Source organism: Columba livia, chromosome 2, assembly GCF_036013475.1.
Source record: "Columba livia isolate bColLiv1 breed racing homer chromosome 2, bColLiv1.pat.W.v2, whole genome shotgun sequence".
NCBI classification, from domain to species: domain Eukaryota; kingdom Metazoa; phylum Chordata; class Aves; order Columbiformes; family Columbidae; genus Columba; species Columba livia.
In genome coordinates, this window is record NC_088603.1 from 29,223,193 (window position 1) to 29,466,985 (window position 243,793).

The 243,793-nt window shown below is 36.1% G+C and overlaps 2 protein-coding genes across 9 annotated transcripts; one reads left to right on the forward strand and one right to left on the reverse strand.

Moving 5' to 3' along the window:
• Window positions 1-51,622: 51,622 nt before the first annotated feature.
• NDUFA4 (NDUFA4 mitochondrial complex associated) lies at window positions 51,623-55,103 on the reverse strand. The gene is made up of 4 exons (XM_065051173.1): window positions 54,867-55,103; window positions 54,137-54,225; window positions 53,742-53,802; window positions 51,623-51,847 (listed from the first exon to the last, which is right to left on the reverse strand). The coding sequence occupies exons 1-4, from the start codon at window positions 54,906-54,908 to the stop codon at window positions 51,791-51,793; spliced, it is 249 nt and encodes an 82-aa protein (XP_064907245.1). The 5' UTR covers window positions 54,909-55,103; the 3' UTR covers window positions 51,623-51,790.
• Window positions 55,104-77,028: 21,925 nt separating this feature from the next.
• PHF14 (PHD finger protein 14) lies at window positions 77,029-243,163 on the forward strand. Of its 8 annotated transcripts, XM_065051166.1 has the most exons (20): window positions 77,029-77,251; window positions 77,805-77,915; window positions 88,167-88,816; window positions 93,244-93,388; window positions 104,732-104,891; window positions 112,108-112,219; window positions 114,477-114,614; window positions 116,487-116,633; window positions 120,171-120,441; window positions 121,010-121,116; window positions 122,596-122,691; window positions 124,292-124,395; window positions 125,796-125,927; window positions 133,787-133,955; window positions 148,430-148,480; window positions 148,639-148,760; window positions 190,926-191,043; window positions 211,216-211,329; window positions 213,424-213,506; window positions 242,983-243,163. In XM_065051166.1, exons 1-19 carry the CDS (start codon window positions 77,065-77,067, stop codon window positions 213,493-213,495), a joined length of 3,006 nt encoding a protein of 1,001 aa, XP_064907238.1. In that variant the 5' UTR covers window positions 77,029-77,064; the 3' UTR covers window positions 213,496-213,506; window positions 242,983-243,163. The 8 variants fall into 8 exon arrangements, with proteins under 8 accessions (XP_064907238.1, XP_064907237.1, XP_064907239.1 ...); XM_065051165.1 differs by lacking the exon at window positions 213,424-213,506; XM_065051167.1 differs by lacking the exons at window positions 213,424-213,506; window positions 242,983-243,163 and adding an exon at window positions 212,382-212,414.
• Window positions 243,164-243,793: the final 630 nt, after the last annotated feature.

The following is a 243,793-nucleotide window of genomic DNA, read 5'->3' on the forward strand; positions in this document are numbered from 1 at the left end:
AAAAAAAGCCAAATTAATTTTCCGTGGTAATTCAGCCTGCATGTGTTGTGGGCCTAAGCCTTAGCATGACTAGTATCAGTGTCTACCTCAGCTGGTAGGTACTTAACAGGCTGAAAAAGTATGCAGGAAAATTATATGTGCCTTAATTTCAAAAGTGGCATAGATGGTATTTTATACCTCGCGGTAAATAGGGAAATTAATGATAAGCTTTCTTTCTCTTGATTGGGATCCAGTTTTGATTGCTGCATCTTGTAGCTGTCACATTAGTGACATTAGTACATTTAACAAAGTTCAGCAGATCAGACAAAAATTACTGGAAAGAAAGCTTGGTAGGGTGAGCTAATTAAAAACTTTGGGGAGCTATGGGAGTGATGTAAAAGGGAGGTGATGAAAAAATCTACACACAAAACATACTTTTTTTCTTGAAAAGCTTTTAAAGTGAAACTGTTCTTGGTATTGCCAGATAAAACATTATCTAATTGTATGCATAAATATGTTTATCTGTGTGCTGATGGGGACTGACGATCTCCACAGAGCTGGAACCAGTTCTGAGACTTATGCTCACAGTATCCCCCCATCCACTAGGAAGTAGAAGCCAGACCTGTCCTTCTTCTACTTTGAAACATCCTGCAGTTCAGCCTCTTGCTGGAAAGCTGTAGAGCCTTGCAATGCAGATTCATACTTTCGTCAGCTGCATCCATATAATGTGTCCCTGATTTCAGGTATCCTGATAATTTTTGACGTGTTTACTTTTAAGCTTAATTGTGACTGACACTAAGAAGAGGTAAGACAATTTGGGCTAAGACTTTTACATAGCAACTCTAAATATGCAAGGGACTTAAACAGTCTTTTCATTTGGATTTGTTTCTCTGGCATTCAAATGAAGATTTGAATTCCATTTCCTGTGCTTGGTCCAGTGCATCCTTTCCCCCCAGGGAAGTTGAGACTACCTCAATTAGACAAAAACTGTATTTTTATGAATATCAAAGCCACACTGTCGCATTGTTCCAGTCTTAAGAGTGAAATACAAAGAAAAAAAACTACATACTAGTACTGCTGAATCTACCACCTATGCTATTAGTAGTGTCTGCTGAAGGCAATTTTTTCTCTAGAACAACGAAATTTTTGCCTTAAAAAATATGTAATTCGACTGTATCCAGTGCTTTGTAAGGTTTTTTTTCCCTTCCATTTCCCTTATGTACAACTATCACAGTTTGATCAGTGACCAGAGGGACAGTGTTCCCATGAGCATGTGCACGCGTGCACACACATACACGGACACATACACGCACAGACACGCGCCCTTCATAACACCAGCAGGAGTGGAAGGAGACCGTGGTACTCCACAGTGCTTCTCACCTCCTGTTGCTGGCTGGAGCTGAAGCTCTCCTACAACACTATCTTTCCTCTTGTCTTCCTTCTTTCCTAGTTGCAAATCTCTGTTTGAGAGGTTGGTTGATTCTCAGCCATTTTAGGAAATTATTCTTTTTTTCTCTTTCTCTTTTTCAAAAACTTCCTACATGGAGTTAGTTTTTTATTCATTTTTTTAATGTTTCTCAGTCCCATCATGGTTAACAAGTGTGCATTGTGTTTTTTACCTGCTTTTAAGCCTGTGACTCTGTTTTAGGGCACCAGATGTTACTCTGTGTGAAAACAGTCTCAGGAGGTCGCTGATTTCCTGTGCATTTTGTTTCAAAGTTCTGAACTGGACATGGCAATGCTTGAGAATCAGCATGGAACAGAATTTGTTAGAAATATGCTGATGTATACCAACTTAGACTGCCAATTGTTGCAAAATGACCAAGCATGTATTTTCAATGCAAATTTATTTAGGTGTTCTGATGCAGATCGTTTAAAATAAATAAATAAATAAATAATATATATATATATTTAATAGCACAAGGAAGAGAAGTCTAAGGTTCTCAGATATGAGTTTTAAGAAGAACTATGGCTAGGTGGGGAGAAAACACAAAGAACTAATTCAAGGTGAAAAAACTCAGCCATATGGAGCCACCGGCAGGATGGCCTTGATAAGAACGAGAGACAAATTCAAAGCAATTAGTTGTGAAGCTCTGGGAGAACAGCATGGATATGAATTTATGAATGTCACTTGTCTCAATCTAGATTTGAATTCAATTTATCCCTTATCCCCTTCTCTTCCTACTTGCTTTAGTAGTGCAGAATAATAAAAAGAAATAAATCTTCCAACCCTTTTTCTATTTTGAATAGGAATTAATCAAATCGACAGGTTGTTCTGCATAATACATTTTGTTGTGACTATTTTAGCAAACACATGCAGATTTGATGCACTGTGTGATTACTGTTTCTGCAAATCCCAGACACATAATCATTTATTTTCTTAAATATAGTGAGAACAGATAAGATTCAACTAGACTTGCAAGAAAAGTATATGAACTTGCACACATTTGTTGTAATGTTTCAATATTATATAATACATACACATCCATATACATATAGTGAGTTTCTTCACTGGAAAAGTAGTCTGAAAATTTTTGTACTGTTAAATTGACATCAGTGAAGGTTTTGCTTAAGCTGAATTTGAGACAGATGTCGAAGCTTGCCTATGGTTTATCAAAATATTGTAGTTAAATGACTGCACATACTAAGTAGATTGCAACATTTTATACAGGCTTAACAAACCCAATATTTATTAGAAATAAGAAAATCTATACAGATTTCCATCAAAAGAAAGAAATCACTTTAAATTCACTATCTTGGAAATTTCAATCAAGCTCTAATTCCAACCATGAAAAAAAACAGGATGAAAGAAGTGGAATACTGACAAAAAGGGTTCAAGTTCATTTTCTGGCTATATTTGAAATTGACTGTGAGGTCTCAAAAATATGCAGAACTATATGGTACTTCCTCAGCAAGTCCCCTGCTAACACAGTCAGCTGTGTCATTTAGTGCCTCTCACAGACTAGGTGATCGTTTCTGCTTGTAATATTATCTGCCTAATAACCTGAATAATTACTTTTGCAACCATGTTAACAGATTTCAGTAATATTTGAAAATGTTTCAAGATCCACAGGTTACAGATACCAAGGAAGTCCAAAACATTTAGAAGTTGTAATAGCGTTGTATTTATCAGTGTTTTTCCCTTGTACTTTGATCTTCACAGTCACTTTCCATTTCAAAGCAATAAAATACTGAACAATTCCCTCAGATGTGATTTCTGCATAAGAATTCTCAGTTCTATATGAGACACTCTGCACAACAGCACTGGGATAACAAATGGGCACATGGCTGGATTACAAAGAATCAGAATTGTGCTAATACGATTAAAAGTATGATATCTAAATTCTTCATTTTCTTTAGATAAAGTCACAGTTAAGCAAACAGTTTGCATTTTGGTTACCCAAACTGTGATTTGACCAGAGTTGTAAAGCTAAAGATATGCTTGATTGCTTGGCTAGTCAAGACTTTATGTACATATCACCATAAAAGACAGTAAAATTGTATGACAACGTGCCTACATTTCCCTTTGTATTTATTAGCCATCATACAAGCTTACAGTTTATCGAAGACCCCATTTTTTTTGATTCCCAGACATTACTTTGAATGGACCCCCTTACACGTGTAAGGTGAGAAGAATTTGGTCCATAAACTGCATACCCTCCATACTGTAACTCACTGACTTTCCAGGAGTGGCTTCGCAAACCCACAGAAAACAGAGAGCTGTATTCAGATCTAATATTCACGTAGTATGTAATATATTTGTATATGCTCATTTATAACTGCATAGATAGCAAAAATGAAGATGCATGTTGTCATAACACAGACAGTATTGGAATGCTTGTCCAGCCGTCTCCAATGTCTGTATTAAGATGCAGAGTAGAAATGTCATAAGTATACTTCTTGAAATAGAATAGCCCATCAGAAACTGTTTAAAGAGACTCTGTTCCAGAAATGAAATGTTCATTTCATTTGCACTGAACCTGAGGTTTGTTTGGGTTTTTTTTTGCAGGGGGGAGGAGGAGAGAAGAGGGAATGTTGCCAAGTGAGCAAAGATGGGGACAGTTGCAAAGAAACATTTAGTCAGTAAAACACCATGCTTTCTCATAATGTCATGCATCTCCCTCACAATAATTCTTTCTTATTAACTGCTTGGGAACAATTTATTTTCCTCTCAGGCTATGAAGGCAAGTGCAAGTGTAGCAGACTCTGGTTGGAGCTGATAAGCCATCCAATAGAAGCAACACTGCTGGCATGATGAGATTTGTTAAAAGGACAATATCCCATTGGCTCAGACAAACCATGCTGTATATCAAACCTATCAACAATAATATCTGCAAAATAATGCCTTTATGTATCTGCCAATTGCCACAGAAAGCTCTCTGGTGTTCCTTTGGAAACATGGTTCGATTTTATTTTTTCTCACTTCTGGGGTTTTTTTTTGTTTTGTTTTTCTGTGGGGGGTGGGGTGGTTAGCATATACAGCAGTTGAAGGCTCACCTCATCTCACTTATTTTGCAGTATTTTTAAACCCAGCTTCTAAAAACACTAAGCAGAGTCACTGCTGTAAAAGAAAAATCAGCCTTTACTTTTCAACATAAAATAAAAAGAACAATTAACACATTTGTATTGTTAAGTTATTGCTATATCACTGTTTAGAATGTTTTAGCTGAACTGTATGATCTTAAAAGAGCATAAATAAATAAAAAAACTTCTAATCTCATTATTAAAACTGTATCTCCTTTTTTAGCACTTTTGAAATACCATCTTTTTTCTTTTTATGTGATTCTGTTTACTATTTATAAAACTGTTTCAGATGCCATACAATCAAACTCCGTGGAACAAATCTTACTTAGATTTTTTTGTATTTAAAAAAATGCTCAACTGTTTGTAATGAAAATGTGTGTTGCTCGAGGTCATCAGGATTTTATTTATTTGGTGAAAACTGTTATCAAAGACAATAAAAGTTTGATCATAAGAAGTAAATTTGCATCTCAAAGAGTTAGAAAGACAAAAAATAAATGTGAAAGTTATTTAAAACTACAGGCTGAAGCTTACTTTTATGTACTTGATATTCACATGCTGTCAGGAAGAATGAAGATCTCATAAAATTTCCTGGAGAGTATTTCCTGTCAAATCTGTTGGTAAGTCTCAAGTTGAACAGTTCAATAATAGTTTGAGTGGCACTATCATGAACATTTCAGACAGAAAATTCTATTTCTCTCTCCACTCATTTCATTACAAATATTTCTGGGAAATCAGTACTTATTTGAATGGACTGCTCAGCTTAGATCATAAATGCTGGACTCCCTGCAGAGCTTAATTTGTTCAAAAATAAATTTCTTGCTGAAAATGTTGCAAGTATCTCACTTTTCACTGTAGAGCACAGCTTTCATATCTATAAAATGGGAACACAAGTATTTCTGCACTGGGACGTAGGGAGGGTGGATGTGGGAATTCATGTATTGAATACAGGAAGCATTCCTCTTACCATTCACCAGAGCAAACATAAGAGCCATGTGTAGACAGATGGACAAGCAGACAGACGCTTCCTATTGCAATGAAAAATATTTCATTCTTCTTCAGAGACAGTTTTCCTGGGGTGGGCTGAAGGTGTCTGTCCTGCTCAGTAGCTCCTCTCTGTCTCTCCTGCTGCAGTCTTGACTAAATCCTTACGACTGTGCTGCAGCTCCTCTCCAATTCCCAGAACCCGCCTGCTAAATCTAATCAGAGTAAAGCTGCAACCAGTTGGATCCTGTAGTCAGGAGATGGGGAGGTTGAGATTAGTGAAGTAGGACTATACCCACTCCCCAGCTGAAATCTCATGTCACCATTTACATATGGAGCTGTCTCTGCTCTTGGACTTCATGACTGAACGTGGAAGTTGTCCATGCTGACAGTGGCTCAACTATACAAGGGCTCACAGACTGTATATGAAAGCTGCTCCTGCACCCTGTATGGAGGATGCACACATGCACAGGGTTGAAAGGTGGATCAGATCCAGCAGACTGATGTTGTCACTGCAACAATTTTCATAAAAGAGAAATCCTTTTTTAATTATTTTTTTCTTCTTTTTTTTTCTTATTTTCTTTTTTTTAAATGGTGAGCACCTCCATGGTTACAGTTCACTGTCAGTCTTCTACCTTCAGCCTTTCGATGCAAACCCATTCAAACACCAGAAGCACCTCTGGTGCTTTCTCCTTACTTTACCTCCTTTACCTTTATGCATGGAAGAGCAGTGGACACATACAGTATTGTCCCAGCCTTGAAGAACACAACAATGCCTGCTTCCATAGATCTCACATGCCCATAAACTCAAGAGAAATAAAGTCTGTTCTTTTCAATTGTCCCAGAGAACAGGTTTTGGCTGTGGACTCAAATGGATGTGATCCATTTAATCATGATCAACAAGCTCTGAGGCTCTCAGCTACAGCTGTAGTGTGAAATACTACAGAAGAAACAATGTTCCATGAAGTTCAATGATTATGCCACTGGTTGAAAGCCTGATTTACCATGCTTCTCCACAGATATCCAACACGCAACACATCATGGAGCATTACATAGCTCCACCTCCTCCCAGTGAGATCTACCTGTTGGAAACATTTAATAAGGAGCTCTTAGCTCCCCTCAATGTTTGGGCTGTGATCTGTCATCCTCTTTACAATGGGCCACACAGAGGGAAGAGGTTTTCTTATTTAACGTAATATATTAATGCAATCTTTCCCAAAATGAAGCTTATTTACTAATTAGCGCTTTTTGATTAATGCAAGCAACTTATGAAGGTTACACTCACAGTGCTCAGTTCAACAAAGCTCTTAAGCTCACGCCAAAGTTTAAATTCACCTTTAGTAAAACATGCCAAGAACACAATTTCCTTATACCAAGAAGCAAAAGAAAACTCTCTCTGTTAAAGGACACTTCACACTACTGAAACACTATCCATAGCAAGCCAGTAGTTCATGAGTATGTTGAAATTTATCTGTATAAAGAGATAACAAAAAACCTGACTAGCAAAATATTTTTTTAACAGTTGCAGCTTGATGCCACTCATTGCACTGCAGCTTAAGTTCTCAGCTGCACAAAATGGCTTTGAGAGCTAGTCTAGAATATCTGTAGATGGACCCATGTCCTAAATTCCTTTCACAAAAGTATATCCACTGCATTCATCTTCTGAAGAAAATAGTCTGTATATTTCTGGACCTCAAAGCTTGTGTTTTACATTGTTTGCTGTCTAAAAGAATCTTTCACACTGTCCATATAATGCAAACTGTCCTTCTGACAGCCACTCCTCCCAAAGTCTTTCTTAGTTTTCCCTCCTTGTCTATCACGTTTTTTGCATTTATGTCAGTAAGTAAAAAAATCACAAGAAGAGGCAGGCGTTGTCATCTTCATACCATCATCCAAGCAGCGACTCCTGCAGAAGAGATTATATTGAGTGTTATACTCAAGCTGCCCACCTAAGCCTATTTCCAGTTTATCCCAAGACCTGAAAAACTGGCATATAGCACTGTTAACCGGCATATTGCCATACTGACAGATGGGCATGAATTCAAGCAGCCAAGAAACAGAATATGATATCTAATGTGCATTTCGGTTGTTGCATTCCCAGCCAGGAATGTCACATCTGCAGCTCGTTCTCAGTGCTTACGCCTATGGCTAGGGGAATACAGCATCACTAGTTCAGCTCTGAGGTATATTAATTTAGAAAACTGATGTCTGTTTTCCCTGGCATGAGACATGGCTTCAGAGATTTAGGATTAGCTGTCTGCAGAGGTGTCCCTTTGTCTTTGACTCTCTATCAATAGTTTCCATTGAACTGGCTGGTAAAACCCACAGTATGTCAAGTGAGATGGTAAGGAACGTGTCTGGAAATATTAACAAGATAAAATTAATTTTTGAAGCAACTGTTATTACTTATCCATAGCACAGAAGGAATGGTGCAATGTAAAATTCTTAATATGCCATCAAACTGCAGAGAATCACACAGAACCATTTAGGTTGGAAGGGACCTCTTGAGATCACCTAGTCCAACACCCCTGCTTAAGCAGAGTCAGCTAAAGAAAGTAGCCCAGGACTGTGTCCAGACAGCTTCTGACTATCTGCGCAGATGGATTATCCACGACCTCTCTGGGAAAGCTGTTCCAGTGTTTGACCACTCTCACAGTAAAAAGTTTTTCTTGTGTTTAGCTGGCATTTCATATTTCTTCATTTGTGTCCATTGCTTCTTGTCCTGTCACTGAGCACTACTGAGTAGAGTCTGGCTTCCTCTTCTTCATTGTCTCACAGAAGTTATTTTGCACAATGATAAGATCGCTCTTGAGCCTTCTCTTCTCTAGGCTGAACAGTCCCAGATGTCTCAGCCTTTCCTCACGGAAGAGATGCTCCAGTCCTTTCATTATCTTTGTGGTCCTTTGTTGTCTTCTCTCCAGCATGTCCATGTCTCTCTTCTGGGGAGGCCTGAAGAGAAACCAGCACTCCAGGTCTGTCCTCACCAGTGCTAAGCAGAGGGGAGGGTTCACTTCCTTTGACCTACTGGCAACACTCCTGCTAATACAGCCTGGGATGCTGTTGATCTTCTTTGCTATGAGGGTGCACTGCTGGCTCATGGGCAGCTTGTTGTCGGCCACAATCCCAAGGTCCTTCTCTGCTGAGCTGCTTTCCAGCTGGGTGGCCCCAGCACAGAGTAGAACACATTCCTCTCCAGATGCAGAAATTTGCATTTCTCTTTGTTGAACATGAAGAGGTTCCTGTTAGCCCAGTTATCCAGCCTGCTTGGATCCCTCTGGATTGCAGCACAACCCTCTTCTGTATCAGTCACTCCTCTCAATTTTGTATCGTTTGCTAGCTTGCTGAGGGTGCACTCTGTCCCATCCTACAGATCATTAATGAAGATGACAAACAACACTGGTCCCAGTAACAATCCTTGTGGTGCACCACTAGTGACTGGCCACCCAGGGCCTGACCAAGTTTCTTGTCTGACACTTGTGTATTTCCAATGAAGTTCTTCAGAAGCAGGTTTCTATACAATATCTGGAATTTTTTTTATTTTTTTTTTTCTGGCTGCAGTGTATGCGTCCCTAGCAGTTAAGCTTTACTACTGAGTTCAAGCAATGCAGAACAACATGATGGTGCCAAGATGCATCCTTCTAGAAATAATTCATTTCATTTTTAGTTGGTAGTTATGCTAATTCTGATCTTTCTGTTCATATACAATTGCGCCAAAGTAGGTGGTAACTGGGTGTGATTTAACATTTTATCCACACATGAGAGTAAACCAGAGCAACCAAACTCATCGCATTTAATTTGGATTCAGCTGCCAAACACAAGCAGAAAATTGTGAAATGTGATTTGCTAAAACAATTTCAGCAGAAAAATATTAATAATATGTAAAATGAAAGGTCTGATGGCTCCCACTAATTAAATCTCAGCCAAAGTGTTACTGTAGCTCTCATTAACTTGTCATCTTTCTCTTTCAAAGTTAAACTGAAGTAGATAATTTGTGTGAATTTTAATAAAATAATATTTTTTTACCAGGTAAATAATGGTTTAATTATAAGGATAATATGCTCTCAGTTATGTTGCCATTCATATCACTAATTTTTAAGTGACCCATCAAAAGATAAAATTTAATGTTGCTATTCTATCCTTTGCCTCTGAGTATTTTTTTTTCCTGAAGCTGAATTCATGAATGTTCTCTTAAACTGCGCTGTTTGTTTTGGACTCTCTGTAACTCTGCATCACTGCTTTAATACTCTGCTCTGCTTTAAAAGGAATCCACACCAAAGTGGTAAGCTTCCTTCTGCTACACAAGACAACAGAGTTGCTAAAGGATAACAATGTCCCATGGGAAGGAAATAAAAACACATTCCTAAACTCTCATCAGTCAGACCAAATTTATAACAGGCAGAATAATGTCAAGAAAAACTATCAGAAAGAGACTTGTCAGATACCAAAGACAAAGTGCAAGTTATCAGGATCAGAAAAAGTTTTATTTCTATTTGTTACAATTTCAAAGTAAATAGCTCCACAGGGTTTAAAAAAAGCAGTGACTTTTAAGTGGGAGAAGAAGCCTATTTATCTGGCAAGTAAGTGGATTTCTTTTTTATAAATTATACTCTGTAATCCATTTGTATACACAGACATAAACATACCTATTTGTTCAATTGTATGTATTGAAGCAGTCAAAATAGTCCTCCTAGGTAGGTTTATAAACCTAGGTAGGTTTATAAAATGATAGCACATCATAGAGTTATAATGTTTATTGAATATAGCAAAAGTGACTTTTGAGTGTTTTTTTTCTCTGCTATACTTTTTACAGAATGATCAGCTTTTAATATTAAGAGGAAAGCCTTACAGAAGACAAAGCTGCAAGAGGAGTCATAGATTCCAATAACCCTTTGTCCATCTCTGAGCTTTCAACCCTGTACTTCTTTTATTACTCAGACAAAATGAAATGCATCAAACCCGTTCAGTTTCTGCCTTTTAAAGCACCATAGGTGAAAAATAGGGAAGCTGTGGATAATGTGGTAAGCAAAAGAAAGAAAAAAAAAAGAAAAGAGACCTCTGTGAGAAGGGAATCTTTGTTCTGTATCAGCCATTGTCAGAAAAGTGGCTGTTCAGAAAAGAGAAATGAGACCCTGTGTTTTCTTTTTAAAATATAAGAGATAATAAGTTCTACAAAATATATGTGTGATATGCAGATCTTCACTGAAAAAGTATTGTAACAGACGTAGGGGATAAGTGTGATGATGGTTATGGTTGTAGAACAAAGGCGGAAATATTGCACAAAGGCACACGCGAGTGTTAGCCGATTAGGCAGTACCAAAAATACTTCCAAACAACATCTGAGGACAAAAAATCATGAGTATTCCACTAATCAGCTAGGAAAATTTAAGTCAATGGCTTGATTTTTGTCTCTTCTGTGTTTGGATGATGCATTTACATTTATTTACTGTCTCAAAAAATTATCCTTACCAGAGATGACTTCCCACATGCGTCAGAGTGTTTGGTGCAGCCCCCTCATCAGTCTGACCTTCAATTCCTGGTGTTAGAGGCACGCAGAGAGAATATTTACCATTCCTGAGGCATGCCAAAATTCACATCTCACTGGAGACCTGGATCTTTAGGCTGTCCATGACCTCTCTTACAGACCGGCCCTATCTTCTTCTGAAATATACTGGCACATTTTTCCTGTTGGTGGTCATTATTATTTGCTGATTTTAGATATTGCCCTACCCTCCAGAATCAAATATCACCATAGGAATCTTCCTGAAGGCACTTATCTCTCTTCATTATTCCAGAACAGAACAGAGCTGAGTTCTGTTTTTTCAGCTATGTGTAGATTTGCAGAGACTGACTATCACTCCTTACTAGAACTTTGCCTCCCCATATTGCTTTAGTGGACACAAAAAAAAACAAGTTCCTTTCTTTTCATGCACTTGTCTGTACCTTTCTTCCTTAGCAAAGTTACCAAGTTTGTGTTCATCTGAAACACCTGACCTGGTACAACTGAAATAGAGGCTTTCTTGGTAGATAAATAGAGCCATAATGGATGGAGAGGAGAGGAGAGGAGAGGAGAGGAGAGGAGAGGAGAGGAGAGGAGAGGAGAGGAGAGGAGAGGAGAGGAGAGGAGAGGAGAGGAGAGGAGAGGAGAGGAGAGGAGAGGAGAGGAGAGGAGAGGAGAGGAGAGGAGAGGAGAGGAGAGGAGAGGAGAGGAGAGGAGAGGAGAGGAGAGGAGAGGAGAGGAGAGGAGAGGAGAGGAGAGGAGAGGAGAGGAGAGGAGAGGAGAGGAGAGGAGAGGAGAGGAGAGGAGGAGAAATTTGAGCTCCTTGTCTATGCCCAAACTTCAACTCTCACCAATTTTTATTAGTAATTAATGGTCCTAGACAGCAAATGATCTCATAACTGAAATCGATGTTATGTCTATTTAGGCTTGTCCACAATCTGACAAACAGCTGTAAAATGAAACAGAAATGTTATTCCTTGCTTTTGCAGCTTTTTGAGCCAAAAATACACAACCAAGGCAGTGTCATCACTTTATTAAGAGTTTCTAAATTATTTCACAAGTCTGTTTCTGAAAATGATATAAAAATGTGTATATTCTTGTTATATTTCTTATACTGCTCATAGTAGCTAAATTTTAATATCTTCTGTTGGAATTCACATTGACTCTACAATCATCTGACTTACATTGCCTTTCTAGGATGAGTCAGTCAATGAAAAAGGACCTCAGAAATAGACTGTTATTGAGCATAAACAAGAACAGAATAACTTTACACTGTTTCCATTTTATCTTCCTTTTTCAAAACTGGGTATATAGCTGCCCCTTTTTGAAAAGTCCTCTGGTTTATTTTCAAACCTTTAAAAAATTAAAATGAACACATAGATAGTTTTTTTAACTTCTCCCTTTGTGTGTCTAATACTCTGGTGAAATTCAGTGTATTGCTACCAGAAGCTTTGTTGACTGAATATTCCTGATGCCTCTTGAAACTTGTCAAAATTTGGTTACTCGACAATGAGCTCAACCAATGGTTGGTCACCTTTACTGAGCTCTTCATAATGAAGCACTCATCAAAATATCTCACCATCTACCTATAATTGCATTCTGTGTAAAGGTGTATTTGATGCATGTGAAATTTCCATTTTTGTGCTTTGTTGTTGTTAATATTCTTGCCTCCTTACAGTGACATCCTCATAGAATGACCTCACCTTATTAGTATTTCTGTTCTGTTCCATCTGCTTTACTAAGCTAGGCAAGTATTGTCATTTGCATTGTTTTATCAGTCTCTTGGCATTTGTTTCATTTTGATCATATTCCTCAGCAGGAGTCCGACTCCCGTTCTGAACACACGCTGTTCTTACACTGCTGGCAGACAGTGTAAATAATTAACCTTTTTACCATTCAGTTTTGCCAACAAATACAACTTCAAGAGGCATTTACCTTCCTTTACACTTGCCCAGAGCACAGAAATCAGAGCCCAAGTCTCTCTGTCGACCTTATGGCACGGTGGTACCAACCACAATGGAATTAACCAGAGTTTCATCCATCAGCTTGATCACAAAGTAGAAGTTACATGGGCTTAATGATGCGACCCAGAATACAGGGAATACCGAGTGTGAGTTTTATCCCTCTATTTCCACATTTTAAGCAGAGAATCAGCTGGCTTATTTTTGGCCAACAGTACCTTTCACAGGTATCCCTCTGTTTAACTGCAGTGCACTCTAGAGTACTAATTGCAGGCAATAAGCCCTTCATCTGCTCAGATAGAGACCTATTAAGTAACACATTTTCTGTTCTTCCCCAGCACTTCCAGGTAATTAGACTCTGGAATCAAAGATGCAATGTGGCTTTGTCTAAATAGAGTATGATCTTCACCTGAGATATCAAAGCAGCACAGCTCTGCTGACATCACTTTCTTTCAGCTGAGGATCTAGCCCATTGATTCTTTACTGAGACATGAATATAATCAGTACCATTAATATCTTGCCAGAAGGCACTAATCCTACTTTTACAGCTTATTGTTTTTTGTAATTTTTTCAATTGTCTTTGCTGCTGATTGAAAGAGGATGCTTGCATTACTGATTTCAATGAGGCTTAGAGGAATAAGAATGTAAAAAAAAAAAAACAGGCTTGCATGTGGAGGCACTTCTGAATTTATTGTTTATTTGTTGGTTCATCTAGACTACATTTGGGAGGGTGAATTGGTGCATAATTTGTGGCAATTCTATGAGCCTTTTGTGTCATACATAATTTTACCAGCAGATAAAATTGTTCTGTATTGAAGTAGAAAGCCTCACACTCTCCTCTACTCATCTGATTTAACAGGCAAAACAGACAAACAGTGGAAAAAATGCAAGTTAGTTAACGTTTTTTGAAAAAACAGGGTATTATTCAATAAACAAGCTAACAGATGAACATTGTCCAAGCATAAATATTGTATGGCAATAGAAAGATGCTGCTGAATAAGAAATAATTGTTTTACAGAGTGAGTTTGTTATCTGTGTTATTCTACACTTCTCTGTTATTAATTTCCCCGCCTTTTTCCTCTGTGCCTCTAATCTAACTTTCCCTCTGCATGGGGTGCATAAGCCCCTCATTGCCGCTTCCTTTCTCTTCCCTTTCTTCCTTACTTTTCCCTTCGTCCAACTACAATTGCATTTATCTTTATTACATGATCAGTTTTCAACTGTAAGCACATTTTCAAAAGCCTACTTTGTTTTCAGTATAGAGGCTGTTTTGGTCTCAAAGGAATGTGGTTCCAGTTGCACTACATGGCCATAGCGTGAAGCAGAAGGAAACTAAACATGACAAGTCCTAAGAGCAAGTTCAGAAACCCTGCAGTCTTTCACAGTCAGCCACGCTCAGAAGTGAAATAGCTGAATTTACCGAGTCGATCTGAAAACAAGGTTTCTGAACATGGAGATTACCCTTCATGCAACCTACAGCACACATGCTTAGAAAACACAGGACACATTTTTAATGCACTAATATGCATTGTTCCTACTAACACGACCAACAAGTTTCCACTAGTTTGAGCTCTAGATCTCCCAGATTGAGTCCATGACATGTGAACTGCCAACCAGGATCAGGAAATATTTTTCCCCTACTGAAGACTGGAGTGGAGTTTTCAGTCTTCCTCAGCTTGTGTTCAAGTGGCACATACTAATATCCATCAGTAAACAACTATTTGTTGCTGGGCACCTTGTTAGTGTTAAACTGATAGGCAAAGCAACAGCTTGCCTAGTCCACTCTCTTGGGGAATCCCATGAATTCTTGGGAAAGCCAGTGAGCATCTCTACCGGTATTTCATTAAATTTCCCAATCTGGTGAAATGTGGCAAAAGACAGACAATTCAGCTGTAATACCTTTGATGGTTGCAAAGGATACTATTTTGGACACTTATATTATTGCATTCATAGCTTTCTTCTCAGTGAGTGTGGTGCTGAGCATGCCCAGCTCTGAAACTACATAAAATGTACATCACCTTTGGGTAGAGATGGGATTTATTCCCAGCAGTGTCCTGGCAGCAGGTTATTGTACAAGTTCTGTCGAAACATGTTTTCACAGAGATGCAGCGGGACTCAGCAGAAAGAAAGATGGTTGCATGTTATCAGTTGAGGGCCACTGGGAAAGCAGCTACATGGACATAGGCCAAAGCAAAAAATAAACACTATATAAAATGTCCAACCATTTTGATAGACTAGCTTCAAATGAGAAAAATGATGGAAAGCAGAGTTTAAGCTGCCACTGCATCTTCAATTTTTGTTTCCATACCAGTCTGGGTGTCTTTCACTAGAGGTTCCCCTCTACAACAGTAGAGGAATGGAAATAAACTAACAACCGGGAATGCAAATAGAACAGCATTTTCTTGAGAAAAAAGAGAAAAAAAAACACTAACCAACCAACCAAAAACCTACATTTTAACAAAAGTAGGTAACCAAACCTGATGTGTGTATTTTATTACTTCCTTTGTCAAGTATAACCAGGTAAATTAAGACAGTGTTTACTGACTTAAAGGTGTCTTAGTGAAGTATTGGGATTGCTGGACTTTTTTACTTAAGGACTGAATAGTAGGATCTTTAATACATTTCCAATGTCATTATAAATTAAGTGGCAGAGCTATCTATTGATTTATCTCGGATGTTTACAATGTAAAATTGTGGAGAAGTTTTTTGAAATCATATATACACATACGTGTGATTCAATAAATGACACCTGCCTAATACAGCTTTTAAGTGCTCTGCTAGGAACACTGTGACTTTCTCCTTTGATTTAACAGAAAATTGTTATATTCAGTGTACAGTGAAGTGAAGACACCAGGTTCTTTCTTACATGGGGGAAAATACGAGCCCAGTTACCTTTACATTTTATGAGTTGCTTGCTCTTTAGTGTCTGGCAAGACAAATAGAATTACATACTGTGAGTGACTCAGAACAGAACTTCACTATCAATCACCTGCCTGACTCTGCACAAATTCTGTAGGGCATTCAGGACATTTTGCTGCCTATGAATATTTCAGGCAAGATGAATCCCTAAAAGCTTCCTGATGGATTAATACTGGAAAGTAGGACTTTTTCTTATTTTATATCTGTTTGTCAAAGTACTGTTGCCACTACCGCTCTGCAGTAGAAGCATGTCTCTTTAAAGGAATGAACTAACCCAGGAGAATATTGCTGACTCCCTTTATCACCAGTCATTTTAAAGTAATGATATTTAATGTATTAATATTGTATGAACTACAACAGCAGAAAATTGAGAGTTGTATTAACTTCTAAGCCTTTAATATGACACTAATGATACCGAACTACAACGGATGCTTTAATAAAGCCATATCAACAGCCAGAGTCATCTAAAGGTGCGAATTATGGTCCTGGGCCTATTGGAAATCTCCAAAGGTTCCCCAGCAAGCACTACAGGAAGAGAGTCCCCCATATCATACAGGCAAACTTTCTAATCCCAATAAAACTGTGTGGCTGTTCACTGTCTTTTCATAGAGACAAGCCACTTTTCCTGAAGAAACCACCAAGAACTCTGGAAAGAGACATCTCTATATATAGAAATGACTTTCATAACTCTAGCATACAGACTCAACACTTCCAAAGTGCATATGGTGGAGAATTGCTCTATGAACACATTTACTGGTCAAAGACCTCCAGTCGGTCACCACTGTAAACGAGGCCACCAAAATGTTTGAAGATACTCTATCAATAGCAATCTTATAATAGGAAATTACCTTATTTTGATTTTATATTGACATCTTATTATTTGAGAACTAAAATGACAGGTTTATTTTAAATAAATATTATTTCTGCTCCTCCACGCATTCTCAAGAGACTGTTCCAAAACTAACAGAATACCTTTGCATTATGATACTTTGTTCAGATTGGGGAAATCAGAAGTACCATTTGGTCCATCATTTTTATCAGAATATAATTATGTTTGTATCTGATTAATTTAATTAATTATCTGTCCATCTAAGTACATGGAACATACCCTTTAGTAAAGTGTCTATTTCTCTAATCAGTCTACAATAAACTGTAGTTATCATAAGCCAGGCATATGGAATCATGATACAGTCAACAGAGCATTTGCCATAATATCCACCCTTCAATCAACCTTGGATGCTATATCTTTACTACCAAAATTTCCTCTTGTTTTTAGATCATCTCCAGCCTTAAGCTGTGCTTCTACCTCCTGTTAAACAGCTGCTACATGCCTGTCCAAGGACAGCTGCACTTCAGTTCATGTGAAAGAATTCCTTTATCTCCCATGACTACCCCTCCATATTGTTAAAAGTATTAATTAAATTTTGCAGCAGGCTTAGAGACATTTGGATGCCCGCAAAGCATTATTAATTACAACCTCATGCTAAAAGTAGATACCTTAGACTTATGCAAGTCCCAAAGTCATATGTGCCTAAGCATTCTTGAACTTTGAAGGAGTTTTCACAAAAAGACGTGAAATTTGGAGGTCATGTGTACTTTCAGTCGGAACTTTGCAGAACAGAAAGAAAATACGCCAACTTGTCAAATGACAGAATATTTTTCTTTATTAGCACAAATATTAAACATGATCTGACTAGTATCACCATGGTACATCTGTTGTAGTAATGGATATGAATTTGCCAAGCTATTCTCTCATTTTGTTGTAGTAAGAATAAAAAGCCCAGCCCATTAACAGGAACAGGGTAAATGATCTCACTTCATCATTTTCAAAGGGACTGATGGAATATGAAATCACTTTCATGGCAGTAAAGCATCACGGTATTACAGAAATTGTTTGAAATTACATAGATATATGGACAGATAGCTGCAAATCAGTGTTTTGCATATTTGTGTATATATATTTTTATACAGGTATACATGTATATATATGTATATATATATGCATTTATATATGGATTTTAATACAGAGAAAGGCCAGTATTGTTTAAGTTTTATTATTTATACTTGTGACATTGTGTATGTCCTTACCAGTCACATATCCTGTGACAAATCAAGTTGCTATAGCCGCTGTTTCCAGATAAGGAGCTGGCACTGCATGTGTGTATGTACATACGTATGAATATAAATATACACATCTATATCTACATGTGCCAACATATATCACAAGGAAACTTGGAGTGAGAGCAGTTTAAGGGTTTCTATTTTGATTATGAAATATTCTATGTCTTTTTACGTCATCTGCCTTCTTTGAGATAACAAGCAAGAATCCAGAAAGCAGAGAGAAAATTAATGAAAAAAAAAAAAAAAAAGAAATGGCTTCGAAATTACGTTCATGTTTAGCTGAATATTTATTTATTTGTTTATTAAGCATGGTTAAAATCATGGTTTGTCTCGCAGCATCTGGATTCCTTAAAGAAGTTTTATCTATCATCTCAACAAATGTTTCAGAATTGGAACAATAATGTGATATGGTATACCAGAGATGCCACAAGCTGTTGGAGGTTGTACAACATTTCTGGACACAAACCTGGGCTTGTTATCCCTTCAGAAAAAAAAATAATTTTATTTAGATTTAAAGTGATAAAAAGCACTTATTAAGGTTCTGGCTATCCTAACATATTTGTTACAAAATAGAGTGAAATACCAGAAATACCAGTTTTCTCTTGGCATGTGGTTAAAATGCTGAAACTGAGCACGAAGGGGTCACAAGTTTAAAGCTCACAGCTAAATAAGAAAAAATGGTATTTTGGAGTTCTGTGAAATCTTTCCTTTAAGGAAACTAAGAAATATCACTGTAAGTTCTGTTGTAAACAACTGGGGGTTAGTTTTCAAAATTGCAGTTTCATGTTTAAGAAGTGCTAAATATGCGCTTTCTGATCCTTTACTTGAAAATCTTATGGTGGCTTAACTGATTATACACTATTTTTACATAATACATTGGCTTTCTTCAGCATACAACCTGCTCACACAGGGAAGGGGAATGAGGCTTACACAAGCAACTATGTATCCATCTTAGTTCATCCTAATATCCGTTAACATGATTTTGCAACCTAAATAATTTTTTTTCCTTTTTTTTTTCTTTTTTTTTCTTCTTTCTTTAATGTACTCTTACATGTTCTGCAACATAAATGCCTCTCCCACCACGACTTGCTCCTGGCTCCCTGTCCCTTAGGGAGCAGCCGGCCCTTGCTGTGCCCTGACAGAGGGTATTGATAGCTCTAAGTCTGGGATGGCTGCCTCTGGCAAAAACCATGCTGGGTTATGAAGGTCATCAAAGAAGAATTATGTACAGATTCTCTTATTTGCTAATCAAGCAAGAATGCTTTGTATTTAAGCAATAAAAGTATTTTACAGTCAAATTTATTTTCTTTGTTCACTTAAGATTCCCAAATATTTCAGGAAAAAAAATGGATATGTTTGAGAAATATAGCCAAAAAATGTTATTAGTAGCAAATTATAATCAATACTTTAGTGTTAAAATACATATGTAAGCAACTTAGTAAACAGCTTCAGATGGATAGAAAATAATATTTTAGACATGTAAGCACCAATTTTCAAGATGCAGACAATCATCTGCCAGGTGTGAATGTGAAACGATCCTCCATTTCTGAAGAACCCTAGCTATTCATTGCAACACATTTCATGCCACATATTTCCTAATATTTTGTAAGTTAAATGTATGAATAGGCATTCCAAGTTTTAGTGCTGGAAGTGTGAAATTAGTTCTCCACTCACACGTGTTTTCGATTGTTGGGGATTTAGAACATCCAGAAGCTTAGGCAGGAAAAAATTGCTCCAGTTATATTATACTAAAGTTAAAGTAATCCATACAGAACAAGAATAAAATCAGAATAGATTTTTTACAGAATCTACCATGTAAAATTAAACAGTGATTTTTTAATACTCTTTTGGGGATTCAATGCATTTTAAAGAAAGCTTTGGTTTAGGTGCTAAACATGGCAGTGTGGCTCATTTCTCTTAGCCTCTGAGTCTCCTTCACACGGCAGTTATCACCAATTCTCCATAATAACAAGATCATTTTGTTTACAAAACCATAATCTTGCAAAACATTTGCATCACTAATGTAATTAAGTACTTGTGCACATGCTAATGTGTTTTACCTAATCTTAGTTTAGCAAATTTTCAATTCTGTGTAAAGGACAGAATTATAATTTTTTCTTTCAGTAAATGCTTCAGGGTTTAATGACAAAAATTAACAGGATAGCATTAGTATATTCCAAAAGACAACGAAATCCAGGCTGCAGGAAATTATCCTGCCACAAACAAACAAACAAACAAAAATAATTCCATGTAAATTTTACATGACTAATATTAAGTATGTGCCAAGCTTTTTAGAAATTAAATTGCTGTGCCATGTTAACCATCATTTCATGCTCCAAACTCAGACAAAGTGAATAACTGCTAATCAAATAGTCTTAATCCAAAACTCATTGATGTCAGTACATGACACTGTACTTATTTGTCAGTCTATTGAAGAGTAACTAGAACTTTAGAAGCATAAGCTAAACTGCAACTCTGTTTGAAATGTTCTTAATTGAGACTAGGTGCTGTCTGTTAAAGCAAATTACTTTTAGGCATCTGTGCTATATCCTAAGGTAGAATGCCTGCTCATTGCTGTATTAAAAGCTCATGATTCCTAAACAGACCTTTCATTAATTACTGCCTAAGAAAACAATTGGCCCAACACAGAGAAAATGCAGAATAATTATCACTGTCAAAATGCTCAGTCTCTTGTAGGACTGGATCCTCAATATGGCCATATAGTACACTGCTAATGAGGCTTCATTAGAGAGCACCCTCTCAGTCTAAATGATTTCTGTATTCACATTTATTACAAAATCAAATACAGGTTTGTTTGGTTTTCTAAGTAAGCCCTTTCCATATTTTTACTTACAAAAGTCTTAAATCCACTTACTTATTTCTCCATACTAGCTTACATGTAATACGTAAAATAGTTGAAATTTACCACACAAAGTCATTTAGAAGAAACTGGTAATTAGACCACATCATCTTTGTCTTAGAAGCAAGAGTTTCTAGGGTAGGGACATAAGTCATATAAATAAAACATTATAAATATATTGGCAAAGTAACAGAAAGAAAAAAGTCTCAGTTCTTCAAGTATGGTCAAGTTGTATTCCATGCAAGGAGTGAAGAAACAGGATTTGAAGGATGATAAACACAAATTTAGGCCATTTCAAGCATTTCCTATTTAATGACCCAATCAGAAATATGTCCCAGCCAGACTCCTTCCCTGGTGCTTAGCCCAGCTGTGCTGGACACCAAACAATTGGATTTATGTGCGCTTTTATCTCCTCAAGATGCTCAGAGTATTTGAGTGGCCAGAAGGTAACTCAGAAATCCTATCTTCTTGTGTACTTAAGGTCTTTTATTCATGTAGTTATAGCTACAATTACTGCAGCACTTACTGTTTCTGAATAATTTTAGTGTCAGGTCCTGAGCAAGGGAGCTACTACTGGTTTAGTGTTTCTGAAGATGAAAAGATTATCTACAGTCAGACTTAGAGACTAAATATTACAAAACCAATATTCATAATAATTTTTGTGGATTTTAAATGTCCTGAACATAACATTTATCTTTCATTAGTCACCAATGGTGACCACTTCGTGAACAATTTCATCTCCCAGAATGTTTACCTGTTCTTGGTACAAAGCCTCAGATCTACATTCAAATGTCATTTGTGATCTAGGTTGGTGTCTTAATTACTGAAGTTTCATTACTTGAACCTGTTTTCTTTCTTCTCCTGTTTAAAATGGTACCTTATTCAGGCACAAAAGCACTGTCACGTTAGCTGAAGGATCAGCTAAACTTCAAGAATGAATATTAACAGTAGACATGGCTGAATTGTGTTGATTTCATTACTAATTATTTTTATTTCCAGAGACTGCCCAAGCAATAGGTCGATGGCAAGTTGAACATGAGCCAACAGTGTGTCCTGGCAGCCAAGAAGGCCACCCATGTCCATTGCCAGCTGCTCGAGGGAGATGATTGTCCTGCTCTACTCTGCACTGGTGCAGCCTCACCTGGAGCACTGTGTGCAGTTCTGGGTGCCACAGGATAAAAATGATATTAAGCTACAGGAGAGTGACCAGAGGATAGCCACAAAGTTGGTGAAGGGTTTGGAGGGGAAGCCATATGAGGAGCAACTAAAGTCACTGGTTTTGTTCAGCCTGGAGGAGACTGATGATAGACCTCATCATGGTCTGCAGTTTCCTCACATGGGGAGCATGAAGGGCATGTGCCGAACTTTTCTCTTTAGTGACCAATGACAGAACCCAAGGAAGTGGCAGGAACATGTGCCAGGGGAGGTTTAGGTTGGACATTAGGAAAAGGTTCTTCACCCAGAATGTAGTGGAGCACTGGAACAGGCTCCCCAGGGAGGCAGTCACAGCCTCAAGCCTGACAATGTTCAAGAAGAGACTGGACAATGACCTCAGATACATAGTGTGAACTGTGGGGTTGTCATATGCAGGGACAGGAGCTGGACTTCATGAACCTTGTAGGTCCCCTCCAACTCAGGACATTCTATGATTCTATTAAAAAATATATATATAATGTATAAGTTAATAAAAGCTGTTTTAATAAAATATGTATCTGTATTTATGACCTTCATATTAATACATAAAATGAATAATATAATAAAGTTATTTAATACTGAAACAGAAAAATAATCCTCCAAAAAGAAGAAAAAATATATTAATATACCATGAGCATGAGCATTTTACTGCTGTGAAAATTGTGGGTCCAGTTTCCCACATAGTGAAGTTAATAAAGACTAGATTTGTGTTCGTACAGTGAAATTCATCATTTCTTTTTTTTCTCTGATGCATGCAGTTGATAATCAGTGCCAAATGAAGATGAGCTTCTCACAGATTTTCTCCATTGATTCCTGGAAGCCAAGTCTTACTGTTTTCTTTTACTGCTTTGCACTATTCACCATACTAGAAATTTTGCCAATGGTGTCTTCACAAAAACCATGTGAAAAAAAAAAAATAAATAAAGGTATTGGAAATGTATAATGTTTCCAAAATGAGATTCCAGTGTCTGAGTTCATGTTTGCTTTCCTCCCTTTGCTGTTCTCCTTTACACTCTGTCACCAGAGACTTTGACAACCTGGCCAATGGTATCTCCCCTCTCTGTTTTTCTCCCACAGCCCTTGGAAAAGCTTCTGTCCTCCTGCATAAAGGAAAGAGCCTCTGACCACGACAGAGCAAACCAGCTGGTTCATACTGGATCCTGGGCAAGGAGAGAGCAACACACAAGAAGAGTAAGGCTGCGTAACAAAGTACTCACGCAGAAACAGCCCAGAAACGTGTACATAGGCTGAGCATGGCCTCCCTCCCTGATGCTGGATGCTGTGCTTGAATCAGGCACTAAACAACAGCACAATGGGTGGAAAAGAAAAATTACAAATCCCACAAATTAATGTAGTTTACTTGCATATTTTTGAGAGCAGACGTGTCAGAGACATTCCGATCTCCTCCTTTACACATCATTATGTACTGCAGCTTGCAGTCCCCATGTCAATCCTTTCAGGATTGTCTCCTCCTTTTACAGAAAAGTAAAAGCAATGCAAGTTATAAAACCCTGGTTATTCAGACGTGCATGCAGAAGCTGATTTATTTTTAATACAACTGCAGTACTTTGGTTTTAAATCATATTAATGTAAAAGCGTGTTTCCTAGCCCATTAAAGCTTAAATTGTGCAGATTAATATACTTCCTCTAGTGCTGCTCTATTTTGGAAAGCAACCAAATTGAAAATTCAGTTCAATCTGAAACAAACATATTTTTATTATTATCTTTGATATAACTGGTCTTGTTACTAACAGTATATATTGCCAGTGTAATTTGAGGAAATTGAAACAAATGAAGGTATAGTTATGCCAGATAAAATATAAGACCATTTTATTTCCTCTGTGAAATGTCAGAGTTTATGAATCTGATGTCTAGAATAGAATAGAGTTGAGATAACCACAACCCACACACCAGTTTCATTTGTGGATTGCAGACACTCCTTGATCTGTGCCAATAGATTACAGTAGTATGTTTTTAAAGAGCTCATTATTTATATAAGAAGACAAGAGTTGAAATGAAACCGTGTAGAGAAAAAGAGCCCTCATAAAGTGAAAGAAACCCAAGATAGCTGTAAGGTGACATATCATCTATCAGCGAAATGAAACAGCTGTCTCAGGCAAGACAGATAAAAAGTAAATGACTTCAAAGCAGAGGGGGAAAGTCAGGACCAACCCTGGATTCCTCAGTCTTAGGGGAAGTTCATAAAGAAGAAAGGGGCTTGAATACTACATGTAAGATTTTAAATACTTCCCCACATCTGGCAACTGTTAGACAAGTCTTGGGGTAGATGGCGTGTTGCTGGAATCAGTATGTTAATTTGTGTCATTCTTTGTGTTCTTGGTATACATATGACAAATCAGACTTTTTAGAGATGATTTAGAAATTTTTGAAAGCATCACTCAGTACCATTTCAAAAATTTCTGAAAGTTTTTTTTCCACAAAAAAATCCCTCTGTTAAAGACACAACACTGATATTAAAAAAAAAAAAAAAAAAGTTACCTGTCTTAAACACAAAATGTCCTTATGAAAAGTTTAAAATTACTGTTGAAAGCTGAAATGTTAAAGTACTTTAGAGTTGAGAGTGTTGACATTCTAATTACACTAGAATTAGTGCCTCTTTCCTTAAAGTTTCCCTTGAAACTAAGCAAGTGAACAAGAACTAATGTAGTCTAGCCTGGAAGGAAACATAATTTTTAATGCCCTGCAGCAGATCAAGCAAAATAATCCTATTTCAAACATTATGTCATTAGAGTTGATCAGGATGATTAGTTTTGATTGGGCAAAAAATAGCCTAACACCAAAGTAAATTATCTGTTCAGATGGAATAATGGAGGGGATTTAAAATTGGTGTTGGGTGTTGGGTATTATTTCCATGCAAAACGAAAATTGTGCACTTATAACCATGGTTTATGTTCCTCATTATCTGAAGTCTTGCTTTCCTACATTTGCATGTGAACTTAAATTTCTGGCATAGTTCTGAACACCTACCATTGAATTGGTCCATCATAACATGTATAAATAGAAGTGAAGGTGATTGAACTCTTCATAAAGCTAAGAAAGATACAATTAGAATGGCTGATTAACACCCAGAGGTGTCTAACTGACTGTGAGGTAAGAACACAAGTATTTTTCCTGTCATCAGCCCACCAGATTACTAACAATTGTAATTAAAGGTGAAAGACTTTGTTTATTCTATTATTTATTGTATTTGTGCTGGAGGTGGTGTTTGCCAATTAAACTGGCCCACAAGCTATTCATAAATACAAATGTAATTTGCAATATTCAACCAGTGTGTCGTATTCATATAAAGGAAATTTGCTAAAATAATGCCAAATAAATATTTCTGTTGTCGGCTAATATAAAAATAATTATTAGCTGCAGTAGTAGCACAGCTCATCTTTCTAAATATTGGGGAATAAAAAAAAAATTTAAAAAACAGTCTTGCATATGAAGAGATTATTATTTAAGATACAACAACAGACATAGTAGAAAACTACATCTACAAACCAAACAGGGCCAGAGCTTATAGACCAGCACATGTTAGCACTGTCACGTTTCCAGTGAGATCCAAGGGGCAGCTTTGGTTCAGCACCCTCCCAGGCCATGTCTAGACTTGGTACTGGATTTAACTCAGGCTAGGGAATAGTCCCACCAAGTAGTGTAGATGCAGCCAGCCTATTCTGAAATGTTGGTTTAGCTATAAGGATGTGATCCATAACCTGATAGCTGGCCTGAAGTCAGAGAGGTGTTGTTTCATTTACGGGCATGTTTTGCCATCTATCATGAATGTATTACCGTTTTGCTATCTCTCACGAAAAGTTCAATGGTTAGTGGCACAGTGACCTCCAAAGTAAATTCTCCCGTAAGTATCACTGTGAGAGAGTTGCCATGCATTTACCACTGAAGCACATCAGACATGGAGAATGGAGAACGAGAGCATCAGGACTGTCAAACAGGGGAGATGCTGGCTTTTTAGAGGCTTTGAGGTGTGGGTCACTGCTCAGAAAGATCTCTGCTGCTTTGTCTGTGAGACTTGCAGCAGGTAACTATTGCTTTTTTTCCAGCTTCCACCCTTGATTGACTTGATTTGATCTTCAGTCATCTAAGGAAGGTGGTGATGGTGATGATGATGATAATTAAAATGTAACTGTTCAAAGAGAGGCAGTAAGAGAAGTCACTGTAAAAGGTTTACTTTGGACAGTATGTTTCACAGACCAAGCAGCTGCTCCTCTCCACACAGCTTCCAAAAATCTCATTGAAAATCCTGTTAATGCTCCTCCAGCCTTACCATCCTCCATGAGGTATACCGTCCCCATCAGATAAAAGACTATATTTGCCATCACTTTATTTGCTAATATCTTTGATATCCTGAAGGACAATTCATTGTTTTAATGCATGATGTAGTGTAATTCATCATCAGTAAGAACAATACTAATCACCTTTCCTGTTTGCATCAGACATCACTCTTCAACCCCTATCGTATCAGAATCAATCTGAGCTCGTTTATATTAATCATGACTTGTTTCTATAGAAAAAAAGCCCGTTGCAAATTGTATGCATAGGTACCATACAGCAGAGAAATAGAGAGCTGAGTATTAGAGAAGATAGAAAGAGAAAATGAGGAGGGTGTTTTCTTTTCTTAGGTTTATAAAGCAAATAAATAGATCAAGTAGCATGTAAAAAAATTGTTAGAGAGAAAAAATATTCAGGAAAACTAATGTGAAAATGAGATAAGCTCATTTAAAAGAAATTTTGAAATAACTTTCAAACTATCAGAAGACTTAAAAATTCCTTTCTCGTTTGCATTCTTGAAGAACTGCAATATGAGCTCTATGAAATGTTGCATATACCTTTTCAATGGTACGGTCTCTAAGGTATAGCTCTGTACCAAGTTCAATGCATTTGCCCTGAGATTTATCAACCTCCTCTCCTAAGCATGCAAGCTGGACATTTATTTATTTTCATTTCCATTATCAAGTGTTTCTTACATTATGCATCAACCACTGGGATTAATGCAGTATTCTATTGCTTATAAAAAAATATTAGCTTTGACTCTTCAGTTTAAAATTAAATGTAAATATAAATGTTTATTGCATTTATTTGTTACAAAATGCATATGCCTAATTTTAAATCAAGAAATAGTTTTACATCAAAAATAGTAACATTAAAAATAAGTGTGCCATCAGAAGTGAACTACATACTTAAATAATTGTCTGACTCATGGCTATTACAGTTCTCCATTGACATAATATGTCATAAACTAGTGTATTTTAAGGTGACAGTACTAAATAACCCTACATAATATTTCATATGAATATTTCCCAAGGCACAGTATAAAACTAGGGTGTAAAAGGTGTTATATAATTTAGAATTAACTGAGTCAAGAATTCTTATTTTTCTCTTTAGCTTTTAATACTTAACCTGTCAACTTGGATGCAAGCTAAAGCTGATTTCCATATTTTTACTAATGCCTAAAAAATTTTCTTTTCTCCTCTTAAACCTTGTAATGGAATAGCTCATAAAAAGCAGTTTCAGACAACAATAAGAGTAATTTAAAAGCACAGTTCAGATACAACCATACTTTTTACACTGTCAATGCCATTCCAAAGGGTCCGTTCACCCAGAATATTCATAAAATCCCTTGTAAAGTTAATGTCGATTAGATATTAGGAAAACAAGGGGAGAGCATAAGCAATCTTGATATCAAGACAATAGATACCAATAAGCTAGTTTAAAGTATAGCATAATATTAGCATTAAAATAATTGCAGGGAAAATAAGAAAATGCACTATTTTGACCAAGCCATTGGCTGAAATTTTGGTAACCAGATCTGGCAATGATGCCATTTTAAGTGCCATGAAGGTGCCTTGATTCTCTTCATTTTTTATTCATCTAATGCTCACAAGATACAGCTCCTTCAAAGATATTCAAATAATACATTTCTACCTGCTAATGTCCAAATAAGATAAGGACTCAGATGGGGGAAACAATCAGAGCCTGTTCACACTGAAAAAAAATCCTAGAACTGCAAGGCTTGTATTTCTGTGTAAACTATTTCATGAATTTTTCATGGGTTCTATTTGTTTGTTTTCAGTGTTTTTTAACACAGAAAGAAAATGTGTCCCATTACTGTGGTATGTGAGAAGCTGAAGAAATTACATAGGCAGTTGCTCTCACAATGAGGCAAACAAGGGTGGTACCACTCTAGCAGTGTGGTTACACTAGACCTGGATCTTAGGCTGAAAGTTTCAGGAAAGCTGCAATAAAGGTGTTTAAGGCATAGCAGTAGTCTCACATACAAGTTTTCAGGCATGACTTGCAGTATGTATCAGACTGTTAAGAGCACTGGGGTATTTTTAGAAATAGTAAAAACAAAATTTCATAAAGGTTCAAGTGAAAAATGCTTTGCCTGAGAGGTATCACTATTGATAGGAATCATTGAACAGATAGGCAAACCATTAGATCACCACAAGATACTAAAGTGTCTTTAAAGGATTCATCCATCTGAAACAGGATTGGAAAATATTGCTGAAGACATTATTTTTGAGCTGGATACATGCTCTGCAATGTGATTTATGAAACAGGAATTCCATCATCCTCTTTATTGTTCTACTAGATAAAAAGAAGACTTTGAAATGGCAGTTTTCTCCTAAAATTAAGATTTATTGAAGAGATAATCAGAAAGATTAGACTTGTCAATGTCTGCTGGATATATGGTCTGAGCAACTCATTTTTCATTTTGCCAAACAATTCCTTAAGCTCATAACAAATTTTCTAAAAAACACCCTTCTTTGTATGAAGCCTTATTTTGGTAACTTTTTAAAGATAGTAACAAGGTAACCACCAGATTTCTAAGGTATCAAAGTTAATCCAAGATTCCTAACCATTCTTATATTGCTTGCAGAACTACAAGGTGAAAAATTTGTGACTTATTCAGTTTTATTTCTATTTATTTCTTTATTCAATAGCTTTATATAACGATATATAGAAGCAGCCTTGATAAAAGCACATGCTGTATTTCTCAAGTAGAAGGAAATTCTATTAGTATCCCCACCATTTGACTCATTTTATTAATTAATAAGTCTAGTCACATAGTAGCAGCCCTGAAACATGACAGGGAAGTAAATTGCTCTGTGTTGTAAGTGGTAGGATATTTACATATTTGTCCAATTTTTCCACTGATCTACAAACATACTAGTGCTTTACACGAATTTTTTACTTTGCAACTTGCATATAATGTTTCTGCCTGAACATCAGATAAAAGCTTAAAGGAAGGCTTGATGTTTTAAAGGAAAACTCTTTTCTCACTTAGCAACAATTCATCATCCAAGCCTAGGGCCTCCTGAAAGTAGCTACAAAGAAAAGAGTGGATGTTCTGTTTTTTTCACTTGCTTTCTGGCTGTCATTTATTTTATTAGCAACACTACGGGGGACCAATTATAACAAGAATAAACAAGATATCTATTTGGGTTTTTCATTATTTGACTGCTGCAGTTCCTTTTCCTTTGCTAGAGCTTTTCAGCTGAAAACACCCCATGGTTTTGCCTATAAACAAGATTTTGGAAGCATACTTAGGGTAATGGTATTCACTGGTGCAGAATAAAATCAATCATAATGTTAAAATGAAGTCTCTAGCTTTGTTTCTGCACAACTGCAAGCTTCAGTGTGACTTTCAGCCTGGCTGCACCTTACACTAGGTTTAAAAAAGTAATTGCAGTGCTGCCCTGCTTCAAAGACTGCCAAAAAAGAACAGCTTTCGCCAGTGGTCCCCTGTAGAGCTTTCAGGAGATGTACTTGAATTCAATAATAGCTGTGCCCATGTGTCTGGGTCAATGCTGTCAAATTTACAACTTCTGTCAAAGACAAGGCCAAGTCTTGCCTTTGTTGGCCCATACGACTTATCTTATATACCCTTAAGGCTTACAGTATTTTCCCACCATAATAACCTTGGAGAAGAAGAAAAGTAAACACTAGAAACAGAAATTTTTGACTGTCCTACAGTAATTTACCATTGATTCACTGGCATATTTAAGACTTAAATCTGCTGGTTCTTTTGAGTCAGCATGGAAGATCTTTGGGGTTTAAGTAAATGTAAATATATTGCACACAGCCTGCCAAAGAAAGGAGTTTATACTGCATCAAGTCACTGGCTAGTGGTTGAGCATGAATGTTTGGTGAAAGGACCATTAAAATGAATTGCAGACATTCGCTCCTTTGATATTCCAAAGTCTTAATGCAACCCAGGATTTACACCTACCAGAGCTATTTTTTATAATTATGATTCCACCCACAATTTTCTACTAAAGCCCAAATATTAAATACTACATGAATAAGAACTCAGAATAAGGGAAACTGTTCATACATTTTTTCACACTAATTAACACTTACAAAATCTGTGAGAGTCTTTATGTAAAACTTTGCAGTCTTACTTTCATCTTTGTTTTTTATTCTGCATTAAGTTTTCCTGCCCTTAAAGCTTATGTGCTTCCCAAGGTAATTTTTCTCACAGCTGCCACATTTCTCTAAGTCTTGAAATACCTTGCTTGCCACCATATATAATCTTATTTCTTCTAGAAGACCAAAAGCCACCAGCCTATATATCATCTGAGTACCAAAAAACAATTTTGACACTCGTATTAACTATCAATAATCATATGAGAAACAGGATGAGTTACTGTCCTTGGTAAATGCCCTTTCCTATCACTCATATGTATTTTTGAATAGATCATAAGTCTTCTGGAACTCTGTCTGAAAAAGGAAGAATAGCCTTATACTACTGCTGTGGCTACATGGTTTGGATAAAAGTAGGGCGAGGATAAGAGTGGGGATGGTGGTGTGGATGTGGCCTGCACAACACAGTTTTTGAGTGTAACTTGATGGGTGCTGATTTTCTAATGGATTTGTGTTAGATCAGAGGACTCACAGACATGCTGGGTTGCCAACATAGGTTGCCAGTTTCTGTGCTGAACACTGTATATGGAAAGGTGATGGTCTTCAGTTATTTCAACACACTTAGCTGCTGTTGAATTTTGCAGTTGCTTGAAAATATCTGTTTCTTTCCAACTTACTATGGTCTCATAAAAATACTGTTACTTTATATAAGCTTCAATCCAAACAAGTGTTTCTATATTATTTATTTTTGTTAAGCAGACCTCATATTTATACTGCATAGGCTGTACCTCTATGCTTGATCAAAAGCATAAAAGAGTACAATGATTCTGTTTTGAGTTATCAATAATACAATTTTACAATTAGTACAATTAATACAATCTCCAGAGAATGAAGTGCAAAGAAATTTATGAACTGCATTCCAGGTTTAGGAAAACTAAAAGAAAAATTTTCACCTGGTGAATTTGTCTGATCTATGATCATTAATTGTAGGTAAGGTTTTAGTTTACAATGTTAGAGCAGAAGGTAAGAAATATACTACTGGGATTTCAATTTGGCTTTGGATTTCATCTGATATCATTTATGAGTGTTCTTAGGGAGTCAAAAACAATCTGATTATGGTATCACGACACATGTTTGTGAAACACTGTCTTTCATGACTGAGTAAAACTAGTGGAGAAAAATTAGCTCCTTATTGATGAGATTGATACTAATGTTTCTCAACAAGATAAGCTGCCAGTCCCAGATAAACAAGCAGAATTTTTTCCTAAATAAGTCTTCCTCATATATTAACAATCTCACCAGCTGTTATTCCTTCTTGAACTTGGCAGGATCATACAAAGGCAGTCACAAGGTCAGCCGTCAGCTATATTTTTATTACATGTTTATGTTCTTTTTCTTAATCTAAGTTTGTAACCTCATTAAAATCTCTAATGATTACAGATAGTTATTACAAATAATTTCTTATTAGTCACAAATAATTTCTTATTAATCACAAATAAGAGAGATCTATGAAAATATATGCAAGCTGTACTGTTGACCACAATCAATCCACTAAAAGCCTTTACAGAAGTAAACAAAAGGACTCATTAGTGAGTTCATTCATCACTCTCCAAAAGGCCCTGAGGTTAATACTGTGGAACTGCCTTTCTTCACCTGGGTCTGTGTATACTATACCCTGTATGAGTCCATCTTCTCATCTTTCTCCTTCAGTACAAACATGAATCCCATATATGGCTTTTAGAAACCTTTCTAAGTGCCTTCCAAAAGGAATAAGGTAGATTAAAATGGCTTATGAGAATTTTAACAAAACACAAAAATACAAGTTAATACAAAAAACAGGTACTATACCCTGAGGATATCACAGCTGTAGTTCAAATCTATTAGAACCATAGAATCGTTTAGATTGGAAAATAAAGATCATCAAGTCCAACTGTAAAGTCAGATTATGCATTTGGCTGTGCTTTTTAAAATCCTCAGGTTTCAATAAGCAACACCCTTTACACTTTTTACGGTTTTCCTAAAGAACAGCAGAAAGCTTAACTTGGTATGGATGACATGTGGTGTTGATTTCTTCAAAAATTTTTAGCATTCCTTGGCTGACTTCAACTACTTCTTTGGCTCAGAGCTCCTACCTCTGAAAATGGACTTATCAGAAGCCTGTCAGACTTTTATACAGAGATTCTCAGGCTTGATGCAAAATGTTTATTTCTTTAAACATGTAGTGCTTTTGTTCCTGTAATTTCTATATGTCTTATTACTTTCATACTCAACAACAATTGCTAGGGAAAAAGCATATAAATAGGGGCTGATTTGACCGAAAAACTGCAATACTTGAGGCTTACAATCTGCAACTCACAGCAACTCAGCCAACAAAAGCTGTTTCTTTTCAGACTATTTCCTGAAAACTTCCATATGGAGTCCTTACTCTCAGTGCAAGAGTTTGTCCACATAATAATAACACTGAAGAGAAAGTCTTCATTCTTTTTTTAGCTTGTCTTTGGACACTTTTTGTCAATATTATTTTATGGAGATGAAGATCAGTTGTTCTAAGGATATGGAGACTAAAGACAGCAAAGTCTGCAATGCACCGGTGGAAAACTAGCAAAAATTAAAACTGCAATCTAGAGAACTAAAGACAGTGAATGCTAATCAAGTAATCTAGATTGATAAATTCATAAAGATCATAAACCTGACCTGATTTTACCAAGCTTCCCCTGTCTACATTATTTCCTTCTTACTCTGTGAACTGAATTTCCACTGCTCTATTTGGAATCTTAGCTGTAGTAGAAGTACTGACAGAGGCATCCTTGGTTTATTTTATGCTAATTTAGTGGCTAGGAAGAAAGACTCACATGACCCATATAATAAATCCAAAATACTACAGCTCTAAATTAAACTTTTTCCTGATATTTTTCAATATTTCTTGAAAGAAGGAGACGCTAAGTAAGATTAAGAGTTCTGCGCTGCTATGTCATGAGATTTTGCAGTTCTTCCTCCTGCAGGATTCCACAATGGGTATTTTTAACTCTGTACTGAAGGAGAACTTAGTCCAAAAAATCAATAAATAAACTCACTGAGCAACAACAAGAATCCCTATTTTTAGTTTGGGCACAGGCTAAACATTAATATTTTGGTAAAGGAATTAAAACAATTAAAATAATAACAATCTCAGTACTACTTTGACATGGAATAGAGCACTCATTACTAATGAGCCATCAGAAACCAATAAAAAAGTATTTGCTCATGTATGAACTATTTTTCTCTGACATAACTCTTCCAAATTAATTGGTTTGATGCCTCATATATGGTAGCAATTAAAATCAGGGGTCACCAGGAAAATAGCTAATAGATTATGAGCAGTATAATGCTACACCTAATCCTGAAAGCTGAATGAGTGACATAAACAGTTCGAGGTAAAAGTTTATTGGGGCAGAGAACTCTGAAACATCAAGTTACCCTCCAGTAAAGCCAATTTCACACACCAATAGGCTCTTAATACTATTCCCACTTTATAATCCAAATCTACTAGTTTCTCGCCAATGCTGAGAAACATTTTGATATACTTACAATCTTTAAGGAGTACCAACATGATTGATTAAACTTAAATTGTGCCAAAATAAATAAAATATATTTGGTAATTGATTGTGCTTTCTTTTCTAATCAGCTTTTGAAAGGAAATTAAAGTTTCTAACGCAAAACAAATTCAGACTTTGTTTCTATATCTGCCCATCTCTCATTCCCTATCAACATGTAAATCTGTTGGCCCGCTTTTACAAAACAGAAGACAGTGGTTTAAGTTTCTACAGTGGTTATGTTACTAGAAGCTCCATGAAAATTCAAAACTGGAAGGAGGACACCCAAACATACATCGCTGATGTGAAGGGGGACAAAAATTCAGAAGTTATGGACTGTGGCTGGAATCAGCCAACTGGCCACGCAGCAGGTATCTGCACCCTGGCTAACCACAGCACACGCTGCTGGTGGATGCCATGAGACGATGGAAAACTTCAGCTTACTTTTCTTGGAAAAGAGAGGGGAAACATCAAAATCTGCAAGCAGTAAGGCTTTAATAAGTCTGCTACTCACAAAATAACTTGCTTATTCATGTACTTGATAGTTCAAAAATGTTAGGGAGCTTTCTATTTAAATGTGAATGTTTATTACTAATATATAGTAAACAAACAAATTGCTCCTAGAATAAATGGACTTTAATGGGGTACATTCAGAACCATAGAAAAAGTCATTTTTAGTAGTAAGTAGGGAATTGTATTAGAGAAAAAAAGATGTTATTTTCCGAGAAACTAATTCTCCACCTCCTTGCCTCACTGCAGAGTGTCTGACTGTAACCTTTCCCACACCTCCTTCTCCCTAGGTCCTTGCAACAATCTTAACAGAGAGTCTGACTGATCCTATCGTTTAACATGTAAATCTTTTGAGAGAAACACTACATCTGAGAGAAAAAGAAGTCTTTTATGTAGCAAGTTTGTTTGGTTATTAATATTATTACTATTATTATTACTCTTATAGCTGCTGCATGTTATTTGAGAGCTAAAAAAATAATAACATAATTTCTAAGGAGATGGAAGAACTGGAGGAAGACTGAAAATACTCAGCATATTGTATATTAGATTTTTTTTTCAAATTATACCATTTATTATGTGGCTATAATTTCAATATATATGGAAGTTCTATCTACTTACATAGAATCCTGGAATTCATCTCTATGTTGCAATTCTGATTTATTGCCTTTCTTCCTTCCAAAATGCTGAGATTTTCTACGAAGCTACCACCATCTCCCTAATGTTTTTCCAGTGCAATCATCCTCATCAAAAAAACCTGAGGATTTCTGACACAACCGCTAAACTTCTAAGATGTTGTTTGGGGTAAAGAAACAATTCTCTCATTGACTTTAACAAGATTAGTGAGTCTCCACTGCATGCAAAGCTTTGAAAATTTAGGTGGAACTGTTAAGCATTAATGACTACAATAGTTAGACTCAAACAAATAAAAACAATTGAACTAATATTACCATAGTGCCTCACCAGAATTTTATTATAGTTTCTCATAAAATAAAGAATAATTCATCAAGAAATTTTATTTTGCCCTTCCTCCAAATATTCTTTTTTGATGTCTCCTGTCAAGCATGACAAATAATTCCTGCAGTAGTACTGTTTACTGTGTTGGTACTTTAGAACTCGGTAAGCTCTTTTTTGTTTTCTGTAGTTTATAGATAATTACAAGTATTTTAGAGCTCTTATAAGCGATTGTTTAAGTATTTGCCATTGTGGTACTATAGTCAGTTCCAGAATATATATACTTTTATATAAAGACGCACACACACATACTTCTTGAACTTTGAGGAGACAGATAAAAAAAATAACAAGGGAAAAATGAATATTGATTAACTGGTTCTGAAAATACAGTATTTGCCTTAATGTTACAATGCATTTTAGTGATGGAAATGGGAAAACTGGTTGAGAAAGAGGAGTAATTTTCAGTCTGGTTTCAAAAAAAGAAATAATTTTTTTTTTGTAAGTATCAATCAGAGGTGAAAAGTCACAGTGTACAAAAACTAAAAAATAAACTGCAGCCTTCACCATGATAACTGAGGGAAGAAAGGACCACAGCCACAAGGAAGTCTGGAATCAGAGATTTTGTGCGCAGGGGAATGTGAATTCTGCAGTGAGGTGCACACAACCAACTGTATCATGGAAGGGGGTAACGTGGACCCCAACACACAGAGCTAGGAAGGGAAGCATAAAAGCAGCGCAAGTGTCCATCTTCTGTTCTGCTCATCTCTGTCTGCTCTTGTCTTGAACATCGGTCTCTAATAGCCCATCTGCAGACACTTCCCTAGAAACCTGTAGCTATCTGCTAGAAGCCATCAGAATTGGAAAACAGGAAGGTTGCTGTGATTTCTCAGTGGAACAAGGATTTGTATTTCATTGAGGAAACCACATCCATTGAAAGAGACCATGACTGCCGTGCTGGTGTTTGCTCAGGTATCCACTCTCTGCTGAAAGTATCACAGGCTCCAAAGTGTTGCTCCTTCAGAAAGCTTTGCACGGAACAGAAATGACTTGTCTGGGACACCAGATGGATCTGAGCAAGCACAACTTCATGTGCCTCTGAACAATGGGGCTGTGAATTTCATGTGTGAAGCAGCTGGGAGAGAGTGCAATCAAAGTAGATGTTCTTGGTCAACTCCCCAGACAGCTGGAAGCAGAAGAAAACTGCACATTGTGTTATCATCCAAATACATTCTGTATCCTTTGTTTTCTGAGCTTTTCTAGGAAGGTATGTTATTAACACCATTTTTTAAAATACCTGTAGCACATGATACAAATAAAGTCCTTAAAGTCTGTAGGGCACAATGACAGGCAGTTAGAGAAGAGAATTTTGGGTGAGTAGCAAGAATGAATTTCATACCATTTCAGTGTTTCCGTATTCAATAATCATGGTTCCTATCCTGTAATTCACCATGAACCTCTACAAATACTTGGGGTGTTGATTATTTGCCACTGAGATTTACAGAGTAAATGATGGGATTCATGGGTTACATTGTGCTTCATGGTAAAAAACATTTTTTTGTCAAACAGACACATTAAATTTGTAGATGGACCTAGCTGCACATTAGACTTAAAGGTTTTGATCCTGTGAAAACATACCAAAGCAAACAACTTGCCTATTGATATAAGGGTTCATGTTTTGGTTTCAGAGAGGTTAGTCATATAAGCAAAGTTGTGCATGCTTTTTTACATATATTAAGTTGGTTCATATTGTTACCTCAGTTATCTCTCTCTTCATGCAATGTATTTGTAATTCTTAAATAATCCTTCTGGTTATACAAGCAGAACAAGAAGTCACTTTAGACAATAAAGCTCTCCACATATATTTTTGTAATTCACCTAATTCTGAAGTAGCTGACTTCCTCCCTTCTCTTCTGGATTTGTCATTTAAATAAATAAACTAACAAACAGAAAGTATTGCTTCTGGACTTAAATTTTCTGTCATTTCTCATCTTGAGACAAATTTTTACAAATGAGTTAAAAGCTCCTCAAAGGTCTTCTAGCAAAAGTGCTGATGTAGTCTGGTAAGAGCTTTGGTAGGAGGATGCTCTAATTGGTGCAGATGGATAGCTGTAAAACTGGCAGGTTAGCTCCACAGCAGTCACTAAAGAAAGGAACTTATATATAACCTATAGTGTTTCCTCCTGAGCTAGTTTCATTCTGACATTTATTTACATTTGCACTCATTTTGTTTCTCACTGACTATATTATTCCCCAAATAACCTTGTCATCATTCCTTATAGTTAAGGACTGCTACCAAATTGCATTTGCTCAGTTTACATATTACATGCAGTAGAATGTGTTAGCACAGAAGTACATGCCTCAGAATGTGACAACCAGAAAACATACAATTTTCTACGTTAAACTGCATTCAAAATCTGTGAAATGTTTCATTTTTTTCTTGCTAGGCAGCTAAATTTGCTCTATTTCTAGTCTGCCCTGGTCAGTTCTTGAGGTAATTTCTAAGCATTTAGCTCACAGTAAGATAAATGCTCTATTCTATGAAAAATAAATTTATATTTTTAAGTTCAAAGTAGGTCATCTTGTCCTAATTAGGTGGTTATTCAAAATATTCTGAGGAAAAGTCAAACCTACACTAATAACACTTGTGAAATTGCACTGAAGACAAAGCAACTATGCTTTCATTTGGTCAAAAACATATGTGGAAACAGTAGCTTCACTCTAGATTTTAATGCAAGCTCTGATCTCTAAGTATTATAAAAATTCCCAGTGTTTCAGTGCAAGGTAGCTGAGTGAATCAAATCCATTTTAAATGAATAAAAATTACACTCCTTTCAATAGCATAAGTGCACCAAAGTTGCTGGACACCACTGGGCTCCTTAGGTCACTCATCACCCCACTTTTAGGCTGCTCATTCTCAGTCCTTCTCTACTGTGTTTCATGCCAGAAGGATGTGCCTGCTCCTGTCTGGTTATAAACTGTAATGCAGGAGCCTTTTAGGGCTTTATGGCATCTCTCATCCTTTTATGCTGACCCTCAGCAGCACACTGATTCCTCTGGATCTGGGTTAGGCTCACCAAAGGAAGCTCTGAGTGTCTCTGGGCAGTGGAAGCATTTGTTGCCACTGGCAGGGAAAAGAAGCTGTACTGAGACAGAACCAAGATGCAGAACCATGAGGCGTTGTGTTAATCCATGTACCTGTGTTACAAAAGGAAAACAACATTTCATATTAAATAGATACTAATGTGTTTAATTTAAGGATGTGCTCTCCTTTTAGACAACACACTACTAGCTGTACCTATTTCTAGAACAGAGGCTCACCTGAACCTCAGCCACCTGCACTTATCCAGTATCCCAAATGTTGTATATACACTATATTCATTAATAACAATATATCCATATACATTTTTATCATGATAGAGTTCTAAATTGAAAGTTAACAGAATACATTTGCCATTTTCAAAAATGTTGTTCCTAATATCAGAACGAAATTAACAAAGATAACTCCTTTCACTGATTCCACTGACCTTGGAGGTCTTTAGCAGATCAACAAGTTTTACTCTTTTAAGTCAATTAGTATTTTATTGAGCCACACAGAACTTCATAAGCACGTAGTGAACTGAGCTGTGCTAATGTATATCAATAGAAACTGACCCAGGCAGATACTGATCATAGAATACACATATAGTCAAGTAATAAATATCAGTAAGTCCTGGAAACTAAACAGAACCAAAATCACTGAATTTCTTAATAATTTGACTTATAATCTTCAATTATAATGCAATTAAAAAAAAAGCCCCAATTATTTTAATATATAACTGGTTTGTGTTGAATCAGATTTAAAACAATGCCCTTCAGACAATTTGGTCTGCTTGTGTGCTACGATGATCTTAGGGATATGGTTCCTGGTTTGCCTTATGCATGGTATAAAAAGGAGTGCTTCTGAAAAGTTTAAGTTTTATATTTACTTAAATTCATTTTTTTAGAAGTTTATCAGGAAGAAGAGCACCTAAAAGCATTGCTTAATTAAAATTTATAATATGATTCCTTGAGGTTTCACTTAAAGGAGTGAAAAATCACCAAGCAGCTTTCAGTTTTTGCATTTCCCACACAAATGGGAAAAAAAAAAAAAAAGAAAGAAAAATCACAGTTTTTACTTCTCCACCTTGGCAGCCACAGGAGATAGAAACCAAGCCCTTGGGCCTGGTCAGGTATCCAACAGCACTTCTTATCCTGCAGTTTTTTTCTTAGTCCCCCTTCTAGCAGTAGATAAGGGCAAAGACTATCTGTATGGATTATGAAGTTTGAGGATTTCTTACAATGACTTCGGTTTTATGCACCTTAGTTAAGTTATATGGGGCTAATGCAAAGATAATCGACTTCTTTCTGTTGGACCCTTGACAAATGACTCTTAGCTTTTCCTGCAGTTTATTAGCAACTCCAGTTTATACCTAGCAGATGCTACAAGAAATGTTTTAAATCTTTTTCTTAGCCAGAAGACTTGTTCTTTATTTTTTCTGCAACAGTTACTGTATTGCACTGCTCAGAAGCAGAAAAAGTTCTGTTACTGCTTGAACATTTTATGCTGAACTACATACAACAGTTTTCAGTTTACTCACAGAAGGACTTCCTCAAGGTAGGAACTAATACAATACAGGTGAAGTGAGTCTATAAGGATTCGGGGTGTACATATTCATGTAGTCGTTGATATGGGATGTATGGTCAGATATCTATGGCTAACAAAATGTTTTTCTCATTTGACCTTTCATTTTATTAGGTCCATTTTCTTGGATTCCCTCATTAATACCACTGCTAGTAGTTAATTCCACTTAACGAGACAGGGAGACAAGAATTTTAGCTACATGCAAACCTTTCTCTTGAATTATGTGGCTGAATTATGTGGTTGGGCTTCAGTTTGAGAGAGAGTGACATCTTCACAACTATGTCCACATTTTCTGAAACTGCTTAAAATCAAGAATTAAATAATAAAATATTTACTAGTTTCTTCCTTTTTTTTTTTTTCCCTTCTTCACAGTGTTCCATATAAAAATTGACTGAATGTATCTTTCCTACTCTTTTTATTCCCAGTGTGACCACATTGCTCAGTTTAGGGTTAAGCTAATTTTACAAATGTTTATCAGTTCCAGTGTAAAAATAAATTGGACCAACTTGGTGTTTTCAGCTTTCAAAGTTCAAAAGTAAGAATTATAACCAGCTATGCTGGGAACCAGAGATTCAGTGAACTCTAAGCTTTTCTTCAGGCGAAGGAAACTACACTCATGCTTGTCAAGGAGATTAACGAGAAATCTGATTGAGTCTGGAAGACTATTGCTGCAGTGGATTACAAGTTTGATCTTCTCTTTTTTCAGGGATAAACAACCTCAGGGGCTAGGACACTGGCACAGAAAATCAGATACCATCACTGGCTGTGAAGAAAAAGTGTGGCCATATGGCAGGCCCAATAAATGAAAGTAAATGAAAATGAAGCAATCCATTCAATAAAAGTATGGTTACATACTGTTGTACAAAATTGTTACTTTCATTTTTTTTATTTAAAGATTAACATGTAACCTTTCTCCATCTCCTTTCTATCTTATTTATTCAGACTGCATATTATTTGGGAAAGGCAAATCTGGTATTAGGAGCATGCATTTGGTCCTGGAGCTATCATAGTGCAAATGTTTAAAATTGAGTCCTTGAATAATCAGATTAGAATAAACACAGGGAGAAAGATTTATAGCTGCTAGTAGAGTGTGGAATTTAAAACTGCATAGTACACTACATAATAAGGAGGGAAATTCAGGAGAATTTAGCAGTTGACAAAAGAGTTGTATCCTCTAGCTCTTCGATCTCAAGGACCACAAGAGTACTTAGAGAATACTTACCAAATAAAAACCTTACATAAAAAAATAGAGATTCTTATAACTGGTCATTTCCCTCTAGACTGTATATGTTACGAGTTTGTAAGCAGGCCATATCTGTCAATAAAAAACCAAAAACCAACCAATGATCCAAAAAAACCCAAACCACCACACACACACATACACACACAAAAAGGCAATAATTATAAGCAAGATTTCAAAAGCTGTCAATAACCAAATAACCTATATATATTGTATATATACTTACTAGCTAAAATAGGGCTACTTACCTAGCCTAGAATAGCACCCAAAAAGTAAATTACAGTAATACCGAAAAGCATAAATTTCAGTGATAGCACTTCTGCATTAAACATGGGTTTCTCACTTCTCAGTGAATGCTTCCTGAGTAAGTTCAAGAAAAGGATTCTGATGGTTTTAACTCTATCCTAAAGCAAGATGATCACTGAATCAGATAAACTATTAATCTGTTTAAAGCTTGTTACTCCCGTTCTGCCAAGGCTGAGAAGCTTCACAGCAAAAAGCAGCCAGGATGCTTCCTGCCAAGAACCAGATATCTCATGCATGTTTCATAAATACGTTTCTCTACTGAAAACACAAGGATTAAGCAAATACTAGTTCAGTTTCCAAAAGCTTCCACTAATGATTTTTAAATACCTCCAAAAGAAATCTTGGCTCTATTTAAATCAATGGTAAATTCTTACTGCATTCAGCATGTCCAAGAATTTACCTCTAATTTTTAGCCACAATACAAACCCTTTTGGTTTTAAATGAAGGTAACAGTAAGTCATGCAAGTCCACTGAATATGATACCTATTTTTATTAAACTTGTCAAAGTTCTAAAAACACAAATAGATGACTTTTTACTATTAAGTACAGTCTCCTTAAAATCTGGATAGATTAAGCTGAGTGTATACCTGCATTAAGTGTTCATAGTAAATATTAACTGAAAAAGCCAAGATTCCATGATAAACCTCTGCCATTTATAACATCGGCACACACTACAGTTTTATGTGAAATAGATCAGTTCTCAGGGAAACACCTTTTAAAGCAAGAAGACATTTCAACAAAATAGCAATGCTATATCTAAAAGAGTGTTGATATAGAGTCCTCCTTTACTTAGGAAATCATCAGCGGAGTTGGAGAAGTAAATGCAAACACCAGCAAGGTTTGCTTTTCAAGCATGCTGGGATACCAACATGGAATATTAAAACATGCTAAGAAGTAGGCTTATTGCCTGATGTGCATTGCGAGCGTAATCACTATTGTAGGACCTCACACCCCTGGGAACCCAATGGAGAGAAGATAATGAGAAATTTTCCTTTCCAGGCAGTAAAATGGTAAGAGAGCATTTCACAAAGAACTCCTGGGTGACTGCAGAAGCCTCCGCTGCACTGTTGCTGCACAGATGTAAGCACAGCTGGAAGGGATGGAGGGCTGGCACAGGGCACCATTTGGTGGCCCGTTTCCAGCCCCGGTGACACGGAGCTCAGCCCTAGAAATCCTGCCTGCTGCCTGCCCAGCATGCCTGCCTCCCTTTTAAGAACTGACATCCCCATATAGATTCAGCTGCAAAAGGACACATGATGCTCGTGAGGGAGAGAAGAGCATATGCCATTTAAATGCGACAGGAGATAAGCGCTCTGTGGTGGCTGCATGCATGTCACCAGATTAATATGTAATATAGCACCTGAACTGCAACTATTAAAAAAATATTTCAAGTATGTATACTTTATCTATATATAAGACTTCTATTTTGCATACATATGTGCAAATACTTCAGTAGAAAGTATTTTATACTCACAGCTGTACAAAAATCACTTCTTTATACTGTACATTCTTCCTCCTGTTGGTATTTTTTAGTGCACACACACAAACCACCATGGCTTTTTTTTTTTCCACTCAAGAGAAAATCACAGAAACAGCCTAAATCCTTTAGTTTTGCCCTTTAAAATCATTAAGTATGTTCTAGTCTGCATACATTCACAAGGTAGAGGGCAGTGCTGCACAGCAATAATTGACGTAGCTCTTAACAAGCTGCCCTGGAGACCAGCAGCCGTGTCCTCCTGGTAGCGTTAGGTACCTCTGCTGGCCTGAGCAGACGCAGTGTGCTGTGTTCATGGGGCTAGACAGCTACTAGTGTGAAAAATAGGCTTGTTTGCCCAAAGTCATACTGCTGCACAGTACAGCATTTTGTTGAATAGGTTTCCTTAAGGCTTAGGGCATACTTGAAAGCAAACCGTATGGTTCTTTAACTGACGGCGTTAGCCAGAACAGCCGAACACACCTCTCACCAGAAATCACAAGTTAATTTTTTTTCTCTGTTGGAAGTTGCATGAGCTAATTAATCCAAAAAAAATTAATATATTCAATATTGCTTAAAAAGAGCAAAGGTTATTTGGCTTAGGAAATAGCTATAAAATCCAAAATAGTATGCATTCGACAGAATTAATGGAGTTGAGTTAAAAGATTATGCAAAAACCATCTTGATAAAGTTAAATCTATTTGTATGCAGGTAAAAATAGTAAATATATAGACCAGCTCTAAAAGTCATTTTGGACACCTCAGAGTGGTAAAGTGGTTTTTGTGAACCATCTCTACCCAACTGAAAATTCATTTCTGAAGGGCAATGTTGATCTCATGCAAGGTAATCACAAAACTCCATTTGAACACAGTGACATGAAAATTTCACCACAGAAGTTTCTGTGCTTCTCTCTTCCTCCCTGACCCTAAAATAGTCAATAGGCTCTTAATGCAAAGCCTGCTGTAGATCATGGAGAACTCTCTTTTAACTTCAACAGATCTTGTATCAGTCCTTGTACAACATTACACAGAACTAGTTAGAAGCAACTAACGTTGTATGCCTCACAAATCTGCAAAGATGATACCACTTCTTTTTCAGAAAGCTCAGGCTTCCATCAATGATCCTCAGTTTTTTGATAGGTATTTTTGTATCAAGGCAGTTTTCTATCGCAAATTCTACAAAGTTTTACTCAAATCACTTAACTTTCCTGCTTACTCAGAAAGCAGGTGTCACAGCTGTAATGAGACGTTGATGGGAAAAAGTGTGATTTCTTTTTAACACAAAAGTAGCCTATGATTCTGGCATGTCATGAAACAGCATAGCCTAACAGAAGGAAAGCTCCTGACAAGCAGAAGATATATGAGTGAAGAGGATTTCTCAGGCTAGTAAGCAGAAAGCCTGACTAGCTGAGGAAAGAAAGGATGAGAGAATAAAGATGAAGACAAGAAAAATGGAGACCATAGGCAACATATCTATACACATTTATATGTTGCTGTCACTGAGCTTTTTTTCATTTTCGATAAATGCAACATACAAACAAACAAAAAATCCATCAATTTTCTATGTCAAAATTCATGTACAAAAACATTTCCCTGTGACAATAATTTGTAATGGAGGAATTCATTACGCTTCCACTGCACATTTTACATCCTCTGCTTTCCTACGCCTGAATGAGTAGGCCACTTGTTTCTGTCTCTCCATTCTCCTTGCTTTGGATGTGACGTATCTCTTTTCCTGGCATCTCAAAAAGCTCACTCTTCTTTCCCATAAAAGCTCTCTGCAATGTCTGAGAAACACAGCAAAATACATCCAAGTAGAATTTCAAATACACTACTGGACTGTTTATTTTGTGTTTGATGTGCACACAGGTAGATAATGGAAAATTAAGCTTCATCCTGAAGAGCTGTGCTGTTCCTGAAGCACACTGTTTATGCTCCATGTGAGCCGATGAATGCAGCTGTGTGACTCATTTGACTGCTGGGGCAAGCACCCAGGCTTCAGGATTAGGAGGTTTATTGTTATTATATGTACAATATAAATCATATCTACCTGCCTAACCACCGCATGCTGTGCCCCATGGTGATACATTTCTTTAGCAAGATACTCTAAATCTGAGGATCCTGTTTTAACTTTTTCCATTGTCCTCTAGTTATTATTAGTTAAAGCACAGGTTATTAAATTGTAGAATTTGTAAAAACTCAACTAATCTTTACTCCAGCTACCAGGTCACTGTGAAAGTTTTTATTTTATATGGGAAACAGATAAGGTTTGAGTCATCTTTTTTATCCTCACCATATAAATAGTGCATGACAGTCTGGATCACCTTTAAACATGTAGCTGTTGTAGCTTGGGCCATTAGTCAACACCTGACCTTATTCTCCTCTGCCAGAGATTGATAAAAGCAAGACATTGCCAGGGCAATGGATAAAGAGCAGGTCAGGTGGTGGTTCTTCACTACCTGTCCATCCATCCATGCAAAAGAGTTCTTTCATATTTAGATGTTGTGCCACCAGCATAAAACAGCTCCTGGAAATTTTGTTTCTCCTTATTTTGAGGTGAGATATATTCAACTGCGTCCTTTGTTAATTTGCATTACAGAAAAAGGGACAAGGCCCTGTCTCTGGTGCCGAATAACAATTTGCTGAAAAACTCTGCCCAGTGATGCAGAGTTCCATTTACATACATGAAAATAAAATTAGATTTAAGATGAAAGTTCTTCTGAAAACCTTTTCCTATTTGAAGGTATAAGATAAGTTTTGCACAGGTACAGTAATGAAGGGTGAGATATAAAATACTATGATCTTAAACTAATATAATCAATTACTCACACTGAAATAATTAAGAGAAAGCATACACAATTAAAACGCATACAGTTCAGACATGATTCAGATATACATTTTACATTATTTGAATGTTTTAGAAAACTCCTGCACTAAAACCAAGAACTCTCTGCAATTGATGTAAAAACAGATTCGGCTCCATCTGCATATTCTGTCACATGTATATTACTATTTTTTTTTTTTCTGGAATAATTCCTGAACTTACTTGGGTTTTATAAAGGGAGGAGAAAGATATGATTTTCATATGCAGAAAACTGCTTCAGTGGTCCCTGGTAATTTTAAGTACATTGTCTGTAATGCAGGGTTGAATTTTCCTCCCCTAAGCTTCCAAAACACTAGGAAGTTAAATCTGTTTGCCACATCATGAAGAACAACATCTGAAGCAAATTATCCCCTTAATACTCTATCAAAATCCCATAGACTATCATGAGATGCAAGTGGTACTAGAGTAGAAAGTTTGAAATTGGGATGAAATTCCATTTTCTTCCTGTTGATAACGAGTTCTGCTATTTTCCTTCTCTCAGTTTAGGAAAAAAAAATCAAGACAAAAAAGAAAATAAGTTATCAGTACTGAGTAAATCTTATTAGATTCAGCCACATTTTTAAACAGCTAGGACCGAAATCTTCATTGAGACGCACTTGTGCCACCCCATTAAATTCCAGCAGTGGCACCACTGGTAGAGAAAGAATGGCACTCAGATTTTTCACCATTAAGTAATCTGTTTTCATTACCTTCTCAGCAGTTTGTTTCATTTGCCTGCAGTAAGGAAACTAAAATTAGAAAACATTTCATGTTCATAGTTAGTTTGCTTCCAATGTGAAAAAACAAGTCCATAAATTTGTCTATTGGGTTATGCCTTGTGCAGTTCTACTAAAAAAGTCGCCTTTACATTTTAGTGATGAACTGTAAATGGCATAGTGCATTATTTTGCCCAAAGTAATTCAAACTAATGACCCTAGAAATACTGTTTGAGGTGTCTAAGTTATAAAGCATTGCTAATAGTCATAAATATTACCACCAGAATTTCTATTCTCCTTTTTAATGTATGCATTGCCACATGTTAATAAACTATTTTCTGGTCATCTTCAGAACTTGCTGTCTCTTGAAAGAGTTCCACATGCCAGTCTTATATCAGTTCTAGTAGCAAATGAATGTCAGGTAAATGCTGATAGCAAACTATTAAAAGATTGAATGCATTGTTCTTGCCTTGACTTGCATACTTAAGCTCTCACTTCACATTACATAACATGATACTGATTCTGACTGAAATGAAAATAGAAAAAAAACTGAGCAAGTCAAAGTGTGGTGATCTTACAGGCTCTTCAGCTGGTAGCTCTGAGGATAATATTAGCTTAGAAAGTCTAAAAATTACTTTTTAGTTTCATTTACACAAAACTTTGAAAAAGAAGAAAAAAACGTAAAATATTTTTCTGGTTTAGATAAATGTTACTCTGGATGCTAAAAATACATTTGCTTCTCAAGAATGGCAGAAGTGTCTATTTCTTGCATTGTACTTGCTCATGTCATTCTTACTATTATAGGAAAGTGTTAAGACTTAACAACCATATTTTGAAATTATTGAAAAAATAAATAAATAAAGTTTATCCAAGCCGTCTGGCACCAGAATTAACACACATTTGGGAAACCTGCCATCATAGTGGCATCCAGAGACACTCTTAAGAAGCTTAGAGATCAGAGGAGGAGATGAAAAGATTTGAGCTTCATGGGAGCTTCTCATGACTAAACACTGATGCCAAGACCACTTCTAAGGAAAAGCGGATGGATCATGAAGTCATGAAAGCATGAAGTCAAACAACTTCTGGATTTCAAAAGAGAGGACTGAAGAGTTAGATTTTCCATGAAGTAATATAAACAACCTACTGTGGCAATGACACAAGTGAATACCTTATTTTTGGAGTTCTCATAGACCTGCCGTGCTTCCTTTATCCTGCAGAAAGGATTTTCTAGCTCATACAGTTGCTTTCACATTAAGGCTTGCCAATGAGTAGAAACAATAACTTAGTGTGCACTTGCACATATCTAATTTTTTTCAATAACTCATTTTCTGTTCTAAATACCTTTTTAAAATTCCTGTAATGACTTTTCAATCTTTCTTTCTAACAAAGTATTACAGTCCAGTCAGCATTAAACATACATTTCCTTAGTTCTAAAGGTCATTCAAGATTCACAAACCAAAATATCCTTAAAGGTAAAGCAGGGCTTGAAAATAAATCTCAAAGATATTTCCTCAGATGACACTTGGCTAGAAATTCTATGCAAAATTTAAATCATTTTTTTACTATCAGACACATCCTTCTAATTTCTTAGAGACAGTTAGATATTCTATACTCATGAGAAGCTTTCCTTACTGCAGGCAAATAACATAAATTCTACTTACTATCTATACTAAAAATACAACCAAATGAAATACATTACAACATGCTGCAAGGAGTTTGTGTTCATGTGCAAAAACTAGAGAAGCCAGTAATTCTTTCCACCCTAGGTGGGGAGAATTAATTTCAGATTTGATCACCCTGCTGCGTATCAGGATCACTGATAAGGAGGTGCAGAATAACTGCATTAACAGAAATCTGACAGTGGCAAGCACAATGCTGTATTGTAAAAATTACAGGCAAATCTTCTGTACGTGGCTCATTAACAAGACACGCAGGCCAGGCCTACAATGATAGTTCCAGAAAAATCTGGCAAAAACTGGAATGTAGCAGCTCTATCCATCTTAGCCAAAACGTAAGACAGCAGAATCTAAGTCTCTTTCCAATAACATGGCACCTGCTGAAGCAAAATTACATGCTACAGTGTTAACGAAGGACCTCAGTTTTCCTATAAATGATGAGATATAGTTGTTTCATAAAAGTTAATAGCCAAAGATGAACAAAGCAAGCTAGAATCCTAAAAATCCAAACTCCAATCGTTTCTTCATGTTGTCTTCAGAGAATACCATCTTTTGCCTTCATGAAGAAGAAAAAGGTAGAAGATGGCTTTAAATAAACAGCTTTAAAGAAGAAGATTTAAAGAAGATTGTTGAATATTTTAATACATATTTAACTGCCAAGCTGGAAATGGTTCTCTTTCAGAAACAGAACACTACAAAAATGCTAGGAAATGTACTGGGTACTGATATACCACTACTAACCAGTTATAAACTAGGGCCAAGCATGTGCTTTGGTTTTACATGGAATAAATGGTTCCTCTGTCCCCTGAGGAAAACTCACAGTAGAAAAAGGTAAGCAGGAATTTTAGGTCTTGCAGGACTGGAAATTTAAGAATAAAAACAATATATGAAATAACAAAAAAAAAAAGGAACCAGGGACTAAATGCATTTGTATGTTTACAAACAAAGAAACAAACCCAACAACAACAAAACCGCACACACACAAAAGGACACATGAAAAACCACAGACCACTGAGGAAATAGTAACAGATCACAGAACTGAATTACTAGGACAGATCTATGAACCAATAAGTTATAAAATACCAAAAATTATGGAACTTTTCTCTCAGGCATTTGAGGAACACACATTGCAATACTACCAATGAAATTGGTAAATTTTAATGCTTTTATGTCCTAAAGCTGAAGATTTAAGCAAGTGCTTAATTTCTGCCCACTGAATAATTTAAGACAGACTTACAGTAGGTAGTGTGGCTTTAAGTCTCTCTAGATGTGAGGGTTCAACCGTAAGAAAAACATCGCACTGTACAGAGCCAGAAAACAGCATATTATGCTTGTATGAAGAGAATGTGTTATTGGTTGAGAGGTACTCCACAGAAAATACACAGCATTCCTCATTTGACTCAGTTTCTTTTTGGAAATAATGTAATATTTTTCAATTACTCACTATTTTGAGCATCAAAGATTAATGAAGAAATGGTAACTTATTGTCTGTTACCATTTAAAACAGCACAGAAGCATACCCCCAAAAAGAAAAAGAAGCGCGTGTCCGCTCAGGATAATGGTCTCTGGAACAAAATGTTACCATCTCAACTTAAAAGACTTACAGCTCTCTATTTTTAGTAGCAAGTATGCTGCTACAGGTAAAGTAGCATTGAACGCATTTTTTTGTTTCCTAGTCAATCCATATTTAAAGCTTCAAATAGCTTAAGTACTTGTTAAATATACTTTAAAATATGTCAGGGGCAGACTGTTTACTTTATCTTAAGTGCCTTTATTAAGAAAAACATGCATCTATACCCTCTTCAGCTGTGACCGAAGGGAATACCCTTGTCTCACCTTGCTAAGAATCAGGTTTACTTCCTGGGTATTGGTCTTTATGTCCAGAAAAAGTGATCTGCATTTAGAGACCACATCAGTAAAATCCAAAAGTACTACCAACCAGTAAGTTACAGGAACACTTCTGCTTTTTACACAACATACTTTTTAAACTGAAGAACGAAAAGTGTTGCAATAGAATGTTCTACTTCCTAAAAATATTTGGATTCCGATAGCAACCAGAGTCCCTAAGGATGCTTATAGACTTTGCTCACCACTGTAAACACCTCTCTCATAACATTCGTTTTCTTCTTCAGGCTCTTTAAGAGCCTCTCAAACACACAAGTGAAAACTGCAAGTAAATCCACCATTTTGGTATGTAATGAAGATAATCTGAACTGCTACCAAACCCAATTGACCTCTAAGATTATTCCGTATAAAATGCGAAGTCCTTGCAAATATTTTTTTGAAGTCAATTACTACAGCATAGTTTTTCTTCTCTAGTAAAAGTTCTTGCCACTCAGGTTATTCGAATCTATACTTATTATTTGTAACAGCAGCTCTGGTTCTGTACGTTCTGAGAGTCCACTTTAAGTGAAGTGAAATGTATAAAGATGGGAACAGCTGTGCTCAGTCAGATAGTCCAGAATTATATGCCTTATCCAGGGAAATACCAGATGTTCACAAAAAAGAACAAAGAACCCACCGTAAGTTACAGACTTGCAAAAATATTTTGGTTTTGTATTCCCATAGCAAGACTCAGCCAAGTACTGAAGTATGAGAATTTGCCCTTGGTGAAAGATATTTTTCCTTTTACATGAAAGTCTACTTATTTTTGAATCGTGTACCCTGTTCTGCTGTGTGTTTCCCTTCCTTAAAAGTGTGATCCACGGGAAAACTTGAATATGTCCCTAGAATTTTTTTTTAAATTTAAATTTTATTTTTTAAATACTTAAGATTGTCTTCTTGTTTACTGACAAACTGTTTATGACTTTAAAAAAAAAAAAAATACAGAAACCTTTTGCAGAGAGCTTGGTCCTTTTTTTTTTCCTTCCCTCTAGCAACATATGGAAACATCTGTTGCTTCCTTGTTGGACGATGATTTGTTAGCATTGACTTGTCTGTTACCAAAATTTCTTAAAGTAGCCAAATAGAAATATTCAGGTGCAATTAAAAACAACAACCACAAACATAAAAACGTAAATGTGTGCTTTCAAGTTCTTGTAGTTTGATATATTGCATGAACATGCAATTATTTCCCTAGAGTCAAGAGGCTGAGTATAAAGCCCATCAAGACAACTTTTATTTCTTGTTGAGGAAACATGAATTGGCTTTCGCTTACTATTTGACTTATCGTACAACAAACCGTTAATAGAAGGATATTCTCATTTCGCAAAATTAAAGAGTAGACACTTCAAGTTTCAGGCATTTATTAAGCCTCTTCAGAACACTCAGAACTCAGAACATGACCAAGTGCAGCATGAGGCAAGTTTGATTATTTCCTGGATGCTTATGTGTGACAACTGTGCGGACGGCTTCTGGAAGACCTTTCTGTGCAGCTTACAGAGATGAGCGTGTTGTTTAGAAGTCAGGACGGTCCTTTTTCAGTTTACTGTAGTCTACGTTAACCGAGTAGAACTAGGGGGGAAAAAAACGAGTAAGAATCTTGACTGTCCATTTTCCATGGTATTTACTAAAACACACACATTATTTAAACTCAGGAAACTGAAATCATAGTTTGAGTCTGTACACTAGACAATAATAAATAAAGAGTCTGAAGAGCAACAACTTTATGTTATCTTCATTCTGCATAAACTATTAGAACCTCTGCATTTAAAATGAGGCAGTGCTCATGTCTACAACCAGAGAAAACCCAGTTTTTCTTCTTTGATCCATAGAATTAAGAGTTCATTCACATGAAGCTCTTACAGTACCGCTGAATTTATCCTTTTTGCCCCAAATCCATGGGCTCCTGTACACAGAGGGCAACACCTAGCTTACCAAGTGGCACAAAAGCATGGTGTATGTGAAGAGTGTCACAAAGGAACATTCAGAACAGTGCTGCAAAAGCTAAGTTTGGTTTAAGTATCTGTGTCTATAAGCGCAAGGTATGACAAAGAGGAAGGAGAGTAAGAATAGATCCTTTCGCACTCTCAGTTTACGTTAATAAAGTTGGATCATATTACAAGCAATTCAAAACAGCCTAAATAGCCCCTGAGAACAATGAACTTAGACCAAAAGCATATTTTGGTATCCCAGCCTGACTTGACATAAAGCAAATATTTATCTATTAGCTTGATTACGTTTAGTTATGCCCATTTTTTTAACTTTCTCAGAGAAAAGAAAACAGCCTACAGCACATTCCAATTACAACAAATTGCAGCTCCTACAGTAACGATCACAGGTCTTCGACTTTTTTCTTTGGGAAGAGACTGAGGAAATTGACATGACAAAGCAGTATACAAAAAAAAAAAATTAGTCAAAAGCTAAGATTTTTTTATAGAAGAGCTTTTTACTAAACAGAGTAGAGTATCTGCCTTTCCATTTCCCACAGTGCAGATTTGGAAAAACAGCCCCTGTGATACACACACCCAAATATGGTAAAGCCTGAGGTTGTGTTTGCATGCTAAGACAGAAGGGGAATGCTACACAAGGCATGCACTCTTTTAAAGAATTTGTGCTGCACAGTGTGTTGAATTTTCCTCTTTTAGATATTTAAGAAAGGGCAACATTCCAGAAGCAGCAATGAAAACAAAGTATTATGTTCTTCCTGGACCTTTAAGGGAACTACAACATATTTTATTTTTGGAGTGTGGTTTTTTTGCTTATTTCAATTATTAGAATAGTAAGATATGGTACTAAACAGACACTAGTTTTGAAAAACATAGCGGGTTTGCTTTTTTAGTAGTTTGAGGATAATCTTAAAATATTCTTAACTGGAATTTACTGAAATACTGTTTTAATAAAACTTGATATTTGTGTAAATTACCAAATGTTTTACACATTTTTGCATGCTTCCTCATTAGTTCAATGAAATACCTTGAATACTACTTAAAGAGTATTTCAGTTGCTTCCAGTTACTTACAGACAATGGTTTTATTTTCAAATAACCACCAGTAAAACTGAATTAGTGTTTATGTTAAACACTAACATTTTCCTGCTTTGCTTCTCCTAAGTCCAATAGTTCAGAGGTTAGAAAGCTTTAGTGGAGAACTTACACGTTTATGTCCTTCTCCCTATAGTTTATTTCCAAGTATTATGAGCTAGTATATTTCTTCTCTCACATATAATTCCTCTTTTTCCTACGGTGCAATACATATGACTGCTTCTGTATAGATTCCTTTCACCTCGTTATCAACCAGCTCAGGAAAGTCCGAAATACCAAACTCATCTCTCTCTACTCTGAGTTAAGAGAGAATGGCAGAGAAAATACACCACTCATTCAGCTACTTTCCAATATCCTAAACATTCTAAAGCAGCAGGCAATACCTTTGACACTATGATTCCTAAACATTTCTAATTTTTATTTTACCTTGTACTGGTCAGTGGGAGACAGTTTGTTCCAAGGTTCTGGATTATTTTTCTTGTCCCAGCTGTTGAGAGAAATGCAAGATGTAAGAAGGTATTAAGAGAATCACACTACCTCCAAAATAAATAAAATTTATATGCGTGCTGTGGTTATTAGGCCATGGAGAGTCACCCATTCAGGCAAGTTTCCACAGAAAAAGGCACAGTCCTTTGTCAGCAGTCTGTAAGTATCAAACAGTAAACAAACAATATCCCAATCAAGGAAATGTCCACACACTTAGTGATAGTGATATTGCAACAAGACATTAAGGTCTCCAGAAGCATAAAAACCAAGGCAGTAAGATTTACTTCAATATATGTAGCAAGACAACTGTGTGCTGTAAATTATTCTATACATACCAGACATCAGGGTTAACTGTTGCCAAACGCAAGAGATACAGTCCTGCGCCAACACCTCCAGATCCAATGATCAAAAACAGAGGGATCAACTAGAACAAAAACAACGAAATTAAATTATATACCACAACATAACAAAATAGTATTATTGCATCACATTCCTAACTACAGTAACGACAAACCAAATAACAAGCTCACACACTTTGAGCCATGACGCATGGCCCTCTAAAACCCTGACATCAGCTCCCTGTGCTGACATCCCTGGGGTCAGAGATGAACTAGTGGCTATGAAGATGCAGACATGAAAAAAAATACTGCCAGAAGCAGAACAACCCGACGTCCCACAACAGCATGTTTCCGAGAAACAAATCAGTCACTCTAATGCCCAGAACAGCCTCTACTATCTGTATCCCCATGATAAAGCAGGAAAATGGGGCTGGGAGGTGTAGGGAAGGAGATGAGCACGGCGATGGGAAGAGCCGCTTCCAGCCTCGCTGCTGCAGCACAAAAGGTCCGCACATTCTAAAGGAAAAGCGGATCTGGCCGTGCCTCAACGATGTGCCCTGACCTGCTCGCAGGCCGCCAGCCCGGCCCATCCGAGAAGGAAAGGACACGGAAGAGTGAGGCGGGGGCGGCCGGCGGGGCCGGGGGCACCAACCGCCATCAACGGAGGGCGCAGGGCGGGGGCCCACCAGGCCCAGGCTCCGCATCCCCCGCGCCGGCGGGTACTCACGCTGGGGTGCTTCTTGGCGTGGGTGACGATGAGGCGGAACATGGCGGCCGCGGGCGCAGGCGAAGGTCTCAGGCAAAGGTCTCAGGTTCCCCCGGGCTCCGGCCCCGTCCTGCAGCCGCCGAGGCCCAATGTCACCCGAGGCCCCCGGCGCGGCAGGTGCCCAACGCCGCAGCCCGGATGTAGCAGCTCCGGCGTTTGCCTGTTCGCTCTCCGCCGCGCCTCGCCGTTGGCCGGCGCCCCGTGCCGACAGCGCCGAGCGCCCCAGCCCTCGCAGCTCCAGCGTTAGCGCGGCCCCCAGCCGGCCGGGCAGTGAGCGACGCTCGGGGAGCAGGCACCTGTCCGGGCACCCCGAGCCCGCTCCGCAGGGGCGCGCCGGGCAGGCGCCAACGCCACTTGGCCCCGCCCCGCCTGGCGCTGGAGCGGAGCGGGCAGCGCCTGCGCTCGGGGCAGCGGGGACGGCGGGGCCCGTGGAGCCGCTGTCGGGGGTTTCTTGTTACCGCCTCGCAGCCGCTCCCGCGCAGATGGGGTCGGGAGCCGCCGCAGCCCCCCCGGTGAGCACCTGCCACGTACCGGGGCTGCCCTGGATGTGTGCGGCGGAGTGCGGGTGGTCAGACGGACACCCGCGTTCATCTTGTTTTCTGCGAGGGGAACCTCACGTCACCCGGGTTAAAGGTTCGAGGAGTTAGGGTTTCGTTTTCTTGAAAAAATAACGAGTGAAACTCACAGTGAAACTGCCAAGCTAATTGTGCTGCTAGAATAAAGGTAGCGCAAGTTAGGTGTATATACAACATTGAGAGAGACCTGGAATATTGTGTCCAGTTCAGGGCCTCCCGGTTCAAGAAGCACAGGGAACTGCTGGAGAGAGTCCAGTGCAGGGCAACGAAGATGATTAAGGGAGTGGAGCATCTCCCTTATGAGGAAAGGCTGAGGGAGCTGGGGCTCTTTAGCTTGGAGGAGACTGAGAGGTGACCTTATTAATATTTACAAATATATAAAGATTGAGTGTCACGAGGATGGAGCCAGGCTCTTCTCAGTGACAACCAACAGCAGGACAAGGGGTAATGGGTTCAAACTGGAACACAAGAGGTTCCACTTAAATTTGAGAAGAATCTTCTTCTCAGTGAGGGTATCAGAACACTGGAACAGGCTGCCCAGGGAGGGTTGTTGAGTCTTCTACTCTGGAGACATTCAAAACCTACCTGGACACATTCCTGTGTAACCTCATCTAGGTGTTCCTGCTCCGGCAGGGGGATTGGACTAAATGATTTTTTGAGGTCCCTTCTAATCCCTAACATTCTGTGATTCTGTCATTTTTACGTGTAACATACACATGATTCACAATGAAAAATTATTTTTGGCCCAGGGTGTGAAATGTTACATATTTTTGCCAAGGTTGGGTTGGATTTCATTATTTTCTCTGTTAGGTAATTATAAATGAGCAGTGGAGCTCCTTAATGTATAACACTGAGTCCTTTCCTAGTGCAGTCTCTATTACCTTATATCTTACTTTATACAGAATTGGGAACCTAGTGCCTCTTTTTGGGTAGGATCACCAGCCACTTTGATGTATGATTTTTTTTACAAAAAAGTGATGCGAAAGGTAATTTTATTTGCACCCAGTCATTAAGAAACTCAACTTAAGGTAGAGGGAATATCAGCACGCTGTGAACCTAAGACAAAAAGAACCCTGTTCCCAGGTTACAAGCAGACTAACTTTACATGAATGCTTATATTTTGTGTGGATACATATCAAAGTAAATTTTTGAAGTAAAATATAATTAAATGGCAGAGAATATATGTTTTAAGCAAGTCTTTTATTAAGTCTTTTATTTCATGTTCTGGTTCCATAGGCTGTCTTCTCATCTCCCTCATTTGCTTCAGAGTTGACAAACAGGAGCATAGTTGGGTGTATTCCAAGATCCTGTTAATTGTTTCATTATACATTGTGTCGTAGGGACAGCGTTTTTCCATTTTTTCCAAATGAAGAGAGCAATTTGTCCATGCAGTCAAAAGTATAGAAAATAATAGTATCATTGCTATTTCCTTTATAAGAGAGAAGCACCTGAAACCTCCAAGAGTAGCTTGGAAGGTTACACTGCTCACCCTCTAGTAGAGCAGTTGAACTTTTCACCATATATTTGGATCACAGGAAACACCAGTTGCCGCGGCAGCTGCAGGATGAGCAGGGGGAGGCCACAGGGTGGATGGATAAACAGTAACCAGGTGTGGCTGCTCAGCAAAATTCACCTCAGATTGGAACACTCTGCTTTCATCTGCACAGCAGACATAAGCAGTGAAATTCAGAGGCTTTGAGTAGCCTATTTCTACATTACTAAGGGAAGACTGTCAGGACACATTGTTTCTACTAGGCAAATCATGGGCACCTATTTTTAAAAAATACTTCATGGGTTTTTTTATGCTTTTCAGTATGTATTCATTTTCAATGATTTATACTTTTGTTGGTTTCCTGGACTTTTATGAATTTAAACAGAGGCATAGGACCTGATTTGCAAAATTTTTCAAGCATCTTATGAGCTTTCATAAATTTTTATAAAAATTTTTTCATAAATTTAACATCAGCTTTTATTGCCTGTATGGCTCAGCTGGTTCATTGTTCATATACATGTCTTATTATTTATGTTACTTGGACTTTTGTGTATGTTAATGAATTTCACAGACAAAAAAAAGAGTGAAAACAAACAGAAAACAGATTTTTTTTTTTTGTTATAATTTTAGAAATTGTGAGTTAATGTTCTTAAAGTACACCTAGTGCTAAAAATGCAATCTCTCAGTTGCTTGGCTTGGTGAAATTCTGAGTAAACTCAATCCACCTCACGGTGTTTTGATGGTGGATCTGTGTGTCCTAGAAATACCTACTTGGCTGCCATGTGTGTGTGCTTGATCTACACTGTAGTTGTTTCAGTTGTATATGTTAATTCGTAGTAATGCTTTCAGTATGTTGGCCATACTTCAAGACTAACAAGTTTCTATTACTCATCAAGAATCCATCCACTCCCTTAAAAACGGTGAACACCAGATAAAGGTAGAGAATTTTATCACTATTCTACCTGTCGCTTAGCTACTCAAGCTGAAAGTAAACACATTTATTTCCTCTTAAAATTTGGTGTCTTTGTGTTCACACCTGACAATTTATGATGCTTTAGTTAGACTGGTCACTTAGTTTATTCTGATAAAGTTATTTTTGTCCAGGTTTCTGCTTTTTAAATAAGTGAATCCATAAATCCTTCAGTTATTTTGGCAAGGTTTTGTGATAAACTGGTCCATTAAGAACTAAGGGGCTAGATTTGCAGTAGGTGCTAAGCATTGCTGAAAATCAAGTCCTCAGGTTATTCTGGTGCTTTATCATTTATTTTTTCCTCTTTTCTTTTGTTCTCCTGTACAGCCTCACCTCATGCCTTCTGTCTCTCACTTGTCCTTCTTTGATTGCTATAATATCCTGTTTCTATCCTTAGGCTTATTTGGGCTTTTGGTTTCAGAAACTTTCTTTTATTCCAAACACTTTGTTTCATATTTGGTGACCTTCCTGTTTCTAAAGCCTTCCTTCCCTAAACCTTCCCTGTTATTATTAATCACAAAGCCACATATTTCTACTCTGTTTAACAGTTATGGTGCACTTCTGGTTTTGTTTTTTTTTTTAATATTAAAATAAATTGATTTTAGCCACAGATAAAATCATGTCTCATCTCCAGAAGAACAGGAATATGAAGACATAATAAAATCAGAGGTTATTTGAAGAATCGCACTCCTAAGGTTTGACAGAATCAGTTGGTTTTTAAAAAATAAACAGAGACATAATTATAGTCACTTTGAAGTTACATATTTTAATTGGAGGAAAATAGGAAAGACTACTAGATTCTTGAGATGTTTCAATTGGTCATAGACCAAGAAACTAAACTCATAGTGAATTGTCGTATTTCATCAAGGACATTTCTCTGTTAATCAGAACTATGTATAAACAGAGGATTTCCTTTAGGACGTACCAGTTTCGGTTAAAAGGCACAGACTTTTAAAAGTAGTTCTTAGCAGAGAAAACGAATTCTAGGAAAGCAAAAATGTATTTAAAAAGTAAACATTTAAATGTAAACCCTGAATTACATGCAACAAATACACAGGGACCTTTGTGATGATTTTTCGTGTGTGTGGTTTGTTGTTTGGGTTTGTCTTTTTTTTCGGTCTGTTTTTTTGTTTTGTTGTCATTGTTTGGTGTTTGCTTTTTGTTTGTGATTTTTTTGTGTCTTCTTTTTCCCATTTGTGTATCTGTTTCCCCTGTTTTAAGTCCTTCTAGTCCTTTCTCTGCAGTTAGTGGGGAGCAAGAGCAGAACAGGGTGTATGTACGCACCCTCAGCCAAACCCATTTGGAGGAGTCTGTTTACATCTTTCTGAAAATCTGACTTTTGTTTGGTTTTAACACTGTAAAATGGAGTGGCAGCATATTCTGTTATTACGTCCCTGGTCTAAGGGCAGTAAGGGATCTTGGGGGACTGAGGTGGATGTGTAGGGGCAGTAACATAGCACCTTGTGATAAAATCTTCCTGTGAGTGTAAACATCATCAATATTATAACAGATCTGAAAAAAAAAAAAGTCTAAGCATTTCAGTGTGTTGCAGTTGGTTAAGTCAAATGTTATGTTTGCAAACAAAAAAAATTGAAAGAAAGAATTACAGATATAGGGCAGATTTTTTTTTTTAAACTGCAAAAATATGTGTAGCATTTAAGAGAACTATGATGAAAGGAAAACAGCTTCTGGAAGTCTTGGATACTAAGAAAACACAAAGGTAATAACAGAAGAAATGAGTAACAGTTGGTATTGAAATATATGGTACAGAAATATTCTACATCTCTCACTTTTGTCCATCAAAAGTACAGTTTGAGAAAGCTTGTCTCCATACATCTAACTAAAAATGCACAATAATCTTAGCATTATAAACAGATCATTATTTTATTTTTAAAACTACCCAATTTCAGTTTAAACAAGTTTATATAAAGACATGTTACGCGGCATAACCCCATAGCAACCGTATAAGCAAAATTTCTCTTAAGTAGGGGTGCTAGAGATCTGGAAAAGAAAAAAACTTGGTGACTGTATTTGTATATTCTATTACTAAGGGAAGAATAGTTTCCTAGAGTTTGTAATCTGCTCAGCAAGTCAAGGATAATACTCTATTCATATTAAGACAGAAAAACTTTTTTTTAGTTGAATTGGATTTATGGACATAACTTATGATTATTTGTTTATATTACAAATTGTGTCCTGTATTTTTACAGTGCAATTTGTAAACCTAAAGATATTAGCTCTAATGTACAGAGCTCCTGTTGCATTACACTTTTATTAAGTGTAGAACTATATAAACTGCTGTAGTAGTTATAATTACTTTAAAGCAAGTAAATCCTTAGTTTTAAGAACTTGCTTCAAAATAAAGGCTTTTATTTTAAATGAAAATAAATACACTCTTTATACAAAGAGAGCGAATATGTGCAATTTAGCAAAAGTGAGATTACCAGTAATAAAATGAAGCAAGGATTTCCTTAATCTTTCTTTCCTGAATTTCAGCATCTTCTGGCAAAATGGGGATATATTTACAAGAATTTAAAATGTTGTCCTTGAACACAATTTTTATAAAATCCTAGTTCCTCAGCTGTCATAAATGGTTATTAGTGAAACTGCATAAAAAATCTAGAGACAAGTTCTTTGTTTGTCCATATAGAGTACAAAAAGAAGAACTGGGCAGGACATTGGAAACATTCAAATCCAGGCTGGGTCAGACTCTGAGCAACCTGATCTGGGTGAAGATGTCTCTGCTCATGGCAGGGGGGTTGGACTAGATGACCTTTGAAAGTCCCTTCCAACCCAAACCATTCTATGATTCTGTTTCTTAGCATAAAAATGCTCTTATTCATTCCTCCAATAGAAGACCTACTAAAGTGTATATTTTGCGGAGAACCAGGTGGCTACAGGGGTTGTTCATAATGGAATATTGACTTTTTTACCTGTCAGTTAACAGTCTGAAATCTGGCTCAATTCAATTTCTTTAGAGATTTTGGAGCAGCATGAGCTGACAGTGGGAAGCACCTCAGGTAACAGATCCTGCAGGAGCAAACAGGCTATCGCATCTGTCACCAGCAAGAGTTCTTCTTAGCTTGCTGAAAATAAAACATTTCAGCTGAAAGACTTCAGTAGTTATGGCAGAAAAACAGAAATAGAGATGTGTAAGAGTAGTAAGACATTCCAGAATACATGAAAATATTCAGGTTTTAAATACCAATGTTTATAAAATGCATAGGTTTTTTTTTAAATGTAATATCATTCCATAACTATTAGGAACAGAAAGAAAGAAAGAGAATGACATGGCAAAGGGAGAAGAGCTGAGAATCAAATACGTAAAAGAAACTCAGTTGTGGTCCCTGCTTACTCTATAGGTTCGAGAGAGTAAATGAAACAGCTGGTCTTTGTGTTCAAAATATATTTTGTTTTAAATTATATAATTTGCCAAATGTTAGGATGCAGAAGTACAGGCCCCACAAAGCTTGCACCCACCTGAAAGGCTTGAACTTGACCAGAAGGACCACAAGAAGTTATTGGAACGATTCCCCTGAAAACTATGCTGATTCAGCACCCTTTTACAGGTAATATCTTTCCTGTGATTGCATCCATAGATGCTATTTCCCTGTAAGATGCTCTTGTGTTTAATTTGAAAAGCTATCTGGACTCTATAAATAAAATATATATTTAATGGCTCGATAGAAAGTGAAAATTTCACTAAAAATATAAACAGGTCTGGTACCTGGAACTGTTTATAACTAGGTGCTGCTTCAAATATAACAACTTGTGAGACAAAAGTCCTCCTGTTTCTGATGCCTCTAATTGTCTTAAGGCTTTTGATCTTTCATCTTGAGACAGGAGGTTAAGGGATGCTTTTGAGTTTCAGGTATGGAGAAGGGAGAAGCACACTTGAAATACGCTTCCAGGAGCATTCTATGCTGTTTCTTTTACATGTGCTGGTGAAGAAATAGAAATCCTTACATGTTCTCTGCTCTGATGTACAAAATTTAACTGAGCCTTTGATTAATCTTTTGTTTGCTGATAGTCTTACCCAAGTTTACTGAAATCTCAGCTGCATTTTTTTTATTCCTGGAATCTACACTGACTGAGACCAGTAATGGATTTCCAGGGCTGGCATGACAGACAGGCTCATGCTACCAAAACCTATTCTATTTCAACAGCTCTTGGCTAATTATTTATAAAAAATCTGATAGAAGTTTGCCCTATGAATAAAGTTTTTCTCCTTTACCAGAAAAGAATAATTTGGTATTGACAGCACTTTCCAGGACATATTGCTGCTTAGCAGAGACTGATGCAGCTGCCACAGGAGTGACTCAAGCGGACAGTCTGGGAACAGAGCAAGCTGCATATAGGCAGCTTCTGAAATGTAAAAAAAAAAGTACAATTGACTGTGTAACAGCTGTAGGGAATAATATATGAGGCCTCATGTTCACTGTGTATTCCAAACATTAAAGAGAACAATATATTATTAACAAAGAAACATGAAAACAGCATGTGTTTACAAAGGATAGTCTTAGTGCTGTGGCATTATCTGCACAAGCTGTGTCAACAAAGGATTACACAGTTAAAAAAACATAAATAGGTTTTGTATTCTAATTTATTTTTCTGATTTTTTTTTTCTTTAATGGAGAATGTCAATATTTTAATGGAAACAATCTATGGAAAGAATAAGGCTTCCAAATCTAACAGTTTCAATAAGCCAAAACTTGTTCTCATTTAAGACGGTGATAGAGCCTTTAGAGGACAGTATTAGACATAATTCTGATCAAGCTATTTTCCAGAAACCTAGGCTAGAGAAAATCTCATTTGTCTTCCACTAACATGAGCCATATTCTTTTGGTTTCTTTATGGAAAGGGTAAAGAGGGATTCTTGCGATTTATGAACAGGAGGCAGATACTGCTATTTTGGAAGTACGAATGTTATTCATGTAGTTTCCAGAGAGAATATCATTTGCCTCTCTGCTGTAGTTTTTAGAGGAAGGTTAATGTTTGCAAAGTAGAAAGGTCTACTGAATAGAAATTGCAAAAGAATGTTTTGCAGGAGGTTTAGAAATCCACAATGTTTTATGCATTGCAGCAAGAAGAGACACGTCAATCCAGTTGCTAATACTAGGTGACAGAACTATTATTGATTACTTTAGGAGTCTTTGAATTATATTGCAGATCCTGACACTGTTGGGTAACACACCGCCATCTGAGAAGCATGAATGTGGAATGTGTTTTGCTTTTACCTCAGTGAATGACAGTGCTGGTGGTGGGGGTGATACATTTCACAAACCTTGAGATCTGCAAAAGTTGGGGGATTAATTTAAGCAAGTCTGCCTTCTGAAATCAGTAGGAAGATAGAGGTGGCTCGCAGGGGCAATCTAAAGTAGAGCTAGAAAAAATCACTCAGGGTGTCATCCTTGGCCCCTGCCAAAATCACTGGAGATACAGGCTGCTGCATGGGTGGATTTCAGTTGCATTTCAGAAGATGTTACTGGATAAACCTCACGCTTTCATCACCCTGCAGAGCAAAACCAAGATACCTGCAGTATCCTGGTATGAACCTGGTAAGACCTGGACACTTTGTGCTGAACATCTACAATATCTGTTTCTTTATATTCTCCCATGGTTCATTCTGTGAAAAAACATTAGTCTTGGGGTTCCTTCTACAAGGGCTGTGACACTGTGAGGGCTGATCAGTTTTGTAAGCAGCCTGATTTTGCAGACAGTGCCATTTATAACTGAGGATAAACTATCGCTATCTTGGCAGTTGTTTAAACCTTTTCCTGACTTTGCCACTGTGGCGGATGCACTCAACCCCCTCCAGAATCCTAAGTCACTCCCCCACGACAGCCAACTGAAGTGCAATTTAGACATCAACAAAATCTGCACAGAAGGGCATAGTGTCAGGTTCCGGTAAGGAAGCAAGTAGTGGATCTCCAAGCAATCACCCCTTTACAATCACAGTATCTCAAACTATCACATTCACATGAATCATTAGTACTTTATGCAGATAATTTCCAGTGGAGGAGAATATGAAATCCAGTCCCAGCTTGCCTCCTTTCTGGGTATTAGCCACTAAATAAATATACTGTACTCTTCTTAGGAGAAAGGAGATAGACCATGTTTCATCCTGTATGCAGATCCAAGTGCTGCATTGTACTCTAACATATCTGCCACAAATTTTGAGAAATTATATTTTTCACAGAATGACTGTGAACTCTTTGTTACCCCTGAGAAAGGTGGGAACTTGAGTCACCCCGAGTCCTTTGAGCAGCTTCTCATTTCCACTTGGTATCAATATAGGCATTTATCTAAATCAGTACCAAACTCAGGGTTCTTTTTCTAAGAATACAAAGTATCCCATGATCTCTCTTTAATAAAACAAAAAGCTTTATCAAAGGTGTATGAAAGTAACTGTTTTGGCTACTCTTGACTTCTGTTTTCTTGAAAACTTCTGGTCTGTTAAAAATTGTGTGATGTACTATGTATAAAGAAGTAATATTCCCATATTTTCTTTAAATACGTTTTCACTTAAATATAGGGAATTGTGTTATTTTATTTATGGGAGAGGGATGATAACATGTTTTGATGTGTGACTGAGCCCATCTTTCTCCTTTGAAGAATATATATAGTATATCTGTCAGATTCACATTGTGTGATTGTATGAAGTATATATATATATAATAAGACTTATGAGCAGGAATTCCTTATTTTATTTGAAGAGCAGAGTCTAGACTGAAGTGAAAATGACATGAAGGCAAAGACTACAGCATATCTTGATTTTTTTTTTCTTATATATTCTAAGCCATCAAAATATTCTTTGAGAACAGACAGAACATAGGAGTTAGGAAATTTAATTAAAAAGGAGTTTCATAAAGTACTTTTTTTTTTTTCCCTGTGAAATGCTGTTTTCATCTTACATCACACAAGAAATCAGATTAAAGACAACAGAATGTTGTGTTTGTTTACTTGCTTGTTCCAGAACATCCTTGGTTCAAAAAAGTTGATTCCTGTCTTTCACTAACCTCTTTGCCTGACTAACTTACAAGCTTGTGCACTTTGAGCTGTTACTCCATCGATGCTGTCTTTGCCCATCTGTTTTTCCTCCTTGGGACTTGCCCTTAAGAAACAGCTCCTTCAGGCTGCCATCCCTGTTTACGAAGACATAAGCAGAACACTAACACTTGTGTGAAAGAGCTGTCTTAACAAACACATGTAGTAATACTAAAGTGTTCAGGCACCCAATACTCTTGTCTTTTCTCTTTGGAGTGCAGAACAGATGTGGATGAAATGAACAGATTTTAAAATTGATATCTTCTGCAAGCATAATGTAAAATGCTGGAGCTCTGAAAAGCAATACCCATGACAAAAATATGTCTCATAAGAGATAAATTTTACACAACCTCTCCGTAGCAGAATCATTGCTCATTTAAAAAAAAAAATCATGTAAGGAGGCAGTCTAGAGATGAATTAATTATTTTTCTGAGTAAAATAAATGTCTTCAAAAGAACAATCTGCCTTATCAAACTTGGATTCAGTATATTTGTTTCTAGTGTAAAATGAGCTTTGATTGAAAGTTGGTCAAACTGAAAAGATACGTGTGATTTAAAATCAGAAAATTCCAGTGCAATGAGTTTTAAAAGATATAATCCACAGAGCATCTTCTAAAGAAACAAATCAGGACAGTGGGAGTTTTTGTTCCCCATCTGTCCCTCTCTGCTCTCCCATTTGATCTGGGAGGGGAAGAAGTGTGATTTTCAAGGTCATAGTTCTTTTAAATCAGCTTGCTGGTATGCTGTTTCATGACCGTGGAATCTGGAAGAGAGAGAAAAGTCATTTGAGGGCAACAGAAAAGACTCTGTACTGTGGATTCCATAAATCTTTCCTTCTTGAGAGCCATCTTGAATCACAGAATACAAATAAATAGTAGTGAGAACACAGGCAGGTATGGTTTTATTACATGGAACAGTAAAGGATGTAGTGAATCACTAAGGCCAAGGTTACCCAGTCATTTTAATTCACAGAAAGTCCGAAGTGCTACTCAGAGACAGTTTCATCCATCCTTTGCCCTTGGCTACTCATGTGCCAGCACCAGTTTGCATAAGGCTGTGCAGAAGAGACAAACCAAAAAGTTTTAATCTCTCTGGATCAATTCCAGCTAGTTGCTATGTATAAAGGATGTGATTGCAAAAAAAGCATCCAGGAGAAGCAAATGCGAGAGGGGCAATGGGATTGTACCCTCTTACTACAGGCCTGACTTATTGGATCGTGCAGCCACCGCCAGCTGCGTGTGTCCCACCTGGTCTAACATGAGCTGCTGGTGGGCCAGGCAGTTGTGTCTGCTTTCCCCTCTCCCCATGTGTTCCTCTCTCTGTGACCCTGCCCCTGGCTTGCACTTGGTCTTGGAGCCACCGGGCTTCCTGGTAGGGTAGATTTCTGTCAGATCAAAAAGCTAATCTAGCTCACTGTATGGTGGAATAATTGCAACATTTGGTACAGGTATTGAGACTGGAAGATGGCAGATTTCGTATGTAACTGCACCCTGCCATCATTGTGATTAGGGAGATGTCATTGTGGTTGGACATTCTCATTAAGCAAAACTAAAAGCGAAGGTTATGATCATGTCAGTGCACTTGAAAAAAAATTGTATATTTTAATTTTTAGAGCATTTCCTGAGTTTGACAAATATTTAAAGTAATCTGGTAATTTATCCCATTCTGTACATGATGAGAAAAATCCCAAGAGACTCATTAGTTTATTTGTGTTTACTTTTCCTTTCCAGTAGAACCATTGAAGGGACAGAGTTTAATCCAGGGTCTCTAATTTCTCCCCTTCTGCTCATCTGGGAATGGGAAGAGGAGGGGAATGAGGAAGGAGGAGAGGATAGCAGTCCTTTTACAATTAAGATAAAAATTATGAAACATTCAAGAGGACAAAGAAAGGTACATCTTCAACATCAGAACGTTGTACCTGCTGAATTTCAGAGACTGTAACAAACGAGCTTCTCAAATCTCCTCCATTATTTCCTAAAATTAGTGTATTTTCTGTTAAATTATTTAAATACAGGGTTTCTGCTATTTCCCCCTATAATTGTTACAGTGTAATATGCATACGTAATCTGTGTAAGCATAAAAATGCTCACCACTATAGGATGATATTTAGCATGCAAAATAACTCCATGGAAGATGGAGTAGAATCTTCTAGCTAGAAGTCTTGCCCATGTTTGGGACTGGAGGTGTTCAGGTTTCTTGAGGATCTCCAGTTTATGAACCATCACAATTACAGTAGATTCCCTCTCCACTCACTACCACTAAACTCTCCATAACTGAGTACTGCCAGGACAGGTTTCAAATAATGTAGAAATAAAAAAATAATTTTAAAAGTCAGTGTTTCTCTTTTTCCCATGGAACAGGTCATCACTTGGAATGTCTGGCTCAGCAATAGGACAGCATGGCAGAAAATCTATTGCTTTCTCAGCATTCTTGCAGCTGCAGGATTTCATCCCAGTTCTCAGGCAATACTTGAAATTGAGATTGACCTGTAAAATGTTAAATTAGCACTATAATTTCATAAACATTTATACCTTGAAATTTTTATTTCACAGTAGCGTATAAAACACAATTACACAGAGACTTCTGAAGGTCAAGTTCTAACAGGGACTCTTCTGGGGGCTCTACCATCTCTTAAGAAGGTACAATCTCTTTCCCTGACTAATTAGTTCACCAATCTGCTTCTGTGTTCAGGAACTTCTTGCCAAGCAATTGATGGTCGTGGGCCATGAGACTGGCCTCTGCTGTGCTCTGTTTGCTCTCCAGCCATAGAGTGAGATCAGATCTATCAGTTCTCACTGCACTTTCCGGACAAGGTGCCAGTATTTTTGCCATATGCTGCCAGCAGAGTACCTGAACAGAGACATGTCTTAGTGATTTCTTTTTTAAAAAGCAATAAAAACTATGTATATATGTCTTGATATGTCTTGGGCAATAAACTGGATCTTAAATTGGATCAAATTCTTAAAATGCAATTTTTCAAGAAAAAACCTGCATAATTTGGCAAAACCAGATTAAAAACAGATTAATTTCTATAAAATCTGTGATAATAAAATGTCTTCCATGTCTTTGCTACACATTGTGCTAATCAGTGACATAAGGAATATTAGAAAAATAAAATTGATTCCTAAATGTCACAATTACATTTAACAGAGAACATTAAAAGCAGTTATTTCCTTTCTTTATTGCTTACTGGGTTTTTTGCTTGTATGTTTGTTTTGTTTTTTTCATTATAGTTTTCCATACAAATCCAAAGCAGGCCAGCTCGGCTTCTTTTGATTACAGATAATAACAAAATAGAATTTAAATGTAAGCTATAGAAACCCCTTCAGTAGAATTTATTTTATAGCAATTCACAGATATTTTTGTCAGTATAGATAAAGCATCTTTTGTCCTCTGTGAGACCAAAACAAGATTTTATTGGAAAAGCTTTATGTGAGAAGGATCATTGACACTCACATTCGAAGTAATTATTCTTGTAAAATTAATTAACTTTTTTTTTTTTTTTTTTTTTTAAATCCAAGCCCTTAGAATACTTCCCAGTAGTAACAGCAGGTCTGTGCTTTTTATGTTCATTGTGGCAGATGTTCTTTACATCCCAGATTTTTTCAGAACAGAATGGCTTGATGGATGAAAGGCTGCATCTGGAAAAAGTGTATCAGTCAGTGTCATTAAAAGCCTGAGCCAGAGCCCACTGAAATCAGTGGGAATCACTGGCTTATGTTCACATTTTTCATACCTTGTTAAGAGGGAATGAGGCTTGATTATTAAAAAAGAATGGAATGACATTCTTTGCGTGTATTGCACATCCTTTCTTTCTCCAGCAGCGAGGAAGAGAAAGACTGCACTGGTGGAAGAATCTGCTGTTGCACTGATAGATGGCTGGGTTTGTGACCCCAACGGGCTTGCAGGCTTGCACAGCAACTACCAGGTGGCAAACCCCCTTGGGGAGCCTGGATAGACTCCTTAGGAGCCCTGGTGGGTGTAACTGGTTGTGGTGCACCAGTGCTATTGACAAAGGGAAAAACATTTAAGCAAACAAGAAGGAAACATAATACTAAGGTTTCTATGGTAGTATTCTGTGAAATGCTTCCTGCTCCCCTTGGGAGCATGGGAAGACGTGGAAAGACAGATTTGTAATACCTTGATTGGATAGTGTAAGAAAGCAGTTTCAGAATAAAGGGAGTACTCTATCTGAAATTCATCTGAACGAGGTGTCAGGGAGCTGCAAGAGGGAGCTGCTGCATAAGGGAGGGTGGAGGAGCTGGTGCTGGCAGCAAGGCAGGGAGGGCACAGTGCCGAGGCCCAAAGAAGAAGAGCAGAGCAGGTCTGGTGTTGGTAACCAGCCAGGTAGAAAATGATGAGGTAAGTCTACGCTTAAGCCAGGACCAGGCAAGATCCTGGTAAGATCAGGCAAGGTAATAATACAGTGTTGTTCTGGCAGGCACCACAGGTAAGACCTGAGTCTAAATGTGGCTCCAGAGCTGCAGAGCCCCCCCAGCAAGGCCTCTCCTGGCTCTTTCTCACACTGCTCTTTCTCCAGAGTCTTATCCAGGGTCGCAGGGCTGCATCACATCACTGCTGGTCTTGAGCACTGACAGCCACACTGCCCTAGGGAGCTGAAGAGCCCATTGGTGCATGTCCCTAACAAAGAATGACCCTATGTGATTTTAAATTTGACGGTTAAAGTCTATGATCTCATAACTGAGCATTTAAACTGGAGACTTTAAAAGAGCTCACAAATGCACAAGAACGCATGGTTATGAAATGGTGATGCTGCTGAAAAGAAAAGCTCGGAAGTTCTGTAGGACTGGCCAAAGGATGTAAATACTCATGTAGGAAACAGGAAACCGAGTGTTATTTAAATGAGTTCCCAAGATGGGAACAAAACAGAGGTACAAATGCTTATAGGCAAATGCTAGCAGTTTAAGAAATAAGACGGAGGAACAAGAACTTCCTCCATTACTTAAAAAAAGAAATGACATGGCTGACATTGGATAGCTGGTGGGAAGAAGACAATCAGTGGCATACTGTAATATCAAAACAGAAAATATACATGAGATGACAAAATAAACTGTGCTCAGGGGAAAGATGTAGTATACATTCAAGAAATCAGAATCAAATCAACAAACTAACCACCTCACTGAAATGGATTGAAACTGCAGGCCTGAATTGGATGGAGATAATAATACTGGGTCTCTCCTAATAACCACCCAGAAAGGATGGCAACACAGACTGCAATATTCTGAGAAAAATCAGGAAGATAGTAGTTGTACTGAGGGACTTCTGTTACTTCCCTTCAGACAGGATGAACATGACACTGACATATAAGCAGAGATTAAAATGTTAAGACATCATGAATGACTCTTTCATGGAATTTGTGGTTCATGAGCTCACATTCAGAAATACAAACCTTGACTTTGTACTGAATAACTAGCAGGATCTAATAAAAACTTTACTGCTTGATTGCTCTTCTCTAACAGTGACCATGTACTTATTCAGCATTCCTACAAAGGCAGCAAATCTTAAAAAATCCACACTTCTAGTGCCTTACTTCAAAAGGGACATACAGAAAATGAGGAAGCTTCTTAACAAGGTATCTGAAAGGCATAGTCCAAGGAATTAAATTCTCATAGGCATGTGAGCTACTGGAGAACACTACTGGAATCACAACATTAGTGCTTGTCACCTGTGGAAATGGCATAGGAAGCCAAAATCACTTTCCAACAAAGTCAAGAAGGCTACTGTAAACAGGAAGGAATCCTTCAAATTGTATTTGTCCTGGTTTTGTTAAAAACAAGTTTCTCTTTTAGTGAATTTGCCTGTCAGCTAAAGCCTTCTTACTAACTGCACTTTCCTGAAAGCTAGATACATGTTTTGGTAGACATAGCAATGGTATGCAAGTTCGCTGGACTGATAAGGATGGATGTACATCTTGCGAGTGTGGCAACGAGAAACAGGTGACCAGAAACGGACCAGCTGAAGTATTTCATTCCATTCACGTCGTACTTCATATAAAAGTGAGAGATCACGAAGATCTCGTCTTTTTTCCTTGTGGCCGACATTAGGAGAGAACCTTGCTAGTCGTCTCTGCGAACTGAGGTCTAGTGACAGGCTGAATCCAGTTCCGGCTGGCTACAGAGTCCAGTCCAGGACTTCGGGTGCTGGCCCTGCAGTTGCTGGGATTTTCAAGATTGGTTTTGTATATTTTCTGTTATTTTTCTCTATTTTATTAGTAGCATTAGTAAAACATTTTTAATTTTTCCAACTCTCTTCTCTCTGCCCTTCTTTCCCTCCCAATCGCCTGTCCTTAGTTGGAAGGGGGGAGGGGAGGGGCTGAAGGAGAATGTGGGGGTAGAGGGGGTTAACAATACGTCTGCCACAGTTTTATTGTCACCCCACAATCAAAACCTCGACAGTATTTAAAACAAAATAAAAAGTATCATAAGCTCTAATAGATTAAATATAAAAATATGATCAATGAGGCAGAATGGAAAAAGAATTTGAGAATCAACATGAGAAAATAATCAAAATTGGTACTAAATCATATTTCAAACACAGAAAAAAACATGCCAGCGTTCATTGAGCCAGCAAATGATTTGTATGAAATGTGTACTGAGGAAGATTAATTCTTTCCATCAGTATTTTCTGTGGAGAAGAAATGAAGATAATCCCAAACTAGAGTGCTGTTCTTGGAGGGAAATGGGCTCAGCAGACAATCTGTCTGAATTTGAAGTTATTGTGGAAGCAGCTACTGATAAAATAATAATAATAAAAAAAATTAAAATGCTCTGATAATATACTAGGAAACCACCACTGTCACAAAAACTCTTGAAGAAGTCAAGTATGAAACAGTTCAACTACTAATGGTGTAACCTCGTATTCAACTGGGCAAAAAATAAAATTGCAGATTAAAATCAATATAGATAAATGCAAAGGAAGTGAAATATAGTGTAGATAAATGTAAAGAAATGGATGCTTCTGAGGAAAAGCAATCCTAGCTTCACGCATAAAATGATGGACTCTGACTTGACTGTTTCCACTTAGCAACAAGACCTTGGGATTCTGATAGTTTTATGCAAGTGTCAGTTCAGTGCAGTCAATGCTCACTGCATGTCCCATGAAAAAAGAAATCTTAAAAATTACTAGGAAAGGTATAGAGAAAAACCAGAAAACAGTATTATTCAACTGAATATATGCACTATTTGCCTGCATTCCAGTGCTGTCCTCTCATTACAGAAAGGCGACATATAAAGAGTGGAAAGGATTCATGGAAGAAAAAAACAAAGGGTCCTTGGAGAAATGGAAGTCTATCTCAGTCACGGTATCAGAAGTGACCGTGTCAGCTGGCATCTTCAGCCCGGAAAAGAGCTGACTTGGGGGGTATTGCAGAAGATGAGAGAAGCCAAGTTCAAAACCAACAAAAGAAGGTTGTTTTCATACGTACAGTAGTAGATCTGTGAAATTCTGTGCTAAATAATGTTGTGTTAATACATAACTCTACAAGGGTTACAAGGGAGAATGTACAAGCTCTTAAAAGAAAAATTCTTAGAAGAAAGACTCATTACAGGCCACTAAATGGACAAACCACATCAGGATCAAGACATTCCTAAAGTTGAATATAATTGGAAGCTGGGAAATCAGTAGATAGTATCATATATACTTTTCTCTGATTGTCCACTTAGGCTACATAAAACCCTTAATTTGAACCAATACAACACCTCTGTAGTCTAATACTTTCATAACTGTTATTATTAATTATTCTTATTTCTTTATACAGTGGCCCAAATTATATGTACTTTACAAACAAAAAGAATATGGCTTACTTGATGACCTCACTATCTGAAAGTCACATGATAAACACTATTAATATTCCTTCTTTTCTATAGCTTTTATGTTTAGGACCTTTAATCATGACTCAGAATTCTGCTACACCTGAAATAAATCGTAGACAGAAAACCACTACAAAAATGGAAATCCTAAGTCTGCCCCAAATTGATTAAAAATACAAGCACAGAATGAGAAACAGAAAGCTATAGCAGGGAAGCAGAAGTAACCTGTGAGGCAGTATCTGTTGGACCTTACAGCATTTTTTGGGAGCATGGTGGTAGAGGGGTATTTTGAGAGGAAAAATTAACTGATTTTTCAGGTATTTATTAATCCATGGAACACATTTTAGGTATGAAGTATCCTTGGGTAAAAAAAAATAAAGAGCAAACCACACACACACACAAATTTGTCTGAAAATTTAACAGAGAACAGGAGGCCAATACATTGTGTTAAACAAATTTGTAAGGCAAATGCCACCTGCTGTAAAGCAATGGCAGGCGAAATAAAGAGAAATCTGTGAAATGTACTGAAATCAAACCCAAAAAATGTATGACTGATGCAGCAGAGGAGAATTCATTAGAGTGTTAAAAAAGGAAAAGGAACATTGTAGAAGCTGAGGAAAACCGTTACAATAGATATGGCAACATCAGAACTGCATTTTTGAAAACCAGATAAGGGCATATTGATGTAAAACAGGAGGGAGATGAGCCTAGACAAGAATTTTAGCTGAATAGCCAGATAGTAAATCTGCATGTGAGGTATGTTTTGCATTGAATCTTTCAGACATAACTTCAGCAGTAGGATCTGCAGCAAGGTCTGAGTGAGGATGATGTTCTTTATATGGACATGAGTGACAGCGAGTAGTCTCAGTGGCTGAAAAGGACGTAGGTATATAGAGCCCAGGTAAAGGTGTGAAGATCCCTGTTTTAGTTCTGTGAAGCTTGAGCTGACAAAAATCTGCAAAATGACATTTTTTTTCTGAAGTTAAAATAGCTGTTTGATTAAGGGGTTGCAGGACTGGAACTTGACATAGAATGGGAAGAGAGGGTATGGAAGGCAGGAGTCTGCCACCTGTGGGAATCTGTATAAGCACGGGTACCTTACATGGGACCAGACTGCAACAGAAATACATAAATCTATCTTTCCTAATCCTTGCGTTTAACAACTGTATTCTGTAGCAAAAAGCAGAAGTGGGAGTAGGGTCCATCTCTACTTAATCCTAAAAAAAGACCCACCTTACTTAGCATGAGAATTCACACAGAACTAAAGAAATAGGTAGGCCTAATTCTAATATTTCATAACCTTTGCAATCTTAACACTCCTCAGCAGCATTTGACTGCAGCAGACCTTGTAGCAGTCTGCAGATTATTATTTCAAAGCCCTATTGTTCAGAGACTATTGATAATTAATTTCCTCCTTTTGTAATTTAAAACAGCAAGGACATCTGATTTAGTCTTTTTCTCTTTCTATTTCACCATATAATACTAGACAAAGGAGCAGAGATCACTGAGAAAGGTGCTTGCTGTAATGGCACAGTTAAAGAGTGAAAGCTGGAACAATCCTCTTTAGAAAGATATTTGAAGAGGTTGGTCTGCCTACTACAGATGGTGATGTTGTGATGGACAAGAAAAGAGTTTGCTGTTTGGATTCAGACAGGTAGGTCATGGCTTTAACTGTTTGCTCACTGACAGGAACAACAATAGATCCAGGATTTCATACTATTACTTCTTCATTCACAGTTGATGGATGAGTTAAAAATATACTTTTGAGTTTATTCACTAGGTAAGGAAATATAGTATTATTGTATTTCTTTCCTTGAAAAGTCAACTCTTTCATTAAAATAAGAATGTTGTTTCACAGTAATTTATGTCAGTGTGACTGTATTCTCTACTGACTTGCTATTGTTTAACTCCTTCTAAAATGCTCTTTACAGAACCACAACAAAGATTCTTTTTTTGCTTAGAGCAAAAGTACAGTCAGAAGATACTATTTTGTCTCTTTCTCCAGCACTTGAAGAGCAGCACTGAAACGGAGATTCAGGCACCTACTCTTGCAACAGGCTGTGCACCGAAGGCTCGTCCTGAAGAGAACTGCTGGAATGCTGAGATGATTGAAAGACCTGACGTGCTTGACATGACCCAACATACTGAAATATTTCTAGGCATTTTTTTTAGCTATTATGTTAGTGATGGAGCTACCATGACATTTTCATACTAGATGTATTATACTATTTCAGCTTTACACAATTTTGCTCTAAAAATAACCTTTTAAGATAATTTTTTGTATGTGTCTGAGGGTGGTACTTAAAGGTGCTTATCTGACAACACTTACAATCTATTTAATGCATATAACAATGTCACTACTGTTGCCCAGCTCCCAGCAGTGTGCCAGAAATACCTAATTTCTTCAACTAAAATGGCAACTAAACTTTTCAACATCCTTGATTATCTGCTGAGATTAGCAAAGGCCTTGCAAAGATAAGGGATCATACATTCTCTCTGAGGGCTTCTTTTCATTTTGAGCATGAATTCTTCCTTCTTTTCCCCTTATTTGAAATAGTCTGACTCTACTAAATAAGGTTAATATTTACTAAGGGGGACTTATCTTTTAATAGATGTTTTAATAGCCAGAAACCTTGAAAGAATGATGATCAAAACATGCACTGGTAGTTCTAGTTAATTTCTATGTTGTATGTTTTATTTACTACTAATTACTAAATCTGGAGGATTTGTTGGTAATCCCTGTTTGTAGTGCCCTGAAGTTTAGGGAAACAGTTAAAACATTTTAGGTACTTCCAAGTTATTTTCATTTTATTGATTTTTTTTTTTTCTGTTGAGGTATGAAGTATCCAGGCTGACTACAGAAGATAACAAAGAACGTGTGCATGCTATTTTCAGAAATAAAAGTGTGAACATTCTCTCAGAGGGGGAAAAACAAGAGAATAAAAAGAAAGATTTGAGACAAGGAAGACAGAAAGGCTAAGAGGCACAGAGTACAAACAGCAAAGGAGGAAGGAGTGGTTGGGCAATGTGAGGTGCTGATGAGGAGCAGGGGTGGGCAGGCAGCCATTAATTAACTTCTGATTGATCACTTATTCTTGCCAGAACTGTGTAGGTAGAAACTGGGATAATCCTAGCATCGCAGGCTGCCCCGGAAAGTTAAACTGAAAGCCAGACAGTCCACACACCTGCTTTGACTTTCGTGTTTAAAGGAATCCTAAATTCCACCACTGTTCTACAGGGCATTGCCTTCCCCTTGTCAAAGCTGCCTGTCCTGCTCAGCCTGCTCTTCTTACACAAAGCCCAATTTGGGATCAATTCTGTTTAATTTTCCTTTCGCTTACATACAATTTGAGTTGTCCTGCCAATCACTGTATATGGGACAGGATCAGGGACTTATTCTTTGACAGGCAGGAGGTTCTGTAGAAGTTGTTGCTGCACATGTCAGCATGGATTTGCAGAGTCTAAACAACAGGATCTGAGCCCTGCTACTGGTCCTGTTAAGACTTCATTTGTGTGTCAAGAGAAATTGGATAGGGATGCCAGTTAAAGGGAAAAAAACTCTTAAGGAGTGAAAAGCTAAGGCATGTGCAACTTCTACTGAACTGGGAAGCCGATCAGAGTTTTGAAGGAAAGACCAGACCACCTGGGCCAACAGCATATTTGGGTAGGGCTGGCGAATTCAGACTCAGAACAGGAGTTCATTGTGCAGTCAGGTTGCCTACATGGCCTAAGAATTGCTGGAGGTAACAGGAGGCGTGTCTGCAAACACATTAACTACTGTTGTGATAATGCACCATAAAAACCCAGGAAATTCAAGCACAAAGTGAACACAGGATTCACATTTTTCTTTGGAATTTTTAATTGGTACTTTTTTCTTTTTTTTTTTTTTTTTTCCCAAACGCAACAGCTTTTTGTTCCTCAGGAGTGCAAGAGCGAGTCTGGCAATGCAACGAAGCCCACCAGGCACTCAGCTCTTATAACAGGGGCAGAATAAAAACAGTTTTATAGAACTTCTTATACACACAGGCGAACTGAGGAGGTACCAGACTGAATTTAAGCCGTTTTTCCTAATAAATGCAAATCTGAGCAGACACCGCCTTGAGCATGAACCGGTCTGTACTAACACTTCGTGCTGGGCGCTCTCGGGTCCCTGCACCACCCGCACCGAGCGGCACCGCCGGGCACAGGGCGGGCACTGTCCCCGGCTCGGCTTCACCTGCCTGCGCGCAGGCGCGCTCTCAAGGCGCATGCGCCGCAGGGCTGGCGACGGGCAGGTGCGCAGGCGCAGCAGCGGGAGCGGCCGCCGCGGGCGGGCAGGCGCGGGTCTGCATCCGGGTCGCCGCCGTGCCCATTGTCTGGGGAAGGGGCCCGGCGGCTCCGCGGCACCGCATCCCAGCGCCCCTGCCCGCCCGCTGCTCCCCTGCGCAGGCTTTAGTAAGTGATCCGCAGCGGCTCTGACCGCCCCCGCCCCGCGGAGATGCCGGAGTGCCCGCTGAGCGCTCCCGCCCACTTTCTCGGGCGGACGCATCGCCGTCCCCCCGCCGGCCCCGTCTGCCCTCCCCGTGCTGGCGCTGAGGGGTCACGCCAAGGCGCTGCGTCCGGAGCTGCTGGTGGCCCCAGGCGACCCCAGTGTCTGCCCAGCCCTGCTCGGGGGTCCTGCTGGTGCTCGGGGCTGCGGGCAGCCCGGGAGCCGCGGTCGCTGTGGTGCCGCGTTGTTTGCCGGCGCCCAGGGCAGCAGCGCTGCTCCGCCGGGCGGGCTGTCCGGGCTGTCCGGCTGCGGGTGAGCCTTCCCGGCGCGGTGCCGCCGCTGCCGCCTCACCTGTGGGAACCAGCGGCTCCGGGACCCCGGTGCCGCCCGCGTGTGCCGGCTGGAAACTGTCCCGCCTGTCACGGCCGTTCAGCCGTTCTCTTTAATTTAAGTAACGGTGCAGAGTTCTCGTTATGCCACCTAGTAACGGTGCTATTTTTTTTTTTTTTTTTCCTGCAGTGGACCGCAGTTCGAAGAGGAGACAAGTGAAGCCTTTGGCAGCTTCGCTGCTGGAAGCTTTAGATTATGATAGCTCTGATGACAGTGATTTTAAAGTTGGAGATGCTTCAGGTAAATATGGTTCCTCATCTCCTCTGTTCAGAATGACCTCATTTTTGTTTTGTGGTTGCTCATTTGATATCATACGGGAGACAGAATGATATTAGTGAACTGTTGGGACTTGGAGCCACTGGAAGTTCAGTAACTTGATTGGATAACTGTAAATTCTTATGCTGTGGATAAGAAACAACTGATTAAACAGAGCATCCATACAATAGTTCAATTGCAATTTTTTCTCAACAGAACGCTCATGATATAAAACAAGTTTTGGCAGAAGCATTTGAGCAGCTTCTGTGCTGACTGCTTCAGCTATATCTATTTTTATTTCTTTAATGTAGAGATAATTTTTGAAATATTCACTGCATGTAGTATTGAAATAAGAATGTTCTAAAGGCGTTTTGAATTACTCTTAATAATAGTTTGTTTTGGACTTAAGATCTTGCCTGTTTCTCAAGGTTAATCCCATTCTGTGAGTGAAAACCTTAAGCAGAAGGATAATCCATTCAAATTTTTTTTTTTATTTTTTTTTTTTTTTCCACAGTAGACAAGGTGTCCATTTAGATAGCTATGCAGAAAGGTGTATGCATTTCATACCACAAGGAAGTCCTTGCCTCAGAGTGTTTTTGTTTTGCAGCCTTTTCAATGAGTGCAGATTCCTATATCTGCAGGGAATGTCCACGGATGTTGAAAGTAAACAAGGTGCCCAAATAAAATGAATAAATTCAAGTATATTAGAGGGAAGGGAAAGAAGGGGCAGGACCATGTTTGTGAATAAATTGTGCATTGGATGTTCTGTGGCATGTGCTCAGGGAAATAAGCGAACAGACAGTGGGGCTTCACTTTGTTATTTCTGCAGTGGGGATGCTGATCTGTTTTCATGTGAGTGTATCTTCCAAAATATTCTCCATTTAAAGGCTTATTTTTTGACATCTGGCAAGTTCCTCCCTATTAAGTAACTTAAATATTTTCAATAATCATTTCTCTAGTGCCAGTTTTAAGATATGCTCTAATGTTTCTTGTTTGTTTTTTTTTTTCTTAAGCTTAGACATATTTCCCGAGGTTGGTCTGGCAGAAGCAGGCTGCAATGACTTAAGAGAGTAAAACTGATGTTGTGTTACCAATTTCATGCAAAGATTTTTGAGGGCTTCTTCCATTTGCATTTTAATCTTGTTTTGGGGATTTTTTTGATCCTTTTGAGTAAGGACCTTTTGTAAAGACCATTTGCCATAAAAGGAAATTATTATTAGTTCCCAAAGAAAATCTCCCTATTTTGGAAAAGTGTAGGCAGGATTTAAGGGAAAAGGAGAATTGGAAAAGGAGTATGGGAGATGGACATGTAATTCAGAGCAATATAGTGTTTGATTAAAAGACAATCATTAATTAATTAAAAAAAATGAATAAAACTTCCTGACTCAACTATGTCTAAATGCAGAGGATTCACTTGTAATTGGTAGCCTATTTGACTTTTAGAATATTGCATGTACACATGGGGGTGGGCAGTCAGTGTCTAGCCTTGAGGGTGCTATTTCAGTCTCACTTTCATTTTGAGGAGGTTTGAAGGGGTTTTCCCTTAAAAAAGCAACACTGAATTGGAACAAGCATATGAGAACAACCCAAGTTTTACTTATGTTTTTCTAATTACGTCTTTGTGTTCATGTATCTCATATAGCTTTAACATCTCAGAACCTGTGTCTATCACCTGTAGTAGAAATTAATGTTCTGTTTAATAACATTTAAAATCTAAGGAAAACACTTTGAAGCAGCATCAGTGTTTGACGTTTCACACTTCATTCAAATATTTTCAACGTGAAGGAGAAAGTTGTGATGATTTGGAGAAGCAGAGGAACAGAAAGTTATTAAACATACAACCTGTCGAGTTGGAATTAAAAATAAACCTTTCTTATGTGTAATACAAGTTAAATGAATAGTTGCAGGATATTTGAAACAGAACATCTGTGTTGATTTGAAATGAAGCTGGTATAACATAGCCTTAAATTTGGGTCTACCTAGTCCGTTTAGATTTGGATGGAAGAAGTGCACAAATCTATAAGTACAGTTGATAACTTTGAAGTTATATATGTACATATATACAATGTATGTACACACACAAGCAGCCCTACCAAATTCTGGATTGTTGATAATAGAAAACAAATTTTCCTGTTTTTTCACTGTGAATTCAGCCTTCAAAGCATAAAATATAGTACAGTCAGGGCTGTTGCTCTTTTTCTTTTTTTCAATGACCATAGAAGTCTCTCCATATGTAGCCTGTTGCAAATCAGTATTTAGTACCTATTTAAATTAATAATTTCATTGCATAGTTTGCTTACGAAGGGAAATAAATGTGACAGAAGGAAGAAACAGTCTTTCTACACTGAAAATGACCATAAATTCTACTCATGCACTTGGAAAAATCCCGTAAGTATGGTAATTCTACAGGTCTGCAATGTATATTTATTTGATTCACAAATGCACATAAGTGTTTTTTTTTAAAAAAAAAAAAAAGGAGTTAAAATTTAAAGGACTGTTCAAATATTGAATTAAAAGAAGTTGTTTTCTCCCTGTTGATTATGTTGCATCCATATGTATGAGCTTTAGAATGTTAAGTGATATGTGCTAGTAGATGATCTTGTGCAAGTCTAGGAGGACTGAGCTCTGAGCATTTAAGCTTTTACACATTCTCATTGTTCTATCAGATCAGATTGTTCTGGGAATATGAGATGCAGTAAGGATTTGAGAAGTTGGTATTAAGCACTTTTAGGAAGGAATTGGCTTTTCTGAATTTTTGTATTCAGAGTCCTGATGCCTGGGTAATTTTTTTCGTTACTTAAATTATTTCTAATCATCTAATCTCCGTTTCCACCAAAAAAAGAAATCCATAGAAGATATGGCCTTTACTTACAGTGTAGTTTATTTATTTTCCTTTGGATATAGGACACAACAACAGGCAATTACTGCTTTTTCCATTGTAAAGACCTCATCATTCTGACATCTCTTCAGGGAAACTGATTTTAGAACTGTTATGTTCTTATAAATTTATTTAATGTAGACAGTTTTCAGGCCTGTGGGCTTTTCATTATGTTAATATTGAATGAAGTAATTTTTAATGGCTTTTCTGTTTCTACTTAATAGAAAGTAGGAATGCCATATTTTAAAGTACTGCATTTTTTTGTTTTTTATAAACATCTTGAAAAATTTGTTCCTTAAATAAAAATGTCATGTAATCTCAATGTGGGATCAGTCAAAAAAACTGTCGCTTCAGAGGCAGAGTGTACAAATATGTGACTTGAAATGATGGTAATGTAATATACTCAACTGAAATTTTTTAATAATACGTTTCACACTAGAGATCACTTATTTGAAGTTTTGCTTTTAAGTTAACTAGAACATACGTTGGTTGTGGGTGTTTTTTTTTTCTTTATGTTTTTTTCTGGTTGCTCTCATTGAACTGAGATACATTGATGTCAGAAAGCAGTGTGTAGTTGTAGAGTAATTCCCAGCAGAATTCCAAAGCGAGTGTTTACCACTTTTCTTCTTTCTCATTGGTGAAGTTGGTCAGTTCTGGCAGCTTATGTACTGAAACTGAAATGATGCATATAAATGTAGTGTGGTCCCTGAAAAAGAATGACGTGTGGACTTAAGGACTGGCTCTGTGTCTCATTGTAACTAAGAAGAGTGTAGCTGAATGCTGCCTTGAAGAACTGGATTCTTCTACTTCTGCTACAAATCTCCTGGACTCAAATTTTTAGAGACATTTGTAAACATTTATTTTTGTTTTTAATTTTTTTGGTCTTGAGTGTGAAGCCTGACTTGCATAAATATTATGTACTATTATTGCGATTGAGGTCGGTAAGAGCTCTACTTAGAAATGTGTACTGATCTATATAAGTGCTTATATTAGGTACTCTGAAAAACCTGTGACCTGATTTAGAAATTAAAAATTGCAAATATCATCTTTTTGTATTTTTTTTTCCTCTTACCACAGTGGAGATTCCACTTTTGCTTTGCTGTACAGGATATTGTAATATAAAGACATGTTTGTGAAGCACCAAAATACTGTAGTGATAAACACTACTGAAATATTGATGAAGAAACTAACACATTTGTTTTTGAGAATAAACTTTTAATGATATGCAGCAGAAGAGTTGCAGGGTGTTTCAGTAGAGAGTGAAGGTAAGAGAAAATATTGAATAGCTAATCATTAGTAAATTATCTCGTAATTGCACAAGCTTAATTGTTACAATCATTTGAAGGTTTGACTTTGCAACTGTTAACATGTAGTCCCTCAGAGTGGAATTCCAAAGGGTGTTTTCCCATTGAGAAAATGGAAAATACAGGCATTATCTTCTCTAGGGTTACCTTCATCCCAAGTGAGCTCTTTTATCTATGTAGACCTCTGTCATTTGAAGTAATGCGTTGGAGTAACTGACTGGCATTTTGAACTTGTATTTTCTTTGGAAACACTGAGATTTCTGTTCTTCCATGTTTTTACTGGCAACAGAGCAATAAGATAACAGAAATCTGGGCTTTCACTCCAATACCTGGGCAGGGTGGATGTAGTGATAGAGTGACATTATTTTCCTTTGTTTTCCCTCTACTGTGAGTCTTTGTGCCTTGTCTTTCCAGTCTGTCTGTCCCTTACAGAACCCTTGGTTACCAGTTCAGTGTCATTCTGCTTGTTCAGTTCGTCTTGAACAGGATTTTCATGGTCTCCTACTTTACTACTCCTGCATTGTTTTACATCTCCTCTTTTTTGTGCTTGTATCCATCTCTTGTGTTTTTCCTGCCATGTGGAGAAGGTTCTGTGCTTTATTAACTCCACCTTGGTGGGATGGTCTGTTTGCAGCCTGGCCACCTCTGAGGGTCTTAAATATGCTCAGTGAGGACAGGATGTTTCAGGCATTTCTTAAGCATATACTTGTTATAGTGCCTGAGAGACTTTGACTTAGCATGTCCCAGACACATGTTCAGTTGTCTCCCAGATGTCATTTCTCTTCTGGGAAAAATGTCTATTCTAGCTCACCGTTCAATAACTTGTATTGGAATCCAGTTTCAAGGATTATTTAGGACTGCAGGTTTGCTGGGGGAAGTCATGGGGCATGCAATCCTTTATTTCAAGCAAGTGAAGTATGATAACATTAAAAACAGTTGAGGACAGTATCAGAAACTGGGAATGTTAAGCAAATTCAGGAGGTAGGGTAATCAATTCCATGTGTGTTATAAATAAGTCAGTTCCTAGTGACTCAAGTCAAAGTTGGAAACTTTCAGTTTTGAGTGCTTTTATGACTTGAATACACATCTGCTGAAGGCTGTGATAGGGTTACTGCTAGTGTGGAAGTGAGGAAACTGCTTACTAAGCAACTTTCATTTATGTTCCTCTTTCATCCTTTTTTCTATTTAGTTAAACACTTCTGAAACAAGTGTAATCACGGATCAGTGATCAGTTTTATTTCCTACCCTGCCCAATCTACATATGCAGTTAATACAGAATTTAGATACATTTTTTCCCAAACATTACTTGAGAAGTGAGTTTCTCTCCTTAGAGCAGTAGTATCTTAGCCTACATTGGTTTTGTTCTGTACATTCTTAATGTTGTCACTTTGGGCAGTTCCATTTTTTTGTCTGCCAGCTTTACCAATGTTGAATTGTCAGTAGCCTACCAATGTTTATTTGTCATACTCAGGAAAATAGCGTAGAAAGCCAGTGGCATATATCCAACTGATGCTAAGTTCCCTTTTTTGAAGTTATGTTGAAAGTGAAGTATTAAGCCTTTTCAGTTCTTACTTTCAGTATAGTTGTATCAGTCTTAGTATAATGGACCACTGTGGCTTTAGTGTAATGGACAAATGTGATGAGGAACTTACCAGTTACACAGCTCTGCCTTTGGGAATGTAAAAGTTTGTATTTTCCTTATACGATCTAGGTTTTCCTGCCTTACTTTTACATCAGTTATTAATGTCAGAACTTTCTAGTTAGTTTAAGCATTTTCTTAAGGTATTTTGGAGTCTTTAAAATTATGGTGTTTCAGTAGAAATACCTGGGTAATTTCACATCATCGTGTCAATGACTTGTTGTCTGCCTTGCGATTGGGAGAAAGAGGCTAAGGGACCACTGGACAGGCTGATGGTGATCCAGTGGCTTTAACCCCCAAAAGAATTAACCTCACCTGTAGCTTGTATTTTGTTACCGCCCTTGAAAAGAGGGTATTCTGAAGCACACTTCGGGCTGGATGACTATAGATTATTATTAAACAATATTATTTAGTAGGAATGACTTCAGACGTGGTGGTTTTTTTCTGTATTACGTGCTCAGTTTTTCAGGTTTTTCACTCCTTTTCAGTGTTCCAGGGTTGTATTCATGGTGTGTAGCTTTGAGCACCTGGGTAAGACTCAACCAGACAGGACTCAGTGCAAATAAGAAAAAAACCCAAAAAAAACAACAAACAAAAAAACAACAAAAAAACTTTCCAAAATGGTGTCTGGTGCTTCACTTTTGCTATCTGGAGTTGGTTAGGCTTTATTAGTGGAAGAGGCAAGCCCGAAATTGAGTCTATGATTCCCTTTAACTAGTTCATCTTTCAGACTTCACTTAAAACCAAACAATCAAGCTGCTTTTTACAGAGCTGCTTGTTAAGCTAAATACTGCACTGAAGCCTGCCTTGTGTGAGCAGTTACTCTCTGTATACATGGATTTTCACAGAATATTGACCAAAAAAAAAAAAATTATGGAGTGCCATGTTTAACTTTGCCTGTAAAATAGTCCTGCAAAACCGTGGGAGGATTTTTTTAAACTGCTATCCTGATTTCAGCAGTTTTCCCCTGGAGTCTTTTGAAAAGTACATATTATGAAAGACCCCAAAGCTGAAGTGGATATTAGTAGTCACTTTTGTTTATCTTTATTACTTTTTTCTTGTGTTAATCCTGGATCATGATGTCTGTCCCTAAGAACTACCCTCTTTAGATTTGACTGCCACCTGCTGTTGTCCTCAGTAAAGCTAAAGATACAAGGTGTACAGAAATAAATGATGCTTTTCTCGTAACTGTTATCTCTCATATTTGTTCTCAGTAGAACTCTATATTCTTCACTATTTGACAGTGTATCTGGCTGCATCTTTCACTGAAAGTAACTTGACTTTTCTCCCATAGGGAATGACATGATATGGTTGCCGATTTGAAAGAGCCATTCTTTAACAATTTCTTTCAAGGAGAAAATAGCATACTACAGCCTCTTCCTAACTGAAAGTCCATCTGACAGAAGAACACCTGCAAAAATAGCTGTTATCACAGGACAGCTCTTTTTAGAAAAGTGCCTATCACAGTGGATGCATTCAAACAGAAGAGGGATATTCCTTACTATAGGTTTCTCTGGTGTGTACGTGCATGCAGAAAGGAGAGCACAAAGCATCACGTGCAGGCAGAAGGCAAAGAGAATTTAAAGGAGAGATGTGAATAAAACTAATGTGTATTTGCTCTCTGCTTTATATTGTTTGCATGACATAAAGCAACTAGAGCAGGGATGTCAGACTCATTTTCACCAGGACCCACATCAGCCTCATGGTTGCCTTCAAAGGACTGATTGTAATTTTAGGTGTACATTTAGGTGTATTTACAGTGTAACTACTCCTACATGCATACAGTCCTAAAATTACATTCAGCCCTTTGAAGGCAACCGTGAGGCTGCTGTGGCCCCCGGTGAAAATGAGTTTGACACCTCTGAGCTAGAGAGTATCCACAGTGTGATATTGATGTACAAGAATCGCCGTTGGTAGAGTGCTGTTGAAGATCAAATTATACTCAGACTAAGATCTCCCCCAAAATTGAATAGAAACTTAAATTCAGAACAAGTGTAAGCGTATTTAGAAATGGAACAGCACAATGAAAGCATCTGAAGAAATGACTGTCATGGAGTTATGGTGAGGAAGTAAATAAAAAGATAATAATATAAATTACCTTAAAGATCCAGTTAAATGAATTTTAATATGACAGAACCCTGTTCTGCCTTATTTACAGTGAGACAAGTGGTGCATATTTTCACTCATTTTAACACACGTGGCATTTAATCTGTACTATAAATGTATAGTGTGAGAGTGTCACTTTAAGAGCTACTTGTAAAGTGTTTGTGAGAGCTGGCAAATATCACAGAATGGTTTGGGTTGGAAGGGACCTTTAAAGATCATCTAGGTCAACCGGTCTCCCATGGGCAGGGACATCTTTCACTAGAGCAGGTTGCTCAGAGTCCCATCCAACGTGACGTTGAACACTTCCAGGAATGGGGCATCTACAGCTTCTCCAGGCAACCTGTTCCAGTGCCTCACTACCCTCACTGTAAAAAATGTTTTCCTTATGTCCAGTGTAAACCTTTCTCCCTTGAAGTTAAGACCAGTCCCACTTTTCCTGTTGCTTCAGGCCTTGGTAAAAAGTCTCTCTTTCTTATGAACTGCCTTTGTATATCAAAAGGCCACAATAAGGTTACAAGGTCTCCCCAGAGCCTCCTCTTCTCCAGGCTGAACAACCTCAACTCTCTCAGCCTGTCTTCACAGGAAGTATTGCAGCCTTCTTGCCATTTTTGTGGCCCTTCTCTGGACCCACTCTAATAGTCCATGAACAGGTATCCAAACAAAGCTACTGTAATTTAATTTATTTTTTTTTTTTTTAGATTGCATATTAGTTCATACTGCTTTTTATTTCTTGGGCATGCCTGAAGGGTGTTCTGCTATTTCGAAACTTCAGTTAATTATGTTTTACTTCCATTACTATCAATAGTGCTGGTGGGCATAGGGAAATGACTGAATTTTCTCAAAAGACTGCACAGTAACTTTTGTTACTACAGTCTCTTTTTTTTTTTCTGGTTCTCTAAAGGATAGAACATTTGCAGAAAGTGTTACTTTCTATTAGCTTCTAAGGGGGCTGGTAACACTGATGTCCACATCACTAGTAGTAGCACTGATGGATTTTTTTCTTGATAATTAATATATTCCCCGCATCAAATATTTTCACATAAGCAGAAGACGACAAACCTTGAAGTAACTGCTGAGTTACTGAGTCATAGGCAGTGTCCTGTGGGGTGGAAATAAATGCCATGTGGTTGTACACTGACCCCACTGTTTGTTATTTGGCTTTATGCAGAGATGGATGTGCACAGATATTCTCTGTGTAAGGTGATATTGAGGTTTGGTGGTGTGTTTTTTTCTTTTTTTTTTTTTGTAACTAAAGTGATTAAGGGTTTTTTTTTTTTTTTTTTTTAATTTGCAAGCATCAACATTTTTCTCCTTTGCATCTATGTGACAGTACATCAAGAACTTGGTAATGATTGTAAACAAACTGAAAACTGTAGCTATTGCCTATTTAATCCCTGTGTTGGATCAAGCAACTTCATATTTTCTTGATAATTTAAAAAAAAAAAAATCTGAGATTTTTCTTCATTAAAACTCAATACTGTAAATGAAAAGTATTAAGTGAATATAAGAGACAGTCAAGGTGGATGATGTTTATAAAATTTAACAACTTGTCATCTTTTTCAATATTTTTTACATGAACTTGATAGTACGTTTTTGTGATTTTTTTTTTTTTTTTTTTTTTTTTTTTTTTTTTTTGTACAAATCCTTTTCTATTGCATAGTTTAGTTTGTGTCCGGTAATGGAAATAGTACACACAGAACAATACCGTATCAGTTGTATAAGGTTAGGATTTATTAATTGTTGTGCAGCTGCAACACTGAATGCGGTGTATCTTATGTGGGATTAATAAGTGAAAGGAAATTTTTGGTCCCCAAAAGCAAAATACCAAACTTCTACTAAAAATGGACATGTGTGTGGGATTATCCATACTAGTGTTAATACCTGTTACCTAAACTCTTCCTTTTGTAATTTTAAATCTCTTCTATTGGATAGCTATTTTATTTTGAAGATTTAGAAAACACTTCCAGAAATTAAAATCTGAAATGCTTTTTAAGATATTACTTCACATTGAGATTATTCTCTGCTACTGCTTATTGTTAATGTGAACTACAGTTCAAAGGAGCATTTAACATTCATTTAATCAATTCTGCCATCTTTTTTTTCCATCTTGAAATGCACTCATGTTTAACAGATTCTCAACATACCACTCGAAATAGCAGTATTTGGACACCAGCTGAAAAAATAGGTGGAATACCTTATGAGGGAGGAACATGCATCATTCTTTTGTTTAACAGCTTACTTCAACAGATTTTATTTTTTGGGGGTACATTTGTTTCGGAACCTTTTTTAAATTTTCATGTGCTCAACAGATTCTGAAGGAAGTGGTCATGGGAGTGAAGATGCATCAAAGGACAGTGGTGAAGGTTCCTGTACTGAATCAGAAGAAAATATCTTGGAGGAGGAAGCAGCTGAAGAGAAAGTAGAAGAACAACAGCCAAAAAGCTCCACTGAAGAAGAAGTGCCAACAGCAGACAAAGAGGTAATTAAAACTGAAAAGAAAGAGCAAGAAGACGAAGAAGAAAAGCCAAAAAAGAAGAAAGAGAAAGAGAAGGCAGCTGAAATTGAGGCCGTGGCTGATGAGCAAACAAATGAACCAAAAAAATGGAATTTGCGGAGGAACCGACCTTTGCTGGATTTTGTATCAATGGAAGAACTAAATGATATGGATGACTATGATAGCGAAGATGACAACGACTGGCGGCCCACTGCTGAGAAAAAAAAAGGAAAAAATGCATTGCGAAAAGAGGGGAGTGATGGAGATAACGAGGATGATGAAGATGATGGGAGCGGCAGTGATGAGGATGACAATGATGAGGAAGGTAATGAAGAAGATAATAGCAGCACAGCTAGTGATGGAGGATCCAAGAAGAAGAAGAGTAAAGTTCTTAACAGGAATAATGCAGATGATGAGGAATTGACAAATGATAGCCTGGCTCTTTCACAAAGCAAGAGTAATGAGGTAGTGCAACCAACTTTCTATAATATATCTGTTGACAAATGGAAACTACTCCCCAGTAGCTATTCTGTTAATTTGAAAAGTTAAACTGATTGGTTGAAATTGTGTTTACAGAAAATTGTGTTTACAGCAAAATTGTGCTAAATGGGCACTGCAAATTAAATAACCTTGTTTGCACCATTTGGCCAATCTAATGCCACTAAAGTGATTTCTCTTGGCTTTAGCGGGGGTCAGATTAGTTCTAAAGCAAATCGGAGGGTCGGAGGTCCAGTATGCAAATGAACATGTATTAGTGAGACTTTTAGTTTAGTTCTGTTCTAGCATAAATGTTATGTGTCTGCAATGTTCTAAAACATGAAAAGGCATCTGTGACATATTCATAAAATAGCTAAATGATAGGTTATTCTTGATCCTAGGTCTTTGTGACAAACATTGAAGTCTGAACACTTTAAGTTCATCAATAGAAGAATTCTAAATAAAGAAATATGCACACTGGTTTTAAAATGAAGTAGGATAATCATGATAATTTATGTTGCATTTGCTTATAGTGCTCACAACATGAGTGAAGTAGTTTCTTACAGTACTAAAAAGCATTTGGGAACTATGATATTAAATAGCTTATGATTGTGGAATGTGATAATTCTGTGTTGTTTGAAAATGCAACTCTTTTTTTTCCTATGCACAATTACTGTTTCCTTAAATGTTGTGCCTGTGGAAAAACTAAGATATTAGGTTGTCAGGATGGTTGACTTCATGTCCTGCAGTAGCAAAGTCCTGAACAAAGTAAGAAGAGTTGCTTATAAATCTGCATTCAGTTTTCAGGAAATAATGTCAAAGTCAATGCAAGATTTGATAGACAATCGAGGTATGAGACTAAAGTTCTGCTGTTTTGTTTAGTATTTATTTTAATGTGTAAAATGACAGGAACCTGAACAGAGTATTTGGAAGAATCAGTTGTCTTTGTTTCAGATACTTTGTTATGTATATTTTATATATATATAAGTGTAAATGAGCTGTGCTGGTTTTATTGCTGGTAACAGTTGTGATTGGAAAACAACAAAGCATAATTCTGGAGTATTTTTACTTTTTGTATAGTCATCTTCTTTCATTGTGTAGCTCTCTAATTCTGGTATTGTTACCCATATTCTCTTGGTTCAGGAGCTGCAAGTGCTGATGATCAGAACCAATACTGATGACCAGAATATCAAATAGAAATAAACAATTTTCTGTCAGAGTTTTTTCCCATACCAGAATGGTCTGTTTTCTTAGGGATATATTCTTGAATATGTCCATAATTTCCATTGACTGGAAAATCAAGAGAGCTGTCTCTGATACACCTTTTTCGAAGCTTAATATATGTGGAGCTCAGAGTCTGTTATTGCCATGGATTTAGAACACTGATGAAAAGATAAAATCAAAATTTGAAAATTTTGAAGTTCAAATTATAATTTTGTAACTGATAGTTTACCTTTACTGCATGGAGAGCAGAGTACTGTGTATGAATAGGACTTTAACAAGTCTTGCAACAGTGAGTATCTACACTAGATTATAGACTATGATTTTTAGTTTGATACTCAACTGTATTTTAACAATATAGTCTCAAGTACTACAATATTTTAAAATAATAAAAAAACCACCCCTGTCTAGCAGACAAGTCTAGCTAAATCTCATTATACTGCATGCAGAAGCTAATTTCTTAGAAAAACAGATGTCTGAATGCATAATTTATGAAGAATGTTCAGGTAATTAACTGTGAACATGTAGTAGTGTCCTTAATATGCATTCTTCCTTTACATACTTGTTAGGGGTGAGTTGTCTGGTTCTTGTTTCTGTGTGATTTTTATTTTTCTACATTTTACAAAAATATGTTGAGGTCTGCACATACAGTATTTTAACCTGTGCTATAATAAAATACTATGTACTTTTCTACTGTGTTAAACACAGAAAACAAACTTAGCTTTCTTTTCTAGGGTAAAACATCATAGATATCATAGATAAATGGGGCTTTTCTGTTTTTTATAGTTTTTACCACTTTGTGGGATTCTTCTATTCTCAGTGAAATGGTTATTTTTTTATTATTATTATTATTCTTCCTTTACATTTAGAAGTATACAGGCATATAGCTTGAAATGCTCACTTTCTTTGTTAACACTACGGAAATGGGAATTATATAGTGAGTTAACTGAAACGCTTTCTCTCACTAGGGTGGGAACAGGACTTGTTCAGGAGTTGGCAGCCATTCCCGTCTGTACATACAAGTTCCCATGCTTTAGACACGTAGTGTCAGCTTCTGGGACAGGGTCTTTCAGGTGCCCACATGATCAAAGCAGAGGGGAGCAGCATATGTTCCACATTGCTCCCTCTCTGTGTCTGCAGAGAAAATTAAGTTATTCTGCTGCTCTGTTTGGCCTGTTGACTGTCTTCGTGTAAGGTAAACCATAACGGATGGGCATCCTGACATTGAATCCAATTCCATCATTGCTTTCTATTTTTTTTTCCCATATGTTCTCACTGCCTAAACAGCTAATGTTATTTCAGTGTTGTTTTTACAGTGCAATTCTGTTTATTTAAATTAAAGTAATAGCTTTTTTTTTATTTCTTTTTTTTTTTTTTTTTTTTTAATTACTAGACCTTGGGCTTCTTTAGCAGTAGAGATCGCAGGTTGCTTTTAAACTTCTGTTCTTGAAGCCAAATAACAGTCAAAGGTACTGTCAGAAAAAGCTGATCTCTGTGGATTTGAAAGATGCGTTTAAGAAGCTTGTGCCATTGCATGATGAATCTGCCAAAGTTAGGGAGTATATGCTGCCATTTTCTTATCTGTAATGTGAATGGTAAGCTAAATGCAGGTATTTTGAGCAATGATGGGCCACAGAATTTTTGAAAAAGAAATGCAAGTTTTCTTGCTTGCTTCAACATGCTTTGCAACCTTGTCCTAAAAGGAGGATGTTGGAAGAAATACCCCATAAGTCTGACCCCTGTAGGGGAGAATCTTGTGTTTTTCACTGTTAGTGGCCTTCCTGTAAGCAAGCACGACCGTGTGACTGGTTGTATAATCTTTTATTTTTACCTCTAGATGAGCTTTTTTTTTATTAGGTCATGTTTCCTAACGTTGTTTAGAGAAAATGGATGAAAGATCCAGAAGCCTTTTCTAACTGCTAGAAGTATGTGTTCGACCTTTCCTGGGTCAAAAACATTATAGCAAGCCACCTCTGTTGCTTGAGGTAAAGTATTTGTGCGCAGCTTTGGGAGGCGATGTTATTTTACCCTTTTATCTTGCTTTAAAATCAAGGAAAGGTTCCCAGTCTTACCACCGCAAATAACTACCCAAGTAAACTTAAATTACAAAGAGACGTCATTAGAGATTCATTGAAGATTTTGTGTGGGGACTTACTGTATCGGATTGAGAGGCTATCATGAAGTAATTGCATAGATTAGTGTGAGAATTTAGGAATCCTGAGGAAGAATACCTACTTCAGGTAACATTCAAGATAATTTTATGTGCTTAGGCTACACAGATGCAGTATTGATGCTACACTTTATGTCAGAAATTAGGAATTGGAATGAGAAAACTTTTATTTTGAATATAAAAATTAAAGAAAATCTATGGAAGCAGTGAAATTTTGCAGAAGAGACAGTGGCTTTACCTCACAATAAAAAGAAAAAGGCTAGATGGTGTTTATGAAAATATTAAAGTTTACATACAGCTTTGTTTGGTTTGTGAAAAACTTCTCTATGTGTCCTTAGAGAAATTCCTTATTAAAAGCTACATTCTCTTTAAGTGGTGTAGTTCATGTTGAAAGTTGCCAGAACAGAGCCATGTACTTGTTCTACAAATCCTTACTCCTGTATGGAATCAGAAGAAAATAAGTTGTGATAGCTTTAATAATTCATATGGGTTTGCATAGAGGCATATAAATTTGCATTACAACAAAATAGAACTGAGTTGATATATTTTATATTTTATTTATATAGTTTGTTATATTTTACGTACATGAAGACTTGGCAGGCTATTTTCAGATTGGCACATTTGAAGGTCATCTTTGGCCTTGGTGTGGTTTTTTTAAAATTATTTTTGCTTCTAATTAATTTCTTAGGTGTATGTATTTGTTCCTTTTTGTGGAACATAAATGATTTGAAGACATATATTTCTGTCTGAGGAAATAAGCCCCTTCTCTGACCTTTGGATCTTAACAGATCTCTAGGTTTATTGAGATCAGATTGTATCCATCCTTTCTCACAGCTGTTGTATTTGTGAATGAAATGTTCAAATGTTTTGACAACAAAGAAGCTTTTATTCTTGTGAAAATAATTTTCCATGTTTTTTTCCTGTGTTTGTTGTTCAAAATTGAGCAAATAACAGATCTTTTATTTATCTTAAATAAAATGGAAGTTCCTAGCATAATCCATGTGTCTTCATTTTTCAATACTAGGACTCTTTGATCCTTGAGAAGTCTCAAAATTGGAGTTCCCAGAAAATGGACCATATTTTGATTTGTTGCGTTTGTCTTGGAGATAACAGTGAAGATGCTGATGAAATAATCCAGTGTGACAACTGTGGAATAACAGTTCATGAAGGTAATGCAACCCTTCATTCTCAATGCGGGAGGAGAGCACATGCTTTGCTTTCGGTAAAATGTTGACTTGCTTTCTTCAAAAAAAAATGAAGCTTTTGAACTCTTGTCAGGTAACTTTTTGTAATATGGTTCCATTTTAGTGGTGAAATAACCATCTTCTTTCTACTTCAGTGAAGCTAATGTAAGCAACTACAGGGCAGGACGTGGTCTATAGATACCTATTTAATCAATCAAAGTGTGCAAATACTGGAGCCATAAATTGTATTATCAGAGCCTTAGGACATTATATTAAATGTATTTTTGTCTTACCCGTGCCAGTATACGAATTTGATTGCATAGCTGCAATATAAGGTCATGAGAATGTGAAACAGTTTTTTGTACACATGTTTTTGCTGTACAAAAAAGGCAAAGAGATAGGGAGGACAAGAGGAAGGAATTGTCTATGGGATTTAGTTATAAGTGAGAACAGCTAGCTTTGAATTTTCTCATAATTTTCACTGGCAATTTGAAATGGGGAAATTTTAAAGTTAAAACATACTGAAATTGTCACGTAGGTAATTGCTTTGAAAACCGATCTGTGCGTATATTACAAATGTAGGAGGTTTGGTCTTAAATAAACACTTCAGAATAATTCTGAGGTGAGCGTATGGAATTTTAACAGGTTTACATGGAAGGTGAGGGTGTATTATGTGTTGTTGCTTTTGCTCTGAGACTGAAGGTAGGGTAGGTACTAACACAGAGAGGCATATCTGTTTTGTTGAAAAACAAAATCTGTATTTTCGTTCATTAATAAGTGTGTGTTTTGTTTTGTTTGGGTTTTTTTGGGGTTTTTTGTTTAAGTATTTCTGGTATCCTGTTCCTTTTTAGGGCTTCACTTTTTTTTTTATATGTTTCCGAGGAAAATTAGATAGGCTACTTCAGTCCTTGAAATTAAAAGAAGGTAGATGTTAATTCTTGAAAAGCATAAAAGGCATTTATGTGAGTTATAAAATGCTCACAATTTTAAAATTCTTTTCAGCTTTTTAGCATGCCGTTTCAGGTAAGAAGTGGTTTTCTTAAGCCCCCTACTCCTCTTTGTTTTTCCTCATACTGGATTGAAAGTTGTTTCGAAACAATATTTTTCATGCATTGAGCTATAGTTCAATTATTTGCTTAACTACAGTTAGGAAACTGAGGATGGAATTTCTGTCCTCAGGTTCAGGTGCCTTGTTTTAAGTGTCAACATCTACTCCAGCTCCTGAACTCCTGTTACAGTCCTTTGAAGAGCTAATCAGTGCTGTCGATGGAGTTTAGAGAGCAATTTAATTGACCTAATTTATGATGAGCTGAATCACACTCTAGGTGCCTTAGAGGGCATTAGTCACGATTTCATTGACAAGTGTTATACTCCTCAATTTAGGTGTCTTGGTATGCTTGCAGAGTTCCTTCCTCTGTTTGTGAATTTTTTGGAATATGATGTGCAGAAAATATTCAGTTAGAGATGCAGTAAGCTACTAGAAGTTAGTTTTATAGAATCTTGATAGACTGTCCCCTGCCTCCCCTCCACCCTGAGTGCAGTCTTATGTTAACTCATGAGAAAAGAAAAAGTGGAAGTGTCTTTTGATGATAGTTATGAATGCCTATTTGAGAATCCCCCAAACATTATATAAAGTCAGTGCTTCTAAACCCCAAAGCCTTGGAGCTCCCAGAAAATTCTTCTGTAAGATTTATTTAATGATTGTACAGTTAGTCATGTCAAAGTGCAGAATGATTGGAATAGAAAAATGATCTTCTGACTTTATAGAATAAAATGATGGCAAATTTGTTTTTTGTTCCAGAGGGCTGCCTTAAAAATCCCCAAAAGATCACTTCCTCATGTTGTTTAGTTTACTAAACCTTTGTCCCTACAAAAGGGAAGATTGTAGCTGGATTTCCTCCACAGGAAAATAGTTTCATAGTTCAAAAGTCACTTGAATTTTATTAGTTTAAAAATCTGTATAAAAGTAATTGTTGCCATTCTTCTTTTTAAAGTGTTACAGGCAAAGATTTCCTGTAGTCCCACTGAGACAAAGAGTACAATGTAAATGCTTCTTTTGTTATTGCAACAAAGTAGATTAATTCAGAAGATTTAAATTGCTAGTTCATTCTGAGAAGTCCTACAGTCTGTACAAGCTAATTGACTAAGAATGTTGGTTAATTTTTCACACTTACGGTTAAAAGTTTTGCTGTTTACAATTTATTTTAACAAGTGAGGTCTTGGGGGGAAAAAAAACAAAACAGAAGGCAAGCTGAGTAGATGATAGTAATTGCTGACTGTAATAAATGTGTAAATTTCCCCAGCAACAAGCTGAACTTCAAATCTATGGTAAAAGCCATTTGGAAGTTTATTTGACATTTTATGTGTATGTTTGATTGCTAGATATGTATATCAAGTTGTAAATATAGTAATATAGTTGTAATTATAAATGAACATTTATTTTCCTGTATTTTTTCTGTACTTCAATATTTTATAACAATAAGAGCAGGTACTATTACAAATCAGAGCTTTTTTTTCAGTAATTTGCCTAAGTAATTGTTCGCAGCAAATCAAAATTTTATTAAAAATTTGGAACCTTTGAAGCTTTAGTTTGTTTCAGTGATCATATATATACATCTGTTCAATAACTTGGAGTTTTCTCCTGCCCAGTGATCGTTGGCTCATTGTATTACTTCTGAATTCGTGAGTAATAAATGAAGACACAGGCTCTCATAAAGAAGTTGCAGTCAATACCAAAGTGCAAAGCAACAATTACTTTTTGTTCCTGTTGGCTTAATCATTCATCTCAGCTGATTTCCAAATATAAATTGATAGATAGTTGAAGACATAATTACTACCTAATCATAAACATTGCTTGCAACCTTCAGAATTATTTTATAAATGTTAATAGAGGCAAACTTTACTCTTCCTAACATTGGCTTTAGTCTGTACTTCTTAACTCTGTGCCCATTTCATGCACATAGTCTGTATTATAAGAAGTCCTTTGTACTCCTGTACACAGCTGCGTTGTAGTTTGAAAAATGTGCTCCGTTAATGAGTGAGTCCATTTTGTAAACACATTGTTCTTACTTTTGCAGGTTTTCTTTAGTAGGTAGATTGCTGTGGCTGCAGACACCATGCTGTGTCCTGAAACTTGTTCTGATATTTTAGCTTTTGAGTTTTTCTGAAAATGCAGTTTCTAGCACAGTATTGAATGAAGAGGCTCCTATTTATGAACTGGATACAAATCGATGCAGTGATGTTTACCCATGTTTGCCTGCCATTGTGAAGAGTAATATGCCCATTTCCTTTGAACTGATTTTGATACTTAGTCTTTTCCCAGAATCTCAAACCCGAGGTGCCTGCTATCCTGAAATGCCCAAACAAAGCTGCTGGAATGCCACAGGGTTTTTCTTCATAGTTTCTATATACCATTTCAAATTGTATTACAAATGTCTGTTTTCTCTGCTTTTCTGTAGCACTGTAGTTATTTATTTGGAAGGAAGTGCATTCCTTTCACACCCAACGGGTGTCCCACACAGGGACCCACATAATGATGGTATTGGTGATTTGATTCTTTCCCTGAAGACCTTGATTTCTCTCTCCTTGTTGACTGTTACAGAAACTTTTACTTCACAGGGAAGGGTCTTATACCCTTGTCTTGTGCCTTTGTGCTCTGCTGAAGTCGAAGCTTCTGTCTCCCACAGAACCTTTTAGGTGACTGAAAAGCTTTTTCTATGGTGGCCACCTCCATATTTAATATGAAGTTATTCACTAGCCATGAAAATACTGCCCTTGAGTCAAGCCTGCTTCTTCTGCATGCCAGGGCTCCTTTCCTTCCTGAGGGAGGATTTTGCTCTACTTGTAGCTACTGGTCAAAGCGCAGGTCACACGTGATAGTGTGTCCCCTTCACATGAAGCTGACCCTTTCAGCTGTGACCCTTCAGTGGCTGCATGCCAGCATCGTTGTTGGCAAGAATCTGTTACCCTCTTTCAGAGGGAAAACTAATGCTGCTTTCTGTTTTAAATCAGGCAGCGTCTAGATCTCCATTCTTACTTGCTCTGGTAAGTTTTGGCTTTCCTATCACTGTGCATGCTGCTTCAATCCTTGTACACCTGGGCACTTGGTACTAGTGGCTTTTCCTTTTTCAGTACCTGGTGCAGCAGCTGCCTATTCTGTTGTGATTTGTGTCCCTTTTGGTTTGTTTGCATTGATCAACTATTACATGAAGTCTTCCATGGGAAAAGAGGGATGATAAGTCATTTGGGAGCAACTCCGCCAGTGCTCATGTGGAACAGAGCAGCATGGCCATGAGTTAGAGGGGGATTCTGTTCAGACCAGGGGTCATAGAATCATTTCAGTTGGAAGAGACTTTCAGGATCATCGAGTCCAATCAGAACCTAACCTAACTCTAGCACTAAACCATGTCCCTAAGAACCTCGTCTAAATGCCTTTTAAACACCTCAGGGATGGTGAGTCCACCAGTTCCCTGGGCAGCCTGTTCCAATGCCTGAAAACCCCTAGTAAAGTAATGGACCCTTAGTAAACTTTTATTTGCCTTACTAACAAGTTTTGGGATTGCTAGAAATTCAGCTTCCTTTCCAGTGCAACTATGTGATGGGTGATGTTCATATCACCTGCATGGCCTGCATCACTTGTCCAAAAGCTGTCTTTGCTCTGCAAACACATGTCCAGAAATCTATAAACTTTGTGGAGCAGACAAGTGATTCCAAATGACAGAAATCTGTAACTGCCTCTGAAACTGCATAAGTAGCATAAAGTAATGCTAATATAGTACCCACTAATTTAGCACCCACTCTTATACTTTGCATTCATCTTTTATGTCTAAACAGCCTGTAATTAATTAATTAATTAAGTCCATCAATAGAAAATTTGCTCTCATTTCACATATCAACCTTTTTTTTAAAAAAAAAAAAAAAAAGGAAAAATGTTTACATTGCTGGGGAAAAATCTTGCATATTGAATTTGCAGTAGCACTGTTGCTTTTCAGAGTGTTTACTTCTGTGTGGAGATAATTCTGATTTCTTTTTATAAAAGTCTTCTTTAGGCACTAATCTGTCGTTTTGGATAAACGCTTTTGTGGTAAGATCTTGTAATAGCAGGACACCTCCCACTGTGGTGTCAGTGTTTTTAACTTATGAACTGCAGCGGGTCTGAAGAAAATGCCTGGTGCATATCACAGCATGTTTCATAACTGCAGGTACTACACTTGCCACATACTGCCCTTGGGTTAGTTGCTGTGAATTAAGTGCGAGAAGCTCTACATTTTTCCTGCTGTTTCTTTTCTATGCCTTCTATTTGTTTCTTGCTTTGTTGTCATGTCTATGGCAGGGAATAAAATTTCTCTTGCTAAAAGCAATAGTGTAGTAACTGTATGATTTACAGTGTAGTAAAATAATTTTGTATTATAATTTTGCTGTTTACCCTGTTTTGCTGCTATCTGGTATAAAAATTCATTTTTCGAGATCATGTACTTTAGTACTCTCTGTTTATTAAATAAAATACTGTTCTGAATTTATGGTGTGTGAATTGATTAATGTCTTTATTCTGAATTGTTGGTCCGATTAAGGACTGGATGTAGCATATTTTAAATGCTGTGATCTCACCGCATTTATTTTTGCAAACCTACAGTTTACCTTAAAGTTCATGTTTTCTTGATTTTTATGTGAATGTCATGTTTCAGAGTATCTGTAGGTGTAGCTAAGGTACGTGGATGTTCTGTTTGGCAAAAAATGACCCTCCCAGAGAGACAGAGGAACAGTTGCAGCCAAGGCAAGCATTAGGGTTTTTTTCCCATTTCCCTCAGTGGTATAAATTTCAGACCAATTGTTTTAATGTTATCATTTTAAAGTGTTTGCAAATTCATTTTAATGACAATCATGTAAAAAATAAGCGATTGATGGAGTATGGTGACTTTAAAATCAGGGAATTAAAAAGTTCATTTTCTGTGTAAAATTACACATATTTGATAGACAATTTGGCTGTAATCACAATATATAGATGCAGTTTGTGGAACAGTACGTGTTGTCAGAGTTTTAACTTCTTGCCTTTCATGTGTTTAAATTAATAAGTTAATATTGCATTAAAGCGGTTTTATCACTTAATGTAAGAAGTATTCAAGGAGGTGGCAGACATGGAGTTGCGATGCGGTAGTATGAGAATATACAGCCATGAGGATGTAATGATCTTTAGTTGAAAAGGGGCTCTCACGTGCATTCTAAAGATACAAAGTTCAGGATTCTTGTGAACATTGAGGACAGGCAGCATGTATTTTAAGCAAAGTGTTTAAAAGTTGTTTTGTTTCATTGAACATATTTTCCAGGCAAAGGGCCTGTGGTTGACTTAATGCTGAATAGGTCACAGGTGCAGTTGTAATAACTGAAACCAAACATGAATGAAATGATTTATTGAGCAGCAGCAGCTTTATATCTGCATAGCTATGCATTTTAAAGAGTCATAAAAATAATGCTTTTAAAATTTTTTGTTAATATGACCAAAATATTTTTTCAGCATAGGAAATGAAGGCAGACAGTAATAAGTTGAACCTTTGTTGTAGTCAGAAGTTTTAAGGATCCTAAAATGGTATATTTAAAGAGATAATTGTCACAGATAAAATAATATTACTGTGGTAAAAATAAAGGTGTTTTTAAAAACTCTGAACTTTATCTTTATCTGTATATTGTAACTTGTCAGACAAATTTGAACAAAAATGTATTTAGGATTTATCAAGTGCCTTTTGTACTGTAGGTCTGATTTAATACACAAAAATTCAATTATAGCCATGCAGCAGAAACACTTTTTCCCCCAGTTTCAACTTAGCATGTCTATTATAAAGTTACTTGAAATTGGAAAGTGGAAGCTGCTGAAAGTGTGGTCTAGAACTGCAAGTTCATCTTTTTCATTAGAGTAAATTTATTGCATCTGCTTGCTTTAATGTATTTGGTAATCTGTTTATCCACAATTCTAAATTTTGACAAAGTGTATATAGCATTCTGTTCTTTAAAAATGTGATTTTAATCTAATCAAATGAGTTTTTCTGTTGACAGCTGGTATTGCAACTGGTGATACCAAGAGAAAAAATGAAGTCAGTAAGTTGAGAAATTTTGAAAAATTAATTTTTATTTTTGAGCCTACAGACACCAAGTGAGCAGCTTTACTCAGCTTTGCCAGGGTTCTCATTATGGTTTCTTGTTAATAACCAAAGAGTAGGTTTGCATTTCTTGAAAAACTGTAAGGTATTGATGTTTTTTCATTTTACAATATGTTGTAACAATTTTGGCCTGCTACTGTTAGGCTGAAGAATTAGTAAACATGTAGTACAATAAATACTGTAATGTTTACATATAGAAGCAGAGAAACTCACAGAAGAGTCTGAGTATTTATTCCAGAATAACTTTCGTGTGCAATCAGAGTGCTGGTTATGGGAGAATAGATTAATATCCTGGCTCTGGATTGGACTGGCAGAGATTTCAGACTTTCACATCCCAGGGGAACGCTATAGTGATCTTAGCTTTTCATTGTTCCAAGTACACTTTATTTGGGCTGAAATGTAAAGATTTAGCAAAATTAATGTATTTCTACAATGGGGTTTTGTTCTGAAGCTGCTTTTTGCCTTCATATCTCAACTGAAGAGAAATAAATTGGGTCTTTTGGTTCCTTGTACATTTCAAAACCAAATATTACATCTGCTCCTGAATACATCTGGCATCTTAATGTCAAATGACATCATCATTGTGTTATCTTTTATTCTTTAAATCAGGCTAAACATATTATGTCATTGGTTTTTTTTTTGTTCCAAGATATTTTGCTGGTTTTGAATCATGAAAGTTATATTATTTAAAAATAGATACTTGTGATTTTTTGATTCACTATATATTTTTTGCCTTCAAGGAACTTTCACTGCTAGTTTTTAAAGTAATTTAGTTCTCTTCATATACATACTGATTTTTGGTGCCAAAACCACATGCAAGATTTGTCATCTTTCTTACAGATTGTAGCTGTACAGACGTTTCATGAATACAGCTATTCAACAGATGTGTATTAACCATACGGACATTACACTGACAAAATTTGACCTCTCCTTTGATTTTTGTTGTCACTTAACAATCACTTAACAAAGCAGGAAATTATTTTTTGTAGCAAACATGAGAAAAATTCTGGGTTAAAATAGTTGCATATCCTTAGCAAAAAATAGAGCTTAATAAGTGGTTGCTAATTAATTTGGGGACTCAGCTCTTCATCTTGTTAAGTCTTAGTAGATCAAATTTAAACTTCATCTGTGGGGTCCCAAGGCTTGAACAGAAATTCTTTACGATGCATTACCTAATTATCTGTTCAGAAGTATTGTTCATAAAGCTGCGTTTTGTTTCACTACTTACATACATTAGTCCTAGCTCCTCATAGCAAGTAAACTCTCCAGACATATTATGTAGAGTTCAGACTTATTTTGGAGCATAGTGACATTGGTTCATTCTACTACTCAGTCAAGAACAACTACAAAGGACCCTCTCTGAAACCTTGCATTGAAATTGTTTTTCTCATGGTTAAAGGTAACGATCCAATGTATAGGGGTATAAAAGCTATCCCTGTGTGCAACCTCTTTGATGCTTATGTGGCTTCGTGGGGAACAAGGTTTTGTACTGCAGCTTTGGTTCTGTAACGTTATTTGGCGGTATACATCAAGTTGACAGCAGGGTGATGGGCTGGATTTTCTCTTCTTTATCACTGTTGCAGACAAGATCATTTTGATGTATTTATCAGCAATGATTAATGGTAATCTAGTCTATTTTCTCTAGCCAATGACCACTGCTTTTACTCGTTGTAACAACATGGTGTTTAGCTTTTCCTAAATTATAGTTAAGGAAAACAGCAAATGCCTCCTTGTCTGTTAGAGATCTTAAATTCTTCAAAGCTACAAATTGTGACCATCCATTTTCGTTAAAAATCCAGACTTTTTTTACCTGTTTGAAAAAAAGGACCTAGATTTGTATTGTTATAGAAACGATATTTGATGTGAACACATACAATAAGGATGGAAATATATACGGCACATGTGTGTCATTTTTTAGGAAGAAACAAAAAAAACAATCAGGTATAAATGACAGTATAATTAAGCAAATATTTCAAAATGAAGGTAAGACAGTTTGGGTAAATCACCATTTTAATTTTAGCAGACTGATGACACTCAGGTTAGAAAAGCAAATCTAATTATATTCAGTTGGTGGAGAAGCATCAGTGTTTGAATAAACTGATTTTATTTTGCCAGATGGATTGATGACAGTATTATTGTTCCTATAGAGTTAGGTAATTTTGAATAAGTACATTTAGGAAAATGCTAATATGTTAAGAAGTCTGTAGGAATTATAAAAAGCTTAATTATGCATCAACCCTTTGATATCAATGGGCTGTGTGTTGGTACGTTAATGTAATTGTTTAAAAGTAGCTTTACTGGCATGTGTTCAAGGTTGTATTATTAGAAAATGGCTTTCTGGAATGCTACTTTAAGCTTGTACCACATTATAAAGAAAATGGAGTTACCTTCTGTGGAACCTATATGATATTTTATGTACCTAATGAAACTTGTCTGTGAATGCATTTCTGCACATTACTTGTCTTTTGATTCTGGAATACTTTTATAATGAGAAGCAGCATTCTGGCTTCTTATTTTAATTCTTATTGATGGACCTCGTTCTGTAATGGAAGACTATGTTTTTAAATGGTTCCTAAAGTGTTATTGCTTGTTTCCTGAATGTAGTTTTAATCTATAATGCAGACCTCTGTTTCTGTCACAAGGGGAGTTAGAGCACTGTTGCTGTTTTATTACAGTCAGTGGGTAATGAACCAAAGTAACAAATCATGTTGCTGTTTAATTGCAAAATTTAATAATTTAACTGCTCTGCAAGCACAAATGTTGACTTGATCACTGTATTTGATAAACAGTTGAATTTAATCTTTTAGTGAAATCTCTATTTTAAGTATTGATAATGAAATAAAATTTTTCTCTGATTGAGTAACAGGAAATGTTCAAAATGTGGCATATGCAGACATACAGTTCTGTACTGATAAGATTTTTTTTCTTTTTTCACATTTGCAGTAGCGATAATACTATTATTCTTGTGCCAAAATTAAATAACAAGCTTCTAAAAGACCTTAAAAATACTGTTTTCATGAATTTGTGGTGATTGAGCATGTATAGACACCTTAACAATCATAAAGATTATAACGAAGAATGAAGAAAATGAACAATTGAGTTTAGCTGTAATTTAAAACCATGTAAAATGAGAATGATGATTGATGAAGCATACTAACTTTTTTTGAAGCAATATGATGTCTCAAAACTGTCAGTCTGTGCTCTGCCAACTATACCTTGGTTTTGAAGTATTAAGCTCAGTCCTACAACCCCTGAAGTGTGCAAGTAATGTTTTTTATTTCTTGTGTATATTCCCTTTTAGTTGATTCAGATGCTAAATGCAAAGTGGAAAAGTGGAGTGCATATTTGTTGACTAGATATTGCTGGCGTAGTCAACTCCTAAAATAAAAACCAAAAAAAAAGCCTCCAAAATAATGCTCATTTTCAGAGTAGGGAGAAGGAGAAAGATAGAAATATTCAGGAGAAGCCTGCAGATGCTCACAAATCTGCCATCTGACCCATGATACATATGGATTCTTCACTTAGTGCTAGTATTCCAGAAATGGTATTATAACGTGGATTAGACTGTTGATCCAACTCAAAGCAGACTTCAGTTGGTTGCATGGGAAGAAGGGGAGGCACTAGGCCTGCCACGCTGAAGGAGATGAGTGGGATATGGTATATAGGATCTTATAGTAAAATAATAAAGGAATGAAGAACCATTCTTGTAAATATAATCATAAAATAGTGTAGCTGAACAGTGTTTTATTGGGATTTTTAAAGTTTTCCTTAGCATTCCTTGTTGCATTTAAATGGAAATATATTTATTTGAAAAAATGCTTTGAGTTTTTCTCAGTCTTTGTTGGTTGCTTTAAGTCTTGTTTTCTTACTTCTTACTGTATAGTCTGGAGGAACACCAAGCATTGCTAAAAGAACAAAGTAAAACAGTCTTTTTATTCTTGTTTTTGAGTTGTAATCTAAACCAGTCACATAAAATAGATCACTTCTTAGATTTCGGGTCTCTTTAAAATGTAAATTTTGCCCTAAAGGTAATATTTGCAAAAATATTGTAAGTTTTCTTAGGCCTTTCAGTGTCATTTCTCTGGAAGTATTTGTGTGTGCTGAAATCAAAATTGACAACTGTCTGCTTTTACAGTTGTCTTTTCTAATACTGGTCTTCCGTTTTTTCTGTGTGTAGGTTGCTATGGTGTTGATGGAGAGAGTGACTCAATCATGAGCTCAGCTTCAGAAAATTCCACGGAGCCTTGGTTTTGTGATGCATGCAAATGTGGTGTCACACCTAGCTGTGAACTGTGTCCTAACCAGGATGGGATCTTCAAGGAGACTGATGCAGGCAGGTAAGGCTGAAGGATGTGATAGTTTGAATTTGATGTCATTCTAGATTTCAAAGACTGGGTTTTTCCCTGGTCCATTCCTATAGGAGAGAGTGTCGTAATTTAAACTGTTGTTGATATCCTCTCTCTCTTACCTCACATTTGAGTTGGGTGTTCTCTGGATAGTCAATCACATCATTTTTTGTGTGTTCCTAATATTCTTCATGCCCACTGCAATATTAGAAAGATGTTGTGTTTGGGTGAAGATTTATGAACTTATGGGCAAAAGATGTACCTAGGTGAAACAAAGATCACCCTTCCTGGACTGATAAATCCTGTTTTTCAGCATGAAGTCACCATGTATTCTTATATGTATATGGATGCCTTATTGGATATGCTAGAAGACCCTTCTTTGTTCTCTTGAACCACTTGTGTGATTGATCTTTTTTAGCAAAAAAAACATACTAGTGGAGGTGATGGGAGTCTTGCAAAAGAAACTTGTTTGTTTGCATCAGGAATTCAGTTTACATTTAAACAAAAGAGTTTCCTGTGTAGAGGAAGTTGATGTCCTGTAAACTCTTATTCCATATTCAGACACCTGCAAGGATATTGGCGTGAAAGACTTCTCTCACTTAACCAATGGCTTGAACTATTGACAGCAGAGTCTGGGGATCAGGAATCTGATAAAAATCGTGTAGCTGTTTCAAGTTTGCTCAAGCTTGGAGGTTGCAGTGGGAAAAGCAGGGTTTCAGTCCCTTGAGCCTCACTGCTCAATAGTAGTATTGTGTTCCGGCAACGACAGCTGGTGGGGCTGGTCACAGTGGTTCTCTTACGGTGACTGAGCTCATGGTGGTTGGTATCTGCTGTCAGTCTCTGTAGAATTTGACCATGTGTTCTGCTAGTTCAATTTAATCTGCTGCCAGAAAGTTGCATTTATGTGTTGCTACTATTGTGTTCCTTTCATGGTTAATCCCGAAGAGTAGCAAAACACTGAAATGCTCTTCTGTAGTAAATAATGCCACAAAAAAGAATGATGAAGTCTGCAGGGGAGGGGGAAAATACCTTCCAGACTTCTTGTTGTATTTGATGGGGAAAAGTATGTGACCACTGGGAAAATCAAAGCATATGCTCCATCTGAAGGAAGGAAAAGTAGACTTTATCCTTTCTGTAGTGTTCCGCTTCATGGAAGGCAGAGCCACTGCAGCCTTCTGCAGGTGTGTTCAAGTCTGTGTCTTTCAAGTACGACAGAAGTGGGAAGAAGCTCTTTGCTGCTTTCTTGCAGTGCTGAGGACTGGGTGTTGCTGGTGTCAGGCAAAGGAAGAAAGTAACAAAATTATATTGAAGTTGTGCTAAAGGTATTCAGAGTATATTATGATTATTTTTAATGCTGAAAATTATATTTTTTATTTTTGAGAGTATTCTTTACTTCTGATAATTTCCAGCCAGAGATGGACATTTTAGGAAGAAGTTCAGGTCTAATTTGAGAATAAGGGGAATAATTACCAAGTGATGTCTTCCTTTCCTGTCACATTTGGAAAATAAATTAAGATACAGATATTAACAGTAACAAATTTTCTGTGATAAAGGAGAGAACAGGATTAACAGTGATGTCTGATTTATGGCTATCGTTACTGTTTTTTGGTGGGTGCTTGGATATTTGGTGGTGGTGGTGACATGACAACTAAGTTGTTTTTTCATACATTTTGCGGTTATATACAGAGTGTTTCAAAAAGATGCAACCAAGTTCAAAGATACAGTGATTGCAAATTGGGTCCATCTTTTTGAAACACCCTGTACACATTGCAGGTGTGTGGTAACATACAAACCTTTCAGATGCTGGACCTGTCATAAGCTTTTCATTGATCATGTTGACATGGGTAGGCAATAGTTAGTTCGTAGGCTGTTCAGAGGAAGGAGAAACTTTCCTAATTCTGTTCGAATGTATCTGAGATACAGGAATATTGAAGTCTGCAGGCATTATCTTACTGATGTGATGGATGAGTTGGAACTAATCCATCTAAATATTCAGTATTGGTACAGGTACTTTAAGTACTCTAAAATTCAGAAATGTCAACATGTGTTACTGTAAAATCTTCTGTGTTTTTTAGTATGAATTGATAGTCGCATTAATATTTACACTCAAATATATATTGTTCCCTAGTCAGACATGCACAAATGCTAGGATTTGAGTTAAAATTAAGTAAAAGTTTAATCTTGTCATCTGTGTTAGTAAGCTTTTGTATATGCTACCACTTAAATAATGTGTGCATAAGCATACCCATGTCTGTTGTATTTTCCTTTTTTTCCCCTCCCCAGTTCTTTGCTGTTTATTTACTTGTCTTCTTAAAAAACGTATTGGTTATTCATTTCTGGTCTTCCACAGACTTTACTGTTGCTTGTACTCTAATGATCTGGTCCTGCCATCATCAAAAACAGAGCAGAGCTCAGGATGATGTTTTGTTAAGCCTTTTTTTTTTTTTTTTTTTTTTAATTTTTTTTACATACTGCGTTGTCTGTCTTCAGAAAAGTAAATGTGGTATTGGAATGTCATAAGTTGATTCAGGTTTTGTGAATTTAATAGTACATGCCCTTGTATTTCTCCCTTAGTTTGTATTTTTTCCTGACAGCAAAACCAATTTGAGTTCGTGTTGGGAGTAAAGAGATAACGAGGTTGTTCATAACACTGAACCTTGACCATTGGATGCAGATGCTAGCAGTACCCTTTGGAGGCATCTGCTTTTCTCCACTGAAACCCACTGAGCTCCCCTTCTCCATTTGTAGCTGAGATGTGTTCTAAAGATATACATACAGCATGTAAAAGAAATCTTTTTTTCCCTTCCTGTCTTCTACATGCATCTTATAAAGTGAAAACAATGAAAGCAGAATAAAATACTATTTAAACAAAAATGATATGTGAGTCGTAAAATGTTACCATGCTTTTGGTTAATGTGCAAGTGTTTTCTCTGTGACACTGGCTCTCTGTGAAAAGTCATGTGCCTACTTGGGCGATTGTGGGCATTAAGACAATAATATCATTATTACTGTATTTTTACCTGCTAGATAATGTGATATGGCTGTAATGAATAAGTGTAGTTTTGTGCTTATAGATGAATAGAGCCTATGTACTAGAAAAAACTAACTACCATGTGAAAATTCCTGTGCTCTCTTCCTTTCTATCATTTATTTACAAATTTGAATTTTTAAGGGTAATGGGGCACTACAGGCTAAGGGTAGAGTCTTGGGACAGGCAGTGTTCATTATGATTTAATTATACTCAGTAAACTTAAACCCAATTCAGTTCCTTTCTTGAAATACTAGCAGAGAGAGACTACTGAATTACAGAGTCCTTTAACTTGCCATTGCTCTCCGTCCCCTTACCGCCTTTTTAAAATAAATTCTTCATACACATCGGTGCTGGAAATTGCACAGAGGTGAGATGAAATCTTTTCAGTTTCTCTTCATAATCAAGTTGGAATAATTTCTCTGTTCCTACGTGAAAGGTGAATCATTAGAATAATGAGGTGCTTAGTTTCTCAGCAGAAGCCTTTTCACATTAACCTCTCAGTTTCACAAGCATAAATGTGAATTTATGAAATTTTATTTCTCAAAATGCTATTATCCAAGAATATGAATTCTGTCCTTGTTTCAGTATGGAGTTTTTCTTCTTCCGTAATCAACATCTGTCATCATTGCTCCAAGCTAAATGGATGGTAGAGTAACAAGGAAGATTATTCTTCTTTGATTACCCAATTTGTCTTAATTACAAGCTTCTAAAACATTTGCAGCTAAACAAATGAGCAGAAAAATATTTAGAACTGATATTAGAAGCAGCTGAAATTGCTTCAGCTGTGAACTTGACTGACTTGTATATATTTTTTAATAAAGATTCAGGTCTGAGTTCGCCTATAGGTGGTTAAAGAAATGAGGCACTTGTGTGCCAATCACACTGAAATAGCAATTTAAATCTGTAATACTGTAATACTTGGGTGACATGTACTAAACCATTTTGAGAAGGTCAGTATGAAGCAAGCAGCCAGCTGTTGGGTTTATCATAGATAAACTCCTATGGAGTGCAGCGGCATTTAATACACCAGTGGAGCATGAAAAAACTGTGCAAATTAAATTGAGAAGCAGCTGCTTGTAGAAGATGTGTATCTTTATATTGAACTTCAGAGGGTACATTTCGGAGGCTGTATTAAAACTTACTATCAAAAAACTCCAACCAGAACCTTGGATTTTTGTTGCGAATAGTAATTGTGGAGATACATATCTTCAGTATATATGAACTTGTACTATGTAACACATCTTAAATAAATGGAAGATTATAGAAAAGAAGGCCTACAGAATTCAGATGGTTTTTGTTTACAAACAAGCAATCTCATTATCTCAAGGTTACAGGTCTCATTTCGCATGTGGTATTTTGCTTTTTTTGAAAAAGTTATTTTGATTTCTTTTCAAAATGAGTAGAATATGTTCATTTAAATGAGATATTTATTTTAGTAAATGCATAATATTTACCAAAATACGCATTTCTGCACACACGTATGCTTTTTTATAGAATATGTCATAAAGTTATGGTAGTGATTTGGGCCAAACTATTGCCAGTTCTGGATACAGTGTGGAAGGGCAGAGATGGTCCCAGGTGCTCCACTGCTACCCTGCAGGAATGTCTTTTGTGGGAAGGCAGACAGAAGATGCACTTTCATATACTAATGAGAAGAATCTTATTTTTTGCCTATAATATTGCACTAAGTTAGAGGGTTGTACTGGCATGCTGGAGTGTTTATACTGTAATAAAACCAGGGAGGAGCTTTGCTCCCTGTCTGAGCACCAAGAAGTTTGGCAGAAGACTTGAGTATTTCACCTTGTTTTCTGGCAGCCAGCATGGTTTCATATTTGTACCATTTTATTTAAATACAAGGTTTTAGCTCATCTTTAAATTTTCTTTGAGTCTTCCAGTAGCTACAGTGCTGTGACCAAACCATTGTGGATGTGGAGAACCCTGGTGAAATCTGTAAAACTAAAGCAGTGCAGTTGTTGCATGTAAATGTATATTTGGGATACACATTATTCTCACTGTTTGAATTTTTCATGCTTTAAAGGGAATTTACCACTTAGCATCTCAAACTTGAGTGGTTTAGCAATAGAGCAAAAATTTGGTTTTAGATAAAGAGTTCTAAAGAGTCTTGTCAGATACGACTCTATGGATCAGTCAGTACTGTGACATATTAGATTTACTGAGAAGTTTCTTAGAGAGTGAAGTGAGTTAATGGCTTCTAAGTATTTTCTTACTGTTACTGGGATTTTTCTGTTATCCAGTTATCATGGACTATGTTTGGGCAAAATGCTAAATAGACACTTTGTCCACTAATTTTGTACATTGCACATTGCAAGTTCATTCTTGTATTTTGTAAAGACTTAAATGTGTATGTATTTTTGAGCTTTTTTTGAATTTCCGTTTGGACATATGAGTCATATATAATTAACATGGATCTTAATAATTCTGAATGCGTTAAGTTCCAGCATTGTAGGTCTAAGGACCACTGATGAGAAACATGGATATTTGGGAAATATGGGAACTCGGGGTTACATGTAGCTCCTGATTAGTATAACCATCAGCTTCAGTATTTCTCTCATCTGTAGACAGTCAGTTAATAACAGGTTGATAAACATGCTGTTTAAGTGCAGCTAAAACCAGGCTCTTACTGCTCTGATCCCAGTTGAATTTTTTTAATTGACACACAAAACAAAGAGAAGGGAGAAAAGGCTAAACAGTGTTAGAACACTAGAAAAGAAGAGCACATTTAAGGAGATTGGAAAATTGCAGTTTGTGGGTGATGAAAGAGCCAAGGGAAGAAGTGTTTCTGGCATGGTCGAGTCTTGAATACAAGGAGTAGATTCTATTATTCTATTAGAAGTTTTAGTCTTCACTAGTGATATATTTACTGTCAAACATTAATGACTGGGAAGATCATAAAGTGCTGAATTAACCTGCGTGCTAAGGGTCAAACACAGGATATTTCAGCTCACTTACATCCAAAGTCGCTAGTTATGTTGCGTGTCATCTGGTAGCTTGTAGTTCAAAGTGGTAACTACACACCTTTGCAATTGTAAGGCTGTTTTGCTGAGTATTTTAAGATAACAGAAGGTGGCATTATTGACCTTCTGTCTATGACAGTTTGCTCCCACTGACTTAGCAAGGGGTAGCAAATAGTTCCTGGAATTAGGATGAAGCAGAAAGATTATTTTGGGGAGGAACACTTTCTGTAGTAGTTTGTCTCAGTTGATTTGTGTCACGCATGCTGTGTAGAACAGATTTTGAGTTAGTGACTAACTGATGGTTTGTGACAATGCGAGTTGGATCTTTCAAGAAGTGTTCATTACGGAAGAAGAAATTGTTTCTTCTGCTGCAAGGCTGTCTTTTGGTAACTGGGAGTTTCAGTAGATTATGAAGATGTCTGTCAAAGGCAGACTTGGGGCTGATGCCTTTACCATTGTGTTGTATTTAGTTACTAGATACCGAGGTCCAAATTCATGCTGTCTGATTTTATACCCCTCAAGGCTGAAGACTTAGGCCTAATACTCTCTCCAGTTTGTTTATGGCCAGTGAAGAAAAGTACAATGAAGTAATAGTCTGTTCATGTGAGTTTTGGGTAGGCATTTCTGTAATACAGCACAGGTATGCTTATAACTGAATGCAGTTCCTGTCTGTGTTGCTTAAAACTAGTTAATTTTGGTGATACTAACAGGTGTAACTGGAACAATGCAAAGTCTGACAGATGGAGTGTTGTAGGTACTTCATAGTTACGTGCTCAGGGCTGCCATGACTACCTATGCAATTTTGTTCCTCTCTTCCCTCCTTCTGCTTCATCATGAAAGTTTTTGTCTGCCTTAGCCTTAGAAGTAATATCAAAATCTTTATATACATTTCATGTTGCATAAAAAGAGGTGCGGAGCCCCACGTGAGAGCCGTGAGACCCAAAAGGTGATGGTAGCCCAGCCTTTGATCCAGACAGGCAGAGCAATCCCAATGGCTTTGAAAAGCCGTGCTCTGTGGTTCAGTGTGTGAGCTGCTGAATTCCAAATATGCGTTCTCTCCCTGCTTCTAGTGTGCTTTCCTTCAAGCACATTTCTGCTAGCATCTGTAACATTTACAAGGCACTTTGAAATCTGCGGATGGTGAGTATAATACAGGAGCAAAATGTTGATAACAGTAACCTAGTTTTATCTGCTGTTTTAGGTGGGTACATATTGTTTGTGCCCTCTATGTTCCAGGAGTGGCATTTGGAGATATTGACAAACTGCGTCCAGTAACACTTACAGAAATGAATTATTCAAAGTATGGTGCCAAGGTAAGTTTAGAAGAGACGTACTGCCAACCTCTAGCTTTCTTTTACATTTTTACATATAATAGAAGCACATACATCTTCCCAGCTTTATTTTTCTTGTTTATAGCAGTTGGAGTGAGGTTCAGGACTTAAAATCAGATGAAGTATGTTCACATTTGCTTTATCATTGCTTTTCCCTCCCTTTTTTCTTTCTATTTTCCTTACCACTCTTCTCCATAATTTCTGTCACTGTTTTCCCCCTTTTTTTTTTTTCCTTATTTTTTATGAAAGTGCTAATTACTTTCTTTTAAAGTCAGTTAGTGGCAGATTGCCAGAATGTGAATGGAAGATGAAGAGGATTTATGGGATGTGAAATAGAGAAATGGAAGGTTGCGTTGATTAAGCAAGCGACAGATTCAGTAAAGAATTGCTTTTAAGGTCCATATAATTCTAAGCTAGAATGCATACAAAAACAGTACTGCAAAGCAGTATTTAAAAAAAAGTCACAACTCCATGTGGCTCTCAACTTGGAACAGAAAAGTAGCTCATGGTTTTACATGTAAATGTTTTTGATCCAGATCAGAAGGCATCATGCACAAACCATACAGAAAACCATTGCAATGGTCAGAGGATAGCCATCAGTAATTTGCTAAATACTGTTTCTGTAGCTAATGGGAACATTGTGGAGAAACTGTATCTATCAAGTTAATGTGAAGGAAGGTGTTTGTACTCCTGCTGCTCTAATGCTTCATTTGCACACAGGCAGTTTCATTTTCTGAAATGTCAATTTGTCAAGTTGAATGTGAAATGAAAATAGGTAGTATATTTTTAAAAATACATATATTAAATACATGAAAACATTTTGAATTGCCCTTGTACAACATACTTGTATCAGGAGCATGTTCAGCATGGACCCCCTGAGACATTTAGGATTGTTTAGAAATGTTTGTATAAGAAAAAGTCCAAGCAAGCTCCCAAAACTCCCAAACTGTTGTTGCAATGAATCATGCATTTAATTTTTTTTTATTATGATATATAGGAGTAGGGCTAAGAATTTGGGTGTATTTTCTTACTCTGAGTAAGGTGAAAGTGAACTGCACAGAAGAGGACTCATTACTCTGATAGAGCTTTAAACAAACCCTGTTTGCTGTATCAAGTGTGGAAATTACAGCTTACTTAGCTAAATTGCCCCCTGCAAAACCAGCTTAATTTAATTTTCTTTTTCACTTCATTTCTTACCTGTTACATGTTGCTTTTACACTACACTAGAAGGGCACTCTTTAGCTGTGTATGTGGTGTTCTGAGATTCTTCTATCACTGAGTTTTCTTTGTCGTTCCTTTCTGCTGTTTACCTTTGTGCATGGAGATATTTTCTCGAGGTGATACACAGCTTTGCTCTGTATTGAGCATGTAAGAAATTAAGAATTGTACACCCCAGTGTACTTTTAGGTCATGTTTATGCACTGGATAGCAGCATGCCTTAAGCACCCCATGCTCCCATTTACTTGTGCTCATGCTGCCTATGTGCTCATCCCTATTTTTCTGGCACAGCTGCTTGGTATGAATTTGTGGTGAAACAGACTGAGGAATTAATTTGATTGAAAAATAAGTTTTTTTTTTTTAATTCCAGGTCACATTAGGGGATGCCAATTTGCTGTGTTGCAAGTGCCTGTGCCTAGAATGCGAGTAGCTGAAGCCATAGTGCCCTAATTAAGCGAATCACAACCTTCTTTACTGATATTTACAATTCTTGAGTATTTTTTTTTCTGTGTTGTCATACATTCACTCCTCAGCCATTGCTTATCAGAGGACATCTGTGTAATTATCTATGGTTTTCAGTGATGCAGATCTTTTTTTTTTTTGTCTGTCCTCTGCACTTGTTGAATAGTTGAATATTTGCTGACCGGTAATGTTGTTTTATGATACCATACTTATCTAATGAATTGTGCATTAATTGCTCTGCTGATATTTAGCTTTCGCTCTGAAATACAAGACATGGAAGTTCATATGAAAATTCATCCAACATGCTGTTTAGGTTGTTTAAGCACTTTTCCATTTCTTGTTGAAAATGAAGTCAATCGTGGGGGTTGGGAAGGGGTGAAGTTTTAAGTAGTGTCAACTGTCAGCAGCATACTTGGTTTCTGTACTACACAGGAGTACCTGTACTACACAAGAGTAAATCTACGTGTTTAGTTTTTATATGTAAAAAGTAAATTAACATAAATTCGGCAAAACACACCTGAAATATTTACTGTGACATTTTCCACTCTTCTTTATAAAGGAATGCAGTTTTTGCGAAGATCCCCGTTTTGCCAGAACTGGTGTATGCATTAGCTGTGATGCTGGGATGTGCAGAGCCTATTTCCATGTGACGTGCGCTCAGAAGGAAGGCCTCCTCTCAGAAGCAGCAGCAGAAGAGGTAGCTATGGAAAGGATAGAAAAAGACAATTGTATCAAAAGCTTGTGAAGACAACCTGAAATTGTGCCTGTTTTGCTTGCTAACCCTGAGCAAGGTTTTTGTAAATCAGTAGCAAGTCTTAGGCCGAGTAAAGAGACTGTGCGGGGAGGGCTCTCGTCCAACTCTGAGCATTTTTTAAAATGGCCTGGAAAAAGGGCCAGAGAAGATTAACACAAAAGTAAGCTTAATAGACTCTCAGTCAATACAGACATGAATTCTAACTCTAATTCTTGAAGTTTGCCTGCTAAAACTACTTACCTAGTTTATGTAGTATAGTAATCTCTGTTTCATACCAAATAGGAGTGTCTTGAGAAATTAACTGCATTTGTAATGTCATTTTCTATGCATGTTTGCCAGTATTTTCTTCAAATTGCAGTACAGGTATATGACTTGTGTTATGGTAAAGTTGATCATAGGAATCTGAATGAAAATCAAACATTTATAACCTGCTAATAACTTTTTAAAATATCTGTTCTTACCGGTTTTCTCCCGTACTATGATTAAAGTAATATAGATTTGAAGCTCCTACTTCCAAATTCATTTTTATGGTATAAGTATTTTAGGTTGCAAAATTTCATCCTGATATGCATCAGTTGAATTAAGTCTGTCATGTTCATAGCTGAATAATTTAAATTCTTATTGCCTTAGCAAGTACCACAGGTAACACACAAACAAGCATTACTTGCACTGACACTGTTGTTTCTGAAAACAGCAGACCACTAGGTGATTCTTAAATTAATCAGAAAATACTTTCTTCTGTGAGACTGATAAATAGCACGATTACCTCATTGTTGTTGTCCTTAATAAATTATGTGTAATGTTGATTCTTCAAATACTCTATGTGAATTTCTTCTAGGCATACACATTTACTTGCCTTTGCATCTTAAAATTTTGTTGCATGATTTTTCTGTAACCAAAGTATTTTTTATCAAGTCCTCACACAATCTTATTTTAGGATGCTGCTTAGTTTTGGAAGTAAGTTGTCACACACTCTAAAAATCTAAATCATAATTATGTTGCTGAAGAAAGCCTGTGTAGATTTTATATGTATGTGTTTTATAGGTGGAATAAAGGAAAATTTGATAGGCAAATTATTCATTAATATTTTTATTACTTTATGAAGGAAGACTGTTTTGAGTTTTTCTTCTTAGTCTTTACGTTTATGATGATTTTTCTACTTGCAAATATACTGGCAATGTAATATACTTCTCAAACCGTTTCTCCTCATGACTCAGATATTTGTAGTCTGCTTTCAAGGTTTGCAAGTGCTTAAAATTGCTATAAACTTACAACCATCATGTGCAGATCTGATGGAGCAAAGAATGACAAATGGAAAAAAAAAAATCATCTAAGAGATGATAAATCACGTAGGGGATATAGCCACCAAAAGTATTAGGAAAATCATTTGAGAAGACCGAATATATTGCCTATGGTATTATTCAGAATTGTAAATCCCTTGTATAATGGAAAAGACACAGTGAAGCAACAGGAAGTTAACAATACATGTTATATGTTAAATGGAGTTGTACTTAGGCTTTTTTTCTGCTGTTTTTTCAGGGAATGAGGAAATAGTACAGTGATTGAACAGTAGAGAGTTAAACAGTTAATACATTTAAAAACATTTAGGGTCATGCAATGAAAACAGTGGAAAAGCACTTTATATGGTAAATTACATAAACATGACAAAATTGATTTAGAAACATAGATATTAGTTGTTTTTAAAAGCATGTCTATTTGAACTCATTGCCAGAATGTTTGTGCTGTTCAGAGGCTTTTGGCCTTGTATGTCTTACTTTATTTTTGTTCCCTTCCCCTTTGTTTTCTCTGAAACAGGATATAGCTGACCCTTTTTTTGCTTATTGTAAACAGCATGCGGACAGGTTAGACAGAAAATGGAAGCGGAAGAATTACTTGGCATTACAATCTTACTGTAAAATGTCCTTGCAGGAAAGAGAAAAACAGCTCTCACCAGAAGCTCAGGTATCGTATTCGTGACACAAATGTGTCTGTATTAATCATCCATGTTAAACAAGAAAGAAATGAAGAGGTTGGGAAATTGTGATTATAGTAGGAAATGAAAGGTAAAATATATTGATAGTGTGTGGTCACTTGAATTATTTATAGGTTTTGGTCTCTAAGAACAATTCTCAAAAAGCGAATTATGGAAGAGGGATGTCCTTGCTTGTCTGAATTCAAAAATCTAATTTTGTTTGGGTTTGAGGCATAAAGTTGGTAATTAAATTTTCATTGTAATTCACAGATTTTGCTTAACATTTTCTTCAATATTCTTACCAAAAAAAGACAACCGGACAAGAAATTAGGCATATTTCTAAACCCAGGTTCAGTAAAAATCTACTTTTTTCCCTTAGTAATATCTTGAACTTGGCAGAAGAGTTTAGCTTGCCTAAATTTTTTTTCTTGCTAGATCCTTTTTCACTTTTTGTAGGCCTAAGTAGAATTCTATGTGGTGGGTTTTTCCATAGTAAAGATTTTGTAGAAGAAAAAATATATTCTGTTCTGCTGAGTGGGAGTTGTCTGAAAATCTCAGGCAACATCTTTATCCATGTCTCTTGGTGGACCCATGTAAAACTGTTACTGCATAAGCTCAGTTTATAAATGTCCTGTTGATATAAAGGTTTCAGTCCTTCTGAGGGAATCTGTACTTCAATATGTTTTAATGTGTGTGCTTTATCAGTTTTTTCTGATTCTGAGGAATTTATGGCATACTTTCCTTTCACTGCTTAGACTGAACCTGCATTCTGTGGAAAAATCACACCTGGGTAGGAAAGCAGCTTGGTATCTGAATTAATCCTGCCTAATTTGTTGTAGAAAGTAGCAAATGCTGTAAATATTAGAGGGCAGTTATGGGAGATAAATAACTGGTTTTGTGTGTTTGTTTGTTTGTTTCTGAAGGCAGAACTGCAGTCTAATGATCAGAAAATAAATCTTCATATCATCAAACTTCTTATTTTAAAAAAAACATACCTTTCTAGTTCTTCAAAGGCCTTTGAATAAAAAAATATTAGTTTGACCTGTGCAGTTGAGAATGATTATGAGCAAACTCTATAATATAATTTTGCATAAAATATTTCTGTTTCTTCATATTGCTTGATTTAAAACTGTTTACATAATTCTTACTGAATACACTCAACTCTCAATTATGTGAGATGCACCTGTGTAGTGGAGAAATCATGATAATATGAATACTACCCAGCATAATGGTAAGCGCTGGTTGTGCAGAATCAGTTTGGGTCCAACAGAGCTTATTAGCTCTGTTTTCAGGTGTTTGTTGTGCACCTCTCCTACTCCTCTTTCCCCCAAACCAAGACCCTGCAGATTCTTTAATCTAAATTATTTGGATTGTATGTTAGTTTTCAGCATTCATTCTTTCTGTTTCCTACATTTGGACTTACCTGATGTGGTGTTGTAGACAACTTGATACAAATGTGATAACTTTCATACATTTTGTAAAACCACTTGAATTCACTATTGATGGCTCTGGCGTTGTATGAGTTTGCATTAGCATTGTGCGTGTGCCTGAGTTCACACAGATGGAAACATATTGGATGCTTGAAAAATATATTTCCATGTCCAGTTGTATATACTGATATTTTAGGAAGTAATTGTTTGTCTTTGAGTGGCTTCTGTGCCTTTTTAGAAATGCAGAACTGTAGGGGGTACTTAATACATATTAGAAATGTCTGGCTTGGGAGACGGCACAAAGTACGTTTGAATTCACCCCTTATCTTACCGTATGTTGTGTGCACAAGGAAGTTAAAATCCCACCAGTAAATTCAACCATCTTTGTTTGAGTTTGTCTGAGAAATAGGAATCTTGAGACAGCTTAGTCTGGGGAAAAAAAAATAAAATTAAGAAGTAAATAAAAATTTCCAGGGGAGTTTGTAGGCTTAAGTAAGGTTTACAGACATTGAGCTAACATAACATAAATAAGTATGCAATTGTACAAATAATTTATCTGGTATTATGAAAGTGGATTTTTGAGGCACACTTTTGAACGAGAAAAAAAAATTGCTATTTGTGCTTTGTAGCCCAGGCAGGAAAATAACTGAGCTGATGATCTGGCAAGTCATGTGGCCGAAGAAAGTGAATCCCTCTAAAAAGTGTAATATCCAAAGCTCTCTAGAATAGTTATTGATTGTTCTACATTGGAGTACTTTTTTATATCAATAAGAAAATACACATTCCTTGAGTAAAGTGCATACTTGAAAATTGCTTAAATCCAAGTAACTTGAGTTTGGGATTCCATTTAGACATTAGTCATTTTAATCTGTGATCTATTTCTGGAATAAGGCTTTAGGTATACAGTTCTGTGACATCTTCAATGACCCCAAGGGTTTCAGAACTGAGCATGTAAAGAAGCATCTTAGCTGAGGAAGCTATAAACCATCTTTAGTCATTCCAGTGGAGAATAAAATGGGGTGGTGGTTATAGATGTATCTGTTGCTGCTGGGGGTCCACGAAAAAAGCCCTTGGGCTGAGATCTAGCCTGCAAGCCACACTTGCCATTTTTCTTGGTCATTAATGTTCAAGACCTAGTAAGGTAACGTGTGTTAAACTGTCTGTAATACTACCTTCAACAATTCTATTTGTAATCAGAGATGTTCCTTAAGTATAGCGTGTGTGTATATATATACATATGTATATATATATATGCACACTGTTTTGCTTTTGTCTCAGGAGAATCTCATGCCATATGGTGAGGCAGTTCTTCCTGCAGGCAAGTAAACAACTTCTGATAGTCAGCTGGAGTTTTGCCTTTGAAGGTTTGTATGTTGATGTCATTTTCTGCCAGAATTGCCACTATGCTGAGTTTCCACAAGACAGTGTTTTTCAGCTTTCAGTAGCAACTTGGTCTTCTGGATTTGATCTCCAAGATGGTCACAAATATACATATGTCATCAACAATATATGTTGTGAGCTTATCTTGACTATTTTACTTCTGTTTGGGTCGAGGTCATGGCACACTATAATCAGCTAGTTTAATATTTATAAAGAGATGTGGCACTGAGAAAGGAGTTCCTGTGAAATGATGTCAAATATGGAAAAAATGTTCTTCATCAACTTTTATTGCTGATATAGATACCAGTTTAAAGGATCTAAATGTATTGTTGATAGTTCAGCTGAGGCTTTTCTCGCTAGTGAGTTCTCACAGTGCCAGCTGTGAAATAATTACCATTATTAGAAGGGATTGTCTGAAAGCCAGCGATCGCTTGTGTTACTTTCGTTGGTGGGGAAATGTCATCAAGAAACCTGTGCATAGCTCCAAAACCTTGTGAAAGGATAATGTTATTTGTGTATGTGTTTTGAAGTAAAATCAAATGTCTGTATCAGTGGCTGTTTCTTCAGTCGTAGAGTTCTGGAATGAAAATGATGTTGATTAGATCATGCGGCTTTTAAAATGAAAATAAAATGAGGATGTGTTCCAAAAGGATATAACTCAAACCCAATTTTGCATTGTTCCCATATGGCTTTAATTTATGGAATTCTTTATTTCAGGCTCGAATCAACGCCAGGCTGCAGCAGTATCGTGCCAAGGCAGAGCTGGCCCGCACCACCAGGCCTCAGGCCTGGGTTCCCAGGGAGAAGCTGCCGCGGCCACTTACTAGCAGTGCTTCAGCCATACGCAAGCTTATGCGCAAAGCTGAATTAATGGGAATTAGTACAGACATTTTTCCAGTGGACACTTCAGATACTAGTTCCAGTGTTGATGGAAGAAGAAAACATAAACAACCAGCTCTCACAGCTGATTTTGTGAATTATTACCTTGGTAAGGATGAAAATTGCATATTTTCCTCAATGAAAATTTATCACTGTGCTGTATTTGTACTGTGCTAATTCATTAGCTTTTTTATTTCACTTGTATTTCATTGATGTTAATAGATAAATATTAGGACATCATATTATGTCAAGTATATTATTGCTTAGTACATCTGTTTACACAGAAAGTTATTTTTCTTAAAAAGACATTTCAGAAAAGAAGATCTTTGAAATATAAACTGGAGGCTAAACTGTCTTTGCTAAGAGGAGAGTGAAAGCTTAGGTACCTTTTAGTATCATTTTCCTTTCTTATGTTTTTGTCCATATCTGTGTGGAATAGCGTGACTTCAGACACTTCACTAGATGGTTGATCAAAGCTCACTGTTTAAATAACTATACTATTTATGCAGCAAAACTTAAATGTTGTGACTTCATTGTACTCAGTAAATGTAATAAACCTATAGGCTGTAGTTTTGTGTTGTTATGGTTTTATGCTTTTCATTGCTTCACCTTTTTCAATGCATAAAACCTGAAAGTATATTCAAGAATGGGCAATAATGCCATTATCTTTTAAACAGAGAGAAATATGCGCATGATTCAGATCCAGGAGAATATGGCTGAACAGAAGAATATCAAGGATAAATTAGAAAATGAGCAAGAAAAGCTTCATGTCGAGTATAATAAGGTGAAGAAAAAGGGATACTAAACTGTTGTACTGTTGTAGTATTGCTGTTGTTAACTTTGATATCATTTTGCTTTCCAAACAAAATGGCTCAGAAAGAAAGATATAAACTATTGTTCCTTTGAAAGTAATATTTAAAAATGTATTTCAAATAATCTGTGGTCCGCCCCCCCATACAGGTAGATTCAACTTCTAAAATGTCATATGTTGACTGGGAACAAGGTTTTTAATCAAGCCCACTGAGAGCTCCAGTAGCAAATTGGACATAGACAGACAGGTCCCTCTCATAAGTGGACTGGTTCTGAGGGTCCTTCTTTTTTTTCATTCTTGATCTACATTTCATTTGAGACTTTGAGACAAAAGAGATTCACTACTCTTCTCTCTCTGTTTTGTTTTGTTTTGCTTGTGTGTAGTTCTGGGTTCTTCTTGAATCTGTTTGGTTCTCTGCTTGGAACCCTACCTAATAAGTGGGAACCTAGGAGTGTCTGAGTGCCATTTATTTATAGTGACTCCAACTCCAGTTGTGCTCATCCTAGATTTAATGACTTGGGTCATTTTCAGGCTGAAATAATCAGTATTTACACATCCATAGTGTTTTGTTTCAGTAAAGGAAATTTGGGGCCTATGCATGATGGCATTGCTCCTCCAAAATATTGCTAATATAATTTTTTATTAATTCATCATCATGGTTAAAAAAGTATTTTGTTTTTTATTGCATTTTTAGTGAATAATTATTTCTTTATTTCAACCTTAAAATATTTTGAAATGGAACATGAATATACTGTATCTTTTGTGACAAATGACATGCTGTAATTCTTGCTGAATTCAGCAAACTATTATTAGTGATGACAAAAAATAGTGTTGCTGTTGTCAAACTGTTGGCTGTGTGTTTTAAATGAGAACATATGGAAATGAAGCAGCAGGTCCTTGTGAAGTGCCCAAAGATGATAAAGGGGAAGGAAATTGTGTTACAGGGCATTTAACAAAATTAATAGCTGGTATATGCTGGGTGGTAACTAACAGTTACTTCCAGAAGGAAAACAAAAGAAATTCTGTGTGCATCTTGTAATGAATTATATTTCTTTCTATGAGACTGAGCGTTATTTTGTGTGGTAATATAGAGCTTTAATTCATATATATGGTTACTTGTCATAATCTTACTGCTTAAGTAGTATGGACAGCATATAAAAAATGTTCCTGTATTTTAGTTTTGCTTTCTAGTTGACTTTATGAAACCTTATTTTCATGCTGAAATGCTTTAGATCTTCTTTACAAAACAGGTGGCTGCCCAGGTTTTCATCTTAGTTCTATTAAATTGCTGACTGATTGCACTGATCTCAGCTATATTGACATGAGTTCCATTGTTTTTTTAATCCCACAGTAAAGTAATGAATCCTAGATACGTAAGAGGTTGAATAAATTTTATTAAATAACTCTTAATGTTTTTTTCATTCCTGTTGATTTTTTTCTTTAAATTTTCAGCTATGTGAATCTTTGGAAGAGCTACAAAATATGAATGGAAAACTGCGAAATGAAGGGCAAGGCATTTGGGCTCTGCTGGGCAGAATCATTGGACAGGTTGGTTGTTCACATCACCTCCTCCGCCCCCCACCCCCAGACCTTATAGCTCATAGACCTGCTTTTCCAAGAATAGGCATTTTGTTTTCTGTCTGTCACTTCTGTGGCTGAATACATTGATTTGATCAGACCCAGGCTTTACTCTGGGGATAATGTTTACTGATTGAAATACCTAGACTTCTAGAAATCACCTATTGGGAACCTGTAGCTTAATTTTGTTGTTGTAATAGTGATCTTGTTTGCAAAATTCTTTCATTTGGTATAACTGATAGACCTGTCATTTGTGATGAACCTTGAAGTGAAGCCTGAGTTAATCCTACCATTTTTGTCTCCACATTTTCTTTAGTTATTGTTGGCTTCAAACGATAACTCTTTATGGCTTTTATAAGATATAAATCTGTAAAAGTACAGTATGTGTGTGATGATTTTTAACTGGACAGAGTAGAATATTTTGGTCAAACGAATATAAATATTGAGGAGAAGATTTGGATTACTTATTGTCTCTAGAAGTTATCTTTGTTCTCATTGATACACACAGGGAAAAGAGAGAAGTGTAGATTCTTGCAGTTTTTTGATAGATGTTTTAAGTCAAAGTTATTAAATGGCAATTAGTATTTTAGATGTCACAGAGAGAATGAAATGATTTCCAGTTATGATTTTAAGGAAGATTGAATAAACTGTTCATTGTGAAAATGCAGGCCTCCTATTAGGTCACAATTTTGTTATGCCCTTTGGTACTCCTTAGTCTGGGCTGCTGTTTAGAAAATGAAGCTTACCCTTTCTTTGTGCAGTAGTAGTTCTTAAGGTATGGCAGCTTTTTCTAGTTCTGTTTCTCTGCCTGTCTTTTCTACTTGTAAAGAAGGATTTTCACATACCATATATCTTGAATCAAGATTATTTTTCCCTCCTTTTTAACATGGGTTTAAGTATTCACAAATATATTTCCCAGTGCAAATGTTACTAGTTAAAAAAAAAAAAAAAAAAGTTGAGTAGAATTCATTTACACAGCTTGCATGACATTTTTTTTCCAGTTGGTTGAACAGATGCAGACCCATGGGGCTGCTGAGAAGTGATTTTGATAGATGGTTGCTGTCTGAGAAGCTAGCATACTGCAGATTAGTAGAAACCCGAGGAGAATCTCATCTGCTTTGTGGAGGGCTTGGTCCAATAAGATAATTTTTCTAATTAACCTATTGAGCACCAATGTAGCAGGGATGTTGGGGAAAATAAACTGCCTCAGTATTCTTCTGTGGATTTTGTTTCATTTGCCTTCGCTTTTTTCAGCTGCCTATACAAATGCATCTTTGTCCATCCCTCTATTTGAAGCTTGAAGAAAAATTTTAAAGCTAGTATTTCAATATGGTTTTTATTTATTGAATTAAAAAAAAAAAGAGTATAAAATTACTTTATATTACAAAATCATTCTGTGATTCTGTGATCATTCTGGGCTAAACATCTGTAGTTGCCCTTGTCTGTAAGAAAGTTAGTTAACCAATTTCCTACTAATAATTTGAGTCTTGTTTTTCATGCACTGAGATTGCAATGGTATTCTCTAAAAGTCTCAACACTCATGTGTACTGCATTTGTTCAAATCCAATAGAAGTTGAACATACCAGCAATTTTACGTGCTCCTAAGGAAAGGAAACCAAGTAAAAAGGAAGGAGGAACACAAAAGACATCTACACTTCCGGCCGTACTTTACAGGCAAGTCTTAACAGAATAGATACAATATCTAATAAGTTACAGTTTCACAAAAGCGTTAAGAGAAAATTGTTTGCTCAAGTTTTAAGAAACAGAATGCTTCGGAGTTGTCTATATGTTTTACTTAGTTCTGAAGGCTAGGCTGAATAGTAGTCAATTCTTCACCTTAGTACACATCAATAAGGTTTGGATTTTTTTGCTACTTTGACAGCAGTGCTTTAAGGACAAAAGTAAATCTTTACAACTGAAATGGAAGAGTCCTTTGTCTCCGTGATGTGAAAATTTTTAACTTGTCATATTGTCTTTTGAATGCAGTCATCTGTGTTGATGATTTTGCAAACAGTGTTGTTGCTGTTTAGTCACAGTGGCTGGGTGCGTTAGAGCACTTGCCATGTAAGAATTTTTTGCTCATGGGTTCTCAAATGCTGTGGGATATCTTAACGTTTTCGATTTCCATACTTCTATTTCTACTCATTCCCAAGAAAATGAAATTTATTCAGTTTCTCTGTCATTGTTCCACTTTTTCCCTGCTTCTGTAAGTTGCAAAGATACCAACTGGATTTTAACTAAGCTTAACGGTGGAACACATACTAGTATCCCAGAGCACAACTGTGCAGAACATATATATCATCTTAGATCTCCTTCTCTTGCCACCAGCTGAGAAGCGGTACAGTATATCGCTTATCTAGAGGGCAGCAGCCAGGCCTTGCCCAGCTGGCAGGCTAAGAAGATGGGTTACATCAGCAAAAGTTGATTCTAATTCTGCGAGTCGTGCTCATCTTGAGAACGTGGCAATTTAGACATATACATAAACAGTCCTATAATACGGTATATAATAGGAATCCTGCTTTACTTGTTCTGGTTCACTTAAACCCGGTCCTTTAGTTCCTCCCAACACCTGATCTTTTTGAAATAACTAAAATTTCAGTTCCAGTAAAAAAAAAAAAATAAAAAGGAAAAGTAATTTCTTATGAGTTGATACATTGCCCAGTATAATAGCAGCACTGACATATTTCAGGGTGCTTGTTTTATTAAAACAAGGATATGATTGTTAAAACTGATAATAGCATAATTTTCTATTAAAGCCTTTGGATAGCACCAGGTAGTATTTTTTCCATTTGCCACTGGTACATATTGTTGAAATATCAAGTGATTATTTACTTGTTATAAGTCCTCAAAAAATTAGATTGAAAGCCATTTTATTGTTAACTAAATGAGGTGCCTTTTATGGTTTACTGTGTATATGTAAAATGCCTTAAAAAGTAATTATGCACTTAAATGATGCATTGAAATTGAGGTTGCCACATGTTTGTATTGAAACTGGGGGATGTACTCTGCTGTATGACTTACTCTTTATGAGCTCAAATGTAATTATAATGCTTTTCTGCTACCTACATTAAAAGTTGTGGAATTTGCAAGAAGAACCATGATCAACACCTACTGCTACTGTGCGATACTTGTAAACTCCATTATCATCTTGGTTGCCTGGATCCACCTCTTACAAGGATGCCAAGGAAGACCAAGAACAGTTACTGGTAAGAATGCAGTTGATGTGTCATCTTGTGCTGTCTCTGTACTTGAAGTAGGTCATAAATGTGAATAGACTTGCAAATTCTTAGTGGTTTAGATATTGCCAAAGTACAGTCTGAACTGAGTTATTTGCCACCACATAGGAATATATTATAGCTTTAGTTTTCTTAGCATTTGAGATAATTTATGATTATTAATGTTGCTATATAATACTGGTAGGAAACTACAGGCTGCCTTTAGGAAATGAAAGACTTGGTCTTCTGCTTACCTTAGGACCCAGATATGCAACTCTCTGTGCAGATCTTTAGGAAAATACTTGTAAATACTTAAAATAAACCTGTAAGAAGTAGATTGGTTTTGCAATATGGCAAATCAGCTGGATTTACTTCCGTCTTACAACTCAAATCTGCAATGGCAGTAGCATATGCATAACTGTACTTAATGTGGCTAGATTTCCATGAATTAAAGTTACTTTTTGTGCCAGTTGATCAGACCAGAAGCTAAGTGGTACAATGGAGAACTGATAACGTGGTAAAGGTGCTGATTTTCAAACTGTCATAAAACTAGTGTTCTGCTATGTTGTGTTGGCGTTCTGCATGTTTCTAAACTGCTCTGAAATGTGTTAGAAGCAGTTACTCAGAAGCAGTTTTTATCTGGCAGGAAGGTAGTGTACAACGTCTCCCGGAATAATCATCACCTTGTCTAAACGTTAAAGTACCAAGTCAGAAGAGTGTAAGAATTTCTCCTAAAAATACAGTAAAACTGTTTTAATTGAGAAAACTTGGTTTCTATTTTTCTTCATATGTCTCTTAGTTTTATTTTTTAAATTGTTTATAAACTTCCATAAAACACTTACTTTAAGTCATCTTTTGGGGTAGTTTTGATGGTTGTGTGCAGAGCAAGATGGCTGGTAAATGAAATAGGAAGTAGCCCTGTAATAGCCCTGTAACTTTAGTTAGTAAATTAATAGATATTTCCTTTAATAGCTGAAATTTTCAGAAGGATTTTCACCATCACTAATATTTTTCTGAACTTAATTTTCCTTTCATTATTTAATATAGTCTGTGGTTTTGGAGTTTTCATTATTTCAAGGGTATTCTGAGCTCTTTGGTCAAATTTACCAAGTAGTTATGTCACACAGAAGCATTTTTAAAAATTTTTTGGTAGCTTCTGCATTTGCACAGGAGGTTCTTGATTTTTGTTCTGCTTTGTAGCTAAGTTGAAAAGGCTTACTAAAAGCCATCAGTCCAAAAGATGTAAGACTACAATTCTCAGCAGGTGTTAAAGGCAGAATAGGTAGTAAAATGCTTTTATTTCAAAGCTGTAACTTATCTTTGCTGTGAATTTCATGCTTCAGTTATACCTCGGATCACAAACTTAGTTTTTACTTCTAATTAGCTGAGGCATATTCTGGAGTGTGAGATCATAGCAGACAAATTGAGCTGTATTGATTGCACTCTTTTCATCATTGGACATGCTTTCATGTATTCTTTTCAGGATCAGTAGAGAGCATATAGAACAGACACTTAATCTAAGTTTGAGTTCAGTAGTTCTTTTTCCCTCCTGCTGTTTTAAATACAATTTAAATCTTTTGATTAAGCTATGAACAAAAGTGCAGTTTTTTTTGTATGAGGGCCATGTGCTTTTCACATATTTGTATAGGATATAATGGGTACTTATGCAAAAAGATAAAGTAAGGAAGTGAGTATAGCAGGAAATTCCTAGCAACATTAGGCAGATTGAAAGACTGCATTTAAAGGGTTAAAATGTTTAGTTCTCTTTTAAAATACTAAGCAGGAAACAGTTAAAAATAATTGTTTCTTAGTTTTTACTTTCTATTCCATTATCAATTCTAATGAATTGCTTGACATTGCTAGCTTGAGTCTTTGCAAAAGATTTTATTATTAGACCCATATACTTCATCAATACGTCTTTATTTAAACATTGGGTAGTTTAGCATGAGTTTATTCCTTAGGCTTCATATTTTATGCTGCATTTCAGGATGCCAAATGATTTGTGATGTTACGTAGATTAGTCAATTGTTATTCTTTTTGTCCTTTTCATGCTCAGCATTCAATAGAAATTTGAATTACAGTATACTGAAATTATTTTGGAATTGTTTAGCTACATCCACTTTTGCATGTAATGGTAAGGAAAAATATTTCTATATTTAAAAGTTAATTTGTTAAAGAAAACACAAATTATAATTAATTATCTCAGTTTTTCTACAAGGAGGAAATTATTTTAGTCTTAGTGAAATTGTAGTAAGAGTTTAGACCTGGTGAACAGCAGTGTCTCACAGCTTATTAGAAACTAGTTTCAAGCACTTAAAATTAAGAATTTTCCCTGTTCAGATGCCTGAGTTTTCTCCAGGGTAACATTTATACAGTTTGAATATCTTAAAAAGAAATTGTTGCTAACGTAGTAACTTCAAAGCCTGTTCCCATTTCAAATGGATTTGAGAGGAAAAGCATAACTATTTTAAGTAATAAAACATGAAAGCATTAATTTGTATTTGTTTTGATGTGCTGCTTTCAAAGTAGACCAGCAGTTCTAATCATAGAGTAAAATGCCGTGTCCTACTTTTATATAAAAATCTGGAAAATTTTAGTTTCTAGAAATCCTGTTGATTAAATGGTAGAATATTCTTTTGATTCACGTGTTATCATAAAATTAAATCTTGTCATTCTCTGTGACAACTTTTGTGCTTTTATGTTCCTGCCTGTTCTGAATGGACTGGGAACTGAGTGTTTTTCTGGTAGAGAATAATTTGCAAAAGCAATGCACAAGTGTTGACAGACAACACAATGAATCAAAATCTGATTGTAAAATATTGACATTTCCATTAAGAAAATACTCGGCAGCTACCAACAGGGACTAGTGCTTTCTATTGAAATTAGATGGCTGAAAGACGGTGATAACTTTTGGTAGCATATGAAGTGCTTGGGACTGAGATTAACCAAACAAGGACTAATGATCACATTAGGCTTCATACGTTTTATTTTTACTCCGGAAGGCCAAGTTATTTTGGTGGTAACTCTGGTGTGGGGAGTATTGGCCACAGAACAGAATGATTGTGGAGTCCTTGACCAGCCTTCCTTGAACACTCCTGCAGTGTCTCGACTTTGATTTGTGTTCCTGACCCCATTCATTTAGTACTGATCCAGCACGCCTTGTTAGTTTTTTTTGTCCTGAATCATTTGATAATCATATAAAATTATTAAGTTATGTAAGTATGAGTACAATGTAATATTACATATAACATAAATTTTTCTGTATTTGTCAGTTGTGCTAGTTGAAGGAAGTTTGGGTCATTGCAACTGGGAGATTTTCAGACTGAGTCTTTTGAATTTTCATCATGCAAGCCACATGAAACCACGAACCATAGCACCATTAAGCCAGTCTAATTAATCTAAAAGATGATAATTGAACAAAACCTCTTTTTTTTTTTTTCCCTAGTTTTTGTAGTGTTGCTGTTTCAATAAAATATTTTCATATGTTTTTATCTGGGTTTGTGTCTCATATAGCAAAGATGTTGTTTGCTTTGTTATTAGAATTTCAAAAATAAAACCAAATTTTTTGATGTTAAGTTTGCTGATATGTTGACTTTGAAAAATCTTCAGCTTCGTGACCTTTCATTTATACAGGAATAGTGTTCAGTTTCCATGTGTCAGGCTCATCAAGTTGAAGTGCATTTAGGGTTTTTTTGATGTGCAAAGCTGCGGCATAAGGAAGCATCATAAAGCCATTGTTTGCTCTAATTATTGGGAGGAAGTAACAGGCTTTTTTGCTTTACGGTTTTAATTTCTACTTCACCAAAACAAAAAACAAACAAGCAACCCATCTCCAAACTGTCCCTTCCCTCCTTGTTTTCTCCATGATGTAGATGTTCATTTTTTCACTTTATAATAAAAGTTTATTGGTTAATGGCCTCATACTCTCATTTTCTACATATGCAGGGAGCATTGTTTTGTCTTTGTGTGCTTAGTGAAGCCCTGAAGTAAAGCCCTGTTACATGTTCACAATTTTCTTAAAGCTGCCTATGCTCAAAAATATATTCACCACCAGACAACTGAGAAACATTTGCATCACGCAGTTACACAAGAGCAGTGTTTCAGTGTCAGATTAGACCTTTGATAATTTTTGAAAATGAATGGTGTGTGTTGCTCTTCACTTGCTGTTCTTGTTGTTTTGCTAGTGAGTTGAGAAGATCCATTTGCCTCGTGAGTTGGGAAGGTATCTCTGGTCCTGTTGGTTCTTGTACCAAGTCAGATTAAAAACAACAAAACTGTTCAGCTTTTTAATTAGAGCTTAATCAAAGGCGTTCTGTATGATTAAAAGGTCTCAGATCACCACTGAGGTTTCTTGATGGATCAAACATTTCCAAAAGTTTTAGTAGTAGGCATACTACTACTGATCCTACTACTGATTTTCTCTGTGAGTCGAGGTTAGGCAGGTCCAGACTAAAAGCAAAAAAAAACCCCTGTGTACGGAAGTTGAATCTTTGGCAGCATTTCTCCTGTTCATTTGGTTGTGCTGCATGGCAATGCTTACTAATTTAGAGGTAGTCAAAGGTTGTTGGAACAGTTGGGAAGGTGACCTGTTGTGGTAGGTTCTCTATTCATCAGTTGTCCTTGAAGAGGTGAAATTAAATGAGCGTGACTACAGCGCATAGCCAGGACGACAGGGAGCTGTATGTCTGCTTTCTATGAGTGTATTGAGATTAAATGTGAAAAGAGTTCTTTAAATTCAAGAACATGTTGAAATAAACCATAATGGAAGCTGAAAGTTAGGTGATTGTTTCCAAGTCAGAGGAGTGTGTGTCTGTAATAGCTTTTCTGTGGGCCCTAAGGGAGCTAACAACTAAACTATAGTTGAAGCTTGACTGTTTTATAATAGGGTTGATAAGATGTGGTTGCCTGTGATTGTAGAGGCTATTCCAGTAAATCAAGAGGTTGCTTGTAAATTCTTTTTTATAACTTTCCTTTTTTTTGTCGCCTTCAAAGTATTTGTGAAATTTTGTTCTTTGATTCACCCAACCCCCTCGTCATACTGTTATTTTGCAGCTTTGTTTTTCTAGGTCTAGTTTTTTTTTCTAATTTCGATTGCTGTGACACTTGCATCACCTGTTTCAGAGCAAGCTCAATCATAAAAAAGGAAATTCAGAAACTTGCACTCAGTACCTCGTCTGTTTCAGAGATGTTGATTTTCTTCCTCACTAACATCAAAGTTACAATACCTTATTTATTTGTTTTTAAATAGGTCTGTAATGAAACTGAATTACTTTACTGGTCTGCATAGTTATATTTTCTATGCTACTGCCTGAGCTTATGTAGCAGAAAAACTGTCCCTTTTAATAGCACAAAACTAACGAACAGGAATGCTTAAATTATAGGTGCAGAATGGTTCAAGAGACTGGGTTCCCAACCCCAAACATATGCTGTAAAATCATACCACTATTTTTTTGTATTATAAAACTTCAGATTTTTAATGCAGTTCTTTAGTTGTAGAATGCTTATTGTTAAATTTATACGTAGCACATATTTCTACCATATTAATAGGGATTTATTTTTGTGAGAATTACTCGTCACAGTATTTTAGAAACACTTTCATAGCTGTTGCTTACATCTGCATAAGCAGATCATAGTAAGAACTTTCACTTGTGCTTTCCATTACATAAATCAATGACATGACTGATGCTGCAGTATTACGCAAGACTGTGCTCTCTGATGGTTACCAAACAGAAAATCTTCTTAGAGTTTTGAGTTGGACAGCCTGAAGACAATGTATCATATAAAAGGAAAGAACACAAAATAACCTTTAGCTAAGCAGCAAACACAATTCTGAGGGAATGCTGTTATCTGCAAAGCTTCGCTCTCATTACATCATTGGAGAGCCTTTTTCCATAAAATCTTAAAATAATAGTAGTTTGGTCTGTGCATATGTATATGTATTTGTGTCTGTTTATGCACACAAATTTATGTAAATATATACATGTAAAAAGTAGCATTTTGTGAAAGTTCTTATACTTTATTTTTTTCATTGGTTGTATATTTTAACGTCTTGAAGAGGCCTAGAAATGTTAACAGGTACTGTCTGTAGTGAACTGAGGTTCATAAAAAGGAGGAAAAAGAGAGTATTACACACTTGTACAATGGCCAAAGCCTGTTTGCAAAGTATAAAAATGGCATAAACTGACTTCTTGTGGTTTTGCTACTAATAAAGTCTCCTTACTTATATGAGGGATGGGGGGAGACTCTTTCCCACTATCCACCCTGTAGCACTTCTAGCACTGGCATGCAGCCTATTTCCAGTGGTCTCAAGTGCTTCAGAAATAAGAAGTGGTTAATCTTCATAACATTATAATGTAGCTACAATTGTCTTAATTTTACATATGGAAAAGATGAAGGAGGAAGGTGTTGACTTAGCCAAGGTTACACTGATAACAGTTACCCAATCCACAATTAGATTGTCTCTATTTTGACTTGGTAGCCATGGGTCTGTCTAGCAGACCATGATTGCTGTTGTCTTCTGGTATAGCCACAGGAGATGTGAGATTATACTGCTTGTGTTAGTTTGAAAGAATTAGAAAACATGGCAAGTTGATGGAGTTGATATTGTTTTGGCCCTTACTGAAGTTCATAGGAGTAAAGCTGTTCCTGTTGAACGTGTAAACACAAAGAAATCATCTCAGACGCAGCATACATACCTGACTTTGTCTTTTTGTTTAGATATGGGATGAGTATGCCTTCTTGTCACAACTGTGTATTAACATTTAACTTCAAATAATGAAATACATGTTTTTTGTTTGTTCCCTTCCAAAGAAAATTTGCTCCTTCATTTAGGTAATTTTAATGTGTATGTTCCTGATAATGCCAACTAATAGCAGAACATAATTCGGGTATTTTTGGTTTTGTTTTTGTAGTTTGTATTATAAAAAGAACATTTTAATATGACAACAGTGATGAATTGGAGTTTGTTTGAAAGGATTAATAGTTTTTTAAATTGAAAGTGTTAATGTGAAAAGGAATTAAAAAAATGGCTCTGGTCAGTGTGTATAATTTTAATATTTTCTTTAACATATTTTTAGTTAACATCCACGTTGATGACTTTGCAGAAGATAAGTATTTTCTGCAAGTGAGAACACATCTCGATGACTTCTCATCTTGTTAATTCTGTCGTGGAGCTTGTTAATAGCATTACCTTTGCATCTGTTCACTTTTGAAATTCTGATTGTGATTTTGTACTTCTTCCAAAACACAATAGGCTTTTTTTCAACTCAGTGCTCAAAGTTTGTTAGTAAACATTTCCAGCTTCTCTTTTTGTAATTGTCTCCTAACTACTTTTTTTCCGATTTAAAACCCACTACCCACTCCGTTAGAAAATACATATTAAAATTGGTTTTCAGAACAGACGTTTCTTCTAAATCCCTGCCAGTAGTGTCCTCATCAGAATGAATTCAGCAGTGTGTCACTGTAAAGATTAAGGTGCAGCAGCAACAATAATGAATAGATTACAGATCAGTGGGCACCATTAAAAATGGGGATATGGTAGAATAGGGTGCATTGTTCTTGAAGATTAGATCCTACTTTCATAATCTTGGTTTTCAAAGTTTAAATACTGTCAGAAGAAAAGGAAACAAACCAACCCCAAACAGACTAAAAACAACAACCAACCAAACAAAACACAGTCAAAAAACAAGAATAAGAAAGCCTTGCTTGTTTTTTGTGTAGTTGCTTAAAATATCATTCGAGTGTCCCTTCACTTCCTTGACTTTTGATTGTATTTTAAACCGAAACAGTTCAATATGTTTCTTTTTCTGCTTTTGTGACCAATATTAAATAAAAAATCTTCTGCTTTGCAGGCAATGCTCAGAGTGTGACCAGGCAGGTAGCAGTGACATGGAGGCTGATATCGCCATGGAAACCTTACCAGATGGGACCAAAAGATCACGGAGGCAGATTAAGGAACCAGTGAAATTTGTTCCTCAGGATGTGCCACCAGAGCCGAAGAAAATTCCAATCAGAAACACGGTAAATACTGGTTGAGTCATTATGCAGCTCATATTCATAATAATTTTGTTTGAGATTACTTATGTTTTAGACCTTTTGAATTGTTCAATTTCAATTTGATTGTTGTTCTGTTTTTGTTAAAAATTCCCTTCTGTTTAATGCTTTATTATTTTTGTTAAATATGTAGTTTTGCTAAAGTAAAAGGCTGGGAACCACAATACTGAACTGGAGAACTGTATGAGCTTTTCCTTTTACCTGGGTCACAAATTTCTCTGTTAATTGCAGAAAAAGGGAAAATGCAGTTTGCAGTTAAACTCAGCCTTTACAGCTGTTCTTCACCTTAGTAAGGACACTTTGTTTTTATATGCCAAGAGTTAAATGTATGGCATTGCTAATTGCAGCTGTAAAGCAATTAGTAATTTCCTTATATACAGACAACCTACTGACTGACTGCACATTTTATGACTATCACAAGACCCTGTTATATCAGTTTGTTTAGCTTCCTAGTCTTAGAAGTCATTCTGTGTTTCCTCAGACCTTCCTGGTGGGAAGTGTTTAGAGAAGAGAAGCAAATGCTCTTGCTTCCCGTACTGATGAAATGTTTAGCATCTTTCTTTCGTTTGAAAGTAGAACTTTTTTATTAGTCAATGTGCTCTAATCCTTAAAATTTTGCTTTCCTACTTGCTCATAAAACGAAGTTTTTCATGTGTGATGTGTCACATCACCTATAAAGTGTACATATTATTAATCAAAGGGTTTTTTAGGTCCAGTTTAGGCAATGTGTTGTCTTCCCATGACCCTTTGGACATGAGTAGTAATTATATATGAAGCTGGTGGTTCATCTTCCGGTATACTTCTTAGTATTAGGAAATACTTAAAGCCTCTCATGTTAGGGTTAAACACACTTCATCTCTCATGCAGCACAACTTTATTTTCCTCACAGATGTTTCCAGACTTTTAACGCTTGTACTAGCAGATACCATACTTAACTCTTTGGAGTATACACTGATAGGATTAAGCAAGTATTTTCTTGACCTACCCTAAATGTTTACTTTAATTACATTTCCATATATTTGGACTGTCTGGGCCACTGCTTTGATTTATTAATTGCTTCCTTTTCCTGGTCTGTGACTAAGAAGAACTTTAAGAATGACTTAAGCCAAACTGATTAATTTAGCTCAAAGTATTAGGAGTGTGAGTAAGTAAGAATTAAATTTTGTGAATAATTGAGAACTTCTCGGTAGTGGAGAAACTTTTTTCTTTTCTCATTGAGGGGAAGTTCCTTTCTTCCCTGTATTTAAAAACACATAGGATCTTATAGCTGTCTGGGTTGAACCGACTGTTATGCTGTTGTGCACAATAAAAGGAATTATCTGGTGTTCCTGCTAACTGAACTCTTTGCATCTCCTGTCCCCTTTTTCTTCTTTCTCTCTCTTCCCTCTTTTTATAGCTAATGTGGTGGTAATTTGAGGCGGGGGGGGCGGTTCGTGATTATGGGACTAAAGAAAACTAAAATACTTCAGGAAGAACATTAATAGTAGTATTAGACTGTGGAGTGATATAAGGCGTTGTACAGAAATCCATATGAAGACAAGATTGGTCTGTGCTAATAACTGCCAAGCTTTTTCTGTGCTATGTGGAGAGGAGTCTGATTGATTGCTCTGAAGTGTTGCCTTCATGTTGTGAAACTGTGATGGGTGGCACTGGTGATTTGGCACCTCACGTGTTAGAGAGTATATCTACACACATTGCAGTATGTGATATTGAGATTAAATTTACATTGAGTGGACAATTTTGTTGGCATGGTACAGCATTGCATTGTGGAAAATTACTGCTAAGAAAGACTTTGTTCCTCTGACGGAATTTTTGAGCCATCCTTCAGTGCTCTCCAGTTCACTACTTTTCTACAACATACAGATTTGCAAGATAACATCTTTGCTGCCCTGTGGGCAGGGCTTCTCTGTCAAAGCTATGTGCACACTTACAGCTTTCCAGTAGCTGACAGGTTATTGGCTTTTTGTTTGTTTGTTTTTATTTCCTACTGTCTTCTACTTAACTATGGAAGAGAAGGTTCGTTCCCTTGACACCTGTTGGATTTCTTTCTCTGAACTAGGCTGAATTCCTTTGTTTCAACTCTTTCGTGATCGTGGTGCACTTAGGCTGTATATCAAAATGAAAATACTCTTTCTTCTTTAGGAAGAGTATACTTCTAAATTCATTATATCTGGGGCTGTCCGTACACTTGAGGGGAAAAAAAAAAACTGACTTGTGAACAACCACTCTTGTGAAGTTGAGGCTGACTACACCAAGGAGATCAGTGTGCTGCATTTCAACAAGGATGACCAGATACTTGTTCTGTCCTTTAATCCTCTAAAATAGTTTAAAATAAAGAAATAAAAGAAAATAAAGCAAAAAAAAAAAAAAGTTTGAAAATATACTTACTTCACAGGCTTCCCTCCTCAGTGTACTTTCTATCTCTGGACAATCTAGTTTTATTTTGAAAGGAATTGGCAAGCCTACTTAGCTGACCATGTGTAATCAGCCTTGCTTACAGTTATAATCAACAAGTGCAATTATAAGATTGTTGAATTGTGTATCTGTTGCTTTTAAGGGAATTTCCATTTGTTTTGCATCAATTAGCCTGAATTGATTTAATTGAAAGGAGGTTTTTGCCACGTATCTAAGAGAACAGAATGCATCTTACATGTTTGGATTTCATTGTAGTGGTTTATCATGGTTAATTCTTCATTACTTTATTGACAGGAATTGTGGGTAAGCCTTAATATTTGGCTTGATAAAGTTGTGTTAGGTGTTACTCATGACAGTAATAGCTGTTATCTGTAAGACATTTCATAAAAAAGCATATGATTAACTAAACCTATATGCTAACTGTAGGAAAAAAATATTTCCTGTTGAGTTGTACTTTCAGAATTGATATTTTGCCATCAGCTTATCCTTCGGCTCCAATTTGGTAACAGTGATTTCAGATATGATAAAGAATACCCCCTTTCGTGAAAAATTGCTTTTTTCCTTATTCGTAGTATTTTTTTATTTCTAATTTCTGTCTGCTTGGGGTGTACTATGGAAAGTAAAAGACCCTTTTAGAAGTATTAATAATTTTACCATTGTTTGTCATGCAGTCTAATTATAGAAGTATACTTAGGTCATGCAATGGTTTTTATTTCTTTGTGTTATCCTTCAAAGTACCTGAATTCATTGATGTTGTGGATTTACTTTTCCGGGGTAAATTGTTTTTTTAAAGAAAATATTAGTATTTCTGTTTTTCTGCTTTAAATGTAACCTTACAACTTCTTTTGTTTTGCATTACTGCAAGAAATAATTAGAACATTAGCAATTTTAACTATTGCAACCCATACTATTTCTCCTTCTCTTCCTTTATGAACTTAACAGTTCTATTCAGGTTTTTCTCAAGTCTCTGAAGTACTCAGCCTTACATCTGTCAGGATACTCTTAGCAGAGGTTTAGTGTGGTGTGCTCTGCATTATATTGAATGAGGTGCCTTTTCTTCATATCTTCAGTCTGCTTGCGCAAAGGGTTGGCTCATAGCTGATTACTGGCTGGGAAGAGCTGTGAGGAATATTCATTTTCCAACTCATTGAGAGGAAGGCGAAAGTGTTTTATGAAAACGCAGGTTTTCTTCTATGATCTACATTGTTCAAATCTTAATCTAATTTTACATGAGAACAACGATGGCCAGAGACCTCTGTCAGTGCGAGTAGACTTGTGTTCACAGCTTCTGTGTGGTACCGGAGAATCAGTTTCTTCTATAATTTGAAAGTGTGACAACTGAAGCAGGTTATTTAGATTCAGGACAGCGCTCTTCAGGTCTGTACTTGAGTTATGTGTCAGGTCAGTATTTTGCATCCTAATGCTGTATAAGCTTTTTAAAACAACCCTGCGAGTGCTCTCTGGTGTTTACATCTCTTAGCTTTCAAATACTTCAGAACATTATTTCTATCAAGAAGAGCAGCTGTTTCAAAGAAAATGGGAGGACAGAAAGAAGGTCCAGCCATTCAGACTGCATTGTTTTGAAGAGAGTGCCTATCATATTGTACATTGAAATGTAACTAAATTTTACAAGAAGACCATTCTAATTTTAAACTTGCTAGGAAAGATCATATAAGAGAATATACCTAAATGCACAAGGGTAGATTTAAATATATGAGAATTCTACTCTTAGTCAGCATTTATACAAATTATAAATGAATGTAAATAGACAAGACATTAGGCCTTTATACTTTGATCTGTTGTATAAGGCCTGTATTTGTGGACAGAATTTAATTCATTGTTTATGTTTATACATTTCAAGCCATATTTATTGATCTTTTAAACAATTTTCTGAATTTCCATGAATAACTTTTTAACTGGCTTTATTTAAAATCCGTAATCTTTATAAATCAAATTTCATACTTGTATAAGCTTCACAAATCATTATTTCTGCTGCTAGTTAATTTCAGATAAAATAATAGCTAATGATTAGCTAAGAGTTAACAGAAATCAATAGCTAATCTGAGTAAACCAGATGTCTATAGATGGTTTTTCTAATATGTGTTAAAAACCTGATGATGTTTTTTAACCTCAGTTTTTTAGAACTGTACAATTTTTTCATATTGGATAATTTTTATTATGAAGATTAAAAGCGTACATTTGTTTATTTGGAAAAATCTTTAAGGAGATATGGATAATGCTTTACATCAGTAAGTTGAGAGATAAATGCTTTTTGTCTACTCAGCTATATTTGTTCAGCTTTTTATAGCCTTTACGCGATGGTCCATATTAAAAAAAACAGCTTTTAACAAATTGCCAACTTCATTTGCTATGCTCAAATGAAAAACACAAGTTATTGTTTATCTAAGATGTCATTGCTAAGATAATTTTGTTAGTCTGATGTCATATTTTTGCACAGTGTTCTCCTTCTGTCCCTTGAAAAAAAATTCTTAAAGTATATTTCAGTGAATTTCTTTACTTTAAAATTTCATGAAGTATACCTACTGTATGTGCTGTCATCTGGAAGTGTAATGGAGTGTCTGTAAGAAATGTCACATACATGCACGTCTTCTAAAGCAATATTATACAGCTGGGGCTGGCTGTGTGCTCTAAGAGGTGGTAGGGGATGCTTTTTCCTGTAATTCTGGTGTATCCTTTGAAGTTAAGTAGTGTCTGTGGTGTTCAATATTCCATTCTCCAACAAATGCTGTCAGATCCTTGTACTCCTAATGAGTATATAAGAATGTGGTATATATTTTGTGTGGAAATTCAATTTTTGGTTCCTTTATAGTGAAAAGGACATATCTACCCAGCGTTATAAAGGTGAAAAAGACTTTTTATAAAGGCATTTTGGAACCTGGATAGTTTGTTGAGGGATTTAAATAAAACCTTCTGATACCAAACTTATTTCTGTTATCTAAAACCTGAAAATCTGATAGCTTTTTTCTATAATTACATTGTATAAAATGCAAATGAACAGACAGTGGTTTTTCTGTTTAGCAGTAAAAAGCCTATGTTATGGGGAAAGAATTGTTAACCAACATTATGCTGTTCATTTTTCCAAATGTGGAAGAAAACAAATCTGTGCCTGAGGGGCTGTAGTTTAAGTGGGTTAGTTTTAAAAAATAAAGGAAGAATACAAAAGGATACTGACAAAGCACCTACAAACTCTTTTTAGCACAGGGAGTTGTCTTGTATACTGCTTTTGTTTTACAAATAAATACTGTTATTTAGAGTAGGTTATTATTTCTTGCTTTTGTTTCAAATAGGAAAATATAGCAGACAAGTGATTATTCTTTTTGTTATGAAGTATCTTAAAAGATAAGACTGTTATCTTGTATTTGATTGAAGCATTTCCACTGAAGTGGTTTCCAAACAGCTGTTGTGTAACTTAATTATGTGATGTCATAGATAAAAGTTTTGTTTAAAAGATGGCTACAAGAGGAAACCAGAACATCAGTTCCAATTTGAGTGTATGTATTAGTGCTTCATAAAATGAGCAGATAATTTTAAAACACATATCTATAATTATAAATCATCATTTTAATTATTATTGTCAGTGATTGGTCAATTCATTTAAACACGACTTCTAAATAAATACCTGGAAGACCTTTTAAAGCAACTATTTAATAGTAGTGTTCTTGACACGTCCGACTTATAATAAGTTGTTGTCAATTGAACATTAAAACTCTACAAAAAAATAATCGGGAGTTACTCGACTTTCTGAAACTTTGGAAAACATAATAGATCAATCATATTTCCAAATACATGGATACATGATAGTATCTTTCTTTTCCCTAGAAAGGAGGGAAGTAAGATAAATTGATGCAGCTCTTCCGCAAAGCTTGAAACAAATGCGCTATATCAAGAGTTTTGCATTTTGTTTTTTTTTTGTTCAAGGTTTGAGGATTATTTTGTGTTTTTTAAGAAAATGGGGGGGAAAAAGCCAAACAAACACGGAGATGAAAGATCACTTCTTGATATAGCAAAGGCATAAAGAGATGGGCATATTCCAGTGGTGTAAATACCGATATCTTTGTAAGTAAAGGTAACTAGCATATCTATCACTTCTGCAAGTAATTGCATTGAAGTTCAGTTTTCCAGAAGACAATCACTTGTGCTAGGAACAACTGCAAACTGACTTTTTCTGGCCTTTTTCCCTCTCTCCTGCTTCTGTTTCAGTTCTCTAAATGTATGTGCTTTGGAGAAAAAGTGTGAAAACTAATAGAATGCAGTCCTGCTAGTTCTCAAATTATTTTACATGTTCTAAGTCGCAGAAACAGTAGTTTCAAGTTAATTAACAGATTCAGTGATATCATAACTTGACGGCAAGAACGTTGCAAAATTTTTGCTCTTCTAGAAAATAGAACTTCTCAAGAAAATGGAAACTAAAAAAAAAGGTAAAATTATTAGTCTATGTAATTAAGCTTCATGGTTGACTTGTTTCTCTTTATAATCATATTTTGATTTACTACTGCTTCTTTTTGCCTGGCAGTTCCCTTTTTATTACTGCCAGCTTTCCAGAAAATTAAATAATTATCTCAGAGATATATTTTGAACAGTGGTGATATGTACCATTTAAGGTATTCGCTTTGATCTGTATTGAGCGAGTGTGCCATCTGGTGTCTATAGAACTGTCCTTACCTTAATTTAACATAATTTTGTGCGTCTGTGGTGCCATTAATAGAATATTTTTTTGCCTTTCAACAAGCAACGGAAGTCAAAGCCATTTTTCTGCAACTGGCTTGCCTGTAACTTTTTGATGGGTAAAGAATGTTTATAACATTGAACTCTTAATAAAGATTGGATGGCATCATGGACTGAAAATTGCTCTCTTAGCAAAATGATAATGGTTTGTATTTGACATGAGAGAGATCACATTGTCTGTACAGTTTCAACCTGTGTGGCTTTTTTTTCCTCAGGCTTTTGAAAATCTATGGTTTGCATTTATGCATACTCTTGCTAGTTAGCGCAGTGTTTTCATTAGGTTACTTTTTTGGTAGTAGTGGAAATTTTCCTATTCTGTTTTCTGAGAATGTTCTGCTGATGTTTCCTATCAGCATCATCTTCTGTTTTGTAGTAATTTAATTGTTCCTTGCTATGACCTCTTAGTTTGGAATTCCGTAGCATTCTAGTATTTACTGTTTTGGTGTGGTGTTTTGTTGTTGTTTTATCTTTAGATTCTCATTAACAAGCATATGCTGAAGGCTGCGTGAGTGAGTGGGTTAGGGTTAGAAAGTTTAGATATGTGTGGTATGTATCAATGAATCATAGTTTGCTAAAAGGTAAAATTGTGGAAGTTTATCCTGAATTTTAGTGTGTCAACTCTAAGGCGATGTAAGATAAAAATGAAAATTCCTTAAGAATTTAAACAGGAAACAGAATTAAAACATGGTTGCAATCTTATAGTGGCCTTCTTAGCTGTATTTCATGTATCTGCCTGTCTTTCCAGAGCATTCAGTGTAGATGCAGGTCTGTCAGGGAAACAAAACCAAAATATGTGCTATTTCAGAGAAGAAATGAGAGATTTACAGATCTACAAAAATCAAAGCATCTCAAGTTCTTCACATTTGTTCTTCTGATAATCACAATACAAACCATGTATTCTCAAATGAAAATGCATACCTTCCTAATGACATAATGTGCCCCCAAACTCCAGGAGCACTTGGAGTACTGACTGAATTTCCTGTGCTCACCTTTACAAAGAGGAGTAATACTTACTTCTCAGTGCCAGCAATTCTAGCGGTATCAGAAGCTCAGTGCTGAAAAGAGGAGCCCTGTTTATATGGCAGTATTGTTTCTGTGACATGGAAGAGGTATAGAAGCACCAGCATAAGGATTATGTATCCTGTTAGGAGAAGCGGGACAAATTAACGTAGTGAAACCTCTGAATTTACACAGAATGGCATAAGCAGGTGTGCTGGGCCTCTTCTGCCTTTGTGTGCATTGGCAAACACATTCTAACCAGTTAAAATATTAAGCAAAGGAGAAATTGGGAGAAGTGCTTTCTACTGTGATGTTTGAAATAGTTGACAGAATTCATATGGCTTTTTCAAGTGACTGGGACTCTCTTAACTTCTGTTAAATAGCATTGTGCTTTGACACCTCTTGGGTTTAAATTCATTTTCTCAAATAACTTTTTGAAATTGCCATGCAGAAATCACCATAGATTTTCTGAGAAACAGTGACTTAGCAGGTCAAGTCCAAAACCACACCGGTTCACCTTATGTGGAGTGGAATTGAAACATTGCCACTGATGACATATGCTTTCAGTATTTCATATTCTTTTCCGTTTCTTTGTGATAATGATAACTCCTGTATATCATCTTGTGTAAAAGCAACAAAATAGGCAACAGTATAAATTTTTATCTTCCAGGAGCACTTCAGTAAATATTTAATATTTAACAGGATAATATTCTTAAGATTCTTGGGAATTGCCTCTCCCCTTTTGGTCTGTTGATGGGTTCTGGATCGTGTTGCTTTTCCTTTTCTTCCAGCTGACAAAACAAAACTTCTCCAAGAGAATGTTCAGCCTTCTGTTGCTGTCTTTGGATGAAGTGGTTTAAAGCACATGTCTTCCAGAGGCATAGCAGTGTGGCTTGGTGGCAGCCGTGGTGGTTTGGGGTTACTTGAGCACGCATGGTGCTGCTTTCACACTTGGAAACTCACATATCAACTTCTTGCATCTGTGAGTGATGGTGAACAGATTGTTTCCTTTGCGGCTTTGCTGCTTTGTTTCCTTTGCCGTTTTGCAAACAGTCTGTTGCCTTTCAGGGAGTGTCGGATTCATCCTAGGCTTTATTTGTCTCTTGGACTTCTTTCATTTGTTTCATGTATGGAATTTATTTTTCTGAAAATATTCAAAATTTTACAGTAAATGCATTATCCTTTTTCATTTTACATGTGTTTCTTATTGCTGTCGAGTTGTTACTGGAACATATAAACAACTTGAATATGAAATGTGAGCATTCACTTTTAGCTTTTCCAAGTCCAAAATGGAGACTCCCACTTCAGACTTGCTTCATTTTCTTTTGGCTTGACAGCTTGATCACATTGTTGGTCACATTTTCCCTCAACATTTTTAATTCCATTTCAGACATTTATTTTTAACTGTAGAATGCCACACATCACAGATGAATACTTTTGTGACACAAAACAAGATGACTGAAAGAGACACATTTTTTTATTTATCTCTTCCTTGGCTATAGAAGTGTATGCATGTATGCCGTAGTTCTATTTTTTTTTTTTTTTTGAGGCATTCTCTCATGCATTCTTAACTGTGTTATATTACTTTCATTGTATGTTATAAAATACCATATGTTTTAAGTATATTTTAATCACTGTCAGTTTCATAGAATCACAGAATGTCCTGAGTTGGAAGGGACCCGTACAGATTGAGTCCAACTCCTGTCCCTGCATATGACAACCCCACAGTTCACACCGTGTGTCTGAGGTCATTGTCCAGTCTCTTTTTGAACACTGTCAGGCTTGGGGCCGTGACACCTTCCTGGGGAGCCTGTTCCAGAGCTCCACCACCCTCTGGATGAAGAACCTTTTCCTAATGTCCAACCTAAACCATCAGCTCCTACCCTTCCTACATAATTACAAACTAGGTTAGATAGGGGCAAACAAATGTTGAGGTTTTTTCTACTTCACTATCTTTTCAGGTTTGATAGCTGTTTGCATGTTGTGTCCATCACTGTTTCTCGGTAGAGTCTTGTAATGTTTTGTGTGAGTTTTAAAAATGTCGGAGAGACAAGAGGCAGGGCGTTTTTTTCCATGTTTTGAATGTGAAGTCACAAGTTAATGAAATAACTCAGAAGAATGTCGCATGGTTCTCCACTTTCCACAGATGATAAGGTAGTTAAGGTTATATAGGATCAGTACTTAATTAGTCCTTAGGTGTATAATTTATTTGCCAACAGAAAAGATGCCTTTGTAGTAACCAGAATGTAGGTTCCTGCATGGTGATTCCCTTGAAGCTGTGGGGTGTAAATCTCAGTGGCTGGAATCCTCCTGTTAGTAGCAGGGAAGTATCTGAGTGCGTAGCACAATTTTTTCTTATTTGAGTGCACATTCTGGAGTTGTGTGCATGTAGAACTTACGATGCCACACAACCAAAGACTTGCCAATCAGCTGTCATTAAATATCAACATTTGAAATATTTTTTTACAAAAACCTTCTACGCTTAGAAAATTATATAGAATTATATAGTTACCTATTTTGAACCATGTTGCTTTGTTAAGTACTATTTTTTTTTTTATTCCTGTCCTAATGTGTCATCTTGCGGCAGTTGCCATTTATGGATTGCATCTGTCTAATCCACATCTGACTGTGTTTTGTTCTGGGCGGAGTTGTCTGTTCAAATGGTAGATATTTTAGAGGATATCTACTTTTTGTGGTAAAACAAAAAACCACTGGGATAGTGGCATTAATGGGGGTTTTGCTTGGGTGCTGGTAACATGATATTCTGCTTCCTTGATTTACTGCACTGTGGAAGTGCAGGGGCAGATTTCACAAAACATAAAGAAGTCCTAAACTGAAGGTATCTCTATAGTATTGAATTGCTAAGTGTTTTGATTAAAAATCACTGCTTTTGTATGCATCTTATACTGGCTTAACATCTTTGTTTCCAAATGACTTCTGAATATGAAGAAATTTATCTCTGTTCTAGTACTTATTATTTGACATATATAATAATACTGTTCCTTTAAGCTTTTCTGTGTAAAGAAATCTTAAATTTTAAATAGTTTATGGCAAGTATGTGCAGCTCTAATATTTGATGCGTATAATCTCTGATGTTCTGATTTTGAGCCCACTAATGAGAGAAATTATTCAAAGCATTTTAAAATGCAAATACAGTACTTTGAGGCAAACAGAAACAAAAAATACTGGGAAAAGTAGTCCAGGTTTATCTGATTCTTTTCTGTGAACCTGTAAGGTAACTGTAGCGAAGGCATATATAAAATAACAAATGCCTGCTTAGTGGAAGGTTATTGTTGAAAATCACAGAATATTCTGCTTTAAATTGTGAAACTGATGTTATTTTCCATTGTGAATGCTGGCAATAGTATGATATTTCTGAACATTATAATTGCAAATATGTTTCAGTGTGGAAATCAGTTTGAAAAAACATTAATGTAAAATTATGTTACTTTAAAAGCATATCAATCGTCCTACAAATGTGTATGTCAAAGGTTTTGATTTTAATGTCCATTTTCTAGTGATCGTGAAACAGATTCAAGTATGCTTGAAGGTTTAGAAATTTAATAGAACCATAACATGAGTATAATTTAATGTGACAGTCTTTGTCATATGCAACACACATTATATAGCAGACAGATGAAAACCAGTATTTTCTTGACAAAGTTATTTATAATCTTGTCTGCCCATTTTACTGAAGTTTAAATATTATTCCTTACTTCTTAGAATGTAGCTATTAACTTGTAATGTTTTCCACTTAGGGTAAAAGAAAAAATTCATTGTTATCAATATTTCCAAATTATCAGTTTTCACTATGGCATTACTGTGACTGTACAAAATGGGTGTTGTTGTCTCTTGCTGCTTGAGAATGGAGAATGAGAACCAAACGCTGCATATATTGGCATGCACTTTTACCACTACTTCTTTTTAATCTTTACACAGCTGCATTCAATGGGGTCTACATGACTGAAAATTGCCAAATTTTACAAGTGTTCTTGGGACTAATGCCAGAGGTTGAAAGTAGTAAAATTGGTAGTTAATATGCTGATGTCTGGTCAGACTTTTTTCAACTAGAGTTAATGTACAGTGACCTTGGGTTGTGTAACATGTAGGTGACATGTAGCCCATGTTATATTAATACTTCTAATATTATATTGATAAATTCAATTACTTGTAATAAATAGTTTCTCCTAGATGTGGACCCTTAGGTATCTACTGTATGGCTTGTGGAATGTAGAACACCGCAGTTATGACTGTATTATTAAATGTATAGTTAATAGGAAATACGGAAGAGAATCTCAGCTGTAATTAAAGTATTCTAAAGAGGTACAAAATAGACTAGCGTTCTCCATTCTACTACCTTCCTTTCTACTACAGAGTTAAGTCTGCACAGGTGGAAAGGTATAGATGTGTTGAAGTGGCAGGTTTATTTACAGTATAACTATATTTAAATGTGAACTATATTTAAATGTAAACTATATTTAAATAAAATAGTTTAAAATAGTGAACAGGCTTGAAACTAGTATAAATCCCCTTCAAAGAGGACCCTGAACAGGAGAAACATATGACTAACTTCTTTGGAATTGGATTTATGGCAGCTTGTGATTCTCAGCTGGTTTAAGATTTTGATCGGTTGTTTTTCACTTTGTCTGGGATGAACACTAGCCTCTTCAAAAGAAGTTTTAAGAAATCATAAAGTAGGCACTATTTTCTTCTCATATGACAAATGACTTCCTAAGATATTATTTCCTCCCAGAAAAAAAAAAAAAACCACACAACTTTTACATGTTTATTTGTTTATTTTATTGGTGTCAAAGTATGAGACATTGTGAGTTAGTGGAATGCTCTCTCATGTTTTCAGTTTTCTTCTCCATCCCTTCTAATTTTCTTTCCATGTTAAACAAGGAGGAGGGAGTGTGATATTGTCAGCATCTGGAAGTTATTTAACACATGCAGGTTATAGAGTTGCCATTTCAGAGATAAAAACGTGGTGACTGAAACCAGACCCATGTGTGTTGCATGTAGTTACTTAGAGTTGCTTGTAAACCTTTGGTGTTTGTTGTTACAGTTGATAGAAACCTCTTTTCCTTGGCACTGTTGGTATTTAGATTTTTTTAGCCAACAGCACTGAAATAATTTCCATTTTTGTATTACCCATTCCATCTGTGTACCAGTTGTATGTTGATATATGCTACAGCTTTATGAGCATCTGCCATATATCCATTATATTAAGCTTCAGTTTGAAAGCTGTATTTTTTTCTTACTCCTCTGTCCTGGTTTCAGTTGGGATAGAGTTAATTCTCTTCCTAGTGGCTGATGTAGTGCTGCATTTTGGATTTAGGATGATAATAATGTTGATAACACAGGGATGTTTTAGTTACTGCTGAGCAGTGCTCATACAGCTTTTCTGCTCCTCACACCCACCCCACCAGTGAGAAGGCTGGGGGGGTGCATAAGAAGTTGGGAGGGGACACAGCTGGGACAGCTGACCCCAACTGACTGAAGGAATGCTCCATACCATGTGATGTCATGCTCACTGTAAACTAGAGAGGAAACTGTCCAGGGGACAACTGCAAGCTGGGCATGGGTCAGAGGGTACTGAGCAATTGCATTGTGTATCACCCATTTTGTATATTCTTTTATCATTATTACTATTATTTTGCCTTTATTTTTTGCCCTATTAAACTGTCTATCTCAATCCATGAGTTTTACCTTTTTTTTTCCCTTATTGTCTGCCCCATCCCACTGGGCAGGGGAGAGTGAGCACATGGCTGTGTGGTGTTCAGCTGCCTGCTGGGTTAAACCACAACATCCTCAAAACCTATAAGAATTATGGCTGTTTCTGTTTTGATTAAGTTTATTAATTTTGATTTTTTTTTAATGTGATCACTTGGTTTATAAATAAAGCATTTCTATGTGCTTAAGGAATTCACTGTAATATACTGTTAATACAAATTCTCAAATTCTGCATTTTAGTATTGGGAAGTTTCTGCAAAGTCTGTAAGACATTTCTAATTCTGGCAGTGGTCTTTCTTTGAGTAAGGCTTCACATACTCAGGTCAACACATATATTTATATTTACTTTTTAGCTAGTTCTGTAAAATTATATTCAGGATCTGAAGCTGTTGTTCTGACATTTGTTATTGTAGTTGTCTTGCAGTGGTTCTGTAGTTAATGCTTTAAATTATTTCCTGTGTTATGTTTTTGTTGTTGTTATGAATAACAGATAAATAGCAAAACCATTTTCTTATCTAATATTGAATTTTGAACATATTTTCTTTTAGAGAACTAGAGGACGAAAACGAAGCTTTGTGCCTGAAGAAGAGAAACCTGAGGTTGGAATATAGTGTTTTGTTTGTTTATTTTTTTTTTGTGAAACTGTTTAAAAACAAACTTTAGTCTGAAGTGTTACTTTCAGTGCTATAATTGAAAATATTTGCTTTCCTTCCCTTCTTTCCCCACCATTCCTTTCTTTTGCCTTCTGCTGTGACAGGAACGGATTCCCAGAGAAAGAAGACAACGGCAGTCTGTTCTACAAAAGAAGCCCAAGTCAGAGGACTTAAGGACTGAATGTGCTACGTGCAAAGGGACTGGAGACAATGAAAATTTAGTCAGGTAGGTTTGATGCTCTGACCTTACAAGAAATAACCTTACAGGTTTCGTCTTCATCAGTTTGTTATCATGCTTATAATGAAGAAAATGTGCTTTTGGAAAAAAAACCCAAAACAAATCACCAAAGAAAACAAAACAGAAAAACTTATTTAGGGGAAACAATACATCAGAAATATTGACTTAATTCATTTATTGATCTGCCAAACACATATACACTGTGGATTAAGATGTAAATAATTGAGACAATCTGTTTTTCTAACACAAGAGACTTAATTTTCTCGTCAGAGTGAATTATCAATGTTTTAGAGCAGGTCAGAAAGATAAACGAGCAATTCAATGATATTAAAGCTACAGGAGCATCCTAAACATAATTAAATTAGCATCATTAACAATTTTATGAGCTGAAATCTGGATTATGAGGAATTTTTGTTTTTAAAAATGCATTAATGCTGCATCCAGTAATGGAGATCATAAAGGACTTTGATAATCATGTTTCTCACCTGAAACAGAAGAGGGGAAAAAAAAAAATCTTTTGAATGTTTTTTTTAGTAGGTGCAGAAATCTAATTAAAGTGTAGAATAGCTGCCATTAAATAGCAGAAGCTGTAGTCAAGAGTGGCTGATTTCAACTTTATAGCTGTCGTTGTGGCCTATTTGCGAAGCTGTAGAAACTGCTCACAATTCTTGTAAGAAGAATAATAGCGCTTAGTTACCAGAAAGCAGATTTTAATTGAATCTACTGAGCTTTCATTAAAATGATCCTGTAGTAAGTTCAGATAAAAAACGGTGATGTATATAGGTCCTATAGGCTTCAACTAGATTTTTTTCTTGACAAGATCTCATCTTTAGCTTAGATATAATTTTTTTTTTTACTGGAAGGATTATTGCAAAATACATCCTTTAATTTATTTCAAAGAATCAGAGTTATGAGAAAAGTCAGAATCAGTTATATAGAAGCAACACACAGCTTTAGAATGAGGGTATTTCCCAGGTACAGATGTCTTGTATTCAGAGTAGCTGATTTCACTATCAATTACAGCATATGTTTTACTGTAGAAGTTGATACAGAAGTTGTGCCAGTTTGTATTTTTATTTCCAAATTGGAGGCAGAGTGCCTGTACGAGCTCATCAGTAACTGTGTGACTCCCTTACATAGACAAGCCACTGCTGCTGGGTGCTCCTGGGTCCTGCTCAGTTCCAGACTGCGAAATAGTGATGGGAGGTTACAGCGATTGCTGATACAGCCAGACTGCTGAGAGCTGGTGGCAAGAGGTTTTAACTGCCCTCAACAAGATAAAGGGCTTTCTTTAGCCCTGTTGTTTGCAAGAAATAAAAGATGCAGGAGGACCATTTTGTTATGGGAAGGAATCCTGGGAATAACATGTACTGTGTTTTACTGCGAAAAACGGCAGTGGATTAGTTTTCTTCTTCAGAGTTTTTCTAGAAGTGTTAAATACCACATTTGAGGACATTAAAGATAAGGTGAGGGAATGCCCTTAAGATCTGTATATTTAAGTTGCAGTTAAAAATATGGTAGAAAATTAGTGGTATATCATATACATGAAAAGATTTTGTTAGTAATTTAGACGGGCCAAAAGTAAGCATACTACATGCCAAAATTCAACAGCTTCTCTCATCAACCATCCTCTTAATTAGGCTTAGAAACAGAATAGTAAACCTGCATAGGAGAAAAAGAGATTCTTATGTTCTAATCCTTTGTTCATAGTACTCTGAAAAATATTTTCTTAAATATTCTGCCTTATGATATATTTGAAACTTGCTTTTCTTCAGATAATTCCTATGAATAGCTGCAATTTTATCCAAGTTAGGTGACCACTGCTTCTGAAGTTCTATGGTAGCTAATTTTTTATAATTACTAAATAAGGGTAAAGTAGTTAGTAAATTTGATATTTTTTAGGTTGGTTTGTTTTTGTTAAAACTGTATTTCTTTTCATTGGAGTAAATTCAGGGACTGTAATAAGGTGCTAGCTACCAGACAGCCAAAGCTGTGTAGGGGTGTGATCCACAGAGTATTACTATGTCAGAGAAAGTTTTCAGGATCCTTTTTTTCCTCTTACATTATCACAAAGAGAAGCAGCCTTCTGCCTGCACTGCTTTATTCTCCTGCCTGTACCATCAGGCAGGACTCCTTTGTGGTAGCAGAGGGAAAACAGAAGTGGTTTCTCTCGATATCCATTTTGTTTGTCGCTGTCTGTTATTGAAGACAAAACCGTATCAGAAAACTAGTGATCTTGGTCATCGTCTTTGCTCTTCACTCACCAAATGTTTTGTAATTACTGGATTTTATTTTCACCCTTTCCTACCCATCTGCAACTAAGCAAAGGGAAGTTTGTGGAGAGCTTATAAAAGAGATTTTTCTGGATGTGAAAGTTGATTGCCAAGTAAAATGGAAATATGCAACTGTTGAAACTGCAGATTTAAGGAGTAATCTTGATAAGCCTTCTAACTTTTCCTGCTGTTTGTTACCGCAAACAGGGCTGGTTGCATGACTCTTGAACAATCTGCTTTTAAAAAAATGTAGGTTTTTCTAAAAATTTATGTCTCTCACTTTGAAATTGTTAACTGATTAAGTGTTAGATGAACATAAGCAACTATTTCTTACTTCAAAGAATGCAGCAGAGTATTTAATAATGAGTCTGGAACAACAACGTTAAATGATTTAACTAGTTATTACTGTTTGACTAGTGGAGATTCAGCCTTTTTAATCTCCATTTTAGCTGCTTGTGCGCAGCAATGGATCACGGAGGGATTATTTGTGATATACGCAGTGTCTTTACTTAACCTGTCGTTCATATAGTTTAAAACCTATAAATATAATAATTGCCTGTGAAAGGATTTTAAATCGTTCCTAAAAAAGCACGTTTAATTCTGATAAATTATAATGTTTCATTAATTGGCTGAAGTTTACCTTAGTGACTAGAGTTTTGTATCAAAAAAAGTGATTCAAGTTAGAATATCTAATTATTCACTTTTGTCTAAAAGATATTGACATGTTCCATACTTTTATATGTGGTAATACTTGCCATATGTATGTTTTACAGACCTGCCAAGTCAGTGCTTTTTTAACCCCTGATGTCAGATTCTATAGGTAGACCACTTCAGTACAGTAGCTATACTACTATACACCAGAACTGAAAGTTCAGATTTTGAGATTATGTCTATAAAAAAGAATCAGTCTTGTGATCCTTTTGTGGTATACTTTTTTTTTTTTTAGAATTTACAATTAATTTATTTTTTTAAATTCCTTTGTATGCATCTATGTAAGTTTTATTGACCAAAATACTTCTGCAATTTTAACTTTTTACAAGATCAGTGAGTGACAAAGTCAAGATTTACAAGATTAGTTGAACAGTGAAAAGTTAATTGAAAACATTTACTCAAGTGAGTCGAAGTCTGATCTGTAACCTTGATAAATGACAATAAGGAAGCTATAATTAGAGCAAAGCGTGGATTTAAAATGTCTTTTTACTAGAACTGTAATTTGAATTTTGAGAGGAATAATAGTAAAGATGGAGAGGGTTTAATATTTTATATTTGATGCAGATAATTTTGATGTAAGCCATGGAGACACAACACTTTTTTGAAGAGGTGAGAGTTCAGTGAAAGGAGTTACAATGTGCACTTGAAAATAAAGTGTAGCAAGACCAGGGGGTACCTATAGAACAGTATCCTACTTAAGGAGTTATCAAATATTGAAAATATTTGCTTGAATTGAAAACATCTTTTGAAATATGGGAGTTCCTAAAGACTGATGTGAAAGATATGTTTTCTAACAAACTCAGAAAATAATTTTAAAATATATTTGGTTTTAGAGGTGACCACTACAGTTTGGTTTAGAAAAGATTTGTATAATGATGCTTTGCATTTGTTTCACTTTGTGAGTCTTTTAAAGTTGTAGGTAGTTTATATATTCAATAGGTTTCCTCAGTGCTTTATTAGAGTCTTGCATGAATCACTTAGAATGAATAGATCTTTCAAAGGATCAAAGGATTTGCTTGATTCATAAGTATCTCCTAAAACTCATTAGTATGCAAATCTTTAAAAATAGCTCCCTAATAGCAACCTTTAGAACTTAAACATAGGTAGTGGAAGCATGGATAAGCAAGTGTGTTTCAGGTGGCTCAATATGCAATGAGTAAAGCTTGCCCTCACACAGAAGCGCTTCTAGCACAGTATGAATGTCTATTCTGTTTTGGTAAAAGAAATAAACAAGATTAATTGTGTACTTCATTTTAATATGTACAAGAGTTTTTAAAGAAGAATGCACAAGCTAATCTAAGTTAAAATCTTCCAAGGGAAGACTTCTAAATGGCTTCACTTCTGAAGAAGTGGCCTCTGCTCAAAAAAATCCAGTTCTCTACTGCCGCTATTACAAAAAAAAAAAAAAAAAGTAAAAAAGGATTCAGTTCTGGGCTTCAATATGTGCTTGGGTAATATTTAGGAATATAGTGTATTAGATAAAATGGATATCTCCATGCTAGATTGGAGATAAACAGAGCAAAATTGGAATATCGTTTATGTAAGGGGCAAAATAATGTTTGTCCAAATTAAAGAAATCTCTGAAAAAGCATTATATTTCTTCATTCCACAATTTAGAGCAAGCATATATTAATATATTCTTTTATAGTTTTGCGTATTGGATTTTTATGCTTTCTTGTCAGTTAAGTTAGAATTTTCCATTTTGTTTGATTTGCAGCAACTGAGGCAAAATTATTACTTCAGCATTACAGAGAAGGTAAAACAGAGTAAGGTCATGTATTTGAAAGAATATAGAATAGAATTTTTTGAAAATGTAGATTTGAATGCTGATTATGAAGTGTTCAAAAAGCATAAACCTGCAAAACAAGTTACCAAGCATGTATGTAAGTAGTATATCTTTTTAATGCAGATGATTACTAGGAAATATGCAACTGTGAAAGTATTTATTTTTCCAAATATGCTAAGTCTCACATTTCAAGCAAGTGTAATGTTCTGCATGTGCAGTCACTGTATGAAGGCAGGACTGAAAGGGGAAGGTTGAGCGCAGGAAGGGAGAAAGAAGAAAATATATGCAATGTCATATTTACTAAATAAAAAAACCCCTTGAGTAAAATTGACTATAAGGTTTGTCATAACTTTGAGTCATCAAATCATACTATAACTGAAAATCTTTATAATGTATGCAACACCTGTAATCCTGGTGCTACAAATGTATTTATCAAATTTATGATAATTTATACTGCATAAATGATTGAGCCTTTAACTGCACAAAGTGATCTACTTTAATACTGGTTTTGACAGAAAATATATTCTAGACAGGCTTTTCTGAATCCTGGAAATTTTCTCTCTGAACTGTTGCTCATTTTATTTTCTTTATTGCATTTGTCTTGGATAGATTCATCTTTGTGTTTTTATTTCTCATATTTCCATACAGATTCATGTTAAGGATTTCTTCCTTAGCTGCTAGTTTTGAAGCTCTGCATGAGCTGAGCTGAAGTTTATTCCAGAACAAGCATGGTGATTATTAATTACTTTAAATGCACTGTAACAAAATTAACAATCCATGATAGTAATTGAAAGGCTCTGATTTACAGTACTTATAGAGGCTTTAGGGTGCTAATCTAGAGATTAATCACAAGGAAAATGTTAGTTGATTCAGCCACGATTTGCAACATTCCTATGTTTTACAGAGGATTACAAATGCATTATTTTATTGTAATTAACTACTTGAATGAAAGGAAACTTAACATTCAGTTGTGTAGTTTATTTCTGCTATATAATTTACAGGGATTAATTCTGCATATTAATTTTTCTAATTGCTTAAGTTACCTGTTAGATCATTTTTTTCAGTCATTTACCTCATTTTGTTGCCTTCTAAAAAGTGTTTGTTTTTACGCGAGATAGCAGGATATACATACAGTGACAAATGCACATTTTTATTCGCCAAGGACTTCATTCAAACTGAATTACCTATTATGCATTGCATTTTACTGTAAAATACTACCTATTTTTCATTTTCAGTAAACTCATGTGCTAAGGCAGACATTAAAAAAAGCTGTAGGCATTGTTTAGCTCTTGCGAAGGACCTAGAGGTCAGACATAGGGCTGGTGGCAAGACTCACACTGCTGGCATTTGGGGTTTCTCTGGAAGCAAAGTGTAAGTCACCTTTGTATTTGGGCTACCCTGCTGCCTGAACATTTGAAGTTGTACTGTGAAAAGTCCATGGCAAACTCTTTAATTTTCTTTTAATCAGGCACCAGTTCATTCACCTGCTACCTAAAGGATTTCTTTAGTGCTTTTGTCTGTTATTTTCCTGAAATGAGACAGCAGAATCTGAATTGAAGACTAAAATATTCCGCCCCCCCCCCGACTATTTTGCTGGTAAACTCTTAGGGAAATTTAAGCCATTGGAAGAATAGAAGCTCAGGTATTTGGGTACTAATTTTGTGTTCCAGCTCTGGTTAGGTTCTTGATAATGTGTGATCTTGAAGGAACAATCTTAGAGGTAGTCTGTGTAGGAGTGACTCAAAACTGAAATAATGGAGGTATTGCAATGATTAAATGACACTTATTTCCATTCAATTCTGCATTATCAGACTTGGGGGTGTCAGGCTGGGAAATAAGCACAGGACCATCTGTTTTTTTTGTGTAAAGCTTAGCATTGAGTCTTCAATTTGAAAAAAAGAGTGAAACTGCATCAAAGGTTATTCTGTCTACTGGTGCTTTCTAATGAAGTGCAGATATAAGAATGATTATGGGTTTTTTTGTGTCCCCCAGAGAAAAAGGTAGAATTTCTGTGAATTAACCTTTTTTTTTTTTTTTTTTTTTTTTTTTTTTTATATATATATATATATATTTAATGGCATTTGCTGTTAAAACATTGTGGAGAACTGGAATTTAAGTATCTAGAATAGAGGAAGAAATGCATCTTTGTGGGGTTAAGTGGCCTGTGCACCCCTTAAATGTTTTTCTTTACATTGACTGTAGTGATCTGTCAGTCAAACCTCCTTGAAGTTCATCATTAGATCTTTTTACAGTTGCAGACCAATGACTCCCAGGTTCTTGTATACTGGGCTTTAGTCTGCAGAATGTTTGTGAACAGCAGAAGTTTATTAACTCTTCGGGTACAAGTTTGGTTCAGGTGTTTAACTGTCAGAAGTTCTGAGTTTAAAGTCTGCTGATTGAGAAGCTTGTGTACCAGTGTCATCAACTTCAGAAGTATTGTAACAAGATAACCTCTTGTAACTAAATGTTTCAGGCAAGAATTTCTACAGGATTACTTGTTTTCAACTAACAAGTAGTATTTTAGCTTTTGATCAGTGAATTCTAAAAAATATAGTTATTCCTTTCTCTCCTTCAGTTACAGCTGCTCAATCAAGTTTGTGTTGCAGTCATGGATTTGTACATTACAGCAGTTGTCATTTGTTCCCAAAACAGCTATGTATTTGGGGATTTATATATTATTTTTCTGACTGCCTTTGGAAGTGCATCAGAGACCTTCATACCTTTTAGTCTTCTATAATTCCTAGGATTCAGAAGAATTTATAAAATTAAAATAATGATGACAAGAATGTCCTAATTATCTTTTCTATGAGTGAGTTCTTTACAGTGGTCATTGAGTGGGGTGCCTCTTCAGAAGATTAAAATTACTTTAATGAAACATAATCCAGAGAATATGAAAACAGATCACCTGTGATGGAAGAGAGGAGGCTAATGATGTGTCAAATGATTTCCCAGTCTGGTTACCAGCAACAGGTTAAGGCTGCAAAAATATCTATCTTGATGTGGTCAGTAGATTCTTATTTTTGTGGGCATTTTTAAGATTTTTTTTCTTACAATGTCAAAATTGCATCAAATATTACAATTCAGTTGGTGTTTGAGTATGTCAGATACTCCATCATTCTGGCCAAACTACTTCAGTCACTTCCATTGCAGCAATGGTATCACATCAGATGATTTCATAGAATAGGGTGCTCAGAAAAGAAATGTCAAATTCTTTAGCAGTTCAGTGTTTTGCATTGTTAAGCTGAGCCATTGCTACAGAAGCCACGAAACTGAAATTTATGCTTTTGAAATTTATAACCTGAGAATGTTTGTGTTCAGGTGTTTAAATAGTGTGGTAGAAGACCACAGCAGGAGACAATAACCATTTAAATGCTGTGTTGCAGCATCAGTTTTGATTTGTCACAATTAGTGTCAAGTGAGCACCTGTGCAGTCAGTTTTCTGAATTATATGTTTGTCCACAGAACCATAATGTCAATTATGGACTGTTTGAGTAACAAAAATGTTGCACACTTTTGTTTTTGGTCACTTTTGTTACTGCTTTTACAAGTCTTTGATCCATAGTTAGTTAATCTGTGTGGGATTTTGATAGTAGGAGGCCTGAAGTTTGGGTGCAAAACTTTATCTACACAGTCCTAAAATTACATTTATACAGTCCGAAAATAACATTAGTCTCTTTGAAGGCAACCACAAAGCTGATGTGACCCCCAATAAAAATGTGTTTGACACCCTGATCTGCACTATTCAGAACAAATTTTATCTTGGAGTAATGTGAGAGTATATTTTATATTACCAGAGAAGTCCTTACTTGAAAAGTAGTTAGAGGTACAGTGAGTTTAAGGATTTTGAGTTACTTTTGTCAGCACTGACCAGAGTTTTCTTCACATGATTAAAACGGCATATCACACAAGTTTTCGTTAGTAAATCAGTGGAGAAAATTTGTATGCAATTGGTTGGTAATTTGGATCTAAATCAATAATTTTACGTATGTTATTAGTACTTGAGAGGCTGTACATGATCTACATGTATATGGGATATTATTGTTCTATTTAGCTTAATAGTTCTATAGCCCAAGATATTTCAGAGCTACTTACAGGAAAACCTACTTTTAAAAACATAAAAAGCAACAAATTATTGAAAAGCTCTTGTCATAATGCCTCTTCAGCATTATGATACATACATTGGCGAAAGATCGCTTTTTTGAGGTGTATGTTACAGGAGAAAGTCAGTTTTGTTATTAAACTTTATTTTGAGGTCACTGAAATATTAGCATATAACAATATCTAAATCAATAATTTGAGAATGGTGAAGTTTAATATTTATCTTTTTGTAGAACGTGTGTTTTTTTTGGGAAAAGGAATAGAGTTGTAGTCTTTATTTGTTGTTCCTGTACTTCAGTGTAATTTTCACGTTCACTAGATTTTTTCATTTTGTCTATATCACTTGTCTTTGGCTCCCTGTTGATGTGGTCATTGAAATAACAAATTGAATTATCTACACTAAAGTTTTTGTTTTGTTTTGGTTTGGTTTTTTTTTCCCTTCAGCAAACCTTAGGAATTTGTAAAGTAGAATGATATGTTTTTCATTTACTTTTCTGCCTTATTATTAATTTTGTTATTTTCTTTTACATGATTTTTAGTCTTTTGTTTGTTGTTATTTCATTTTTTTGGATGTTTGTCATCTGTACTATATCTATGGCTAGATTTGGATTTTGCTTTGCCTTACAATTAATAAAACTGGGTCCTCCTTTGCAACAGTTGAGACTGTTATTGTTACTGATACTTTATGTCATTCTTTTACATTTTTATCACACTGAAATTAAACATTTGCCTCCAATTGGCTTCAGGCCATTTAAAATGCCGAAGGCATGATTCCATATTAAGGCAGGAATTCAGTACCACTGAAAGTTTCAGGTAGCACTTTGTTACCTCATTATTCAGAGTTTTTTTTCTAATCATTTACCCTTGAATGAACTTATTAAAATACTTGCTCTTTGGCTTAAAGTGTTGGGGTTGGTTTGTTTGTTTGTTTGTTTTTTGTTTGTTTATGTTTGTCCTGTGGAGATGAGTAACATGCCATTTAAGAATTTTGCCATGCTGTCTTGAATAAGGTTATAGCTAAATTTTTAAGCTTATCTCTGACTTAATCTTGAGGAAGGCCTAGTAACTTCACTTAATTTTGAGAAGAAAGGCTGTGGAAAGGAAATGCAAGAAAAAAAAAAATCCCGTTTTCTTCAAGCATATCTAAAACCTTTTAGCAGAGACAAATATGGGTCTGTTTGCTTTTTCCTATCAGTGGTTGTAACAATGCAAAGGTCAAGTGTAAATTAATTTGCAGTTCTTTGATTAACTGGCAGAACTGATTTTACCTTCCACCCACCCCACACACCCCACACTGTCAGTTAAACTAAGTATAGTAATGCTATTGTATTGCATGTGTACTTACTGATGAGGAACAGGAAAAATAAATTCCTCTAATTCTGACTTTGAGATCTTATGTGATGCCATATTAGGGAAATACGCAGTAAAGTATAAGCTGACATTGGAATATAGCATAGTAACTGACTTTTACCATTGCACATAAACAGAGTAATTATTATAAATCATAGCATCACTTTCAGCTGGATAACCACTAAAATCACTGCACTGTGGTTTCGTGAAAATGCCACAATCCTTCACCTGCCAAATTAAGCCCAGGGAGAACAACCATCAGTAGTGACTGCACAGTTATATAGAGGGATGAGCCCTGAACCAAGTGAAAAGATGTTCTGGAAGAACAGTAACCTTTCCCATGATGTGCACATTTTCCATTACATTTCTGACACAAAATGCTGTGAAATGATTTAATGGTGACATTTTGTTTTGCTGACTTTCCTTTTTCTTATTAAAAAGAAACAAAAGTGAGGTTAGGAAAGCAGAGGAAGGGTGGCCAAGCATTTGAATTCTAATGCAAAAATTTCTATTCTCTTTTAAAACCAAAAGCCATTCTGGATATACATTGTTTCTGACTTTGGATTTTGCTGGTTTTAGGAAATGTAAAAGTGTCCTTTTTATGTAAGGTTAATTTTTGTTGTTGCTTTGCAGTAATTGCATACCAAGTGTGGTATTTCAGTAAAGCATTCTTTCTAATTGGCCATCACAGAGACCATACACATAAGCTATACAGCACAGCACATGCAGTACACTTATTTCTGCTTCTCATTTTTGATGTATATTACAAGAAACAATTGTAGAAGGGAGCAAAGCGTGAGCAGACATAGTAGGCTGAAAGGTCAGCACTTGTCACTTGGAAAAGGATACATTTTTTATGGAGTGCGAAAAGAGAAAGCTGCTACCCATTGATGTCGTACAGGAGCTTGTCTGCATCTAAAGTAATACATATAAGAGTCCCTGGGCAGAAAAATTCCTTATCTAAGGTGTGGTTCATGCATACTTTGGCAGTTTTGATTTCCTGTTTCAGAACTGATGAAAAGACTTGCATGCTTCTTGCACAGTGTACAATTTTATCTTTGAAAAACACAGCTTTTGCTTTTGTTCTCTTAAGGATATATGAAGTTTTCTTGGCACTTCATTTGTTTTATTCTCTCATCCAGTTTTAATGTGTTGGATGACAGTTGCTGTCATTAGAAGTCATTCTGTTTACCTCAGGAGCATCTAAATAAGAGTAAAATATTTTAGTTTGTAATCACTAGAAATTAACATAGAGTTTCAGTTGTACAGTAACTTGCTTGAGAGAAAATATATGTGTGTTGGAACATGTTTGCTGTGACATTATTTATTGTTTGGCCAAGAAGGCATGCTGGCTTTGACAGATTCAAAATAATCTTCTGGGCAGAGAACCTTAGTTTGATCAGCTGAAATCTAAAATCAAAATCACATATGTCATTTAAATATTTGTAGCTAAAAGTGAACACAGACAACTAACTCCCTACTTTTCCTGAAAGCTAATGTGTACAAATGGCTTTTAAGTGTAGGATGTGTCTTATGGAAATTGTGTGGCATCTGATAGCACCTTCAGAACTTTATGAAAACTTCAGCATCCCACATATGCTAAGACAGTTTTGATGAGGTGTTTGTGTTTTTGAGAGGAAGCTGAAATGGTTGTGGTAGCCAAAGGTGAGTACAGTACCGATACTTAAAAGTTGAAGTATCTCTTGGTTTTAGCTTGAGTAGATAGAGGTAAATACAAGTATAATTCAGTGACAGTAGTGGACTGATAGCTAACTTAGTAAATTCTAAAAAATAATGTTCAAATAAAGCCTAAAATAATTGTAAAAATCCTAACAGCAATAACCTATATGATACAATTTGTTGACATTTATTTGACCATAATATGTAAACAGTCTTTTCGGAGCTGTTTCTTAAAAAAGCTATTAAAAATCAAATAGATGTGAGGAAATAGTTTTGGCAGCCTTTAGTTGTTTGCAAACAATTTAATGCAGCAATAAAAGCTAGCAACAGCAGCACCAAAATTGCATAGCAAAAACTTGATTATAATTTGGTAAGAAAATATTGTATGAATAAAAGTGCACTCTTCAGTGTAAACTACAGCCAAGGTTTATCCTTGGGTTTAAAAATCTCATAAATTTGAAGAGCTTTTTAAAGTGTTCTTGTTACTAAAAGTCGGAGACAAATTATGCCTGGTGCTGATGTTGCTACCTAGGGAAATAGAGGAGAGGAGTTAAATCTCCTATTCTATAAGCATGCCTGTATTAAGCCTTCCTAGGCCTCAAAACACAAGTCCCTTTGGACCTTGCAATATGGACTGCTCGTTTAAGTATTCCCGGCTGCTCAGCGATCCAGGTGAATAAAACATTAAAGAGAATGGATGAGGCTGCTGCCTGCATTTTTGCGTCTAAGGGAAAGCATGCCGATTAGCACAGCTAACAACTTGTGGTTTATGCCTGGTGAAAGGCAATTTAAGAAAAAAAAAAGATAATTTTAAACTCTGTCTGTATGAAGTTTTGAAGTCCATTGAAACTGAATTTGACTGTCGTTTACTTTGTAGGGCTGTTTTTGAGCTAATGCTGTCTATCTGAATTTGCTGTCCTTTAACTTTTGTATAGACACTCAGGCTACATGAAGAGGTATGTGGAAGAGTTTTCTGGAAGTGAAGTGTGGTTTATTATGAATACTTATTGAACTAGACATTAAGTCGGTGTAGCTGAATACGTAACTGGTATAGTCGACAAGAATCTCTGCAAGTCCAAGGCAATATTTTTTTATAGCATTATCTGGTTTTGAGACATTTAGGATATTTAAATTATATTTATATTTAAATTAATTATATTTTTAAAGTATTTTGAGAAAAATCAGCAAATCTGGAAACACTGCTCAAGAGGGAGCTTCTGGGGAACTAAGAAATGAGACAGAAGAAGGGATAAATAGGCAGAAAGGAATGTAAATTTGTAATGAATAGAGGAGAAATCGGCTTTCAAATTGTGTAAACCTCAAAGTAGTGAACAAAGATCTGAAATTAAACATGGAGGCAAGAAGAAATCCAGTCTAGAATCTGTTTGGGACATAACTTGATTATGTAGGAATTGAAAAGAGGAAAGATGAAGCTATTTGCAGATGGTACAAAGCGTGACCAAAAATTCAGCCCTGAAAAGGAATAGTTGATTTGGAAGATGTTCAGAAAGAATAACAAATGGGATTGAATAACAGCATGAGAAGTTGTGTTGCAAATCTTATTTGCAAAGCTGTTTGCTTCAGTACTGAAGATGGCTTTGTAATAAATGACAGGAAAAGAGAGCAACTTTTAGATTTTTCTGACTTGACGAAGACTATTTGTAACTGTCAATGTGTGAGTCTGTGGAGGGATGTTAAGAAAAGTACTTGAGGAAAAAAATGCCCTTTTTTGAAAGCAAATATAATATCTGTTAAGATTTTACGTTTGCATGAGCAAAATCAATGATGCTAGTTTTGCTCCAATTATGTGATGTGACTCAGTCCAGTAATATTTAAATTAAGTTTTTCTAATTCTGGAGAGGTTGTACAAGTACTGTTATATAAAAAGTGGGAAAACAGCAGATTAATATCTTAAAATATAGAACAGATGAAAATTTTAAAAGTAGCATTACTTTGTAACCAGTCTTAGTAAAAATTGTTTAAATTTACATAAAAACAGCCTGTCGTCCGCTGGTACCTACTGACAGTTATTTTAATAACACTTGCTGTGAAAAAGAGATAAGAAAACCAGCGGGCTTTTGAAACTCCAGTGGCAATCTTAGTTTTTCACATTAGAGAACAATAAGTAAACTGCAGGACTTCAATTTTCTTTAATTCTGAAAGAGTTGTCTGAGCCATTTCTGCTTTTACTAAAAGCAGAGTCACAGAATAGTTGAGATTGGAAGAGGTCTCGCAAGCTGCTCAAGTCCCCACCCCCTTACTCAAAACAAGGTCAGATATATCAGAGCAGTGTCTGGTTGGCTTTTGGCTGTCTCCAAGGATGGAAATCTCTGCAACCTCTCCGGGCAGCTTGTTCTGTTCTTTGTCCCTCCTCACAGTAAAAAATGACTCTTCTTATGTTTTAAAAAACTTTCTTTATTTCAATTTTTGCTTATTGCCTCTAGTCCTTTCACTGGGCAGCACTAAGAAGTCTGGCTCTTTTCTTTCCCCATCAGGTATTTATACACATTAAGAAGATTCCCACTGAGCCTTATCTTTTCCAGACCAAGTAATTCCAGCCCTCTCAGGCTCCCCCTGTATGACAGATGCTTCAGTCCCTGAATCATCTTCATTGTCCCTTTGCTGGACTCACTCTAGTAACTCTATTTTTGTGCTGGAGAGCCCAGAATTGGATGCAGTGCTACAGATGTGGTTTCACCAGGGCTGAGTGGAGGGAAGAAGTATATTTATTGTCCATAAAAGTAAACCATTTAAAAAAAAAGAATCTTATATATAACAGGCAAAATTTGGTTTGTTATAAAGATACATGTTCCTGTAGTGAGTCATTAAAGACACTACTTAAGGATGAGAAGGTACTTCAGTTATTTTGCTTATTAAATTGTGTCTTGGGAAAACCATGTCATAATTGTAACTGTAGTTTAAAAGGTTACTTCATTGAGCAACACACTGGAGACCTACCAGTGCTAATGCTTACAGTTTTCTGTTAAAAGTTGTATCTCTTAGTGGAGGGCTCCACTATATAAGTTAAGACGTCCACAGTTCCAACCCCTTCCTCTGCTCTCTTTGACAAGTGCCTCTTCCAAATGCGTTTCCAAATTCAGTGCATTAGAGTATCATCCCATCTAATGATAACTTTCAGTAAGCATCTGTAAAATTGCATTAAGAGCTGTATCATCTAACCTAGTAGTGGACTGAGGACACGAAAATTCCCAAAACTCAACTGTGAAGGGATGTTTGCTAATTCCGTTCAACCCCAGAAAATAATAAATAACAATGTCAGAGCTAAAATATCACACTTTTCCTTAGCTATGAAGGAATTAGAAGTGCTGGGGGAGAGGTCTAGTGGCATTACACTAGATGGGCAAGGTCCCTTTCCTGAGGGCAGGAGGATTGTTATCCTTTGTGTCCCCTCTAGTGGGTAGTGGGGTACCCCACAAAGTGGTGTAGTGGGTGCAGTTTTTGCAGATGCAAGAGTTAAGTTCCTCCGTTTCATTCCGATCAAAGTGGGAACACATGAGCTGGCTTTCTGTGGAGTGTCAGAAAAGTACTAACAGTAAGGCTTTTTTCTGATACAGATCCTAGTTCCTTGATGACTTGATCTGAACAGTTTGTGCAAATTAGCTATTAATTTCTAGCCTATACCAAAACTACTATGGCCTTTTTTTCATCTTGTAGGTAGTAGCTCATATCTGTGTATAGACTGTTGATAAGTGTACCTGTATGTGCACGTGTGTGTGTGTATTTGGAGTGGTCAACATAAGTGACAGCAAACAGTGTTTGGCGTGTCCTGTGTTCCTGTTTGCTATAATTTCCTTCAGATTCTTCTCTGAAAGAAAATAACACATTAAAAAAAAAGTAATCATGAGCCTCGCCTGGCCAATTTGGTTGCTGAGGAGTATTGATAACAATAATGTTTTGCTTCTCGTGGGAAAGGAAAGGGATTAAGGTTACAGTATATGATACTTGGTACCTAAATATTTTTCCTTTTTTCGGTTGATCCTGCTTACCGTAGAAAACATATAAGATAATATTTTTAAAAGACCTCGGACTTTTATTTTGAAACTTCAGTTAGTAGTTCTTAGTTCTACTTAAATATTGTGTTGTCTCATTCAAATTATGAAAATACCTTAGTATTTCATTCAAAACTACTTTCACTGTTCCATGAGATGCTTCAGAAAAATTCCTATGCTCCCTTCATTTTTGCATTTAAATTTTATATTAAGCCATTTGTATGAGATGATAATTAACTTATTTTCAGTAATGAAGACTGATAAAATTCTGAAATTAAGCAGCATGGTATTTTCAGTATAGATTAATCCGTATTATAAATTTTTGAAGTACATTTTCTCTGACAAATCTATGTAGAAATGTTTATGTGAAGCTGGTGGGTTTTATAAGTTAAAGTGATAAGGTTCAAAATGTAACTCTTGTCACCTGAAGCAAAATTTACCAACTGGCAATGAGCTTAATGCATATAGTTAGCAAGTTACTTGAAGAAAAGGAAAAACTATGTTTCTGGTTAAACATTGTGGCAGTTGCCTTTTTCGGTAGCTTGAGTGTTCTCTGCCATCCCCAGGAATGGGAATGTTTTTAGAGTGTTATTTTTCATTTTGCTGTTTTGTAAGATGTACGTAACATTTTCATTGTTCAAACATACAAAAGAATTCCTTCTGCCTTGGGCACAGAGCTTTGGGAAAAATAGTGTTTCAGGATCTCTTGGTCATCACATTTGAGTCTTTCTGTGTCTCTGTTATTGTCAACAACAGAAAAAAAGTCTGGAATTTGTTAGAGAAGTCATTGCTGACTTAGTCAATATTTGATTACATTTTTTCCAGAAGTATTTTGTTTTGAAAGTTTGGTTCTTCTTTTAGAATGTTAGTTTCTTTTCATTTATTTCAAATACATACTATTATTTTTGTTTCTGAAATAGTGAAATCTAACCACTACATTTCATCCAGAAACAGGAATGACGCATATTGTATGCAATTATTATATTATGAAATACTGATATAAAGGCAGCGAAGTAAGAAATTGTGAAATGATCAAATAAAATTCCCATGACTGAAACTTAGCAAAACTTAACCTCTGGAGGTTTTTAGCTGGCATTGGTACAGCCTAAAGTTAGATATAGGCAGTGGTAATAATTGCAGTACCAGACCCATTTTCAGTTTCTTGTAAAACTTGAATCACTGGCAGACAAGATTCTCCATATCTCTTGTTTATCTTTATTAGGCTGGATGTTTTCAGGCAAAATTCTTAATCTGAGGTTTGGGCAAGTGTATTGTCTTGCCCAGATGCCCCCCAAACACATACACACATAAGAAGAAAAGCCGTTGATCAGTAAATTGAATTTTGAGGAAAACCTCCCTTTCTTTCTTAAGGACAAGGAAGAAATATATCCATATCAATTTGATGAAATCTGGAAAATGGGAAGCCTTCAAGAATATTGAGAGAGGAGTAGTTTCTTCATAACTACCAGACTTGTGGTACAGCAGTTTTTAGATCTTTTGTCATCTGTGCTTTGAGTGTGCTGTGGGCCAGCTGAGCATGCTTATCCTGGCAGTTGCAGCACTAAGTTGCCATAGAACTTGCAAAGAAAAGAAATATAGACTGAGAGCAAAGAGCTCAAGCATGATGCCTGTGACTGGTAATTTAAAGTATCTTCACTTCGTATGCAGAGTGGAGAAGTGCTGCGCTGATTTCAGCTCGAGTGGAGTTAATTTTCTTCCTAGTAGCTGCTATAATGCTGTGGTTTGGATTTAGTATGAGAATAATGTTGATAACACACTGATGTTTTAGTTGTTGCTAAGTAGTGCTTATACTAAGTCAAGGATTTTTTAGCTTCCTATGCTCTGCCAGCAAGGGGGTGCAGAAGAATCTGGGAAGGGGCACAGCCAGGGCAGCTGACCCAAACTGCCCAAAGGGATATTCCATACCATATGATATCAGCGTAGTATAGAAACTGGGGTGAACTGGCCAGGGGCAGGATCACTGCTCCGAGCCAAGCTGGGCATCAGTCAATGGCTGGTGAGCGATTTATATGTATATAGCTTGTTGTTGATGACGATTATTATTATTATTATTAAACTGTCTATCTCAACCCACAAGTTTTACCACAGAGAGGAGGAGTGAGTGAGCAGCTGCGTGGCGCTTAGTTGCTGGCTGGGGTTCAACCATGACACGCAGTGAATGTGGGCAGGTGTGTAACTCCTTCCGGGTCACTGTCATCTTTTGTCATTCACAGAGAGATGCGAGCAGGATATCTATAACTCAAGAATACACAACAATTACTTACTCAATTAGGGTGAGGACTAGCATGTTGCTAGGCTAAGCTTTGGTATGAGTATCATGCCCAATGCAGATGTCTGATGAATCTTTGCTGCTCAGGCAGTCATTGGTAAGGTGAAGATGTCTCAGTCTCTCTTGTTCCTTGGACCAGGCTGCTCCTGATCTTGCTGAATTGCCATCTTCAGATTCTCCACTGTGTTCTCAGGGTATTTAGTGTTGCTGGTTGGTTGTTTGGTTTGTTTGGTGTGGGAGGGTTTTTTCTTTAGTCACAGCTGTATATCATTTCAAACCAACAGACACAAATTGTTTACTTATCTAGCAGAGTTTGGCATTTGTACTATATTACATCTGAACGTGTTTCTTCAGTAAAGCTACGCCATGCAGATGTGCTGTACGAAACAAGGCCTTGGGTTACAGACAGACAAACCCGTGAGCTGTGGTTGTCTGGGCAAAAAGGCTGGTAGTCACAGCCAAGTACAGAGAACATGTTGGGATTGAGACTGGTAGGCTGTAGAAGGACTTGAGTTTGGGTGGTAAATGTGTAGATGTGCAGAAATAGAATTGAGAGTCTGTGGTAAACTTGTGTGGAGAGTCAGCAAAGTCCAGACTTACCAAGTCCCAGGACTTGGAAGGAGGAAGTTGGGTTGGTTAGAGAAAGCACTGGAACATGAAAACCATGTGGATGGTAGTCAGAGGAGGTGAAATAGAAGAACTGTTTTAAGAGCCAGGAGAGGGAGTCAAGAGTAGGAAGCCTGTGTGGAAAGGAGATGTTGCTATGTTCGAGGCAAGTCAGTGAAGCAAAAAGATGGGGGGGGGGGGGGGGGGTGACTGGAAAATGAAATCTTAATAATTTTTCAGCCATTTTATTGGTAAGGGTGGCAGAGGATATTTGTTTTGTTATGATCACGAAATTCCTCTTTGATACTGGTGTGTTGTTTTGAAAATACTGAAGGTACACAGATAGAAGAGCTTTGTCATATCCAATCCTCCTGCAAGGTGGCTTTTTAATTTTTTTTCTCTTCCTGATGGTACATTTGAGCATCAATAAATGCAGTGTCACAGAATATACTGTTCTTCTAAACAGCTTCTGTTGAAATTACTTACAAGTTGAGAGGCAGAGAATACAAGCAAGACAAAATGTCCTCTAAGCTGTTTGTTTATGTTAATATGCATCACTCTATGATATACGAATATCTCTAAGACCGATTCTGCTAAATTGTTTTTACTGATTAATCAAAATATTAATAAAGCTCTTAACTAAACAAGAAAGTATTTTTTTCTAAAAATTATGACAGCGAACATTAATGAAAAAAGTGTAAAACCATAATAGCATTGCCTGTATAATTACAGTTACAATATGTTTATTTTGCATGCTTACAGATTCTTTATTCTAAATGCAGAAAGACATTGAGTATATGGCTTAACTAATCAAATATATATTGATCAGTATTCTTCTGTAAACAAGGTTTTTTTCCTGAAATTCTGTGTTGTAAGTTTTTATATATTTCTTTTGATGTTACTTGCTATATTTCCTCTATCTTGACCAATTAATTAAAAGAATAGATAAAATAGTCTTAGCCTCATTTGGAATATTTTAATTTTCCTCTGTTCTCCAAAAATAAGTGTGAAAAGAGAGACTTCAGGAATCAGTTAATCACAGTCACAGATTGAAGCACTTCGCAATTTTCTTGAAATCAAATTCTTTAACTTCTTTGTATCCTTCATTTTTGCCTTTTCTATGTCCATCATTCCACTGGGTTGATACATTCACATTTGGTGTTTTCTTCTTGAGGGGAAAAATTTATGGAAAGGAACAGAGAAGGTGGAAGAGCATTTCAGGATGACCATGACTATTAATAAGGCAAAAGGCCGAATGTACTCTGCAGTTCTGAAGTTATGCAGAATTACATACAGTCTTTTTCTATTTCGTATTTTTCTCCCCAAATTCCTCTTCTGAAGACAGAAAATTATAGAGGTGCATTACTTGAAATGCTTTTAAGCCTGTTACTAATTGCTTTTAAAAGCAGTTTCATTTCTGCCTGGACTGAATGCTGAGTTTGTTCTCATGTTGTGAAGTGAACTGGACTGTGGAACGGATCTGGCTGGCCAAATGTGCCCAGAGGCATCAATTCACCCTGCTGGTTTGATTTACTTGAGGTTTGTTTTATATAGATTTTATTGCCAAGATGTAATATGATGACAATATGTAGTACAAATAAAATATGATTTTTCTGTCTAAAAAAGTTACTACATCTTTTGATTCAGTTGAAAAAACCCTACTTCATGTTTCATCTACACTGTGTTGTTTATGTTGCTGCTGAAAGTAATATCCAAGAATGCACTTATGTGGTAATGACATTTCAACAAGTCTGCAAAAACTCTCTTCCTTGAGTTCCATTTTTGTCATAATGAAATTATTTTGTTGAGAGCCTTTTTTTATATTGTTTGAGAAAAAACTTAAATAATCATTTTAGTGATCATTTTACTGATTTTTTTTTTTTTTAATTCTTTTGGAAATAATTTATATATTACATAGCACAGAGGGCATCTTCTTAATACACTTTTTATCAAACTTCTGACATTTTCATAAGTGCTACTAATTAACAGATTTTTGTATACAATATAAATAGTCGTCATTGCTTTTAAGATTTATGTATGATATCTGAATTTTATTTGCGTGCATGCTCTCAGCCATGGCATCGAACAACCATGTTCTAACAACTGTAGTTGTAAATACTTTGTCTACATAATTTTTTAGAGTGCTAGATTATTATTTTTGTATATAGCTTGATTATGATATAAATGTAAATATATCTGTTGTTTATACATATTGGTTAACTTCTGACTTAACTTGAAAAAATATTACTAAAAATACATGTTCTAGAACTAGTTTGAAAGAAAACTGTAATTCCTGTTTTTTGTATGTATTTCAGATTTATTCTGTTCTAATTCCTTTTTCACTTAGAGACCTGTCACTTCTGTTTTAGAAAGTTTTAAAAATTAAGGCTAAACATTAGAATGTAATATAGAAAATGTTTTCCTTGTAAGTTAAGCAAATACATTTTGAAACAGAGCTTTCCAGCTCTTCTGTAGTTATCAATCAGTTTGAAAAACTTCCTGGCCTCTCAAAAAACTGGTCCAGTATTAAGATGTGTATTTTAAAATACAGGGATGTGTATGTACTGTGCAAGTGAATGCATTACATTTTCCATACTTTCCTGACTTTATATTTTGTTTGTAAATGCATCTGGGAACTTTTTACTTAGGCCATTTAATGTCAAAAGTCTTCTATTTTGGAATTGTAAATATACATGAATAATACTAGTTTTCTTGAGGATTTTATTTTGATGGCTACGGATATGCTTTAGATGTGCTCACAGTTAAAAAAACACAACTTTTCTTGGCTTTTACTTGGTGAGAAGTTTATGTTATCTAGGTTTCAGCAGAATATAAAAGCACCTTTTAATCAAAGAAAAGGGCCTTTATTGTGACAGCTACCATTGAATTTTAGGGTGGCATCAGGGTACAACATTTTACTACTTTTATACAACTAGACTGATTATAAATCAGTCTTGGACACCTCTTAGAGATCCTGTATTGGTGTGTGGACGGTCAAATGCTGTCCATAAGAGGGCTGGTAAGCAAATTTCTTATTATTCCTTGTAACTGACAGAAGTTCCCCACTGACCCAGACACTGAGCATCACAGGGTTTTTTTCAATGTAGCTACTTCCCATCCTGATCATAGGAATCAGCAATACTTAAAAATAATGGCTGATGTAGGGATTACTCTTGTAATACCTGAAATGAAGGCTTTTAGAATATCAAGAACAAATTATCATGATTTCTTGCTTGACTGTTACCATACCCAGGAGTCCTGAATACCCTCAGAACTTGCTGCACTGCTCCTCACAATGGACAAACTGCTGCTGATATTCGCTCTGAGCCTCCCACGCTGCAGGTTGTTGCTGTGAACCCACATGATGTCGTTGGTCATGAATGAGGAGAATTTGGCATCACTGTCTGTGTAACTGCTCTTCAGGTGTTTGTGGGTTGCGGCTCGATCCCCCCACTTTGCCCCTTAGCGTCCTCTTTCCCCATCTAAATGAGGCCAGCTCCCTCAGCCTCTCCTTGCAGGCTGGATGCTGCAGGCCCTGTCATCTAGGTAGCTCTTAAGTGGACTGTGTTTTCTCATCTCTCTTGAATTGAGTGGCCTGAAACTGGTATGGCATTTTAAGCACAGCCTCATTAGTTCTGAGTAGAAGATCTCCTTGATTTTTCTGGTCCCATGTTCATTTAATCATACTGAGGCTGACACTCATTTTAACCTCCAGGTCCTTTTGGCAGGGGTGAGAGCAGCTCAGTTGCTTCTTAATCTGCACTGATGCCTGGAGTTATCCCCCCTCCATGCAAAATTTCATTCTGTTTCTTGATGAGCTTCACAATTATCTGTTGTTCTAATCTTCAAGCTTCTCAAGCAAATTTTGGATTGGTGCTTTACTGTTCAATTTGCCAGTCCACCCTTCATAACTTAGTGTCATTCTTAAAGTTGCATAGGGTGAATTTTGTCTCATATGATGATTTTTTAATGAACTATATTAGCCCCAAAATCACCCCTTGTGGTACTTCATCTGCTATTGGACATCATCATGATCTCAAGCTGTTGTCTGCTGCTCTTTGAGCCCAGCAGTCCAGCTGGCATTCAACCCATTCGTCTAGCCTTGCACTTAGTAATGAAATGCCGTAGGAGACTGTGTGAAAAGCCTTGCGCTGAATATGCTTGGCTATGTTAGCATGACTGCTCTTCCCTCATTCATGTAGCCAATCATTTCATCTTAGAAGGCAGTAAGGTTATTCAAATGTAAGCAACCCCTTCACACAGGATAAATCTTTTTTGAGTGCTCTGGGTTATTTTCATCCCTTCACATGTTTGAAAATGGATCCCAAGAGGACCTGCTTCTTGATCTTTCCTAGGGCAGAGGTGAGTCTGACCAGCCTGTGATATCCTAGGACCTACTTAATACCTTTTATTAAAGGGCATGTCTTAGTTTCAGTTGTCAGAGACTTGCCTTGGTTGTAATGACATTTCTTAGATCTTACACAGGAGCTCAGCAGAGGCAACAAGCATCCCTTTCAGAACCATTGGATAATCCCTGTGGATTTGAATACATTCAGACAGAATAGACCCTGACTCATTACTTTCCTGCTGTTGGCTGTCCTCCTTTTTCCCAGATCATGCTGGCTGGCATGGAAGTCTGAGAGCAGAGTTTCACTGTGCAGACCAAGGCATTGAGCACAAAGGCATCAAGTACATCAGCCCCTTCTGTGCTACCAGTTCAAATACGATCTGTGTGTTCTCTGGACTTCATTTAACTGCTAACATTCTTGTAGAACATCTTTCTGTTTCTTATCGGATTCATCTGGGGCGTTGCCTTCTGAATTTTGTCCCTAAGTGCTCAAGCAACCTTTAATACTGCTCCTGTGTAACTTCTATGTGTTTCCATATCCTGTGTGTTACCACCACTCATTTTGCTAATCTAGTTGAATAAGAAGTCTCTTGCTTAAGCAAACAGACCTGCTACTGTATTTCCTTGTCTCTTGCACAATGGGATGATGTGTTTCTCGGAGCTCTGAGTAACTTTTCTATTAAAAATCATCCCTTTCTCGCTTGATGACCTTCCTTTTTGTGACAGCCACCTGCAGGATTTTGCCTAGCAGTTTCTTTGACAAGTCAAGGTTTCCTCTTCCAAAGCTATGATACAGCTTTTTGTAGCATTTGTGATGAAGAAGTAGTAAATTCTTCTGTAATTTTTAAACCGTAACAGTGATAAGAGACTGCACTTGGACCTCCCTTTGTTCTCTAGACACAATGTTCCAATAAGCAATAAAGTTTCAGTAGTGCCATTAATCTTCTCAATCTAAACTATAAATAAAACCTGATCTTAATTGATTTCCGCGTATCTCAGCCGTAGCAGCAAGTGCATCACAGATTTTAACCTGGGCTATGATATACAGCAGTTTGGTAAAGAGGCTCTGCGTGATGCATTAGAGATTTGAGTGGCTCACAATGGAACTGTTATAGTTTTGTTTCTAGGAGTGGGAGTTTTGTCAGGAGAAAAACCTGTAAATGTATTGAAGAAGAAATTACTTTAAAAAGTTGGAAAAAATACCTGTTAGCCCTGAATCTGTGTTTTAGACTGATCAGACTAATATAATTACATGAAGCCTGTTACCTGCAGTGGGACGGTTCAGCCTTATTATTAGACACGTGCTTTAAAGAGCAGCTGAGCGGGAAAGCAGGATTCCTGCTTTGGCTTGTTTTGTGGTGCTCTGATAGTCATGCTTAGATTTTAACATATTGAAGTCACAAGGGAGGTTCTACGTGCTTCACCGTTATCAATACACCATTAATAGCTGATGGCTAACTCAGCGGCTTAGCCATGCATTTTCATTAACAGCATCATGAAAACCATGCAGTCCAGTGGCTTCGCAGTTGGCTCACCTTGTGGTGACTGTCAAGTGTTAAAATTTAGACATTACAATGAAATTCAGATTATCTTTTCAGAAGTCATCTCACCCCAGTGATAAAAAGCCAACCCACTGAAAATGCCTTCATCTCATTTTCTTTAAAGAAACAAACAAAATAATAAAATCTAATGTAGTATTATCATCAGAAAGATTAATGGTATGTTAGTATATTTGTGTAGTAGTTAAGAAAGAACACACTGTTCTTACAGTGAATGACAATACTTATAATAAAAAAGAGTTTGTGTAATATATAAAATATAAACATTTTTATTGAGTTTATGCAGTTGACTTACTTTAGTGATAGATCAAGTCTTAATTACACACAGTTTATGCAAGAGGTAATTTTACTGGAAACATACTCTGTGACTATTATCATCAACAGAACCTGAAGCCTTTTCAGCCTGCTTGGGGATCAGGCAGGTGAAGTGGTGGTTAATGCTGACGATTGGATTCTATGGGCATGTCTGGCACAAAACGCTGCTTCAGAGCAGCCCAACTGTTCCTGGCACTGTAAGACCCTCAGAAGTCTTAGAACTTAAGAAAAATTTGCTGTCTAATCAGGGGGAAAGCTCACTGTTTTGTCTTAAGGCCAGCTAGTCATGTTTAGTTGGTCAAGCATGTTTTGTGTGTGCAGTCAGCCTAAGACTAGGGCTGGCTGAGTAAAGGCCAACTTAGTTCTGCAGCGAAAATTTTTCCTAATTCTTTTTGTTTCACTTCATTCCACTTCCATGAAATAAACAAGGGGGAAATAAACCCCTGTCTGTGTGAGGAAATACCAAATGGCTTTCTTGTAAAGCAAAGTTTTACTTTTCAAATTGTATATATACCTATTTAGGGGATCAGAAGTATTTTGAAAATTATGTTTTGGTTGTTTAAGAAGTACCAAGTTTTGATTTAAATTATCAGCTTTCACATAATTCAAAATTATAAAATTCTGTCTTTAAATCGGTGTATGCTTCTATAGATAAAATAGCTTTTTAAATTTCTGTGCTTGCATTGCCTTTCCCTTTTTCTTCTGTTGCTTTGACATTTTTGCATGTTACATCCATCTTGATGGGTGAAATAATTGAATATAATATGTAACTTTGCTGTCAGGGTAGATATGCATTTCATAAGACTTCCCATCTGTTCACTTTCACAACCAAGACAGCATACAAACTGAGAAAAAGTGTGCATGTGGTAAGAGCATTATGTTGGAGATGGCACATTAAGCTACTGTGCTCCACTATTTCAGGTCAATTTCAGTTGCGTTTTATCTTACTGACTTTATAACACAGTTACTGTTGGCTTATTTGTACTAATGTTCCATTGATAAATTTGCCCTGCATCACAGAGTGTTGAGGAAAATGACTCAGTCATTTAAACAGGAGGGTATAAAGCAGTTTAGTATGTTAAAATATTTTTGTAAATATAAATTCTGTTTGATATTAAAACTGAGGCCTTGATTTCTTTTTAAATCTCTGCAAAAGGCTTATTTTTGAAGCAACACCTTTTTACAGGCAGTAGTTAGACCTAACATTTAGAATTTATATTCGAGTTACTAGTAATTCAGTTAATTAGTAATTAAACTGAGACACCTTCATGAAATTCTGTTTTGTAATCTTAAAAAAGCTGACTTGCCAGCTACATGTTGGTGACAACATCTGTTGCCACATCCTGATTCAGTTATAGTTCGTGATCATATAATGATGATTACATTATTCATCACTATTCAGTTATCCAAGTATCTGAATAAGATGGCTTCCTGAATGAGAGGCAAAATGACTCAAGTTGTAATAGCTGTACTGAATTTTGGAGAAAATATCTTTGTTAAAGAATACACTGATGCATGTAGATCACTTGTCGTCTGAGGTGCATGTCAGTGCCCGCCTTAGTTCTCCTTAATTCTGATGTAATCTAAACAAGGTGTCTGATATTTAGCAGAGCAGCAACATACATGAACAGCATCTGGGGACAGTGGCCCACTCATTTCCCTTCAAGGCTTTTTAAACTTCCCATCTATACCACAGTTTCTCTAAGATTTATGCTGTTTAAACTTAACTTCAATTGTGGTGTTCATACTGCTACATTTTTGTTAAAACTGCTGTAAACCAAACTTGGATGGGAAGATATGATTTCATACATGTCATAGCCTGGTTTTAAGTTATCATGCTCATTTTTTTTTCTTTTGAATGCATCTAAGTACTCAACTGAAAATACGTACAATCTGTTAAAGTGTAGATTACATGATATTGTGCAGTTGGGGTTGAGAATTAGTTTTGTGCTGTCATTTGACCTTGTGTTATACAAGCCCTAACTCAGTATTTAGGATGATAATAATAATAATAATGAAGTATGTTCTGTGATTTGTTTTTCTAATTATGTAATGAATATGCTAGCAACCACAAGATTCAATTGAATTCATGGGTTGGCATTCAATTGAGTATATTTTTCCTTACAGTCAGTACAGAGATTAAACTTGAAAATGCTCTCCTCATGTGTTCATTCAAAATAATAGCGGGAGGAAGGAAGAGTTTTGCTTGAAGTGGAAAGGGATAGTCAGTCACTCCTTGCACTTGCACGCAGAATCAGATAGGAACAGCTGCACAGAGGAGATATGCATTGCAAAAGCCAGATCAATTGGATTCAGTCACATCCAAATGAAATTACATCAGTCAATAACCTTCCTTTTAAGTTACTGAAATCTTCCTGGACCAAATTTCTCTTGTCAGGTTACTGAGTTTTGCCAATGATTAAAGTATCTTGAAATTGCTTCGATAACATCAAGGACCTTGTTGTGGCAAGGTCTGTAAATGCAGTCTCTTAAAAGAGAAAGCTGGGTTTCATGTAGAGTATTGAGTGTATTGAGAGAAATGTTTTTCATGGGTTCTCAGAAGCTTGTATTCATAAAGACAGTGCAGAGTGATGGAAAATGACACTTTTATTGCCAAATAAAACCATTTCACATATGTGATACCAATATTCTATTTAATCTTTTGTATAGGATATATTATTTCTTCTAGGCTTTGAAATGGTTTGAAAATGTGTTCTTGTTTCAAAGTGAGCATAGTGGTACTTGGAAAACAGAATTCTGTAAATCGGGACTACTGATTAGTCTGATTTGTTTACCTCATTTATGCAGTGACCAGCTCTAAGTGTCACTAGTTACACTCCAGTGTTCCAGTTATTAGAAGGAAGCAGAGCTTTTCTGTTCCAGTGGTACCTCAGGTTCTGTGATCTTTTGTCCTGCAGATAACTTATTTACAGACTAATCAGTGTGTATATTAGCGAACAGAAATCTGTAACCACTCAGGAAGCATTTATTAATATTTTTTACTTGATCAGTACTGAGAAAAATTGAAGTAATTAACAGTGTCTAGAAGACACATTGCTCATCATTGTTTTGGGGGTCTGCTTTTTTATTTTTTTCCACTAAAGAGCTCTGCAGCTCTCATCCACTTAATGGAGTTATGAGTACACATCAATTCCTGGGATGAGGGGCTGTACCTTGAGCAGCTTGAATTTTAAAAATGCGTATAACTTGTATCACTTACAGATGGTTTGATGTTTACTGCAGATATGGTTCCTTGCTTTCTAAAACTGGTTTTTGTCAGCACTTCTTCTATAATTAAATAGCTATAATTAAATAGCTCTGTTTTCCCTCTATTTCATTACCATCTTACTTCATTCAAGTTTCCAAATACCTCTTTAGGCTTGACAGACTTGCTAGGTGAGAGGGTCCTCATGTTTCAGAATTGGTAAGGTATGCTGAAGCAGTTTCCTACCTTCAGATCTTTGAAGATAAACTGAGCTTACATTATGGTTGCAAATGTATTTTACTTGTTCCCAGGTAGCAGCCAAAAACATTGTTCTCACAATGGGTATTTATCTGATGAAAGCAAGTATTAAAATGGCTAAAAAAGAACAAGGATCAAAACTACTAACATAAGCATTACATTTGTCTGCGATTTGCACTTTCCAGTAATGGTTACAAAAATGAAGAGGGCCTTTAGCAATTCCAGTAGCAAGTATTGAAATAATTTGGGGGGGTTCTTGTGCTGTAGATTCCTTTGAAAAGGAAATTTGCACATATTCGTAGACCCACGTCCCCCATTACATAATATTTACTTAACTGAAGAGCAGATTACAGGGAAGAGAAGTGAAAAGGGTGATGTGTTTCTCTCTTTTTGTACCAAAACTTGAAGGAAGGGCCTTCATAGTTATATTTGTCCTGGAATGAAGGAGGTGCTTTTTCTGTCTGCTATTTGTTCTATCTACTGGTGAGAAATGAAAGCTGTTCAGTTTTGCTCGCTGTCCTTCTTTCAGAAGTTTGTGTTCAGTGAACTCCTTTCCCAACTAAGACCAAAAATGCAAGACACCGCAGGCAGCTCTGGATACGGCAGTCAGTAGAAATTCAAGTGGATGTGTAGGAAAGGGAGCAGTTCTTTGGATGATGGAAAGTTGGGAAATGGTACATAAGGGTGGGAGAAAAGCAAAAGCAAAGAATGAAACAGGAGAAATGTCATCAGTGTGGGGGAAATTTTTAGTAAGTATTTTTCCAGAATCAGTAGTCAGTTACCAGATGATTTTGTGGGTTACAAGCTTAATAAAGTATTGTATTTATCCACTTATATTCCTTCTAACAATCCGTTGTTGGTTAGAGTTGTGTTTAAACAAAGTCAGTTTAACTTAATAATACTTAACTAAATAATATTTAAATTTGAGAGGGGCGAAGATAATGCTAAATCATGTAAAATAAATAATCTCAAGTCAAATTTAAAAAAGAGCAGAAATGGAAAAATTGTCCACCCATTTAAAAAGTATATTAACGTTAGTGTATCAGTAAATATTATAATATTCTTTAAAATTTCTTTATATGTTATCAATAAAAATGCAATGCACAGAAATATTATTGGAATCACTAGTGCAGGTGCAGGTTACTTTCACTTCCCACTTGATGCTTGTGTTCTTACAGCCTTACCTAAAGTACTACAAAAAATTAGGATCTTAGCTTTGCTCTATAGTTAGAGTTTTCGTCTGTGAGCCTTGTTTGTCTTTTGTTACTTCAATTTCTGAGCCTATTGTTAAATTTTAACTTAGTATTGTATTAGTTTAGCTATGCAGTTTGTTTCATATATAAAAACATGTTTTCCTAAATGTAGTTTTTACATAAAATAATTTTTGAATATAAACTTATTTATGTAAGAGTACAATTATATATACATTTACATATATGTGAGTGCATATACATACATATATGTGTGTGTAAATATATGTACACACTCATTTTGAGAAACAGAAATAAAAACTTGTATTAAAAATATAGATCACTGTATTCGTGTCCAAACCTTGCAAGCCCAGATGGGGCACAGGCTGTCACATTCTGATGAGCTGCCTCTGATGGTGCAGTTGCAGTTACTCATAATGTTGCTGAGAGGACAGAGGTGGCACAAAGACCTTGAGCTTGTCTCAGATTGTTTGCTGCTGCCACCCTTCATGTTACTGTTCTTGAATGTGCACTAATGTCAACTTTACTCGCTCTGAGCTGATCAGAACAAAACCAGTTGCACTCACTAAAGGAAGAGGATTATAATAAGATGACTATTAAAAGTGGTTCTATTTTACAGCTCAGCTTTTCTTCATTTTTCTTAAAAAGTTACAAATTGGACTCTAGTATTGCAGTTCAGGACACCTGATTTAAAATTCTAATCGTGTCCTGAGTGAGAGATGAAGTGAGAATTGTAATGGATTTACATGTGCTACTTCCTTGCTGTCCCTCTAATTCCTAGACTCAAAATCCTTACACTCAAAATTAAAATTAGTTTGCAAAGAACTGTGTTTGGAACATGTTGCAACACTATTGCTCCTGTTCATCAGATTATTTTTTGTTTTATGAGAACAGGACAGCAGTTTAGAATTCCTTTTTATTTACAATTCTACTTTAATACATTTCAAAGTAGAAAACAAAACAAATGCAGTGGAGACTTTATATAGGTCAGTCTTTGGAAACTGATGTGTATTTGCTATGCCAGTACAGCTTAAATGGATTTTTTTCTACTTAAAAGATCTCACAATGCTATGAATTACATTAATTTGCTGTATTGCAAGTAGTTTTTTACAGTGTTTAGAGAATCAGCACTTTAAAATTGTGGAGTCTGAAAAAAGCATCCTTGAAAAGTAGATATGTCATGAGAGTGTCAAAAGACAGGAAGTACAAGTAGGAAAAAAAGCTGTGAAGACTTTTGAATTACTGCCTCAAAGACATAAAGACATTGTTTCAAAAGTGACTAAAGCTTCCTATGTACTGAATTATTTAATTGCATTATGAAAGAAACCCTCCCTTACTTAATGCTGATCCTAAGACTGATTTTTCTCTCAAATGCTGTTCTATGAAACACGCATTTTTTAAGGTTGTAACACAATACCCATGTTGTTTGTGCTTGTTATGTAGTCAATCCCATAGCTGCATTTGTGTGGGTTTCAAATCCGAGGAAAATGCTAGCTTCACGTTCAAGCCTACTGGTATTAAATTGTTACTTTTATGATTATTTTTTTTTTTCAAAAAAGGGAGAAAGTCTTCTCTGTCTTCTGGTGGACTACATTTGTTCTTTGAGCTATATTAAGAAAAAGTTTGAAGGATGCTAGACTTAACTCAGTTTAATGTTTTAATACTTAGAGACTCTTGGAAGTTTGGTATGAGGGTCTTAAAGTATTTGGATCTGAGCATACACATTGCTTGAATTTAGTGTGATGTTAAAATGTTTCATAAGACAGAGCAGAGCTGCTATGATCTTTCAATGTTAATATTTTTTTCTTATCACTTTACTGTGTAGATTCCCTTCATGAGACACAACTCTGCCACAACTCATCCTCGGAGGCAATCGTGGAAGCCTTTTATAATATGATTTTTAGATGTGGATAAAGCTCTCAATAGAGTACCTAAAGTAAAGGAGAACAGCTACCTTGTCTCTACTATAAGCTTATTATGACAAAAAGTTGAGTTTGCTTGTCAGGCTTGGATAGACTGTAATTGATTGGTTTGTTATTTGGACTGACAAGGTAGTTAATTTACCTGCAATTTTTTGCACTAATCAGGAACATTTCGTATGTGCATTGTTGAAAAATCCTGGATAAATGTCTTGTCAGAATTGTCCTATTAAGTAATGTCTTTTTCCCCTGTGCTTCATTGGCAAATGATGTTATACAATGCTTGGATTCACTGAAGAGTGACAGAAGCCTGTGGGACTTAAATATTGTGCGTTCCTCTATGGTGATACTGAAAGAAATGAGCAACGGTTTGCAATTCGCCTGCCGCTCTACTTATATGCAGTTTAATAAGAACATTTCTATATAGAACACCGTGTTGTACATAGACCTTACTGTAAAAAAGAAATGTTCACTAATAATGAGACCTGTAAAACACTTGGCACTTACTATCCTGAAGGAATAGATTTGCCACGGAAAAATTGATTTTATGCTTATTAGTATGAACTAATTGTTTCTGACTTCAGACATTCAAGTGAATAGAACTATACCTATATTGCTTTCTGAAATATTTTTAAGAAAAAGAAAAGTTTGAGTATATGCAGACTCTTGTTTTATTTGGCTTACTTCTCTTACTTCTCAGTGTTCAGGACAAGTTTATCTCCTCACAATACAAGTATGAAATTGTTATGTATAATAAGTTGGGGAAGGAATGAAGAACTGATCACACAGCATGACAGCTGAGATCTTCATCTTCGTCCACATATATCCCGGTAGATGCAGACATATTATGTTGATCTACAAAATGGTACTGATCCAGTTCTTAAATCTACAGTAGCAGTGTGGTGGCATCTTCATCGTTTTCATCTTGAACTTGCTCGGAAAAATTCTGCTTAAATTAAATCACACTTGTAACTTTATGACATATAATCTTTGGATTTCCTGAGATATGGTGGTTTTTGTCATCTATCAAGGCACATTTTTATTTGAAAATATTTTTTAAACATAAGAAAGAAATTAAATGCTGTAATAAGTAATAGGAGAAATATACAAATTTCTGTATCCTTATCTGCAAGTCATATCTTACCAGGGCATTTCGTGTCTGGATATTATATTAAATAAAATTAACCTGATGTCTAACACGTCGTTTTGTTTTAAAAAGGGGATGGGATGATAACAGGGTAAGATTTTTGTCTTAATAATCGGAAATGCTTACCAGTCTGTGTTGGCAAGGCACACAAAGACACCTTAAAAATAAAGCAATTTGCTACTAGGAAATAGGTGTTCGTGCAGGATTCTGTTATTTAAGAATCCATTAATCTGTTTTAGGAAGAAAGGACAAAAGTTGGTGACCACTTGTCCAGAATTCTGGAAGTAAAAAGTTATATCCAAATGCTGTGCTAAAAAAGGTGTTTGCCCATAGGTCATGCTGACTTTAGGGAGTGGGGGTGGAAAAAGTAAGTAATGTTTACTGTGATTTATGATCAGTAACACAGTCTAGGTAGTGTGAGTAGGAGAGAATGGTAAATGTAGCATATCTTGCCTTTATTAAGACTTTTAAAATACTTTTGTGTGTGGCATTCTGCTAAAGAAGCCAGAGAAATAGTCTGTTAATTAAGCTGCAATAAAATATGTAGCTGATTAGAAAAATACACTAATTACCATGGACACACTGTCGAACAGGAATGGTATTCCACTCATGGGGTTCCACTCAGAACTCTCCTGGATTCAGTATTATATTTTTTGTTATTTTTTGCCTTAGTGTATTAGGTGCTGGGGTAAAGTGTTTGGTTACATTTGCAGGTGATGCCAGATTTATGTGATGCACTACAGTGTTAGAATTAAAAATGAAATTTTAGGAGAGCATTCAGAAAGAGCATGTGGTACAGTAAAGGAAAAGGCAAATCACTGTTTAGTACATGATTAAGATACAAAGAGTAACTAGCTAGGAGATACATCTTCAAAAAAGAAGGTATGTGGGAGTCTGAATCACAAACCGATCATGAATCAAACTGATCATACCTGAGATGTCCGAAGAGAGGTGTGAGGTGTTACATTTAGCACATGAAAGTACTCCTCCTGAATATTCAGAAGACTACTGTCTCACCCCTGGAAAAGCCTCAGCATATGCTGGCCGCTTTGGCAAGAAATACATAGAGACAGTCCAAAGGTAACTGAATTACATGGTAAGAAGACTACAGGAGACATAAATGACTAGAAAAGCTTAAAATGGTTGGATTTCTTTAATTTAGAGAAGACTGGGGAATCTCTCTTCAAACATCCTAAATTAGTATAAAAATGAGAGAAGTTGCTGCAAAGAATGGAAAAAAGGAGTTCTTCAAATCTGGTCAGACCAAAAATAAGTTAAATTGTAGCAAGATGATTTGGATTAGGCAATAGAAATTTTTTTTTTAACAATGAGAATAATTACACTACAGAAATTTGTTAGGGAACTTGAGCAATCTCTGCTGTTGGAGGATTTTAAGGACAGATTAATGTGTGTTAAAAATTGTTTGAGTATTGATACTCCCATGAGCATGCTTAATATTCCAAGGAGGTTTCCTGCTGTATTTCCTATGGTTGTTCCCCAGTACAACTTCTTTGTAGGATTTTGTTCCTTCTTTGGCACTTTCTTTTTACATCAGGTTTTAGTGTAGTTTTGAATATCTCTCTCTCATTCCTATGAATTACTATGTCATTTGCCTCTTTTCTGGAAAGCCAGATGTTAACACTTGATATTTCACCTTTTGAAAGAAGTTTTATGGCAATATTCAAAGCGATAATGGACTTCTCTAGTAGTTCACAAACAGTACACCATTCAGTATAGTTATTAGGCTGAATACCTGAGAATGGCACTATAGATGCAGTCATGTATTACGACTAGAATGTACTTCAGAAAAACTAACGCAGCTTTTGCTAATACATTTCTTAAATTTTATACTCTTCAGTTTGTCAGGGGGGGTTATCCTTGTTCTTTCAGAATTTCCTGGTTTTACCAAGAAAGAAAATATTTTGGACTTTTTTGAGAATTCTAATTTGTGTAGCAGTTATCTTAATAAATGTCTTGGAGGTATTGTCTTCACAGAAGTACTTAATTTAAACTTAAAAATACTGTAAATATAAGTTCTGTACTGTAACTGTATGATAACAAAAGCAAACACACTTGACATACTGTTTACATGTTGATGTAAACACTCCCATTGTATATGTGGGCCCTTAATTTTGCAAGATAATTTATCAAACTTGTGTGTTTTATAGTTTTTAATTACTATGAGAGAGAGAAAAATGAGCATTTCTTGCTGAAAGGAAGCTTTTCACTTGCAGGTGTAGTAAGTAAAGTTTCTTTATAGTGTTGTTATAATTCATTGTGTACACGCAAATTGTGTACAGTTCACGAAACAGATGACTTGTTGACCATTCAGAAAAAATCTGGGTTACACAGGAATGTCACATAACAATAGCCAGTTTAGATTCTTCCTTGCCCATGAATAATCAGTGTTAGGTTTTTGGATTTTTGGGGTTATTTATTTGTTTTAATAGTAAAAAGCATGAATTAAGTAGGAGGGGTGACAGTTTGGGGTTTAGCATAATAAATTTAGCTACACAAATGTCTGCCAGACTAATGTTTATTTTCTTTTGCTCATTTGAGCTTTAATTGACGCTATTTCTCAGTTCTGTTAAAATGAAGTATTTGATGTTTAGTTTATATCATAATAAACATCTGTGGAGGTGGGGAGTAGAAGCTAGATAAAATGTTTTTTTCTTTTGAATTTGCAAGTAGAATGTTTTCTTTACCTTTTTTACTTAAAAGCAGAATGGCTTAGAGGTCAAAGCCATAGAAGTTCACGCTGTTATGTGTTGTAACTAGAGCTAAATACAGGATTTCTTTAAAAATTAGTTGATGTAGCAGATGCTGAAAAATGTAGCACAGATCTTCTGAGTGAATGAAGGCTTTTCCACCAGACTATTTTATACTAAAGAGAAAAACAATAATTTTATTCATGTCCTTGAGTTTGGACAGAACGTTGAGTAAGTTAGAGATTATACAGTTTCCCACATACAGAACTGTGTAAGTAGTTCATCGTGAAACTACTGTTAGCTGAAGATCACTAAAGTCATCCTGCTCTGTCGGGCCGTATGTCCTTCTTGCCCATACACTGTCTTCATCAGTAGTAGGTGGATATAAAAACCAGAATGTAATAATCATCCTGAGTCTGGTATATTCTCTCACCTTTCAGCAATATCCATGCCACTCTCTTCCAGGCATAACAGAATGAAGTAATATATACTGTCTCATATAACATTATAAACTATGGAAGTCAAGGACTTCCTTTTTGTATGATTGCATTGTTCAAAATAGAAATTTGAGTGTGGCTTTTAATTACTTGTAGAATACCATAAGCATTATTCTTCCCAGAAAGAGTATTTCATTTACTTAAATGAAAATTGTGAAAAGATTATAATCAAGAAAGAAGTAGGTTGGAAAAAACCTGTAGAGGACGTCCGTTCCAGCCCCCACTCAAAGCAGGGCTGACTGCAAAGTTAGATCTAACTTTGAAATTAGATGAAGTTCCATAGCATTACATACAGTTGAATTTTGAGCATCTTTGGAGATAGCCTTTCAGGATAACCAGTGTCTGTGTTTGAAGAGGCTATATAATTAGGCTATATCCTGGTTTATATTCAGTATTGCATGCAAGTGCAGTCATGGAAGAATTTTAGTGCTGGAATCTGTCACACTCCTGGTGCTCATGTCCCATAAAGCTTGGCTGGCCTATGTGAGAAGACTATTAAATTATCCTGGTGCTAAAGGTTTCTTAAAACTGTTCTCTAGAACAGAAACAGCAAGGTGACTTGACCATTTTGAGTTGTTATGTTCCTTGTAGGCAAGGAAAAGTGTGTAAAAATTGGGAAGAGGAAAAACAGCTTTTTCCATTTCATACTTTAGTATGTTTTTCTCTTTTGGCAATATTCTGCCTAAAAACAAAAGAGCTTCTGAGGATCTAGACCTCATGTTTTAAATTAGAGTCTGAATACAGCACTGCATCACTTGTGGTCTATGCTTGGCCTATGACATGTCACAGCAAAACAAAAGCAATTTCTGTTGGAATCTGTGGGGCTGAATTGAAGAGTTTTGGTGTAGAATGGCAGGGTAATATACAAAATGTATTTTCACTTCACTTTGTTTCAAGAGTTGTCAGAAAAAAAAGCTAAAAAGAAGAATGTTTTCCACATATTCCATAAAGAAATAGCACTATTGTTTTGGGCTCCTCCCTCAGTAAGTGCAATAAATGTACTGTTTGGACAGCATTAATAATAGTGCACTAAATATAAGATTATTCAGTTATGTCACCATTAGATCTTTAATTTTATTCTTTACATAAAGGTACAGGAACGTGTACATTACATGTAAGAGCTGCTGATAGAACCCCTGCCATAGTATTCATTCCTCTCACCCAGAACTTATCAGTTCTGTGGGCTGGTTGCAATTAAGGTGTGACACCTGCCCCAGTCCAGTCAGTCACCTTGGTTCTCGGGTTTGAATTCACTTGAGCTACATCAGCTTACTCTGTTTTTTGTGCCGTTTGATCTATCATACAGACACTAACAAGAATCAAAATTATGACAGTGCCTTCAGCTGTCATAGCTGGGTTTTAAGTTGTTCATCCGAACCCCAAAATGTGCTGGAATTTAAAATTAACCCACATGCGTGTCTCAAGCTGTTCACAGTTTCAGAGGGGCCCAGCTCTTGAGATCGAGGGGTTAAAGGGAGAGAGACCAGTGCCCAAGAATAAGCATCTGTTCCTCAGGTGTTAAGAGCCTTTACTCAGAAATGAGGCCCAGAACAAGCCAAGGAAAGGTGCATTTAAATGGTTAAATCCTCACAGGTGCTGGAATAGCCATCATGTTGTATCCCTCCAGGTAATGGGTGAGCCAGTGCACACCTATGCAGTTCTCTGAGAGTTTAAAAATTCTGGATTGATTACTTCTCATTTTGTTCTAGTTAGTTCTAAGCTTGCCAGAGTAAGTCTTATATGATAAATTCTCTAATTTTAATGGTGATGATGGTTTCTCAATAATGTATCAAAGTTTTATTTATTTTTTCCATTATAGTAAATCTTTCTAAGCTGTTGCGATGAATGAAGAGTAGCACATATATTTTGCAATTTTGTTCAGCATGGTACCTTTTGACATGACACTGCAGACGATGGGCAATGGTGTGTACATAAGAGAGATTTTCTGTAGTCTCTGAAGCATATTTGGAAAGTTGTATTTAAAGATTAGCTTATTAATGTTGTGTTTCAGGGACATGTAGGTAATTACTTTTACAGCTTGAGATGGGTGATGCTGTCTTGTGAATGCAAAATAGGTTCTTCACTCTGGCTGAATCAGCTCTTTGTGGTTTTCGATGGTATTAACCAGTGACTTACAAATGTGCCAGCAATGGGCAGGTTTTGTATTCACTGCTCCTCTGTAAAAGCTCAAGTCCTTTTCCCCTGTGCTTGCAGAAAGACTTCTGCAGGCCAACTGATAAGACTCCCTCCTATGCAGGTAGATGCAATGTAATGAAATTGGATGTGTGTGCTGGGCTTTGTAAATAAAATGAGATTGACCCCAGCCATTATCTCATTTATCTCATTTACATTGTAAAATCAGTATCTACACTATTGATTAGAGCATAATTAGTTAATTATGAACAGGAAAATGCAGAGTTATGTAGGGCTTGAGCACAGCCAGCTGTACTGCTAAAAAACTAATAAAAACAATCCAAGGGCATGAGCAGATGGAGATCACTTTATTAAAGAACAAATCAGACATATTTTAGGTATGAAAATGCTTAATCAAGCTTTCTTGCTGTGAAGATGTAGCTGACCTGCATTTTATACTTTTTTTAAGTAAAAAACGTTTTCTTATTTTTTAATTCGTTAACCTCACTCCTTCAGAATTCACCTTTCTTCTTCACACTCCATTTTCTCAGTGTATAGTGGACATATATCTATCCTCATTAATTGCTGGAATGAGGACCACAGTGATTTCTAATTTTGATGCATAAAGTAATTTCAGGCTTGTTAAAACATTGATAGTAAGCAATTACCTGTCAGTTAGAGGTAATTTATGAGGTTAGGTTAGCTTGTCTTTGTGTGGAGCTCTGGTTTTATTTTCGCAAAGTTTTCAGTACAACTGCTAGCCAGGCCACTGAAGATGACTGTGCACTTAATTACATTTGTAAATCACGTGCTTAACCACAAAAAAGTTATCCACAAATAATAGCAAGATAAAATATTTGCTGGATTGAAAACTATTTTGAAGATGTGACCTTGAATTCACAAGGGTAAAAATTTTAACTGAACCTGTAAAATGGACAAAGTGATTTCCTTTCTCCACCCAGCCTGATAGTTTAACTTGTGTTATTAAGCCATCTTCAGGTTGGAAGTGGATGATACTTGTAAATGAAAGCGCCGTGCGACTCCTTTGCTCTCTAAATGTCTGTATTGTGATTGATCTCCGAGTGCATTTACTGTGAGACTGTCAGCATGACACCTTTTGTGACCCAACAATATCATTCTTTAATTAAGTTGAAAGTACTGCTTATTTTCTGTTGCTTTCTTATTTTCTCCTTCTGACAGTGGATTTTCTATGTAGCTAAACAAAAGAACACAAGTAATAGTATACACCGGAGGGCTTAATCTCACTTTACTAGTGCAATTTTAACCTAGGTGTAAGGTTTTCTATCAGAATTAGGAATTAGGAATGTCAATGTGATGTGTGCAAGCTTCACATTTGGTCCCAGTTCAGTCTCAGCAGACAGAGAGCTGCTGGACAGCTAGAGCATCATCTATAACCACAGTGCAGTGTGTATTCAGCCATTTTCCCCACATCATGCTCAGGGAACTTCAGAATCAGTGGATTTGTGCCACAATACAGAAGTTGTATTCCAATAAAAAGCAGTATGATGTGTTTAAAAATAGCTTTTATCACCATGCAGCTTTTTATGTTTTGATACATGAAAATAAGCTTTCGTTATTTGCATTTTCTCAGCTGCGCAGATGCAGATAGAAGCTATTGGTATCTGAAAACGTTCATACAGATATTTTTAACTCATTCTAGGAAAATGCAATATTTCTTCTGCCAAACTAGACAACTTTGAAGTGATAAAAGTTAATGACAATAAATATTGAAGACGTTCAGCTTTAGAAAGGTGCCTTCAGAACTGTATTTGATTTCATAATGTTCTGGTTATTTCAACCCAGCCTTGCAAACTCCCTCATTTTGATTCTGAAACGTGGCTGAAGGTGCAGTCAGGAAATACCACATTCTAGATACAAAATGGAAAAGATATAAGAAGAGATGGTAAAGTGCAATTTTAAAGAAGAAACATTTTCTTTTGAAGATATGAACGCTTGTGTTTATAGAGAATCACTTCAGAAAAAAAAATCTAAGTACTGTTTGAAGTCAGATGTAGATTTTTTTGATTAAGCGCTAAAAATACACAAAGTGAGTCAGAATTAGTGTGATGCTTTATTTTGTGTTAGGGGGTCCCAAACAGTTTACAAGAAGGGAGTTCTGATAAGGACTGCTCAAATGCAAGCATTTACATAAGTAAGGTTCTAGATATATATATATATAGGTTAGTAAAAATATATTCATTTACAGACGGTAACACTGAGGCTCAAAAGAGGCTTAATCTTTTGCTGAAGGTCAAATAGGCTGTTGGGATGTAGGAGCGTGACGTGTCTCATCTCCCACTCTCAACCTTTTTATTATTTGAATACGCCTTTCACAAGAAATAAAAATACATATATTCCTGATTGTAAGTAATATATTTCTACATTAGAACTCTTACATCTTTAAAAGCTGAGAATGGCTTCCTTTTTTTTTAAATGTGTTCTTTGTCCTGGATTTAGTTATAAGTAAACACTCCTAGGGATCTAGATTATAATCTGGTAGGTCCTACTTTGTAAAAATACAAAAGCCATGTCCGTCCAATGTTGCATACTGATGATAGGTAGATTATTGCTTTTAATAGCTACTTGGTGGAAAACAGTACACGCAACACCTTTAGCAATGATTGTGTCTTACATATAACTGCTAAAAACAGGTGGCTTCCCTGGCAAGCTCAGCCCAGAGAACAAGGACAGAAGTATTGATTTAGATTAAACGATCATAATCAGAAAACAGTTACTTCTTTTTATTTGGAGACTTGTCCTTGGAGAAACATCACGTGAACATTTTCTTCTGTTAATACAGCAGTGTGTTCTGTTATTTAAATCCTCCTGTGATGCACCGTGTGTTCTGTTGATAAATTATATCCCTCTGATCTGATGATGCCTGTGCCATGCTGCTACTGCAAATTTTTTTATATATTTTTGTGTTTGCATGTTTTGTAGAGGAGAAAATGAGTGGCCAGGGAAGCAGAGAAAGAAAGTGTAGGGAACTTCTTAGAAAATATCTGTTTTAATCAGTCTGTTTCCTATTTTTGAATAATTTATATTTTTATATCACTTTAATTCAGAGTTTAATGGCATTTAATTAAGAGAATATTGCAAAGTAAATTTGAAAAAAGCTTTCTTTTTCATACACAAGAATACAGGAGGTATGCAAATAAAGTGAAGTTCATCAGGATATAGGAAAATCTCTTATTTACTTTTAGAAATAGCTTTCTCTTCTTCAGCATATTGTTGTACTGATTTAAAAATCCTCTCATGAAGCACTTGTTATACTGTAGCATTTCTTCAATGCTGGTAAATTGAGAATAGGTGAACAACAGCTATACTATTAGTATATGTTCTGAGCTTTTTATGTTGACCATACATAGTACAAAATATGAAGGAAAGGCTTAATTAAAAAAATAACAAAATTGTTTTCTGTACATAGGGCACTTTTAAACCTGAAAGATCACAGTGAAATTAGCACCCGTTTCCCGAAAATTCAAAGCAAATAAGAAAATATTTTGTGCATTTATTTTTCAACCACACTGTTCTAGTGTAAAAAATATAATTCATAGTTGTAAATTAAACTTGAATTGTTGGATATGAGAGGGAACATTGCTGGGTTTGCCTTGAAAAATGAGATGTGTAAAATGGTGTCTTAAAACTATGAACAATCAATATAGTTACCATCTAAAAACCCCCAAAACATCTGAAAATGACCTTGAATTATATTGAAATATCTAAAAAACTGAGCTGGTTTGTTTTACTTTTTTTTTTTTCTTTAATTTGCAAATCTCTTAGATAATCTCTTATATATGTGACTATGACAAAGTTGATATATGAGTGTCTACATCAGATATTCCAAATTCAGCAGAACCTACTTGAAGTGTTTGTGTTTGAAAATTACACTTAGAGAAAATGGATTTTCTGTGTTGTGACAGTGGATCGGGAAAACTTGTGCTGAGAATGTCAGTGAAACTCGATCTAAAATATTCTAGAAATGCAATCAATATGTAAATAGATATTTTGATTTTTTTCTGTTGCAGGTGTGACGAATGCAGACTTTGCTACCATTTTGGCTGCCTCGACCCTCCCTTGAAAAAGTCTCCTAAGCAGACTGGCTATGGATGGATTTGTCAGGAATGTGACTCTACATCCTCCAAAGTAAGTTAACTCATCCTGTGAAATAGCTGAAGTATTCTGGTTTTAGCAGTCTTATTTAGCATCTGAAATTGTTGTTGAAATGCTATACATAGTTCTGCTCTGAAAAAAAATAGAAGGTCATAAAATAATGATTTCAGATTCTCTGTAAAACAGCTTAAAAAAAGAATGTATGCAAAATGGAAATAATAAAGAGAATTTTATTATCCCAGTTAAATTATTTCTTTTCACATTATGTTCTCTCTGACAAAGGAGTGTGGATATTGTATCAGGATTGGTAGCTTTATTGACAAGTGATAATATGTCAGGAGTAGTAAAGAATACAAACCTCTAAGGACAGTGATAAAAAATACATGTTTTTTTAAAGAAATGAAGATAATTTGAATTACTAAGCCTGTTTTTTTTACTGGAAAAATCCTATGAAGGTTGTTAATACTGTATATTGATTGGTATGCCTTGATCAAATACAAGATTATAAAACTGGAACAAATTTTTTGACATGGGTTAACTGTCTTTGATAATATTGACAGTAGTAGTATGCTTCTGTAGTACCGACTTTTCAAAAATAAAGATTTTGATTTTTTGCACAGAAGCTTCTTTAGTACTGGCATTCTTTTCTATCATCGCCATAATCTCTGAAGAGGCACTTCCCAAATGATTTTCAAAATTGGATTTATAAACGCACCTGATACCACAGTGTTTAAATAATAGAGTATTCTAAAAGTCTTTGATATTTTACAGGCTACTCCACCACTTTCTATTTCGCAGAATTTTTTAACTAGTAAGGCAGTGATTCAGTATTTGGATACACGGGGACACAGCTTTGCAGGGATGCTGTCTTAGGTTGTGTGTGGGCATATTGGACACTTAAACTCTTTCATCATGTTTTGGCTTGCTAGTGTCCGTTTCCAACTGGAAAAAACATGATACTCAGTTTCATGTTGTGGGGTTAATCAAATTGTTTTTCTGCAAGGACATATGAAGACAGACATCGGAAATTAGCTGTCCACTACGGTTTGGACATCAAGCAATCTTTCTTGAATGCCGCTTACATGCAATGGACGTTCCAAGAGTGAATTAAAATTGTTATTGAATTTCTGTCACCTGCTTAAACTAAAAGGGGTTCTTGATAACGTTAGTTAAAATCTTCCATCTCCTGTATTCTTGGCTGCTTCTGAGTAAACAAACAGAACAGGGTTTATAATTTCTAAATATGTTTCTGGGAGATTAACACACTGTGTACCAGATAAAATTTTAAAAATACTTTATTCTATATATTAAGTATGATTGGCTTCACTTAGTGCAAGGTGTGTATTAGTTTTGAGGTGCATGTTGAAAAATATGATGTTCTGAAAAGTAAACAATTTATTGTTAGAATGACAGTATATTTTGTGTTACCTTAGTGATTATTATAAATTTAAAAAATGCTTGTTATTTTGTCTCATTTTCCTTCATGAAGATTTTTAATGAGTAAATTTAAATAAAGTCTTTCGCACTTTCAAAAACAGGCAATTTGAATTGTATTTGGTGAATATGTAATGAATATGAATGATACTGAAAAATTGTCTTATGGGGACTCCTTGTGGTTCTGTTTAGTCACTTTCCCAAAGCTTTTCCACAGAGCTATGCAGAGAAATTTCTCTCAAAAAGCTCTATTGCTCTCCGTGTTTTAAAAAGTCTCTTTTTGGTAGCTTTATTTTATTCTATACGGTGTAACAAATTCTAACAATATGGTGTTGAGTTAAACTCCTTGCAACCTCAAAGTAAATGTGTTTTTAAAAGGATTAGGACTTTGTTTATCTACTTGGTTGTTTGCAGAGTGAATGTAGTGGATGGAATGTGTATTATATATCCACGATTTTGCACAGCATGTCACAGCCAGAAGGAGCTGGTACGATAAAGGTTTTTTCTACCCCTCAATAGAGGGGATAGTCTCTCAAATGTGTACTTAGAGCTCAGAAGAGGAAAACCCTAGAGAAGGTTGTGTTGTTTGCTGCACTCTGCCTGACCTGTGGATGAATCGCAAGCCTGAGCTACCGGCAATTTCAACCTCTCAGTCTAAATCCAATTTTTGATGTGTCATGGTAAAGTTTATTGTATGTATTATAGCAGCAAAATGGGATTGAATTTCCACCTTTGGCCAAGGAGGCTATTGTTTAGTTTCCATTCCTCCAATTTTGTTCATCTTTTTTGATCCAATTTAAGTCACTCTTGCAGTATACATTTTAAAATTCCCCAACAGTAGCTTCTGTAGCAGTACTGGGCCTTGAAAACAATTGGTAGGTAAATTACACCTGAGGGGAGCGATTATAGCACGTAGGATATAATGGTTCAGTTAGTTTTTAATTCTAATTAGAAATTTCCATTTTAGATGTTCAGGAAAAGTTGCATACTGCTGACAATGAATAATATGATTTTATTTTCAGATTTTGCTAAGCACTTGCAGATGTCAGCAGTACAAGGGATGTAATTTAGCAGTAATAAACATATGCTTTAAATTGCTATCTATCACAAATGTTGGACGTTACTTCCATTTTGCTCAAACTAGTCACAGGACTCTCCAGCAATTGTGTCAGTTTTTCCACCAGCATAACATATTCCGATATTACCCTGCCTGTCAAATAATAGACAGACAGTGACTTTGCTGTAGGGCATGAGGGCAACAGCTTCTCTGCTGGTAATAGTCGCTGTCACTTTTATGGAATGGGTGATGCTCACTACTAAGGTCTGACAAGCTCTCTCATCTCAAAAACATTGTGCGTTTTGTTACATCACATGAAAGCTGAAGTAAACCTATAAGCTCTCAATTTCTGTAACAGTATCCATCTACCCTGGAAAGGATTACAGTGCGCTTTCAGGATTTCCAAACAGCACTCTAAATCATAAATTTGCTAATAATTTCAAATAGTTATATTCAGAATGAGTATGTAATAAAACCTTATTTTAGTTGAATTTAAGAAAAATGAAATAAAATATAAATCAAATTATTCAGTATTACGATGTGGTAATATTTAGTAGGAATAAATGTGGCCTGTCCATTGTTCATTATGTGTGATAAGGGTCTCATTATGAGGTCTCATTATAATGTTAGATGTGTATTCCTTTCTGTTGCCTTCTATTTAAAAGGTATTGTTTAAAGTATCTCCTCCAATGTTAAAATACTGCAAAGGACCTAGACAGCAAAGAGTCTAAGCATCTATCATGGTGGTTAGAATGACAGTGCTAGTTAGGTTTCTGTCTGCTTATCTTTGTGTACAATCTATTTTGCAAAACACTGCGGAGTATACATGTCAGGTCATTATTTGAGTGCTGCAAGATCAGCTGCCTTGTCTCTAGACTTCTGTTTAGTTGGCTTTTATTTCATCTTTTTTACTGTATTGCATTTTTCCAGTGGAAATAAATTGTCAGTATATATGCATAGAATTCTCATCTAAACCCCTCAGGAAATATTTGCTGGAACTACAAATACATGACACACCAGCCCTGGCAAGTAATATATTTTTTTACACCTTTTGTGTTAGAAGGCAAATATGGATGATATTGCTTATTAGCCAAGTAAAGTATTTCTTTGGGTGGATCTAGCTTTGACATAGTGAACAAGCAAATGTAATTGGACACTGTAATAATAAAATATTTCATATAATATTTGAACCTTTTTTTATGTACTGTTTATTTCACATCTCTTAATTTGGTCAGATAAAATGGAGCAATTCAATTCCTGCAATCCATGTAATTTTATTCTAGTAAAGAATAAAGTAAGTGGTTAAGAAGGCCTGTGAGGAGTGTAGAAGTTCCTGATCTACTCACGATTTGTGCAGGTGGCAATCTCATTATGGTTTGTCTAATTTAGTTTTTTTAATTATGCCTTTTTTTCAAGCTCAGGAAGCATTTCTTCAAAGCATTTCCTCACACATGTAGTTTCACACAAGTGTGTTAAAAAATAAATAGTGAAACAAAAAAGTCCTGATGCCAAGCTCTCGGAATTTAGGCAACATCAAAATTAAGGTGACCCGCAACACTCCAAATCCTTTTGTGGCCGTGCATGAATTTGCAGCCTTTGATCATTTCATGCTGTGAATTTATTTTTTTTTTTGGTGTAGGAACACTGCCTTCTCTGATTTTGCTGTCAGGAGTCACTAAAAGGGATTAATTTGGTCTGAGTATTGGGAGAAAATACTGTCCTTAGCTTTTGCAAGGCCTTAAAACTGAACCGATGATTTTGAGAACAGAAAAAAAGAAAAGGAAGCTTGACCTTATGTTTGGAGTAGTTGAGTTATGACCAGAAATTCGAATTTTACCTTTGTCTCACCCTGTGAAAGCTAGACAAATTAACATTTTCAAATGTTTTGTGATTTTTTTGTTCCTTGTTTGCTATTGCATGGCTTGAATACCTTGGCCCGACATGCAAAAATGTGGAATTCTCAAAACTGCAGTGGATGATACTGTAAGCTGAGTTCTGAAAGTATTATACTATGTCTCCATAATTATGTGATCTGGACTACTGCAAATTCAGCAACTAATTTAATAGAAATTATAAGTCTTACTCTTCCTTTGGTTTTGCAAAATGTCAGTACTGCTCCCTTACTTTAGACATTTTTGTTAGATTTGGATGCGTTATTCTCTGGAGTTGCCTTTTCCTGCCCACTGGCTATAGGAGGGAGCCAAGCCAGCCACTTTAGATTAGCGAGGGTTATAGTTTAGGTGGGATTCTCCTTGCCTGAGTACACACAGAAGATGATTGAATCAGTGTTGCATGGACAGACTTTATCTGGGCATTTACTAAACATTTAGAACAAAACATTTTCAATATAGCCAATGTCTTTAACATTTTATGTATACAAGGAAACCTTATTTAAATATAATAGATGAGGTTGGCACATGGTCGTAGTATATACGCATGCTTAATCACATCTTAAATATGTTTCATATATGATACATCTTATCATTCAATACAATGTGATTTTAAGTAGTTACATTTAAAATATGTCTTTCAAGAAACACTTCAAAGTTTTTTGTATTAATTCAAACTTGTTTCAGATGCATATTCTGACAAAGGGTTACTGCAACAGTAAAGCAACTATGACCCTGATTTAATCAGCTTACATCAGAGAGACTGTTGCATCTGAGCACCTTCATTTGAGGACACAACATACAGGCAAATGTAGTGCCACCATGGCAAACAGCATTGCAGCTGAAAAATGATAAAAGAATACGGCTAATAAATCTGCTGGCTGATACAAGCAGAGCGCAATACAATAGAAAAAGTTCAATTTTTATGCAACATTTTTCAGCCAGAAGGTAAGAGTATTTCAAAGTGGTTTGCAGAATAACAGATTGCATAGTGTAACTCTCTGACTGCATTTGTAAAGGTTTTACTTCAGTTTTACTAAGTGTGAGTATTGTGATCTACTTTATCATGTGGTCATCCAGAACGATAGAGTTAAACATTTTTGTGTGCGTTCATGTATTTTAAAATTGGTTGAGTGGAATTGAGTTACGCTACGTAGACTCGGATGTTGCTGTTTTCTGTGACGTGTGACAAAAGATTTTTATATATATATAAAAATATAAAACATCTGGAAAATATGTGGTTGTTTTGAAATCACTGTTTAATTCCTAAGTTTATGAGAAGCAGACAAATGTTGGCACTGGAATGATTTCCTTAAAATTGAACAAGAGAAAATTATTCAAATCTGTAAGGCTGTGTGAACACAAGTCCTAACACTACTTATGCTCTGTTTTAAGGGCTTCAGTAATGCCAAACCTTGGCACAGAATTTAATTTTACTGTCAAGATAGTTTAAAAATTTTTTTTTTAAAGTGAAATTGCAGTATATAGTAATTCTTATCAGTTGGCTGAAATATTGCCGATTGCATTTTAAGATTTGCTCCCCAGGTGTCATTTAAAACAATTAGTTGGCACAGCATCTGTTTTTTTCTGGCAAACAGGTATGATAGATCTATGTAATGAATAATTTATACCATAACATGCTCCAAAAATAATCAGCCTTGAAATTAACTTAAGCTGGGACTTGATTTATGAATAGCGGATAAACTCAGCATAAAGTTAGTTGGTATTGAATCCCCAAATTAATCCAAATGATCAGATACACTTAGCTGGCAGAAGAACATTCTCATAGTGTCAGTGGGAAGGTAAGGTTTTAATGAAAAAAAAGGTTAAGCACTGTGAAATATTTCTGGAACATATGCTTATTTTAAATATTTTAATTGTTCTTCACATCAAAATCAATTCTACCAATTCTAGTACTCCATTTTACTGACTGCCAGATCCTCATCATGGACTTCTAGTGCTTGTTCTTCTGCTTAAGTGCAGCTTAGCTGTAATCAAAAAAGTATAGTTAAAAATGGACAATACAGTACAGCATTGTCTTTCCCATAACCTTGTCTGAACCAGTCTCTTTTTGACTGGTAACGCAGATGATAGTACGTTTAATACCACCCAGAATTTTAAAGAAACTGGAATACAGGGATCTTTCTCTTGATGAGGAATTGTTGTTCCAAATGCAAAAACAGATTTCTGACTTTAAAGCATAACACTGGGACAGATCAAAGAGTATTAATAAAAAAGATTAAAAACTGAATTCCCAATTAATGCCAAGTGAGATGCCTAGTTTTTGCTTGCATTCAACTTTGTCAAAAACCAGCAGTTATAATAAACCTGATAAGAGCATGTTTGGTCAGTGGTATATTCTTAGAAAATTAAGATTTAAACTATTCACAGCATTTTTAAGTGAGTATTTTTGTCAAAAAAAAAAAAAAGAAAAAAAAAAAGAGCATTTTAATTGTAGTTGGTCCAAAAATTGTTTGATTTCCAAGATTCATTTTCTTCTTCTCCATATTTTTTCTTATCCAGGAGACTGAAGAAATTACTTGCTACTTAACTTCATTCACCATTTTTCATAAACAACTCAACAACGCAGGATTTTTCCAAAGCTGAAACTTTGCACTTTGTTACAAGATCTTTCCTTAATGGGAGAGCAGTAGTATCATTTAATGCCTTTCATAATGCTGAATATTTTATGACAAAAGCAGTAGGAAAAATATGTTTTGAATGCTAATGAAAAGTGTGATTCATTCTGATGGCATTATACACGCACACCTTATACTTCCTTTAAATTGAAGCAAATTATTTTTTCAAGGGGCTTTGTGAATGTCTCATGAATCCAATTATTACTGAGGTAGTCTTGCTTTTCATAAGTTATCTTGACAGTTTTGCTTTTTTGCAACTAAAAATATGTTACTGAAGTAAAAACAAAGATGACTGAAATTAGAAACAAGCCTGGTTATTAATTATCACTTTGTGTAAAATAGGCACCCATGTCTGATTTCCATTGCAACATTTAAGAGGTACCTGATTAGTAAAGTACTAGACTTAAAAAAATGAAATCACAAACAGTGTAGTGATGATACATTTTTAATGCATCTAATCTGAATATAGGCAGTCCAGTATTTAAATTAGTGAACCTCTAGTTTAGATGTGGTTTAATTTAGATAGAATAACTGTTACCTACTCTAAGGCAATGGTTAAGGAAGCAAAATCCCTCTGTGGGCAGCTGTTACTACAGCAATGCCACTGCCACTCCTTACCTTCCTTAGGTTATGCTTCTAACAAAATCTGCTTACAATTACGATTTATCTGGGAAATAGCTTTTCCACTGAATTATGACTTACGCTTCCTAAGCCGTGACAAAATGAATTTACAGCCTATATTGCCTGCTATTGTTGTGCTGAGTGGCAAGGAATCTCTGCTGGGACCTGTCTGCAATTGAGAAAAATCCGAAAAACAGCTAGCATCATGTTTGAAGTAAAACTACTAAACCTGGTTTTAGGCTGACGCAGTGTAAGAGGATAAGAAATGGGAGCACTTTTTCAGCCCTGAGCAGCACTCCACGACAGGAAGGTTTTGTACCTCCTCCTTGGTCGGCAGCTGCGCGTACTCTCCAAGGTGTGAGAAGGCTGGTAGAGGGCTGGTGTCTGGGAGGGTCAGAGGGAATACTTGCTCCTTACTGAACAGGAGGCTTTCTCTTTCTTGCTTTTGAAAAACAATTTCTAGATATTCATTAATACAATCCTGAGCAGCATTGTGACAGTGAATGTAACATATTGAAGATGCTATATTGAAATGTAAAAGGCATGTGGATAGTAGTTTTAACCCAGGTTTTCTCTGTGTTATATTCCTTTTTAAGTCAGGTCACAAAAGGAAGATGTACTCATGTGAAAGTCACCAAATTGTAGCTGACAAAGCATCATAGCTTCACCACTAATACGCATTCAGATCTACTTCATCAATCCACTTGTCTTCCTACTCCTAGAGTTCCTAAAATCATGAGTATTGATAATTAGGGTCTTCATGCTGACAGTGGAGTAATAAATTTATCAATAAATTATAATTGACCATTACTACTGTCTGTTAAAAACCCTATTGGAAATTTGGATTGTTATTTACTTAATTAGTAGAGCACGCATTGATTTTGAAAGCGTCTGAAAAGAGTGTGAATGAAAAGCTTGTAAGTGACTTATGAATTTTTTAACCTCTTGAGCTTTGCTTAACTTTTTGATTTAGATGACACAAGCTCTGGGAGGGCAGTATTAAAAACACATATCCATTGTGCATAATCTTTTCTAATTTGAATATTCGCGAAGAATTGAAGACTCAACAGAAATTAGTAAAAGCTGTGTAGAGTGCAATAGCATAAACAAAGGGAGTCCTGAGAGGTGCAAACGTCTAACTGGAGTCTGGTGGCATCCCATTCCACTCTTATTTTGCAAGGTAGTGTTCTGTTGCTACTGAATTCCTGAGATAGATTTCTTTACCTAGAAATATATTTCTTGCCTTATGTTTTATATAAAACTAGAAGGCATGTAATTAAAGAAGAATTATATCTCTTAATTCCTCACTAGTCCAGCTTTATTACCCTGCAAATTATCTTAGCACATCACCTGTAATCATACTCCATCTGACACAGGAAGAATTAGATTTTTAGTTGTTAGCCTCTGGATAGGATCTGAACACATTATCATAGTTGCCTAATTACCTACTCATGTTTACTCTCAAGGTTGATTTTATTTTAAAGGCTTCCAAAGAAATGCAACCATATATGTCACTTCAAGTAGTGTGTCACTCATCAGTATAAATTACTAATGCTGCCTTGGCAAAATCTGATCATATTGAACCAGGAGAAAGAAGGGAGAGGGGGAACAAAAAAAGGACCATTTTATGAAGTGCTAAGCAAGTAATGAATTTTAGCAGAATATAGATCTGCTTTTTGTCGTAGTGTTAGATAGTGGTAGTGAGGTTTAGTAGCCATTCTCAAATAGAGATTCTCTTGGTGCCAGGCACATTTAATCACATTTTGCAGAAGACAGCTGGGCATTGCTGATTTGTGCTGTGTCAGCCACTTTCGGTGCAAAGGAGTGTCTCATCACTTGGGTTTTAGCATTCGGTAGCAGAAAAGTTCCTTCTCCTTAAAACTGGCTCAGCAAATAGCTTGTGTGGGAATATAACTGAAAGAGCATTACAATCAGCTCTACCAAAAAAAAAAAAAAAAATCACAAATATTACGTGGAATTTTAAGATGGCTTTTGAAAAGAATTTTACAAAACCTTTAAAATGTATAGTGTATTGTTAAATTCCAGTAGCAATTAAGTTTATCTTAGATTTTTTTAGTGAATGTGTCTTTGGTAATGGTTGAAAATTATTATCTGCTTCAGTGGTTTGAAACACCTTTGGGCATGTTTGAAAAGTCTTAAGTGTATTTCAGCTGCGTCAAACAGTACAAAAAAATTTCATACATGGAAAGCCTTGGAATCTGTAGATATCAAGATTTCTTCTAGCTACTAATCTTATGAAGACTGAAGGGCAGATGGTATCCTTCTAGATGTGGTATAAATAGCCAAAGAAAAGAGAGTGTCAAAAAAGGAAATAGCAAGATAACTCAGTATTTATGGAAGGTACACACAAGTGTACTTAGAGTGGGTTAATCACATCACGTATTTATTTTTGGAAATAGAAGGGTGTCAGCAGATTGATACAGTCATTGACATAATGAATATTAAATGTATAACCCATCCCGTGCAGTAAATAAGGATACATATCGGGTATTAATATTTGCAAGTATGTTGTGTATTAAAGAAATATGCAGTTTGTCCTACCATTTTCTTCTAGTGCCTGATATCTCCACGGCTTGTTTTGATTGAAAATATTGCAGAATGCAGAGGAACTTCAGAGCAAATTGATATCTTGTTTTTGATTTTTAATTGCTGGTGCTAAGGAACTTCTTGAAGGTTATTGTAAGCTGTCTCTATTAATGTAAGGATAGGTTCAGGAATCTTACATTTAAAAGGTAACTATGATAAAATAAAAAAAAGCTTGAGATTTGAGAGCTATGATTTATTAATATATTACTAATTATCTCACTGGAATGACCTATAGACCTTGTTGTTTATATGCTTTCTGGGTACAGCATAGGCAGGGGCCATTGATACACAAAGAATTATTTTATCCAGTGACTCGTTCTTCAATGGAAAGCTACCTCCTTCAGCTAAAAAATAGTAAGAAGGCTTAAGCAATCCCTTGGGAAATATGATTTTGAACCCTCTTAGGAAGAGGGAAGTGAATCAGGATCTTCCCTGTGATGGCTGAATGTGTTCATCAAGTAATTTAGGGCAGCAGTCAAACCATCAACTAAAAGTAAGGAACTGGGAACTGGGTGTGTCTGTCTTTCCTTTTTTCTTTTTTAATTGGGGGGATAGGGGAGAATAAAAAAAAGGAGGGAGGAGGAATTGTAATACCCCCAAAGAGCTTTCAGTGTAGTGAATCTCAGAGGAGGAAGGGAACTGTTCATAATCCAGGGTAACCCTACTGAATGCTGAATGAAGCGGATGTTTAAAATACCCTGTTAGTTTGAACATTTCCTATGGATTACCTGAAATGGTTCTTAAACTCGGATATGCTCATTTTCATGGACCTTAATCTCAGGTATCTCAATGTGTATTTATCTCAGCATTTTGGTTAAGATTGGGAATGCATTTTTGAAAGGAATCACTCAGTTGCAACCCTTCAATTTGCATTACGGAGAGGTCTCAAGAGTGCACAGACAGGGTTCCTGTAAAGGGACATGAAAGCTGAGGCTGCATTCTGGCTGCTCGTGGGCAGTTGGTCTCTGTGACCACCATATTCATCTCTTTGAATCCTACAGCAACGTCTGGCTGATCCTCAGCACCAGCTGCTTTGCTCCACAGTGCTGTTCTGTCACATCACTGTAGTTACTGGTACAAAGTGACTATTAAAACCACTCTTATGTTTACTGTATCAAAGCTAGATTTGTAGTTTAGTTTGACTGACTACAGGTTATTTCATTCCAATTTTGATCAGACAATTTGTGGAATTCACGCATCAGTAGTCTCAAGTTTGAAAGCCTAAAAATTGATGCGCAGATATGTACTGTTAGGGTATTAAATTTTATCATTTGTATGTTTGTATAAGCACTGTATGCATATGCTTTTAACTGAAAGAATCTGATATACAATGTTATTAAGCAACTATTTTTAAGAGTAAGAGACTTGGTGTGTGTTTTGTACTATGAGATGATAACAATATAAAGGAATTTTGTCTGGTAGATGTGATAGTTTAAAAAAACCCAACAAAAACAACACAGGAAAAATATTCATGCCTTCTAAAAATACAGTAATGTTAACATTTCATCATTCCATATACCATTTTCAGCATTGTTAATTAGGGAAGAATGAGGAATTTCCAGGCCTTTTTAAGGATGCTTTAAAACAACGGCACTAATTGTGACCTTTCAGTTCCTGTGGGCTCAGCAAAAGATGGCTGATTAATGTCACATCTTAAACTGTGTCAACTGGGCTGTTCATTCCTTTTTTAGTAAACAGCCCATTGTCAATTTAGCTCAGTTTGACAGCATAAAATATCCTTGTTTTAGCTGGCTATTTTATATTATTGATAGTATGTATCCCTATTTAGTATTACAAAGTAATATGGAAATTTTCTTTAGTCACTCTGTTGACTAACATGAATGTGTAAGTCAGGACCATCCACAAAATGGAGTTCCTAACATTTGTTTGCAGCTTCTGAAAGGATGTCTTAGCGATTTTTTTAATTTGGCATATTCAGATATTGGAGATCTGAAAAGAAACAGATAACAAACGTTTATAGAAAGCTTTTCTATAGATAGATTCATTCTTTTAAAATATTTTTACTGCCTCAAATTAATGTATTATTTTTCTGCTTTACCATTTGAAAATAACCAATGGTACTTTTTAAGAAGAGAGAGAGGGAAAGGAAGAGAAAGAGAGAGAGAAAAGCAGTATGGGAAAAATAATGGGGCTGAAAGAAGCACCCTTGGCATAGAAGGGGAAATGTGAGCACACACACATTCATAAGAATGTGTGAATTCAACTTGCAGAAATACACAGAATCCCTTGCAGAGAAGAATGGTATGAATTAAGAAAAAGGACCATGGCAAAGTGGAGAGAAGAATGTGGAGGGCACACAGTCTTCCCCCAAAGCAGGATAGAGCGTTTATAGAAAATATCTGAAGCATAGGCAGATAAGTGGGTGCCATATAAGTAAAGTTTAGGGAGCTATAAAACCTGCATAATAAACTTAGACTGCAAAATATGGTATGCTGTGAAATGCCTTTCTTTATTTCATCTTCTTACTGGAAAAAAAATTCTGGAAGTGGGGAGAGATGAAAACCAGTCTTGATTTAATAAGTAGCCTTTGACAATTTTGTGATGCTTTTGTTGATCACACATTTTAATATCACTCTGTTTTGCATTTTATTGGGAAAATCTGGACTTCAAGGAGCTGAAAAGCAAGAATCAGTGCTGATGAAAATGTAAGGAGCTAAATAAATATTACTTAAAGGACTTCTCAAAGGGGGGAAAAAAACCCAGCCCTATGAATGTGCTGACCCCATCTTGAGAATTAAGTGAGATGGTACAATTTAATGCTTTGTTCCAACATCTGACAGACACACTCTGAATGCTGATGCATAATATCTGAAGATTGTGTGCTTGAAAGAAAGCTTTTTCTGAGCTGCGTTCTATTTTTGTTAGAATAAAGCAGCTGCTTTTTGGAGCAGAGATCTTCTCAAGTGCTCAGTCTTCTAATTCAAGTTAAGTATCAGCCAAGTATTCTGAGCGAATTTTGTGTATGCTTTCTCCCAAGCTGCTGAAGTGGAGTAAAGGAAACTACTTCGATCATAAATTGTGCAGCTTAACCCTGAGAGGTGGAAGTAAGTTTGCTGTTTTATTTTACTCCCAAGTTGTCAATGCCTCAGCAATCTAAGAGCATGGAATGAATGGTGCAATTTAAACATGATTTGAAAAAGAAGTGCAGAGAGAGTAAAACTGTATTTTTGAGACTATATGAATAGATGGCTGTGGTCTGCCTCTGATCATTTCTGAAGGAAAAGAACCCGTTGTTTAAGGAAACAGACAACTGCAAATCCAAATGTAGACTTCATAATGGAGCAACTGTAGCTGCAGCACTGCTTTTTACAAGTAATAGCAGGTGCTTTGTACATTCATAGTTTAGAAAAGCTTGTTTTAAAATCTTAGGTGTAAAGTTCTGGTATCATTGTGTAAATATATTGAAGTCAACAACTGCAAGTTATATGCAACATACGTACAGCGACACAGTAAGCGCTACACTTCCTGTGGCTGTATATGCGCATGATGTGTTTGACAATTGTTTTACAACTTTTGATCTTTTTTTCCTGCACAGGGGGGATGAAAAGGATCAGAGAAATCAGAGCTGTTGTACAAACTGGGCACAGGGAATATGAAATATCCTGATCCAGCAGTAATAAAGTATGTGTGTATTGTCTTAAAGAGCTTTTAGAACTCCATAAAATATAAAATCGGGACAAAAATTACTTTCTAGGCTATAGTATATATCTGTAGCCTGATTCACAATAACAAAAAGTAGCAGAACAATATATAGGAAGAAAGTGGTGTGGACAAAAAAGGAAAAATTATTAAGTTACTCTAATGTGCAGTGGTAATGGCTTAGTACAGCACTCTTGCCAGTATATTAATATCCTGGTATTCATATAAAATATGTTGCTCTGGTGCACCAGATAATTACCAAATTATGCAAGACATAGGAGATTTAGCACAAAAGGATAGATATCGGCATTTTCCCTTTGTTGATGAAATTCTAAAAATTTATGGTGATTAAAAGAGAAGTTCATGTTTGTACAGAAATTTTTGCCAATAGTTTAAGACATACTGTAATCCATGACAGTAACAGAAAACGTGTATTCCTTTGCATTATATGAGATTAGTGTGGTGAATCTATATTTTGAAGTTTAATTCCAGGATTTGCATTCTAATGAGGTTTAATTAATAACAGTGTTTTAAGAGTAGATTTTTTAATATACCTCAGAGACTTGGGGTCAGAAAAAGCCATTGAAAGACAAGGTAGAATTATAAAAGGTTTTTCTTTTGTATTAGTCTTTAAAAGAAGGCAGAGGTTTTAGAGCTAGCTTAAGGTTTATTACCTCAACTGAGGTAGTTTCAGAGTCAGCTGAGAATGAGACCTTGTTGTGTTAACAGTGTATGAACATGGAAGTCATCGTCCCCTTCTCAAGAGAGAGAAAAATAGCCAAGGACAGAACAATGGCGTTGTGTCTGTGACTGACAGTGTAGGAGGTCAGTACATGTACCTTAAAGGCTGCATTTGTAATTCCCTGTCTTTGGAGAGGGCAGAGGAAGAGAGGAGATTGTCAGAAGTTAAATAAAATCAGCATGTGAAGAGTGACAAAGGCAGAATAGAAAGAGAAAGGGAAATTTTAGAGCTACAGAGCACAGCTTCAAAGTTTGAAGCCCGTATTCTCCCCACATTGACTAGCGCGGGAAAAAATCCTGGAAACGGCAAACTGATTGATCTCACAGGTGTAAGTAGATTGAGATGAACTCTGCGTTTCTCCTGGGTATTTAATTTGGCCTTCTGTGAACTGTGGAGAACTTACAGATGTCTCATCTTCACTAGATTTTAGCAAATTCTGGCTAAGATGTTGTGAATACTTTGCTAGTGTGCCCCTGGGGTGGAAGAGAGACTAAGGGTGGGTGGGAGCGGGTGTTCGGCTGATGGAGGGATGTCCTGTGGTCCGGGCTGGAGAGGCACCTTCTGTCTGGCCCAGGAACACTTTTCCTGTGCAGCGCTGAAAATGAGGCTCTGTGAGGCTTCAAGCACTTTAGCACTTCTGTAGAAATGTGCCCATTTCTTCCCATAGTCCTTCAGCCTTAAGAAGCTGACTTCATGTTTCAGAAAGGGCTTTTTTTTTTTTTCCCCTTTTGTAAGTCTAAAGGGGTACAAATATTGCTACTTCGTTGCTGTTAGAAGTCTGTGTTAGTAACTTTAGCTTTCAATTCATTACTGCAGTCATGTTTTCGGAGCCTGGTGTGAGAGATAAACCCTTTGCAAATGAAGACAGCATCCATTTTCTTTCTGCCTCAGGCCACACAGAATTGATTGGGGTAATAAAATGACAGTACCATGTAATATACTGACAGCTCTTTAATTTGAAAACTAGTTCCAGGCTGATTCAAAACTTGTTTAAAGCTAATTTATTACTTGTGTAATTCTCAACTGGACCAAGGTAAAGGATGATATATGAAAACTGTTGCAGAGTTAACATAATATATTCAAACCTGGCAGCTTGAAATCATGTATAAAGGGTTTGTGGTTTTGTGGCGTGATTTGTTTTGATTCTATTTTAGTTTAGTTTTGGTTTAAAGTAGCAATGGCAGAAAAAATAGCAGATGCTTGGCTGGTATAAATACCAGTGTGAGACATTGTTTTTCCATCATCTTGTTTCAAATGCAACTTCTGCTTTCTAGCAAAATATTTTATGCATACTTTTTTTTTTTTTTTACATACATCATTTATTCATTTTCTTCAAAATCAGAAGCTGTGTAGAGTTTCTGTTTCATATGAGTCAACATCTGTGCTGACAGTAACATGGATTAGTAAACAGTTACAGTATTTTGTTACCATAGCATTCTCTCTGGGTATACATGTCTGTGTCGTATACATACATGTGTCGTATTTACGTGGACAATGCATATTTGTATATGTGTATTGATGTTGTATTTAATGGTCTGGTTTTTAAAAAACAGAGTAAAAATAGTTGAGTCCTTAAATTAAGCCACAACATCAGCATAGCATAAAATGTAAATATTTTTCCCCAAACCCAAAAACTTTTATGTAGCTCACAAATGAAATCCACATCTGTTCTATATACACTATTGATTTTTCAACGTACTGTGTCAGTGATACTTCTGCACAGAAAATTAAAAAAGTAAAAGCACAGTGTTTTCCTTCTATTACAGTAGATGAAAATAGCAAATATTCCTAATGGTATGAAGGGGAGACAAGAACTGAATGCTTTAGGGAGGTGCTATAGTTGGATGCACCTTTGATTTCTTACCTCCTGCCAGTCATTGTCACCTTTGATCTCTGCTGATCTGAATTTAAACAAAACAAAACCAAACCAGCAAAAAGCTAATTCAAGATTCAGCATTTAACCAGCTTCAGTTCCATCCTAGGACTAGAATATCCAATTTGTTATGTATTTGTGTCAACATGTAATTCAAATACTATTTTTTCTGCAGAACTGTGATTTACTCAAGCCAATGCTGTTGTGGTATCTTAAACTGCGTGAACATGTAGCTTGTACAGAAAGACACAGTTGAAAGCAGAGCTGTCTTTCTTGCATAAACATAGTGGAATATCTACACGTTTCATGTTTCTTCTGCAAGGTTTAATAAGTCCCAAGAAGGACCATGTTCTCATGAGTTTTGATCAAAATCAGCAGTGTGCAGGAGAAATGTAATTACTGAGCATTCTCAATTTATTTGTTTGTGATGCATTTATATTTTGAGAAAGGATTTCTGTATTTTCAGGAATCTGGAAGTACCACTTAATAGTGGTTTTCGCTGTAATTTAGTGATATAATTAAATATTTTGATACATTAGAAAGCTACATCTTGATCAGTCCAACTTGGAAATGCAGATATCTGAGCTTTCATATGTAGGTTGGAAAATATATTAATATTTTAATTAAATGGGAAGGGCTTAGTCACTAGAAAAGATGTGTACCAAATTACTTACTGTGTAGGTTACATGTCCATGAACAGTCATGTCCATCACTGGTATAGTTGAGGCTTACGAATCAAAGAGAAGTGCCATCGATATGGCTTTCAAGACACAAGGCCTTGAAAAAAAAGAAGAAAGTGACTTTTGCAAAGGCACTTCGGTATATTATGGTATAAATAATAATTAGGAAGGATAAGAAACTAATTGTAACTATTTTTGAAAGACATTTTTTTAACATTTCTTCAATAAAAATGTAGTTTTAGGTTAGAGAGACAGATTTTTTGCCTTTTTTCTTTTGCAAAAGTAAACAATATTAATACTTTTTCAGATTGTTTTATTTGATTGAGTACAAGCCAAGGTACCAGGATTTGTTACCAGAACTGTTGCTGTCTTGGCCGTGTACTCATAAAACACAGGAAAGCCTTACGAAAGTTCTCACTTGTACCTGGCAGCATTTTTATTGTTGTAACTTACATGAAAGGATCTCATTTCAATTACCAAATATGTTTCTTTCTGAAAGCTGTACTTCACATGTTGCTGAACTAGTTCAGGGCAATGTAGATTGCCTTTCTTACGTATCTTGATGCTATATACAGGTTTCCTGAGAAGTGGCAGCAGTGTGAAAAGAGATAATAAAACCAGTGTAATTGGAAAGGGAGACACATTTTCTCAGCTTGGTTTCTGAATAATAAAGTGAATTTTATTTCCATCCATCTCCTTAAAAATTGAAGTATTATATTAGCTAGCTAGTTCTTAAGAAAACTATTGAGAAGGGTGAGCAATCTGCTTGGTAAGAAGATATTTGAGACATGATGGGGGAAGAGAAACCATGATGTGTTTGTCCTCTTGAGGCAAGAGGAATGGAAAAGGATGTATGTTTACCAAAATGCAGTTTTTCAGACTGTTTTTGAAAAACATCATTTATTAATTTAAGAAATCATAAGTAAAAAAAAAAAATGTTGCTAAGATTATCTGTCCACAGGTAATAGAAAAATAACAAAAGTTTGTTCAGACACAAAAGACAGGCAGAATTCAAGGAGAGAAATCACTGAACCAGAGAATTTAGACAAGCACATTGTTTTCTTCCAGCATATGTGGTTGTTATTTTTTGGTTTTGTAAGTAGCACAGAAGAGCTTCTAGAACCGTATTGAGCTGATAACTTGCATGGTGATGATTTAACTTCCCAGTTCTCAATGAGAAAACAAAATAGTACTGTTTTGTACTCACAGTCAGTTCATGAGTAATTGGGTCAGCAAAAAGGATAGTGTCATTGTCATGGCTTACCAGGACCAAACTGAGGTGGCCTTTGGGAAAGAGGACATTTGCTTGTGCCAGTCCAGATCTGCTAGGGAAAAGAGCGAGATATCAAGATGAACACGAAGCAGAGTTTATTTTGGTGGCATATAGTGCATCAGACTTTTATTATTGCAATGCTAGAGATGTTTCTTCTTGTAGTTCACTGTGTTTAACCGTGCTGTTGATACTCTTTCGAGGAAATGAGAAGGCTGAAAAATAGTGTGTTGTTATTCCTGTCATGGAATTATTTCGGATGGTGGCTCTACCAGAATATCTCATTTTAACTTTTGTTCCAAAGATCCAGTGCTTATGCCAGTTTTATGAAACAGTTCAGTGAAATGGCAGTTGGACTTATTGCTAGCATTTTAATCAATGATATTCTTTAGTCAGCACTGAAAGCTGACTTTTCCTAAAATGTCTTGCTCATACTAAATCTTAACTTTAAGGTGGTAGGCCATGGAATGGACCAGAATATCCTTTTTCTAAGTCACAGAGAAGTGGTGCAATGAGAAGGGCATAAAAAGCTTCATTTGAAATATTTGAGCTCAGAAGCTCTTTTAAAGGAATTCAACTGAAAAGGTCTATGAGATAGAGATATTAGAGTATTCCATCCCCAGGCCCAAAGAGATTTTTCCAACTTGCTAGTATTCAACAACCCCTTCCATTTATTAGTTCTTTAACAATACTTGATCTTACTGGTGATTTTTGATGTGATTCAGTAATGGTTGTTGGACCACTTTGTTCACTTTTTCCCTTCCAACAGTCAAACATACGTTGAGCTAAACTGCATATGCTGAATATTATCCTAATGAAATTCAAATTTACTTTTTAGAGGTTGTTATGTTGGAAAACTTAATAATGAGCTTTGCAGCTTGGAGTTTCTAAAAGCATAATCTTGATTTCCTTGCAATTAATGACTGCAGAGGCAAATTGATGTATCAAAAACACATATTCTGCTTGCTAAGCGATGACATCTAAAATATCTCCTGTAATGAGTATTACAACAAACACAGTAGAGATAGATAGTACAGATTAATGGATTTTTTTTCTTGGTAGTAAAATATCTTGGTCTATGCAGTTACCAAAACCACTGTGTGAAGCATTGAAGGTATTAAGATGTTTTTTGTTTTGACTGAGCTAGTCATGTCACATTGCAAAGTCAAAGTAATTTGGAAAGTAGAATCTAAACTACTTAAGAATTTTTATTCATTTTACTGTAGTGTTAAAGTTACTAATAGACAGCCAACTCTGCTAACTTTTCTGACTTTACCAGGTTGTGTGCTATACTGATTTGCAGCAGTTGATAAAATACATTTGTGTGGGGTTGTGCTAGCATGGGCCCATCTGTTTTGCAGAAACCTCCATCTTGCATAAGAGGATGCAATGTGATATTCCCTTCCTTGCAGTTCAGGAGGAGGGGTAGATATGGGCAAAACAAACATGCTCATGCAGAACTTTGCAATTCTGAAATGCTATGTAGCTATTTAATAAGTCTTATAATGCTCTTGTGAAGAAAGTATTACCATTTTAAGAGAAAATACGTGACGGATGTTTTTGCTTCCATGGTAAAAGAAGTTCCCTAGGGTAAAAAGAGTAGAGTTTTAGACCTCGAGTATTTTTCATTTCTCTGTCTGTGCTTAGAGCACAGTTCCTCTAAAAAGTCTCATTTTCTTGGCGTGCCACGTCAACACGCTGCTGAGGGGTCTATTTGTCTCTGTTGCCCTCAGGACTCCGAGCCGTCAAATGAGGTGGTCTCAGAGGCCCCAGGTAATGTGGTACCCTCTACCTCAAGAAGTAGCTCTGAAGAGCTGGTATCGGTGGCACAGAAACATCCAGAAGAGGTAGGACATTCTGTGTCTATTATTTTCCAAGATTAACTGTTGGGGGATACACATTTGCCTCTGTTTTTTGTGACTAGTGTTGTTTTACTCAGAGCAGAGACTTATAAAGCTAAAGCTCAATCTTAACCTCCCACACCAACTACATGCAAGGCTGAGGTAAATCTTAGGACCTTGATTAACAGTACCTATAAGCCAAGTATATTCTGTCTACTACTTTTTAATACTGTTTCCTATTATCAGTTATTGGGAAAATATTTTTTCTTGTTCCTAGCTTTCATGGCATGACAGTAACAGGAGTCCCATTAGATTCTGGCAAATTAAACTTTATGACACTAAAGAGTCAGAAGTAAAATCTGTACATAAGCATATAGGTAGATGTAAAGCTCTTGTCTTCCTTCACTAAATTTAAATACAGCTAATTAATGGGTTGTGCAAAGGAAAGAAGGTCACTAATACTGTGCCTTTTTTTGTGCCCTTGTTTTCAACAAAATGATACTAGGTCCTAATGAAGTACTGTGATCATAAGTCCATACTCCCTGTTGTTATAAGAAAAGGTGCTGGCTAGTAGGGTAGTTCCACAAAGCGTCCAATTAATTGTTTTTTTTCTGTCCCTGCAATGTGTACCTGTCACAGTACACCAGAGCTGGAGGAGAGATTGTCTGCAGAATTCAGATTCACAACTTCAGTTTATGGTGACAATCATCCTTTCAGAGAACCATTATTATCCTTCAATTAACCCTTCCTGTGAGAAGGAAGTCCTTTATTTGGAGTAACCTTAACACTATTAATTGTGGCTTCCTCAAACAGTTTAGTAGTAGTAGTAGTAGTTGTTATTATTGTTATTATTATTACTATTATTGATATTCCCAGTACCAGGTAATATAAAGACTAGTCATTCCTGTTTTTTTCTCAGGTTTCTTTTGACTACAGTCTTCCCAGTAAAGGACAGTGTGACATACTAGCCATAGAAAATACAGTGACATTTATTAGTTTTTAGTGCAGCTTTAGATAATTATCAAATACCTTCTTGAATTTCTCCTTTCCTCTGATAGTCCTGTCACTTTGTCTGAAGAAGAGGGAAGTCTGCAGTACAGGGCCAGGAGAATTCTAAAGAGTGTCTTCTGGATTAAGACCAAATAGGTACTTCACTTATTTTGGAGTATCACCACATATTCTAAGATAGAAAGTCAGGTTATCACATCTAAACAGTTCTGAGGATGGATTAATATAAGCTTTTAGTAATACTTTTGTATATATTCTTGGGTAATAAAGAGAGCTCTAATCTGTGGAGGGCCATGGGTTCTGCTTCTTAAGTCTCAGCTTTGCCAACTTGTCTCAGTCCACTGGAGAAATTACAAGTGAGAGCACAGATGATATTTAAAAATAAAAAGAGGAAAAGTACTACTGAAAGAGGAATGAAACATGGTTAGTAAAAGGCAACCAAGAGGAAGATGGGTATACAGTTTTTGCCTTTGTAGAATAAAAACCAGCTAAACTGAGGGCAGGGTGGGGAGAAATCAAGAGATGGAAATATACTTTATGAAGAAGGCTGGGGGAGCTGGGTCTCTTTAATTTGGAGAAGAGGAGACTGAGGGGTGACCTTATTAATGTTTATAAATGTATAACGGGTGAGTGCCATGAGGATGGAGCCAGGCTCTTCTTGGTGGCAAACAATGATAGGACAAGGGTTAATGGGATCAAGCTGGAACACAAGAGGTTCTGCTTAAATTTGAGAAAAAACTTCTCAGTGAGGGTGACAGAGCACTGGAACAGGCTGCCCAGGGGTGTTGTGGAGTCTTCTTCTCTGGAGACATTCAAAACCCACCTGGACATGTTTCTGTGCGACCTCACCTAGGCGTTCCTGCTCCAGCAGGGGGATTGGACTAGATGATCTTTTGAGGTCCCTTCCAAGCCCGAACATACTGTGATACTGTGAATTTTACTAAATAGTTTATGTTGAAGGGGTTTACTGAATGTCGGGTCATGAAGTATTATATGTGTTTTATAAAGGAATGAGACTTTATCCAACTTACTGCAATTTGCATAAAAACAGAGAGAGGTGAGTCAGAAAGAGTTTTGTGGTTGGATTTGCAGGGAACCTTGAGAGGGGAGCACCAGTTTGCTGAATTTCCAAATTCAGAACACACCATGAAACAACCCATCTAAGTTACATGTGGGTAAGTCAGCACAGTAAAGAAACATTTGTGAATTATACCCTAAGAAATAGGTCCAAAAAGTGTTTGCAGAGATTTACTTCAACTAATGCCTTTTTTATTTCTCATTTGATTTGAAGTCTCCTGGTACATGACTCCCTTATAATCTTTCAGGATCTGCTTAATGTGTTGATATTTGGAATTAACTACAGCTGCTAGCTGATGCATTATTTGTGTAATAATTTATGAATTTATGAATTCGACTCATCAGTATTGGTGAGAAGGCTGTTGTTGAGGAAAGGCTCAAATGCAGCCATGGAAAAGAGAAACAAGAGAAAAATTTAAAGGCAGTGAAATGCATTTCAGGAAGGGGGAGGAGAATGAGAAGGATGTGGAAAGTGATGTTCAAAAAGAGCCTTGGACTTGCAAATGTGAGGAGAGACAATTTCTAGCAGGAGAAAATAAGGAAACACCCATGAGTTGCCACATAAATTTGTATAAAGCATAGTTTTTTTCCTGCTTACAGTTTGTTTTCCTCTTAGGCTAGGCTGAACCTAATGCTCAATTACTTGTGTCATGAGTTTTAACTTTGTGGGATGTCATTTGATCACTCAGATGAGGCTTGGCTTTGCTTGTTCAGTTATTCCTCCTGGTAGAAATGATGGTTGAATTTTGAGTTCTACTCAACAGGAGGGCGGGATGCCATCCACTCATCTTACTGCCTCCCTTCTTGCCAGCCTCTTTTCATGCTCTAAAATCAGATTTAACTCTGTGTGGGGTAGGGACAGTGTCCAGCTATGTGGAATACGACAAAAGCCACAGCAGAGATAATTACTGTTGGTTGTTCAGATTGAGATAACTCTGAAATTTTTGCACCTGTGAAGGATTCAGGAAAGTGTACATATTCATCAGTGTATTTCAGATGCAGAAACATTTAGGGTTATAAAATAACTGAACTGTTTAAAGTTAGAAAGATACCTTATTCTGTGTTTCTGTGTTTCCAAAAGCTGTGCAATCCTCAGTAAAATGTAAGTTGTATAGATTTGAATGCTTGAATGATTTTAATTGGTATCCATACTAAAATAAGGAAGTTTCCTGTGTGATTGGCGAGTTAATACCATATACATCTATTGTCTTTTTTTTAAGAACTGGATTTTAAAAGTGGAATTGAAAGAAATTCTTGATGCATTTGAAAGGGGACAGATGTGTGCCATCCTAATTTCAGTCTCATTTCTTTAGACGTTCTTGATTTCTTAGGAAGCTGTAGAATAACACTGCTTTTCTTAGACTCTCATGCTAAATATAGTTTTGGTGGTTTCCCTCCAACAGTAATGCTTAAAATAGGAATTTTGTCCCCACAACTATTTCAAAATTCAGAACTGCACCATTGTTAGTATGACCTGAGTCACTACATTAAATTATATCTCTGGTATCACACATTCTTTACTATGAACTGATGAAAAATATTCTCAGGACATATTGATTACTTAAGAATCAAAGCTTTTAAAATGTTTTAAATGTACGAATACACTTGCTTAAATAACACTGTCGTGGTTTGATGAAGTTGAAAGGCTGATGAATTAGGTTTCATCACCCTTACTCTGTTTTCTGTGGTCACTTTGTGCATCTGGCAGTTGCAGTATGTTTAGTAAATATATTTGTACATATTTTTAGATGAATGTACAGTGACACTGAAGAAAGTGAAGCATAATTTTTAGAGGAATTTTTAGAGGAATTTTGCTTTCCTTTTTTCATATAGTGGCTAAAGAGCAAGACAAGTGGACTGTATCTTGATACCATTTCTCATAAGCAGCACTTTAATCCATGGGGAATGGTGGTGTCGGTGGTTGGTTGTCTAAGGCAGAAGAGGCTGGTTTTGATAGTTCCCTTGAACCTGAGTCTCATAAGAGGTATATCCTCTTCTTTAATGAGAAATAAAATAGAAATACATGAGTTATGTGTATTAATTTCCTTTGCCAATCCTGTGGCAAATCAATTAATTATATTTTAATAGTGTAAGCCTAGAGGGTAGCAGAGCTGTTCTTTGTAAATGGCTGCATTGCCAGAACTGTGGAGATAACAGATGAAATGCTGTACCATTCTCCCTCTTGGAAAAAAAAAAGAAAAAAAATAAAATAAAAAATTAAACAACCAGTCAAAACTCTCCCCATGACAACTCCAGGAAAAGAAAAATATGCTCGTATGTTCTGGAGCATTTTAAGGTAAAATAAATGATGTGATGGTAACATATGAACAAGAATAACTTCTGTATCTGTGTTGTTTTCTGAGTGTTGTATTAAAACTACAAAAGCTGCACAGTGTTGTGAATCTCAGCTAAGGAAAGATTAAGATAGGTACCAATTAATCTGTTTCTGAACTATTAGACATTCAATGCATACAGTTTATCTGGATAGAGAACAGACTTTTTTCCATTAGTAATGCACAACCTCACGGCCTAGGTATAGTGTCTTGTTTTATAGGAGAAGATCTGTCCCACACATAAGTCACCTGCCATTAGTCACAAGTATGGTACAAGCAGCTTAAAAGGATTATAGAATTCAGAGTTAAAATCATTATATTATTATTGGAAAATTTTGGGGAACAGTCTGCACTTTGCATTTATGAGCAAAGGGAATTTTTCTTAATTTTTGTGAAAACAATTGGCAGCTGATACTGCCTTTTGTTTCCTGAATTAGCTTCCTTCCTTGATCTCTGGATAAAACCTTTCCCAACAAGTCCCATTGCCTCTTCAAGTTGAGAGTAGGCAAAAAGATTTTTTTAAAACCCGAAGCTATGACTTCAACCACAGAGCTTGCAGTCCATCCTTATGCTATCTTATTACACTGAGGTTTTTGTCTTTTAAGCAAAGTATTATGTCATATGTTCTGAAACAATTAAATAAAAAGTAATTGCGTGGCCAAGCTTGTAATAATGCTCATGTGGTATTTTCTCCATCTGCTGTTCTTAGACGACTATTGAATGACTGGATTTCCATAACTGACATCTTTCATGTAGAATAAGCACTGGCAAGAAGCAAAAAGATTATTTCCACTCTTAAAGAACATAAGAAAATATTAGAGAAAATGTACATTTGTATATCTGTCCATATGTATAAATGCAAAGCTTTTATGCATGTGGTTGTGAAAAGAATGTTCATGCTGTTCTGAATTTCATAGGCATAATAAGATCATAATAAGATTTTCCCTCTGTTCTGCATAGCTGTTCGCTTGAACTCAACAGAAGAATTGTGTCAGACTGTTGTTGCTATAAATATGTTAGTGTTCCTCGCATACTGTAAACTGGGAAAAAAAATGCAGTTACCCACATAAGGTGTGCTGGACTGCATATTTACTCTTCAATGCTAATTTTTCATTTCAACTTCTAAAGAACTTTCCTACTTAGGAAAGTTAACAGAGGTTTCCATGCTATATGGGCCTAACAGGCTGTTTCCTGACGTTAAATTATAAGCAATAATTTACTAGTTATTCTGTATCATGGATAAATAATCCTCCGTTATATCAGAAGTTGTAGGCCTGTGATTTTGTAACAGAAGCCGATCTGTACTCTGAACCAGCTAGTCCGCTGAGATTGGGATGTTTGTTCTGTGCAACATCACACATACTATATGTCATACTTTAACAAAGAGAAGAAAACATATTAGACCAGCTGTGTTATCCATCTCCCAGAAGGCATAGGGTTGATCTCTCAGGTGCATTTGTTAGTACTTTCTTCTGGTTTTAAAACTTCTGAACAATGGCAGTTTTCACAATTTCAGAGCTTTTTCCTTTACACTCCTGTTCAAAGCAGCTTACCTTTATTGCGTCCCTCTTCTTTTTGTTTTGTTTTGTTTGGTTTTTTTTGTATTGCAACTCTTTGTTGCAACAGATTACAGATCTGGAATTGCTGTGCATTTAGAATATTTCCTGGACCCAAGTCAGATTCTTTCTAGAGAAGACGGAATTTGGTTACTTGGCTGAAATGTGGTGATTTGGCCCATAAACTCCTTGTGTCAGAATGTGTGTTCCAACTATCAGACTCGTTTATCAAAACAGAAGAGTCAAGTCACTTATTTAGATCATTTGTCACTTAGGAGATTCGTTTGATTTTACTTCTTATGCGTCTACAAGTAATTATTGTGAATACTGTAGTTCCCATTAGTATTTTATAACAAAAGTGCTAAGCCACGTGCCTAAAAAGCATTAGAGTCTGTGTTAAAAGTGAATTAATAATGAACAGAGAAGAGAACATAATACCTTTGACTACTGAAGTGATTCCTCTGTAAAATAAACTGGGAAATACCATAAGCATGCAAATGCTCTGAAGTTAGGAATTCATATTTTCTGTCTAATCTCTTCACATGACTGTTTTATGTAATCTTCTTAATAACAAAACATAAAGGTCGCAAGATGGCTGGAAAGCGCTGTCATGTGGTTCTGCTTTTGGAGTCAAAATTTATTCATGTATATTTAAGCTGTAAATGGCCTTATGGAATGAGGGCTTCTCTTAGAAGAATGTTATTAATTTTAAAAATGAATTAGGTCTGTTTAAAATTTCCACAAATCCAAGACATTTTTCTTTATTTAACCTTTTCACAGTCTCTGCCCTTCTTTAAAGTACATTCAGTCCTATATCATCTGTTACTCAGGAACGTATTTAATACATGACTTGGCATCATTTGCATTATACAAGAAGATTAACTTTACAAGCTCTGCTATTAATCTGAGTAGCTCTACATATTGACCTATGAAAGAACATAATTAAGTTAGCTTAATTAAGTTAATTAATTGTTACACTCTGATGAACTTACTATTCAGAGGAAATTAAAGGCAAATAGAAAATGGCATTCACCGGTTTGAAATCATATTTTAAAGTATTTTACAAAGATACATTATATTTAGAAGTTGAAAATATCTATTGTGTAATAACCAAAGCAGAGGCAATTAAAAATGTCAAAAGCTGAGGATTCCTGCAGTATTCTCTCTTATTGCCTGACATTCAGCGATATTTCTAAAAGCAATAGAAAAGCATGCTAGAAATTTAGAAAATAACGGTTGTGGGTTGTTTTTTTTTTCCAGTGCCCAAATAATTGAATTCAGAGGCGGGCACCACTGTCTACACAGGGACTACAGAGAATAGCACACTATCAAAGTTAGATAAGTGTTATAATCTGTTATGACACTCTTCTTTGGGGGAGAGGAAAAGGGGAAGGTTTGAAAGCACAGGGCACCAGGCAGTACCCCGTCTAAAACAGGTACTTGCATGTCAGCATAAGAAGGTCTTTCTTGGGCAGTGATGGAGGAGAAAGGAGAAACAGTTCTGGAATTTCCTCCATCAGCTGCATTTCTTTGTCAGGTGTGCCTGCAGGTCCACTGCAGGAAAACATTCAGGGTTACAGCACAGATCCTGGGCATGGACAGACACTCCACCTGACTCCAGCATCTGGGAAGTGTTCATCAACCTTAATGCGCACTGATTTGTACCCTGGAGATCATCGATTCCAAGTAGCCATAATTAATACAAAGTAAGAGAAAAATGACCAAACATGCAAAAAATGTGCCACAATAAATGCTGCCAAATGAGGAGTTTATAAATCTGTAAGATTCATTGATTTTACTATGGCTTTAGTTTGAAATTTGTGTGAACAATTACTAGTTCTCTACTATATATATATATATATATAGTTCTCTACTATATCTATCTATATATATAGATATATATATATAGATATATAGACAGGAATATAGATTTTTCTGGATGGCATCCATAGCAATTTTAGGATTTTGTGGTGTCTTTCAGTTGTAAAAATGAAACATTTTTAAAATGAGTAGGATCAGAAGAAACAATTAAATTACAGCTAGAGGAACAGAGTGGAAAATGGAATGAACAATTAGAATTAAGCAAGCTTTAGGCAGGAAAAGAGCAGCAAGTTGTACAAGTTGAAGGCTGTTTCCCACCTGCTGTATATTTTGATAGCTGTACTGAGGTCAGTGGACTTCTGTGTACTATCTGGTCAGCTATGGCCAGCTATGACTGGATTGTTGTGGGGTATTCATGGCGTGGTACATTATCGTGTAAGCTACTGTTGTAATTTGTTGTATGGCATGTGTGATACACAATGGAAATTCTTTCTTGGAGGAAAGTAAACCTAACTCCTTTCTTCAATACAGTAGGTACACACTCTTACTGTTCTTTTCTCTTTCTTTTCTGAGGGACTGCTTATCTTCTCTCTTATTTGTAGTATTTGAATGAAAAATTAAGCAAATATGTTCTGTGATCATTGCATGCAGTGTAAATATTGGACTTCACATTGCACTATGTGAACAAAGCAATGATCCTTTTTCTAGGTGGTATATAATGTCAGAAATTTTCCATTTTATTTTAATATGACAGGTTGAAAATATCATCAGAACCCTTTTAAGTTATTGTTGTCTAGATTTTGGATAATGAAGCTTGAGCAAAGTTGAAAATTTCAATGTCATCTTTGAGGTAGTAAAGGTAAGCAGAGGTCAGTCAGTAGTCATTAATAACGTAGGTTATATAGATTTTTTCCTACACAGTTGTTTCAGGGTTATCGCTGAACTGCAGTGCAATCCCAATGGTGTTGCAATGCTGCTTCATCAAAGTATTGTTTCTGTAAAGTTCTCTCACTGTTAAGCAGAATATTTAGACATAGAAGTGTTCGTATTACCTAACTATTCTAGCATGGTAGGATCAGTGATGTGTTATATATTAGAACAGTTTTTTTTTTTTTGCTATTAATGTGATAGTCGTATGTACATTAATCTACCCTAAATGACATTAAATTAAAACTAAATTTATGTTAACACCATGTATAAATTTTCTAAAGACTGTGAAGTAGACTAACATACACCATTATCTTTCATAGCACTCACTGACCTGCTAAATCCTTTTTAAGTGAACAGTTTTTCTATAATTGATTAATTGTTTTTTAATAGTGGCTAATCAGATATCTTAATCTCCCAAAGCCCCTAGATTACCTGGGATACATACAAGTACATATTCTGTGCTCTAGTTATGGGCTTTGTTTTATTTAGAAACTGTGAAAATGTCACTGAAAATACAGTTAAATTCAGAGAGACTTGGACTATGATGAGGAGTAGTATCTTTGGCTAAGTTGGTTATTTATTATTCAGTCCTGATGTGTTTTATTCTGGTAAGATTGTTGTTTAAATTGGTTGAAATCAGCAGAGGAAATTTGCACACGCCTTGTGTCCTCTCATAAGGGACTGCTTTCATATTATTCTGTATTCTCCATGTACACAAAACAGGGTGGAGAAATGCCTACTGCATAGCTTATCTGTCTAACATTATTTGTCTAAAACACCATAGATTGTGCCAGCGTTCACTGTGGAAGATGCTTCCACAGGGCTTTTCAGGGCATCCACATTAGGCTTTAACCTAGGGGAATGTGTTTCACTGCTGGCTAAGACAGGGGTCTGGAGATGGTCTGCAGAGCAAGTCCTCAGTCAGCTTGCACCAGTCCAGGCCCAAGCTGCTGCTGAAAGGGTGATCTGCTCCCACAGGCAGCCTCCTGGTCTTGTTGGACCTGAACATGACTGAGCTGGGTGGGTGGGCTGATTTGGCCAACCATGGGCCATGGGGGGTGGAAGGAATGCATAGCTGTGGACCACAACTTCTCTCTTCAGTGGCAGCCTGCAGTTCAGCGGTCCAGGACTGACAGTGAGACCACATTGCAATTTTGGTGCTCTAGAAAAATTAAATGAAAATAACCTTCAAAATACCCATTAGTGTTTCTGGCTTTAGTGTATTGGCCAGGTCTTCTGTATTCATCCATTCAAAAGGAGCACTTTGTCCTCATTTTACACTCCACTCATTTTACCCCACAAGAGTAGGCTTGTCATATTTGGGTTGTTCAGGAGATTGACTGAAATTAAGACTTACTGCTTAATTTTGAAACTAATGAAAATCTTGTTCTTCTTTCTGCAAATTAGGATCAATTACTACTTGTAAAATTTTCAGACAGGTGATTAGTTACACAAAATTTAGACAGTGATTTGGAAAGAAGAACCACTGGTGTTGGAATGCACACAAAGTGGTATGCGTGTGCTTATATCCTTGTGACTTTTTTTTTTAATCTTTATTGAATAAATTTTTCAGACTATTAGTGCACAGAGGTGTATCCACACCTTGCTTGTTGGAAAATCATCACTGTTGGTTTGGATTCAACAAAGTACATGGAAGTGTGCTCAAATCTAGGACTTTAACCTGAGCATCCTCTCTCCAAAAACAGAGAAAATTTAAGTAGTAGGTTCTAATTTGGAATAGATTTACAATTGAAATTCAAAGTTGCCTTAAATCAGTGCAATTGAATGACAATAGAATTGTTCCCTGTATGTTTTCCAAACCTTTGATTGCACTTGACTCCGGTTTTCTCCAGATTTTCAGTAGACTTTTTGCATGTAAGCACTCAATATAAGTAAATTCAGTTAATCCAATGCTGGTCACACAGGTTGGGTATTATGAATGTAAATATCCATAGTTAGGAGAATAAAGACAGGCCTTTAGAAAATATCTTCTTAGAGAAGTGTGGAAAATTAAACACAAAGTCAAGAATAAGGGCATATTTATTTTAACGTAGCTCTGAATCTGGGAGGTATACTCAGAATGGAAGATTATATGAAAAAGTAGGAAGCACAAAGGAAGAGAACACAAATAAAGGAGCAGATAATTTTTTCTGCGTTTTAGATGCTTTTATTCTCATTTTCTGACAGTCTTATTTATATGGTTAGCTCTGGGAGAAAGATCTCAGTCAGCATTTAAAAATGGAGTCACTCAGAATATAATTTGGGTGTGTGCATGCTGTGCAAAATTTTCGATGTTTGTTTCTGCAAAATGTTGCTTGTTTTAACAGCCTCTTTATAGATTCAAGGGTGATATTTGAAATGAAGATAGAGGCAGAAATGATGCAGTGTCATTCAGAGCCTGTAGCTAGTCCAAAATTCACCATTGTTCATATTTTAGCCTGATTAGCAGCAGAGTAAAAATAACCTGATTTTGAAGTCATATTGTAACTTGAGAAAGCTTTCAGTGGCTGCAGAGGCACCTAGTTATACAAAAAGAGGAAGCACATAAAAACATAGGAAAAAACAAACCCAAACCCAGTTCCTGTAGGAAAGATCAAGTAGAGGAAACTTCTTTCTTTGCTGCAAGTGTGCCACCCTGCCAAATCACTCCATATGCTGTGGGATGAAATACATTTTATCCCTCCATCCTGTCTTCAAAATCTCGTGTAGGAACATTTAGAAAAAACTTAGAAATAAACATTTATTTGAATTATTTTATTTGAGATTGAAAGGTGGAAGAATTTGTAGTGTTCTTTAATATCATACTACTATTCCTGAAGTCTTAAGTTTTCTGAATTTCTCCTATGATACTAAGTATATCAGGTGAAATTTCTTTATTTCAAAGGTTACTGTATTTAGTAATAACATTTAATTTAGGAAACTAATAGGATAAATTTGACTTGTTCTTGCCTTCATCTTGCAGTCTTCCCAATGGCCTGTGGCCATTGAAGGCAATAAGAAACCGGGCTAGATAAACATCTGATGTTACCTAGTGCATGTCCTTGTTTCTTTATGCCAAAGTTTAACCTGCTAGTGTCTGGATAGAGTGCTGAAACCAAGAAATAGTGTCAAAAATTAAAACTTTTCAGATGCAATATTGCATATGTGGTGTGGTGTCATTTTTTTTTTCTGAATTTATGTTTATATTTCACTGTTTAATATGAATGCAGCATGTTTAAAAGATGGCTTAGCCAATTTTTCCAGAGTATTAGAACTTCAGAACCTCCCAATTTTTATTTACTGAATTAATGCTACTTTATTTTAATTTAAATAAATATGCATTTTAATTTGAATCTAGTAAGCAAAGGGTCTTTATGTTGCAGTTTGTGAAGCTCCCCTAACACAAATTAGCAAATACTTCTGTTCAATTATATATTATACTTTTCTTATGTCAATCTTACTCCAAGAGCTTGTAGTTTTGAGTGTTTATTTTTAACTCCATAACTGGTATTATGAATACATTCCAATTTTGCGTTCAGGGCTATATGGTTAAAAGCAATGAATCAGAAAATATCCTTACCTCAAAAAGTTTGCATTTCTAGTGTAAAACCAGATGTTGTGGATAATTCTTATCTTAATAAATCAAGTTGTATTAGTTCTGTTTATTGCATTTTAGCTAAGGTTTGCACTTAATAGGAAGAGTTTGGTTTTTTTTTAAAAAAAGAAAGATTAATAAGACATAATATTGTTTCAAATATTTGGACATTTCACTGTTGGTTTTGGTTTTGTTTTTTTTTTTTCCCTACAGAATGCGTTAGTCAGCAGTTTATAATATCGTCTACTTCTCTGCATAATATAGAAACTTTAGTTAGTAATAGAAAAAAGATTAAACATAGTGAACAGTTCACTTAATGGAACAAATAGATTCCTAGTCTTATTAATTGGTAAACTTAGACTAGAGAAGTGTTGCACATGTAAACCGGGAAAATGGAAGTCTGTTTGCATAAATATTTTTCCACTGTTAAAGCATGTCATTAATAGACTTTATCAAACCAGACCAAGGGTCTGTATCAAGTGGCTTCATCATGCATGTAGACATGAAGTGAATGTCATCAGAAATCACTGGGCTTAAATACTTATCAGCTTAATGTGATAAAATGACTGCATTTTTATTTACACAATAACCTCAAATCCTCATATTAAAAGTGGCAAATTTTTTTGCCCTTTACTGTTCTAAGTGTGACACATGTAACAATTATTCATCATTCCATAATGGATCATTTTTATCAGAGTCCTGTGTCTCTTCTGTATATATAGAATAAATATTTATGTTTTCTCATTTTTCTGAACTAGAAGATAGTGATAGAATAGGTTTGAAGTGTCAACTATAATTCATTGCCTGCAAATAAATGCTTTATACTGATACAGTGTGAAAGGAAAAGAATATCTAAATCATTTCAGCAGCGAGCTTATAACCAAGATAATATCAGCATTTTCCTTCTTGAAAATATATCTGCCATAAATTAAAGGAGGTCTTCAGTATTTTATTAAAATGTTTCTGACAAGTTTAACCCCATCTTCAACAGGAGTGGATGTATGAATGTGAAAACCTTTTTTTAAAAAAAAAGTGAAGGTCAAGTGAAAGTTAAAACAAGCTTGCAGTAAACTTGATAATAATTCTGCAAATATTTTCTTTACAACACATTAGCAAATTATGATGCTTATTTAGTATCAGTCTCAAGGTACATATTTTGTTGTTAGAGAAGCTTAAGATATATGTAGCACTTTGCTATTTTGTGCAATAGTAATACAGTTTGCAAACTACCCACAAAATACTGATATATTTGAACGAACTCTTGAGTTAGTTAAAATAGCCTTAGCAGTAAATGTAATAGAAGAGAGGTGCATAACCCAGTATATAATTGTAATTAAATATGCATATATAGCAAAGTAATTGGGATAGTAACAATATAATTAGAATTCAAAACATATTTGTAATTAAGCATTTAATACACAAATACTATGGTTTGGTATCTTAACACATTTTCATCTGTGCTTCCAATTTCTTTAACAAGAAAATGCAGGAGACCCTGCACTTGTTTTGCAGAATTCATAGCTGTCCCTTTATTATTTTTAAAACTGTTGGGTTTGAAGTACTTTGAAGGGTCATATGCCACCTTTCTCTAACAAGAAATGGACCTGCTTCCCAGTCAAGGGTAAGTGGTTGAGTTTCACACGTTATTTGTGAGGGCTCCTTCCCCCCCCACCACTGCAGCAGCTGCAGCAGCAGCACCTCCCACCTTTGCAGCCACTTGCTCCCTAATTCCAGCTGCAGCTGGAGAGCGTGACTCTTCTGAGCTCTCCCAGGCACTGGCTCAGAAGTGACATTTCTTTTCTGAAGCCGGTCCCATCCACAAAAGACCCAAAACATCTGTCACAGTCTGGAACAGCTTTCTGCAAATAAGTAGAAAGCTGAAATGAAGTCTTAGTGTTTTGATGTATATGAGAATTTTAATTTGAACTCCCAGTATTTTTTCCTGCAATAAAGTTAGCTTTTGTCACTCATTAATAGTAGTAGATTTTGTATTTATATAATTAATAGATATTTAATAGGAAACTTATGAAAATATAATTTTATGGGGTATACCAAACATTTCAGTTTAGAACTGCTCCTTAGAAACTTGATAACTTTTATTTACAAAATCAGATATTAAAAGACAATGTGAGGATAAATCCTTCCTGTCTATAACAAAACCACAGAAGCAGTCCTTCATTTTTGAAGCAATTAGTATGTTGGGAAAGTCATTATTGTAAAACTATGCATTTGTCCCTGCTAGTGACATGAATAAGCTAAGTGATCTTATGGTGTTCGCTGTTGTCAAACTGCATTAGCTTCTTAGGCATGATAAGAATGTCATTAATGCGAAACAAAAATTAATTACTGTGATAAGGCAATAAAACTTTTTTATAACTGCATGATCAGTAGCGTGAAAGAAACTTGCAATTTCAATTTTAATTCCCTCTGTAAGCATTTCCAGTTCCTACAGACTCTGAATCTTTACCTTTTGTGTTTACAGACAGAGTGCAATTTACTCTTGGATGGGCACTCTGTAGTAGCACAGTGTTAAGGGTAACTATTTGCTTGCAATCTGTCCTTGCCGTAATGCTTTTAGCATATGTATTAGGGAATTGTTGCACTATCCCATCCTAAAAACAATGTGAAGATAGGGGTGATGAGTTATGTTCTGGGCATTCCTTCTCCTGTCTACCAAGTGCATCTTGTGTAAGCAAACTGTCTAACTTTCAGAGAGCTCAAATGCAGGAAAGATGAATTTGAGTCATGGTTGTTGAAATTACCAATGGTTCTGTATCAAAGCACATAGTAATGAATTGATTAGATCTGTTCACATTTCATTCAGGTTTTTAGACATATTTTTCAAGATTATGCTCTTTATGTATTCTGAATTTTGGTTAGTCACCTCAAGAGGTCTTGAAATAACACAGTACTTCAAACATGCAGGATGAGAACCTCTTTTAACTGGTAGGTTCTGCTGCTTATTAGAGAGAAGCAATGACATTGATCGCATTTGTGTCTATAAATTCTGCATGTGTGATTTACAAGGAGCATAATACTGGAAAGAGTGACATTTTCTGGACAGCAGACAGCCATTTATCTTTGGTCTTGTCCTGGAGATTCACTGGGTCGTCTTTACCTTATGAAGCATGTCAGTAAATTAATAGTAATAAAGGCAGGAAATAATTTGAATTATTCCATTTTGCACCGACTACTCCAAGTAAGATCATAAATTTCTTTTTGTTTTTTAGGTTAAAACTTTTCTTTAGATCTTGTTCTACTCAAAATGAAGACATTTGAGCAGGCACACTGACTGCTACTTCTTTCATACTTTTCAAACATAACGTGATGCTTCTGAGGCAAACAAACTGCAGGATCTTATAGTCTGGTAGACTTCAACTGACTGGTTGTGACCTCTGAATTTCAGCATCAGAATTCACATCTTCCCAATGCTCACTGAGGAGGTTGCTCCACATCTTCCAGCACCAAAACACTTTATTCAGGAAGCCTACCATTGGTCAGATGTAAACTCATAGCATTCCTAATAGCATTCCTAATAGCATTCCAGCTAGCTGTGAAAGTGTGTGGCTTCGAAATTTCAGCAAGTCAGCCTATCTTGTGTTTGGAAGTGGTATTTCAGAGGAGACAGTCGGAATATCCCTAGGGCTTTCTGAAGTGCTGATTTCTTAGACCACATTTGTTTGAGTGTGCCTCTCAGAGAGTATGAAAAGAAATATTGACTGCTGAGTATCTACTGCTTGATTTTGCAGGCCTTAATGGATCACTGCTTATTAAGCGTTAATGTAGAAAGCAGGAGAATGATGCACAAGCCAAGCTATTGAGATTTGCATTTCGTTTGTCTGGACAGGCATGACATTTTGTTGTCAATTTACTCTTCTTATCCTTTCTTGCTATAGGTTATGGAATCATATGCCCTGAGAAAGCTAAATGCAATTATGCATGTAACATTTTTGGATTAGTGGGGAATATGCGTCTGGCATTGTGAAAGCAGGATGGTGTTGTCTATAAAAGTTAGAAAAATTATCTCAATTACTATAAATATGATCACAACATGCTGCATTCCTCAGAAAATCTGTAACACTTGAGACAAAGGCTGCTATAATCACTGTTAGAATCTAAATATTTTTTTTCAGAGTGATGAAACATTCATGTGAGTTCTAAAATATTAAAAACTTTGGCTTATGAAAGTGATAACAGAAATCTATCACTAAGCCCAAAAAGGATTTATGGGCAACAGCTGGTATAGCAGTTTACCATCAAAAAGACCAGTACAATGCAACTTGAGTTCTCCACTCCGCCCCATCCCAAACCCACTTAAATTTTTCAGTTTTTGACAATTCCTTTTGCATGAAAAGACTGGAAGATTAGTTTTCCAGGTACAGAAGAAAATTAAATAAAATACTGGAACAAGTAATGACTGGATGCTGCTAAGCTAGGATTATTGATTTAGTCATGGACTAATTCTCTTCCCTAAGGAGAAATAATGACTGAAGTCTGGCTAGTGCTGTTATTGGCTGTGGAACAGAGAGGTGGACTGTCATTTAAAACAAACAAACAAAAAGATGAACACGTAGTTGGAAAATTAATTTCTGTGTTATATATTTTCATCTGAAAATCTTTAATTTTTAAGACTCCCAGTCATTCCTGATGAGATGGATAAAGTATGTTGCTCAACAGAATAAACCTAAGGTTAAATATTGCTTCATCTATTCCCTATTATAAAGCAGGACTCCTGGCTTAAAAGGTCTTTATGACAGATGAATGAGTTGAAAATTACACTTATCAGTGAAATATTCAGTGCCTATGTCAAACAGCACAAAATGGACACCATAGGTGGTGTTTTTCTGATTTGAACATATTGTCACAGTCCACAAATGTGTTTCTAATTTTTTAGAGAGAGAAACTGGCACCTTTTTCTGTTTTTCTTCTTGGATTCCCATAAATGTCAAATTAGAGGGAAAAAATGTAATTCAGAATTAAAAAAAATACGGCAAAACAACTGCCAGATATTTTATTTCTAGGAAAATCTCCTCAATTCCTGTACCTGGTACACATCTATAAGTGGTAAGCTGTTATTTCTACCTTATCCTTGTGACAAAACAAGATCTCTTAAGGAAGTAGACAGAGAACAGCTACACTGAAAGAAGAGCTTGTGTCTAAAGGAAAGGATACCAAAACGATCTTAAGTGTTATCCTAAGGATCTTCAGGAAATTTCCTGGTTAAAAAAGATGAGAAATGTAGTGTGAAAGCTTGAAGAAACCAAGCCTATAGATGGTGAAACATCCACTAAAGAGTGAAGTTCTACACATGTTGAGAAGGCAGCTATCAGCTCAAAAACAAACAACCAAATGGGCATGGAGAAATTTTCCTTTTATTCTTTATATCAATGGATATGACCCTGAAAATTTAAAAATATATTTGGGACTTTATCCAAGGAATAGCAGAGTGCTGTGTTGCATTTAATGAAATTATTCAGACAAAATAAAAATCTTAGCTCTCACCTTAGTCACTCAGAAAAACAACAGGAAAAAGAGGATCACAGATACAGCCTGTGTTTTTACATAGAACAGGAATGGAAATCCTTTTCATCAAGTAAGAATGCTAGCTTATTGCTGAGAGCCAGTGCAGGCAAAGTGCAGTTCAAATCTCCTTGGAAAGAATGCTGACGGGAAATGTATTTTTCATTTTCTTGGGTCTTCTGCCTTCTTCCTGCACACTTTTGTGCTTCTACCAGTTTAACTTTGAAATACCCTGTATAAACAAAATCCTTATATCTTGTCAGAAATTGTAGAAATTATTAAGGAACAATTTGCCTTTCTGTGGAGAAGTGTGCAAAACTGTCAAGCTTGGCTATGCAAAAAAAACTACAGTAAGAAAATGTTTTCTTCACAAAGGGTAGAAAATATCATTTCCTTTTTGCCAGCAGTAGCCAGTCGAGAACTTAGTATGGATCCCCAGGTTACAGAATTAACTTGAGTTACCTGCCCTTGGCTTGTATTTGATATGTTTTCCCACTGTGAAGGGAAGTGGGAGACCTACAGTTGGGTTCTGGAGGTCATCAGAGTGAGCTGCCAGTGAGCTCTGGCTCCTGACACCCTTGCACTGTGCTTTCTGCAGATTCTGAGTTGTAGGGCTGTAATCCATTAGTTTATCGAAATCTGCTTTTAATTTGAGTAGGCACTGTTTTCTTTCTCCTGCTTCTGCTCAAGGCATGAATTAAAGAGAGAGACCTCTATGAATAGATAGTAGTTTGGCTAGGATAAAAAGGGTTGTGGCACCAAATATTGTGATAGGAAACTCTTGATTGTATGCTTTCATCATGTTAAGTTGTTGAATTTTTAGCTTTGATTTTAATAGCTGAGTCTCACTGTGTCTGACATCACATCCACAAGCAATGAGCAGCAATGTTGTGTTGCCTTTGATTTATCAATAGACCCAAAGCTTCTGCAAGGGAGACACAGTGATGCTGGTTTTCTGGCCATTTTTGCCAGGACACATAGATATCAAGCTGTCGGTATCCACAACTATCTGTCATTTTTCCAGATGTTGTCTGACCTGTCATCTGTGGTTAATAAGTCTAAGAAAGAAATAGCAACAGTAGCAGTGTTCATTGACTAGGAAATTATTGTTTTCCATGGCAGTAAAATATGAATAAGCATTTTCTGAATAGGCTGCTGTCTGCTGTGGGATGGGTGTTCAAGGTACATATCAGTGCTTAGGCCTATAGAAAAGAGGAAGATAAGACCTGCTAATGGGGACGCTCTTGCTGAATAAGGTAGCTTATACACTTATGGGCTGCACCAGCAAAGTACCTTACGCCATAATAACCTACAAATCCCAGCTACTAAAGTTGGGGTAAGGCTTACAATCAATTATTGTGGCTTTCCTTTAGTTTTTGGCAGACTTAGCCTCTTACCTGCCTTGTTGAGTCATATTTTGATGTGTCAGAATTAAATCCAGTAACAGACAATGCTGAATGCTGGTTTGTATGAAACTATCTGTGGGTTAAATTTCTCAGTTAATGAGGAGCTGACTGTGTGGGACTGGATTACCACCTGGATTACATGTCTAATGCAGTTTATTTCCAAGCATCGTCTTTCAGTATTTTCTCTACACTTTAGTCTATATTAAAGTGGAAATTGGATTAAAAGGGCAAAGCGTGAAGTCATTTGCCGAAGCAAACAGTGTGTTAGTGCCAAATTTTGTATAAAAGGATGCTGCTGAAAGGACTGCGAGTGTCTCTTCTAATCCACGGAGAATCCCTCCGCCTCTGAGTTTAAGGACTTCATTTCCAAATACAATACACAGGGGGTGCATAAAACCCTGTTAAACAGTTCATTTTGTGTATTCATCTCTTGTTTGTTTATGGTATTAAAAATGTTGTTTTCAGCCTGGAACAATCCCATTCATGCAAAAATCACTTTGTAAATGTAAATACTGTATTAGTGACAGCTCTGTTTAGAGCAAGTCTCTTAACCTGTTAGGCAGTACCAATAGGTGTCCTCCTGTAATTAAAGTTTTATATATGTGAAAGAAAATTCTGCCTTTTATTTTTCCACATGAAATAAAGATTTTAAGGAGGAAAAATGATTATATGTAGGGGCAGCACTCACTATACATGAAAATGTGGTGTTGCTAAGGCAAATGAATTATTGCTGTTCATGAAGTGTTTGATTTCAAAGCATCTTTCCAATTAAATAATTTCCTGATGAAAAACAAGTTTATATGAAGTAGAACCATTTTTCATATGCTTTATAGCTTGCCACATGTTATACCTTATCGAGTGTCATAAAATTCCTGCTATTAACAGTTGTTTACTTTTTCCAGAGACAAAAAATGTGCATCAGAATTTAGAACTAGACAGTTTCTTGCTATAACTGCACTCATTTTGTGTCTTTTTTGCTGGTTTCAGAAAGAACAGGTGATGTTCTGAACTAGAAAAGTTAATGCTTTTAAAACCTTCTGTGCTTTCTGAATGTAATAACAATGACAGCATTTAGCACTTATATGTCTTTTCATGCGTAGAACTCCATCACGACATTGAAAGTGTTATTATTCACATTTTACAGATAAGTTCTTTAATGTAGCAGTAAGTCAAATTTCCACGCCCTCCAGGCTGAATACGTATTGTAGTACGGGGACAAATGTCAGATATTTTAGTTGAGAAATTCCTCATCTGAGTCTCAGACCTTGCTTTACTATGGACTTACTATGCATTAACTTTGTCCTCGTTTCTGTTAGTGACCCTCCTCTAGATTAAAAATCCCACTACATACCACTCCTCCATTTCTTCCTCTCCTCCAATGACATTTTCCAGCTCACTATACAGAAGTTTTCTCAGCTTTTTCCACACACCATGCTTCATATGGGGAGTTCTCACCTTGACCTCAATTCCATTACCCCCCCAAAAGCAGACCTCTACAGTCTGACTCCTCAGGACTCAGTACTGTTTTGATAAAATATTTGCAATGACTGTCTGATTTTTAATGTCTGTCCTGTACAGTCAGTATTTTTGGTTTATAAAGAAATTTTATACATGAAATAGTTTTATACGCATTTTGATGATAATCAGTTTTTAATCATTCTTCATTTATTAGCCCTACTTGGCACAAAAATGTGATTGAGATACATGCCCAGTATGCTGACCCTCTTAGCTTTTATGATGTTTTAGTTCTTGTCCTTCTTTCATTTTTTTCCTAACTGATTTTAGACTCTTCAAGATAAGATCAGACTCTCCATATGTATTTGTACAGGATGTGGCATGATATAGCTTGGCAAAAATTTTGATAATTAATATTATAGTTAAATATTATATCAATATATAACCATTTATCAAATTGAACAGCAAAATCTTGAAAGGAGCTAGAAGCCTTTCTCTATCCAGGTCTTAAAAGGCATCAATTAGGGAGGTTTGAATGGACAGGAGAAGCAACAGCTAGCAAAATTTTTCAGGTTTTCCTTTATTTTGACCTTACGTCCTGAAAGGTTTGCTTGAATTTAAATGGATTGAAAATACTTCAGTCCACTTGAAGTCTGTATGTGCAGAAGGAAAAAATCCAGCAAATAAAACCAGACAGATTATAATGAAGTTAAATGAATGAATATGTAAGCATGTGATAGGCATTGTTAGTTAACACTGGGAGTTAGAGCAGCTGTAGTATGAGAGCAATGAGCAGCAACTACCGAACGTCTCTGCGGGGCATCACCGACCCTGCGTAAGGTTTGGGGCACGAACTCTTTGAAGGCATCTGACTGGCAGCACTAGGATTTCAGGAAAAAATAGCCATCTGAAAATAGCCTCAACTTCCTCTTAAATACCCATAATTTAAATGCCGTGCTTGATCTGGAGGCTGTTTAAATTCAGTATTCAATTCCAGAGAAGCCTTTTTCTACAGTATATTTCATACATAACCCCACTAAATAGTACTGTTTAGTTCAGTGATCCGATGAGTTGAGTGTAATGATGCATGCATGTGTGTTTGCAAGTTGTGGCCCTTAATCGTTGTGAAGAGTATTATGTCTTGGAAGCACTGTGATATAACGAAATGGAAGACAAAACACCTTCTGAGTGAGTAGTCTTCTGAGGAATGGAGTTTAGCGAGCTTCAAAAGGAGTTTTGATAAATGATATTAAGTGGCTTCAGTGTTTTAAGGAAAAAACAGATAAATAATGATTTATAATGTGAGCTCTGTAATGAGCTCTTCTACCATAAATATGCAAAACACTAATTAGTTATAGCCAAATTTCCCTAGCTTTGGGAATCTTTTAGAATATAGCTTTTCAGTAATTGAATCACATCAAAGTGTTTTTTTTCTCCCGCTCTTCTAACAAAGTTATGTGTGATTTGTTGGAGGGTAGGGAGAGATGGGAAGCAAGCTGTTGACAAACCTTAGGATGGCTTTGATGTAGTACAGTGAAACAGTAACTTCTGGATTTATCAGAAAGAAATGCACCACAAACCTGTAAGGGACCCTGGCTGTGGTGACTACCTGCACTGAGGTGAGGTTTGTCAATTAATTTGATTCTAAATTTCTGAAAGGCAGCTTATATGAATCTTTTTTTAGTGTATAAATATTGTTAGAGAAGAAATTTTGGAAAAGTATCAGTGTCTGTTTGGAGGCAGATGCTGCTTTTATGGGGCAGATTTTTGCGAAGTTCATTTTGATGATAGTGTTACTTTAAATGGTTGGACATTGTAATATTTCCAGTTGAAAGAGTTTCATCAGATTCTGACTTCAAAAAAATTATAGTGAAGCAAAATTGCTATCATGACAAATTACTAAAACATCCCTCAGTATACCCACTGAATTAAATAACATTTGGCTATAGAACCTCACTTGGAAATGCAAAGACAAGTGGGGATTGAAAATAATTCATTCTAATGTTAAACGTAATACATTCATTTTTTTAGTTTTGAAGCTGATCAGCTTGAAACTAATGAAACTTTGGTATATTAGATTTTACAATTTTGTCTCAGCATTGACTATGTGTTTGTTACCAATACAACCTTGATGTTTCAAATGCAGCTGAATTGATCTACTGTATGAAATGGAACAGTTCAGGCATTGTTACAAGATCGGAACAGTAAATTCTACCTTCAAACACAAAAATAAATTAAAAATATAAACCCAAATGAATCTGCAAGCTTTCTTTTGCCATCAAACCAACTGAATTTTAGCTTCTAAAGCCATAGGTTTCTTGTCTTGTTTGGTATCAGGTCCATAGCCAAATTTTTCGGTTATATTGTTGAATTAAAAGTATATTTATATAATTTGTAAAGGAATGATTTTGACTTCTGGGTAGGTCCGCGATGGTAGTGTTAATTTAGATTAAATGGATGATAACATCAGGGAAGGTTTTCCATGAGGGATTGTACCTGGGTTGTTAGCGTGAAGATGTTGATCTGGTCCTAGCCTAGAATGCTCTTATGGGGATTTTATTTAATGCATGTTGAAATCATTGAAACAAGTGTCTTCCATCTCTGATTTTTTCAGCAGCAGCACAGGTTCTATTTGCTGTCATAGCCTGTCCTCCGTCTACTTCTACAGCTTTGTCCATTTCTATGAATTTTGTTTGCAACTTCATGCACTGTAACTAAATATAGGCATTCAATATTACCACAGATGTAATGCCATATTTACAGCATTTAGCTATGTCACTTTTTGGAAAACAGATGACTAAAATAAAGGCCTTTGCTATGTTGTTCAGATTCTTATGTCATCACATTATTGCCATTGAAAGATCCATCTTTTATGCCTTGAGCCTAAATGGAATTTCATGGCTGTACTCAGGTGTAATGTTCTGATGAAATGTAAAAGAAAGCAAAAAAAAAAGCTTTCTGAATTGTTAGCTGTCACATTATACCAATATTTTCATGAATTTCCAAGTTATCAAATTTATAATACTGCAGTAAACCTTTTCTCATTAAATGTGCATTTTCTTTTGTCATAAGGAAAGAAAAAACTTTGGTTATGCTTTTTACAGTAATTTAATTAAGCATTTCCTGTAAGTTCATTTCAGTATCTATCATGGCTCACTAAAGTTGGAATTCAGTACAGAATGGTAGATTAATTGCCTTTTGTCTTAGATGAAATAAGAATCCTAAATATGCAGAGTCATGAAATGTAATTGTGTTCCTCAATTGCTTATTCAATGCTTTGGAAACGTGAATCAAGAAATATTGAAGAAGAGGGCCAAAGGTTGTTAAATGTAGCGACTAACACAGATTTTGAACTTTACTTAATGAACCGAGTGTTTATTACTATGAAATAAATGCACCATTTAGAGAATTATGGTGGAAATGTAAAACATTAAAACTCTAATTAATTTTGGTCAGAAGCATGCAACGCACTCATTTTTCCTAAAACACTTCCTAGATTTTTCTTATTGAGATAAATTCATTCCTTTCATGTGGTAGTGCTATCTTTTTTTGTTAAAAATGTGTGCTTCAGTGATGTTTAGAGTGATGTCTTTCATCTGCCAATGACTATAAGCAGCACTTCTTGATTGTACCTTACAGAAGCATTTTTATATAACTCAGTTGTGCCTACTTTTCTATTTGATGTTGTTAATCATTTTGGATACAACGTTCAGACCTCTTCATAAAAGGCTATCTACAGCTAAACTTATTTGTGAAAACAGTTAAAATATGAAAAAAAAATCTTCAGCCATCATTTAATAGCTACCAATATACATATATAGCCTAACAATTGGGCAGTTAAAAAGTAGCCAGTTGTTTTTTTGTGTGTATGGTTTTTTGTTTGGTTGGTTGGTTTGGTTTTAACTAAACAGTACTTAGGAATGAGATTGTTTAAAGGAGACATTAATTCCTTATTGTTAGTCTGAGCGCCTTTTCTTCTCGTAGCTATTTTAAGAAGAAGCCATTTATTTCCTTGTATCAAGAATACAAACGTGAAGTTTTGCTGCTTAGAAATTAGTAAATATGTAGTGTAAATAAGGTGGGAGTATAACCATGAATCTTTGAAATAGTCTTGATTTTATTACAATATGCATTTCTAGGCTATGCAATATTATTCTGTAGTAGTATTATGAGTATAAATAAAGTGAAACTTTCTGTTTTAATTTATAATTCATAAAAATAATGATTACATTTTCACATAAGTAGAAAACGCTGTTGTGGTTTCCATATATATATATATACATACATATATATATGGACACATATATGTATATATATGTAAATGTTTATATATACACAGAGGTAAGTATTATAATTAAGTTATCTTAATCAGGACAGTGTCAGACTTGAAGGCTTAACCCATGTGTGCAGTCTCAGACCAGTGTGGAGTTAAGGAGGCCGGTCCCCTACATCCCATGAAAGTTGCTTTTCATCTCTTTCTTAGTTGATGTTTCAACTTTGTGATATCTAAGCATTTATAGATACAGTCTAAAGTTTATAAACCTAAAACTTAAGCACTCAAATTGTTAAAAAGGAAACATTTTCCTCTACTTTCTTCAAGGAGAATCAGCTGAATTTGTAAAACAATGGTTGGGTTTCAAGCACCACCTGCCCTGAAGAGCATCCCAACTGTAGTGGCAGTCAGCCAAAAGGGCCACTCAGTGGAATGGTTGCCTCCTAAAAACGAGAGAAACAGATGGAGGATTAGAAATCTGGCATGATATTCCACTTCTGTACTAAGCGTTAAATGAAATTTGACTGTAAGGGCTCTTGCGATGGTACATTTATCTGTATAATCAGAATTAGAAACCAGGAAATAGAAAATACGGAACACTGACAAACATTTCAAAAAGACTTAAAGTTCTTGTATGAGTGCAAGTTGAAGGAAAGAACTTGTGATAAACATGCAGCTGCTTGTTACTTCTTAAGAGGAGCTTTAGTGTAAAACTGTAGCAGTTCTCCTGGCCTTGCATTGCCACCTAGAGCACGATGCCACGTACTGCATCGCTGGAGGAAACCTCCAACAGTTAAACGTCGCTCTTTTTACTGAACAAAATGGGGCGGAGAGCTGCTTCCAGTTAATTGGTGTCATGTTTACTTACATTATAATGGTTAGTTCATTCATTTTTTAATGTACCAGCTCAGCAGATATTTTTGTTGAAGGAATTTGGTGGCCTTTGACAGTAAGAACTAATGGAGATGCACATTAAAAGGTACGGCTGTCAGCCTGCCAGTGGTCCCGGAGGGGGCATTTTCTTGATGGCTGCTTCAGAATACTTCATGAAGCAAATGTCAAACTTGTCAAGGCTGTCACTATGAAAATGATCCATGTAGCAAGGGTCTCCTTTTCTTGGGAAACAAACAGCTGCCTTATCAGTGCAGAGCTGTGGTGACAGAAAACTGTCATCTATCGCAAGAAATTTATATTTGCTTCTAATATCCATTGGTAAAGAACTGTTCCAATAGTACTCTGTATTTTTGCACCTCTCTTCATTATAAAGGTTGTCAGTGATACATTTGAAGAAGATAGCATAGGCCTTGGAAGAAAAATAACTTTTATATTTTAGTGTGAGATGCTTAACTTTTGCCAGTGTAACAGAGACTGACTGAATTCCCCATTTTTAGCCCTGAAACTCCTTTTGCTCCAAATTTGGACTGTGAAATTGGAAAACTAGACTTTAACATACAAAAAGTAAAGTTCTTGTAGTTTCTAAAGTACTTTCTCCTGATACGTTTTTGAAGACTATTAAAAGTATTTTTACCTACTTTCTACTGGTATGTTGCTAGCTAGAATCTTTGAGGCAGGAGATGAAATACCAGCTATACACCCTCACTGGAGCTTAGTAGATTGGTCATATTACAGCTCTTTTGGGTTAAGATACTATGAAAATTGAAAGTATAATATCAGGATTTGGTGTTACGTGTTTTTCAGGTGGTATTTCTACACTATGTGATAGTGTAGAGATCTCATCATTCCTCATTATAGTAGGATATTTACATATTTCTTATTATTCTGCTGTTGATTTACATCATACTGTAATGTATGGCTCTTTATTAAGTTTAGAATAGGGGGTACAATTTGCCAAGGACACAATGGAAAGTTTATTTTGTCAAGTATACCTTTGTAATGCAACTTGAAAAACTGCAGGTGTGGTGTAATGCAGAAATCTATGAACTGGTGCATTTTCTAGCACAGCTGTGATCTGTCCTACATACAGAGTAGTGTCAGATTCCCTGCAGAGTTAAGAATTGTCTAATTCACTGTCATCTTCCAGTTTCATATCATTAACTAATGGAATAAAAAGAAATTCTCCTCATTTTGAATAAAATTGTTTGGAGAGGGAAAAAAGAGAAAGGGACACCAAAACCCCTATTTCTAGGCCTTTTTTTTTTTAATGCCAGAATTTGTCTACAGGGCTATATTCTGGAATAATTATTACAAAATTAACTTTCCACACGGGACCTGTTATTCTCTGCTTGGAATGCCATTTGTAGTTGACCTTAAACATGCTTTCAAAGGGGATGAAGTTATATGACAGTTTTTCTCAACTGTCAGATCAAAATTTTCAGAAATAGGTTCTTAAAAGTCAGCTTCTTACCTTTAGTTTTTGGCACTTAGACGTCTACATATCAAAATATTCCTATTAACTTGAGCAAAGTAATTGAATGTTCAATATTTTATTAATAATTCACAGCACTTATTTAGGTGACAAATTATAGGGTCTCAGTTTTAAATTCTTGGCCCTGTTCTGTTACTTGACCCATAAATGCACATCTACCAAGTGTAGACCCAGTAGTTCGAAGGAAAAGATAACCATAGGACACTTGAAGACATCTGTAGATCATACAGTGGACCATTTAATCCAATATCTGGTTTCCATCAGGGAAAAGAGGGATACCTGAGGAAAGGATGTAGCAAAAAAGATGATGTGGAACGTCCATCAGTGTCATCAGGATGCTGATCAAATGTCCAGTAATCAGTTGCTTAAGCAGCTTCTGAGCTGATATTTCAATTCAAGATCAGGCATTTAACAGCACTTTATAAAGCCCTTTGTCCTTTTCCTTATCACTATTGATTTTGTATTATAAATATGAAAGAATGACAATTTCAGAGTAGTAAACATCATTCATTTCAACATGAAAATAATCTTTGGGCTGTTAAATGCACGTTTTCAGTATGAGTAGTAATACAGTCCTGAGGGATTCACTTCCCTTTGCTCTTCTTAGAAGATCTTTGCTCGGGCATCTTTTAGGAGAGTGTTCAAAACTCACTGTATAATATTCAAGGCTATAGTTGTCTGTAGTCAGAAAAGATATGGAGAGAAGTTTGATTTCTGACATCTGCTAACAAAAACTGCTTTGATCATTGAACATTTAAACATCGAAATGACTGTTCTATCTTTCAGAAATTTTAGGTCAGAAAGCACTAGACAGTAATGTCATAGGGAGCTGAGAGCAAAATAAATAATGACACAAAATAGAGATGCGAGGCATTAATATAAATAGTGTGAACTGAATTTCTGTGAAACAAACTGGAATTCAGTATTTCATCTGCCGTGTAGCCACTGGTAATAACAACTTTACACACTGCCATCATGGACTGGTTTTTAACAGATAACATAAAAATAAAAGGTTTTCCTTTGCTATCCATCAGAATTAAAAGCATTATAATGATGATAATGATAGGTGGTAATTAGTAAAACAAATATATTAAATGTGTTTAATCTGCAGTCTGTTTGGCATAATTTCTTGATAATTAGGCTATATAGGCTATTTAGCTGAAAATTCAAACATTATTAATGACATTAGAAACTCCAACCAATTCAGTATTCTGTGTGCAATCATTGGGGTGCCTCTTGGGCTATTAAAAAAAAAAAATCATATAAATTTTGCAATGTCAGCAAACTGGAATAATCATGAGCCTTCTCATCTTGGAGTATAATTAATGTGTGCTCTAAATTGACAGTTCAAATCTTTCCCAAGTATACTGGCAGTGATACTGCACTTCATATAGTATATAGGAGTTCACATCTCAAAATTTTCTGCTAATTTTTGGTCATTAGTAAGTTTGCCATTCTCAGGCCACTGCTGTCACTTCTTTTTCTGGCAGTAAGCTGCATGGGTGCCACAACTGGTGGTTCATATTTTCCAGTGTCCCCATCAATCATTTCTGCCATCTCTTTCATTCTAGCACTGTTGTTCATGTAGTAGCACACAGATCTGGGAACTGATCTGGCTGAAGACATACCTGACAAAGTAAAAGTTGTATCCCCTTGATAATTCATACTATGAGAAAGACGAATCATCATTACTCTTAGTTTTGCACAGTAGTCACCCATGTTCACAGATACTAAACTGAAATTTCTGTTTCAATATGTGAGTTTCTGTTCTTGGAAACAGGAATAGGGTAGAAGCATGTTTTAACACAATACTATTCAGAAATATATCAATATCAAGATATGCATAACATATCAAAATAGCAAAAAGAGACCCGAATTACTTGTGTGTGGGAACCTGCCCACATAAATAAAATCATACTCTGCTGGTAGATTTTACTTGTTCAAATATGTTTTACCTGGTTGAAGCAACAGCAGATGAACAAAGGAAAGAGCTTGGCACCTCAATGCTTCCCTCTTTGAGTACTGACAAAGAGCAGATCCTGGACTTGCCATAGCCACTCAGCCATCAAGTTTACACAAAGCCAGAAGATTTTGTTACAAAACCTCTTTCATTGAATAAAACCTTTTTGTCCACAAAAAATACTCAGGAAGCAGATGTTCAGTATTTAGCCTAATATCCCTTCACCCTCATATAGTGCTCAGTGAAGGTACGACCACTGCTTTTTCTTGTAGCATCTGAAATTTCAGGATGCTCACTCTGTTAGAAGAGGGAGCCCTAAGCAATATGTCAAGTGTGCTGGGGAAAGAATGATTGTGTAGGGTTTATATTCCCTGTATGAGGGAACACACCTCAAGATGTTGGAATAATGGCAGGTTGTGTGTGAAGAAGGTGGATTAGTTGACATTGAGGTCAGTAGGGATACAACTTCTGTAGTTAAGGGCTTTCAGGAACATGCAGATTTGCTGTTCTTTTATTAACAAATCCTTCATGAAAGGACTTGGCAATTTTTCTATAGCAGCCAAAAGCTTCTGTGAGTGTTTTTTTTTATTCAAAGATATTCTTGTCACCTGTAAGCCGTACACCAAGCTTAGCTACATGCTGCTCCATTGTTGTTTTTCGTTCTGCCTTGCTTTTATTTTCTTTAGAAGCTTGACCTTTCTGTGTGTACTATACATTACACTCTGTTGAATATATGCTACAGTTGTAATTTCAATGAGTCAACAATCTTTGGTTTCACACACATGCACGGACATGTTTCCTCATGTCTAAACTAGAAGAAACACAGGGCTCACTCCGTGTGAAGAGATGACATTCCAGAAAGATAAGGAAAAAATGCATTTAGCCTTTGGTGGTCAGTCATGTAAATATATCTCAGTGCTTAGCCTATCCCCAGAAGAGGGAGGATTTAGAAGCAGAATGGTTTGGAGTTTATGTTTCTTTAATAGAACAACTAGCTTTTCAATTTTATTTTACTGTTGTGTAACATAATACAAGACCACATTTTTTAAAATGAGATTTTCCATTGCTGTTCTATTTTGTGCTGCCCACGTGATCTTCCTGTGTATTTTGTACCTCTAAATCTTTATTATAGTTATCCTTACAAAACACTCCTTGATGGTGAAAGGAGGACTAAGAAACAAAAGTTAAAGTTGTTTTCATAGAAAAATAAAGGTGCTGTTTTAAAGCATGAAACTGCACTCTGGTTTCCTGGGTCCTACCTAATGTCCCTAACGTTTCCTTTCTTTCAAGTGTTACCCTGTGATGTGTTACAGCAGCCAGGACATTTCTTCGCTCCTAAATGTCTATTCATTTGCTCTCTTTTCTGTTTTTGGAACAAGGAAGATTCTCTGTATATTGAATTGGAATGCAGGCAGGAAAACTGGCTGTACTTTGAATGTGTGATAAGGACTGTACATGATGTGATGGGTTGCAAGTTACCTTATAAAATAGTTTTCTCAGTCTTCTGTAGTTTATAGTTTGGAGGTCACAATTTTGTACTGGACACAAAATAGCATCCATTCCTATGGAAAAGGGCATTATGATGTCGCTTCATTTTTCCAGTGAGATCCAGAGGAACCTGTAGTGAATTATGAGCCCAACTCTTGGAGCTGAAGCTGTAGAATATTGTAAGCATGCTGCTGCCTGACATGCTCGTGTTTCCTATTTTAGACCTGACTGATCTTCAGATAACATATGGTGGTACAAGTAATTGGAAAATTGGCAGACCTGTCAAGAAAATATGCTAGATGGGACAAAAATATGATGCTGCAGCACATAAAGTGTCTCTGGAGTTGAATTTATTGTCTTTTATCAAATGGTGAAGTAAACGTATCTGGTCTCAAAAAAATGAAACATTTTTCAATGGCAGATGCTTTTCAAAAGTAATTTTTAGAACTATGATGAAAGTTCTTGCATTTGAAAGTAATTTAGTGGAAACCTCTGGTCAAGAACAAAGGAAAGGTATGCAATGCTGTCTGCTGCAGACGTTTTAATATCCCGTCATCCGTGTATGGTTTTGTCATTTCTTCAGGTAACCATCCAGTAAATGGGTCAGTGAAATATTTACTTATCAAATTATTCTTCTACTACAAATGTAGGTGATTAGACTAATATAAAATTTTATTGTTATTATGATTTTTTTTCAATTCTTAAGCAAAATCAAATGCTAGAATTAATGACATTTTTTGCTTATTTTTATGCTTATTGGTCAGGCAAAAGATGACAGAAGTCTGTACAGAATTCTATACCAACGCATAAATAGGAGAAGTGTACTTCTTCAATAAGTTGATCAATACTCAGGTTTTTGTTTTCTTTTACAGGAAGATGACAATGAAGCTGAGGTAGAAAATCCATCTCAGGAGCTGAATTTGGAACAGAAAAAATCAAAAAAATAGTAGATTGCTGTTTTGTTTGAAATATTTGCAAGTTGTGTAACAGTGATTATAGTTTCTCATTGTAAAATTAACAAAAAAGTTCTCAATAAAGTCATTGAAAATTAAATTCATGCTGCCCTGGGGAATTAATTAAGTAGCTCCTGGTGTTATTCTTGATTGCATTAAAAGCTGAATTATCAGAACTGAGCACCATACCAATAAAATTCTGAAAGCTTTTTGAACAGGGTATAGAAAACTATTCATCACTAATACCATTTGCTAAGCAAACAGGTCAATTCTTCTTTTACTCTACAAAGCAGTGTTATCGCTAAAGGATAGTTATAACTCAGACATATTTTGGTATTTCTGAGCAAGGGCTTTGATTCTTAAATGTTAGAAAAGTGTATTCTACTAAATGAGTTCTGAAATTTCTTCTGATCAGTGGTTAAAGTAAATGTTGCCAAGGACTGGGTGGAGGTAAGAATTTTTTGGTGTGCACAATATGTTTTCGTAAATAATAAGTTATACATGTTTGTATCTCATGTGATATTTTAATTGGCTTCATGTTGCATTATCATTTTCTTCCATGTAAAACTTTTCCATCTTCATGTGATGATTTAATGAATGTCAAGCTTTTGTCTTGGTTAGGCCATGCTTCACAGGTCAAATTCCTTCATACTGATCTTTCCATTCTAACAGAATAAGATAACTTCTTGCTGTGTCATTAGACCTGTAAGTGAGTAGTGAAAATCCAAAA

Excerpts from the sequence above, each read along its gene's own strand:
- NDUFA4 (XM_065051173.1), bottom strand. The coding sequence starts at position 54,908 with ATGTTCCGCCTCATCGTCACCCACGCCAAGAAGCACCCCAGC. Across the intron at positions 53,803-54,136 it reads ACAGTTAACCCTGATGTCTG|CTGGGACAAGAAAAATAATC; the intron begins GTATGTATAGAA and ends TTCTCTCAACAG. Across the intron at positions 51,848-53,741 it reads CTCCCACTGACCAGTACAAG|TTCTACTCGGTTAACGTAGA; the intron begins GTAAAATAAAAA and ends TTTCCCCCCTAG.
- PHF14 (XM_065051165.1), top strand. The coding sequence starts at position 77,065 with ATGCGCCGCAGGGCTGGCGACGGGCAGGTGCGCAGGCGCAGCAGCGGG. Across the intron at positions 148,481-148,638 it reads CTGAAGAAGAGAAACCTGAG|GAACGGATTCCCAGAGAAAG; the intron begins GTTGGAATATAG and ends CTGCTGTGACAG. Across the intron at positions 191,044-211,215 it reads GTGACTCTACATCCTCCAAA|GACTCCGAGCCGTCAAATGA; the intron begins GTAAGTTAACTC and ends TGTTGCCCTCAG.